Source organism: Pseudopipra pipra, chromosome 1 (assembly GCF_036250125.1).
Source record: "Pseudopipra pipra isolate bDixPip1 chromosome 1, bDixPip1.hap1, whole genome shotgun sequence".
NCBI lineage: Eukaryota > Metazoa > Chordata > Aves > Passeriformes > Pipridae > Pseudopipra > Pseudopipra pipra.
The window spans coordinates 48,654,759-48,943,116 of NC_087549.1; the positions used below are offsets into that span (position 1 = coordinate 48,654,759).

The following is a 288,358-nucleotide window of genomic DNA, read 5'->3' on the forward strand; positions in this document are numbered from 1 at the left end:
GAGATGAAAGGTGAGGAGTAGAAGAGACCTACTAATTTGTATTCAATTATATATCTCATAGCTCGCTCTGTTCCTTCAGTAAGGCCCAGAACCTGGTTATCTGTGGAACTAGGTGAGGAGCACAGCCTTCATAAACACCTCTTCTGATAAAATCAAGGGTTGATTCAGGATTTAGGTGGGATGAGTGACACTGTGTAAGGTCTGTTGTCCTTATGGAGAATCCAGGGCAAGTGGGTTTATTTCTTAGGCACTTGGTTAAGTACCATAAATTAGATGAGATGGATCTAAATCTAAATACCTATCCTGTGAATCTAATGAAGCTAATGAATCTAAATACTTTTCCTGTGCTCTATTCCTAAATGGCAAGTGGAGCAGACCACTGGCAGGATGACTTTCATTCATTGTACACACCCACCCTTCAGCAGGCTGTAGCCTAGGAGTAATGGCTAAATTTACTTGCTCAAGATAATCTCACATCTGTTGCTTTTCCAAATGACTTCTTGCTTGAGATGCTTCATACAAAACTGAAGAAAAATCTATCAACTTGCTCACTTTTTCTGGGGCTTGGTCATGGTCTTGAGACAGAGAATCATGAAAACTGATTTCAAACTGGATGTATCAAGAGCTATATCTAGCACTACAGTACCTGGAATGTCACTGTGATTTCTCTCCTTGGTTAGTTGGTTCCTTAGACTCTCACAAGCCTGGATTCTTTGCATATTCACAAACATATTATTCACAGTTACAGTTTCCTCACAACGTGTGGTATTGACTTCTTATTTTTCTTCATAATGAGACTTAAATTCTCCAATGATTCTAATAGTTTGGCATAGTTACTGACCACTGGATTTTTAATTGTTTAGGAATTTCACAATCGTATAATTAAAATGAGAGTGTTTGTATGGCTCAGAGCTTCTTATGCTCTGAGCCACTGAGCTATGGTTTTGGATTTTAAGCCAGTTGTTGAAGCTTGTGCTCAGGGCTGTGACAGCAATAGATTCGTAAAAGCAATTCAGGAATAAGATTTCACTATGTCATTGTTAATACAGTCTGCTAGCATTCATCTGAAGCAAGTGGGTAGCCCTAAAGAAAAATTCCTAGACAAATTCCTGTGCTATGCTGGACCTTGGATCTGGGCAAACAGCTGAAGGAGAGCATTACCTACCACATGAAATAGTTCCCCTGACTCCTGGGGAAAGAAGTTAGAAGGTGGGTGTGATATGACACACTGGAAGTAGTTTCACTTTCTTTATTTTCCCTTCACTCTAACTGCCAGTTTAAACTACCTGGTGGCACATTTTCTCCTTGTTTTCAAGTTGGTTTGCTCTCCTTCAGAGCAAGTAGGAGGAAAAAAAGGAACATTAAATGTAGAAATATATGCAAAGAGTTACGTGAAAGTCAAGAGTTAACTAAAACTCAGTCCACCAAACAAAAGTGAAAGACATATTTCCTCCTAATTTTTTTTTAAAGAAGGATTAATAATTTGAGATGCTCCTGTACTTCACAGCAGCAGGGATGCTCAGATAGCAGTGTGGTTTCTAACCTGATGATAAAATAACCAAATGGCAAAATATAAAACCTGACTACAGCTTTCTATCAACCGCATTGTTTCTTGTTATATATAACTCACCTACTTTTATTTCACATATAAATTACTTCTTTGGATTACCCAGGGGAATAGTAATAATTTACTAAAGCATTCACCTGAAGGTTCTTAAGATTATTAAGCTATCTATTAGACTTGAGAGAGACTAAATATAGCCAGAGGGGGCCTTTAAAATCCAGGGCTGGAAGAATAATTTCTGTTTCAGCAGCAGCCAGCAGGGCCACCTTCTTGATGAAGCTCTGGATCTAAAAATGTTTTAAAACCTCTGTCCACATGAGAAAACCTCTCATTCACATGAGAAAAGTGTAAATCAGAGAAAGAGCTGTTGCAAGAAAGGCCATCTGAAGAAGAACAAGCAGTACACACAAGTCTTACCCCAGCTTTTTGGGCAGGGAGCATTTGGCACAGGGGACCTCAAGAGGTGCTAGTGAAGAGATCGTCCTTCCTGGAGTAGCGGTGATGCTGTTTGTTTGCAGCTGGTCAGCATTGCCATATCTCACTGCTCCTGTGGCCCTGCTGTCACAGGTAAAGGCTGGCAGATCTGGACTTAATTCTACAGTATATATGACAATAATGGAAGTTCATGGTTTTCTCTGCAAATAACATCTTTGCTGCTTTTACAAAAGGAGGGGTAGGGTCAATCTCAAAGAGTCCTCTTAAATTCTGCCCCCTAACTTCTGTCTACCCACTCAGTATAGGCTCTTCATTTATTGCCTTCTTTAAGGAGAAATAGTATTTGATTTGGTCAGCTGCTGGCTCTTTGGTAAATGAGGCACAGGGTAGTTTGACTTAGTTAATCACAAATATCTTGTGAATTAGTGGATTTTTTCTGAGTGTTTATATTTCTAGTCCATCTTCCAGCCAACTTTCTTAAAATATTTTGCAGGTGTTTCTGCAGGAATACTCACAAAACCTTTCTTTGTTGAAAAAATTCATCAGCATCTGTAGTGAATAGTGAGAAAAGTTGGGCTAAAGAATCATTTAAGACATTGATCAATAGGACCAGTGATCTGTTTAAAGCCAAGAACAAATTTAAGTGATTTACTACATTGGCCTGTTAGATCTTTGCCAAATGTCATCCGGAAAATTGATGGTAGTACCCATATCTCCTTGAGCTCTGCCGGGCTCAGACTTTAATTATTATAGCAAGCTACTGTTTAATTTAGTAAAAAAAGGAAAAAAATCTGATAAGCTTAGAAGAAAAATGAACTGGTTTTCTGACAGACTGCTACACATGGAAATCTTGTGTGGCAACGGTGGGGCTCAGTCTGGTTGACTACTCTGGAGAAAGGACCCTGTACACTGAGCATGTTTGCAGAGAATCTGTGAAGCAGAGGGATAGACTTCTTCTGGGTGAATCTTCTGGTGTCAGGCTATAGAGTTTTTAAAACAGGAGACAAATTTCACTTTATTTTCAGAAAGGTGAAAAGCATTGGGATATCTCTAACTTCTGTTGCCTAAACCACAATGGCATCAGTAATTCCCTATTAGGCAAGGTACAGTGTATTTTGAAACTCACAAACGCGGTATGAGCACTACTAGAAAAACGGCTTCTCCATTAAATTCAAGAGCTGAAGTGTTGCGCTCATCGCAACACTCTAAAATTTTTTCTTGCCTCTCTGGTTGGCATGTAAATGACATAATTTGCTGTGATGCATTAATTGCAGGATTAGAAGACAACTTGAAAATCCTTTAGCTGATGCTTCAGTTAATATATTTTTCGAGCGCGCACACTTCATGCTCTAGAATTTAATCTGTTTATGCCATTATACTAATTACTATATGAACCAAACTAAATCAGGCCCAGGTTGTCTGTGGTACTGAGTGGCATTAGTGGTGTGTTTGCTGAGCACTCTCTGATGTCACCTAATGATGCCACAGGTGTAGCTGAGGTGTTCACACAAGGGAGTCATATTTAACACAGCCTGAGACCATACCCTTGGCAGGGAGAGAAGATGGCCCTGAGCATTAAGCACCTATGAGTAAGTGCCTGAATAAATCCCTTCCTCTGGGGTTTGTTTTCTCAAGCAGTGTTCTCTTTTGAACAGAAGCAGTGGATCTGATTCTGCTCTCCCACAGGCATTAGACTTTGTGACCTCTCAGACATATCACCTCGTGAAGGAGAAGCACGTGGTGTAATGTTCTTTAGGGCCTGACAGCCCTGATCATGCTAACAATAAATAACAGCAAATACTGTATTTTCCTCAAGTTCTACTTGTCATGTATTTTAGCTAATAATCAAAGAATTAGCCTGTTCTAAATTGTTTTGGGCTTCCCTCCCCTCCCCCACACCAGAACTACAGATCCTTCACCTGATTTCTTCACCTTCCTTTTAATATGTTTGAAAATTAGGGCTGAGCCTTGCAAGCCACTGCCTGTGCATTGGAAAACAACTGACCCAGTGTTCTCTGGGGTCTCTGGGCATGGAAACATCTCTGGCTGCAGTGTCAGGGGTGGAAGGGGAGCTCCCCCTGAACAGCTGTGGTGCAAGAGCCATATACTTCTCAAACGGTGGATAAACTGTCAAAACAAGGCTTGCCTGGGCTCTAGGAAGCTTGTTCTTGGCTCTTCATGTGGAAGGACTGTCATTCCTGATCCCTTACCCATGGTGTGAGGAGCCCAGAGCATGGCCAAAGCACTGAGAGTGTCAGCTGCAGATGGATTTGCACAGTCTGCTGCATAGTGTACACTCATTTTCACTCTCTCTCTGTGATTGGAAAGAGAGCAGTGTTCCTGGCTTTTTTTCCTGGTTTCAAAGCCATATATTTGTACAGGGCTTTTACCCTGGCTGATGTGATTACAAAGGAAATAGTGCAGTAGTCCCTCAAATCGAGGGAAAAGAGCAAATCAAAACACGCATCAGTCTTCTTAGCCAGAGTCCCAACTGCCATAGAGTTGGGAAAAATGCCATGCACATGATTTTGCTGCATGTTAAAATGAAGGGAAGGGAAATGAAAAAAGTGTATCACCATGTCCTTTAAAAATTTGTACCTACAGAGTTGAAGCAACCACAAGTGATGCTGTGCAGATGGTTTTTCTGCTGCCAGGGAGAAGTGCAGTGGGGCCAGAGTCTTTTAATCTGTCATGTATATAACTGAAGATTTACAGTTGGAATCAGACTTGAAAATAGCTTTTCAATTGCAGAGTCTGGCCCATCATAGTGGCTTTCATTCAAAGCTTTGTCTGGGTAGAACAACAGCTGTTCTGCCTGTGGTTTTTCTTGTTTTATTTTATTTTTAGAATTTTCTCATATGTAAAATGCCACAAGATGGACACAGACGAGAGACCTCGTGGTGATATCTGAAATAAATAAAGTGCTCTCTTTCTCCACAGAAGGAGAGAGTTGATTTAGCTAGCGAAGAGCCCCGACCTCGACTTTTGACCACCTTCCCACTCCTAACATGGCTAATCTGGATAAAATGGGACGCTGAGATTCAGTCTGCCTTTGAAATCAGTTTTTTCCTTGAAATCACCAGCTGGTGACTGTTGAGAGTCCTGAAGTTTTGCACCTAAAGTTAAAAATTGGGGAAAGCCAGTGGCTGGTCATTTAAAAATGCCACTTTTTAGACAAATTCAATGGCATTTGAAATTGCAGTGTCTCTGGTGTTCAAATTCAACAATTGTCTGTTTTCTAAAAGTAAAGTATCTCCTTTTTATATCACTGATCCCTCTTTTGCAGCATCTGTACATTTCTGCAGCTGTTTGTTTACTAAAGATGCATGTTTGACATTTCATAAAGTGCACCTGTTCAAATGTAGATACCAACGGGAGTTTAGTATGGAAACGGGAGTTGCAAGTCCAAATACTGCTGTGGACGTATTTCCCACTGCAGACAGTGTTTTGTTGCTTGGAGACATACTGTATGTTCTTGTTTTTAATCTTTCTTCCAAAGTTGAGCTCTGTACATCTAATACAGATGGAAAACTAGAAAATATTCAGTGTTTGAAAACTTGCGTAGGAGGAAAAGGACATGGAGGAAAAACCAACCAACCACCAAAACAAAAGCCCCAACCCAGCTCCCAGAAGGCCTGGAGCCACAAGGAATTTTTGTTTGTGCTGGGAAAGTATTACATGACTTCAGGCACCAACCGAATTACATGATTCTCTTGCAAGGCAAGGATGTGTCCTTTTCAGAACTGAGAATGGGAATTACGAGAACCAGGACAGTACCCTGTTATATTGTTTCTGAGAAGAGAGGTCCTCTGTGGTTGATCTTACTAGAAACCACAATGAGAACATCAGGGTTCATTTTCCTTCTCAATCATTCTCTGTATTTTTCTCTTCTACTTACTAGCTCTTCCTTTCTCTTTATCTCCGTTCCCCTTCTGTCCTCAAATCTTCTTTCTTTACCTTTTTTCCCTCTTATCTCCCACAGCTTCCCTGAAATACAGCAGGCATGCAGAGTTGTCTCTGACCAAAGCTGGAGCAGTGACAAAGCTGTATCTGTAGTTAAGTTTGTTCCACAAGCAGATAGCGCTATGCTCTCTTGTTCAAATGTCAGTTTGTGCTGTTCTCACAGGCATTAATCCAGGAACACTGTTTGCCTGCTACAGTGGGATACTGCAATGCCAAGGGATGGTTTATCTGATTTCTACTTCCAGGCTTTTATTTTGACATTAAAAAAAAGTGGACAAAAATACATTGTTGTCATTCAGAAAAAGAATTCATCATCTGTTTTATATGAGTGAGGGTAATAGAGCTGGAATTAAAGAAATGTCATCTTTGCAATATGCCCAGACTTCTGAATGAGAGGGATTCCCAAATAAAATTCTTCCAAAGTCACATTTCGGACTTGCAGCTTCCATCAGCGGGACCTCTGACAGGGCTGGTAGGAGCATGACTGTGAATGCAGGGAGTTTGGAAGCAATCCTCAGAGCCTGAATCACACTGATGCCTGAGCTGTGGATTTGTGCCTTGGCAGGACAGATAGAAAAAATAGAAGTCATAAGCTAATCTCTGAATTGGAGATTTTAAGCTCTAACCTGAATTTAGATTCTGCTCTGGTGTAAACCCAGAATAAGTGTGCTTAAGCTCAGACCTACAGACTAATTTTTCAAATGCCTTATAAAATGTGGCAGTGCCTTATAAAACGCCAAGCACTTGTAACCTACTCTAATTCAGCAGGAAACCATCCTCTACACCCATTTTTTTGCACTCTGTCCTCTAGAAACACTAAGAGGAAAAGAGTATGGAAACTTCCACTGTTCAACAAGATGCCCAGAGTGTCCTCAGATAATCCCTTGTGAAGCTCGATGGTGGAATGAGAACCAGGCTCTGTCATCAGGGCTCCCTGGCTGGTCAGAGGGATGTGCTTGTTCCCAACCATCCCTTACCGTACCTCAAGATGAATGGCTCCACACTGACCACTACAAATACTTGACAGTCCCAACAGAGATGGTATTTAAGCTAAACTATGGCACTGGAACCATAACAAATGTGTCTAAACCATAACAAATGTGTCTAAAATAATTGTATTCACACTGGTTATTAGAAGAAGACTCCTAATAAAGTTTTTGAAGAGCAGACAAAATGACTAAAGGGGCAAAGCAACCCCAAATTATTTTTAAAGTATAACTTGGTATGCTTCTTGGAAGATTTCTTGAAGTTGGGCTGCAGAGGAGTCAATGGTCTCAGCAGTCCTTTAACCTTCCTTCTTCTGATCAAGGGGTCTCTTGGTAATTTAATGTCATATGTTAACTCTTACTCACACTGGACAGAGCTCTCTACTGCGCTGATGTTGCTCTGCTGTGATCACACTGAACTCTGCTCTCAAAAACAGCAGCAGAAATGGCCAACTTCCATATGCATGGTGATGTGGGAAAGATATGGTTCTATTTAATTTAGTATTGAAAAGTCCATTCCCCTCACTGACATGTATGAAAAATAATTTGCTCTGTGATAATGTTGTTTTCATTGGAAAAAGTCACCTCTAAAAATCATCTTCCCCATATACGAAAACAAAATCCCTAAAACTGAGACATTACAATGAATCATATTCTTGAAAATCTCCTTTTTCCTCCAGTCTTAAAATGGGGTTGGCAATACTTACATGCCTCTGGGAAGCTCTCTGGATAAGAAAATCCTCACAGTATGAAAGATCTTCTCTAAAAAGAGCATTATTTGCCTAGTAATTTGCTTTTATTGTTCTGGTCTAAAAAAAAAACAACCCTCCACACAAAATTTAGAGTGTTACACTGAGTTTATTTTGAAAAAGAAATCAAAGAATGTTTTTTTCATCTCTGAGCCAGATGGACAGAAAAAAACAAACGTATTCCACCCTATGAAAGAAAACACATGAGAACTTTCAAAAAAATTTTTAGCCAAGTTTTTTTTTTTCCTTTCCACTGAACAGCATGGAAAAAATGAGAAGGAGATGGTGAATGAACAAACAGGCTCTGGTTTCAGAAAGGCGTGGTTTCTGGGGAACAAGGGTTTTGTACATAATGCATTGTGCTTTCCCATCTATAGATACCCAAACTACCTTTGAGTGAGTGTGGGTAAGCACTGGGAACCTCCTCTTCCTGCTCCTGCCCAAGCCTTGGATGTCCCAGTGGAGGGGAGTGCCAGGCATGGGCAGCTGTCCCACTGCCAGCCTCTCACCTGTGTGATCCCTGATACCTGCACGTGGCAGCACAGAGCTTGCTCCAGGGGTAGCTGGGTGCCCATGGAGGAGCAAACATCTCCAGGGGGCACAGAGACATCTGCAGAAGGGGGAGGGGGAAAACAAAGCAAGTCTGGAGGCTGAGGCTGGAGACATTTTGTTCCCTTTGGATGCTGCAGCTGTGTGAGCTGCTGTGCTTTTAATCAAGGAAGCTTCACTGGGCAAAAGTGGTTTTATTTTCTCACACCTGAGTTGACTCAGCCACCTTTCCCCTATTCCCTGCAGAGCAGTTTCCTCTGCCTGCCAGTGGCTGCCCTCCAACCAGCTCCTTGTCTTGCCAGTGATTGGACACCACTTCTGTCACTTGCTAAGAACAGAGGAGCTACTTGCCAGGAACAGAAAATTAAAGGAGGAGGCCAGCCAATTGAGTGAGAGAGGAATAGCAAGATCAGAGTAGCCATTATAAACAGCCAATTTAATTTTGTTACCATAATGGCTAATGTAGGGACTGATCCCGCTCTACTCAGGATATCCTTCACCTGGATATCCTGAGTAGAGCATTTCAGACCCATCTGAAATGCTTTGTCTGTGAGAACAGTAAACAGCAAAGGGAATTCTTGCTTCTTCAGCCCTTCTTAAAGGTCTTTTTTCAGCTCTTACATTTGAAGCTATGTTCCCAGCACTGAGGTGCTGCAAGAAAAAGGCACAAAAAATGCAATTAAGGGATAAGATAGCCACAGTCATGTTTAGAACTAGGATGGTGTAAGTGAGAAGGAAGGCTTTAATGGAAATAATTTTCATCAGATTTTTAATACCTATGACTGCATCTGGCTCCACATCTCTCTTGGTTACGCATGCATGCACAGAGTAAACAACATTCACTTCCATGTCTCCACTTAGTCATTCCTTTATTGGAACATTTGCAGGTATTATTTATAGACATCAAAGAGAATGAGAGTTTGAAATTTATAAGCTCTAATCAGCTGAAGGTGTTTCCAAATAAATTAATGAAACGAGTCAGAAATCACATTAAGAAATTCAGCACTGAATGTATATCACAATGACTTTGCACCCTCTCTGTCTTTTCCTCCGTTTCTTCCCAAAGTCTCAGTGCTTGCCAGGGTATATGAACTTGCATTTAGTTTGATGTAAAACAAGAAAAAGGATGATGGGAATGTGTGCTCAGTACAAGTTACAGTGTTTGTGCATAAGAAGGCCAAAACTTGAGCTGGGACAGAATAATTTCCTGTCACTTAAAACTTTCCAAACAAGCTGTGTTATCACTCAAACCATACAGAAAACAGATTTAATGGGGATGTTTTCCCACTAAAGAGTGGCCACTCTGACTTTCATGACAATTTTTTGGCCCATTCTGGTGTCCCGCTCACATCCCTGCCAATCTGTCCATTCTGTGACAGGTTCCTGAGCTGTCTTAACACTCCCTTGGCCTTCTCAGTGATTTCAATCTTTGTTGCCACTTAACACCTCTGTTTCCCTCCTGCAGGAATACTAGGTCAAAAGTATGGTCTGTCTCAGTCCACCTGGTTGCTCAGGACACTTTTTAAGGATGACTGGACATGCTAGGCATGCAACTGCAGCACCCCTCTCCAGCCAGTTTGCTGCACAGCTGCAGCATTTCATTCAAACGTGTGAACAGAAGGTGTAAGTCCAGTCACATTTCATTTCTCGATGTCCTTAGCATGTCACTCCTCTGACTGGAAGACATTAGATGGCTCTTGGATCATCTGATCTTGATATGTACCATCACTGCTATTGCTGAAGGAAGAGAAGGATGAAATCGGGGCAAGGAAGCAGTACAGCTTGGGCTTAAACAGGGTTTCTCATTGGCTTCTTTTGGTGAGAGAAGTTTATGATATCAGTAAAAAGCAGGAAGAATGTCATTTAATGTGGCAGATGCTCCAAAGGGGGTTATTTCACCTAAATAAGCCAACATTCAAAACAAAGGTAGCAGCGCTTCTATTTCAGTGTGGCTCTGCAAGGCTCCACTCACCAGGGTTTGTAAGGCTCTCCGGGCATGCAAAATAATAGTTTTTTAACTCATTATCCAAAATTAGCAGTTTAACATTATCTCCATAGACATTGTGTAACTATATATGTAAACAGTACAGAATGCATCTACATGCGACTCCCAGGTACAGCATGACAAGAGTGTATGGTAGAATCAAGTTGTATTCAAAACCTGATGAAAAAGCCAAAAGAAAAGCCTCAGGAAATCCAGACTGTCTGAAGAAAAGCCCTACCTCCAAGATGGCATGGTTTCTGCAGCTGAAATGCACAGACCTCTCGCTTTTAATTAAGCATCTGCAATTTTCGTGTTGTTCCTGTCTCATATCTAATTTGTACCCACAGGACAGCTTCCCAAATCTAATATTTTGTGTATTTTTAAAGAAAATCATAATTCAAATTTAAAATACTGGAGAGAGTGTGAGACGTAGGGAAGCAGCAGTCTTTAATTGGTTGGGTTTAGGAGCAATATTTGAAAATCTGAAGTACAAAATCTTGTCTGTTTCCAACAGAGCTGGAGTATTTCAACAAATATATCTGCATTCAGCCAAGGTAAACGGCAGGTCAGGAGGCAACGGAAAAACATTTCTCCTTCCCAAGAAGCCGAAACAACTTCCTTCATCATATAGCATGTGGACATGCAAAGAGTATAAAAACTGGGAACAAATACAAGAGTTTCTGCTAATGAATTTAACTGCTAATTTTTTAAATTCGTGATAAACAATGCTGCTGCCTAGACGACAGCACATGGGACTGTGGAGGAAACTGGCTGCGTAATGATATCATCTCCTTCTGTTTTGCAGCATATTTTATTTTCTACTTTGTTTGGGAGAGAAGTACTGGTCCAAGAAAACAGAGAGATTGGTTTACAAAGCACTGAGGAGAAGTGCAAGTTGAGTATGGCATGTCCTTCTTACCAGATCTTGAAATCTGTCTTAAAAACAAACATATTTCAATGTGTGCAGCTTCTTTGTTTCTCTTTCCATAAAGTCTCTCAGCTGGGCTTGACTTGCAGTATGTGTAGCACCTACTGGGGCAGAATTCCTTACAAGAAGGGAGAAGGAATGAAAACATTTCAATATCATTCTCAAAAGCTGGTGATTTACTTCTGTGGCATTTTCTCATGAGTGGAAGGAATGTAGGATGGCAGGATGGCAGGAAAGCAGGCAGGCTGGATAGAAGGGAGGTAGACAAGCAGGAAGGCAGGCAGGCAGGCAGAAAAGGCAGCAAGGTAGGAAGGCAGGCAGGCAGGCAGGCAGGAAGGAAGGAAGAAAGGAAGGAAGGAAGGAAAAGCTTTTATTAACATGGTCAGTGGAACACTGGCTGTGATCAGAGCTATTGAGTATCTAGTCCTTAGTCAACCTAATTGTTACACACGCAGACTAGATTGCATAGAGTAAGGAAAACACTACCTAAAATCCGCTTTAAAAGTTATTTAACCAGAACAAATCATCTGGGAAAGTACAAATATTTCTAAATGGAAAAATATTTCTCTACTGCTGAGCTAGGCCTGACAGTAAACCCTAATGAATTATTAGTACCTTTATTGTTTTCTTTGGCCCCTGTGCACTATATTTGTAAAAAAAAGTCAGTAAAAAAGAGAACAATTGTAAAAAGCAAATATTTTGTACAAAAATACAAAGTTTTAAAAGCTCTTAAAAGTATATTCCATATTATTGATAAGAGTTGGACTATATATATATATTTATATAAAATCTATATATTCGTGTATCTGTATAATTTTCCTACATTTGGGATTTTAGCAAATGAAACAACTGTTTACACAGTTGCTTTATATGTTTTTCTATATGAGTGACCAGCAGTCTTACTCAGATTGATGGAATGTCTTTTCTCAGAAGACACAAGTTGCTTATGTACGTGGTTACTAGTTGGGAAGAAAACCTATAACAGAATTAGTCCAACGGTATTTCTTGATGCTGTGGGTTGAAAGGCCTCGAATAATTGCAGGATGCTGGAGAAGAGTTGCTATTAAATTCCTTTATGCTTTTAAATCAGTTTTCAGTGCTTGCTTTTTTCTTTTTTTTAATATTTAATTTTGGAAGTCGATGCTGCTCTCTCCCAGGATTTTCTTCTTTACATAGATTTTCATAATATGTAGGTATCTGTAAAGTCACAGCCTATTACACACCAAATATTTGCCCTAGAGTATGAGAGAAAAAAGAAAAACAAAGAGAAAAAAAATCTTGTAAAAAACCTGTGAAGATTAACCAAATTTGCAAAAAGAAAACTTACAGAGATCAAGGTATATAAAAAATTTAAGAAGATTCATATTCAGATCCTGTATGTCCTGGAGGATAAATATTTGTAAACCATGAAGTTTTCTTAAAATAACAAATGTATGTAGGAAAACTAGAGCAAATTCCATTATTACTTACACATGGTCCTTCATTCTGGGCATCCAAACAGAATTATACACACACAAAGCTTGTTCAGCACTTTGTTTTGTTTTGGTTTAAGGGGCATTTCTATGGATGGGATGTAATTTTGGCTCTAGCTGACATTTATGTCTGCCTTCTCTGAAATTCAGCCGACAAGTTTCCAACTGGAGCAGCCAGGCACCCCTGGCAAAGCAATGTTTAAACAGGTTGTATGGAGGAGATAATGTTTCAGGCAGAGCCCCACCATGAACACAAACACTACCTAATTCTGTCATGATGTGGCTGAGCTCTAAGCAGCCATGTGAACCACCTGTCCCCTGCTCTTGCAGAAATGACTGTATCAACAAAAAGAGATACCCTGTGGCAATGACCTGGGCTACTGCTCGGCCACACTGGCAGTTTATGAGTCCTTCACTCCAGCTGCAAGAGATGAATTGCTTATGGTCTGTGGACCCAGCTTATCAGTCCTATGGGACATCTTCGGGTAGTGACGGGAATTGTAAGACCTCCTCAGCAGTCACCAAGTGCCTCCTGTTGCACAAACTCTCAAAACGAAGCCTTTCTGGTGTTTGAAGGCTGGTGCCTGAGTCATCCCAAGTTCAGCTTGTCCTGTTGCATGGCCATTGAGCCTATAAAAACATCTTCCAGTGTGACTAGGGTCTTGAGCACGTGCCAAATCATGTCTGAAATTCTAGGCATGTTTAAAGTCTACAGGAGATGGTCAAGATGCAGAGTATGCCATGGCTATGGCCAGCTTCGAGACTGCTCTTTCCAAGTGCAATAAATCCAGTACCTACGACACTCAGAGTATTAGAAAAGCGCATGTTGGGCTGGATCAGAGTAGAAGTGCTGCACATGTGATTCTCCCTCTTCCTCAACAAGGTACTGCCATTGCATTTAGCCTGGGTCTTCTCACCTCTAGCTGTGGGACAGTTACTATGGGCATGGTGAAATAATCAAACCAAGTGCCTTGCTTACCTTTGTCCATGTCTTTTTCACAAATGAAATTGTTAACATCTTCACAGTAGAAGTCATTCCAGAGCCCAGCATAGATCAACCCGGCACAATCTTCCCCTGGCCCATGCCCATGACTCCAGTTATCAGGCTGCCCAGTTTTCCAGTTTCTTTCAACGAAAAAGCAAGAGATATGATTGCACAACACAGCACACATGGCAGTTTTTCACCACAAGAAATTAACGAAAACATCATGAGATCTGTTCTGAACGGGAAATACACACTGAAACAAACAATACATGACTCTTGCTGAAAATGGAAAACAGATGTATTACAGACGAGGGAATCTATTCAGCCTTGGGCTGCCAAAACTCAGAGACCTAAATTTAGACTGATGAATTTTATTTTAGTTCCTGAATGTACATGCACACATAGTGGGAGTGCTCCATGCTCCATGTGCATTGCTCCAAGCCTGCAAAACCTGCAAACTGCATTCCTGTTGGCAGCTGGGACTGAGAAGAGCCCACAAGTTCCCAGGTACTGCCAAGATGGCAACACCCTGCCCTTGCTCACTGCAAAGACGCTCAGCTCTCTGACTGAACCAGCGCATCTTGGAAGGAACAGCAAAGATGTACGTGTTTGAGGGACACATGCTTAGATGGGAAGGGAATTTTTTTGACTTATAAGGAATGTACAGAGTATATATACACACATCCTTTTGAGATTATTAACTTTGGTGGTGAAACTGAACGCAGCATTTGTAAAAAATCTTGCAGCAAGTGTTTCCTCATCCTGTTTTTGTTTAATGAATGAGAAACACTTCCAACCTCAGGACTTAAAAGCTCCATTTTCCTGAAGAAACAGGTTGTTGAAGGGAGCTTGTGGTTGCTGGCTGACACAGTCCATGCTCAGCTAAAAAACATGCCTGCCTGACACAGAGTGTCCAACCAGGCACCTGGGAGGACACACAGCTTTCCAGAAGTAATGAAATACTCTGAAAATCAGTAACCAACAGCTCTGAGGTTACACCAGAGCACCTAAAACCATGGTGTAGTGGAAACATTTTAAAAGCAGTGCCTGAAGTGGGAATCAGTCACAGTGCTGCCATAAAGAGAAAGAAAGATGAAAATGGGGAGGGAGAAAAAAGGAAAATATTACGGCTCATTTGAAATGCATCTGAATTTTTCCGTGTTTTTTCATGTAAATGAACACCAATGAGATCACAGCTAATCATTTTGTAACATCTGACTGACTGTAGTCTGTTTTTCTGAAGCACAGCACGCTCGGCTCTATAAACTCTTTAGCCTACTTCTCAGTATTAAAAATTTGGGTGGTTGCAATCTGTTCCATTTAGGACAAATTAGGTGTAGCTGTAGGATTCCTGGAGAGCTGCCAATTCATTTCTCAGCTGGCCAAAGCATAGACATCCTTATTTCATGCATTTTCCTTATATTTAATGCTTTCCACTTGGATTTGGGCTTTATCTAAGGACTGGTCATTTTTTATCAGAATGAATACTCTATTTATAGCCAGTTGTAATGCAAATAAGGAAAATTCAAACCAAAACAGTTAAACTGTCTGTGCTTTCCATCTCAACTTCGTAATAAAAGTCAGGAGCAAACATTTTGGCAAGAAACACTGCACTGTTTAGTTATGTGATTCTTTCATTCAACATCCAGTTTTCTTTCTGGCAAGGAAAGAAAGCCTTGTGCAAGGAGAAGGGAGAGAGAAAAAAAACGTTCAACAGCACCCTCAGTAAAAAATTACATCATTGGCATCTACAGCCATCTGGATCCATTGGACAATTTCTAGATGCTGCTTTTAGAAGTGTTAGCAAGAGTGGTAGCAGTATTTTATTTACGTACGTGTAAACTGGTAAGGATCCATCCAGCCATCTCCATTCATTTTCCTTCTCTGAATCCGTTAGTCCAATCCAGAAGCTGCCTTTCCCAAAAATCTGCCTTTTTATCCATTGCTGTGAAAGAAAGATTTTAGTTCATAACAAGAACAACTGTCTTTGGAGCCAATAAGCTACACTGGTTTCATGAATGTCTTGTTATCAGAATAGGAAGGGCCAGAGAAATTTTTTTAAACTGAAGATATGTGTCAGAAGTTGGCCTTGTGACCCCTTGCCCAAAGTAGAATCCATTGCTGTGTTTGCATATGAGATAGAGAGAGCTAAGCATGAAAATTAGGTTGACATAAAGTCACATCTAACATCTTATAGATACAAATTGAAAAAAAAAAACCCACAAAGAGTAAGCAGTTGCACCTTGACATCCCCACTGCTGTGCTGAATAGTATTAAAAGTAAAGTTAGATTTATAGTCAGATTAAAAATATTCTTGGGTCACAGTAGTCTTAAGCTGCATGTATTAAATCAGACTGATGCAAAAAATGCATTTTTGATAATATGCAAGGCACAATGGATTTCATCTTTAAGGGTTCAAAACTTCTACAATTCTCAGCAACCTTTCTGACTGCTCTGTGCCCACCACATTCAGGGTCAGCACCAGCTCTGTTCACACTGCCATTCTGCAGAAGGAGAAGCTGCTGATCAAGAAGAGGGTGGACAAAATGCTAATGAGTCAATCACTGTGTCTACTTCACTATATGAATTCATGATGCTCTCAGCTTCACACTTACCTTGTGGTTTCCACATGTTAAACAACTTCAAACTCTCTCCTTGAAAAACAGAAAGAGAAGGTACTTACCTGCTCCTCTTTGTTGTTGATGATAACCAAGCGTGATGCTTTCTCTTCACAGAATAACTTTGCCTCTTCAAAAATTTCTCTTTCAATTGAAAAGTAGTAGCACTTTTCTGTATAGTTTTTCCAATGAGGAGAACAACCTGTGATGTGAATTTTTTTGTGTTAAGCCTGTCATTGGTAAGTAAATGGGCCAATAATAGGGCCAATAATAAGTGGAGGAACACATACTCATCTACAGAATGCTGCTTCCTTAAGTACTTAAGGAAGTACTTAAAGTTTGGGAATTTACTTAATAGGATCCTCATTGGGTAAAATCAAGTCTAAACTGTGTGGCCAAGGGAATTATTTATTACTCACAATACTGCCACCTTTTCTTTAGCCATAAACTTTAACTTATATCAGTTTCAGGTCATCAGAAAGAAGACCAACACATATGGCTTCACTTAACAGGATTCTTTGTGCCTAGAGGAGCTGTGGATGCCCCATCCCTGGAAATGCTGAAGGCCAGGCTGAATGGGGCTTTGAGCAACCTGGTCTAGTGGAAGGTGTCCCTGTACATGGCAAGGGGGTTGGAACTAGATAGTCTTTCAGGTTCCTTCCAACTCAAGCCATTCTGTGATTCTTACGAGGATTCTCTGGAATCCCAGAGACTTAGTCTAAGGCAGGTAAAGTTATTTGAAGCAGTAGCTAAGTGGTGAGCACTGTCTGCTACATGTACCTGTATGTCAGCGGAAGGTGGATGCAGTGTGTTGATATCTTACCATTAGCCTCGGGCACTGACGTGGGTTCACTCTGTAGTGCCATTGGCATCCCTGGACCTGGTGGCCCTGGTGGGCCAGGTGGCCCCTTTGGACCAGGCAGCCCAGGGACTCCAGGTAGTCCAGGTAGTCCTCGAGGTCCTGGTACCCCTGGTTCTCCCACAGTTCCTTGCAGGCCTTGAAATCCTGGTGGGCCTTGAGGCCCAGGTGGACCGTCCTTGCCTTGTGGACCTGGTGGCCCTGGGTCTCCACTTGGTCCAGGCAGACCAGTCTTGCCAGGAGAACCTCTCTGACCTTTGGAGCCAGGCGATCCTCTTGAACCTTTCCCTCCTTTTTCTCCTGGTGGCCCAGCTGGCCCAGGTGGGCCCTTCTCACCTGCAGGTCCTGGTGGTCCAGGCTCTCCTTTCTCTCCTTTTTGTCCTTTTAGGCCAGCGGGGCCAAGAGGACCTGGAGGGCCTCTGTCACCTTTAGGTCCCCTGGGACCAGGAGGACCTGAAACAATGTAAACATGCAAAGTAGGGATATGCATAGAAAACAAAACAAAAAGCCCACGTGGGGTCCTTGTTTAGTACATGTCAGACCAGCAACACTGGATATTTAACAATGCAGAAACCAGGCTAAGAGTTGCTTCCACCAGTGCTTATAACAGTACATCTGCTTCCCAGTTTCTCTATTGTTGCTCTTTCATCAGCCTTCACAAAATACGGGATACTGTGCCCCAGGTGACCAGCCAAGGTGTCACTCCCTGCAAGACACACTCTGTACTATTGATGCACACGGTCCTGTGTGTTGATGGTCCTGTTTCCTCACTCTGCCACCCTCTCTTTTCCTTCTAGTCTCACCTCTCTGCTCTTAGACCTCAGAACTTTTTCTCCTGACCCTGTCTGCTGCTCTGTCAATAATGGAATGTCAAAAAGATGGCTAGTGAGCAATAGGCCAACTGTGGGAAAGACCAGAAGCTGCTAACTGTCCAGCTATAACAGGACAGGGAACAATAACCCCCAACAGAAAATGGCAATACTGTGACAGCAATAAACAACAAAACAATTTTTGATTCTGATCACAGCTGAGTAAATCCCTTGTCAATGCCTTCCCACCCCCCCCCACCCATCTACATAATTTAAACTCCTCCAGAGATAAATTCCCAAACTGGAATCATTTAGTCTTGGTTGAAATGAGAACGGTTAGGGTTACTGACATGTAATCTTGGCTGTAATTCAGCCTTAGCTTATTTGGAGCACTGGATTTATATTTGTGATTAGAGTTTTAGGCCTGACTGGTTCACATCAGGTTGGAAATATGAGCGTTCTTTTCATTTGGGATAATACTTGGCTGGGAGAAACCTCCTAAACCTGATGCCATTTATTTCTGGAGAAAATAAAATATCCCAAGATTAAAACCTAAATAAAGTAGGATGTTTTCTGGCAGACTAACAACTGGCTTAAAGTGAAATAGTAACTTGTTTTTCAGCAAGGGTGGACCTTTCTGGGAATAGTCCAACACATATTTTTTAGCCATTTCCTTCTTAGCAGGGATTGGTTTCTTGAGGTTCCACACCTTTACTCGCTTATTTTAGAAACTAAATCAAAAGCAGATCCAGTCAGTTAGTCAGACAGAATAAAATTTTGCTAAGTCAGAACTTTCTTTCATAACATCTCCATTTTAGCTATGTAAAGAAGGCATAGAAAAATTAGTAAGGAAAATTCAAGCTACATGTACATTTCCAAAGTTTTGGATTAGATAATGGAAAACCCCAGGACTCTGTATCAGCATGCAAACTTCCACAGAACTAAAGAAGTAATGCAAGTCAGCATAGACATCATTTGGGAAGCTGCATACCTTGTAGGATAGTGAAGTTCTTGATGAGCTGGCCATGTTTGGAATCCACCAGCTTCATTTCTTCCATGATTACTGACAAATTGGCAACTTCAACATCTAACCTTGACCTCATCAAATCCTGTTGCACCTTGAGAGATGCAGAGTCTATACGAATATTGGCTAATGTGCTGTTCATAAAAATCAGCTCATCTGAGTGTTTACTTAAGGTGTCTGTACAAGTTGTCCTGACCTCATTGAGATTGCTGGTCAGAGTCCGTAGATGATGAGCAGTGTAGCTGATGTTGCTAATGATATTGACTATATCAGTTTCAAAGACTTGGAACCTTTCTTCTAGATGGCTGAATTTGGCAGCAGTTCTGTTTTCATATCCTTTATGCTGTTCCTGGAGATCCTTTAGATTTTGTTCGTTGGCTTGGGCAATTGTGGTGATGTTCTCTATTTGCCCACTGAAGGAGCTGAGCTGATTGTTCATGTCTTCAAGGGTATCATTGTTAGCTTTTGCCAATGCTGAATTGTTGGCGGCCAAAGTCTGTAAATTTTGTACTTTCTCCTTAAGCCAGTCAGTGTCCTTCCGGGCTTGAAGGACAACCTGCTGCAGATTTTGAAAGTCATTCTTGATTTTTAGAATAGCCAAGCTTGTATCTTCCATTGACTTCTGCAGGACACTGATAAGATTTCTTTGCTGTATTTGAGTCAGGTTTAAGTTGTTCAGGTTCATGATGACCACATTATGAGAATGCACTTGGTTTTGCAGGTTTGTTTGGATATTACTTGTGTCTTGTTGAAGATTGTTGATATAGCCAGTATATGACTGAAGAGTCTTATTAACACTGATGATCATGAAAGAGTTACTGTCTAAGGCACTTTTCATTTGGCTCTGTCTATCATCTAATGCATTTCCAGACTCTTGGAGCTTCTCCAGTGTATCTTTGTTTCTGGTAGTTTTTTCTGCAATGTCATGAAGCTGCTGACGAAGAGCCAGAATGTCAGATCTGAAGCTGGACAGTTCAGTGTTAGTATTCAAGGCTTTTTGTCCAGCTTGGTCATCTGTTGTACAGGAAAAAAATTTGAAAGTCTTTAGGATAAGTTTTTTTTTAAATACAGTATAAAACAGCACAGTGTATTTTAAGTACAGTCAGATTGACAAACTGCTCAGTAGAACTTCTATCTTTTCCAGCAAAGAGAAACCACTAAACAAAATTCTGCCACTAGACAGAGAAAAAAAGCAAAGAGGAATCATGTCTTGCTGAGGACCACCAAACAGTGATTCTGTATTCATGTATGGGAAAACTATTGTTAGCAACTGATGAGTATATGGACTCAAATAATGCTGTATTCTGTCTGAAAACTGAACGGTAAACAGAATTCAAAACATTAAACGGGTATCAGTAAGTGTATGTTTTGAAGTTACAACTGGATTTTGCTGAAAGCTCGGGAGTTTATTTTTGCTGTTCATGTTTTCTTCCTCTTGGAGGGTGGAAAATCTTCACTGTGATTTAGTACATATAGTTCCATTTTTTTAAATTCTTGGGTTTAGTTTTAAAAAAGGTCTATTACTTATTTTAAAACAATCTGGTTTAGAGACAAAAGCTTTGCCAGCAGGCTACTATGGATATGTCAGCATGCGATGTATTTCTGGTTTTCTCTCTAATACATTACTATTGCTTTTAATGACATTTATTTTGCCATTATTGTTTCCTCATGGTCTGAGTTTGATGTTTGAGAAACATCTCTGCTCTTGCTTACACTGCCCTTCAGAATATTTCTGGAAGCCTGTCTGAGTATGATAAAGCCCTGTCTGAGTATGATAAAACCCTGTGATAAATCTGCACAGCCTTTCAGCCAGGACATAGAAAACAAGGAAATAAGCAGTCAACACTTGGTTTCAGGGAATATTCCCTTTCTTGACCTGAATCACTTCACTATCCTACTCACAGTCCATATATTTTTGTCCTCATCTAAGTGTAGCTATATTTATGAATTATGCAGTATGGAGTCCATCATTTCAGATGACTCCAAGAGAGAGCAGTATGGTTTTCATAAAGTACAGTGAATACAGCTGTGTATGGAGCTTTTGTCTGATGTGTTTGAATGAGTTGTGATGGCAAACATCAAATGGTGGCTTGTGAGACCTCAGCCTGAAGTGTTTATGGAGTCTTTAGTGGATGGACATCTTCCTGAGCACAGTTCCTCTCTCTTCTGCTTATCTCACTCCAGGATCTTCTCAGCTCTTGCCTCTATGTTTATCTCTTGGCTATAGCTCAAATTATATTGTGTTCCTCACACAGCTCTTGACAACTGCCATCCTGAAGCTAATCTCTGAAGGCCTGTCTTCCATTCACCACACACTGTTATACTTCTGGCCCTACAGCAGTACTCTTACCTTTATGTTCCCTACAAAAGTTGCTACAGAACTCTCCTAACTTCCTCCATGGCAAGTCCACTTAAATGGGAAATGATGGTCCTGAGCATCTCACTGGCCATCCACCCAGCAGCGTGTAAAAATGTGGCACGAATGAATCAAAGGTGCTCCAAGCTGTGCAAATTTAATCAGTGTAATATAATAACACAAATATAACCCAAAAGGTTGCACGTGCATTCAGTTGTAACATTTACTTCTGTATAAGTGTGAGTAAAAGAACATATCACCCCATGTCTTTGAAGTAAATGCAGTGTGTAAATACTTTAGAAGCCAGCTCTTTTTTGAAGGGAAAAAGTTGTAAAAAATTATAATCAAGCTGCAAGCAAGCAATTTTTCATAGAAATGCACATCTCAATATATGGTTTATGAAGCTAAACAAAATTTATTTCAAGAAGCACATGCATGTATGTGTATATTTATATCTATGTAATAATTTATATAATAAAATATGTCTGTGTATAGGAAGAAAGGTAAGAATGTACACTTAGAGAGTAGAATCTTTATCCATGATTTTGTTTTACATCTTCCTGCAAATTGAGAACTTTGATAGTGATTGGAAGATCTGAACTCTTAACAACCTTGTGCCCTGTATTCCCTGAGATGATCAAGAAAGATTTTATGGAAGTAATCAACTTGCCTCAGACATAAGAATTTTGAACAGCTGATTATTTGTACACCTCTTAAAATGGCCTTTAGTTTTGAATCTTAGTTGCTAAAACAGCATCAAGATGACTGGGTGACAGATTTGCACTTCATGTAGAATCTCTTGTTCTGTGAAACAGCTTCCGCTGTGTTTTACATACCTCAGAGAAGATTCTCTCCTAAGCACAACTTTTAGGTGTCTGTTTAAGTATAAATGCTTCCAAAGTGATTTCAGTGGGAACTGTAAATTTTGAAGTATGCTTAAAATGCTATCCTAAGCAGACCTGATCTGAACTATTTTTAAGTGCTTTCACAAGTACTTGAGAAATTGGAATAGAAGTGCTGTATCTTGTCACAGGCAGAGATTTTTCAGACAAATTTCCTGCCACTATCTGCCAGGAGAACACCCCAGAGTCATAATACAAAGGAGCTTTGCTTGTATGTAGATTACCTAATTTCTTCAGATCACTCTCCACCTCTGTGAGCTTTTCTGTATATCTTCTGTGGGATGTTTCCAGGCCACCTGTCACATTGTCCATTTTTTCTACAACTAGGAGAAAGAGAACAGTATGTTATGGAAAGAAGAGAAATGAAATAGTAGAAAAAGTCTAGTAAACAATAAAGCAAACAAAAAACTCCACCACTGCCAAAAAAACCCAAACAAACAACAAAACACCAAAAAAAGAAAACACCTTAGAATTTCCTTGCTTGCCATTACACTTTGCTGTTGCTCTGTGAAATTCGGAAGGATGAGCTCCTTTTGCTGGTGAGACCCAGAATTCTTCCAGCTTTTCAGTCTGCCAATAGTCTCTAAACATTTTTTTTGCCCATGAGCAATCTCTCTCCTGAATGAGGAAATCCTTCTTTGTGGGTTTTCCTCACAAATGAAGTCCTTTTCTTTTAACAATATTTCCATGCTTCAAGCACAGTGCTGTGTGGCAAAGGCAGACTGATTGCTAAAGGCTCAGATGTGTGAAAGACCTCCTTTTATTTTGCTATGAACCATTTATCCTTAAAAATAACCTTTTTTTTTTCTTGTGCTTTTTAATCACTAGAAGTTGCCATCTGGATAGCAAAGTTAGGACTAAAATAGCAGTTTTGGGGACTTTAAACATCTCGATAATGGTACAGATCACTTAAAATGATCTCGAAACCATTCTGCCTCATTAAGATTGAAAGAATGGTCATTCAGCAAGTGCAGATTTATGGCTGATGTGCTCTTTATTTTGTAATGTCCGAGTAATTTTCTTGTCACTGAGACATTCGATTATTTGATGGAATTGATATGGGCATGGAAAAAGCAGAACAACAAATAAAGAGCCTGGGGTGGCTTCCAGTGGCAAAAATGTGAAATCCTTGCAAGGTTAGAGGTAGCCTACAGTGTTCACACCAAACCTTGTCTAATAGCCTTTTGCATTCAAGCCACAACCAGAGGCAGAATTTGCTCCTCATCATGAGATTATTTAGCCCTTTTGCTACATTGGGAGCAGAATCGGTTTGATACAACCTGGGAGAGGCCACATCAGTTATTGTGCCAGCTCCCTGTTTCAAACAGAATAAATAAGGTGTTTTCCATGTCTTTAGGTTCTGTAAACCTGTATGGGGTAGCAGGTACCACTAACTCTTAATGTCTGTGAGATGATTTGCAGCTAGGAAATAGTCTCATAGAAGCTACTGCTATGTAAAGATTTGGGTTTTTACTAGGAGTGAAATTTAAGGATCTTTTGCTGCTCATGAGCAACCACATGAATTCCAGACCTTTTCAGTGTAGTCCACCAAGTTCTCCTTCTTTATTGACTTTTGCCTTTGTTTTTCTGATTCTGGATACCACAATTACACAGCAGGCTTTTACTGCTTCCCCAAAACCAACAGGAGAAAAACTAGACCAAGACTATCTCTGATGCAACAGCACTGAGGTGAATGGAGTTACAACAGAGAAAAAGTCTCAGGGTTTTCAGAGAGACCAGATACCCTTTAGTGAATTACCTCTCTGCTTCTTTTTAGACTGCTAACAAGCCAGTAAAACAGAGACTGTACCGTGTGTGCAAAGTCAGTCAGTGTGGCTTTCTGTATTTGAGATGTTGACAGATGGCTTGCTAAACACCAGATCCAGGCTACAATAATGGCTTTGCTTTTTCAGAGGGACAGTTGCTCAATACCTTCTGCTTTAGAAAGCATTATGGCACCAATTTTTCACTGTTTTTTCTGCCCATTAAAGTTGTCAAAATGCTGTATGCCATTTTCTTTAAATGAATCCAGAGTTGATTCTCTCTTTGTCCTGCCCAGCTGTTTCCATGCTGGAGCCCAGATCAGCAAAGGTCTTTTGGTTACTTCTGACACTCCAGTGATGCATGTGTACACCTATGCATTGCATGCAGTGAGCATGAGGACACACCTGGCTTTTCCTTTTGGCTCTAGGCAGCTCCTTGTTCAGTCTGTCATGTTTTGCTTTGTTTACAGATAGTCACCGTGAAGGATATGGCTCACTCTGGGTACTTAGAAGGGACCTCATGAAATCATCTGGACTTAAAAAGCAGGCCTAATTCAAGTGTTTCTGTTGAACCTGTGCCTTGACTAGCAATGTCACATCACCTATGGATCTTGTTAATTCAGGTTTAGTGTAATATTCTACTGTTTTCTCCAGTTATGCAACACACTTGGAGTTGGCAAGTGAATATATATTCTCAGTAACTAAAGGAAAATGTAGTTTCTTCCTTTTTCTGTTCAAATTATTGCCAATTTGTACTTCAGATCTGAAGTTTGTAAAACTAAGATTTTATACTGTCCTATAACAAGTATGTCTTTATGGTTGAATGAAATCTGTCACTGGAAACTTGGGTTAAGACATTACCCTGAAGAGTACAAAGCAAATGAAAATAGTAGAAATCCTATCAATAATTAGTTGTGTGGCAGTTAGATGAGACTGAAGAGAATGAAATATGCAATGGAAGTATTTTCATTGCCCAAAGGAAAAAAAATATGAAAACCCACACTAAATGAAGCAGCTCAAGCTATGAACAGTCTTTGTGGGGAACACCCCAAAAATTTGATGAAGACAGGGCTTTAATCAGAAGTCTTACTGGTATTATTGATTGGCCATGATATGTGGGGAAGGCCATGCCTGGACTGTGTATCTGAAAGATCATTAATGAGCACTGTTAAAAGGTCTTTCAGTCCCCAGCAGATTCTCTTCTACAGAAAGTAGTAGCTTTTAATTCTAACGTGTAAGTGAATGCCAGACAGCAGTGATAGGGAAGGCAGACCCAACTTAGCTGGAAGATGCTCATTTAGAGGGGCTGGAAAGAGAAGGCTGCTTTTAAATACCCAAGGTATTGATTTTTGTCTATTTGACACTAAACTGGCAATGACTTACCCAGATTAACTGATGTGAAGTGCAGAATTAGCTATATTAGGCAAACCATTTCCCTTATTTTAAATCTGTTTTCCCTCAGAGGGCAATCCAGAGCCAAATTCAAACCACCCAGCTCCAGCAGCAGAAACAGAAGAGGTCTCTGGAAATGTGAACTGCAGGGTTAGGTCAAGGACAAGGCTAGACAAACCAACGCATGTATTTGCTTTAAGCAGGGGTGGGATCTTACCCTACATGTTAAATAAAACTTGATCCTCTGTCCAAAGTCATTCCCTGAGCAAGTTGTAGCTTACTTACTTTCTTGCTATTGCCCTGCAAGTAGAAAGGATGAACTCTAAGGAGAATGAGTAGAAAGCCAGAGCCAATGTTGGTTTTGTTGCTGTTCATGTCAAAAGAGGACATAGGCACTGATGTCCTATTATTGGAAATGTCTTTCTTTCCCTGGTAGTAGCTCCCATGACCATCACTGAATGGAGCCTTCAACTGTAGGTGAGCATCTGGAGTGAAAGTCAACCTCTTGGGAGTGCCCCAGGCTTGAACAAGCACTTCCCATCTTCTCCAGAAAAAGGCAAAATAGGCAGACCGACTACCTCTGACATCCCTTACAAAGGCCACTCCGGTGCTCCCAATGTCTGCTGCTCTCAAAAATGCAAAGTTATCTATGCCTTAAACTTGCTTTTGGTTAGCTTCACTCTAATTCTCAGCTGGCAAGATCTAGCTGCATTGTTCATCTCACTTTCTGACAAGGTCACAGTGGGAAATGTGGTGAACATCCTCTAAAGGAAACCAAATTTTCAAGTAGTTGCTGACCAGAACAGTGAGGACTATCTGCATCAAGCCCACTATAACAAAACATGCCATTTCACCAGGATATGTTGGCCTTACAAAATGGCAGGCAAACTGTGTCTAGGTGACAGATAAGAAAACTAGATGAAAGTCATGATGGGCATTAGTCAAGAAACTTAAAAAGCAAGGACTGACTACAGAATGAGAACAACCAGAAATTCAAGCTGAAAGCATACTAGCTTCCCTCACTGGAGCAAGTCAAAGGAATATTATTCACCTTCAATAGGCTAATCTGACACTGGCTAGTGCCAGAAAAATTATAACTTCATATTTTGCATTTAATTTAAGATAGTATGTGTAAAAAAAGCACAGACTGCTTTATTAGTGTTTTAAACAATAATTTAATATGTCTTCTCAAAGCAAAAGAATAGTAAACCCAGCTTGTTATTCCTTCACGACCTTGATGTTTAATTCATGTTTTGGTTTCAGGTTTCTCCAACATACCATGTAATTTTTACCACCAATTTGGACGTTTGTTCTGTGTTGACTTTGCCTCCCATTGAGTTACTTTTTTGCCTGCCATATTTAATCCACTGATTAGTAGTTTTAAATCACAAAGGATACCTAAATACAATGTAGGAAATGAAAGTTTTAAAAGTAGTTTTGGGCTTTATAAACATAAGTGTGGGAGGCAAATTTAATGGAAACTTAGCTAAGAGACTGAAAGAATCCCTGATGCCAGCAGAATTCCTTCTTTCAGTGTAATATTACAATAAAAAAAGACAAGCCAAATTCTGATACAGAGAGGAGAGTTCAAGAGCTCTACAAAATTTTATTTTGAGTTTTGTTCTTCCTTTAAGGCCTAATTTCTTCTCAACAATCAATTGAGAAGAAATATTGCAGTAATCCATTTGAATATGGAGTGTCAGCTGGGGTTTCATCTAACTTATGTTTTCTCTGCAAATTAGCACGTAGGCACCATGAAGACAAAGCTCTTAAATTACACATACAAGGGCAAAATGAATGCTTGACATGTTACCATTTGTTGCTTTGTGTTACAGAAGGGATATCTTGGATGAAACAGTACTTCTCTTTCTCTGCATCTTTCCCTTGGCATTCAAACAGAGTAGTCACCAAGCTGGTAAGCAGTGGAGCAGTGGCCACCAAGATGTCTTAAGGTCTGTGAGCAAGATATGCACTACCCACCTTCCTATATTTTTTTCCACATTTTTTGGGGGGAGAGGAAATTCATTTGTCCTTGCTCTGGACAGCTGTGACTTGGTACGGCTGTGACAGAAAGACTCATCCCTGGTGGGCACTGATGACTGCTCAGTCAAAGAAGAAGGTTTAGAAATGAGTGTAGCAAAGAAGGGGCCTCAAGAAGAGAGCAAAGCCTGGGGAAAAGATAGTGCTATAGGCTCCAATGGAGAAAGAATCTTGAAAACTGGATTGAAATGAGGAAGAGAAACTTTTGTACAGTTTCCTTATTGCTGTTGCTTCCTACATACACACAAACGTGTCAAAGCAAGATATCGAGGAATGGTCCCTTCAACTTGATATGCTGTTTCTGCTGAGTAATGTCTGAGTTTTCTGGTAAGCCTCAGAACTGACAGCCTTATATAAAACTCTCGAGTGAAATTCTGCTAAATTCCAGTTGCTTAGTGGCTGGGTTACAGTCCAGAAGGATCCCATCCACATGTGCTGTAAGCAGATCTCTGCAGATTTATATCTGCAAAAGGCCTTCCCTAACCCATAGGACCAAATTATCTTTAGGGATCAAGAGCAAGTTTTTGAATCCCGGAAAGTATTTTTCTCCCAAAATCTGACTTCCAGAGACCAGTTACACATACTTCAGGAGAGTGTCTAATCAACTATAGATGTACTGCATTTTTTTACCTTTGATGTTAATTTGCCATATTCTGTCTGTTTTATCATGAAACCTACATCTCTCTATCTGTCCTTCACATTCTCTCTTCTCCCTGGATAAATCTTCCATCTAAACCAAATAGTTTTAATTTTCTTTCCACTCAAAACTGTACCAAATCCTCTTAAATAATTATTTATCCCTTTCTATTTCTACGATTTGCTTTTCTTTCCCTGGCAAAGGACCAGAGGTGATGTCAGCTCTGCCATGAGCGCAGTTGTTGGCGGCACAGGACGCACTGCATGCTAATCACATGAATATTTACCCAGCTCCTTGGAGGGGTTTTGAAGCTACTCTCAGGGCCATACTTAGTTAGTTTAAAGCCAGTTTAGTTTTCTCTGCAACATGCTGTGATGTTCTAATACTCACAATTATGTTGTTCACTTTCTTTTTCTTACCAGAAACTCACACGTTATTTATTTAACTTATTATAGCCGTGATTGCCCAACAAGCAGATATTTACACCAAAACATTCCTAAGAATACCCAAGTGGCAACAGTTAACGAGTGATGAGGATGTATGGGAATTTGAAGCCATGTTTTCCAATGTGCTTAGCCAATGACTTGCACAAATGAAATTTTCTCCATTACTGGTTGCCCAACTACCAGAAACTTTGAAATTACTGTTAAAAGCATCTAAATGTTTTTGTTCATCACCATTATTGTAGGTAAGTCAATACATTGGCACCTCCTGAGACAATTTTTCTTCTTCCAGATATTTTAAAATAATATTGATACTACACTGTGCTGCTGGCTATTCACATTATCCTGAAGATATTCACATCAAGAAGGACATTTATTCTAGAAAGGTGTGATATATGTAAAACAACTCAGTGAAATCAAAGTATGTCACGTTACACAGATTCGAGTCTTCCAGTCAGTACTCCTTTGTGGTGGAGAGATGGTCATTTTGTTCTAACCTTTCTTTCAAATGTCTAATCTAGTTTCAAAACTTCATAATTGTTTGAAAGTGAAAATCTAAGGTTGCAGTTTGTTGTTATGTGTGTATCATTGCCCAAGTACTGATATTTAAGTTGAAATGTGTTAAATTGCCTGGCTAGTTCATATGACATTGTTCTTGGATGCTTGTCTGAAAGTGAAATGTAAGGCTTAATGCATACATACCTTTGTATCCCAGAATGGCTACTGTGATTGTTAACAGGGCACATAAAATGTATAATAAGATGATGGAAAACTTTAGTGCCCAGTTATTTTTACACTTGGTACATTGACTCCCCTCTTGAATACCTGCAAAAGAAAATTTAAAACAATTTAAAACAATGGCAGAGAACATGTTGCTGGTTTTATCTCCCCATATGTTTTCTTTTGTTTCCTAAAGAATAAATTATTTATGTAAGCAGATGATATATGGGTGCCTTTTTGCCTATGCTGCCTGGATGGCCTTCACAGTGGTTAAATCACCAGTTCAGTGAAATAGTGATGTTTACTAAACATCTTTAATATGGGGAAGAGATGTAGGTTCTTCTTCACTGAAAAACCATTGACTTTCCTGAGAGACAGGGTTATCTTCTGTGCTAACAAGATTATGGTGAACTTTGGAAGTCAGATGTTGATTAGCATTTCCTCTGTCAGGGATCACACTGCAGTAGCTCTTTCTTAGCATTCAGTCTCCCTAAAGGGGCAATAGGAGACAGTAAATGCTCTGGTAGGAGGAAAACATAGAAATAAAATAGAATTCTGAAAACCTGGGTAGGAGTACTGGTACATCCACAGAAAAAATGCTGGTGAATTTCCCCTTGTAGATAAGCTTAAGAAAAAGAGCCTCAAGTTGATGAAAGAAAACAGGCCTTTACTGTTTTATATTTGAGCTATTTTGAAGAATAGCTTGATATCTTTGAGTCTATTAGGGAAGCAATTTTCCTCTTTTGTCCATGTGCTCCTCAGGAACAGCTTGAGAGCATTGGAACCATCAAATATTAATCAGAAACACAAATGTGTAAAAACCTGAAAACTGGAGCACTGTGCTGGAACAAATGGGTGGGATTTATCCCTCTTTCCAAGGTGCATTAAGCAGGCCAAGACTAATGTAACTTTCTGTGTCTGTCAGAAAATGCATTTCTTTGACGTTTCACTCTATTTGTGTACTATTAAGGGAGTCCCACAGGAAAGCTTTAAGCTCTAACAAATTCTATGTACTAGATTATTTAACTAATCAAAACTTGCTCTGTAGCTTTTTATGAGTAACTTATATTTCCCTTGAGGACTAACCCACAGATGATTTTACTTTTTGAAACCCATGACCTTCTGCAGAGTGGTTTTTTATTTTTCATTTTTTAAGAGAAAAGCACGGGCCACTTCCCCTGGGTTCACAGAAAATGGGTGACCAATATACCAAATTAAGTCAACTATATTTCTCTCTCTCAAAAAAAAAGCATTTTCCAGTGACTTCTCTAAGCCCAAGGTACTTGAAGGAGGAGGGATTACTATATTGTAGCAACTCAGGAAGAGGATTTATACAAAGTTTATTTGACAAGGCATTTTCCTCTATACTCCCTGCACATATATGAGCTGTGGCTAAGGCAGAAATGTATCTCTCATAGGTCAGTCCACTTTTCCTAATTACATTATCGTATGTTTTTTACTAAACTTTTCAGCTGTGACATCATATTCTGTTGCCAGGTGACGAAAGCAATGTCATAGATTTGGGTTCTTTGGGGTTTAGGCATAAGATCAATTGGGAACATCTGGTTCTTTTTCAGGAACAAGAATGTTAGGGGAAAATGAGACAAAGACTTGTAAGCATAAACCCAAGAACAGAAACTCCAGAGCGGAAAGGCTTCTCTCCTGCCGGTGAGGTGAGAAGGGTGGGAGCTGGCACAGAGACAGGCAGTTGTATAGCCCATTTATTGGTGACTTGGATTTGGGAGGCTGGTAATTCCTGCATCACAAAAGAAAAGGTGAAGGGTCCATAATTCAGTAGCCAAGTCTTATGGATCCTGATGCGCGGGCTGGCTTTCTTTGTTTGGCTGGCAGTCTCACAAAGTTTGCTACTGAGGAAGATCTAATTGCTGAAAAAGCCAGAAAGTGCAGTTTTCTAAAGGTCTGCAATAGGTATTCAGAGACTGAAATTATTTCACAGTGGGAACTTGCGGTGTTTGGAGCACCATTTTGCTGCTCTTAGCTGGTACTAATGGGACTCATTGAACCCCTGTGCACTTCCTTCTCTGAAGGGTTTAAAATTCAGATTACCCTTTGGTAAATCTTTGAAAATCCCACACTTCAAAAACCACAAGAAGCTTGGGGCAAAAATCACATCACATTCATCTTCTAAATACACAGATAACAAAAAGCTTGATCCTCCTTATTTTACTGTAATTGAAGCAGACCTAGATCCTTATCGGGGAAGACTGATAGACTGCAGAGGTACAAAACACAGAGAAAGGCAGAAATAAAAACAAAGCCTTTGACAGCAATTGCACATAGAAAAGTTTCACTTGATAACTGTCTCACATTAAGATTACTCATTTTATGACATGACCTGCTTTCTGTCACCATACTCTGGCTTCCTGGGTAGGGTAATGAGCTGAAACTTCACTGATGTCACTGGATATATTGCAGTTCACATCAAGCATCATGTACATTCCAGTGCTTCATAAGGATCTAGTTTCACTTGTCTCAGCCTTCTCTATCCCTAGTTCAATAAAACAGCACTTTGGCTTTTCGGAACTTTTACTTTCAGCGTATTTCAAACTGACATCAGAACAGCACCCCAACAAAAGCCAGACCTTTCCATCCTTTAACAGTCCAGCACTGTTGGTATCAATAACAAACCCAGTATACTAAAGTGATCATACGGGTTAGAGTGATTCCATTAACTGAGCTGAGCTGGAACTGTGTATAGCATTGCTTGCTGGGACATAGTGCCTGTCAGCCTAAGAGTGCATCTGACTGCCATTGAACCCCCACTACCCTCATCTAGCATGCCCCGGGTCTAGGGCTGGAGTGAAAAACCAGGGAGCTCTAACAATCCCCTTTGTTTTCCTTTACCTAGAGACTGACACAGTAAAGTCTTTCAGAGGTATTAAATTTGTTCTTTATTGCAAATACGTATTCTTAACTCTGGTGCTAGTAACAGCTGATGTTCTAGTTTACTAAACATACAAAAATTACTATAAAAATACCAAAGATAGTGGTACCTTGAAGAAAAGATTTGGAAGGCTCATTATGATGTCTTTCTGTGCAGTTAAATAATTCAGGCTATAAGCAAAGACAAAAGCCTCTCTGTGTAGGTATGAATTACACTATAATCAGGGCTCCACAACCTCCCCAGCACAGCGCCTGACTTCAACTTGCCCTGTTGCCCTTCCCCACTACCTAAGGATCGTGCTCTAATAAGGTTTTCTGATATAGAAGATGCGTTTAGTTCATGCTGTGGAAACACATTTTAATTGAAAGGTTGCTCTGAAAAGCTCTGATAGCCAAAACATTAAGCAACAACAAATGGGAGACAATTAAAAATGCTTACTATGATTACACAAAACCCAGCATGTTGGCACAAAATCTTGCAGTTTTACCACAAAAGCTGAAAATCAAGGCTTGAAGGAGCCCATGCTTGGGCTTTAATTTGACAAAACTTCCCCAGTTTTATCCACTCAACTGCTTGCTGCCATGGCTTAACAAAATGCAGTGTTCTTCCAGGAGATGTATCACATCTCATCTAGAAAGCTGTAGAGTAAATGGACAGGGAAAGACCCTACATATCCCATTGACAGAAGATATGTAAAACCTGCAAAAGGGTGTTCTTGGCTGGTCAGCTCTTCTCTGTTTGGTAGTGATGCTCCTAGTGCAGCACACTCCTCTCTGTGTCCTGTACGCATGCTTTCAAAGGTTGGTCTGCTCCCAGACATTTGTCATTGACTTCCAAACCCAGGGAGCCAGGGTCACTTCTGCATAACATGCATTTCTCATTGCCAATTTCACCAACGTTTAATAAATATCAGATGCGACACAATGTGCCTCATTTGACTGGACACATGCTTTTTTCCATTCTTTTCCCCAACTTATTTTAATAAGAGCTCTGGTTTTTTTGCCTCACTGTTGGGAAGACATCTGGCCAAACAGACAGCAACCTAGTACAAAGAGATCCTGCTGGCTCACATGCTTTGGGGACCCCCTTCTCTGCAAACCAAGATGGTCACAAAAAAATATGCAAGTGAGACATCCCCCTGTTACCAGGCTTTGTAGTATTTGTTTTTATAGCATTGCATTCCAGGGACTGAAGACTTTGTTCTCACACAGGGGGTATACATCTGCAGATTCCTTTTGGGCTTCAAGAAGAGGTTTTGATGAAGGAGGAGCTGGGCTTTTTGGTTTTTGTTTGTTTGTTTGTGGTTTTTTGTTGTTGTTGTTGTTACATGGTTTTTAATGGGAGACTAAATATCTTTGCTCTTTGACCACCTTACAAAATGCCTGACTCCTCAACTATGTTATGCTTTGAACACTGGAATATGACATACAGACACACTTTTTTTCCTGAATAATTCTCTTAGGAGTATTTGCCTCTGTGTTCTTTTCTTGGCTCTTGCTGCAGGATCATAGGTGGCCTCATAATATTTCTGCTAGCAAATCAGTTTTGACATAGATGCAAGGTTCCCTTCATAACCCTGACAAAAAATGTACTGATAAGATGAAGAAATGTAGTGCAGGAAACAAAAATACATTAGTTCAGAGGGGTTTTCCCTGCGGTGATTCACTGAAAAGAGATAACATCCCTTGAATTTCAGAAGGAAGACTGCAAGCCTAGTTGGCAGCCTTCAAATGATAAATTTCTTAAAGCTAAGGTTTTCAAAGCTGATGAGAGGTAGATCTAATACCTATATTTAAAGAGACGTTAGCAAACTAGGATAATAAAAAGTGTTTTTATAAATACATTAATAGCAAAAGGAGGAACAAGGAAAACCTTCATTCTTTATTGGATGTGGGGGGAATATAGTCACCAAAGATGAGGAAAAGGCCGAGATACTCAACATCTTCTTTGCCTCAGTTTTCAACAGTAAGACAGGTTATCTTCAGGACAACTGGCCTCCTGAGCTGGTAGACAGGGATGGGGAGCTCACCCTGTAATCCAGGAGGAAGCAGTTAGTGACCTCCTGACCCACTTAGATGCTCACAAGTCTATAGGACCAGATGGGATCCATCTAAGGGAATGAGGGAGCCGGAAGAAGAGCTTTCCAAGCTGCTCTCCATCATTTATAATCAGTCTTGGCTCACTGGGGAGGTCCCAGATGACTGGAAGTTGGCCAGTGTGATGCCCATCCATAAGAAGGGCCGTGAGGAGGATCTGAGGAACTACAGGCCTGTCAGCCTGACCTTGGTGCCCAGCAAGGTTATGGAGCAGATCATCCTGATTGTGTTCACATGGCACATGCAGGACGGACAGGGGATCAGACACAGCAAACACAGGTTTAGGAGAGACAGGTCCTGCCTGACCAACCTGATCTCCTTTTATGACCAGGTGACCCACCTAGTGGATGAGGGGAAGACTGTGGGTGTTTTCTACCTGGACTTCAGCAAAGCCTTTGACACCATCTCCCATAGCATACTCCTGGAAAAGCTGGCAGCCCACAGCTTGGACAGGGGCACTCTGTGCTGGGTTAAGAACTGGCTGGAGGGCCAGGCCCAGAGAGTGGTGGGGAACGGTGCTGCATCCAGCTGGTGGCCGGTCACTAGTGGTGTTCCCCAGGGATCAGTGTTGGGCCCAGTCCTGTTTAATATCTTTATTGATGATCTGGATGAGGAGATTGAGTGTCCCATTAGCAAATTTACAGATGACACCAAGATTGGGGGGAGCTGTCAATCAGCTGGAAGGCAGGAGGGCTCTGCAGAGGGACCTGGACAGGCTGGAGAGTTGGGCTGAATCCAATGGCATGGGGTTCAGCAAGACCAAGTGCTGGGTCCTGCACTTTGACCACAACAACCCTATGGAGCACAGGCTGGGGACAGAGTGGCTGGAGAGAGACCAGGGAGAAAGGGACCTGAGTGTTCTGAACATGAGCCAGCAGTGTGCCCAGGTGGCCAAGAAGACCAGTGGCATCCTGACCTGTATCAGGAACAGTGTGGCCAACAGGACCAGGGAAGTGATTCTTCCCCTGTACTTGGCTCTGGTGAGGCTGCACCTCGAGTACTATGTCCAGTTCTGGGCCCCTCAGGTTAGGAATATTTTTGAGGTGCTAGAATGTGTCCAGAGAAGGGTAATGAGGCTGGTGAAGGGTCTGGAGCACAAGTCCTATGAGGAGAGGCTGAGGGAGCTGGGGTTGTTTAGCCTGGAGAGGAGGAGACTCAGCAGAGACCTGATAACTCTCTACAAAGTGGTGTTAGGGCATAGGTTGGACTCAATGATCTCAGAGGAATTTTCCAACCCTGTTGATTCTGTGATAATTCTGTGATAACTACATGCATCTATTTCCAACTGTCCTGCCATGGGAAAGTGTCTTTAAGTTCCTTTCCAACCCAAACCATTCTATGATTCAACATATAAGTAGAAGTTAAATACTGAGAGGTACTTAATCATGCAGAGTTACAACAATGACAAAATCTCAGCAGATTATATTAGCACACTCAAATTAAAAGCAGATGCAACTTTGACAACAATAAACCTTGTATACTTTTGAGATTGCTGGATTCAGACAGCCACAAATTTCGAAGTGAGATTTTTATCTTCTCTTCTGTGTGGTGTTACAGGTTATTAACCTACCCTTCATGAAAACAACCCCTGTGATCCTCCACGAATAGTTTTGTTCAGTCAGCAAAACTGATTATTCGATGGCTCCATATGACTAACAACATACTTCAGAAAGCAATCATTCTTTATAATGTTTACTATAAGCAAAAATTGAGAGTGGTCCTTGCCTTTTTTAATTCTTATTTTGAGATTAAACTCCTTTCTTCAGTTTAGAGTCTATTCTTACACTGTTAAAACTATACCTTGAGCTAAGTGTAAATAGATCCCCTACATTTTTCCTAGCTAATGTGTAAAGGTCCATGCCTATCCCCAAGTTATTGGATGAACTTTATATGATACTCCAGCCATGGGAAGCATGGCATGTACTGGGGCTTCTCTGAGCAGCTGCCTCTCTAGGTGCTGCATGGTGCCCAGTCCCTCTCTGGCTTTGTGACCTAAATGGTGCTGGACAGCCCCTCTTGAGCGTAAGTGCAAAAAAAGAGCTAACATCATGGTTATTCCACGACCAGTCTGCAGGGGAGTGCAGAGCCCTTAGGTTGTGGTTATGAAGTGCCTGGTTTGGGAAAGCCTTCATCCAAACTGAGCCATTGCTCACGTTACATCACCCTCATGTGTGCATGTCCATCCCCTGGGCTTTGTGCAGAAGAGCTCTTGACTGAGCAAACCAAGGCTCTTCATTGTACATGACAAAACAGGGGTGATACTACCAAATTCTGTCTGCTGCCCTTCTTCTTCATTCCTTGTTTAGTCTCTTGCCATGATTTCCTTTCAATTTGGCCATAGGAGGAATGTGAGTGTCAGCCTTCCTTCCATTCCACAGTCTTGGCAAGCCCTGTCTCTGCAATGGCAACGGTCCTGCTCACCCAAGTAGTGCAGTGCTGGCTTGTGGGCAGGTGGATTGCAACAACCTTCTTAACTGTCAGATTTTTACAATGCCATTGGAAAAAATATTTAGCACAAGCATGCTGTCATTTGTTCTGGAATTTGCTAGTTTTGCTTCTGGTTTTGTAATCAAATAGGCATAAATGCAAACTATTCTTGTTTTGAAAAGGTTTCTGGTTATTTATTAGGAAGTAATAAAAGCAGCTAAGCTTGAAATCTAAGCAGTGGGTATGTACTCAACTAACTTGTGCCAGTTTTCCTATGCCAGGTGGAAAATCATGAATCATGAAGCATGGCAGCAAGACAGAGGCTGAAACAGCCACTCTATATTTCAAGTAAACACTGCAAGACACAGAGCTTCTTTCTTCATAAATTAATAAATAACTGGACCAAACCCAAACCACTCCATCTTCACAGGTTTCTACAGTGTTCTGCATAATCTGATTGCCCTGCTGTATAGCTGGTGGCTCATACAATTAACCTCTAGAGAGGAGAAAACACACCTCAAAAGCCCAATCTGAGAATTTATGCCTCACAATGCTGTGCAACCCCTGCTGTGGCCAGTGGTGGCAGTTCCTGTGCTTTTATCCTGAATTTCACACTGTGGGATTTCTTATTCACCCTGGTACCCCTTTCTTTTCAAGTGCAAGGTTAGGGACAATCCCAGGTATCAATACAGGCTAGGGCATGAACAGATCAAGAGCAGCCCTGCTGACAAGGACTTGGGGATGCTGGTGGATAAGAGGCTGGCCATGAACCAGAAATGTGCACTTGGAGCCCAGAAGGCCAACTGTATCCTCGGAAGCGTCAGAGGAAGTGTGGCCCGCATGTCGAGGGAGGTGATTCTGCCCCTCTCCTCTGCTCTCATGAGACCCCACATGCTTACAGTTCTGCAGCCCTTAGCACAGGAAGGACATGGACTTGTTGGAGCAGGTCCAGAGGAGGCCACAGAGATGATCAGAGGACTGGACCACCTCTCCTGTGTGGACAGGCTGAGAGAGTTGGGGCTGTTCAGCCTGGAGAAGAAAAGGCTCCAGGGAGACCTTACTGTGGTATTTCAGTACTTAAAGGGGCCTTTTAAGAAAGACAGTGACAAACTTTTTAGCAGGGCCTGTTGTGATAGGACAAGGGGTAATGGTTTTAAGCTAAAATTAGGTAGATTTGGATTAGATATAAAGAAGAAGGTTTTTTACCATGAAGGTGGTGAAACACTGTAACTGGCTTGTCTAGACACGCGGTAGGTGTCCCATCCCTGGAAAAATTCAACGGCAGGCTGTACAGGGTTCTAAGTACCTTGATTTAGATGAAGATGTTCCCGCTTATTGCAAGGGGGTTGGACTAGATTACTAACTTTAAAGGTCCCTTAGAACCCAAACTGTTCTATGATTCTATGATCCTATGATCCTTGCAGGTATGTAATTACATGAGACTTTCAGATTGCATTTTAGGAGAACAACATATTCCTGTTAAAAAATTAAAAGTGCGGGAGGAGTTGTTCCTTAAAGCTTAAGACAATAGAAGAATTCACCATTTACAGGACTTTTCATAATCCTGCCTCTACACAGCAACTCTCAACACTGAGGGGGCAATGCTGGGCTGGGCCTGGCAGGGTTCACCGTGTCCCTCATCCCCTGAAGCTGAAGTGGGACACTTTGTCCCAAGAGCCCAGGGTATGTCAGTAAACATGAGAGATTTTCTTCTCAGGGACACCCTGGAAAAACTCAGCCCTTGATGATCTGCATGTTGCATCCCAAAGCTCTGAATGCAGGGGAAGTCAGGCAAATTCTGCTCCACCAGACTGAGTGTGTTGGAGGCAGCGGCCACTTCCCATAAATTCAAATCCCACATTTGACATAATAAAGAGACTCAGAGGGCCAACACTATTATCTCTGGAAAGCTTTCAGCCTAAGAAATACTTTATTCTATGTAATGTACACAAACCCTTTCATTAAAGGAGGGGAGAACCCTCATTTTCAGCCTGACCATCATCTCTCACTTATTTATATAACCCAGCCAGCATTTTCTCTTTGGCTTTGTTCTTCTTTGCAGCAGACCAGAGATTCACAATGAATTGTCAGAAATCCTAATTACACACTTCAGCAACCATCACCATTTAATTATATAGTATTACCAAACAATGTCCTACTGTGATTAAACACTAAATATTTTAATTGAAAGGATACAAAAAGCTCAACCACAACACAGGCTAAGCAAAGACTGCTGAGAATCTGAACTGTATGCTAGGCAAATATTATGAACAGAAGTGAAGGACCAGTGTGGTAAATTTTATGAAAAATCATGGATTTGCAACAGCTAAAGGTCCAGCCATAGCAATGTGGTAAGAATATCACACCATCAAAGGGTCCAGCATCCCATAGGCTATTAGATTTAAAGACAAACTCAAAACAGAACAAAATTCAGGAAGTGCTGGTGCTTTTAAATAAGTCTGAAACAAGAGAGATATGTTTGTCCTCAGTTACTGAAAATCAAACGAGGGACCACTCAGAACATGTCTCTGGTACTAAACCCAAAAATCTAATTAGGCTGTTCAGAAGATGAGGGAAAAACTAAAACACTTAAAAGAAGACAGAAATTATTTATGAATTAAAGACCTGTTCAATGACAGGCAAGACAGTGATGATACATCACAGCAAAGAGCCTCTCTCAAACTCTATAGAGAAGAATTTAGACTGACTAGCAAGAAATACAGCCAGATCTATAGGGAGATCAAAGCCAGATCTTTGGTTTGTGAAACAGCTTCCTAAGACAATTGGAAGATATTCCATTCAATCAATTAAATAAAACCAGAGGTAACAAAGCCTTAGCAAAGACACAGAGGGGATCTGCCCTTCAGAGTTGTGCCAGATGGCAAAGTAATGCCATTTCTGTCTAAGTCCAGGCCTAAACATGCTTCCTAATGAAACATAGCTTCTAACTAAGATGGCGTAATTTGATAGCTAATGTATATGATTTTTAATCTTAATTCAAACTACATTCGACTGAAAGGAGGAAAAAAAGGAAAAAAATACACTAAAAGTGTGTTATTTTCCCTAACATTCTCTAATTTTGTAACAGAGTATTTAGGTGTTAGTGAACCTAGTAATGGTGTTAACTGGTAGGCAGAAAAAACAGTAATTCCATGTGTTGTGGCTTTTGAGATGCATTTCTTTAAGAGGACAACATGATGTTGTCCAGGGCTGTGAGTGTGGTAGGTGCCGATACCCACGGCAGTGACACCTGTACTGCAGGGCAACTCACTGAGGACATGATGAAGTCATTCAGAGAACAGGTGGAAAAACCATTCTCTTCACAGAAAGCTTTCACCTACTGTTTTACTAACTCCTGCAACTTCAAACATTAAGGGCAATGCTAAAAATATTGGATCACTGTTTTAAAGAAAATCTCACACTTGTCACATGAACACTCCAGCCACGCACAATGAGGCAACATTTCTGTATTCACCAACGTTGCCACAAATGCTATTCCATTTATCTACAGAAATTAACTTTTTTAATGTGCCTTCACAAGTTAAATGGAAATATTTGGCAGCCATCTGTTCCACCTAAGTTTCTGTGCACACATGCAACCCCTGACAGGGTTGAGGCAGGTTATTCGTTCAAGAGTATTATAAAATCCCATGTGTCACAGCAAAGTGTGCTTTTAAACTATTGTAACTCATATGAATCTAAACCAATTTTCGCTCAGTAGTCAGAAGAACACTGCATGCCCTTCTCATCAGGTTTTTTTCTCTCATCTACCACCTAGTGAAGCAGAACACAATAAAGTTTCAGCTACATTTTATGGCATAAAAGCTGTATTTATCTTTTTCTGTTAGGGAAAAATACAGACATACTTTTGATGAGGCTTTCAGCAGGAAAAAAATAATTGCCTGGTGACTATGAACAAGTATGCCCAACTTCATGTGGAAAAGCAAACCTGCATATGTATCTGTATCTACAGCTTTTGTTACATGCTCCAGCTGGAATGCTGCAATGAAATGCTGGCACATTAACAGGATTGAAAAAAGTTAATAAATATTTGATGCCTTAAATTAATATATAGACCTTTATACACCACACCCTTTGCTGGATTTAGTGGTAAGGCTTCTGTTGCCTTCATTAAGAACCATTCTAATATAAAAATTACCTCTTCTCCAACTGAAAAGTCTTTTTCAGAGGACATTACTTGGACATTACTTGGAATTCAGAAGACTAGTGTGCAGATAAAAGAGGAAGTGAAAGTGCTTCTGTTCATGCTGGGTACTTAGCAGTTACATAGACCCCTTATTTGGAAAGTGACCCCAAAAATTAAAAGGGCCAGAAGTGAGAATGCAGTAGGACCTCAAAAAGAAAGTGAGTGCAGAAAACACAATAGGTATAAAGAAGCCTGCTCTACTCTTTTAATTATGGCTGTGAATGCAAATTGCCATTTCTGCTTAGCCTTTTCCACACAATATCAAGACCGCCTAGGTGAGATACAACATCGAACCAAGAAGAAAGAATCCCCACAGGCACTGCATTGAACGCAGCTCACAGTCACAAATCCACTGGCTGTAAATTCATTCCTAATCTCCTGGGGCTACATGTTCAACTAGAGGAGAGAAACTATGCCTAGGTATAAACACTGCTCCTCTGGAAGTATGCTCCCTTACTCCCCTCAGCTGAATTGAGACTTGGCATTAAATCACCTCCAAAGGAGAGAGGCTGGCAGGGCTAGGATTTATTTTTCACCTCACTGACCTTCTGAAACCTTTCTAAAGGTAGGGCTTTTTCCACAGAAATATTGCAGGCTTCATGGCAGAGACAATAAATCCTGTTTGTATCCTCCAACCTAACCAACCTCCCCCAACCCACCTTAGTCTCTGCCTAATTTTCCCGAATCATATCTTTTCAAAGAGGAAGTTTTCCCCTGTGAAGCTGGAGGAAGGACTGGGACCCAATGCAGCTCTCATCTCTGTTTCCTCATTCTATTCTCCCCTTTTACCACTCTCCTGTCTCCTTGTGTCCTGTCCTTGTCTCCTCTGACTCCTGAGCTTTCCCTAACCCTGGCTTATACACACCTCACTAGCACCCAATTGCCTGGATAAAAAGCAGACTTAGAATGAATTCCTCCGGCAACTAGAACATTTTTTCAAACACTTGTGCCAATGTGTAATGACTGTGCAATGCAAGGAGCAAACAGCCCTGATAAATGGATTTTTTCCACCTAATACCATCACAATGTCTGTGATTTTTCCATGCTTAATATTCGCCCTTATCTAGTGAGGAAATTTTTATTCCATAAATTGCTACAAGAAGTTTCCTGTACAGATGTAGGAGTTTGAATGGAATTCATGTTTTTTCCATCCTAATAAAGCAATAAGCAAAATTGCACTGTCTTGACGAACACTGAAAAGTGCTGAATTAAATCTGCTTGCTACAAGTGAGGAAAAGCCATGCAGAAGGAAATCCAAAGCACTGCAGTCGCAAAGATAAGCAGTTAGCCAGAAGTACAACAAACATACTACCTGACTACATGGCACCTATCCCACTGCCTTCCTAATGTCAATGCAATCACAGTGTTAAGTGGGTGAAAACTCTAATGCAATCGTGAAAATACAAAAGTTGACAAATCCATTAGAAGCAACAACCTACTAAATCTGTAAGGTGTCTTTTTTTCTATAATAGACTAGCCTTGAACAAAGCATGAAACATTTGCTAGAGTTACAACAACAGCAACAAAAACAATACCACCCGCAATAATAATTCCTGAAACACATAATCTTTGTTATAATCGTTTTCTTGATAGCTTATGAAACCATGGAAAACCACACATTTGCAAAATCTGTTTTAATGGAGCCAGGGAGTTTTAGGGTCTCCGCCTCCAGAGAAGCACAAAGGGAAGGCAGTTGCCATGAGGCCAGGGTGTCCTGTAATTCCACATCTTCAGATAGAGGATCCAGAATCACAGAATCATTTTGGTTAGAAAAGACATCCAAGATCATTGAGTTCAACCTGTAACCCATCTCCACCATGTCAACTAGACCACATCACCATGTGCCACATCCAGTTGTTTCTTGAAGACCTCCAGAGATGGTGACTCCACCACTTCCCTGGACAGTTCATTCCAATGCTTGACAACCCTTTCTGTGAAGAAATCTTCCTTATGTCCAAACTGAATCTCCCCTGGCACAGCTTGAGGCTATGTCCTCTTGTCCTGTCACTAGTTGTGTGGGAGAAGAGACTGACCCCCACCTGGCTCCAACCTCCTTTCCGGTTGTCATAGAGAGTGATAACAGCACTCCTGAGCCTCCTCTTCTCCAGGCTAAACACCCCCAACTCCCTCAGTCGCTCCTCATATGACTTAGAAGTCTTTTCAGTCTGACTTAAAGTCAAGACCTAAGTATGACTTACAAGTTTCAAGTCTGGTAAGACTCAAGTTTTACCAGGCATTTCAGGCTTATTGCTACAAGCTTTTTCAGAGTATTGAGGTTGACAGTGAAAAGCTTACATTGAACAAAATACTTTTCTTACCTAGAAGACTAAATAAAAAACATAGAACTTTTCACTATAACATATATGTGCTTTAATGGAGTGAAAATCCCAGGCCATTTTAATTAAGAGGCACAAAACACAATATAAATCTATAGTTACAAGTGGGAATTTGTAAATTTTAACTTAGATAAGAAGTTGTAAGAGAGACCTTGTTAGTTTTGTTTCCTCGTCGAAATGTAAATATATTACTAAAAGTTCTTGAGAAAGGTACAATCCTATGTAAAAAAAAACCCACCCAAAACAAACAAACCCCCCCCCAAAAAAACAAAACCCCAAACCCAAATATTAGCTTGTGTTTCAGTGAAAGCAATTTCAAGGTAACTGAAAATCTGGAGGGCAGTCATGCAGGGAAGAGGGAAGAAGGATGTTTGAGTGAACTCAAACAATCAAGATGTGTAAATTTACTTTGAAAAATTATTCTGCCTGAAGTTAATGCCAAAGACTTTTGGACTGCAAACCTAAATATCTGCCTTAGAACTTTTTTACTGGTTTCCAATGTTCTTCTACAGTTGCAGCTTCATCATGCCTTCAAATTTTTGAAGAATGTTGAAGTCCTCAAATAATGGCTGTAATAATCAATTTTCCTGTTTTGGTATGCTATACCACTGAAAATACAAGGAAAATGGTCTCCTTCTGTGCTTTCTGTACAAAGCGGCAAGCTAATGCAATTGACCACATTTGTGTCAAATCAGAATTTGCTTTTATGTTCTTATTTTTTGCCAAATACCAAGATTTATTGGTCTTTGAAGCAAAAAAAAAAAAAAAAAAGACTGAAACAAATCTGGGGTCAATATTTAACTTCAGGGTCAATATATCTTGCCTTTTCACTCTCAAAGAAGTCAGTATCTGCTGTTATTTATGCCATACTCTGCAGCTGCTCTTTTGAACTCTAACAGAGAAATACATCACACCCTTGACCCACAGCCTTTCAACCTAAGCGTGGAGACACTGTAATTTATTTGCTCAATGCAAGTGTCAAATGTTTTTAGCACTAAACTGCCCTAAACACTCTTGTTCCTTATCACAATTTCAGTTACACAAGTGCAACCTCTCTGGCTTCCACAGACTTACATGCAATTTATATCAGTGAAGGAGTATCACTCAGCCAAGGACCTGGAAAATGTTTTTTATTCCATGTCAAGTTGAAAGCATAAAACAGAAGAGCAGGTGAAGCAGCCAAACTGGCAGCTGGGTGGGAACTTTGTACTAAAAAAATTAACACATAGCACCATAACCTATTTAAGGAAAATCCAATAAAATACAAAATAACTCTTCTTTGTGTCTTCAGAATCCACAGACACTCAGTTCCTGTACTGCTCTTAAGGTTTATAACTAATAGGCTGAAAAATAATTTTCACATATTAAGAGTAAAAATATTCTCTAAAAATGTCTGTTTCTCAGCAGTTTTATTTGACTTAGAACATTTATTTCTTGGCTAGTTCCTTGTATGCTAAGTTTCAGTTCAGTGTGAATTTTTTCCATGGCTGAACTATATACTCATGAAAAGCAGAGCTGGAAATGTTGAAATCCACAAACTATATCTAAAGGCACACATCACAGACAGGATCACCAAAAGCAGGTTTTTCAGTGTGAGCAGAACCTTCTTTTTTAATTAAAGATGTACTTTGCTTATTAAGCATGCTTCATAGTTCCTCATACTCTGACTGAATCTTACTCCAACTTCCACAAGGAAGAAATGTTTGAAAACATAAGCTGTAGCCTTTTCATGTAAGAGACTAACAGTTTCCACTACTTTCCATGTTCTTCTTGTTCTGCACTTCTTTCCTGTCCAGAAAAAAAGATGGGGTTCTGTTGGCTCATTTGAACAATGCATTACTCTATTTAAATAGCTTAAGCAAGACTTTAATGCCGCAAAAACAAAGAGTTTAAAAAATATTTTTAATGTAAATTAATGGATTCAGCTCCCTCATATCCTATATAAATACTATTTTTTTACTGGTGAGATCAATGTCTGTAAATTTTTGGATGAACTGTGTTGTGCAGTTGTGCACATGACTCTAGAATAGATTAAACTGCTTGATAAATGTCCTGGTAGTTCCCGTGCCAAAAGATGAGAGAGGATATGCACAGAAAAAAGTGTTAAAGTCCTGTAAAAATTGTAAGGGTTGTATAATATGTTATGCAGGTTCTTCTCTCTTCCACTCCTTGTTTTGCTGAGAGGTTTGTTAAAGAAATTTAAATGCACTTACAGAAATTTTCTCCAAGTGTTCTGCCAAGGTGCATGAGCAAACTCAGGTCAAAATTTTGCTGTACATGGACAGAAGCCAGGGGACAGACGAGCAGTTAATTTTTAATCATTATTTCATTAGTCACTAAAATGCTTAGCTGCTCCATAATCTTTTGGATTGTCTGAAAATGGCATACAGCTTTGTGGGAAATCCTTCTTCAGCCTCTCCCAGCCACGGACAAAAACCTTATAGGTTTTTCAGAGGAACACTTAACGCATAACTAAGCATAATGATGAGTACAGGGCAGCCATTCAAGCAAGCTGAATCATGGGATAAACTGGGACCACATACAGGAAAGCGAACGTCAGGGTATCTAAGAGTTTATGGAAACAAAATCATAAACCTGGTTTGCTGTGCTTGGAGAGCAGTGGCTCCAAAATGGTTAACAGGGGTGAGTGACAAGAAGGTTACCAAAGCATTTCCACCATGATGTTAGGGACAAATGGGCAGAGCCAGCTTCCTGGCTTGCTGCAGTGAGCTGGCAGTTGGATGGGACTCAGGCATCCCAGCACTGACGAATACTCAGCTCAACACACGGACCACAAAAGCCCAACCCATTGCTGCAGCTTCCAGCCTTCTCATGCTGGAGACAGGACTTGGAGGCTGGACAACCCTGGACAAGCTCAACAGTTCAGGGCCAGGGCAGTCATTCAAAGACCAAGAGAAAAGGTGTCCTGGGGCTGGTGACCAAGGGCAGCTCCTGATGGGGTCAGGAGGCTTGAGGACCACTGGCTCCAAGGTAGAACATACAGTAGGAGCTGCTATTGAGCTAACAATCCTCATGTCTGTAGTGGGGAGGCTGCAAGTCCTACCAGGTGTTTCCACCACTATGAATCTTACCAGGGGTCTGGGGTTTACAGTGAGAGGCTTAAATTGAACTAAATGCTTTTTATACTTAGAAGAAAGCAGTAAAAAACAAACAACCCCCCCCAGAAGACTTGGCTGTAGATCTAAGTGCTTTAATGGAGCACTGGCACTTAAGGACACTTTTAAGAAGAGGAAGAAGGAGTAACATACACCTCTGGCTACAAGTTGGAGGTAGCGACTCTTCTTGGAAAGAAAAGCAAAAACTGAAGCAGTGGGAGTGATTACAACTGGAGCAAATTACCATCGCAGGGGATTCCCTGTACTTTAATGTCTTCAGATCAAGCCCAACTCCTCATTTTAAAAATACACTTTAGCCAAAAACAAAGTCATTGGACTTCGTACAAAAATAAATAGATAGAAATGCACAGCCTATCACACACAAGAGGTCAGAGTAGTTAAGTGCTTTGGCTCTAATTCCTACAAATGGAAATTCATGTGTCTCTGCTCTGGTCTGTTGCACAGAAAGTATATATTTCTAGGGGAAATTAATGGTGATGACAAGATGCCTCACTGCCCCGAGGGGGATGTGTCTTTTGGATCCAGCTGAGCTCAGAACTAAAACAGGGAGCGAGCAGATAACCCTCCCAGATGTTTTATGGCACTGGATGGAGACAGTGGATGATAAGGGTTAGTGTATGCTGGAACATGAGAGGGATTTTTTCTTATAAAGCAAGTAATAAGTCTGTCGAAGAAACAAAATAGAGTGAATCAAAAGAAATAAAAGCTGGAGGCTAATTAAAAGCCTATTTCTATTAATACAAGAGGAGGAACTGCTCAGGGATAGTCCATTATGTTGAATCATGGCCCTATAACACCGCCAGAAAATGCTAAGAGCTTTAGTGAGTTATCTTTGATCCAGTTTGTTAAACACAACTGCTGAGAAATTGCATTGCTGCTTTTCCCAAGAGTGGGCACAGGTATCCACTTGGGGAGGCAACAACCAAGGCAAGTATATGCCTCTTACGTAGGGGTGAAAGGACACATTTCTCATCTTCACCCTTCTTTTTTCTTTTTTTTTCCCCTTTTTTTTCTTGAAAGCTGGTTCTTCCAGTCTGCAAAGCTGTCAGCCAGTTTCTAGAGGGAAGCTCTTTTTGCCAAACTGCAACTTTTTCCTTGAAAATTATACAGAGCATATAGAAAAGTATGAGGGAAGAACAATGTTTCAGTCCATTAACACAGATTAGGAAGAGATAATTATACTAAAACATGCTACCATATAAGTCAATGAAAATTTGCTGATAATGCTAGTGACTACTAAAAAGACACAGTATGGAAAGTAAGGATTATAGGACCAGGATGTGAAACTGGAGCATTCTCTAGAAACTGAAAAAGGTTAACTTTGACAGGCTTATAGAAGCTATTTACTGAAGTACTACTTAAGATGGAACTCACGACATTCAGAGAAAACTTCTGAGATCCAATCAGTCCCCGCAGTCCCTATCCTGAACATGGTTTCTGTTGTATTTGCAACCCTTACTTATAGCAATAAATTAAATGCTCCATTTCAGGACAATTTGGTCACAAACAAAACAGGATAATGAATGATATAATAAATAAAATACTTGAAGACTGCTAGAAGTACTGGCCAACTGTGTATGAAAGCTTAAACATTAAAACTCTTTTCTTGCAAACTTTACTTTATCCACATCTGCTGTGAAGGTTCCTGGAACTTGCAAGAGAACAGAGACAGAAACAGGTTTTTTTGTCAGTTTTCATGACATAACAAGTAATCAACACATCAGCCTTTTATGGCCAAGAAACCTGCCTCCCTGTGAGCTGTAACTTGAATAATTCACCGTGTTAGTCACAGCTGGGGGTGGCTTGTGCTCTGCTTCCAGCCACAACTGCCGCACTAGGGGAAGCAGTAAGGGTGCTTTGGGAATCTGCAGCATGGCAGTGACTCTGTCATCAAAGGGGGACAGTCATTGCAGAGAATATGTGGCCACCTTCACTTCAGGGCAACGCTCAAGGAATGTTCACATTTATGCTGAGTTTTTCTGCAGCCTGTAGCTCTGTTACTGTTTCAGCACCTTTTTCATCCAGTTGGCAGGAAACTGTGGAATACTGAGCACCCAGACATACTATAGAATCCAGTCTGACACCTATTAACAGGTAAAATGCCACGGTAATGCTGAGGGTTCTTCTTAAATGAACAGTGGTGCATTTCAACAAGGATGCTTAATGTGTTTCAAAAAGAAAGACTGAGGGCCTGTGTCTTCTTAATTCATCTGAACAGTATCTGGCAATCTTACAAAGTGAAAAAAAAGCATTGCCTTGAATTTTCATTACAGCTCAGTGTTTGGATTCAGTGCCAGTTCCCATTGGCTCACTCCGTCTTCAAGATAAGTCGCGGATTAATCTGCTTTACTTTCTTACAGCAATGAGGCCAAGTTACCCTTGCACTTGCTCCAGTGGAGCCTCACATAGTTAATGTCATCAAGCAGATAAACCTCAGACCAAAATTTGTTGTGCTGATTGCTGCCCGTTCCCTGCTTTTCAGCTCTTTTTCAAAAGAAACAGGACAGCCCATCCTTCAGCCACATGTGAAAACCACCAAAGACAGTTCTAAAGTTTATATTTTTACTTTGCTTAATCAAAACTCTTTGGTGAAGATACATTTATTTAAACAGTTTGAATTTTTTTAGCAGCTATTACAGACTGAAACTCAGCTCTAAAAGATTATTACCATGAATTAAGATAATTTTCTGTGGTGGAAATTCAGCTCATAAATCAAGTCTGGTATTCCAATGGCAGTGCAGATGTGCCAGCTCACTTGCAGCTGTAGGCACTCAGAAATCAGCAGAATTTGTCCCTAAATCTGCAATTGTTTGATGACAAAATTAATGTATTATGACTTTCAGATTACTGAAAGATGTTTTCTCATACAGCGCTTCAGGATACCTCATACAAAACACCACTGCTGGTAAAAATGAGGAGAAAGTGGAAATTGAAGGGTTTTTGTAGTTCTGCCCTCAGTTTTTCAAATATATATTCCTCCTGCTAGTCAGCAGGACAAGCATTTCTTCAGGATTTGCACACCATTCAGCTTTATGTCAAATATGAAAAAGAGTTGCTTTTGCCCCACAGGAATGTAAAGCACTTCCAGGTTCAGGGGAGTTACTAAATAAACAGCCTACATTTCAAAATTACCTGGGAACTCCTGTTGAAATTGGGACCATTCATCAAAGAAACAGTTTAACATTAAAAACATGAGTAGGAGGTTAACTGAAGTTGCCAGTGGTTCAGCTTTTTTGAAATTTGGTCTATTATTACTATATAGCCAAGGTCCCTGTTTTGAAGACTCTGGACTAATCCCACTTTCTTATTTTTGTCAGTCAAAAAGTGGCTAGAGTTCTTGATTTTGGCTGAGCAGACAGAGTGAAATCAAAAGCTCTAGAAAAAGAAACCTACATGTTTGGGACAAATATTGAATTCATGAGGAAAAAAAAATCTATGATTCAGTGACCACAGAAAACAGAATTTTTTTTCCCTAGAATTATGACATTTTTTTCCAACAGAAAAAATTCTTTATTCACAATAATTTTGCCTCAAATTTAGATTTTTAGCATAACCAAATTTTCAGCCCTAAAATACACCGCATTGACCAGTTCTACAGTATTCGGTTACACTTCCTGGTGAAATTTTGACCACATTTTTTCTATTTACAGTTTTGTCCTTCACATACAGACTGGCAGTCATACTGTCCACCTTAAGTACCACAGAAACAAAATCTGACTCCCAGCAGATAGTCGTTTGAAACATATAGTCTCTCTACCGAGATACACTGAGCAAAGCCCTAATTGGATGTTTTCCATGGAATTTGTTGCCTTCCTGAGACTTTTTCTTCTGAATTCTCAATTCTTACATCAATGCAAATCCAAGATAAGTTCAGTGTAGTAACTCTAGATCTAAATTGGTACAAGTGAAAACAGAACAGCACTAGAATATAAAAATATAATTAAAGTTTTACTTGTTGAAATAGACTGTAGAAGCCATGTCCAAAAGCTCTGTTTTTTTTGTTTTAATATATTTTGTGGGATATTCAAAAGTACTTCAAAAGAGAGGCCAGCAATTCAGAACAAGAACAGTGTGAAAAATCAACTTTTATCTTCCCAGGACCAAATCTTTCTGTAGTCCTTCCTGGTTCCCTGTCAAGGCAGTGCTTCCAGGAACACCCTCAGAGACTCTAAAAACATGTAAAGCCTGGGCTACAGGGAATAAAAGAAATTGTGTTTTTTGCAAGATAGCCATGCACAATTGTAACATCTCCTGTACCTACAATTCCTCCTTTATGAAAGTGGTACCTGAGAAAAGTCTAAAGGTTCACTTAACAGTTTTAGCAAGTGATCTGCATTCAGAACACCTCATAATTAGCAGTACATCATTTACCAAAGTGAGGTTGAAGAATAATGTGATCCCAGCTCACATGCCTCCATCCTGACCTAGCTTCCCTGCTACTACTGTCCCAGGCCTCTCTTCTAATTTAGCTAGTCAGTTCAGTAGATACAGAGACATAGGAAACAGGCTGGGATAAATTGGCCCTCTGAAATCAGACTTTGAATTTTAGCCAGATGAGGTAAAAACGTGACTCGTGTTGTGCAATAACTCACCATTCAGTTATCTTCAGTCTTCTCCACATGCCCCTATCTTCCCCCTCACAGACACCCTGAGATCTTTGCAGGCCCCTGACACTTTACCTGCTCTGCCTATCACACAGCTAAGTTTCCCTCTATGAACACAGCCATATATTACACGTAGTTTCTGTTGGTATCCCACCTGCCTGTGCAGGATGTTTCTCACCTGCTCAGCAATTCCAGCTCTCCCTGTGATAGCCTTGTGCAATGTGAGATTAAAGCTGCCAGAAAGCCTTCTTATAGGTGCTCACAACAAAGAGTTAATTTCCCATGTTGTTTCAAATGGGTGCATATCAACAGTTCATTCCTTGCTGGTTTATAAACACATCTCAGATTTGTAACTCAGGATGAAGCTGTCATTAAGTCGTACAGGTTCTTTCTTCAAAAGTTTCTACAGTAAGCTTTCTCCACACTTTCTGCTGAAATTTTGGACCCTAGGTTGGCCACCTCTAGACTCAATTATTAAAATCTCCTTGCCACTGGATTCCTTACATTTCTTTCTAACCTCCTCCAGAAGAGTTCCAAGGCAGCTGCTACCTCCCTTCCCCCCATCTGACTCCATCATATTTCCTGCATCCCTCTGCTATCTCCTGCTTCCATATTTCCACAACACAAACATCGGTCTGTCAGTTGTTCCAGAGGTCCTTAGGAGCCATTCCCCCACTCCTAATGTATCTCCTCTCATACCCTGTCTTTCCCCTCCCTCCTCTCACTTGTAAAACTTCTGAGGCACAAGGGAATCTCTCCATCTCTCACGAGCCAAGCACCTGGTCCTTTTCCACAGAGCTCCAGATCTGCTCCATCACATTTCCATCCCTCCTAAGCCCCTGAAGAAGTTCCTGGTGCCCTCAAGATTCAGTGGCTGCATTGCACATGAGTCTGCCACCTGGTTGCCTTCTGGGTTTGCTCATTTCATGTACATACCTGTCCTTAACCTGGAAGCAATTTTGATAGGGAATGTACTGAATTCATTACAGATTAAATAGTGCAACCTAAAGTGTATTATAAATGACTTGGTGAGTATAGTATTATAGGTACTCCCCCTGGAGTCTGGCAGTGAGGGCTTTCAAAACACTATAAAGCAGAGTTTGTGAAAAAAACCCACCCCTCTAACATCCCACTCTCTCAGTCCCCGAAAAAGCAGGACACACAGCAATCCACTCATTTTCATGGCAATAGCACTTCAACAAAGGCTCAGAGGAATATCTGCCTTCCCCATGTAACATCATGTCATGTAAGGAGGCAGTGACAGAAACAGATGTTGACTGTCTATCAAAAGACAGTTACGACCACGCTGATAAACTTGTTATCTGAAGGCTGCAGTTGTCAAGAGGGCTTTTGTACAGACCTCAAGCCCACCTACCTGGCTGTTGAAAGAGGACACATCAAAGAGATGCTGAGACAGAAACAGACTGACACAAACCCCATATTCAGCACCACATCCTTGCAAATGGCAATATAATCTCCAACATGACGTGTGAGGATATGGCGAGAATGTCTGTACAGCATAAAATATCTGGCAACTGCGGTGGGTGCTTAGCAGGGATCACCACAGCAGAGGACACAAACTTTGGAAAATACAGAGAAGTCAGATTTACAAAGCATCTTGGTTGTGAGGCAATTGGCTTTGCTCATCCAATACTGTCTTCTTTTAAAATATTGCCAACTAAATGCAAAAAACAAGAGCACAGTCACGTAGGAGGGATAAGTGCCTGTGTTTCAGCAAGTGGTGAAGGCAGCGTGGGTAACCACCAGAGCCTGACAGTAGGAAACCCTGTAACTGAGGAGAGAGTAAATGCAATGTCTAGGTCTGTAAGCGAAATTAGAGATGTGGTGTAACTGTGTCTGGTGATAATACTGGAGTAGTTCATGTTGTTTCTGCATCTACTCACTGAAAAACTGAAATTCAGTAATGGATTGGACAGTACAGATGAAAGGATGATGAAAATCTCCCCTAAAATGAGCAGCCGAAGAACTTAATTTTACTGAGTTTATAAAAAATGAGGCTAAGATGATTTATTCATGTTTTGTTCATAAATGAAACCCTTTCTGACAATACATGCCTTTCTAGAAAACAAAGTCATGATAAGAGCCAACGTAGTGGACAGTGAAGTTTAACATGTTCCCAGTAGACACAAGCTGATGATTTTTATCAGAGATGATGATTAACAATGGGAAATCGTGGAAAAGACATTTAATAGATTTTCTGTTGCATAAAGTTTCAAAATTAAGAAATTAAGAAATGCTGTTTTTTAATAAGATATGCATTAGCTACAGAAAAAAACAAATTATGGGCATCATTAAGCAATTCTACTGTCTTGTATTATGTAAAAAGTCAGGTTTCATGATCACAATGGTCCCCTCTAGTTGTAAAGTTATGAGCCTATGCATTTGTAAAGCATTCTACGCTCTTGAAAACCATTACATGCATCAAACTATAGGACTATAAAAATGAGTTTTGATGGTGAGGCTGAAGAGGTATCTCACAACAGCTAGTAACCAGCTGCTGTGCTTAGAGAAACAGATTCAGCTGCAAAGAGCGAACATATAGATGACCCATGGATGACTTTCTGAGGGCATAGAGGTTGCCTGAGCCATGCTGGGATATTCTTTGGGTAGAAGATCAGAAAGGAAAATAATAATAACATATCATACTTGTTCCCTTAATGTATTTGAAGAGATGTTTATTTGAGTTCAGTTTTCCTGTGGCACCAGAAGTCACCCCAGCTACCTCTCTCTTGCTTCTAAGTACCTGTGCTTCAGTCAAGACTCATGTTTGCAAAGCTAGGTGGGTCAGGCTGGTCACATTCAGACTGACTGGGCATGTAGGACTTGAGTGTTACCAGGTTCCACTGTGCCTGAAGACCTGTCTCCTTCCACCTTCAAATGAGGAGTGAGCTCCCACTCAGGCAGTGTGCATCACTAGGGTGCTGGAGTGGGGTTCAGCCTTCAACTAGGGAGCCAACATCATAGCAGAGGCCAGGAGGCATTGCTCAGGAGGAATCAGTGCATTTCTGTTGGGAAATCTGGGACAAAGCAGAAACTGGAGAGGCACCAGACACATAAGGCAGCTGATGAGCCACTGTATAGTTTGGTGATTTCTTTTCATTTCTCTCCCTCTCTGGCCCCCCCAAGGAAGGGGGGGGGGGAAACTTTTCCTCTTCCTTTGCTGTTTTAGAAAAAAAAGGGGTTTTTAAAGTACTGTGAGGCAACGGGATGAGCTATTTAAAAATGAATTCCTAAACAACATACAGAAAAACTGCTTTTTAAAAACTCCATTCTCATTGTAATTAAGAAAAAAATACTGACATGGTCTTTGGCTTTTTAAATAATGCCAAAATATGCAGTTTCTTTATTTTATTCCACTGGTGCAGTATTAGCAAAGCTCCAAAGCTCCCTGAGAAAGAAGGGATGACCTGACTTGGTAGACCAGCAGATTTCCTTTGATACCTCGCAAACGCATCATCCTACAGGACCACTCATGTATCACCCCTGAAAGTGTGAAACATGGTGCTGTGAACCCCAGGTAAACACCACTGATTCTCTCTCTGGAATCCTAGCAGCACAGCATTACTGCACCTATACTGCTGAGCAGCACTGCTGCACCAGTATGGGCACATCAGCTAAGCATCTTTGTTTGGTGTCCTTCTGCCTGGTATGATGCAACACATCCTTCAACACTTAGTGACCATTTAAATAACTAGAAAAAGAAAGGACTTATGCGTAGTCAAGTTTTGAGAAAGCTTTTGGAAAGACACTGGCATAATGTAAAATGGATTTTTAAATTGTACAACATTCCTAATCCTACAAAGTAATGTTTCACTTTTGTCTTCAGGTCAAACTCACAGAAAGCTTTGTCTATGGTTATCTCACTAGCCCTGACAATAACTGGTTTAAAACAGCATTACCTTCATCAGATACAATTGACTTTCTCCCCTGAAAAAAAAAAACCAAAACTTTAATGATCTTCAAATATCAGGCTTTCTGAGAGGACCATAAGCCAAAATCTACTTGACTTTCCCCCTCACTCTCTCTGTCTTGAGAAGCAAACTTCACATCTGCTTGTTATCAGTAGTTATCTCACAGCATGCCTCTGAATCATTTAGAAAACTCAAAGCACATGTTTATCCCTGCTGAGGAACCAGTCATTATGATGCTATTTACAGGCCCTTGGTGACCTAGGCTCACTACATGGTGTAGAAAACTGCCAAAGATTTTGTCTCAGGGGTTCTCACTGCTGCTAGACTTAATTACTTACCATCAGCTTTTCAGCCAGAAGGCTGCACTCCCTCCTTTCATGCTGCATTGAGGCATGCCTGTGTGAGGACATGTGGGAAAGCTAAGATAAATCAATTAGACATATGAAGCATGTTGCATGTGACTTAGAGCATGTTAAGTCCTCATGTGGTTACTCTTATTCAGGAGAATAAAAAGGCTTTCACTTTCCTGCATAGACAACTTCAAAGCTGTACCATTTTACAATTGTAGTGCGTAGTTAAAATCAATGAGGGGCTAGGAAGGGATGCCAAATGTCTTGGGCAAATGCATTCATATCTAAAAATGAAAACACTGACCTCTTAGTAATATGGAATATGTCCTTCTGAGACCAAATTTGCTTCTCACAAAACACTGTGCACACAAACCCCTTCAGATCCTTTCTGCTTAGATGGCCAGGCAAACCTTACATTGCTCTCAGTACAAGGATAAATAAGTACATCATTACAAAATGCTCAAAATAAGCCTACTTTTTTTGTGGGACACTAAGTTTCAGCACAGTTCTGTTCTTCCACTGATTGTAGAGAGTCAGCAGTTTCGCTCAGTATTTTTGACATTTAGGAAGACCATTTAAAGGACTGATCTTACAGCCTATATCCAGCTTGCAAATGCTCCTTACCTTATCCCAGAGAAAATTCACTGCATCAAATCCAGCCCTTTGACATTCTGGAGCAAAAGGCTAAGAATATTGGTTTCTCCTTGCACAAAGAGCAGAAATCTCTTAATACAATTCTTCTTAACCCTCTTGAAAGTCTGTGCAGCCTCATATACAATTTTTTTATGATTTTGAATCAAAACAGAGCTCTATGCTTTTTGCTTTCCATTGAATAATTTCAGCAATGATCCATATCTTTTTTTTTTTTTTACCTAAAAGTGTTTCAACAAGTTAAAAAAGTTCTTTTTAAAGTCTCAGCAAGACTTCAAGAAATAGCAAGAATCCCAAGACTGCCTCCTCATTGCATTTTGCTAAAGAATATTTTGAAAAGGTAACAGCATCAGACAGGGATGTTGCAGCTTTTGCTGCTTTAAAAGAATGTCTCTGTAAGGGGACATACAGAGAGGTGACCTACAATGCCAGACTCCAAGTCTTGCAGTACACACATGTGAAAACTCGTCTGAAGCTACTTGCTGTAGCGTATCTGCGTGATGTGCCAATTAAAGACAGAGCCATTTACTATAAACTCTATACAGAAGTTATATGTCTGTCATCTTTTTAATTAAACTAAAAACCCAAAAATAATAAAAATCCCCCAAACCAAAATAATTCAGCAGACCCAGAACAGCTGAATGTCACCAGGATTTCCATCTCTGCATGTGGAGAAGTGCCTGTAGCTGACAACTTCAACCATTCTGCATGCTGCCTTGTTTCACGCTGTGGGAGGGATGTTTATATATCCACTCACATGCATTATGGTCTTTAATTACACAATACACAGAACTTGGAAAATTTAAAGAGAAAGCACTTGGCTACAGCTAGGTCAAAACCAAAGCTACATCTAACTTACCTAAGCCTCACTTCTCATGTTCCTGTTACCAAATTAGAGTAAAATTTGACTACAGTTAACATTTCTAGCTTTATCTTGAGAAAACCAGGGAAACTTGGGGTTGGATTGAAAAAAATAAATGTTTCAACTACAGTGCAATATGACACTGGAATAAAAAGTCCAGAGGCAGTAAGTATATACAAAGTATCTGTTCTGTCATGTAAATAGATATTAAAAGTGTAGTTAACATTCCGCAGTGGTTTGACAGAATAGACTTTGAAGAAATCAAATTAGAAATGAAAAATGCGTATGCCAGTTATTTTGCACATCCTAGTGCCACTGCTCCGGATTAGTAAGTGCTAGGTTGCTTCGCTACTAAGAGGTGAAATGTGTATTTCATTTAAGCAGCACAGTACAGTTTTCTCTATTTCTCCAGTTTCTGGCTCATACAGGGACTTGGACTGGACAGACTCTTTTTGCTGAAGCTCACCTTGACCTGGGATTAAACTCCAGAGATGTACATCACTGACACACAGGAGGGAAAGACAGTGATGCACTGGAAAGGGTTGTTTCTGCTGTTGTTGAAGACTGTCATTCTCTTCTCATGCAAGGAGCTCACGATTTTGAGGTACACTACCCTTCTGGGCAATTTGCTTCACTGAAGGCTTTACAACCTTTTCTTCAGGCCCAGGTCCTGGCATAGTTGACCAAAGCTTTCTATTTCCATTTAATTTTTCTTCACAATGTAATTACTGCAATGCACTCAGGCTTGGAGCTACCCTTGAAGATCAGTCAGAGGCAACAGCTGCCACACACTGTGGCTTCCCACTTGCTAGGAATTGCTCACCACAGGCGACATGTCACAACAACTCTTTCAACACACTGCACAGATTTGCATTTCTCATGTTCAAAGTTGCATTCATCTAGATTAGCTGAGACGTGGGGAAGCTGGCATCACTGTGCTGGCTTGCTGAGGCTGGAAAACCGAGGGCTTGATTCACACAAAGCTTAGGCAGCATCTCACTTTTGGGTACAGCGTATTTCCCAGCCTTTTAGAGGCTCACTGCTTCTGTCCTGTCCTTTGCTGTTTCTTTAATTTCAGGATCATCCTGGTGTCACCTTCTGCACAGACCTCACTTGTGTCCCTCTCTGTGCTGCACTTTCCTTGCTGCTGTGCCTTGTTCGACTGAGCAGGGGCTGGCAATCTGTAACTCAGGCTGTGTGCACGTTGCTCACCTTGGGAAATCAGGATATAATTCTGAGAAGGCACCCGGCTGAACAGGGTTGCAGGTATTAAGTTACCACCTCAAAAGGTGGGATGTGGTTATTTGCGAGGTATCAGTGCTGCAACCAGAGAGTCAAAGCTGAGTCACAGCTTCTCAGGGCTGTACTCTAACCTCTAGTTCACCTAACTGCAACTCCTAACAGTAAACACCATAATGGAAAGCCTGGCATAACAACACAGGGATAGGGTCATTCAGACTACAAACCAACCTCTTTTGCATAAGAATGCAACCATAATTGTTTGAATTTAGCTACGCCTTGTTTTGATCTGGACACAGCCTGTTTATACTGCCTAATTGTAGTCATTCCTGTGGCTTTGTTTGTTTGTTTACAACAGTACTCCGAAGTTTGGGAAAATGTTGCAAAAGTTTCAAATAGCAAAAATGGCAGTCATTCTTTATCCTAATGTTTATAGTTTATAGGAAGGCTTCAACATGCATTACAATATTGCAAAACCCCAGAACGTCTTTGCATAGTTTGTCAGTATAAATCTGGGGACAATTTATGCAGTGCTGAGAAACAGTTATTTCTGGTACAGCTGTAAGGTTTTGCAGTATCAGGCACACAAGATAAATCACCTATTCAAAGATGATGGAAACACTACCAAGAGATTGAAACAAGTTCACAACTGATTAATATCTACCATTGTGAAAAACCTGTGTAAACAGTACTGAGATCAAGAAAAAGAAAAGGAGGTGGCACCATCCTCCTGTTATGTCCCCCCGCAGTATTTGCATCAACAAAGAATTTACAGCAACATTACTTATCACTTTTTTTCCCAAACATAGATGGGTTTTCTGAAGATGTCCTGCGCTGATTTTGTATGCTATACATCCCATGTTATAATATATATATTCCAAAAGTGTCCCTTTTCCCAGGACTTGTCAGACTTACTGATACATCAAACCAAAGAATCTGAACCTTCTCATAGTCTGGCTGGAGCTAAAACCATTCACATGAGGAAGCGAAGGTCTGGCATCTTATTTAGCAGGAATCAATGAGACAATTTAGAAATGGGGAGTTTGAGGAGCCCTATGACAGTTAGAAGCTGCAGTCCAGTAGAATTTAAAGAGGGTATTTTGCTTCTACATTCATTAGATACATATACTTGAAAATTTTCCTTGCCTTCCAATGCAGGGCCCCAAAACCTACAATTCTGGTACCATGAGACTGCAACAGTTCTTGAAGCGGGACATCTTTCTTTTAGCAGCAGTTAAGTGCTCTGACATCCAAAAACACAGAAGCTTTCTAAATAAGCTCCTTGTGGACTCTTCAGGTGAAATGCTCTCCATACCCTTTGCTTCTCCTCCAGCCTACACCTTAATTCTAGATTTACGCAGTGCAGTAAAACTTTTTGCTGTGACATTGATGACATTAACTTACTGTGCACAGTGTATTTTCTATAAGGCATGAATATTTAACTCAAGATCTGTTCTCTGTTGCCTGAACCTGAAATTTTAGCTCAGAATTGCCTAGGATTTGGCCTTGCCACCTTTTGCCCTTTATTTTGTGGAAGCGCAGTGTGTTGAGATTTGCAACCATGTGTTCCCCTCAGTATGGAGGATTACACTGGCTTGTGGTGAAATATCCATCTTACACTTTCTTTCCTCTGTTCACATCTGGAGTGAGGCATGATGTCATGAGTATGGTATGTCATCTGCCTCATCTCCCCTGGTAAAAACGAGAAAATTTGCTTGATGTTCAGCATTCATTCAAGAGTCCGAATACAACATGAAGCTGCTTGGAGTGGCTTACCTGCTCTGGCCTGTCTGATCTATCTGTGCCATCACACAGCTCTCTAGGAGGATTTAACAGCCATCGCCTTGCTCACAAAAAAAAAAAAAAAAACTCATTCACAAATTCTTATTCCTCTCTGCCCTTCCCCTAGCCTCGAATCCCATTTCTGTGCCTTTAAAGGTGAATTATTTTTTTGTTTCCTTTTCATTCCAGCAGATAGATGGCCCCTTTTCTGTTTCAATGGGATCTGGGCCTTCCTGCCGCAGCTGCTCCCTCCTGGCCAGCGGCCGACTCCCTCATCCAAGCTCACCCTTAATGTAGTTTATTTTTGTGTCTTACTTGTTTCATTCTTTGCCTTTTCTTCAGGCTGGACCTCTCTTAATCAGTCTCAGTCTTAGCCCTTTTCCCTTTCAATTCAGCCTTTTCTGCTCTGCTGGCTTTCGGGTAAAGGAAACAAGGCTTCCTTAGAATGATTTGCTTAGTCTCTTTTTTCCCAATTTCCTTACCCTTCTCTTCCTCTGCCAGGGAGGTCAGGCAAGCTCTGACCTTGAGTAACTGTGCAAACTGGAACATTTGTGGTTGCAACAGAAACAATTCTTTAATTAATTAAATGATCCAGAAGTTGCAGAAGGAAGCCAGCAGGGCTCTCCTGCCTGCTGGGACCTGCTGGACGACCTCTTACAGTGCCCTCCAGGCTGAAGCTCACTCTCAGGGAATGAAGTCAGGACTCAGACACCATCCCTCCTTGTCAGTCAGCAGTTATACAAGTCAAACATCTTTATTAATGTATATTTATTTTTACCTTTTAAAAAAATTAAATTACCCTTTAAAACTCAAGTTGTGTTGTTGTGAACCCTTACTTTGTTTCATGTGGCTTTTGTTGATATGACCGAAGAGTCACAAAGTTGATGAACTTGAACCATCTGAAGAATTCTGTAAAAAATTATTATATGAAATCTTAATTGGAAAGAAGTAGTGCCTATGTTTGCTTCTATGGATGGCAGTAGGGCACATACCATTGAGTCCTATGGAAATAGCTCTACAGTCTCCAACTGAAATGTTTTAAAACTGTATTGGCCTGAATGGAGTCTGAAAATTCATCCTACGTGTAAGAGAGAGAAATTCTCTTTAGGAGACTTCTCCATCTGCTTAACATATGTTCATAGAGATCAAGCCACGCTTTCCAGGAGTGCTGGGGCCACTGAACCAAGTAAATGATGTAGGGAAAATACAGGACAATATCAAAACACCATTTGCTTCCATGGTGGAGGGCTATCTCACCAGCTCTCAAGCATTTAAGTCAACTGTTTCAGCAATGTCAGCTGACATAAAATTTAGGGCTGACCATTTTGATATAAAAACATAGTGACTGGAAATCATGAATAATCCATGGAGAAATCCTTGTTCTTAACTCATAATCACATTTCTTTAGAGCCTCCAGTTTGCCATGTGGTGTTCAGTAGTCTCCTTTTATGAGTAGCTAAACTTCATCATGCCATCTGCAGAAGAAAATAACTGCATTTAACAGAAGCCTTTCTTTATTTAGAGCTGCAGAGGGAACTAATTAAAGGTAACCGAAACCACAGCTGCTAAAATAATTATATGGCATCTAAACTATTTTGGAAAGCTCTCATTGTTTCTCAGTGTGACATATGCAGGCTAAGACTGGAAACCTACCATCACCTTAAACAACATATTTGTGGTAAATGATGTACCTAGAACTCCACAGGATACTACTTAACATAGGTATGTGTAACGCTCATGCATGTTTTATGTGTATGTACACACAAACATACACACACATTGTAAAAATGGACCTTTTTTAGTACTCTTACTAGCTCCATATAGTCTTCAAGACTTAGGAGAGTGAAAGATGTACTAGTATTATAAAACTGTAATAAAGAGATGCCCACAATATTTTGCAAAGCAAAGCATTTTATAATCACACGTGGAACTGATTGTTTGGAATTAAATACACTAAACATTACTCAACCAGTCTTCGGTGAAAAAAATTTTCTTTCAATCATTATCATGTAAGAAAAAGACTTGCACTATACATATACATATACATATACATATACATATACATATACATATACATATACATATACATATACATATACATATACATATACATATACATATACATATACATATACATATACATATACATATACATATACATATACATATACATATACATATACATATACATATACATATACATATACATATACATATACATATACATACAAAGAATGGCAGGCCTGAAGCTTGGAAAAAGAGTTTCAGATGAGGTTTGAATTATTCCAAGTTCAGGGCTCAGTGGGGAGCTCAGATTTTACATTTGCACCGGGATACAGCTGTCAAAAAGAGGTAAAATCAACTGACAAAAAGCACCAACAAACTATTCTGATTGTCTCATTTGGATCTTATTTAAAAGAAGTTCTTTAAAATGAAGAAAAGGAAGTACGTTCATTTGAACTTCCTTCTGCTTTAATTGTTTCTCTCTAAATGATGTTCTTCATCATGGCATTTCAGTCTCTTTTAAAACTGATTAATACAATCAGGGCTGCAAAAGGTGGGGATTATCAAAGACTGATCCAAAGCTGGACCTGGCCTTAATTTTATAAGCACATTTTTCTTACATCCTATCCAGTGTTTATCATACTAAATGTTTTGGGGCAACACTGTATCTCCCAAAAAACCATGACAAAGTTGTGTGGGAACAGGGAGCACTCCCCTGAAGGTGCACACATTTCCTAGCCTTCCCAGGCCCAGCACCTTGGGTCTTTCCAGAGCAATATCCCCATACCCATCTCCATTTGTTGACTTTCACTTCAGTCTCGAGGAAAGAAAACTGTGTTGTTCTATCCAACGATTATCACAAAGTTTATCAACAGTAAGCCCAGTTTTTCTGATAGTGCTGCTCTTCTAACTGACAGCACAGCCAACATGCAATATCTAAATAGCATTCAGCATCACATAAACAAAGTAGTCTGTATTAAAAAACCCAACCCAAAGCAATGAGATCCTTGGTAACATCTTAGTACGAATATTACTTGGAAATAAGAATGAATACCAGATAATAAATAGTTTCCATACCTGGACATGAAGAAAAGGAGATGAGGCCACCTCCTTTGGCAGGGCAAAAAGTCACATTTACCACCTTAAACAATATTTGGTAAGCAAAAATCTATTACTAAGAGATCAAAGTACAAATCTCCAACTCAGATATTGCTTTTGTCATCATATGTGGATGTGAAAGATGGAAATCTATCAAAAACATAGGCAGAGTGTGAATGCTTTCATAAATAAATGCTTTGAAAAAATAGTCGACTCTTAATGGATTTCAGGGATAACGTATAACAAGATATACCAGAGCATCCAACAACTGGTTATGTCTAAACTTAACCAGAAAAACACTCTAATGAACAATGACAGAAAAATGGTGAGGAAATACATAAAGAATGAAGCTGATTTTTTTGCTGTAACAGGTGTTGAATAGGGCAGTGGGTAAACCCTTAGAAGGCTTGATCGAAGGAATTCCCTCCTTCAAGCCTGCTGAAAGAAGGGGATTGTACCTAAGAACATGCTCAGCATGAAAGCAGGAGTTCCAGTTACTCAGAGACTGCAGTGAATCTTAAGTGCCCTAAAAAATCCTATGTGGCTTAAGGAAGGATTCAGACTCAGGTTTGACAATTTTCACAAAGTCATTTGCCTCAATTTTTTTCATAAGAAGTTAAATTTAAATTTTTCCCATTGCTCTCTTGTACCTCTTGACACAGCCAAGGAAAAACAGCTCAGGAGCAAGGATGTTGGCCTGGAATGGACAATGTCCCTTCATTGGCTTTTACTGGGGCACAGAGCAAGTCCTGCAGGCCCAGGGTATTAAAGGCACTATATCATCTGAAGATGGAGATGAAAACCTCCTGCGACTTTAAAAAGTGCCTTAGCAACTAAATTCTGTTGAAAAAAAAAGGATTAAAGGACAAACAAAGACATCACCCTGTGACATTGAAAGCAAGCATGACTTAAAAATGCAATATTTCTTCAGGATCCTCTAGTCAAATAGTCTGTCACAGCAAAATATATTCTGTACATTTTCTATTTTTTTCCCAAAGTTCTTTCTCATTGCTACTCTAATGGACCCTGTGTGAAAGCAGAAAGCCCACAGACCTAAAAGAGGTATATGGAAGCTATAGATGGAGTGCATGAGGCTGGTCTCAATTACAGCCGAGCTGGAAGGAGTACAAATGAAAACCAGACTGACAGTCTGGCTATTTTATGTCTCAATGAGACCTGAAAATGTAGATAGTTTCACAAATATCACATATGAAGTCTGATCAATAAAAGGCTCAGAGACTGAATGGTCTCAACTTGTAGTCATCTTCATTTTGACCTGATTGAAAACATCCTTCCCTGTCTTTCATGGTATGTTGGTCACATCAACGGAAGGATATTGAGTTCACCCTGTTGGTGCCCCTTCACATCAAATGTGTTAAGAATGACCCTGACATGCCAGAAGTGTTGACTGACAGTCTCTTTCACTCAGATGCTGGAGAGGTTATGCAAATTACAGTGTTTATGAGCTGAGCCATGTTTGGCAGAAACCACCCCTTCATTTTGCTGGCTCATGAGCCCACCCAGAGTAGCTGGAAACAGACAGTGTTCCTTTCTTATGGAATGAGAAAATGCTGCACTGAATTGAGAAACTAAGATTGATTTGGACTTCTGTGCCAAGATATTTATGCTTCAATTGCCTTTTTAAAGGAACAGCAGATAGTAGTTTCCATTTTCCTTGAAGCCATTTTCAAACAGGAGAAGGGATCTGGAGAATGAGTTACAGCCTGTGCCAGCAGAGAAGATTAAGGTTGTCAAGATACTGTGATAAAAATTATGGTACTTTCACAGTAGGATTTGAGATTGGAAGTATTAAAAGAAGGCTCTTATAGAGAAACTTGGAGGCTATCCTCATTTTCCCTGCTGTACATTGTTCATAGCTGCCCCCCTTCATAGTACAATAATGATTAGAATATAGAAGCTGTTGGTTTTAGTTTGGAAATCGGCTCTAAGTCAAGCAAAGAGCAACAAATTACCAAGATGCAGTTGAATATATTCTCCCAATTCCTAAATGTGGAGAAAAATTTCTAATAGAGTGACAGCGCCCAAATGAATGCATGCCACTTCTGCAGAGGTAAGGATTAGCACTGCTCAGAAAATGTCTGGCAAAGGACACACATTTGTTGTACAAAATCAAAACATATCATTCAGCTCTGCACTGTCTCCATCTCATCTCACCTCACCTCACCTCACCTCACCTCACCTCATCTATCTTTCCTTGTATTTCAGCTACAGCCATACCAATGCCGATCCATGTAAAATCTCACTTCAAGGGATAGAGTGATAGCTAATGCTGACTACACTACACTTTCACTACAAACCTGTGGAAATGTCTGGCCATTCTCCATGCTTCATTAGCCATGCCCACAGGGAAGGATCAATCTCTCCATCAGTCTCAGTGCAGCATGCTATGAAGAGCAATGTTCTTATTCTTATGCTCAAAGTTCTGACCCAAGAGCTCCCATGTATCTGCCAACAAGTTAAAGACTAAAACACATAACCACAAAGAGGAGTTTAGAGGAAGAGAAACCACAGTTAAGTTATTCAAGGCTGCATCTTTAGGGCAAAGAAAAATGGGCATGAATAAGGCAAGTTGAACTTGCCCCCATATGGGCGTTCAGTGGGTTGTTGTAGGCTCTACATAAAGTGTGTTGGAGGGTGTTGGTCAGCATCTAGCTGACTTCACAAACTAAGGCACTGATGAAACAGACTCTGGCCTCAACCAAACTAAAACCCTTTGAATTACTGTAGGCAAGGGTAATGCTTCAAAACTTTGATCCACATGAAAAAAAAACACATTTGAAGTCCTTAGAAAACCATCTACAAACAAAAGGTCATTCTCGTGTTCAGTATCAAACTGTGAAGTTGGGACCCTGCATGTGTGGGTAAATTATTAAAACAAACAAAAGAACTGAACAATTCAATTATGAAGTCAGTCAAATAGCTGGTTGGATGTTCAGAGAGAAATATTTGTGAATAAAGAGTAAAAATATCGCCAATATTTCTGAGTAAAGAATGTCTAATGACTAACTTGACTTGTAAGTTATTCAATTAAAAAAGTGACTTGGATAAGCCTGGAAGTCAAATGAAGTAAAAGACACATGCAAAAGTTTGGCATTTAAACAGATTCATAAATGAAAGACACGTGGCCTTAGATGAACAACAAACTCCCTTAAAGTGCTGATTTTCTAAAGAGAAAATAGCTTCAAATATTTCAGATGTTTTCAGGACAGGGTGCCATGGTTTTACTTTTTGCAAAGTAAAAGAAAAGAAAGACATTGTCTAGAAACGCAGCATTGTGCAGAAAAAGCAGATTTAAGAGTGGAAATTCCTCTTGCTACTGAAACTATTAGTATCTTGCTCACTAAGGAGAATACAGGCTCAAAAAGCTTGATCTCCCTGCAATGCAAAAAGTGTAAAACAGCTGGGAGGGTGTGCCAGGCTTATTTGCCCTGACCCATCTCCCCTGGGTTCCCACACCCTAAACCCTCACCCATGGGACAGAAGCACCAAGTCCTGGGAGCCCTGGGATGCCCATCATGGCATTACCTCACAACCACCCTATACTGATGACTTACATGACAGCTGCTCCCAGAACCTGATCCATAGTTGTGGACTTGCTGGAGGGCACAGAGTCAGTACATACACTCCCTGCATGTCTTCTGTGCCTCACAGGCCCAAGAAAGGAGCACCTTACTCACCCAGATGAGCAGTAGGGCTAGACAGGGGCTCTTGAAAACTTGATCCTTTCCAGCTAAAATAAGAAAGCTAATAAAGACAGCAACGGAGACTTTAATATACAATAATAATTAAAACATATTCAAATGGTGGCAAATGAAAAGGGATGTTGAAGGTTAGAGATGACATATAATTTTAAGGCAGTAGCTGAGCTTCCCCTTCTTACAAAAACAAGAGAGACACTATGAGGGATGTCAATTGCACTTGGCTCCTATCCTAAAATAATTCCACATTATAAATATTTGACGCAGCACTTAAGACTATTGCCTCCACAGGATTTAATGCAGTATAATGTAATACATCTGTTTGCTACCCACATGTAGAATGAATGGCAAAGATAGGAACAAAAAATGCAAAAACATACTGTATACGAGTAATTCTGTGTTGATCATTCTGGTTTTGTTAACTATTGAACTAAGATGATGGAAAATGTTTCATAATACCTGAACAGCATGATCTTGTTCATTGCTTTTTTTATCTATGAGACTACACCAACCCTGTTCCTACTTTAGCTTTCTGTACTCCTGAAAAGTACCATGAGAAGTCGTGACTTGCATGGACACTATGTCTAATGTGAAAAGTTGGAGTACCTGTATGAAGACAGGTACAGCCAAGTAAGTTAGGGAAATATGCCTGCTTTTTATGTCTTCAATTCAAGTACTAAAAATCTATCATCACCAGCTTACACTACCTGAAAAACTGTATATTGAAGATACGTGTGTTAACCAAGTTAATAAACCTTTCTGTCACCCACATTGCAACGAAGTGACACTTTTTTGCTCTGCTTTGAAGAGTGGAGGGTTGCCATACTTTGATAATTATCTCTTCTGTGAATTCCTCTGCTCAGCATCCTTTCTGCTTATAGGGAAACCTTTCTGAAGGGTATCTTTCTTAGGAGAAACTTACACTGTATCCTTCCTTAATTATAAGTGCTGTAGTCAAAGAAAAATGTGAAAGCAATGAGTCATATTAACAAGTAAATAAACTAATTTGCAGACAACACATAGGGATTGACACACACTTCCATCACTGCAGGTCTGTCAGTCCCCTGGTAACAAATTCCAGCTTTTTTGTTCTCCCGATAGCAGCTTAGATTGGCATTGGAGTGACTGCACGCTGGTACAGGTTGCCCAAAGAGGATGTGGAGTCTCCCTCACTGGAGATATTCATGAACCTTCTGGATGCAATCCTGTGCCATGTGCTCTAAGATGACCCTGCATAAGCAGGGAGGTTGGACCAGATGACTCTACAACTACCTGAAAGGAGGTTGTAGCCAGGTGGGCATTGGTCTCTTCTTCTGGGCAAACAGCGGTAGGACAAGAGGGCATGGTCTTGAGCTGTGCCAGGGGAGGTTTACTTGGATATTAAGAAGAAATTTTTTACAGAGAGAGTAATCAGACATTGGAATGGGCTGCCCAGGGAGGTGGTTGATTCACCGTTCCTGGAGGTTTTTAAGATGAGACTGGATGTGGCACTTAGTGCCATGGTCTAGTAACCACCGCAGTGTTGGATCAAGGGTTGGACCTGATGATCTCGGAGGTCTTTTCCAACCCGTTTGATTGTATGATTCTATGATTCTATGACCCACCATGGTCCCTTCCAAATGACCCACCCTGTGATTCTGTGAAAAGAAAGCTATACTGAAAAGGTAATTACAGCACAAACTTCTGGTTTCCTCATGGTTCCATAATGAAAGTGCCAATCTCTGCTGTTCCCAAGCTTGACAGTTCAAAAAAAAAAAAGAAATAAATTCTTACTGTAGGACACAGTATAAAATCTTTCCAGGCCTATAAGATGGAGTCTCTCTTTGTTCATGTTTTACTTTCATCAAAGCATCGTCATGTGGTGGTAGACCCAATCACAATTTTCAAAGCTGCAAACCTGCTTAGATGTCCTTTGTTCCTTTGAAAAAGTCAATGTTGAGCTCCAGAGAGAAAACACACAGTCTCGGCACTGCTCTACGTGCCTGTGCTCCAGTGCTACCTTCCTGGGGCAGCCAGAAAGCAGGAAGTGGCCAGGAGACATGGTTCAGCCAAGAGCTACAGCTGTGTGAGGCTCCCAGGTCCCACCAACACTGACTGATCCCCTTCTGAGGGTTCTGAGAGTTCATAATGGATTCACTTTGGTAAGCTCAGTATCTCTGTGACCATCTTTTCCTATGTCTGAACCACAACATTTTGTTTTCTCTGAAAGCTGCTGATGAAGCAAACACTAGTTTTTTTGGAAAATTGCTTTGGCATTTGTCAGAATATCAAAATGAGTAAATAATTTAGCAGAGGAAAACAGATTTAGGCACAGTTTGACATCTCGACTCTTTTACTGTATAACTTTTCATAACTGTGCCTCATCTGGAAAAAGTCACAAATTTGCTGTTTGTGGGAAACTAGATAATTAGACACTGTAAATGACAACTTACAAACTATAGCTAAAAGCTAACCAGACTGGTAAACAGGAAGCGCAAGACTGATTTTTGCTTCTTTACACAGAGTTTCACACAGATGAAATAAATGCTTAATTCAGCCCTTCTCTAGCAGCAGTTCACAAAGCAGGGGTGGTTTTTGAAACCACACAGCTTGCTCCTAGAGCCATATTAAATTGTAACATTTCTCAGTTCTGTTTGCCTGCACTAGTTGTCCCCCCACAAACTTAGTATTTACTGGTTCATTCATCCACAGCTTGGAGATCCACGAGTTTCAGTCAGGTCAACCTAATGACCAGAAATGTAGCCAGTTTCTCATAAACAATTTTCCACTCTAAAGCACAAGAGCCTGACTAGGCAGCCCCTTAAGCCAACAGCACTCCTATGAGAGCCAAGAAGTCAAGGTAACAGCATCTTGAATAAAGTATTAATCTTTTTTTACACTGGGCAATGTTTACATTTTCCTTAGCAAATAACCCATCCATATGTACTTGGTTACGGAAGAATTTCTGATGTCAAACATCATGGTCAGAGGTTGCTAGAAGCACATATGTGTATAGCTGTTAGTCATCACGTCCTCCTACCTTTGTAGAGGACATAGTTAAGAGCATATAATTCGCCTCTTTTGCTTGCATTATGGATGGACCTGGCTGAGAGCAGCAGGAATGAACTCAAAACTTGGGTCATGACTGTGGATGATTACAAGAAGGATCTCAGCTAGCATATTTGATCTCCTGAGCTTGGAGGACAATTAGAGCAAAACCGAACAGTTTAAGTTTTTCTTTAATTAGTCTCCAGTCTGCAGTGTATGGAGGTTCAGAGTTAAAATAAATTCTTACATAACTCACGATCCTCTTTTCTTTTTTCATCAATATTACTATTTCCATTGAAAAATATTTAGGTTTTAGAAAGGAGAGAAATGTGATAGTCATTTATTGCCCCCACACTGCTAAGAAATTCCATGCTTTTATGTGCAGGAAGCATTGTGTTGATGTTGGCTTCCCCATGAGTTAAAAATCTTGTTTAAATGTTGCAGAATCTAAATGCTCTTTGAGGTTTTTCTGTGTTGTTTTATGGAAAGGCTTCTGCCTGATTATTTACAGATGCTGTCTCTGAGAAAGCCAAAAATAGTTCTTTACTAATTCAAAATTTAAACTAGCATTTTTATTATTTCATTGTGTAACCAAGAAACTCTGTTTTGGCATCCCTAGTTCAAAGAGGAAAATGAGCCCTTCAGCTCTCTGTTGGCATCACAAGCAGTGAAATTCCCGTTCAGCTAACAGCAGTGCCAAGCCTTGGCAGACCACAGGGTCCTCTCCAGCAGAAATGCAGCCCCCAAAGCATCTTGCAGCACAGACTCCCTAGGTTACACGATCATGAAGGGTTCACATTGTTTCAAAAGTTACTTCTCCCACAGTAGCACAGAACATTTAAAGCAATTTTAGCAATTACAACAGCCCTTCAAGCCACGCTTCTTTTCTATGGCCACCTTGGCTGAGCATCAGTAAGGGATTTTTTTCAGTAGTTCACTAAGTGTTAAGATGTATCTTGAGCTCGACAAGGAAGAAATGTTGCTCAGCCAGCTCAGCAAATCAGCATTTCATCAAATGAAACACTCCTCCAAAGTTTCTCTTCACTTCTGCAAGGTTAAGGAGAGTCGCGAACACTGAAGAACAAGGGGAGTACCCTGGTTCAAAGAGAAGTCAGAGCTTGGATCTCATCTTTGATCAACAGCGGAAGAGTTGCACTTTCCTTGCTGCCTCAAGCTATGGCTTTTCTATGCTAGAACATGCCTGGCTGAGGTGTGGTTTCACTGATCTGGAGACCATGTGCTAGACTGTATCCTACAGATATGGCAGCCCCAGCGATCCCAGAAAGGGACTGGTGATCAGCATAAACTAGCAATATAAGAGGTGGATTACCAGAAGTTATTTCTGCCTCATCAATAGCTGTGCTAAGTGTACGGTTCAGAACAGCCTTCCTGACCCAGCTGAACTCATCAGCCTCTCCAAATCCCTGCATCATGAGATGGTTAGGAGGGAGAGTGATGTTTCAAAAACTCAGCATTGCAGTAAACAAGAAGATATATTACTGTTTTCACTATGTAATGTTCTGCATAAAGGATTGTTGATAAAACATTTGCAAAGGTAATTTTCTGCCTCTCAGCAGGTACTAATACCATCTGAAAGCTGCTCCTAACCCAGTTTGCACAACACTTGCCTACTACAATACGGCTTTGAAAAAAACCCCAGGAGCTGTATGTGAACCACCAGTTGTCTAAACCCACAGTTAAAGTAACACACAGATACAGGATAAAGTCTGTGGGCCTACATGGTAGACCTAATTGTCTTTACTAATAGACTGGCCTACAGTTTAGATGATATCTTTCAAACACAGGGCTTGTGAGGTTTCTGTTTGCTTCTTGTAGTCTAACTTCTTATCTGAAAATAGCATTATAGATTTTCTGAAAACAACAGCAAACCCCTCTTAGGTGATTTCTTCACATACTTCTTTAGTTGGTACAGCATGTGTAGTTAATTGTTCTGCAGATTCATTAAAACAAACAAACAAACACCAGCAACGGAAAACTGAGTTATGCTTACTTCCTCCAGATGAAAATTCCCTTCACCTCAGAGAGACAGAGCTACCAGAGATGACTGGAGAAGTTGATACCTCGACAAATAAATCAGGTTCTTATTTGCACACAAGAAAATATTATCACTTACTTTGAATGGCAGAAACCTCTTGAGCGTTTTAAGCATTAGCATTTTAAGGTGTTAACTTTTTATAAACTATAGATTTCTCCCAGATATTAAACCACTTAAGGACCAAGATCACAAAGTCTAATTTGATCTTAAATTGAGTTCTCATCTTTCTTTCCTGAAACACAGTGGAGCTTGGATTCCTACTGGTTCTGGCTGGATGCCACTCATCTCTAGCACTGATACAACTGGCATCAGCTGAGACGTGCAGCTGAACTTATGGATTAAATACAACATGGTGAAGAGGGAAGAATTCCAGAGAGGCTGTTAAATACTTAATTGAAATACATCGTTTTGCATGATAAAATTAGTAAAACCAAGTAACTCTGCTCCAGTGCCTAGAACCTTTTGGGGAGTTTTACTAAGGATCATGCACTGGAACGACCTGTATGATATCTTTAGGTCTGTAAAGATTCTTAGGCACAGCACCAGCTGGCCACATCTCTTATCTCATATCTCTTGTAGTACATTTTGAAAGACAATTTGCACTGCTATGCTACTTTTTATCCAAGAATTTTACATGGTTTAGTAATGTCTACAAATTTATCTAACAGTGCCATTCCCTACCATTGCTGCAATTTAAAAATTTCCCACAGTAACACTAAACTTTTAGTGTTACTAAACTTTACTTCCAAAATTTCTGGCACTTATCTCTTGGGCTATAAATCACTTGTTCAATGTGTTTTGTGTTTTACTTCCATGCTGCTGTCATGGATCTGAGATATATTTGGATAAAATTACCTAGGTGCCATCCACCAGCCTTGCTTTGTCTCCAGCTCCCTCGCTTTCTCCTGAGGTCTGTGGTCTGCTGTTCTCAGAGGCAAAGAACCACACAATCTGTAAAGTGTATTTTCTCCTCCTTACCTTTTCAGATGGAGATTACATGAATTTCCCAACACAGACATTCCCACTACAGCTAAAAGACCATCAGGATATCCTGACTTTCCTCCTACCCTGTATCAGAGCACAAATTAATTATTAATTGCTCTACAGGTTCCTCAGAAACATTGATCTGCCATGACTGCAAGCAAATTTCTTGCCTTGGTTTAAGTCTCATCTCCTGTATCAAAAGGATGATGACACACATTTCCCATGTTGAAAAGGTTGATGAGGACTGTGAGATGACCAGTAAATTCCCATTGTTAAGGAAAAGATTATCATAAAAACTCTTCATCTCTCCTCACCTTGTTGATGAATATGCAGCTTATCAATGACATGACGCACAAGAAATAACATAATTGTGCTGAAGACAGTGTGATTTACTTCTCTTTTTCAGATACAAAAGAGGAGTGGCTAGCAAAATTTTTCTTTGGCCTCAGATGTCTTTATTAAGTCAAACAGATGTACAAGATGTAACTGAGCATCTACCTCTGTAAGTTTATGTGGAGAGAATAGCACTTTCTGAAATATGGTTGGGTAAAGAAAATCCCTTAATCAGTTTTGAAATCCGGTTCTGAAAGAAAAATTGTAAGATAATGGCCTCTGATGAAATAATAATAACAAAAATAATAATAATCAGGATATTTCCCTAATTCTACTAGCATTATTTTCATCATCATTGCATTCAGTACTTGTGCCTCTTGGCCTTAATTCCTACAATGTTTCACTTGTTGGAACACATGAGGTATAAACTAAACTCCACAGCTATTTCTTGCTTATTGTGCTGGTTTTGGATGGGGTAGAGTTAATTTTCTTCATAGTAGCTGGTATGGAATTATCATTTGGATTTGTGCTGAAAACAGTGTTGATAACGCAGGAATGTTTTCATTATTGCTGAGCAGGGCTTACACAGGGTCGAGGCCTTTTCTGCTCCTTATACCACCCCGTCAGTGAGCAGGTTTGGGATTCACAAGGAGTTGAGAGGGAACACAGCCAGGACAACTGACCCCAACTGACCACAGGGGTATTCCATACCATACGGCACTGTGCTCAGCATGCAGAGCTGAGGGAAGATAGGGGCATTTAGAGTGATGGTGTTTGTCTTTCCTAGTCACTGTTACACGTGATGGAGCCTGGCTTTCCTGGAGATGGCTGAACACCTGCCTGGCCATGGGAAGTGGTGAATGAATTCCTTGTTTTGCTTTGCTTGTGTATGGCTTTTGGTTTCCCTGTTAAACTGTCTTTATCTCAACCCCACGAGTTTTCTCACATTTACTCTTCTGATCTCTTCCTGATCCTGCTGGTTGGGGAGTGAGTGAGCGGCTGTGTGGGGCTTAGCTGCCAGCTGGGGTTAAACCACGCCACCTATTAAAAAATCAGGAAGCTCCTTTTAACAAGCATATCAACAAGAAAAGGTTGCACAATTGACTGAAAACTGTATCCTTTTCATCATTTTTATGGTGGAATAAAACTGCTACAGCTGGCTCAGAGTATTGCACTGATATCAAGAACATTAGGTGCCAAACCAAGTGCTTAACTTCAGAGGGATTTTCTCTCCTTACCTTTCAACATACACATTTATAAATCTCCAAGTACTAAGAGGAAATTTGTCCAAAATTAAGTATTTGAGTATAGTTACACTGTCAAGACTCACACCTAGTCAGAGCCTAAAAGTGATCCCTTATTAGAGCACCTCCATGGACTAAATTTATTAGCAATCAGAGCCTGAGTGCAAATCACACACTGGATATAAGTCAGTCAGAAAATGGCCTCAGTGCTTGGTAGGGCTGAGGATTTCCCAGTCTGCACTGAACTTTACTGCAGAAACTGAGCAGCACCACCCTGGATGCTGATGGTACTAATTACCATGTGTTTGTGCATCCCTGCATTGAGCCACAGTTACACAAGCAGACTTGCGAGCGCAGAACTAGCCACCTGCACAATGAGCAGTCCCTCTTGGGGTCTGCTGATAATGGTCTGGCTGGCTCCTATTGTGTTTTTCAGAGAGGGTCAGAGGATTCCCCAGGACTTCACATCCATTCCTGTGATAAAGCAGAGGCACCAGCCTGAAATATTTTCTTTCTTCTCTTATTTTGGGCTTTTGCTCTCTATTGACTACAAAAATCTCCTGTTCTTCTGTGCCAGGCCAGGTTTTACTTGTCATTAGTCAACTCCTGTGTAATCTCAGTGTTTCTCTCTCATACCTGGAGAGAACGTTAAGCCAAAATTAATGACACATGGCTAACATGCATCATGGCTAATATGTCAACAGGACTGTATCTCCCAAAGCAGCAGTCTCTGCTGAGTATCAGTCCTTGTCTTCGTGACTCTGCCATACTCCTCCATGTATCTTACTGATTCAGACTACGTGTAACATCTTTTGTTATTTAACACTAATAGGATTCAGTTGAATAATGCATAATTACATCCAGGTCTCCTTCAATGGATTGCTGTTTCCCTGTCAATGATCTAGTAAGTACAGAGACATATCATAAAATGGAGAACAAGTAATGCACATGGAGGTGATTATTATACTGTGGTGCTCATTGTAACAGCTGGAAGAGATCACTGGATTACTGAAGCTACATGGACTTTGGGATAGCCCCTGCAAAACATTTCCAAGAATCCATAGTTTCTTTTAGTGTCCAGACTAACATATCTTTCCAGGCTGCTTTATCCTTCTTCCAAATGACTGTTTCCTTTACCACATTTCCTGCATCTTGAGGAAGGTTATTTAATCTCATAATGGATTTACCCTTGTGAAAACAGGGGAAGCCTGGAAGAAGTCTGCAGCTCACAGTCATTCTTAAGTAATAGTTCATGGTGGATCTAGGACACAAAATTCTCTCTCATCAAGTCCTTCTTATTTCGGTTAGCCACAATAAAAACCATCAATAGGTGTAAGAAGCATGACCCTGGACAAGTTAGATTGGTGAGATGGATCAAGCGAAAATTGTCCAATTTGACAGGGTTGCCGTCAAATGTGGGGGCAGCCCCAGCAGCTGCTAAACACAGGCATGGGAGGTGGTCACTCTGCTATCCACCCTGTCAGCATGTTGTCCTGAGCTGAAGACGGTGGACCATAGTCATGATGCCTGGGGTGTACACTGTCTAAGTCTCTGAAGCGCTATGACCATGCCAAAAATGCTCAGAATAGAAAAGGAAATGGTGCATGCCAACCCATCTGAACCCACAGGGAGTCAACAAAGGTTTCATTTACACAGAATTGGCCCACGGGCTACATAACTTGGTATTACTCCTCTGCACACACAGCCAAGGACAGCTTCACTTAATTTGTGCTCAGCAGTGAGCACACCCTAAACCAACTCTACAAACCTTCCTCACAATTCAATCCCTGATTCCTCTGGTGATTCCCTAGCTCCTCTAAGTCATCCAAAAGCTTTTCGAGAGGAACACAACAGGTCAGTCAGACTCCTTCCAAACTTCACCAGAAAAAGCAAAATACTCATCCTTTTCACATTTTACCTGTTTTGGGAGCTAGGGTGCACAACACCTCAGCCAGAACGCTGCAGCTCAGTGACAATTTGCAGCCAATTCCTGGACCATTCTGTAATGTGCCACAGGAGCCCTCAGTGCTGAGCTTCCCCTGAGGGGCCGAAGCTCTCACAGCAGCCTCTCTGAGAAAGTGAAAGCCATCAGCATCGACTTCAAACACCCATCAGGATGGGCTGCAAGTCTCAAAAACCTGTTGAATAACAGTATAAGAAATTATGCATCATAGAGAAGCATGATCTGTCCAGTGTGCTTTATTACACCTGTCTACATCACATTCAACCTAATTCAGAAAAAAAACCCCAACAAAAAAACTAGGCAGAGCTGATGGACTCAGCTGCCTGAATAATGCAAAGGAAGACTTTTATCAGGTTCAGCGGGCACTTTGCCTGTCTCCGCAGTGGCAGGACAAAAATCTAATTGATTTTCATGGATTTCTGTCAGGAAGAACTCACTTGCTGCTCTCTTCACTCATAACAAACTCCAGTTTGCTTCTATCTGCTGAAAACAGTCTAATTACATGAGCCTTGGTTCTTTGATGTGAATATACTACAGTAATAAAAAGTGGCCCGTTCCACCATTTCAGATGACAAACGGAATAAGTTAAATATCAGAAAACACAGTAACTTCATGGTTGTTTTTCATCAGAGTAAAAATGTGTTTTCAGCAGGTTCCATCTTTCCTGCCTTTAGAGTGTTTCAGGAAAAAACAGTATCCCTCTGTTCTGGACAGGTCACGATCCTGATTTGTCACAGCTGTGAGCACTGGTTCCACCCCTGGAATTTGTACAATCTGAACTGGTTTGTTTATATTTGCTTATAAGGAGCTGAGTTAACTCTCACAAATGCTGATGTGGAAGAACAGTGATACCACAGAAGCCTCAAATTTGCCTAACTCCTGCCAGGGACATGTTGAATTAGCTGTAATACCTTCCATGATGCTGCTGCAAGGAGTCTGTCAACAAGTCCTTTTCCAGCATAGAACACTATGGCCAAATACAGCCCTGATCTGTGTGGGACATTGAGCAGTTTTATAGCCACAAGCACATCACTCCATGCTAAAACTCTGCTGAACTGAGCAGAAGAAATGGGAATGCTACATCCCTCACCATTCTCCATCCCTGTGCCCTATTCTGCAAGTTTTTGAGAGGTTTTTATTCTCCAAGGCATAATTTGTATGCATCTATGAACCATACATATTCTCTTGGTGATTTTTTTTGACTGTGCTCATTAAACTCACTTTGTATTCTGATACTCAAAGCAGAAAAAAAAAGTAACTGGAAATCTCTTAGGAAAATGTCCCTGTGTTGGTTCCAGATTATGAAGTTTAAATGAGATGAAGATGATCAACACATAAAGACCCTCTTGGCCTGTACCAAAAGGTATAGAGGTGTTAGATGAAACAACTCAAGTAACAAAAGCATTTATGAATTTGCTTGGAGAATACTTCAACCTCATGTTTATTAGCTGTTTACAAACAGGGCTAGAAGCCCTTGGCTCTCTACAGTAATTTTTGTGGAAAGCAATATAGATGAAAATATGTTTTTATGTGACAGCTAACAGATGAACTAATTTAATTAGTGCTCGTAAAGACTTGAGGACCTTGTCATCCAGTGGGGAGGCTCTCCTGGAATCATGGATGCTCCTAAAATGCTACTACTGTCTATTATTTTTACTTCTGGATCTCAGGCCTAGAAGCCAACAAAACAGACATGCTAATTGCTGCTGTCACATCCTTCCCTTGCCTTGGAGGTTATTACCCATTCTTTTCTTACCTCACCTGTTGAGACCGCAAGCTCTTTGGTACTTGCATGGTTCATAGCATGAATTTTTGGTTGATGAATTTCAGATGCTACTGAAATAAGCACCATGAGTAATAGCAAGAGCCCATCATTTAGACACTGGAAAAGGAACAGTTGTTACTGCAAGCATGAAGCATTTCAGTCACTTCTCAGATTTTCTGCAGATATGAAATATACAGTTTCTATAAATGGAGGGGCAGTCTGCAATACATTTTTGAGCAGGGTGCTGATGATGAAACCACAGTGAAGAATGTGACACTTTATTTTTTTTTAATTAAACCCAATGGAAATTTTTACTAGAATATTGTGTCTATGGAATAAGGCAGTTCCATTTGAAAGATTTAGTATTTACAAACACTTCCAGATTTTTCTTTAAGGAAAGCTAAAAGAAGCTGTGGATAATGTTTAGATTCTAGACAAATTGTAATGAACAAGCATCAAAACATTCTGTAAAACTGAAAAATTGCATTATTCAATTGAAACGTGTTTATTTTGAGGTAACAAAAAGGAAACACTGGACAGTATTTCTAAATAAAGCACTGTGATACCCCATGCATCTCTGGCTAGGGAGCCCAGACTCCTGGTGAAAACTGAGACATAATCTGTTTTTCCCATGAAACAAAGAAACAAAATTTAAAATCACACCAGAATAAAGTGGAATAGCTCAGTCATTCAGGAATTCTGAAACTGCGCTTCAACGGAAGACCTCAAAATAAAGCTGTCGAGGCTTTTCCAAGATGATCCTTTCTACAACTTCCCCTTATTCATAGAGGAAGTGAGGGGCAAACTACATGGTACCTTTATTCAGAGCAACAAAACAAAAAGTTGAAATGCCAGCATTTTCTCTGGGACAAAAGAGTCAAAAGTTTTTTACAAGCTCTAATATTAGAGCAATACATCAGCATTGCATTAATTCAGAACAGAGGTATTTCCATATAAAACCAAACTTATATACTTGGAGTTTAAGACCAAATTCAGCCCTCTGCAATGCAGTCATATTTGCAGTATGTAATCCCACATGTGAGATTTAAATGAGAGTAGTATTTGATGCTTAGAAACTTCCATATCACAAATAGATGGGCCATGAATCATGGTGAAAATAGACTGAAAAAATACCTTTTCTATCCAGTCTTTCATGAAATTCCTGAATTCACCGGTAAAAGTGACTACCAACCAGTCAGACTCACCTCCATGCCTAGTAAGATCATTGGACAGATCATCATGGAACAAGTCATCTTGGAAGTTATGTTGAAACGTATGGAAGACAGGGAGGTGATTAGAGACAGCCAGTATGTCTTCACTAAGGGCAAATCATACCTCAGTAATCCAGTGGCCTTCCTATAATGGAGTGACTGCACTGGTGGGCAAGAAAAGAGCTACTGATATCATCTACTTGGACTTCTGTAAGATCTTTGATACAGTCCCCCACAACATTCTTGCCACTAAATTGGAGAGATACGTGTTTCATGGAATGACTGTTAGATGAATAAAGAATTGGCTGGATGGCCATGTTCAAAGAGTTACAATCAATGGCTCATTGTTCAAGTGGAAACCATAAATGATGGTGTCCCTGAAGGGTCCCTATTGGGACCAATACTATTTAAAATCTTCATCAATGACACAGTGGGATTAAGTGCACCCTTGGCCAGTTTGCAGATGACACCAAGTTGAGTGGTGCAATTGATTCACTCGAGGGAAGGGATGCCATCCAGAGTGACCATCCAAGGCCTAAAGAGTCAACCCATGTGAACGCCATGAAGTTCAGCAAGGCTAAGTGCAAGGTCCTGTGTGTAGGCCTGGGAAATTCCCAGTATCAGTACAGTCTAGGGGATGAATGGATTTGAGAGCAGCTCTGCAGAGAAGGATTTGGGGATACTGGTGCATGAAAAACTGGACATGAGTCAGCATGAACATCCTGGGCTGTGTCAAAGAAGTGTGACCAACAGGTGGAGGGGGGTTCAATTCTCCCATCTACTTGGCTCTTGTGAAACTCTAGCTGGAATACTGCATCCAATTCTGTATGTCCATCCAGTGTCCAGCATAGAAAAGACATGGATTTGTTGGAGCAGGTCCAGAGGAGGGCCACAAAAATGGTCAGAGGGATGGAGCAGCTCTCCTGTGAAGACAGGCTGAGAAAGATGGAGTTGTTCAGCCTGGAGAGGAGAAGACTCCAGGGACACCTTATAACATCCTTTTAGTACTTAAAGGGGGTTTATAAGAAGGATGGAGGGAGACTTTTTAGCAAGGCCTATAGAGACAGGAAAAAGGGAAACAGTTTTAAATTGAAAGAGGGTAGATTTAAATTGGACAAAAGGAAGAAATTTTTCATGATGAGGGTGGGCACAGGTTGCTCAAAGAATTTGTGCATTTCTCATTATTAGAAGTGTTCTAAGTCAGGTTGGATGGGACTTTGAGCAACCTGATCTAGTGAAAGATGTGCCCATGGCATGGGGGTTGAACCAGATGATCTTTAATGTCCCTTCCAACACACACCATTCTTTGATTCGGTGTTTCTATAATTCTAGATATCCAAAAATTTACCCAAGCACTGAGAGAGTGAGGATCCAGTGGGGTTTTCATTACTTGGATATTCTGTGCCATCATGGCTACAGATTTAGCTTTTGTGTGCAAACTTGCTTTAAACCATCAATTACTGTCCAGTTAAAGTTTTCCTTGTGTATTTGGCAGGTCATTCAAGAAGAATCTCTGATGTTCCCAGTTTTACAGAGAGCCACAAGACTGCTTTAATGGGGCTTTGGAAAAACAAGATCAGAGCATGTCATGAGTATGTACACAAAGATGAGGGTTACTGCACAGGTAGCAGGAATAATGCCTATCAACATTTGCGTGAGGCAGGTGGCATGTAAGAAGGAAGAACATGACAGTTTATTATTTCAATGTGAAAACTGCATTTTGAGAGAAGTTTTTTCAAAGTAGTAGCTAATTAGAGATGAAGACCTCTGATTCTCTTTGCTTTCTCTGGAACACGTCGTAAGTATGTGTGTTTTGTTTACAGATAGACTGAGAGTATATGGATCCATCAGCAGCCTGGTGGGTATCTGATGAAGACATCAGGCTTTATTTGTGAAGCCCTAATGTCAAGAAAGTGAAAAATGCAAATTTCCTATGAGAAACTGTGGTAAACTAAAAGAATTTATCAGCAGCTGTCTCTTGAAAGTTTATGCATTTATTAGTACAATTTCCCCATTTGTTACAGTACTCTCTACCACAGTTCACTGACCCCAAGTTATGCTCAAATGGCTTGATTGTAAAAAACGTGTGCTGTTTAAGAGAAGAAATTGTTAGAGGATTCACCATTTTAGTTGCACGTTATGAATAGAGCCTATTGAGGACGCAAGTTTGTAGGTATGCAGGAATATGGAGGTATTCCCACAGGTATGGTGTGGCAAGGGATCCACAGACCAGTGGGCATGAGGGACTCTGCTATGTAGGCAGCGGGATGAGCAGTTGACATGGAACCTTCTTTGCCCCCTCTCACCAACCATTTGTAATTCTTGCTCTGGAGTCCTGAATTTAGGCCAAAACGAATTGGGAGAAAAAAAATAATCCACATTTTGGGACAGGGGGATAAGGGCGAAAAATTTCTCTAAACATTTTTTATTTTCATTGGCAGGCACTGGACACTGCTCACAGGTTTGGTATGTCAGCCGTGGTCCCAGCAGAGACCGCCCGGCACACAGGCTGCAGGTGAAGCAGCTGTTTCAGCCAGGGCTGTCACCATCACAAACATGTTTCCCCTTTGCAATCTATTTGGTACTTATTTGTCTTCATCACGCTAAACACAGGCAATATTATAAAACAAACAAACTAATAAAATCATATTATTACTATATTTTCCAAAACTAGTGATTTACTGTGACTAAAGGCCTGTAACAAGGATCCCATTTGGCCAGTCCTGTCTTTGTAGTTTCTTTAGTTGCAGTACCAGTAGAGGAAAGTACATCACACTTCCTGTTATCTTGACTTCTTACATAATAGAGGAAAACAAGCTCAGGCTCAAAACAACCCAAGAACCCCATACCAAGACAAAAAAAAATACAGAAAAATTAACATTCCACGTTTCAAGAATGTAAACAAAAATGTCATCACACAGACATGCAGAAAACTGGTGTTACTCAAACCAAGCGCTGCCAATTCTCCATCTAATGAGTTGTTGAATCCTGAGACAATCAGAAACTGCTCATGAGAGCTTAGTGAACAACAGCATTTGTTTTTCCTTCTGATTTCTCCTTATTAAAAGCTACAGGGAAATCACTGAGCTAGAAAGACTACCTCAATTACTCTTAATTGCTGTCCATTCCAATTAGCTCAGGCCAAGGTGATCCTGCAACAAGCAGCACAGGGTACAAAGCACGTGTTCTGTCTCTTCATGGTGCACAGAGGCTGGTGATACTCATGTCCCATTTCATGTCAAAAGCAGGTCTTGGCCTTCCTGTTTTGCTAAGCTATCCTTTTTTTTTTCTATGTATTTTGGACAGCACTCCAAGTAATCTTACAAATGAAACCCCATCTCACAGACTACTCTTGTGGAGCAGGAGGGGTGCTACTGCTTGGATGGGAAGGTGAACACAATTGCAGAAGTTCATCTACAGAGCAGGGACATGTGCATGGCCGAGCAGGCCAGTTACATGAAAGCACCAAGAAACACTTTTCTAAAATTAAGATGAGGACACAGGACTGCCTCAAGGGAGTTGAGTGAATATTGAAGCCTTTTTGAGCAAAACAGACGAAGTAAGATAAGCCTGGTCCTTGCTATTTCTCCTTTGGCATATATCTGCAAGACAGTTGGGGCATAACAACAAAAAACTAACAGGGTTCCTTGACACATAAACGTAGTTGGAAAACAGAGCTGCAATGTGGTAAACTCTGAGCTATCAGACAGGTTTCTTATAAGGTTTTTCCCAATAAAAGATAAGAAAATACCAGAAACTTACAGACTGGCTAATACATATGATCAAATATATAGGAGATGAATATTGTTTCAGAACACAAAATATCATAAAATCAAGTTTAACTATTAACCTTCTTGTCACCCAGTCATCTAGGACCACATTCAACATCTCTGTTATTCATTAAAAATGAATAGTACAGCAATGAGAATGTTAGAATGTCCATTGCAAATCATCTTGTAGTAAATACCAACTTACTAGTTACATAAAGGGAAACAGACTCACTTAATACTACTGATCAGTGAGAAGATCCAGTACAGAACAAAGCATTATTTATTTCTATAAATTCCATATCCATCTGATGCAAAACTACATGACAGGTTTAACTTTACTACTCCAAAACTTTAAAACATTCACAGTGAAATGCAGTAGTTCTTCGATGCTATCCAGGTTTTAACGAACTCTTGCTTATGCATTTATATCATGTAGAGGGTAGGTTTAGCTTAGATATTAGGAAGAAATTCTTTACTGTGAGGGTGGTAAGACACTGGAAGAAGCTGCCCAGAGAAGTTGTGGATGCCTTATCTCTGGAAATGTTCAAGGCCAGGTTGAACGGAGATTTGAGCAACCCGGTCTAGTGGAACGTGTCCCTGCCCATGGTAGAGGGGTTGGAACTAGATGACCTTTAATGTCCCTTCCAACCCATTCCAACCCAAAACCATTCTATGACTCTATGTTCTTGAATTAGGAGGTGGTGAGAGAGAACCCTGTGTTACTTACTAGACACAATATCATAATAATGTAAATTATCTTCATTTTTACAATATATAGAACTGAGTACAAGGGTGCAAATTTAAAATGCCCAGGTACACAAAGTTATTTAGGTTCTTTAAACATAGTTCTATGCCTTAGTTTCTGCAGAAGGCACCCCAAGCTCCTCTGACAGGTGTTAATGGACTGAATATCACATGCAACTGCAGAGGAAACTAGTTCTGCTCATTGAGATCCTGGCTCCAATACACTAAATACAATGAAAATAAATGATGGATCTTACTGTGATTTAAAGCAATGTACTTACTTACGCTTTTCAGCTGACTGCAAAGGAATTGTTTAACTCCCTGCCTTCCAACAGTGGGATGACACAAACCTACCCAAATCATTTTACACTTCAACACTGTCAGAGACAATGCTGTTTTAATCAGCAGAGCTGTACCTATTGCAACAGAATTGTCTGTGACCTGAGAATGTAACTCATGATAGTCAGAAAATTCTACACATTTCTAAAAATATTTAAAATTATTATGAGAAAATTATGTTACAGATAGATTCCATGAATTTCAAAAAGAGCCTGAAGCAAGAAATCCCAGGAAAAAAACCCACAGCTTTTCACCTACTGTACTACAGCTGAAATGCAAGATCAGAATTTTAAGGCCTGCGAAATCAGCATGGATAATCCCAAACCCTCATAACAAACCATAACCTGAAGAGAACGATGGTCTGCTGGTCTGCTGTGGGTATCTCATCTGCACCAGGCAGAGCTGCAGATAAACTGAAGATCGTCCTCCTCCTAACTCTGTCTTTCATCCAAGATTTCCCCATGCCACTGTTCAAATACTTCAAATAAGCCACTTTGACTTAAATGTCCAATTTACTGGAAATCTGCTGGCAACATCTTATGAGTTGGCTGAAAAACAAACAATGTAATCTGCAAATCCACAGTTTTCAATGGGGATATTTGAGGACTGCTTTTTCTCTCTTTTAGTAGTGGTCAGTGGCAGTGAAATGCTTTAAAAAATACACAGCCTGTGCTAGAGAAAGATCAAAAGCGGATCAGATGTCAGCACCAGCTCACGTCAGTCTCACAAGAAAGAGGAAAAAACGAAGTGAGAAGATGAGTTTTTCTTGCCACTCATCACCCTGTGCCCCTCACCCCCATGCAAGGGCACCAGGGTAAAGCACAGCATCTCTGCCAGGGAACCTGGACCCACAAAGCAAGTGAGATCGTGCTGTCCACCTCTGCCCCAAAAGAACTCATCAGCATTTATTCTGGCAGCATCAGGCTTTCCTCCCAGTGCTTCTCCTCACTGGGCTGCCACTGCTGGGGAAGGGAAAGAAGTGTGGGCACTGGTTTAATTTGACTATTGAACAGCAATAGGGTTCAGGGTGAGGTCAGCCCTGCTCACAGACAGGCAGCTGATGTACACGTAGGGCCTGGCTGTCTCCAAGAGCAGGAAGTGAAACACCGTGGATCTGTGCCAAGTGCCAGCAGTGGCCAGTCATGGCATGGCTCTCCCTCCCTGCTCTCGCTAAACTATGTCCCATTTTTATTTGTTTGCATTTGCAAGGCTGCACAGACTGTGCTCTGCTAAAAATGTGTGAAAGTGCGCAGATAATGCTCTTTTTTCTTTAAGAACATGAAGCCTCTTAAAAGTTTTTAGAGGTCAATACGAAAAAGAGTCCCCACCCAAGAGTCTTAAAAGCCATATTCATTTTCTATGGGATTTTCCTAAAGGGCCACATTGGGACCCATATAAAAAGCAATTAGTTGAGTTTATAGCCCAGTATATCCCTTCTAGACAAGCACACAACTGCAGCTGACTGGTGAGCACCCCCTTCACCACCCATCCATCTCCTCTCTGTTGTGTTCTGTTCTCCCATGCCCGTGGGTGAAGGCAGTGAGCACCCATCGATTTCAAGGGCAGGATTAACCTGCAAATCAGTAAACCCTGTGCTGGGATTTTGGAGTCTCGCTGTGCTGATGTGACGCAAGCAGCTGCGGTCTGTGCCCTGCTGACTCAGCCAGCCAGGCTTGCTCAGGCTGGTTGGTGGGCGAGATTGGGTTACATGGCAGAAATCATAACAAAGGCAGGAAACAGATCAGCAATCCCTGGGTTTAACACCCTCTCTGGGGACCCTGCTGGTTTTCAGACTGTGGATGGTTTTAACTCTGTCCTGAAACGTGTCTGCGTGGCATGCTCTGCTCTGGTGAAGTCAAGCCTGGTACATAAAATAAAAGCAATTCAAGGCAGCGCAGGAATGGCCCCAGCAGTCACCGGTTGGAGAGGTCCCAAGGGTTTTACACTGCTTTTTATGAATGAGCACTGAAATATGAACTCTGCTGGGCATCATCCAAATCAGAGTAACCAGAGTATCACGATGGATTCCCTTGGATGAGTTTTAGGATGACCCCCTCCCTGTTGTTCCCTGCCAGCTCTGCGTGGTTTTGCCTCCCTGCAGCTGCAGAGCATCTCCATCACCTTGCAGTCTGGCTCTCTGGTTTTTGCTCTCAGCACTGCACTTCCAGCACAGGACAGGAGGACAACCCCGGCTAATCTCATGCAGCTTTATTTACTCCAGTGCCAAAAAAACAGTTGTGCTCTCAACTGCTTAGTTTTGGTGGCTGAGTTGATGCAATGTGTCCATCAGCGAGTGGATGTCTTTCATAAAATCGGTCAACTCTGCAGGACTGTATTTCATTTAAAATAGCTTGAAGGAAGTTATATGAACACATCCCTGATTCCCTCAAGTACTGTTTTTCACTTTGTGCAGGATGCTTTAGGAACAAGTCCTTCCTGTGATGTGAAGTGTTGCTCAGCGTGGGGAAGAAGGGGAGCAAGCTATCTGATCTCCAAACTGTTGGTGTTCGAGGAAAAAGAGGACATTTTTCATGAGATCATGATGAGGACAGCACTACCCTTGGTCCCTGCTGGGAACTCTGATGTTGTAGAAATAGCGGTCTCAAAAGGTGAAACATGGTCACTTAGAGGCTACAAATCCTTTTCATATATAAATCTGATAGCAAAAGGAGAGACAAGTGTCTGCCAAAAAATCCTTGCTAGGAATTTGCCTGAGTGAAGGCTGCAGCATTAGAGTGGTACCATGGCTTCCTTCCAGCAGGACTGTCCAAGGGGCACATCTGCTAAGGGGGTGATTGTCCTGTAACACATCACCCTGCAAAGCTCCTGTAACTGTTGGAATAAGGAAGAGTTTCTTAATTTTGTTTTCACTGTATTAAAAGCATATGAAAACTACCAAAAAAAAAAAAAAAAAAGACATAGGAGCATTATAAAAACCCAAACAAACCTCAAACACACCCACCCTGGAAATGTCTCCCATTCACAGCTTCACTGAGTATTCTCTTTTAACTCACCACAAGTCTTCCCAGAAGAACAACTGAAAAGACATTAGACATTATTTATTTTTCTTTTTACAATATTGTTTTTAAAACCTCCCAGAAGGGAGAAAAATAAAATAAATTATTATACTGCCACATCAGCACAATCACCAAGCTCAAAATGCAGAAGACTACAGTGATCTAAGTACTCCTTTGACGCAAGATGCTTTTTAATTTCACAGTCAGCTCTTCTGCTTCCTTTTACGAAGACACTTCCACTTAGTGTCTTCTAAGTCACCTTAAACACCAACTGGACACATACATATTCTTGGCAGCTCTTTTGGTTATTTTGCGTGCTTGTTTTGGTAATCTGTTTTCATGCATGGGAAAGTTCATTCTCTATAGTAAATGAAAGGCTTTCATAAGAGGTCTTCTTTCCACTGGAGACACGACTAGAGGCCAATTGCTATTCAAACCAAGTGTAATAAAAAGGGCTTGTTGTGGAGAACACAGCTCTATTTCTTTTTATTAAAGCCCAGAACTACTCACAGTAACCTCTTGCAAGACAACTGAGAATAAAACCAGCTCCACCATGCTGTATTCCGCAAAGCAGCTTGCCAAGAATACAAGTTTCTCAGGAGTCAGGATGCAGGGCTGCAGCAGAGGAGCAGATGTGGCTATTGCTGCAAAGGTGGGCCCTAGCCAGCACCCTCCCATCCTGCAGGTCAGCACACACGGCGGTAACACACTGAAAGAGGTTAAAACTCATGTTGTTTCTTCATCTGTTCCTGGCCCAGAGTCAAGGTTTCCCGAAGCAAGAGGTGAGCTGTGAAGTTTACAGGGTTTATTGGGTGCCAATCGCCCTCTGACAACGGCAGACATTTCCTGCAGCTACCAAATTTCCCTCCTGCATCCTCTCGGTGGGCTCAGTACTGAGACTAAGGCTGAGATGAGCTTTTTACCTTCTGCTGGACTACTCCAGATGTAACCCATATGGGCAGAGGGAATAACGGACGGACTTCCAGCTAAGCATAAAAAGGACAGCAGCCACCACTGTTTGCTCCTGCTACCTCTTAAAAAGCAAAAGCAGATCATGGGTTTCCTTATGGCACCAGAAAGCAGCATCTCCACAAAGCATGTTATTTTCTGCACCTTGATGAACTTGAACTGTGAACGCCACACAAAGCACAGAGATCTTCCACAGATGTGGCTTCATGCACTGCTTTGAACCCTGCAGAAAGAATGGGTCTGATCAGAGACCAGCAGAGATGGAGCAAAGAAGGGTTGAATTATAGGTCTCTGAAAAATGTTCTTTACTTTGCTTCTGTTTGATGAACCAAGGGACAGCGAAGATGTCTACTCTTCTTCCTCCTGCAGTATTTCAGCTGATTCAGACCCACACAGATTCCAAACTCATTACTTTGAGCCCCCAAAATTTTCTCCTAGCTTTAGCTAACCTTGACTAACTATTTAAAGAGGCATCAGTATTAGAGTTGTCAATATTATGGAAAGATTTTTCAGCTCCTCTGCAGTGAGCAGAAGAACATGATGTTTGTTTGTCTCCCCTTAAAACCAAGCTACGCTGCTGTTTTCTGTAAGGCACTTTAAGAAATTTTGTATAATACTGAAATATGCATACAGTCATTTTTATAAATTTGCGAAAGAAGTTAATAATGTAATATCATTAATAATGTAATATCATTAATCAGGACCCCTGGTGGTCTAGTGGTTAGGATGCGGCGCTCTCACCGCCGCGGCCCGGGTTCGATTCCCAGTCAGGGAACCCTCCGGGCAGATGGAGCTCGTCAGCCCTGTAAGGCCATCCATCTAAGAGAAGGTCACTCTAAACAAATCTACGTCCTGAGGACCTCACTGCCACCGTCCGAGCTCACTTGGCCCCGGCAGATGAACCTCAGGATTAAAGGGTGGGCTCAGTTCAGCGCACACTGTGTCTCACCTAAAAAAATCCACTGCGCAGGCTCGAAGGGTAATGACCTTTCCCAAATCTTCGTTCGCAAAGACTGGCCATGAATGAATGAATGAATGAATGAATGAATGAATGAATGAATGAATGATTAATCAAGAAGAAATCTGTTTTCTTAAGAAGACAAGTAAGTTATTCTGTTTGAGGTAGCAAGAAGACTTGTGAGTGGGGCCTTGGAATATGGTAAGCACAAGAACCACCTCTCAGATTTTTTGCATTCCAGACCTAGGAAACAATATGCCTAGGAACATGTTTGAAGCACACATTTCCAGATGGAATCTACATGCAATTTAGTCTTACAGGTCTGTTTTTTGTACATTTGAAGTTGTGCTGTTAGGTAGCCCAACACACTGATCCAAATCCAGTTTGGTTGTATTCACACGAAACAAAGCACAAAAAGTTTCAATATAAACATCTGTGCATGCAAGCAGTGACATGTAGCAACTTCTGGGGACAAGTGAATTTAGCTGTGCACAGATGCTATGCTGAAATCTTCACAGTGTTTGTTTGGATGAAACTGGCTTCAGACTGTGCAAAGTGTTAATTAAGGACAAGAGCTCTCACACTCCAAACTTGAGACTTACAGGTCAGATTTAAAATGAAATCATCAGTTATGTGGGGCATTATATGCTGTATTACTATCTGAAGCAATTAACTTCTAGAGAGACAGGAAGAAGGAAGAAAAATATCTTTTGGCCCTATGTATTATTATTTATTGTAACCAGGATGTCCTCCATCATATGATAAAGCAGAAATATATGTAAGGAATCTTTCAGTTAACAGTTGTCACTACCTACACAGATGCTCTGAAATCAAACCTCAACCCATTAACAAAATATAAAAGGCACGTATGTTTTCTGCCATTGAGCACTTCCAAATGTAGTGTACAGTGGCTGTAACAAGCCTGGCAAGTAAAAGCTTTTATGCCTGTTCCTGTGCTAATTCAAAATATAAACTTCAGTAGAATTTTCCATGTTTCCTGGCCAAGATCTTGGCAACAAACACACAGATACATGTTATGCAAAGCAAATCAATAGGTGTTTTCCAAACGTTTAAAACTTCAGATTTTGAAAAATATTCAGCAAAGCCCTGTTAAGCAGACCCTAGCACCCACATATCCATAAAAGAAAGCAATTCTGCCCTGCATCTTTATGCATTATGAAATAGCTATCAGAAAAGATGCAAAGTCCTCCTATACTAGGCCTGAATGTCTGCACAAGACTTTAAACACAAAATCTCCTTACAAGCCTCAGTTGGACTGAAGAGAAGTGGATCCCTGTGTCTCGCACTCCACCTACTACAAAAACTTCCATTAAGAGTCACAAGCTGAATCACGAAAACACATTCATGTTTTATTTATTTAAGGCATCAATCTCTCTCTCTGGATGAGTGGGTGGATTTTTCCAGATGCATTCCTGACCAAGCTGAAGAGTATCTGAAGGACACGAACCTCTCCATACACACATTGCACAATGCTTGTCCATGCTGACTCCAGGCACCGAGCAAGACTCTTTCCCGCCCACAACGATCTCCCAACTTCTCTCTGTTTTCCAGAATCTCAGCCCACTCTAACCCAAGCTGAAATAGGACAAATAGAAATTTCTTGGCTCTTGGCTGCTTCAGTTAAGGTTTACCCATATAAAGAAGGCTACTTGAGACTGGATAAGATTTTAATCCAAGCTTTCCTTTGGTTAATCTTTTGTACTGCAGCACAGCAGAGTTTGAATTGGTTTTGACTTAGCAAAGCAACATACTGTTCCTCATTAGTGTCTGCAACAGGCCAAATCAGCCTAAAGTACTTACCCATTGTTCATTTGTGCTACTCCTTTTACTGTTCTCTCTCACAGGCTTTTTTAGGCTTTCATATTCTTTCCCCAGCACTTTTATAGAACATAATACAGACAGTTGACGATTTGTATGTAGTAACTCAACATGGTCAGGATGGAGATGCTATTGGTCGGTGTGGAAGTCCCTTCATGCAGCATTAGCTTCTTTTTGCTATCGCCATTTTAAGGACAGGTGTTTTTAAAGAGAGAGATGCCTAGGCTCCCTAAAGTAGGTGAAATGACTCCTACCCTAGCCTTATATTCAGATTTCATATGGAAGTCAATCTTCAGAGAGAAAATTTTCTCCCTGAAAAAATCAAGAAATTGGCCAAAGTACAGCAACACGATATACCGCATTCACAGTGTCATTTTCCTGGGACACTGGCTGGGCTCAGGGCTGCTGACTGAGATGGTGGAGGACAGCAGAGACGGTTAAGTCTGGGTCTAAGTCCTGGTTCCCAGGTTCAGGTCTGGGTGAAGCTGGTTAAGTTTCACACTTTCCTTGCAGCAGCTCCCACAGGAGCCTGGGAAACCAGGCACCAACCATGTACAGGCAGGGAACCTAATGCAATATTAAATGACACCTCATGTCAGAACATCATGGCACTTTTGCTCTAATGCTTCTGATAGTTCAGCAGACAAAATGCTGTACTACCAATTTAATCTGATCTTTCCCCTTCCCTGGATGCTGCTGAAGTGGACAGCAAGAGATCCAAATGCTTCCTTAACTGCAGGAAGCAGGAGCGACTACAGGAGCTTTTAAGCAAGATAGCCAAAGGCAGAGAGGCTTCCTAACCTGACAGCTGGGGGCTTATCGTACAAGGCAGTGTGTGTGTCTGTCATGCTAACTTGTCTGTCTGTCTGTAGTCTGTCACGCTAACTTGTACCAACTATTTGCCTTGGTAGCTGCTAACTAAAGGACTGAGCTCTTCCCTGTTAGTATGCTTGTTGTTCATAAACTGCTGACAAAGTAATGGCAGCAGCACCACTTTGTGCAGCCTGCATGCTCAGGGGTCTCACTCAATGGGATGCTAAGCAGCATTTGCAAAGGCCTCAGTGCCCTGCAAAATCAACGTTACCTCTGCCATGTCACTTAATGTGGGCTTTAGAGCTCCAGAACATTTTGAGGAAATTCCTCAGAAATGAAAGGAACCTAGGATACCAATGTAAGCAGCACCGGACAGGTATGTGTTTTATTTGCGTGTGTTGTTGGGTTCATCTAACAATATATCCTTGAGAGAATATAGCACCCCCTTTCTCACAAAACACCAGTGTCCCTGTGTTGCTGGCAGTCAGCACAGCACAGCAGCTTTCTGACAGGGAATCATTATGAAGAGGGTACAGAAAAGCCAAAGATCCATTAGACACATCTGAGCATTTGCAACCACAGAGTTAGCAGCACGCAGTAAAGAGCAGAGTGTAGTAGCAGCTGGCTACAAATGCAGACTTGTATTTGGAATAAAGCTTCAGAGGAGCTCAGGAATAATACTGGTGTGTGCTACAATCCCATGCCAGTGCTACGGAGAGTTCACTAAGGGGTATTTCCAACTATTTTTTTCTTCCTTCTCATGATGGCTTCGTATCTGAAGTTTTCATTTATCCCAGAGTTTTCCTATGTTAGTCCTTTGCATGAAAACATAATGGTATCAAGTGCTGAAAATGCAATGCTTAGTTTCCTTCCAAGGCATTAATTTCACAGGTAATTTTGTTATGAAGTTGAACAGCCCAGAATGCAGCCTAGGTGTTCTGGCAGCAAGCTGATGTTACCAAACATCATTATTTGTCTGGCTAGTTTACAAGGAAATAAATACAAAATCCCCAGGTGTTGCTTACAGTTTAGCCAATTTTTTCATTCCATTCGTAAATACAACGTGCTGTTCAGCCCACACACCTATTTTATAGCTCTAATGAAAACTAGAGAGCAAAATTCACACATAATGGTGACCATACTGCCTTTCAATTCGCCCCTGTAAAAGACAGAGATTGATCAAACAGGTATTCCTGCAAGCATGCTAATGCAATATATGAAGAAGCATGTCAAGAATTTTAATTGTACTAAATAGGAAAAACCCGTAACTAAGAGAAAATAGATTGCCTACGTAACAACACACAGCTGGAATGACTTTAGTCCCCAAGGCGCTGCTAAGAGGCCTCTTTATGGGTTTGGATTAGAAGGAGAAGTGCCTTTAGCCAGGCACAGCAGGACAGGTTAGAGAGGGGCAGCCTCAAACCCACAGACCTGAACGGCTCTTCTGGCTCCTGAGCAAGTTAGCACAGTACACATAGACCTGATAACTTCTTGGATCTTGCTATTACTGCCTGGCAGTGATGGATTCCTCAGGGTGCACCAGCTATTTCCCATCTTTACAAAGACTGGTGGTTTCAAATTTGTGGTTTGGATATCCCATTTATCACACATGCCCACTGCATCGCAAGAGACAGAAGCTACTGATGGGAGGGACAAACTGGCAGCATGTGGGCGCCTTGACAGCTCCTGGGCACAATCCTCTGCAATGGCAATACTGCACACATCAGCATTTGTTTATTTATTTATTGAGACTTCAGTTCCCTGCCAACTGCTCCAGTACTGGAAGTACATACTGGAAAAGAGAAGAAAGACAAAGAAACCTTACACAGGTGGTTCCTCTGCATGCAGCCCCTGATGCTGGGACTAAAACCCCAGCAGAAACCTTGAACCCTTGAAGGTGCTGGATTCTCTCAGCTGCTCAGGACTCACCCCAGGAGAAGGTAGGTTCGACCCCCTTCTACCTTACTGGCCATGGTAATTAAAAGGGTCACTCCAAATGAAATTTCTTAGGCTAAAATGAACAGCCACACGGGCACTGCCATTCAGTGAGGACTTCATTATCCCAGGACACATGCAGGCAAAATCCTCATCTGATGAATATGTCCAGATTAGTGAACTGGAAGCACCGTGCCTAACTGTCTTCTGACTTTGTGAGTATGAGTGACCCTGTGACTTTTTATTAAACCACATGATTACATGCTGCAGGCACACAACTGCAAGAATGCTGGGGAAGGATAAGGCTTGTGGCACCTGAAATCCCTCACTGGTCATTTACAAACCATAAAGAAAAGTTGACAAATTCCTAAAGCTTAGGATTTTTTTTCTTTGTTTTGTTAGGGGCTTAAGGTTTGTGTGGGTATAGCACACCACCAAGCTGATGCCAGACATTTTTTTGGTGCATGTTATTAGAGATGTGAACAATGGCCTGGACTTATCCAGAGATAAGGACAAGAATTATTCTCTCTGTTCAGTGTTAATGAATAAATGCTTTTCCCGAACTATCACAAAATTCTGAGCCATGAATTTTGCTTACTGTGGTCATGTTTGAACATTTATAGGCACAAAACCCCCACTATTTTTTAAAAGTTTTCATTTGTGCTGTAAACCATTCACAAGGCTTTTATTAATTGTACACTCCTAAAACCTCCTAGCTGTATTCTATCAAAGGTGAAGAAATAATATACAGCTTCTTCCTGTGTAGAATACTATAAACAATGTATAGTGAGAAAACAGTTATTGAATGGATCTAGTTCAGCTGCTCCCATGCCACTCATCAGGAGATTTTTAATAGCAGGTTTCATCACTATGTGGCAGGATGATTTATCCACTCCCGGTCCAGAAACTCCTAGATTTGATTCTTACACTTGGAATGATGCTCAGGAGCTAGACTGTCAAAACTGCACAGAAGAGCCATCCTGACCCAGTCATCTCTCATATACCCTACTAAAGATAACTAAAGAAGTACCTACCTTCCTTGAGGGGGCCCCCCAGTAATTTTTATCCCTCCTTCCCTGTCAGCTGTTGACCTAAAGGGTGTGGGGAAGACTGGAGGACCAGTGCCTTGGTGCACACTGGACCTGCCTGGGGACATGAGAGACCGTCCCCTATCGACAGCTCAGCAGGGAAGAGGAAAGGTGAAGCTGAGGAGGATTCTGACTCATGATCTAGAGCATGGAGATGACCAAGATGGGTGCCTCTGTGAAGGACAGGCTTATAGCCTTCAATTCTGGCTGTGTTTGCCAAGGGCAAAGGGTAATTATCTTACTCAAGCTGTGTAGTCTTCTACTTATCTATAGTGTATTGATCCTATCTTCTGATTCCTTGGGAGGTTCAAGGACCACCCCCCTTGCTTTCAGCTATTCCATATTGTAGTGTCGCTTCAAATTATGCAATTAATAATTTCACTGTGAAAATTCTACATTAAAGACTCTATTCAGTAAAGTGCAGATTTTAAGTTCTAAAAGAAAATGCACAATGATCTCTATTCCTTCGAAATGCCACGAGCTAGGAAGATTGGATCTTCTGCCTTGGAGTCCATCAAATCCCTTCAATTCCCATGCCTGTGGTGATGACCAGAGCCCAAATTTCAGAGGGAAGAGTCAAACCCTCCCATAAAGAGATCTCATCCTTCTACCACCAATTTAGAAACTAGTCTGAGCTGTCATGCCTGAGATTTAGCATCCCCAAAGCATGTCATATTGAAAGGGAAGTTTTGCCCTTTTATTCATTCTTTCCCAAAGTGGGGTGTATGTGGGGTGGTGTAAACCAGTGAGACTGATTGATGAAAGAGTTAGCATTGGTGGCAATCTGGTAGAGGAAAATCAGTGGAGAGGTTTAGCTTGCTATCTGGAGCAGATAACTTCAAAGCAGCCTGAGTAGTAACTGATGATAAAGTAGCAGGGATAAGAAACACACTGCCTCACTTTTTCAATGCAGCAATCTGGAGGCATTGCAGCTGAGCATCACACTTTTGGCAGTGTCCCTGCACATCTGCACAAGCATCCATTGGAAAGAAGTAAACAGCATCAGTCAGCTGGAAAGACTGCTTTCCTCATCCTCCCTGACCCCCTGCAGCAATCTGTCCCAGGCTCAAAAAAGAAAAAATGCTGGTATGTATTTTCCTAGGATCTTTGTCTGCATCTGTAGTCATTTTTCTTTAATATGCTAGTGTGTTATGCTTAGTATGTTTGGCTTACTATGACCAGTTAATGTTCTACTGACTAAAAAATAAATTAGCATGATAAATTCTCGGAAATTAACTCATCTGAGAAGGAAGGACAGAATGATTCAGAAAAAGGCAAAGTGGTGCAAGACAGTATGTATTCAGTCTTCTTTGCAAAAGCTTCTTCCCCAAAACGAGAATTTTTGGAGAATGCCTCTCTCCTTCCCTCCTTCTGCTGATCTCTTCCTTCCTTGAACCAAACTACAGGCTCCAGCAACAAGGCAGCTAATAATAAACTTTTCAGCTGAACTCTAGGAAAGCAGTTTGGTCAAGGCTTTGCCTGCCAAATGCTGACCAACACATGTTCCCAGCTGCCAGTAGTGACTCACTGCTAGCCATGTTTTTCACAAAACAGTTGTGCTTCAGCCTTCTCCCCTTCAGAGCACGTTTTGCTCCAAACATGGGCTCCCACTTCCAAACAATGGAATCAAAGGTACTGGAGTCATGGTCCTCCTACCATGTCTCATGTCAATGGCATGTTCAAGGACTGCTCCAATCACAATACATTAACACAACTGCTCTTACACTGTGGCTCCTGAAACAAAAACCCCACTGCTGTTCTCATCACTGCCCATACCAGCAGGCTGTACAGGAACAGCACTGAAATTTCTACAATGCCAGCAACCAGATAGAACAGGACTCCTTTAAAAATGACCTTTTATCAACGTTTGTATAATAAAACTTGGTCCTTGCCTTGGGATTCCTCCATATTGCTGCCTTTTATCAGTGAGGACACAGGGCCAAGAGGGAACAGAACACAACTGTGACAGGAGGCATAACATTTTCAAACTACTCCGCTGTATTCTGGCCCCAAGAACAAACTCTGGTACTTCACTGGAAATGCTGACTCAGCTGCCCACTGAATTTAGAGTCTTTAAAAGATGTGCAGGTCACCTTCCTGCATGGAGGACCCCGGTGCCAGGTGGAGCATCCAGCACTGTTGAAGGCACGTGAGTCCCATTCACTTCAGAGGTTGCTCAGAGACTGCCTGGAAATGCATCAGGGATGTTAGAAATGGGAACACACTGAGTCAGGTTTTCAGAAGAAGGGGAAATAACCCCTTTAGGGGACAAAAAAACATGAACACCAGGATGCTGGTGCAGGTACGTATGGAAACCAGGTCAGCCTAGCTTCTCCCTCTGCTGCCCCATGATGCTGGGAAGGATAAGGAAGGGGGTATTGGAAGAAGTTCAGGCTCCAAAATAGTATGGACAGAAGACTTCTTGAATCGGAACACTATTGAATTACACAGCTCTCACCAGTGCCAATCTTATGGCTTCATGATCCCATTCTCCCTTTGGTCGAGGCCTTCTTCTGTACTGCAGACATTTGGGACACCTCCCTGACAACAGCGATGTCGTTTTCATGAAGAATATGGTAGCTAAGGGTGGAACTATCCTGACTGCTCCTCTTGTGGTGAAATCTCCTCCCACTGCTGCCAGGCTGCTGGCTCTCTGCGCCCTCCACACTGCTCCACCAAGTGTAAGAGCACACGCATTTCTGGAAATGCTCTTGCATTTCTAAGGGGAGAAATAACTCACTTCGGTAGCATCACAATATCCGTGAGGAAGAAAGAAATGAAAGCCAGCTAATATGCAAAAATCCCATCATGCCACAACAGTGCACTTGTTATTGGGATAGTAAGGATAATGGAGTACCTGCTCCTTGCTAAATCCTTTCACTGTTCACTGCAAGAGCATGCTCACCAGGGATAGCTAGGTAGAGGACAACACAGAGGGAAACTATTTCTATAGTTGTTAATGATCTTAATTTTTTTTTACTCATCTGGAGGTGACAGAAATAAACAGTTAACATCTCTTCCTATTTCTCAAGGTTTTTTTCTTTTTTGCTATTCCAGGGCTTAATCCAGAACAACAACAACAACAAAAAAGTAGGAAAAAACCCTGTGCGCAGCCTTATGGCAGGACTTTCCAAGCCACAGATGCTGGCTCTGTGGTTGGCTGATCTATCCAAAATAAAGCTCAACAGCAGGGTGCAGTGGAGTAGTTCAGGGGGTAGAAAAGGTCATGCGAATGTGATTCCCACCTCCCAAATGCCACATCTCCTCATGCTGCCTCCCCCTGCTCCTTTTGGGATGTAAGGAATTGTTGACTTATTTTTCATTTTTTATTTTCAGCCTGCCTTTCCTATCTGCTTGCCAAGTGGGGTCATTGAAAGTGACTCTTGCTGCAGCCACTTTCCCAGGAGATAAAAAATAAGGTGAACTATTATCCTGATAGCTTACAGTTGAAAAGGCAGCTAGCAGCTTGGATGATGAGCCTCTCTGGCTGCTCCAAGATAGAGTTGGCATTGTGGGAGCTCAGAGGCCACCATGTCACCTTCCCCTTGTCACAGGGACAGGCATCAGCCTGCCCTGGGTGAAGCTGTTGACTGCAGAGACTGAAACGTTTTCCTGAGAGAGAGAGAGATCACAAGAGCCTTGAAAAGAGGGGCCTTGAAAGCTGCTGACCTGCTGCGCACAGATGCGTGGCTCTGCCTTCCTCACATGAGAAAGCCATTTGGGGTAAACAAACGTCAAAAAAAAAGGAAAGGAGAAAAAGGAAATAAGTAACAAAGCTCATTCTAATAATTTTTGACATCAGAATGCATCCATACCATATACTTTTCTTTTGAGAGGAGTCCACAGCGTATGTCCTGGCCCAGCTGGCGGTACAACTTCTGCAAGTCAACAGAAGGTTCCATGCAACCACTCTTGGGAACACCTATAAACCCTGCTGCACATCCATGTGTGGGGTGAAGCAGTGCCCAGCTGGGCAGAGGACATGTAAGAGGCATTGACCCACTTTTACAGCATGCACATTCATTTTTGATCAGGTGTGGGCTTCAGTTTCATTGTGCTAATGATCAAATAATGAAACAAACCACGCTTGCTTCTGATCACCGTTATTTCTGAAGCCTTATGTTTGCCAAGAAAATAAATCAAGTCTAAAAATCACACTTTCCTTTGGGAAAATATTGGATTAAAGTAGATGATGGGACTGTACCTGTATGTTTTGATGCTGCCAGGAAGGAAGATTTTCATAGCAGGTGTTTGATTTACCCTAAGCACTACGCGATAGCAAGATGAAAGACCTGCTGCCACTTACCAAACCTCTTGTAGCCGAAGGACTGCACCTCCTCCTCCTCTGCAAAATCGTCTGGAGAAAGAAAGACACAGCAGCAGATTATTACTACTACCACTGGAAAAAGATGGGAAGAAGTTTTTACACTTAAATGTTCATGAATTAATGTAACTTTAATTGATTTGTTAGGCATGTTACTGATCTTCCTCTCTGTTGCTCATATTCCCACCTCTGTCTTCAAGTAGAGAAGGCAGTTCAGAGCCTTTCCCCCAACCAGAATCCCCAGCAGAACTCCAGATTACAAATTGTGCAGATTTATCACCAGGCAGCTACCGTGAGGCCTGCTTGGCCAATTAAGTACAGAGCAGAGTAGAAATGTCCCTCATCACAATGACAGCCACAGTTGTCACCAGCATGCTGTTTGGGCAGGCTCACCCAGACCACAGCACTCACTCCAGCCAGCTGCCCGTGCTCTGCAGGCATTGGGCTCAGGCTACACATGCACCAGTTTGGCCTTTTACACAAAGTGCCACATATAGCCATGCCAAGTAATGAGAGAGGAGTCAGAGGGGATGGTTGTCCATCCATCCACCACTTCCTATGGGCACTAGCTTGACTTGAAGATGCAAGATCCAATAAAATATAGGAAACAGAACTGATAAACTCAAACAGATGAGAAAAATAAAAACCAAGATGGTGATGATTTTGAAGGGTCTAGAGGGGAAGCCATATGAGGAGTGGCTCAGGTCACTTGGTCTGTTCAGCCTGGAGAAAGGGAGAAGGGGTGGAGACCTCATGGCAGCCCACAGCTTCCCCATGAGGGGAAGAGGAGGGGCAGGCACTGATCTCTTCTCTGTGGTGACCAGTGACAGGACGCAAGGCGACGACATGAAGCTGTGTCACAGCAGGCTGGATATTAGGAAAATATCAGGCTCCCCAGGGAAGTGGTCACAGCACCAAGCCCACCTGAATTCAAGAAGCATTTGGACAATGCTCTCAGGCACATGACGTGATTCTGGGGGCTGCCCTGTGCAGGGCAAGGAGTTGCACTTGATGATCCTTGTGGGTCCCTTCCAACTCACGATATTCTATGATTGACTTCATTAAGCCTTTTGATCTCATCTTTATGTTAGCAAGCAGTAATATGCTAATAATCATGATTTTATTTTGTCAGAAGCTTCATTTCTCTCCTCTTCCTTCTATCCTCTCCATTCCAGCAGCAAAGGAAAAGGCTGGCATCAGCAAAAGAAATACACCCTCGACTTCTTTAACAAAAAAAAAAGGATATGTTTGTGTTCGTGTGTCCAGCTTCCTTCTACCAACAGGAAAGGCAAAAGCTCTGTATTATCATCAGCACAGCCTCTGCACAAAGCAAACAACTGCCAGGGAGGGCAGCACAACCCAGGCTGCTCTTCTCCCATTTCCCTGTTGCCCAGAGGGAGCAGAGTAGATCCATTCCCTCTCCGACACACACCATTTTTACATTGGGAGAAGCCTCCATGTGACTCTCTTTAAACAGGACCTAGGACATGGCTTCCCAAGTGGCAGCCGGTGGTTCTTAGCCCACTGCCACGCTGAAGAAACACTTGTCTCTGCTGTGATTCCCAGCAGAAACATGCAGGCAAGCCTTGCCTCCATGCTGTGAAAAATGCTGCTGGCATCTCATGGCAATCCCTGTTGTCCAAAACCCAACTTCTTCTGGGCTTTTGTTTGCATTGCACTGGCAGGGAGGTTGATTCAGCACCCCCAGGTGCTTCAGCAGCTGCTGGTCACCTTGTGCCACCATTCCAGCACAGGATGCTGAGGAAGCTTGCAACCTTTCCATCCAGGTCTTTCCCTGACTTGAGGGGAGCAAGGGAAACAGAAGCTCAAGGGCCAGTCAAGGGGTTCACCAGAAGGGAACACTTAATGACTGGCGGTGGAAAAGCAAGCTAAATGCAGACAAACAGATGTGATGGAGTGAGAAGTCTGTGCTCAGTTAGACCTTTTTTGTCCACAGACTTAGTGTACATGATCAGACTCCTCTGCATCATGAAACTGTGCTAACTGCTGCCGCAGCTTACTTGGGCCACCGCAGAGCCCTGGGGGTATGAATTCAAAGGTAAAGATTCACTCTGCATTCAGGCTCAACAAAGCCTAAATGATTTGAGTGCATGTCCAGCAGGAAAACTGACTTGCTCCTCCTTCTGACCTGCAAGGTGCCACACATAGAGGTCTGAGAGAGACTTTGCCTGAAGCAGTAGAGGAGTCCATGAAATACATCATTTTGCAGAACATCATCCTTTACTCAGACGACACTATTGACAGAACAGCTAAAAAAATATTCTTCACCAGGTAACACATTTTGCTTACTGCCAGCGGTGCTCCTGTCCACATCTTAAGCTACACCTCCAATTCAGATGAACATTTAAGAAGTGGAAGAGCCAGTGGATGCTTCTCAGGCAAAACAAACACATGCTGGTTTTGAAGGCAGAAAGAAACCTTTGAAAAAACCAAACCAAACAAACTCTCACAATTGTACTGAATGTTATCTGAAGACAAGGTCACCCAACAAAACACGACAAATACTAATAAACCATCAACAACCAAATTCCTCATCCTAGCAGTGAGCTACTCAGGAAAAATCTTCCCCTCTTGTACAAAAGATAAAATGCTGCACAAAATATCTGCCCCAGAGCCCTTAGCTTCCTGCCCTCTCCTGCTATCAGGCTGTAACACAATTGCCTCCTTTGTTTCTCAGGAGCGTAACCTGGCTTATCTAATTTGTATCTGATGTATACAGTCAGGCCATCTTTAAATCCTGTGGCTTCATCCCACTCCACATCTCCAAGACCTTCCTCCCAGGCTGCCGACCTCTTCCCTAGTTGTCCTGTTTTTCATGCTTTGCCCAATTGCATTGGCCTCTGGTCACGCTTTTATAATCACATTGTTGTTTCTTTGGCCTTTTCAATATTTGCAACATATATATTTTTATATACATATATTTTAGATATTTCTATATGCAGTTTTAAAATAAAAACATATGCTTTTCAGTATTTGCAGCACTGCATGTTGTTCTTGCTAGGGATGGAGTTTTTTCTTAAGCTTTGGATACTTTATTTATTAATCTCCTAATTTTGAAGGGCACTTGTGGTGTTTGAAACAAAGAAGTGGAGATGGGCAAGGACAGTTTTGTCAATTAGTGACCCAGCTCCCTGCTCACTAAAATCTCGAATATCACATAAGACATTTTTCAGTCCCTGTGAGTTGGTCTTGCAAGGGGCAGCAATGTATTTTAGGGCAAGTCTATGAAAATTATTTAATAGACAAAGCTCAGTGGTCTTTCAGTCACAACTGCCACTAGGCACTTTGCTCAAATCATGTGCAAATACATTTCACAATATTAACTGTAATGTAACAAATTTAAGAAAAATAAAAAAGGAAGAAATTAATAAAGCAAGCTTAGATTAAACATTCAGAAATGATCAGCATTTTGGAAAAAGACACTAAGATGGGTTGAAAGTCCTACTACAGAAGAAATCTGTGTTTGAAATATTAAAAATGAAGTTGACAAACAAGTCTATAAATTTAAGTCTCGAGGCAAAGCCCTGTACCCAGCCTCCTCCTCTCATGCCTTTTGGGCACTATAGTTCTCACTAGAGGCAGCAGAAATTTGGCCCTCTGTTCCTCTGCTGGAAATATTACAGTTTTGTCACAAGTTCTACAAAAATCTCAAAGCTTCCTGATATCTTTGCATTGGGAAAATACAAAAGAACCTAAGTTTTCATTGAAAAGGCAACAGCTTTTCTAGAGAAAACTGAAAACACGATCTGTTATGAATTACAGAGGTTAAGAAAATACACACCAAGTAGGAAAGCAAATAGTGAGAAAACCTCCAGCGTGTTTTAATAACTTACACTTTTAAAGGCAGTATCAGAAATCGATGTGGCAGAAATTCATGAGTTTTGAGCACCAGTGGCTGATCTTAGAAAAGGAAATTTTGTTTTCACATCAGTGGTGCCCATACTTGATTGAGTTTGAAACTGGTGCAGGAGGAGTTTGTTCAACATTGTGAAAACTTTAAGTTAGAAGTATTTTTCTTTAGTTTAAATCCAGCCCTTCTCAGTTACAAAGAGAATGATTGGAATGAATGCAAGTATTTCTGTTACATACATATACATTAATACACAAGCAAGGCTTATTTTCATGGGTGAAAAATATAAAGGCCAGACTCCTCCTTGAAGCAGACAATAAAACAGAATCTCTTGTTATGTCCCAGACAGAAGAATTAACTCTCTAGTGCTGGGAAGACAAGCCATAATTTAGTTATAAGATGCTCTATCAAGGTCTCAGCTGTGACTCAAAAAAAAAGGGAATCCAGAATAAGAAAGACAAAGAAACATGAAAAGCTGGTTTATTATTCCATCGACTTCTACAGAACTCTGGCAGAAGGAAGGTCCATAAAAAAGGTGAACTTTGGGCAGAACAGAAACACATGTGAGCAACCGATTGTATTTAACTGTGTAGGGGAAGGACCACCAGAGATCTCCTGTTTCATCAGATTTACAAGAGTCTCCTTGGATGCTACAACAGACTGTCATGGGGAGATTACAGCAGAATGCTACAAATGAGTGTCTCATTGTAGCTGAGCAGCAATACATCAAATATCTTGGGAGTCAGTGCACAGCAAGAGTTCTGGTCAAAAAAAAAAAGCTTTGAGGTATTTTGGCAACATCTATGCCCCACCGAGTACCAACACCAAATTCCACTTGCCCTGCAGTCAGAAGTTATTACTACAACACCTCTAATAAATACAGTTGTAGAGTTAAATAAGATACAGTACAATGCTTCAAGGGAGTGGGAATTACAAAAAGGCAGTTCAGCTGGGGATTAACACAGCAAACAGAGGGAATTCATTTAATCTAAAACAAATTAGACCCTCATTTGATTAATTTGCTAGAGGCAAAGCAAAAATCTGTGGAGTAGAACTGTTTAATTTCTCATTCTTGTTCTTAAATCTTAAATAAATTAATCATGGACCACTTATGAGTCACGCTGAGGTCAAGTAAGAAAGAGTTGGCCTGGAGCCAAGAAGGATGCTAAATCTGCCCCTGAGACTATATAGGGTCTATAACCATAGCACCACTTGATCCTGTTGCTGGAACAGCACCAGATCTGAGGAGCCTCTGGTGCAAGGTGATTTTAGGGAAGTTGTTTTCATTTTATCCCCTTCCTTTTGTGGGTGTCGTTGGCATAAGGAAGGTTTTAGAGAAAGCTGCTAATGTACATGTCCAGCTGTCACCTTTTAACAGTACACCCTGCTCAGCCATTTAAACCCAACTAACTAACGAAGCAAACAAGACCTCAGAACCATTAGAGGTGCTGGGTTGTATGGTGGCTGCTGACACATGGTATCCAATAATTTCTAGAACAACTGTGTGCCGTAAACATAAATACAAAGTCCTTGTTTAAAGACTGTTTGAAGTCTTAAATAAAGAAAAGATGCCAACATTCTACATTGCATGTAAAAATCTGGGGAAATCTATTCCAGGAGAGAATGAGGCATCTGGGCTGAAAATTGTCATGCCTAAGTTTCAGCTCAGGTTTTAGAAGTTCCTTTATAACCCTCTGAAAACTTGAACTACAATATATTAGAACCTACCCCTAAGTACCAGGCTGGGAACTCAGAATTACAAGATTAATTTGTAGTAAAAATGACATCCAGTTGTAAGAGTTTCCTTTAAAATAAATCTCCCTCTCAAAGGGTTTTAATGGTTAGGGCCCTGCCTTTCCTACTGATTTAAGGGGAACTATAGAGTTATATTCCAGATATAACTCTTTTTTTTTGCAGCTCCGTAAAAATCATTGTATTATTAGCAAGAACAGATTTTTACTTGTACCATTTGGAAAGAAGCTGTACCCATTAGTTGAAAATCATGATGTTTCTCTCTTTGACCCATAAATCAGCATGGATGAAGAACTCTGCTCAGAACTGTGTAACAAGTGCATCTCCTTCATGAGGAGTCAGTGTCAAAAAGCTACTCCTGCCCACTCTCTCCATCTCAGCACTCTTTTGGTGAAAAGGAGAAACTCATCCACTTGTGAGGTTTCTATAATGTTAACAACTGTTCAGACAGATGAGAACACCAAACACCAATATCGTTCTCATATCACATTTCAAAAGCTTTTTGAGCAGCCACCAGATTTATATGCATTTCTGGTCACTATTAACTGGGTCTACATTCAAAGTGCTGACCTAGAGGTGAAACAGAGCCAGCAGAAGCACAGCAAACAGCTGTGGCCTTCAGATGTTGATGACTTCATCAGTCTAATTGGTTTCCATTGATTTTCTTAGCTTTTATTCTGGACAGTCCCCTGCTTGTGCTAATGGGCTGGTCATTTCCCTCTCTTCACAGATGCTCCATTTCACTAGTCCTCTTCTGCCTTTCTCCACTACTTTTTCCTTATAGGCTTTTCTCTCTCTGCCTCTGTTTTGATAAGCTCTCCCTCATAAAATCCCACCCCACACTTCAAACACTTCCCTATTGACAAGGTCTCCAGCTGACATGTCCCACTCACAATGTCACAGTTGTTGCCGTATGTGTTGTGTCCATATTATCCATCCCTTCCTTTGTCCGACTTGTCACGCAGTAAGCTCTTTGGACAGGGATTACATGGATTCTACATTTGCCGAGTATGTGGTCTTTAGGGCAGCCATGGTAGAGGTTCAGCTGAGGCAGTCCTGGAAGAGATCTCATCTCCCTGCACCCCAAAGCATCCTTTGGGATGCTGTTTGAGCTTGGATTCTGACAACAAGACTGAGGCTTTTTCCCAGCTTTGTCCTTCAGACTGCTGATCTGAGAATTTATCTGATTTCAGTATACAGACTGAAAAAGGCAAGGTCCTAGAGCAGATATCCTCTCTTGGTACATATCCTAAGACTCAGATTGTGTCTCTCATCACCTAACACATGCATAAAGCAAAACTTGGATTGTGTCTCTCATCACCTAACACATGCATAAAACAAACAAAACAAAGAATCATGACAAATGGATGCATTTTAGTACCCTGGTCTCAATCTTCTCCTCTACTGCTATGCCCAAAAAATGCAAGTGCTCACTTTAAGAATACACAAAACCCACAGATTATGAAATTCAGAGGTGTAACAACAATGGCTCTGGTTTTGCTTTTAAGGCACAAAATGAAGCCAGTAAATAAGGGTGTTTCTTGAATGAAATTTGTTAGCCTGTATGTGCCACACAGCTTCATTACAGTACTGGGGTCAGAAGCAGCTGCATGGTGTGGAGGGTCAACCTTAGAAGTTAAAAGTTTAAATCATATCATATTTCAGCATAATGATTTAAGAGCAAACAGATCTGTTCTCATTAGTGCACTGAAAAATCATGCCTCCCTGTCTGTATGTCAGAGGAGGCAATTAACAGCAGCATTAAAATGGCATACACATTCCTAACAACACGTCTCTATTACCTCCCATAACTCATTCACTTTGTTCCCCAGCAACGTCCCAGTCTTCACCTCAAATTTATGCACCAAAAGGGATTGCAGTTTTAGGTGGAAGCAGTCAAACTCCAAAGACAATTCATCTTAGGTTGCTCCCTCACTCATACAGACCACACTCACATTATGAGGAGGATCGGGTTCACTTTCAGTGCCTTGTAAAAAGTGTCTTTATTTTGCTTTCCAAGGGGGAGGGCTAGAAGGAGAGATTCTCTGTTCTGGCACGCAGAACCTCAGGATAAGGAACGTTTTGTGAAGCTGAAGATAACTGGACATGCATCCTTTGCAGTACTGAACTGCTTTCATCCTTGACATTTCTTCCAGCTCTCTTTATTTTATTCTCTTATCTCTGCAAAGCCTGATCAGCTCTCTCTCTGAAAGATTACCTTTCCCTCCTTATCCTAGCAGGCAAAAGTGTCAAGCTCTGGGCACAATGGTCTTTGCGAATCTAAGCAAACTTTTTAGTGGTTGTGACAAAAAAGGGGCTCTGTTCAGCCCTCAACTGTTGTGAAATCAGTCTAAAATAAATTTATGTTATCCAAAGTAGGAGAAGAAAGAGCCACAGGAGATTTTAGACAACTCCCTTCTTCACAGGGATAGGTTTGCCCATGCTATTCTTCGTCCTGTATGGCTGGGAAAAGTAGATTGAAAGCAAAGATGAACAATTACAACTTCTTACTGAAAATACTCCTGTCATAAATAGCTTATATGTTAATTCTGCTCAATATCCTTTGCAGATGTACAGTAATATTTCTATCTGTGCAATAACAGATTTCTCTCGTAATTTCATAGCTTCTAACACTCTGTTTTCCTCTATATCACTATCAAGAATATCCTTCGATGCATGTTTGCATCTTTCTCATCCATATGTTAAAAATCCTTTGTGCTACCAACCAGTTCAGCACACACACTGACTGTATAGTAGCATTGCTCAGGATTTGTTCTGTGTTGTATCACACATTTATTATAATTGCTCATGCCTTTGAACTTCTGTGTTAGGGTCCTGTGACATGTCCAACACACACCACTCAGACCTCCTGCATATGTTTCATGTTTATGTCACTATATTCATATAAGCTCTGTTATAACTGGACTAAGTAAAGGTTACTGGATCACTCCACTTCTAATCCTTGGTTTTCAGATGCTTTCTGGATGTTGTAAAATGCTCTGGACTGGATTTTTTTTAAATTAATATTTGAAGTTTCTACCCAGGAAAGACCTATTTGCAGATTATTGTTTGTTTGATTTGGTGCACACAAAGATGAGAGAGAGAAAGAAAGAGAAAATGTAGGCTTTACCTGCAGATTACATCCAGGCTCCAAGATAAGACACAGAAGGGACAATTTTAGCAATACAGGCTGATATCTCATTAATTGTCTGATAAAGCGTTCACTGTATAAGGCCAACTTGGGGTAAACGGAACTGGCACACACTGTGAAAGGTCAATGTGCTGTATCTACTGAAAACTGTGCAGTAAGCACATTAAGCTGCCCTTAAAGTAAACTGGTTGAGGCTAAGAAAGCTGGGCTTTCAGGCTAGGCCATTCCTGAGGCAGTACAGGCTCCACTGATTTCAGTGGAACACTACCAAGGACAAACCTGTTTCTCCCTGTGCATCTTTCTTATCAAATGAGAGAACTGTACAGGACAGGGTATTCAGTCACATTCCAGTTCTCAAGCACAGGATCCCAAATAATTTGTCCTCCAGTACCATCATTATACAAGGAGTACTTAGCAAGGTGCTTATGATGGCAGAGGAAGAGAAGAAGGAGGAGGAGAAAAAGCAGGAGATGGAGGAGGAGGTAGAGGAAGCAGCAGAGGTGGAGGAGTAGTGGAAAGAAGCAGTTAAGCTACTTTGGGTATCAATATTAAGAGCTTCTCTGTCATCCTGGAGCAACAGTCCCAAAATGACCACCTTGACTTTGTCATTGCTCAATTTTGGGCATTAGTATTAAGTCATTAAGCAAACAGTATCCACATTTCAGTTGAAAATACTTATTACCAGCACTGCCGTGACAGCAGTGATTACAGAGAGAGTCTAAAGTAGTAATTACAAAATACATCACAGATATATGGGAAGAAGTTCTCAGTTTTAACAATGCTTGTCCCTGTCTTAAATTAGGGCCAATGTTTTCAAACATATGATGGTGTTTGACTATGAGGAAGCTGCTTTCATTTGTTTCCCAGGCAACAAATACTCCTTCATACCCCAATAAATAACTACAACTTAGAAGTATCATTTGATAAAGATAAATCTGACCCTAAAGCAGTCAAGTCCCTATATAAACCACATGAATTATTAGTAAAAAAATATCACAAAGTTTGTGAGCTCAGTGTTGCTTGCTGGAAATGAAACTGCCAGTATATTATACGTAATTTGTTTTACTGATTTAAAACATAACACATTACGAATACCAGCAATGGGAAATATAATTTATTCCTTACAGATATTTAGTGATGTAATTATTTAGATATTCCTCCATTCTCCAGAGAGGGTAGATACAGAGACAGCTGCAATCAACAGATCATTTTGTTGTTACTGAGAAAAACGTGTAACTACACCAAGTTCTACAGTTGTACAATTATCGCCACCATCAAGTGTAAAGAGAAAATATGAAAAGCCAAATCTGTACCCTGAAAAGGAAATCACCAAGTCAAGATTTGGTTTGGCTCTCTGACTTCCATAACGGTGGCAATGGCACTTGATGTGATGATATGTTTGAAGCTTCTCTTTTCTCTTGTTATTAGCACAGTCATTTAAGTATTCTTCTTTGCATGTTTTATTACTGATTTCTGTAACTCTGTGGGGGAAAGAAATAAGATAGCTGTGATCACTCTTAGGAAAACCAAATGGTAAGGACTAGCACTCCCTCTCGATAGAGTGTGGGGCACCAGCAAGTGTTCCCAGCAGGAAAAAGATCTTCCCTGCAAATGCCATTTCTCCGCTTTGCAAAAAGCAATGGAGGCAGAACAGAAGGAGACGCAAGTTGCATTATATGTTATTGCCACCCTTGGTCCTTTGCATCCTGCCTCTCCCCAGAACCCCAAAGAATGGAGCGTAAGGGTTTCAGTGATAACAGTCACTGGTTTGTATCACTGGATCCTCATTGTTTTGGTTTGTTCCTGCCATTACACTTACGCTGATAATGGCAAGCTCATGACAAAATTTTTGGCACAAGCACCCTATAAATAAAGAACATTGTAAATACATTATTTTTAATATGTTGCATGGCCCTGGAGACACACCATGCCACAGTGTCAGAAGTAACTTAATAGTGTGTGTGGGCTTGCAAAATAAATGCTCCCAAAAAGTTTTTCCTCCCTTCAGGCAGCTACTCTGGCAAGTGAATAAATAATCACATCATTTGGTGTCCCAAAGTCTGGAAATTCAGTGTAACTATCATGATGTTTACTGGCCTCCTGGCATCTGGAATAAAACTCTGCAATCCAAGAACAGGCACACTGGTGCCCAAAAATAATTTTCTTATATGTATGGTTTCTTTCCTTCCATCCTTCAAGTTTATTTTTGCATCTGAAGAAAAACTAGATTCGAGTCTGACAAACTCCTAAACTTTCCATAATTTCCTTTGATGTTTTCATTGTAAGTACTCCCCAGTGTGTAAACTCTACGCCTTTTGCTAAGGCTATCAATTTTCATAAACAGAAAGCTTTCTTGCAACCCCCCCAATACATTTTTACTAGGTAACAGTGTAGCAATTTGGCAATCTGCTTCTTTATTTCATTTTAAAGTAGCTAATACTTCTGTCACAACTTTGTAGGATGTAGTCAACTACTAGAACTGGCATGTTTCCCCCATTTAAAACAAAAGGAGAGGGAAGGGAGGAAAAGAGAGGAAAAAGAAAAGAAACAAAGTTTCAGTTTGAACAGATGCAAAGTAAAGATCAAAAATTTTCCAGTCAGTGGATGTTGAGGAGAAATATGCCAAATACATTTCACAAGCCAGTTAAACCTCTACTGGCACCTAATCACTGCCAGATGTTTAGAAGGTACACCAAGAACATCGCGAAACGCTGGCAAAAAATAAACAAATAAGCCAGGGAGAAACCCAAGTCTTCTTCTCGGGACGCCGGCGAGGGGGAAGATAAAAGTTGGGTGCCGAGATAAAACGTGCTGGGGAGAGCACTCATGACGGGACACACGCACACGCACACGGACACCCTCTCCCGGACCGGCACCGACCGACACAAACCGAGCCGCGGCGGCAGCGCAGCCCCCGGTGCGCGGTGCCTGGGCTCGCCCGCTGCCGGGCCGGCCCCACGCATGACCCGGGGTCGCGGTGAGACCCGCGCTCTGCCCCTCCCGGCACCGGCTGCCTGTGCTCTGCCGGCGCTCTGCCCACAGCCGGCATGCCCTGCCCGCCACCTGCCTGCACGGTGTCTTGCCAGCACCCTTCCTACGGGCGGCTTACGCCGCTGGCAACCCTCCCCGCTGACCGCCCTGCCTGCACCCTGCCCGAAATCCCCCCTTGCTGCCTTGCTGCAGACTGTCCGCGTGCTGCCCTGTCCGCACGCTGCCACACGCTGTCCTGCCCGCACCCCACTGATCCTGCCCGCACCCCACTGATCCTGCCCGCACTCCACTGATCCTGCCCGCACCCCACTGATCCTGCCTGCACCCCACTGATCCTGCCCGCACCCCACTGATCCTGCCCGCACCCCACTGATCCTGCCCGCACTCCACTGATCCTGCCCGCACCCCACTGATCCTGCCCGCACCCTACAGGTCCTGCCCGCCGCCTGTTCCCCGCCCGCACACTATTCGGACGCTGCCGATCCCCTCCCGGCCGGTGCCCGGTGCGCGGTGCCCGCGGCGCACGTGTGCGGGCGGCGGAGCGGGCGCCCGGCTCCCGTCCCTACCTTTCATCTTGGCGCCGGGGCGGGTCTCATAGGACGGACGGGGCGCGGCGGGGGCTGCCGCCGGGAGCGGCGGGCGGCGGAGCGCTCCCTGCTACTGCCGGGCCATGCCGGGTGCCGGGCGCGGCCCCGCTGCGCAGCCCCGGCCGCTGCCGCTCCGCTCGCCGTCGCTGCTCGGCCGCCGGCGGCACCGCGCTCTCGCCGCCAGCCCCGCGGAGCCCGGCTCGGCCCCGCCTCCCTCCCTCCGCCCCGGGGAAGGGGCCGCGGCCGGGGCGGCGAGGGCGGGCTCGGGGTCCCGCCGGTGGATGGGGCTGGGGGGGGTTCGGACCCCGTCCCGCCGCGTCCCGCGGGACCGCGGGGTTCCCGGGTTGCGGGGCCGTGGGCAGCAGGGGCTGCCCGTGGGGAGCAGCTCGGGACGGGACTCACAGGGCACCCGCCAGTGACTGGGGAGCTTGGGAGGGAGAATGGTGCTCTCCCTCCCCACACTCGTGGCAGGCACCCGGGGGTTTCCTCGTGGGTGTGGCCCCTCCAGGCTCGCCACGCTCACACCGCGACACGCCGACCGTGGATTCCTGAAGCGGTGGGTGCGTATCTGTCGGCTGGGAAGAGGAAGGCAGGATGTGCAAAGTTCACCCTGGTGCTGAATGAAGGGCCAGGAGTAGTTCTGTTGGATTCAATGGTACTGCATGCAGTACACACACTGGAGAATGTGTGTGTATATATTTGTGGGATTAGGGATATACAGGCCAGTCATCTTTTATTTTTCTAGTTCTGGTTGTTGCCAGAAATAAGTGATCATTTCCAGACTTCTGTTTTCACGAAAGGTGCATTTTGATTTTCTGCAAAGCTACCCGTTTTTAGGCTATTGAAGACAGTGATAGGTGTTTATGATCCAGTTTGGAGTATTAACATCAGTGTTGATGAAGCAGGGCTAGTGCAATGCGCACTGGTTTGTTCTGGGGATGAACAAAGTAGTGGAGACACCAGAGGGTCTTTTTTAATGCAAACAGGAGATGCACACAATTTTGCCTTTGCAATTAGAGATATTGCAGTCTGTTGGATGTAGGGATGCCCAAAGAAATTATTATACTACATGGTGTTTTCAGAGGGGCTATGGCTTCAAAAAGGACCATAGTGTACCGACTTAGAAAGCGTTGGAAACCTGTCGGGTACAATCTTGCCTCAGCAAGGAATGGAGGATTAAAGCCACAAAAATTAGTCATTCTAGAACAAAAATTATGGAACAGATTTAGAAATCTGAATTACTTTGGTTGGTCTGATGACTTGAGTTGACATCTACTTGATGTGTGTGTTTCGCTGATGTGGAGGCAGTATCTTTATTTAGGGATTAACAAAAATGCTGGAATACCGGCTGCAGTAGCCATTTGTTGCTTTAAAAAAGGGCTCAGATATCAAAGAGACTCAACTCAGCTTTTAGTTTATGCTCTAGTAGTTGACTGGAATATCGTGAGTAAAAGTTAAATCTGAATACAGTCATCAAGTAATTACAGACACCCTGTACTGTTGTGTTGGATTAGGACCACAGCTCTTGCAGTGTTGATAAGGCAGACTTGTGCTTGCTCACTGGGGTGATTTATTTTGGACCCCAAGCTAATTTACAATTTTTATTTTGAAGAATCAATATAATTCAGGTTTTGAAACTAAAAGCTATCTACACTCTGATCTAAAGCCCATGAGTATGTTTGCAAGAAGAAATCTTTCCATCACTTCTCATGAAACTGGTTGAAACCAATAACAAAGCTCCATTTCTCCTTAGGAAAAGCACTTCCGTTTGAAAACACAGTGCAGAAGAAATGCTTAAAAAAAAGAAGAAAGAAGAATACTACTTTAAGCCTGTGTCATCAGGGGATGTGCAAGGAGCAGGACTGTGCAGGAATTTAGAAAATTCCTCAAAAGTAGTAACTTATAACATTTTTCTAATTTTTCATACAGTAACGTTAGTGAACTGAAGGACAGCAACCAAAATTGCAGAGACTGATGAGTGAATTGCTTCATCTGTGGAAAATATGTTCCTTACTAATTGAGAGAAAAATAATTAGTATTTTGAATTCATATAGAGTTTATGATTGATTCATTAGGCCTGGGATCTGCCTCCAGTCTTGTGACTTGAAAATATTTATTAATTTGTGGACAGAGTGGGACACTTCATATTTCTAAAGCTTCTATATTGGCTTTTAATCTTATAAATTGTATTCCACATTGAACTTCTTATACATACGTTAGGAATGTATAAGAATATCTATGTAAAAATGCATATATTTAAATTGCTGATGATCTTCTGCTAATACAAATACAGATTTCATCCCTAGCTACTATGCAGATACCCCAGCATACTTGATTTCAGGTAACAAGTGCCTGAAACCCCTCCTCTGCCTGAGTTTCAGACAGATGTTGACCCTGAACAACCAAATCAGGTGCTACTTTCAGACTCCTCCTCTTATTTCTGCTTAGGTGTCAGCTACCCATGAAGTTGGACCTCTCAGACCTTAAACTTTACCTCCATTTCTTATTACACAGGGATCAAAAGATCCTCCTGCTAGCTAGGTAAACTGCTGAATAGGCACATAATTAGAATCATAGAATCATAGAATCAACAGGGTTGGAAAAGACCTCCAAGGTCATCAAGTCCAATCCTTGATCCAACACCACTGTGGTTACTAGACCATGGCACTAAGTGCCACATCCAGTTTCATCTTAAAAACCTCCATTAATAGTGAATCCACCACCTCCCTGGGCAGCCCATTCCAATGCCTGATTACTCTCTCTGTAAAAAAAATTTCTTCCTTCTTAGGGTTCAATACAGTATAAAATACAGGTTTGTGTTATGTTGGATGACATAACACTGTGTTGCCCAGTCCTGGGCCTTCACAAGCTTTCACTTTTTATATTCTGTTTTGTATTTTTCAAGTTTCATTTAAAGCTGTGGTGAAATTTGTCGAAGACAATTACACTGCCTTTCTGGTGAAAACCACTTATCTTCTCCGGAAAAGTTTCAAGCATATTTTCGTATTCTTTCATTTTTAGGAAACTTTATACAGCATTCTAGGGAAATTATCTTCACATAAATGCTTCATTTTAGGGGCTCTTTTGTTACTCTAGTTCAGGACATAAATTATGAGGCCTATTTTTTCATCCAACAATAATAATATAACAACAGCTTACTACCACAACAGGCTGACTATCACAAAATGATCGCATGTTGCAGCCAGATTCAGACTCGGAGAAGGTCTAGAGGATCTAAACAAATCATCCTTCTTTAGAAATGTTTACATATTGCCTTAATATGGCTTGTTTATATGGAACTATTACAATTTATTCATCAAATGCTGACATAAGTTACCCAAATGAGTGCTTTGTTGTTGCTGTGGCGTAGTGTGACTTTAAGCACTTACCAACTATGTGTGAGTTGCTTATTTTTTTCCTTGCTACAGTCTTCTCTTGAATATCAAGGAAGTTCATTTATAATGGTTCACATTCACTTTTACTCTGCAAAATGTGTTCAAATTCAGCAGTAGTCCAAAAGAGAAAGAGGCAAATTTAATCCTCCTGTAAATAATAAAGAATAAATAGTGCAGGCTGTGCTGAAGTGATTTAAACCCAGAGGTAATGTGCTCAGTTCCTGTTTCCTTTGATTCTACTTCACAACGGACCATTGCCCTTGCCTGGCTCCTTCCCAGAGGTTAGCCTACAAAATTTGAGCTCTTTGGCTCTTTGGCAAGCCTTGGAGATGCTGGAAGCCTTGGTCCATGGACATGGAGGTATGTGTGGCATTCTCTTTTGATCGATAGCCTTCTCATAGCCTGAGCCCACGTGCCATACAAAGGGCAAGAATTAAATTTAAAAAAAATCTGAGAAAGAATTGCATACATCATTGAGGAGAACTGCATGTGACACAGGAACCATATGTGAAAGATCATTTGTCTGAAGTAAGTGCCATTTGGGTTCAATACAAAATGTGCATTTGAAAAGTAAGAGTTGAGTATTATAACATATTTTAAGGATAAATCTTTTTCTGTGCAACAATTTCATATTGTTGTTAATGACCATTTTGGACCTGTGCCCAGAGTGAAGATATTTTCCTTGTATCTGGCTAATGAGTTTGTAAATGATCCTGAACAAATGGTGAAGTTATTTACTAATAATTTTGTTAAATCTGCAGATGAGTCTTTTCTTAATCTGGGTAATTAGCATCATAATTTGAAAGTATTTAGGTATCTTGACTTGTCTCTGGCAAGTGAGGTTGGTTTTTTTTTTTTTTCCTTTCCTATTTTTTGATTAACTGTGAGACTGAGGGAGATTCTGTAAGCAGCAAAACACCTGGCTATCTTTTCAGTATGCCAGAATTACTCAGAGATACAGACTTGTTCCTAGCTATGGTTTGGATGTTGATCATGGAAAGGCTAATGTGCAAGTTCTCTTGTCTTTCAATTGCTTTGACCTTTTTCTTTTAGAAACTGGATTTCTTGGAAGGAAACACAAGACAGGTCTAGAATAGACTGGACCGTCACATTGCTTTAAATTTAAAGAAAAACGAAATGCTGGAATGCAACTAGAAGTACAGCTATTACAATTACCTGCAGATGATATTTAGGGACTGCTCTTTCATATTTTTGATATTTTATAAAACACATCATTGTGGGGCTTATTAATACTTTGAAAGAAGAATGATTATTTGCGCTTCAGAAAGTTTGGGAAATTTTATTCTGGCAATTTACAGACCAATTTCTTTGCACAGTATTTCGTCAAAATTGCCTAAAACAATTGTAGCTGTTGTGTCTGCTGAATATCCAAACTGATGTAATATTTGACATTTGTGCTCCAAAATTTCCATAGTGAAAAGTAATTCCACTACTGCTAGAGCGCTTAAATGTTGAAGACAGAAGGACCAAGACCAAATAATTAGTGCCAATTTTATTAGGATCTTTGCAGAAGCAGAGTTTTATACATAAGAAATAACATTTGTTTGTTCATAGTGTGTGTTTCTTTCAACACACACAGAAAAATAGTTCTGATTTCCTCAGGAATAGATAATTGCCTCAGTTCTAACCAGGTCAGCTCTTCAGCTGGAGTATATCAAATACTGACCAGAGTTTGATTCATGTTGATAGAAGGCAACAAAGTTCTCTCCATGTTTTGAGACTGTCCAAATGCCAGTGATGTTCAGCTTCTGGTTATCTTCAGTAAGAGCCAGCAAGCAGGAACCTAGAATTGGCCTGTGTTAGCCCAGAGGAACATTATTCTGCTGTTGTTACATGCCACACATCTGGCGTTCAGGGACAGCTGGGTGTGTTCTTCATGCTCCCCGAGGTAAGGTGGTGCACAGAAGTGTCTCCATAAGGCCATCTGGCACTAGAGGGAGTGGAAGCTGGTCTAATCTACTTATAGACATCAACATAGCTTGGTTCAGCTGTGTCCACTCCCCACATTTGCTGGTTATGTCAATACAGACCCACACAGGAAGTCCAAATGCATCATACAATCATAGAATCATGGAATGGCCTGGGATGGAAGGGACTTAAAAGATCATCTAGTTCAAACCCCCTTACCATGGATAGGGACACCTTCCACCAGGTGAGGCTGCTCAGAGCTCCATCCAACCTGGCCTTAAACACTTCCAGGGCTGAGGCATCCACAGTTTCTCTGGGAAACTTGTTCCACTGCCCCACCACTCTCACAGTAAAGAATTTTTTCTTACTATCTAATCTAAACCTATTGTCTTTCAGTTTGAACCCATTCTCCCTTGTCCTGTTAGTACATGCTCCCGTAAAAAGTCCCTCTCCATCTTTCTTGTAGGCTCCCTTCAGGTACTGGAATATCATATATGGGCTTCTTGACCTCTTGCCTGGCAGTGCAGGTTTCAGAGTGAAGCAGAGACTAAGTAAATATGGCTTGTATATTGCTTGGTCACAGGAGAGGAGCACAGCAAGAAAAGCAAATAAAAATACAGTGAATCCTCCCTGCAGTAAGTTAACATTATTGCAATATATTTTGGCTCCTCAGCCTGTGAGTTCCACCCATCAGAACTCCCTGACGCTTCAACAAGTGGGTGTAAGTAGGTCCAGGGGAATCTTAAATTACAACTCTTCAGCTCTGAATTTGTACTCAAAAAGCGAGAAAAAAACCCTTTGAAAATCAGGGAACATCATGACTGCAATTGTAAAGTATTTTGCTCACTATGTAGAACACATCTATAGATTATGTAAATTAATGTTTATGGAGAATGTTGAACCTTTGAAGTTTTGCTTGTTAGGCCATAGTGACGATAAAAGATATCCACTCTAATAAGTATTTTTAGTAATATTTACTGGGATTACATTGGTCTTGCTTTTTACAGGAAGTGGACTTCAAGAGGAGCAAATGAACCAAAAGATAGGTAGTGATAAATAGTTCCTCGTATATTGCTTCTGAGACTATATATAGTTGCTTCTGATGCAGTGTTTCTGTCTTCTTTCAGGTAGATTATGGGGCATTAGATATTCACTGAAAATATAAATGAAGGCTTTGGAGAGATCCCATATCTTTTTCATTTTGTCAGACATGCACAAATAGTTGTGGTCAAAGAACTGAGATGGTGAAACTGAGCACTCAAGCTAGGAAATGCCAGGAGAAATATTTCCCATGGGACCTCAACTTACCTGCATATGTTTGGACACATGTATTCCTACTGATAGGATGTCAGTTTACAATAGTGCATTAATTTTTTCCCCAGTAACTCCATTTTTTTGGTACAGAGACTGAACTAATTTAGTGAGTACCCATTTAATATTTTATCTTTTGTTAATTGTTCCTCTAAGTCCCATTCAGTGCAACATTCGTGCTCTTCTCTGAAGATTTTCTTTATGCCTGTCATCAGGTTAACATTTATATGTTTCACAAATGTTAATTAAACTTTGGAAGCAATAAGAGGTATTATTACCTCCATTTTATAGGACTGAGCCACAATAAGATTAAAGTTATCCTCTCCTCATAAGTGAAACACTTACAGTGCTGTGATTTCTCTGAGTACCCAGTGTTACAGTCGATGTTTATGCTATACACTCAAGGGCATCTTCCACTTTCCACTTTGTAAGCCTCACTAAAAGTCCTAGTGACGGACCCACGAGGCTCAGCTACACATGATGCTGCCTTTGACCTTTCTCTCCCTGCTTTCCATGTGTACGACCCTGCAAAGAGCAGCCCTGGCATACTCTGAGTGAAATCTCAGTGTGGATGACTGGGAGATGCGGACAAGAGATGTGCTGCTGATAGCAGAAACCCTGCAATCCAGCTACAGTCATGCAGTATGTTTTACATGCTTGAAGGCTAGATCTCACTGACTTCCATGGCAGGGGACAGTGCTCAGCCCTTTTGCAAATGATGCCATAGGTTTCCTATCAGGATTGTTTAGAAAAACATGGGTAGCAATAAACTAGGATGAGCTGGATGTTGATGAGTTGCTGGGATGGGTTGAGGCCAGCTGGTGGCAGCTCAGCCCCCACCCAGTTACTTGCTCACTTTCCCTGAGAGAGATGGGAGAGAGAACTGGAAGGGCAAAAGTGAGAAACACTTGTGGGTCAAGATAAAGGCAGTTTAATAAGTGAATGGGAAAAAAAAAATCCCAACTGATGCAAAGGCAATCACTCATCACCTCCCACCAGCAGAGCAATGCCCAGCCCATCTTCAAGCAGCAGCTATGACAAAAAACTCCCTGCTTTATTGATGAGCATGATGTACATGGTGTGGAATGTCTCTGAGCAGTTTGGGTCAGCTGTCCCCTCCCAATGTCTTGCCTAATCCCAGCCTACTCACTGGGGCAGCAGAGCTAGAAACAGAGAAGGCCTTGATGCTGTGCAAGCACTGCTCAGGAACTGTAATAACGCTGGTGTGTTATTAGCACTGTTTTGGTCACAAATATTAAAGCACAGCATCATGCAGGCTACTGTGAAGAAAATGACTTCCATCCCAACCAGACCCAGCTCCCATCACACAGGCACTGCCTGCCAGAGTCAGTCTTGTTCTCTAGCACTGAAGCCACCAGCTTTGAAAATAAGAATTCGTTTTCCTTCTGCCTCTTCTCTGACCTTTAGGACAAGTGAGGCAGAACTCTTAAAAGACTTAGTTTTCTTCACTATACAAATCTGTGGTTGCCATCTTGCTTCTATGCTGTGCAGACTTTCACTGGGAAAGAGAAAAGGCTATTCCAGGCACAAAGATCATTTACCCACCAGATTTCAGGACTGTGCTGCAAAGCGTGGGAAATGAGACTTTTTAAAGGAAAATATCTACAAGCTATTGAGATAGACAACAATATATACATTTCCCCCTAGGTTCTTTCTTGGAAATGACTGAAAATTTTCTAAAAAAATTATCAAAAGTAGTCCAAATAAAATCAGCCAGAGGCATTCAGCCAGCAGGAGAAATTAGAGCTAGAATAACTGAACTTTGGCAAAGCTATAAGGTCCTTATAATGGAAAGTATTGGGTAACTTTAACGAAAGGCCAAAACCAGTGGAAGAATGAAGAAAGAATGATCGTGGTGGCCAGTGATTTTAGTCTTACATCTGTCATGCAACCTTGTGAAGGGAAGATATAACCCAAAACGTGTTTGGAGATACCTGTGGAGAGGACACAAAGGAACAAGATAACTTTAATCTTTTTTCTGATACTCCATGCTGTCAGGTCTTCTAAAAGCCCTACAAAGCTTATTCCCACAACAGAAAAGTCAGTTTTCTCTACTTGAGGTACTTATGAGAAATCACATATATGCATCCATACCTTTCCAAGATCCACATAAAATTACCTGCAAGCCCAGCTGAGCAAGGAGTTACAGTCCTCAGCTGGTGCTTTCTGGCTCAGCATTAGCCACACAGACCTCCCCAAGCAGAATATAGACCATCCTTTTCTCGCTTGAAAGATGACTGCTCAGCACACAGCTGTTTTGCAGAGTCTTGCATAAAGGATATTCCAAGCATTTCAGTTTAAAGTTCAGCAAAGGCTGTTACTAGCCCATTTCAATGCAGGTGCTTCAACAGAGTGTTGGGATTGGAAAAAACCTCCCTCGTGCTCTAGCAACAACACATCTGCTGCAGCTGACAGAGCGCAGCAAGGTCACCGGCTCTGCCTTATTTACCAGGTCTGTTGTTACTGCAGGGGCAGTTGGAACAGGGAGGAAAGGACTCCATCACACATTTATAAAATAACGCTTTGAAGTGCAGAACTTTCATGGTGTCGTTTGCAATGCTGTTTTCTTCATGCAAAGAGACCAGGTATGCTTGTCAACAGAGCAATTTTTGGTCAAAGTCTGTCAAAATCAACATGAACTACAGAACAAGTATATACATACGCATGTTTATTAAAACTTTTCCTTATGATCTGGAGATCTCCAGGGATCTCTGGGCAATGGAGAACTGCAAGAGCAGGGAGAACTGTGAAGCACAGAGCAGCAGTAGACACCATGTTCAGTCTGTGTGGCATAGGCAAGACAAGCCGAAAATATTTTCCAGGCGAAGAAAAACAAAACAAGGCTCCAGAGGCACCACCTGACCATTGTTCCTGGAGGATGTTTATAGTTTTAAGTATGGAAGAGCTTGGTTCTTCTGTTACCATCTACTTTTTTTTGAGTTTAGGAGTGTCACTGGTTTTGCATTGTATTCGACTTCAGAAAGTATACTTTAAAATAAGTAACAGGCAGCTGATCTGCTCATAATGTTCTTTTTTTCCCCTCGAGATACTTGCCTGTGTAATGAAGTTCTATTTTTTATTTATTAAATATGTGTTGTCAAGGTACTTGCACAGAAAGAAATATCCAAATATATGCAGAAGTATCAGAGAACAAAACCCACTTGGATAGCAAAATTATAACACAGAGTCATTTATGTTGGAGGAAGCCTCAGGAGGTCTCTGGTCCAGCCTGCTGTTCCAAGTAGGGTAAGCTGTGAGACCAGACCAGGTTGCTCAGTGTTTTTCCCATTTGCTCTTGAAAACCTCCAAGGATGGAGACTGCACAGCTTCCCTCAGCAATGTGTGCCCCTTCCTGGATGTACTCAGGCTGAAAAAATTTCTTCTTATATCTTTTCTGAACCTCCGTTATTTCAACTCATGCTTGTTGACTTTCATCCTCACAATTTGGACTACTGTGAAGAGCCCAGCTCCATCTTCTCCCTCACCTCCCTGTAGGAATCTGCTATTACCTGACTACCTGCTGGTGTGCACTGCTGGGTCATGCTCATCTCACTGTCCTCCTCAGCCACATGGCCCTCCTATGGAGATGCTCCCTCTACTCCCAGTCACCAGCCTGTCCCATTGCAGTAGATTGGTCCATTCTAGGAGAAGAAAACTGTACTTGGTCTTCAATTTCAAAACATTTCTGTTGGCCCAGTCCTCCATCCTGTGTAGATCCCAGGACTGCTTCCAAGCACAGTGAATACACTCCCCAGTTTGGTTTCATCTGCAAACTTAATGAAAGTGCACCCCATCTCATCTACTTCAGGTCAGTAATAAAGATACAAGATAAGATAGATCTCGCTTGTAACTCGTCTCCAGACAAGGTGGCGGGAATCATTAACCACTGTCCTTTGAACCTGGTGATGCCCTTCATCCATCTAATAGTCCACTCCTCTTGACCAAAACAACCCATGTTGAATACAGATATATTGTGGGAAACTGCATCAAAATTATTCCTAAAATTCAGGTAAGTGGCATCCACTGCACCCTCATCCTCATGTCCAGTCATTTCATCACAAGGCATTGAGGCTGGTTAGACGTGATTTACCCTTTGTTTCCAGTTGCCACCTTCTGCTTCGTCTGCCCAAAAGCCAACAAGACTTGCTCAAGGATTTTCTCAGAGACCAAAATCGGACTTACTGGCCTGCAGTTCCCCAGACTGTCCTCCCCCTTTTTGTAGATGGGTGCAACAGTTGTCTTTCTTCAGTCATTGGCAACCTCTCCCAACCTTCATGACTTTTATGACCATAGATGATAAAGATGACTTGCAATGATGTATTACAATGACATAAACCTTTAGGACCCTTGGACAAACCCTATCTTAGTTCCATGGACTTGTATACATCAAGGTTTCCCAAGGAACCATTGACTCAATTCCTTGTCTCTTATTTTGGTTTCCCTCTCCCTGACCATTGCTGCTAGGCATAAAGGTCTGAGAGACCTTGTCGGTGAAGACCAAGGCAAAGAAGTCATTGCTCAGCCTTGCATCTGCTGACACTGCTACATTCAGCAATGAGTCCAGCTTGGAGAGTATGAAGTTCTCCTGACAGCAGTCTTTCCCTTGACCTTTCTAGACAAGTCCTAAAAGGAATCTGCTGGTGATATGCCTAGGTTAGCGTACCTCAGGTGTGGGGTGTTTGTGGCAATACAATATGTATGTTGTACTAAAGGCAGGACATCGGCCGTGGAGCTGTACAGTTTCTGTTCACCCCTGCAAGCCTCTATCAACCCAGCCAAAGAGCTTAACTTTATATTATTGTCTGTTATTTTACATATTGATGATGTTTGTGTTTGCAATTAAAGAAAGCTGGAACTTGTAAGCCATTTTCATGCCCTGTTGGCCCAGATGCTATTGCTTTCACAAAACTAAAACACAGAATGCAAAATTTTGCTGGTGGTTGATGTGGCCCCTTGGTCTCACAGGAAAAGGGAGGGAAAAGTTTTGAGTCATTCGGCAATAACCACAGGGAAATATAGTCCCATCCACACTCATTTCCAGAGAGGAATTTGAGGTTTGGATGATACAGAAGAGGAATTACTGTGGGGAAAGGACTTCCCAGGCTCTGCTGGTAGAAGGACCTTCCAAAGTGCAGATGATTTTTATAGTCTCTGTAATTCTTCTAACTCTGTGTTTCTCATTTTATGAGTGTGAGCTGTCTCCATTTCCCTGCCCTTTCCCGTTGGGCCCATTTGTCTTTGTGTAACCCCGATTCAGCAGCAGCTCAATGCCTCACGGGATGAGTGTGAGAACTGGCTGCATTTGCTGGCTACAGGAGCAAACATTACCTTGCCTGAGAGGGACTGAGCTGCTGCCAGCAAATAGAATCAGCTAGCAGAGCGTTGTCCACAACTCTAGCCACCTCTCATTTCCCTCTCCTGCAGGGAATGAGCTCCCTGTGATTAAGAGTGTTTTCTGGTAACTCTTTGTGATGCCTCGGGCCTTTTTGCAGCCTTGGGGTAAAGAAAAGGGACAGAGAAGTGCAGCCTTCAATTTCGGCAAAAGTGTTACACATAGAATCATAAAATCATAGAGTGGTTTGGGTGGAAAGGACAAGACCTTAAAGATCATCTTGTTCAAACCCCCCTGACATGGGCAGGGACACCTTTAAATAGACCAGGTTGCTCAACTTGGCCTTGAATATTTCCAGGGATGGGACATCCACAGCTTCTTTGGGCAACCTCTTCCAGTGCCTCACCACCCTCATAGTAAAGAATTTTTTCTTATTATCTAACCTAAACCCGCCCTCTGTCAGTTTAAAGCCATTCCCTTTGTCCTATTATTACATGCCCATGTAAGAAGTCTCTCTCCAGTTCTCCTGTAGCCCCCCTTTAGGCACAGGAAGGCTACTATAAGGCCTTCCTGGAGCCTTCTCTTCTCCAGGATGAACAACCCCAACTCTCTCAGCCCCTGTCCTCACAGGAGTGGTGCTTCAGCCCTCTGATCATCTTTATCACCCACCGCTAGTGCCTGTGATGAATTACTGGAGCTAAGATAAATCACTACCATGAGTTTTACAGAAGTTATTTGGGAGAATACGTACTCTAAACCCCCCATTATGTCTTCTCAGAATGTATTCCAGTCACAATTCAACTTTAAATCCATGAAATACGAAAATCCTCTGCACTGATAGCAGGTACAATACACGGTCCTGTGTTACTTGTCATGGCCATGATCCAACTTCTTTCATCTAGTTAGAAACAGACTACTCCAGTGAGCCCTTCGTTTTCTGAACTTTGGATCTTTTGTGCTGATTTTGGTAGTTGCCCTAGGAAAACAATTGCTTGAGGAGGTGATAATGCAGGAGATTAATTCATCCACTAACATAGCTATGTGGGCGTCAGATCACCAGACAAGAAATCTTGAAATGGCTTTCTTATATGATGGGGTCAAAATGTGAAGAATGCAGCATTGGGATATGATCTGCTCATCTAACCAAATAGGCTGAGGCATTTTATACCACTGGAAGCCTTTTTCAGGGTGGTGGCAGTTCTCCTAATGGGTTGCTCTTACCAAAAGGTGACTTTGAATCTGAAGAGTCTTGTGAAAACGAGACTGCTACTAATAACTGCAAAGAATGAATGGGAAACCTCAAGGTTCATAACCTGTATGTATCCAGATGGACCCTGTACAGTGAATTGTTTTGTGACGTTTTAGAATGAGGGAATTGGTGGAGTCACCATCTCTGGTGGTATTTATAAGGTATGTAGATGTGGCACTTGGGGACATGGTTTAATGGAGGACTTGGCAGTGCTGGATTAATGGTTGGACTCGATGATCCTTTTTCTAACTTTTCTAACCTGAATTATTCTAAAGAAAATAATTCTAAATTATAGATTAAAGTCCCTGTTGCTGTTTCTATGGCAACTTCATGCTGGTCATGCAAAACACTGTTACAAATGATATATTCAGGTGTATTCACTTAGTTGTAGACCCTGGTGTTACCAAATCTGCTGAATTACTTCAGAGCTGCTCTCTCCTCTTGTTGTTGCTGACGGTCTGTATTTGTGGGTTTTCTGGTAACTGAGCATCTTTAGCTGTCCTATAAACTGTCAGCAACCAATGTCTGATCTCATTGCACGCAAGCCTGGACACATGTGCAGACATCATGGGGTTGGGGAGCTTGAGGATCTCAGGTGAAGAGCCTTGTTCGTGGCCCGATGCACTAAGCCTTCTGTAGGAATTAATTGGTCGTGCAGACAATACTTTTGCTAATGTTTTACTTGGCAGGAGTGAACTGAAATGGTTTGTATATAATTACACAGCTTTATTTTGACTTGTGCTTCCTGATTATGCTGATGGGCAGCATTTTTGGCTATTAAGAAATCTGTATATAATCTTGCACCGTACATGGTGATGATACACGAATTGATATTGGAACAATGGCTGAATTCTTTCATGGTTTATTAATACCACTCTGAATTTAAACAGTTTTGATTAAATGTTCACTAGGGCTCATGCTGTTTTATAACATGTGGTGCTTTTTGAAAAGAGGAATTTTCTTCTAACTTGTTTGTGTAAATATCAGTCCTGATCAAAACAGGGAATTTATGTGTCCAGGAAATTTTGCTGTTGAAAATTTGGTTTTATTCTGAATTAAAAGATAAATGACATTTGAATCAATTTTTCCTACACTCCATGGTGCAGAATTTTTTTTAAAAATATGATCTATTTAGAAAATTGTAAGTTTTGGATTGGAGTTTGAAATTTTCAAGATTTTTAAGTGTTTGCTGTATTTAATATTTTATGCTTTTACATGTTTATATTGATATTTCTTTATGCCATTTTTAGTGCTTTGAAATCAGTTTATTACTTCAGTGAACCTACATTTTATGATATTGTTTTAAATAATCATTAAGTTTGGCTTCTGTTTATTACACATTAAAGTGTTTTATCTTCTCTATGTAGCTGTCCCCGGTTTCTGTTGTGTTGAAACAATTTATCAGACTGCTCAGTTCCAATACAAACAGGAAATACTTGGATGGGAGTGACATACCAGATCTTTGCAAAAAACAGGAGACACTGGGATCAAGGAAAGAGGTTTCATTCAGTGATAGAAAGCAGTGCACAGTAATGATTTTAAAAGACAGTAACACCCAGTAAGGGAATAAAATATTTCAGCTATGATATTAGTTTGTATTACGTTGTGCTATCTGCTAACTGCAGTAGCGTATAACATGACATAAGTTATACAAATTATTTTAAAATTAATACAAGACAAATAGGAACATAATTTCAGAATGTCAAAATGAAGTTTCATAGTGTATGCTCAATTTTATTTTCCTGAAACAGTCAACATTTGTGCTGAAAGCCTTTGGGGCTGGAGTTGATTTGTATCAACATACTTTAAAATGTTTAAATTTTGGTGGAAAGGGCACTATTGCACTGGAAAATACTTTGATGAAAAAGTCAGCCAGTATTTCAGGTGCTGTTCTAAGACAGCAGTTTATTAAAACCTGTGTATGGAGGACACATGCAGAGATGGATGTAGATATTGCTGCTTGTTTCCTGAGAAGTGGACTGAGCTGCCATTAAAATCAATGGGAAAGATGCCATTTACTTTTCATCTCTTATAGGAGAAGGTATTGTTTTGTTTTTTAAAAGCTATTAAATGTCTGCTTGAACTTCAACTGCTCTTTGACTATCCTCTTTTTAGAGCAGTTTTACTGCTTTTGCTCTTTCTGATGGTGCTAGCTCCAAAGAGCCTGGTAAGGTCGCATCTTTACAGAGATCCTTTACTTTAAGCTTTCACATTCAACAGCTTGGAAGACCAGAAGCTGTCACTGAAATCTTGGCCTTTCTGAAGTCAATGGGATGTCTGCCACTGGTTTCGGCAGAGTCAGGATTTCACTGAAGTTGAGAGGATTATCTTTTTTTTTGTGTGTGTTTTTCATTGGCAGAAAGGAAAGCCATACAAATCCAATACAGTTAAACAAACTTATGATGGGTTTGGATGCCTCTTTGTATGCTATTAGAGGCAAATTGTGCTGGAACCTGCTGCGTTCGTTGCAAAGAGGTGGCAGAGTGATCACTGATTCGTAACAACACGGTAAGTTTTTTGAAAGCCACTATTTCCCGTGCATCTGTAAGAAATAATGTTATAAGACTACAAGTGATCTAGCAAAAACCAAGGAAAAGCTTTATAGAGGGGAAGGTGACTTTATCTGTAAAATGGAGTAAATTTCACCTATACTTTTGAGCCCGTATGCTGATGCTGATGAGCAGTAGCAGGGGTATGTACCTGCATTCAGGCATCCAGATATGAGTACCCAGGTAATCTGATTGGGACTCCTTGGCAGACAGGACAAGGAATGCCACCTGTAAAGTCCTTCACCCATGTCTTGGTTCCTTCTTAGATTGATGACAATGACCTGGGTTTGTATGTCCCTCTTTCATACCATCTGGAAATTGAGAGTCGTTAGTTACTCAGCCTGGCCCATCCCTGTGCCTCCCAGTCTGGGTGCCCTGGGAAGCCACACACAGACCAGCTGGGTTCTTCAAGACCTGCCAATCCAGGTTCTGTCAGCAGATGTGGTGCTTATATACCTTCTGGTGCTTATATACCTTCCTCTGCTGCTTCTGTGGTTGGTTGTCCACCCTGATCTTTCCACTCCTATTCCATTTATATCTGTCCTAATGTTTCTACTGCAGTTCTCTCTCTACATGTTGATGCAAAATTCAACAGACTTTCTTCATTTGCAACTTTTTGCAAGGTCTATACAAATTTGAACTACTTGTGAATAAATACAGACCCCCTTTCACTTATTTTACTTTGAAAGTGGCTCTGTTCTGATGCTAAGAATAACTTTCACTCTCAGGAAGAAGATCCATCTTAAAATGGGTAGTTTGTCAAGACTGCAAAACTGCACTGAATAATTCCTATGTTTATATATATTTTTTGTATTACATCATATTGTGAGGCCTCAGCTAGACATATTTTTATGAGTTTATGCTAAAAAGAGTAATCTCCTTCAGCTTAACTTCTTGGCTGTGCGATTAAGAGATACCCATTTGATGAGGCCTCTGGTGCTAAGCCCTCTAAGATGAGTAAAAGGCATTACTTTCTGTCAAACTACAAAGATTGCACACTTTAAAAAACCATAAAGTAAAGAAGTATCTTAAATCTGTTTTCTAATGGTTAGTGCAGCTTTTGCCTTTTATAGACTGTTGCATGTGAAGAACTGTGTGAAGCTGACCAAATTAAAACCAAAGCAGATAGCATTCTATTGCACGAATTATGGCTTAAAAGTGAAATAAAAGAACAACCTTCCACCCACAAAAACTAGTCCAAAAGTAAGATTTTGATTTATTTGGTTCTACACATATTTTTGTCATTAAGCTTTGTGGTGTACTCTAAACTTTTGCTGCACTGTTATGCATGTTAAGCCACTGATTCCCACATGGTGAGCTAATGGCAAAGAAAACACTTGTGTCACCACAGTCAAGGAAAAGATCTCTGTCTTCAGCAGAGACACAGAAGATTTCAATGCTCTCTCAGGCACATTTGCCTACATGAAGATGACACCACACAGTGTCATTTCTGGACTCTTCTGTTCTGACTTAGGACACCTACATGAGCTCCTTTCAGTCACAGTGGCAGAAAGGAATACAGAATGTAATGAAACCACATTTAAGAAAAAAAAAACGGGGCAAGCCAGCTAAGATCTTTAATTTTAGATAGCTGGGCAGAGTTATCTGGGCAGATTTGGAATAAATGAGTCAAAACCACAGATGGTCATGAAAAAGAAGAAGAAAAGTTGTTGATAGTATCAGCAGAGTTGCATTAGCTGAGCACGTGTGTGTGTGCATGCAAATATCAGCATCCCCAGTACAAGAGCCTTTACCCTGGTACAGAGTCCATTCACATATGCTGGAGCTCCACTGGTACTGATGCCTGCCCCTGGCTCCACTCTCTGAAGGCAAGAGGCTCCTTGGACTTCTTTTTTTTTATAAACAGCAACAACAAATTGCGACTGCTAATGTATATACCAAAATGTTCTTTTTGAGTGCTGTATATCAATTAGGAGTTTGCTATATTAATTAATTAACTTATTTATTTTACTTTAAGCTTGACTATCCTATAGATTTGCTTACTCAGCTGTGTACATCCTGGGCCTGAAGAGGTGCAGAGATCTGCCCTGTAGAAGCTCTTTTATATTTTCTTCTGCCTGGCTCCTGCAGTTTCTTTCAGAAGTGGGAAAGAAGGGATGAAGGGAGCTGCAGCAGCACAAGTCCTTGGCCGTTGCCTCTCTCTTCTGTGCTCACATGAGGGGCAGTTCACTGTATAACATATCAGACAGGTACCAACTCCTGGAGGAGAATCCAAGTGGGATGCGATTCCCTCCTAACCATAATATATTTGCAGCTATGGAGATGCTCATCTTCACTTCCAAGAAGAGCTATTTCATCAAAGCTCTCCTGCCTCCTCATAGTGGAAGGGCCAGAGTCATTCTGTTGGCCTATGTCTTTACAGAAAAGAGCATTAAAATAAGTGTTAGTCTGCACAAACTCTGTGTCTATTTTGATATTCTGTGAAGTTCTTTTACCATGTGAGCACGAAGCTCCAATTGTTGGTGAAAGTTGTGTCTTCACTAAAAGTGTTGGTTGGTGTTATCAGTCCTCCTTACTGAAGTACCATCTAATGAGATGGGGGAGAAAAAAAGAGGTCCAAGGATCACGTTGCCAAGACAGTTTTCACTACAGTCAAAAACTAAGGCTAGGCTCCAAAACCAGATTGATTAGTTTTATTTTCTCCCATTTTGCCTGCTTGCTTGTTTGCATCTGTGGGAATATGTGTGCATGCCTGTATTTTTATTTTTTTTTTCCATAATTGTTTCACAGTCTCCCTTCTGATGTCTTGGAGACCACACACTAAGGAACACTGGGTGTAGACTAATTGTAAGACTTTCCTAGTAGCATGAATTTAAAACTGAAATCCTTTCTGCTCTTTTCTTCCCACAGACGATATCAAAATGCCAACAGGCAGAGATATGTTTTTCATATGGGAGGATATTCATCTTGCATCATCCAGAGCAGTCACATGCTGGAAGAGTGTAAACCTGTTAGAGTATGGGACAAGCCGACGAGTTACTTTGAAGTAAATTAAGGGCTGCAACCTGGTGATAACTGCAGTTCCCTTCCATTTTTGCTCCATGTGGACTAGTGTATCTGCAGTCATAACTGGGTAACCTGCCTTCTGCTGGCTGCAAGGTAGGAGCTCACACCAAGGTACTGCGCAGTAAGGTCACGGCTTTGAGAATTCTTTTCTGATTTTTAAGGCTCACCACAGTGGAGGCAAGACAGCTGAAACACAAGCAAATAAGTAATGAAATGCCATGGGAAAAAAAAAAAAAATTAAGAAATACGCACTTCATTTTAAATATGTATATCTATGCTATGCTCCTTCGAAGAAAAGTAAATGAACACACCACAGAAGTAATGCTTCATATTTCTTTTAGTTCTGGGACATTTCTTAACATTGTTAGATGGACACAAAGCCAGATGGCTTCATTTTGAATTGTTATATGGTGTTCTTTTTCCACTGTGCCTAACAAAAAATGTCTTAGGAAGCAAAAGCAAAAAAAAAACTTCCTTATATTACGTAACTGTTAATTCAGCCTCAAAAAAAGAAAAGAAAAAAAAGAAGCCATTTGGGATCCCATAGAAATATTATTGGATTATTGCTGAACATTTATTGTTTAAGACAAACATTGGATTAAATGACAGCTATTATAATGGCACCTTTGTGGCCAGTACACGCATTCATGGGAAAGTGGTTAATATTCCCTGCAAAGCAGCTGAGCTTTTCAGAAAGGCAAAAAATTGTACAGTTTTTTTCAGAGGCAGTTCATGTTTTCAGAAAATTCACACTGCTGGATGTGCCCAGGAATTCTGTGTGACTGTGAACATCTCCTGCTACCAGTGCTTTCCCAGTGGTCGTCAGTGCCCGGAGCACAGCCCAGACAGGGTCCGTCAGGAACAGCTCTGTAGGGTGGGAGATGATGAAAATGAAGCGGAGAGGAGCTGTGCATCATGTAGTGTGATGGTGACAGGGCCAGGAATAAACCTAGACCTCCTGACTCCCTATCTTGTGATCTCCCCACTGGACGTCTTCCTGTTTTCCTTTGAAAATGTTGACAGCTTACTGGAGAGGAAAATCTACAAACATTACACATTCCACTGTCAAAAAAGGGGCTTTGTTATTTGATATAGGAACTCTTTTAATTATTGAGGTAACTTCACAGCATGAGGTCACAAAGGGCAAATTTGTTAGCAGCATTTATGAGTGATCTCTCCATGGGCAGCACACAAGTCCAGAAGAACTGGCTTGACATGATGGAGTTTTTTATGCGCTTCCATTCAAGAATATTTTAATAACAAGCATCATAGCTTCTTTGACGGGAAATAGTGAAATTGGTACTGATCCAGTGAGACAACTGACCTGATTTTTCATGCACCACTTGAATCAACACCAAAAACTGTTCCAGCTCCAGTTTCTTTGGATTTTAGTTTCAGATAAAAGCAGATGTACACAAATCCAAAGAGACAGTTTTTCCCTGTAGGAGCGAGGAATTTAAACAAAACTTCATACACGTCCACCACAGTGACTGTACTTCAATAGTTTGAGTTTTCAGAAAAATACAAACTGGTTATTAGCAGGACCTCTTAGACATTTTGGATGTTTAAATACTTTCATTAGTCACAGGACATTTTTGTTGTTTCTTATGAATATTTCTATTAAAATTGTTCGCAATAAGCCAGCTTTGTCTCTTCTTTATAATGGGAATATTAAAGGAGTTTGAACTAAAATATATCACAGGCTAAAGCTCTCCCCTCCGTGTACAGTAAACACACGGTAAAAAGAAAAAAGTACACCACCTTGTAAAAATAAACCACGAAAACTTAATTGTTCTTGGTGTGAAGTCAGAGGTGAAGTTCTGTCACCTTTTTACCTTCTTATGCTTAATGGTACAAGGCATGTTGGATTCAGCACTGGGACTAAGATGGAGAGAACCTGGAAAGCATTCTTCTTAAAAAGCCTTAAGCATCAGCCTACATCTAACAAGCCAAAGCACACATCTTTGGGAATTTTTCGTCATGCTCAGAATTTGGTCTGTGCCTGACTGAGGCGCACTGGTTTAGTGGAGCATCGTGCTGGGGTAACTCTGGAGTCACTGGAACTTGTATGATCTCTGCACCTCCTTTTGAGCAGGTCATACAGTGACTGTGATATAACAGTGGCTGTGTTAGAAAAGGATGTATTCTTTTCATCGCTATGTTAACCAGCAGCTATGGTAAGCAGTGCCAAGGCAGATGAAAACAACAACTACAATGATGACATCATAGATGTCAGCTCTTTAAGAATTTCACAAAGGGAGGTATGGATCTGTATCTTCATGCTGGTGATGGAACAAAACCCAACACACAAAGTAGCTTGTTATGTTGATTCCAGAAGTGAGAGATGGACATTTGGACCAACACCCTTCACCTTATTGGCCACAATATTCAATATATGCATGTGGATATATAATCCCTGGAGCTGACCCTGCACTTCAGATACCCCACATCATCTGCCTTGTCCCAATTATTCATAGCTTCTCTGCAAGGTTCAGAGGTTTGAAGGCTTGGCCTCCCAGACACCACGGGCCATGCAAACTGCTGTGCCTATGTTGCTACTGTGGTGTCCTCATCCAAAATCTTGATGAGCTCTTCAGAGTTTGCTAGTGTGACAGGTTGCTAGGTCCTGGCTTGTATTGCCAGAGAAAACCCTTCTCTACAGGCACTTATCTTAGGTGTCACCACTACTCTGGCATTATATTCAAGATCAGTGGGATGATTAGAGCTTGAGTCCCTGTATTATCCCAGAGTCTCAGAAGAGCAGTGGTGAGCCACACTCAGGCTGTCCACTCCAGGCTTTTAGACTAGGTTTCATGACTTCTTGTTTCCTTAAATATTGAGGATACTAGGATTTGGCAGCCTCAAGTTGTAGGTGGTCCAAAGGACTCATGAAGCTCTTGAACTTTGACATCACAGTGGCACTGGTGTCCTTCTTAAGCACTATAATAGCAGCTCTGAATGTGGCCCATATGTCCTTTCCTAGCAATATGATCTGCAAGGATAGACTTTTATAATCAACCTTATACATTCCCAAAGAAGCTATCGGGGCTGCACGTGAGCTGAAGAGTGTCAGCTTTAAAGAGCTAACCCTTGTAAACCTTCATAGTCCTTGAGGATGTTTGTATGAACATAATACTGCACCTTCAGAAGGAGGGATTTTTTCTGCCTTTACTGATCTGAACATGCGAAATACTTTGGATCTTCTATATCATATAGCAGGGTCAAGCATTTTAATTTATAGAGGGTCACAGTTGCTACTCCCCTTAAACACCAATGGAATTTTTCAATATCCTTGAAGTAAATCCCTTTTGCAAAACAGTAAATGCTAGTATGACAGTATGTCAAACATAGATTTGTTCCGAGATTATTTACTTACAATTAGACAACTGTGCTGGCTCTCAGAGAGACTAGTCAGCAAAATCAACATTATTTGAAAGAGCAGCGGGATGGTCAGTGTTTTAGAATCCAAGGAATGTGGTTTTCATAAATTCCACAGCCTGGTGAGATGCCACAGAACTAGCTAATTTGTTCTTTAAAGTTTTTGTGGGAGCCTATTTTACACATATTTACATTTTAAAGGGTTTCCATTTTGTGAGGAAAAGCTTTCCATTTTAAAGCTAGTGAGATGGACATTTTCCCATTAAGAACAAAGCATTTTCCATCCTTTCTTTTTATCCTTTGACATATATGTTTGTATACACACATACAGCTCTTGGGCAGGGCAGGACAGGGAATCAGCTACTAGCAGCTGCTAAGAGTGGAATTACTGAACAAGAAAGTACAGTCTGTTTGCAGCTCCAGCCTGCTTCATAACACCATTAGTATTTTTGCATGTTGCAGTTCAGATTCTTCTTTGAAACTGCTGTTTCTTAATAAGCATTCCCTATAAATCTTTGCTGTGTCATTTTCTCATTCCTGAGCTGAAAACAAAAGGTAGAGCCTATACTTACATGCAGTGAGGCAGTTGTTAAGCAGACATTCTTCATGGTGTATGTTTTCAATAAAATCTTAATTATCTTCTTCACTAAACTGGCATGTTTCTCTTTGTGTACACAGTGTAGTTCACCACATACTTTTAAAGCAAGGCAGGGACAGCAGAGAAGCTGCAAAGCCCACTTGGGAGTTCAAAAATGGGTGTTTGGACATCTTTTACGCACACACTGAGGGGCTGGTTTTTGGTTTAGCGCAAACCAGCAGAACGAGTGCAAAGCAGACGTGGAGAGCTCTTTTCCAGTGCCAGAGAAAGAGGCAGGCAGCAAAGTGGAGAGCTACTGGGGCAGAGAATCTGCATGGAAAAATGACTTGACCCAGGCAATGGTGCCTCCCTTGCCTGGGTCACAGCTCAGGATACACAGGCTCACTCCTGCTTCTGCCACAGCCTCCACGCTGGCAGTTTTGGCAGGGGAAACCCTCCCTGAGATACCCAGCGAGACCCCTGTCCCTGCCCACCTTTGGCTGCACAGGGGCATGCACTCTGCTATCCCCTTGCTCCCCACAGCAGCTCTGCTCCTCCTGCCTCCTCTTTGAGACCATTCCTGGCCTCTCTTTTTTGTGGCCACCTTGCAAAGCCCTCAGAACCTCTGCTCATCTAACCATACCACCATTCTTTAATTTTCTCTACAGAAGAAGGAACCTGAGAGGCTCCAAATATCAGTAATATTCTAGGCATTGCCACTATTTTTCAGCTTAATTAAGAATAGTCCTTGAAATTCCTGAAGTCTGTTCACAATATTGCAGTGAGGTTATCTGGTCTCTTCAAAATTTGCCTGACACTTAAAATCTGCCTTCAAGATCTCTTCAGTATTTCTGGTTTTCTGCACCCACCACAATCAGTGAGGACTCAGCTCCAAATGGAGGAGAGCAAATAAATGGAGTATCAGGCAGCAATGCTTCACATCAGGTGTGTCAGGTAAGGAAGCACAAAAGGGAGGAAATCAGAATTTTTTCATACATGTTACAAGGTGCTTTTCAAGCTAATTCTAAAAGGAAAAAGTGTCAGTAAAAAAGACAGCAGATTTTCCTACAGATTTACACATTTGTATTTACTTGATAAGCTAGGTAGGGTCTTTCTAAAACATTAAAGACATTTTTTGCACTCAGTGTTCGCATAATGATGTAGAAACATATGCCAGGAATAGTCTCAAGGGAGGAAAAAGAAACAGTGAACTAGGAAACCAGGCTCCTCTTAGAGCAGATAATTAGAATATCTGAAGAGTGACAAAATTCCAGCACCAAAACAGCTTCAGTTCACATCATGAAGGAGGTTCCAGGGAGATGGACTATAACAAAGACCTAATAAAATTTCTGCTAATTTCTGTTAAAATTTTTGCTAAGAGCCATGCACTATGAACTTTGCTTCACAACCACAATCCCTACCTTTCCAGTCTTCCCCACTTATTTAGTTTGTGCCTCCACTACTTCATTATCTTTGCTTCAGAATTTACAAGTAGCCATTGTCTGCCACCAGGAACACATGAAGTTTTAGGTGCAGCAGAACTAAACCACACGAAAGAAGCAGATCCAGATCAGCATCAGAGCTGGCTCTAGATGGGGGGAGGGGGGGGTGTCAGCACTGCAGCCTGAGACCACTCATTCAAGTCGCCTATATTTTGCACGTGAAGATCTCTGGGTACAATAACCATCAGGACTTATTCTCCCTTCAGGACAGGAGAAGCCTGCTAATGCAGATCTCTTTTTTTACACTTGGTTGTGTAAGGGAAGGGGGAGGAGGAGGAGGCATCTGGCAGCAAGGAGCAGAAAAGCAGGAAAGAACAGGGTATGTGTTTTGCTCTGCTCCATCAAGTAGCCCTGCCCTGGTCCATTTATTGTGCAATTTAAAATTGCCTGTCAGCAACATTATTTATGGCATAGGCTGAGTCTCAGAATCAGGAAGCCAAATTCAGCTTCCCTGATGTCATTCTCCACCCAGGCTACTAGATTTTTAGCCTTATTTCTTAAGAAACTTATTTCTACTTGACTTTTGCAGCCTGTCTGTACAGGATTCTGTGTCTCTTCTCAAGAACTTTGCAATGCAATTCACCCATTTCAATCAGATTTAGTGGAAAGGCACGGGGCTCAAAATTGTTCAGTTCCCAAACATTTGATTGAACCATTTGTCCACACAGAAAACCAAGAGCCAGAGTAGCATCTGTTTCTCAAGGGAATGCAGACAGACCTCAGCCTTTGGTCAGTCTGGAAGTGGCCATCTGACCCATCCCCACGTGCACATTAGCTGGCTGGCTGGCATGCAGCACATGCCAGCCAGACACAGCTTGTGCTGCCCAGAACAGTGGAGAGGGGTGTTCATATTGTAGTGGTGGGAAGCATGGGGGATGTGAGAGGAACTGAAGGTATGGGGCAGAAGGCATGTTCATGAAGACACAAAGAAGAATTGGGATGATTCACCAAGAGGCATAGAGCCTAGGGGGAGCAAATCTGTGGTGAGACACCTCCATCCCTTAGAGAGCACACTAGCCATTGCAGGTCTCCTGGGCTCAGCATGACCTTGCTCACATCTGGCTGAAGTATGAGACAAGTGGCAGTGCCTCGAGGGCAGAACTGAGCAGGCTTCATGACATTTTTTGTGTTTAAAGCACCGGGGATAAACCGATGATGCATGAATTTAGAGATCATAGTTTAAGAAGATTTAGGAAACGGAACTTTTGACTTCATAAAAAAAAGACACAGAATAGAAAGGCTCCAGGGATATGTTAATAGCAGTGATGATTGCATTCTTAATAATAAAGCAAGGGGCTCTGATTTAATCTATGGAATGACCAGACACAGAAGGAATTCAAGTGGAATTTTCTGCTTGCAGAGCAGTGGAGAGAGCATGCAGGAAAAACAGTGAAGGAAGAAAAAAGTGTGGTATGCAAGCATGGGCTAAATGGTACTGTAGAATTTACCTAGAGACTCAGAGAGGGGCACACTTAATTAGAAAGGACTCCTAGCTTACTTCTGTCCCAAAATGTCTCTCATTTGCTATTAGCAGCTCAGCAGGCTTGGTATGATACAATTACTCATTAGGTAAAGGAATTTCAAACCTTTCCCCTAAGAGAAAGCTAAGTTCGTCACTCAAACTCAATCCTGCGACTTTTGATGAGCCTGAGTAATAATTAAACAAGGATCACAGAGCTGGGCTTTATTTTTGTTTTGTTGTGAGTGCTTAGGGTTTGAAATGGAGAGTTTGCTGCTGGTCATATGTGCTGTATTACACTGCAGCTATCCTGCACACACCATCCTCTTGCCTGCTCCATTGGGCTGAGACAGGCTAGTCTTATCTGCCTAAACTTATTTCCCTCATGAAATGCATCAAGTACAGCCTCTCCTTTTCTAACAAAATCATTAGCTGAGAGTGAAATAACCATATTTTATAATTCTGGACAGAGGGGAAGATGAGGACAATGAGTTTACATAGGTTTGTGGTCATGTCTGCACGAAAGATTAATCTTTTTTATCATCATATTGGTGTTGCTGTAGCTTTTGTGGTTTAAGAGTACTATTTTTTTATTAAACTGAAGGACTTAATTAGAAAAATGGGCAAAGTTTTAGATTTGTGTCTTTTTTTTTCAACTATGGCAGCTAGGCTAATAAAAGATATTTCCTCCCTCTACAAACCTTACCTTTCGATTAAATCTCTACAAAATAAATACCGCACTGATTTACGGCACATTCAACGTTATCCCTGCATGCCACTCTTTTCAATAACTAATGAATAAAAATATCAAGTTTATGTACATCAAAGGCATTTAGAATAAAATCTTCAAATTAAACAGGAACATATGTAGCTCACATATCTTTATTTGAATAAAGTATATGGAAAAACTAACAAAGCTTACTGTTTCAGCTGATCTGTTTTCCTCAGAAAACTTTGCTGAGTAAGACACTGAAATATTAAACTTTGTTTCTCTTTCCATTTCTGTTGCTTAAGGAATTTTCTACAATACTGTGGAGTGTGTGTGTTGGGAAAATAACACCACTTTAACATTTTTTTGTAAGTCATTTTGATTCTCTTTTGTTATGCCAGAGATTTACTGTTTCTTTTGACATCATAGCAGCTGGTTTTGCAAGGACTGCTTGGGACTGCAGCAAAGGAATCTTGCTTACTTCCATCTGCCTGTACAGAATAAAAAGCTGACAGATACCAAGTATTTTGATGATTGTTTGGTGGATAACAAGGAACTAGCAAAATCTTACAAAATTCTCGTGAAGAGACTGAAAAAATAAAAAAGAAGTAGAAAAGTTATCCAGAAAAAACACCACTTAGTTTGTGACCAAACCAAAGAGCAGCATCTCAGGTTTTGTTGGGAGGCCACTGTCTGGGATCAGGTGCTCCTATGGGATATACTCTGCATGCCAAGTTTTCCCCCCAAGACTTGTCTGTGGGACTGTCTTCGCTTTCCTCACTGGAAATACCACTCAACCCATCCAAGGACTGAACTTACCAGAGCTGCTTTTTTCAAGGATCCTTTAGAGTGCAGGAGGAGTATTTCCCCTAAGAAAGCAGGTTATTTGTCAGCAGGCAAGCCACTCCTCTGCAAACACCTGCCCTTTTACAGCAGGGCTACTTTTGTGCAACTCTGTGGTTTCAGATGATTTCCACAGAAATTTCCATCAAGAGATTCCCCAGACACTGGACTAATAACGTTCTTTGCTCAGTATAATGAAATCCAAGTCTGAGCCAGGAGAACAGGTACTTTCAATCTCTAAATGCTCCTTTTTGTACAACTACTTACAGAGGCATTGGATTAAAGTCCCTTGGACTTCCCTGCAAGGTTGCTCTAGCTAAAGAGACACACTGAAAAAAAATGAAAAAGCAGATCCTAGTTTTTAGAAAACCAGCTCAAAAACTTTCATAAAAAATGTATTACCTCCATGATCTAAACAGACAGAAAGCAAGCACATTCAGAAAATATGATGAGGAAAGCACTGAAGCAGGTGGTCTTAAACTTGGAGATACAGAAAATATGACAATGAGCAGAAATACCTTTATTTCTGGCACATTAGGCAATGTGAATTTTCCTGTCTTGGCTAACCAGAAAGGAGCTAAAATTAAGTACGAGCTGGGTTTACTAAGCAGTTATTGCTGTATTACAGCCAATAATCCAGGGAAAGTAGAGCAGGCCACGTCTCTGCAAATACTCTTGGTTACTTGAAGAAGAAACTAGACAGTGAATGTCTCTGTTCTTCTCCAATTTAGATTTGAATCACAGAATCAACTAGATTGGAAAAGACCTCTGAGATCACCGAGTCCAACCTATGACCTAACACTACCTTGTCAACTAGACCATAGCACTAAGTACTTATTACATTATCAGACAGGAGGAGGCGTTTACTTTGAATAGGCACTTGGCGAGGGGGGTAAATTCCTCTAGTCCTTCCTCAGATTTGTTGTGCTTGGTGTTTTGCCTGTGTAGGATTAAATAAAATTTAAAAAAAGCAACATAATGCACCATATACCAAGTGCTTTCAAGGAATAAAAAAGCATCTACCTTATTGTGATCATATTGGCCATATGCAGGTACTGCAGTGTGTTATCACCAACAGGAAAGCATTTAGAAGCAGGATGGTGAACAAAACACATTGTTTTATGAAAGAAACCAGAAGGCCTAGATGAGGCTGAGAGGAGCTGGCTTGTATAATGGCATTGGGTCAGAACTCCTCAATCCTTGTCAAGACAGACTGCTCCTTCACAGGTGGGAGCATAGCACCCTCTCTCACCAGTGGGTAATATCATTATTGCAGCCCAATACTATTCTGTTCCATGCTGCCACCTTGACTCAAAGCATTTTATAAGGGCTAGAAAAGGTAGGGGATCTCATGAACACTTCTCCCAGTCCCAGGATTTTCCAGAGTAGTCTCTCTCCATAGGCAGTCCCATCTTTGCCATACCGACATGACCAGCACAGCTTGCTTTGGCTTGTACAGGTTAGCTGCAGCTCTTGATATGAACAATCCTGCCAGTGAAACTACAAGATGATTTATAAAGAACATTCGAGAGAAACTCTTGGTTTTGTGGGGACATCTTGCAAAATCTGCAGTGACAAACAGAGTCACATAACTAGTTTCCTAATAGAATTGCCTCTGGTTTTATATGCAAATAGGGTTTTCATATAAGTACAAAATGGGAGCTGTCTGGCAACAAATTTCTTTCATTTTACCATCAGTTTCTTGGCTACTTGGAACACAATAAATAAGAAATGTAAGAGCAAGACCTTAGAAAAAAAGTTGAAATGTAAGAAATAGAAAAATTATGTGCTAAGGATATAGACTTGGTATTTCTGGCAAATGTCCACATTTAAGTGGGCTTTTCACATGATATGGATAAATGTTGTGATTGTTGACAAAATTCAATTTTTCTGTTTTGTCCACAACATGAAAAATGCCTTTTCTATTTCTGCAGTAAGTCCAAACACCAAGGCTTGCAAATGCTATTTAACTGCAATCAAACATAAGTTGAGTAAAGTTTACTGGTTTGTTTTTCTTTTTTGTGCAAAGAGCAACTGCTTTAAGGGTGCATAACACAGTGAATACAACTTCTTGGCTGCTTCCATGTGTAAGACTCTTGCTATACATTTCTCTTTAATATTGACCAGTGTTGAAACAAGTAGATTATAAACCTTTATTCTCTCAACTGCTTCCTGCTCTTACAACAGGTATATGTCAAGATGCATAAGGGATAAGAGAGCACTTTATATGACTATTTCAGTCTTAGATAATGTTTGCTGGATTGCCAGAAGAGGATCTTTCTGATGAGGTTACACATGTGAAGAATTTTCTGCTACAGAAAATCAACCCGTACTGGTTGCTCACAGCTTTTGGGCAGAAGTAAAAGCATTTTGTTGAAGAAGTTTCTGTCAAAATGTCTCTATACTTATTTCTCTAAACAAAAAAAGGAAATTTCATCTATTAACTCTGAAGCTAAAACAGGAAGGAAGCTCTTCCTTCAGCTGAAAGGAAGGGAGAGAGAACTTCCCTATATAAAATTAAAAGCAGGAGTGAATAAAGACAGTAGCTATCAGCAAAATTCGGCACGTATCTTTCATGTCTAAAACCACTTCCGTTCTTCAAGAAAACTGGAAGTGGATTTTGGACACAATCTGACAATTAAAGCAACTATTTTCTAATGCTTCTATGTCACAGGGCAGGAGTTTTTATTATAATTTCTTTGGCAGTTGTTCCATTCTCAATTACATGGGAGTGCGTACACTTCTTCAGTGACAAAAGACCCTGTATCTGTTTGCATATGTGAGAACTGAAGCCTGACTTAGACACCACAATACTTATAATGTGTAGCAAGAACAGAGATTAGCTGTGATTTCTATAGAGTAAATCTGTTGTTAACACAATGACCTGTAAGAAAAGTAGGGAGACTCTGCAACTTACTTATGTGATAGCATCTCTCTTATTAATCCACTGTGCCCTTTCATATGCAGCTCTTTTAACATAAACATTTCAGGTAGATGGGGAATTGTGGTCTATTTTTTTTGTCATTAATGTTACCATAAATTATGGGATAGATTTGATCTTATCAAGGTCTCAAGTCATGGAAATTTACACCTGCAAGAAACCATTGCAATAAATGATTAAACTACTAATAGGAAAGCATAGATGCCATGAGATGGCAACAAAGGACTGTGGCAAAGTTTATTAAATGATTTTATTGAAACAGTGAGATCTGAGTGCCCTATAGTTCCACAGTACTATGACAGCTATAGGGATCACTTGTCCATTTGAAGCTTCCACATTTCTAACATGCAAAAACATTTCAGTGATATTGTTAATATTTTGGAGATATGCAGGCTAAAATAAAGGGTTTTCTCTTACACTCTTGTACTCTGGGTGACTTATGCAGCTCTTACCTAAACCCCAGATACGTGGTACCTTGGGGATGCTTGTCCTAGTTGCTTATCTGTATGGTTCCAGCAGGATATAGATAACAGCTTTCAGTTGCAGTGTGTTGCCTCTGCTGGTGGCTAGAAGCAATGCCTAAACATTAGTCTCAGGCCTTTTTCCTTAAGTAAGGGTTTTGTTTCATTTTTGTTTGATGTGCTAAAGATTCTTAGATGGAAATATCTTCCTAGGAGATCTCAGAGCGACAAATTTCTGCTGGGAAAGATTTTTCATTAATAAGTGCCTGGGTTTTTCAGTACTACCAATGATCACTTAGAGAAATTATGCATAGAAATATCTAAACTTTTACTCCCTCTTGGAGCCACTGACACTTAGCACAGTTAGAGCTGGAGAGGAATCTATCACAAAAAAATTTATATGCAAACGCTGTCAATGGCTGCCTTAAGTGTACTTAGCTTCTTAGCAGTGTTGGGTTAGGTGACTCGTGTTATGACTGAAAGAAATGGTGGATAATGGCACAATGTGAGCTCCCATCAATCATAGTTTGGATGAGGCTGAAAAATTTGCATTTGCTTAATCTGAAAATACAAAATGTTTTTACCTCTCTTTCAGTTTTATATCCTTCTACCATAGGACTGACAAAAATCAGAAGCACATCTTTGTTTCCCAGTTATCTTAATTGCATCAGATTGCATTTAATGTCCCAATTAATGTCACGAGACACAATTTGTCTGAGAAATACTTTATATAGGATGAACAAGGCACATAGTCTGATTACAGTTATGACTATATTCCATGAGAATGACAACATCACTTCAGACTCTTCACTCACACTTCAGACCTAATCAAACCATAACAAAGCAACTGTCCTCTTGCAGAACACAAAACAACAAAGTTTTTGGAAAAAGTCTCAATTTCATGTGTCCTTATTTGTTCAGCCAGGCACAATACTCCTTCCCAGACTGAAGAAATAGATAGTAAATGGCAATTGTTGTATTTTCATTTTGGAAAGGTTAATCTGGTTTAATCTCTTATGTATGGATATATGTACCTGCCCCCAATATTCCAGATGAAGCTTAATGGAATAATGATGCCACCTTAGCTATTAATAGAATGACTTCAGCTGATTAGTCAAGCTTAACCTACTTTTTTCTGACAAGGTCTTCAAGTTTACTTCTGTTTAAACAAGAACAGAAAGCTTCTCACTGATGTTTATTAAGTATAAACCCTTATTTTTCTGTAATGGCAATGAAAAGAAATAAATAGTTCAGAGGTGACAAATGAACATTTTAAAGTGTCCTTTGCAGAATAAGTGACCCCTGTCTGGTTTGTTTCCTCAGATGTAGTGAAAATATCCAATGCACTTAATAACAGGAAGCAATCCAGCATCAAATTTCTTGGTTGCGAGTGAGCAAGAAATATTATTTTATGCATTTATAGGTAAAAGATTGGGTATTATTCAGTCTTAAAGATGTAATAATGGAAGGATCTGTATTACTATCAGGAAGCTATGAGTTGCAATTCTATATAGTAAACTTAATTAAATTGATCCTGAAGAAACCTAAACTCTAAATGTTAGTCCAGGTCAGATGCACACAAGGCTTGTAAGAAAGTAACCCTCTTTTACTTACTAAATTAAATGTACTGGCCAGACACTTTGTTTTCTACCAGCTTTCCTAAGACTTTTTCTCAACTATATCCTTCTCCCTCAGACAGTGACAGCTAAGGAGACAATTAAGCCCTTAATGGAGGAATGTCACTGAAGCACGAGAGGACAGGAGCCCTTTCATTTGGTAATGCATAACAGTGGCTGGCAGAACACAGTTCCCCTGGAGCTATGGCTCTTAAAAAACTGCAGATGAGTTCCTGTGCAGCTCCTACAGCTGTTCTTCATCTCTCTTGGTCTCATCACCCAATTAGTGAGAGATTTTGTGGTGAGTATCATGATGTGCTACATCACTCCATTCTTCACCATATGTGTTTTAGCTTGCACCCATGCACATATCCTCAGTGCCGGTCCCCTGGTTGTGTGGGCTGTGTAGGTTGTGCAGGCATGTCAGGGTTGGGTGGATAGGGCAGATAGCTGGCTGATGCACATCAGTGCCTAACATTAGTGTGGAAACAGCACATCCTGGACCCACAGACTGGAAAGGAAAATATCTCTGATAACTTACATATTGCCCGAGCATCCTTGACTGCAATGAAAACATTACTTATCAATCTGAAAAGACTCCATAATGACCCAGTTCTCTTTCAGCCACAGCTCTGAACTGTCAGACTGATGCTTATCTGTCCTGACTTGTAATAACAACCAGCCTGGTGGGGTGGCATTGAGGAGCAGGGGGGACCAGCTTTCAGGTCTAGTGGTATGGGGAGGAGGACAGAGGAGGAGATGTCTGTGCAATCAACCACAGGCGACTCAGCTCCTGGGAGAAGCTTGCTGGAGGCAGTTTCTAACATCTGGTTTGAGAAACAGCTGTGATTTGCTGATCTACATAATTGAGATGCTTCCCTGGAATTAACTGTCTCCAGAGGAAACTCAGCATCTGAGCAAATAAGATAAGCAGGAAGGATGTGGTATTGAGATACATGGAAGTCGGGTCTCCCATTTCTTTGTCTGTGTGCTAAACATCTTTCTTGGGTACCTTGCTTCTTCACAGGGGATTTATAACAGGCAATGTCAGTGTTGCAGCCTCCTGGGATCACCGTGTGGAAGTCAGTAGCTCCTGACTAATCCTGTGTCTCTGGTTATGGTATTCGAGCTGACAGACATGCATCCCTCTCTCTGTCAGTGCAGAGTTCTTGCCCAGGAAGCATTTGAAATCCTGTCCTGCTTCTGTCTTCGAAACCCAAGATCTCCCTTTGGACTCTATTCCAGTCCAACAGTGCCAGGATATTATATTTAGGCTAATTTTTTGTTACTTTGACCTCTTTGCACTACGTCTCACTATTCTGTTCTCTCCTCAGTTGCCAGCCCCTGTGGTGACAGTCCAGCATTTCTCTCCACACTTCTGTATCAAATGCTCAATTTCCCTTGGTAAGCCTGTTCTTGAAAAAGCCTCTTTGTCCTGTCCTCTAATCAATATCTATTTTCTATGAAACTCCACGAGAAAGATTTTTATATGTATTCCTAATAAATGGCTCTCCCATCCCAAATGTTGCTTTGACTAGAGAGGTGGAAAGGAGAGACAAAGGAGGCAGGAATCAGGAGAAAAGCAAGAAATTATAATGGAAATATTTTACATTCCACCAACTGCATGAAACTGTGCCTATCATTTCACAATTAAAATTGGGATTCAGCTGCTTTTCCCCAGAGTGTCGTGAAATGACAGGCATAGTTTTTGCAGTTTAGAGAAAGCTAAGACATTTCTAAAATATATCATATAGCAAAAGCAGCTAAACTTTTTGCCAAGATAATTTCCTGTGGCAGTTAATTTCTTATTAAAAAGCAAACACATCCCTTCTAATTGTCTTGAGTCCATGCCTCTCACATAGATGAAAACCGGTTTTTAACTGTATGTGCCAAAGTTATAACTTTTCAGAAAAATGCAACCATTAAAAATAATATAATTGAAAACAAATGCAAACAAAGCACAACTCACAAACAAGCAGAGGAGAAAAGTGCCTGTTTTATGAAAACAGGTTATTATCTCAGCCAGAAGTAAATTTTCCAGGTTAATCATCTCTCTCAAACACACCCAGTTCTGCTATCCGACCAGCTACCACATTTTACGCTCACATGGAGACACTTAGTGCTTCATGTTTTCTACTGCTTGCTCCCTCAGTCACACACGATGTTTATGAATGTGGTCTCCTCTTCTTGCCAGTGCACAAGGCTGAGCCAGACCTTGGGCTCTCATAGAATCATAGAATAGATTGGGTTGGAAAAGACCTCCAAGATCATCAAGTCCAACCCTTGATCCAACTCCAATTACTATATCATGGCACTAAGGGCCACGTCCAATCTCTTTTTAAAAACCTCCAGGGATGGTGAATCCATCACCTCTCTGGGTAGGCCGTTCCAATGCCTGATAACCCTCTCTGTAAAGAATTTCTTCCAAACATCTAACCTAAACCTCCCCTGGCAGAGCTTGAGCCCATGTCCCTTGTCCTATTGTTGGTTGCCTGGGAGAAGAGACCAACCCCCACCTGGCTGTAACCTCCCTTCAGGTAGTTGAAGAGAGTGATGAGGTCGCCTCTAAGCCTCTCGCTTGTGCTCTACATGGGATCCCAACCCTTCAAGAGATTTGAGGTGATGCACCTTCAACTTCTGCTAGGGCCGGGCAGGCAGCTGCAGGAGACAATCCTGAGAACCCGTTAACTCTGGGGTCAGACTTGTGCTTGAGTATGAATTGGATTGTTCACACTGCCTTCAAGAATCTTCAAGCTCTGGCTGATGTCTAAAGCGAGGTAGCAGGCTGGGAACCAGAAAAGCCTAGGAACAAGGGAGGAACTGGCCTTTTCCTTCAGCCAATGTAGAAGCCAGGGTTTTGAGGCACAATTAACAAATTAAAGTCCTAATTTTGGTGTGCCAGAATAAATGTAGCCAAAGACAATCTGTTTCCAGATTCACAAATTTGGGTGGTTAGCAAATATGAAAATGAGAGTCTTTGTTATCATGCCTGGCTAACCATCTACCTCCCTAATTTAATATACCCACTTTGAGAAAACAGAACCTAATCCTCATACACTTCAAAAATTCTAGTCTCGTGCGGGAATTTTTAATTGCCAGGTAGAAAAAAGTTATATGTCAAATTATACCTCATAAAGTCATGAGTTTTTATATTCCACAAATGGAAGGTGCAGAAGACAAATCTAACCACAAAGACACAAAACTATGATATGCAAATATTCCTTATTGTGACTATGCATAAAGACAATAATAATGCCAAGCTGTTGAAGTGTGTTATTGCAGCTCGTACAAAGGGAAATATTCCTTATTTCTCAACTAGCATTCCTAAATACCTTATTATTTAAATGGGGTTCTTTTAGTGGCAGACACATAACTTCTTTATAAACACCTCTCAAGACAATGCTGACTTACATTTATATACAAAGATGAATCTATTTCTCACTAATTCTGTATTGCTACATAAAGAAGAACAGGAAAATCACAGCTTAGTATTTAACAAAAAGCCTAACATTTAAACTGGGATAACCTCTCTGCTGTGAGGGACATAGGCTTTTTAGACTGTAGCATTTAGGGGGAAAGTGCACAGCTAATTGCTACCAGCACTCTGACATGTCTTAGGTCTAAAGCTAAGAGCTTTCATAGTGAAACTTGCAGGAGATCTGGCTTAAAACTGCAGAAAAATATTACTGCTATAAACTAGATCCTTAGGGTTATACCAGCTGTGCTTTTGGCCCGAGCATGAGTCTTTTTTTAATTTAAAACCCAGCCAATACTTATGGGAATTATGTGGACTGATCTCAGTTTTGTTTTGGGAAATGGACAAACTGTGGTGAAGCAGCTTTTCTTCAGTGGCTGAAGCCTGCAGGGCCCTATAGCCTGTCCTAAGTTTTTCCCCTACAAGTAATGCTTTTAAACACTTTTAACTTTAGCAGATCTTCCATAGAGAAAGCTGAGAAGAATATCTCCTACTGATATCTATAGCTAATTGAGCATTCACTCATTTAATTTCTGTGAGGATGCTATTACTAGCCCTTTCTGAATAGCTCTGCTGGTGGTCATCTAGGTATACGTGTTTGTTGCAAGCTGAGCTGCATTCTTTTTGGACTCCTGTTGACTCAGCAAAGTCTGTACATTTAGTTGAAGCTTTTTTCATGCAGAGTGAAGTCAATACGAATATTTTCAGGGGCTCAGATGGGCTTTAATGGGCCCTAGCCCAGGACAAGAGTTTACAGTGTTGGGAGCCAGAAAAAACTAAATGAGATCATCTGGTCCAATCTCTAGTCAGTCACAGGATATGCAAGTTTTATCCAGATATGCCAATATTGAAACAACTTTTTTCTTTTTTGCCTTAGGAATTAGAAAGCGTGTCCCATGGAAAGGGGAAAGGGAGGTCCCTTCCTCACGGTGTGGTGCCCTGGCCGCTGGGACCTGCTTAGGAGAGATGTTCCCAGATGATTCTAGCTCCATTGCCAGGCATTGAGTCACAGCTGACTGTGCAGCATAGCACCTACTTCCTTCCCAAATCCTGAAGGAGGCTCAGAATTGTCAAACTGTGACATGAAATTTAATCGATGTTGTTTCCCATCAAACTCATGAACAAAGGTGGTAAGCAGAAGTCAGGCTGACAGAAAAGCCAGAAAAGACTGCAAATACCAGACAGCCTAATCCTCTCATGATGTGTGTGCATGTATAGTACAATATAAAAAAGAAATATAGTTGTATTAGGTTAAATCAAAAATAGATCCAGACCAGTAGTACTTCTAAAAGGAGCAGGTGCCTACAAGAAATACAAAAAGCAGGGCAATATAAAATCATCTGTCTCATAATCAGTGGTTTAGGATTTTTTTGAACTGGAGGTTGGACCTGGACAAGTATACTGAAATAAACTGGTGGAACTGCGTAATCACTGGATCAATCCTCCTTTCTCTTTCAATGTATTTAATGTTGTTATAAGAACTGTGTGAGGGTAAATCCACTTCCTTCTCATAAGCTGTCTCAATATTTTCCTCACAGCTATGAGGAAATGTCTCATTCAAGGCTGGATTTTTCCAACTCTAACTTCCTGGTGCTAGATCTTATCATGCCTTTGTCAGTACGCTTGAAACTGAGGATGGAAAACAGATTTTTCCCCTTCCCCTCCTCTGTTGTACTGTATCCATTTTTAAGTAACAGCCATGCAGATTTTTAAAATCCTGATCCACAGGACCATTTGATCACATGATTTACTTAAGTACATAAGTAATCCCATTGACTTCCATGGGACTACTCTCAGGTTAAAAGTTAAATGCATGGTTAAGTGCTTTGCTTGAATAGTATTTAAGTTCTTTTTAATTTCTCATTTACTTTCATTCATTGCTCATGATACTTGATCTGTACGATGTGTTGGAAGCATAGCATTTCAAGTAAATTGTTCAGCATGGGATCACATAGGTTACAACATAGCAAGTTCCATTGCAGCTTTTGTCTGGCACAGAAGAAATTCTGACTGATGGATACCAAGGGCTTTTTTGATGTCATTTTCTCTGAGGAACTAATGCTCTTCATTCCTGCTAATTCCCTCTGCTGCCTAGTTTATTTGTTCAGCAGTGCCCTAAACAAGAAAGGTTTCCTTCAAACAATAGGCTGCTTTGCACTCTGTGTGTGTGTGGTTTACTGAATCCAGACCTAGGGAAAATGTACTGGTCTTCAGCTGGTATGAATCAGAGCTGTCTGCAGAGACAAGGGAGCTTTGCTTATTTACATCAGCTAATGATCTGACCTGTTGTCTACTTTGTTAATATATAAATGCACGTATGTGTGCAGTTAAACACGTAAGACCTGGGCAGAGGAACAGGCTTTCCACCATCTGCTCTTGGGATATGAGATATAATATTAGAGGCACAAGGGCAAAAGGCTGAAATGAAAGCTCATTTCTTCCTGAGGTCAGGTATGGAAATACATAATGTGGCATCGTCTCTCAGTATCAATAGCAAATTACTTTTGAACAATGTTTGCAATTTAATTACATCTGTACCACTGACCTTTGAAAGCTCTCTAGCACTTACGGTGTTTCAAATGAACTTGCATTATTTATGAATTTTTAGTATTAGTCACTGGGCCATCCCTGTGTCCTACATATACGTGACCAGGGATTCTGGCTACTTTTGCAAATGACGCAAAGAGTTTCAGATCAGCCAAGCTAGGAAGTGAAGTACTGCCCAGCTCATGGTTCCAATTATTTTCTGAAGGCTTCTATATCTGGTCTGTTCACCAGATGCAGAGCCAAACCCCTTCTGTAAGGTGCTCAGAATATACAGTGAGACTACTGCTTAACATACAGTACTACCCCAATACTCCAGAGTTTTGTAAATGTTCCAGAATAAAACCTTTTTTCATTAAATTTTCTATTACTAATTTGCATATACAGACTATATTGTACACAACAGAGATCCAATTCTTAAAGAGACTAAACAAAATTCAACTTGAATGAACAAATCATTATGTTTTTCTGCCTAATTTCCAATTGGAGATGAGGTAAATATTTTTACATCTTCAAATTTTATAAAAATTGTAGAAGTAAAAAAATAGCCTTGATTTGCATAGGAGGCAACTTAGTTTTCCACAGCTCAGGAAAGGCAGGGCTTCACTGCCTTAAGAGCAAAGAGGTCATTGTTCCAACAATTTCTGGAATAATATTTTGATGCAATTGCTGAGTCAGACAAGCAAAGCCATAAAACCCTCCTATTAATGAAAGACAGTGAAGCATCTCACTTTAGCATTTTTATGAGAAAAAAATTACCTCCCAGCTAAATGCATAAATAAGAGCCTACCCCAAATATCCTTCCAGCAGGTGAATTTTCATGGACTTCTTGGTCTGGAGACAGCCTTCTGTCCATTGTGCTAAATATCCACAATGAGTCTATCTTCTAGCATTTTTTTTTTTACATAATTTGTCTGCAGGAACAGAACAAAAAACATCAGCATAAGGAATCACTACAAACCACTGTCCAGAAAGTAGGATGTGTGATACTGTGCTGGACACTAATTACCATGTAGCTGACCCATAGCCTAAGTGAAAAACTAGCATGACATTGAAGTGTTAAGAGTCTAATCCTAAGTAAATTATTGTGCTCCCTAGGGGTTTGCCGTCATCTTTTACGAGTTTAACATTTTAAATCAAGTTTTCAAAAAGATGATGATTGAGATGTGGTAGCTGCCATCTCAGCTGACTGCAGATTGGGCTAGAAAATGGTAGGCAGGATTTTTTTACAGCTTGAAATAATTTCTATATCGGTTGTGCTTTAAGTACAAATGATCAGACCCTGCCAACTTCCATGCATGATAGATGTTGCACAAATCCATATTTAGCAGGCTATCCAAGTATCCCATTTTGGTCTGTATCATACACATTACAGAATCACAGAATCACAGAATGGTTGGGGTTGGAAGGGGTCTTCAAAGATCATCTAGTCGAACCTCTCTGCCACAATAAGGTGTCCCTAGAGCCACAATAAGATGTCCCTAGAGCCTTCTCCAGGCTGAACAACCCAACTCTCTCAGCCTGTCCTCATAAGAGAGGTGTTCCACTCCTCTAATAATTTTTGCGGTCCTCCTCTAGATCTGCTCTAACAGGTCCATGACTTTTTTTTGTACTTTTTCTACTGGAGTGCCCAAATCTGAATAAACATGAAAATCACAGAACTGTTGTGGACGGCAGGGACCTCTTCATATCATCTAGTCAAACCCCCCTGCTCAAAGAGTGTCAGCTAGACCAGGTTTCTCAGGACCATGTCCAGTCAGGTTTTGCATAGTTCCACATATGTAGACTCCACAACCTCTCTGGGCAACCAATATGTGATCCAACTCACAGTAACAAAGCATTTTCCTGTGTTCAGATGGAATCTCATGTATTTTGTGCCCACTGCCTCTTGTCACTGGGAACAACTAAAAAGAGCCTTCTACCCTCATGTTCATTCCCTCCCATCATACATACATACACATTGATAAGATTTTACTGAGCCTTCTCTTCTCCAGGCTCATGAGTCCCATCTCTTTTGACCTCTCCTCATATAAAAGCTGTTCCAGCCCCTTAGGTATCTTTAGAGCCCTGTGCTAGACTTACTGCATCATGTCCATGTCTCTTTTACTGGGGAGCCCAAAACTGGACCCAGAACTTTAGGTGTGGCTTCACCAGTGCTGAATCGCAAGGAATGATCACTTCCCTTGACCCAATGGCTATCTTCTTAATGCAGCTCAGGATGCCAGTGGCAAACACAAACAAACCAAGTGCTGCTGAAAACTGCATATCACATCTATGAGGTTCATTCAGCTTTAGAGAAGTACACTTAGGTTAGTCTGCTGTGTTCACTTTCTTGTCAGGGGAGAAAAACAGGGTTTTCCAAAGTGCCACTCATCCAACCCTGGGGTCAAGGTTTACAGTAGGACAGTTAAATTTCAGCTTAGCCTGCAGCTCTTCTTTGGCTGCAAAGAAAGCCTAGATCACCTGCTAGCTGAGGTACACATATTCACTGTGCACATTCAAATCTGGACTGATGAATTCCACAATTCTTTTCTTAGTGCTTAGTATTTCACAGTACCTGCAAATGTATTAAGCAACTTGTAGTGTGGCAAATCCCCTAGTCTTTCCCAGAATGGCTTCATACCAGGGCAGAAGGAAATGAGAGAAAGAAGAAAGGATTTCAAGGGTTGTATAGTTGTCTGGTTCCACCACGTGTGCATCTTCGTGGGCTTCCTACATTATTGTTGTTTGCAATAATTAATTAGCTGTTGGTAGAGGATATGGATATGAATTCAGATTAAAATATTTCCAATTGTAAACACTGTTCTTGTAAGAGCCTTATCTGACATTTTGTACTTTATGGTCTTTCCCATCTCACCTTCATTTTCCTTTCTGCCTTTTTTGTCTCATTTGCTCTGAACTCAATTTTTCTTTTTTTTATTCTCCTCCCAGGTTTCAGATCTCTGTAACTAATGTTGTTTTTTCACAGTGCTTTAAAAGCTTGGAGTATGAGGCAGATGCATGGGACAGGGTACCAGTTATATAAAAGGACAGCTGTAAAAACATGTGCAATGGCAATTAAGCAAGAACCCTTAAGAAGCATGAAGTCATTAATTCTAATTGCAACATGGGTCTTCTTAGAAATTGTCCTTAATATTTGGAATGGAGAAAAAGTCAGCTTCAGGCAGCATTTCAGCTTTACTTTCTCCACTTCTGTGTTACTACAAGCAAGGGGACAACGTGTGTCTGATTATCAGCTACATTGAGGAAGCTTTATGTTCAAACCTACTTCTTTGGGCTTGCTGTCCCATAGGCACTGGAGCAGGTTCCACTTTAAACACAGCAGAAACAAGAGGTCAAGTTACCAAGGAGAGGATTATTCCCCAACAAAGCAATTTCCAGTTTCTTCATCGAATATTATAAAGGCTCTATCCTGAATGCCATCAATTCCTTTTCATGAAAGCAGCAGATTAGGGCAGTTAGCAGCATCTTCAAGAGTGGTTCAGAACCTCACAAACTAATAATTCAGACATCTCAATTTCATTAAACTCCAGAGTTGTTTCCAGTAATCAGCCACTCTTTTAACTAGGTGATACAGAGCTGAATGATGAAGATATGCTTAAGAAAACCAGATGAACACACACAAGAAACCCTGTTCCTTTCAGTTGCAGGCTGAAAGCTGATATATTACATGTCTGCATGCAATAAAAATTTTTTGTTTTAATGTTCCTAGGGAAGCTTGAAACTAAATCCTTCTAAAACATCTGGTTCCAAACTTCAGCATTTTAATATTAAATGCTTCCTGAAATATGTTTGTGTAACTGTACCATGCAGGTTTGCTTCATAGCTTTATAATAAATTGTTTCTAACTCATTTTGTTATCCTTGCATTGACTTTGATATCTCCTGCTGATAACATAACACAACATCAGTAATAGTGCTACTCCAAGTTCAATAGTTAGCTGATATCCTAAGCACGAATTCTGAAGACAACTGTGTAATTTTAGGTTTCAGCTTTGTATTGTCTTTAATTCAACTCTAAGGTTTTAATTCTCTGTTCCTTAAAACCAATTAAATTTCTTTATGTTATAATTTTGTTTCCCCACATAAGAGTGTTCAGAGTCACAATAGGTCCCTTCTGCTTTGCCTCTGGATAAGGTACAAAAAAAATTTGCATAGCCCTGTGAATAACAGTTGTCACATTACTGCTGGGACCAGTATTTAGAACTTCATATCAAAGCCCTGGAAGGCTTGGGAAAAAAAAATTTCAGCAGTGAAGTGAAAGATTATTTCCCACACCCAATATTTATGCTTAGTGTCCATGGATAGACAAGCAAAAAGAAATCAGAAAAGGCTCATACATTTTAAAGCCTGCTAAGCCTTGTGAAGATGGTCTCACTGACTCCAAAAGCTGTAGCTTAATAGTTCCAACTAAAGCCACATTAAATCTTAGTGTGATGCTCTAAAGTTAAAAGGGCTGATTTCTGCCTTCTGCTGGCTTCATGTCTGTGCTAAGCACAGTGCAGAGTCCTGACCTGGCATTGTCTGACCCTCCTCCAGACAGAGTAATTGTGTCAGCCTGACTCTGAGCTTCAGGGCTCATGAACTTTGGGATCCCGTCATGCTAACGCAGCTGTGCTACTCTGGGGGTCTGAGCTGGTATTTTTGCAAGATGTGTAACTTAGACCAACTGTAGCTATTCAACTTAATGTAGCCTCAGCTCCTTCATCTGAGGCCACAACTGAGAGCATCTCTCCCTCCAGGCTAAGGAGGGAGCCTTGGTTCCTAACTTCATCTAGTCAGGTAGAGCTCAAAGGCAGACCGTTTGAAATACAGGAGAAAGTAGAAACCACTCAGGGCCTCCTGAACTACTGCAAAGGATTAAAACCGAACTCAACCAAAACAAAAAACCTTTACAAACAAAAGTTCAATTCTATAGCCTTAAACCCCATACTAAGTGCTAGCAAAGCTTTGTGCATGCTTTAGATTAGCCATGTAATTACACCATAAACCCCCACTAGGATTTAATTTCAATTGAAAGCAGTGGAACTAATAGTGCACTTCCAAATAAAGCTAATTATGATTTTGTAGAACTGGGGACTATTTAATACAACTATCAAGAGATTTAATGTCAATATGTAGTACTTTACATGACTCATAGAGTCCATAAATATGTACAGGTATTTTCAGCCTGATCACCACATGACTCGCCTAGCTCAGAAAGAAATGTGTAGGAAATGTGTAGCATAGTAGGAAACAACTCTTCTAAACAGCAAATAATTGTGTAAATATATAACTGGAACAAAATCCTACAGCCAATGTATAACACAGGAAATTCCATTTCAGCATATTTCTTGATGCTTAATCCTGCCAGGTGGAATGGATCAACAAAGAGGGAGAAGTCACAGTACATGGTGAAAAAATGTTACACATTCGTGGAGGTCATCCAACAGGACCTAAGGAAAATCCACAAAGCAGCAACAACTCTCATTGCTCAAGTTCAGCTAGGTTCAAGCTCAACGTCTATATATCTTGTTACAGTTATTTACTTTTCAATTTATCAGTATCTTGCAAAAAGCTTTTTTTAACTGAAATGCTTTTCCAAGCTATTTCCCCATTTTTTTTCAATATATACATATTAATTTCAATTAAAATACAGTAGTAGTGAAATAACAGTTGGGGTGGGACATAAGACACTTTCTATGATTTGCTCAGAACACCTTCTTCAGACTGTCTCCAGCACGATTCAATATTAGAGGAGTGCCTTATTAATTTCAACAGCATCAGTGGGCACGGAATCATCTGCTTGTATTACAGTGTGAAAAATTGAACGTCAGCACAATGTCATGACATGACATACTATAGCTCATTGAAGCACTCAAATTCAGAGGAAAATAAAATATTAGGAGGAAACTGTTGAACATGGAAGCTGAGATGTAAAATGGAGATCTCCACAATAGGTCACTGCAAATCAGATTTGAAATGTTAAAAGAAAAGAGAGTGGATATTTGATATGAAACCTGAAGATATTATTCATGAGATTTTTGTTTAATCCAATTCAAAATGGAAATGAAAGAGGAAAAGATTTTCAGAGTAAGCATAACTAACAACTGCCTTTCAGGAACAGAGTGTTTGGTTCTTAAGTGCACTTCAAAGATTAAGTTAAGCTCAAGATTAACTCTAACAGACATATTGGCTCAATCAGTTTTGTCCTCAGGTTCCTTTGACCTCCTCTTTCAGTCATTAGACATTTATGAAACAAACGTGAGAGCAAAGAACTAGGATTTTATGGTTTTGGAAAAAGAAATAGATACACACAGTAATGCCTATTTTCATGTGGTTACATAATGGTTATAGTAAGTGTGAGGAGTAACAACCACGACGATGCAAGACACTTTGCAATGTTCAAAATCAAGTGAATTGAGAAAAGGAGCCCAACACACACCAGGACTCCATGTCTCAGCATTAGCTTAAGGACTCGCTTTGCAAGGTGCAAGCATGTGCTTGAACAGAGACCCCCCCAGAGACCTTGAGAAGGTGGACAACTCTGAAAATAAGCAGTGGGATCTGTGTCAGAGGCATCCTCCAGCCTCTCCCCGCTGGGACAGGAGTGCTGCTCTCTCAGCCTGCAGGGCTGAAGCCGCCTGCTTTCTCACAGATTCCTGTGAACTATGAGTGATGTGTTGAAACTGCCCTTTTTGCTCTGGATTGAGTAAAGCTTTCTCTATATAAGGTCAGGTTGGGAAAGTCCAGCAGTAACTTTTGCTAGTAAATGACTAAAATGATAATAATGAATAAATGAATAAAAAGATAAATGTCAAAAATGAGTGGACAAACCCTTGCAGTGAAAGATTAAAATCTTTGTTAGGATTCATTAAACGTGTAGGCTAATAACACACATTTCACAAATGTTTGTAATAGATGGTCTTCCTTTGTGCAAACGTGTTTTCTGTTTTCACTGTCTCCTGAGCCAAGCATGAGGCTCAGAGAGAGAGAGAAACTGCCCCTTCCACTTCAGCCCAAGACCCAGCAATGCTTAACAGTCTGGCCAGGAGATTGTAAAGTCTGCAAGGGTGTCTGCATGGTATTTCCATAAAACAGAACTTGAAAGGTTTTGGGTAGTGATGAGTCTTGGTCAAGGAGTTAGCAGCATTTCAATGAGACAGCAATTCATATAGATTACAACAAAACACATATTCCCTTCCATTCATCATTTTCAGAAAATAAGAATGGAGCTATCTTAATTTTTAATGCAAATTGGGAACTTGCAGTTCCCCTTAGAGCTAACAGGTTCCTCACTCTTCCTGATAGCATGTTTAAAAATAAACTCCTCAACTCTCCTGTCTAAGCAACATTAATCATGCTTGATCTTAACCACCAATCATCAATTGCCTTTCATGAATTATGAGGTAAACAAAAAAGAATGTGATGCTTTCAAACTGCTGTTACATACATCCACTTTCCCCATCTCCTCTTTGACTACAAGGGAGTAATATTGATGAATATCACAATGTGAGATATGACTTGCTAACAATATTTGCCCATATTTTATATCAAGAATCTACTAGTATTTAAATATCTCATTTCAAAGTATACAAAACTTTGTACAGGTCAGATGTATTCTGTACAGATCTCAGACATATTTCGCAGACATGGAATAGCTGAAGAAAATAACATTAACAGGCCAAACCCCCAAAACTTTGGCAAGTATAATGATGTACAAAATGCCAAAAATTTCTTATCTCATTTCAGAATCTACTCATATGCCAGACTGCATCTGGATTCTTGATTTTTTTTTTCAACTCCTGTACCTTCAGAAGATATACAAAGAAGGCTCTTACATAATTCAGTGGTTTTTATAGCAAACTAAAACTATGCGGAAGAGATTAAACGTTGGAAGCTATTTTTAACCAAACTAATGGTATCAATTTCACTAATATCATAAGCTGCAGGTGTCTCCTAAGGTAAAATGTAAGACGATGGCAGAGCTAGTAAGACAAAAGGCCACTGACTACAGAAAAATAGCGGTTCCAAATTACATTAAATTAGGCAATTCTGCCCAACACTCCCCCTGGTGGTTTTGCCCACGGAGATGAGCATGAAGTCCCACACACGCAAAATCCTCCAGCCTAACGACAAAACGTCCCGTTAATAGGATTAAGTACCTCTCATCAGATAAGTAGAACATGGCAAAATCCCTGACACTCCCAGAAATTAGATCAGAGCACAGCCCAGCCCCTTCCTGACGCAGGGAGCAATTTTGCAGAAGAGGTGTTTCAGTATTAATGGTAAATATACTGGGTTTTTTACTTTTCTTTGGTAAAGGGTTTTTGTATTTCTTTGCAAAGTTACTTGGTCTTTTGCTATAAATGTAAAGGTACAATATTCAAGTAACTATAGAAGTAAATCCAGGCTATAAACAAATCCAGGCTTTTAATTTACATATGCACTTGTGGCTGATAATTGCAACTCCAGTAAGGCTATATTGGCTAACAAGAAGGCACTTAAATACTGTGTTCATTTAATCAAATGAGAACTATGAAGTGCAGTTGCATGATTTCTAAAAAATAAACCTTTCTCCTCTGCTTTTAGGAGGGAAATAAAGCAAATGACATTTCTTTCCCTTATTTTGTTAGAATTTCTTTCAGCTGCTGATCTGTTTGTTTACAAAACTGATCTAATTGCCAATTTCTTGGTACACCTATTATTACATCTCAAATAATAAGTCTTGTTTTGAAGGACAATGAAAGGAATCGCATGTTTGGACACAAGGAAGGAAATAACATTCCAGAAATTTCCGTTTTTAAAATTGACAATACTGTTTAGCATGGACGTATTTATGCTATAAACTAAGGACACAGTGTGAAATAAGTAACTAGTGTTTTTTACAAGTTAGAAAAGGGACAGACTGAGCTGCATAAGCTTTTGGGTTTATATATGTATGTCCTGATTCTGTTAACCACTGTGCAAACCCAGTGGAATTCATCTAATTAATCTAAATAGATAATTACAAATGAGGTCAAGCTTCTTACTCATGTGTTTTCACTAAGAGTAGCATTTAGATGCATGCTATAAATTTTAGAAACCATAGTTAAAGACAAAATAAATGGAAACTTGTATAACACTTAGCAAACATTGCACGTAGGCATTTGAACATCATAACGATGTTTACATTTAACTGCACTGACCTGCTTTTTTAATAGAAAGAACATGAAGTCCTCTTGGATATTTATAATATATATGCTATGGCTGAATGGTCATCAGTGTGCACCAACAAAGCAGGAGGAAATGAATCTCCGGGAAAACCTGAAGCGTACGTATGCTTTTCTTTCTGGGGTGTGCTGGAGGGCCCTGGGCCCCAGTTGGCTAGTGCATTTTGACTTCCACACTCACTGGCACCAAGACGTTCCACTTTCATGCATGGAGCTTAGAAACCATAATAAGGCTGACTGTGTGCACCCCCCACACGCACAATGGGGACATAAGAACAAGCAGGATGAGAAAGTAAAGGGTTTAACAGATAAGCAGCCCCTTGCAAAAAAAAAAAAAAAGTATTTACAGGACATTTATAGGTTATTTGGTCCCTCATAGATCATTATAATACAAACTGAACTCAAAATTCAACAGATTTTGAACTATTTTGTTTGTTTAAATAATCCTTGAAAATGTTCACAATTATACACTTTGCTGAAAGGTGGCTTTTACAAATAATTTAAATAAAACTACTTAATTTAGAAAATAGCAGTTATTCTGCATATACACATCTCTAAGCATGGCTTTATTTTGTTGATAGAAACTCCAAGAGGATCAGCCACTAAATATTTTTTTGTTTCAGTCTATATTATTTATATTTCTGTAACAAACAAACAAAAAAAGTTAGGTGTGAGGAAGAAAGATATAAAGGAAGAAATTACTGACGTGCTTTTGGCATTCTCAGGGTGATGGGATTTTTACTTGTTTTATATAGCTCCAGTGATATTCAGGGTATTTCCACAAAGGGAACAAATACAGATAAAGGATAGGCAATCATGCATAGCTTCAAGGTGCAACATGTGGGCCAGCTCAAGCTTTCACCAAAAATGATCATTACTTCACCAGAAGTCTAGAAAACACGTTGAAGGCACCTGTAACCTACATTTTCAAGATGTAAAGGGAAGCTATCACAGGCTGCTATCAGATCAAAGATAAATATATAGATTATGTCATTAGAAAACTGGTGGGTAATCCTTGGAGATATCCAAAATCCAGGATGAGGTTTTGGAGCAACTAGAGCAACATGCTCTAGTTGATGCTGCTTTAAGCAGGGGGGCTGGACTCAATGACCTCCAAAGCTGCCTCCCAGCCTCAACTGTTCTGGGATTCAGTAATCAGCAGTGGCACAGTCAAATATACAGCTTGAGTTACATGCAGCTGATCCTTGCGAAGGCTCTGGGCCACATTCTTATCTGATGGAAAATGTCTTGGCTCGGTGTTATTCAGCATTCACTATCTCAAGATTTGGCTCTGCCACTGTAGGGAAACATAGAGCTGTTTCATTCTCCTTCGTCAGCAGTGCATGACAATTTGCAATAGTGTTAAAATCTGATTAAGTCAGTGTATAATTTGGCTTTTTTTAGAATTATCTGAAGTTGGAGAGAAGTATGTAGATGAAGAGGTAAAGAAAGCTTTGATTGGTATTAAGCAGATGAAAATTATGATGGAAAGAAATGAAGATAAGCACATAGATCTGATGAAAACCTTGAAGAAGAGCAGTGAAGAAAAACAGGTAATATAGGTGCATCTGGGGCTTTTTTTGTTTGTGTTTTTGTTAGCTTGCAGCTATTGTTAATCAAAGGTGAGGCAGATTGTACAAAGATTTAGCCTCACTCCTGGAAGTAGTACAGCATGCCATTGTGCTCAGGCCAATAAGCAACACAGATGAGATCCCTTTTTCTCTCCCCTTTTCTGGAGAGAATGTAAATCACATTGTATGTACACTTTAAGCAGCATGCGTCTCTTATGTGATCATAGGGTTGATAGAAAATCTGCTTCTGCCCCTTAGTCTTACTATCAGAAGAAAATAGCACTCACTGCTCGTTTCTAAAAATGCACCACTTCACTGAACTCACCCCAAGGCAACTGCAGGCAACTGTGTGAGAGTGTTTTGTGTGGAAGGTCCAGCAGCTCTGCCTATCATGTCTCTGAATACCTGAGGTCACAAGATGTTTCCCAGCTTGCTTGGCAAACTTCAGACCTCGAGGAAAAAATCAAAGCCACAAATGATAAAATGTTCTGGAAAAAGTACAGTGAATCAGGGAAATTTCCAATGTTGTAGTGCAATGCCTAGGCTCAGAGCCGTGTGCTCAGATGATCTGAATAAACAGAGATTACTGCATAGTAAAAAAAATACAAAGATCCTAGCTTTTGGTTTCAATGAAGTTGAAGGAAAATTCCCTCTTGGCCTGACACCTGATAGTTTAAACTATTTGTATTAGCAAGCCAAAAAGTACCTGACAGCTTTCTAGCATCTTTAGGAACACCACTGCACTCTCACAATCAACACTCTTGTTAGCTCTTACTTGATGACTTCATTTATACAGAGCTTACATTGACAGTGAGAGTTCATAAAACACTGAATAAATGCATTAGAAAGATCAGAAAATAACTAAACATAGATTACGAAGATCGCAGTTGCTGTCTCCATCAAGCACGTTCTGATAGAAGTTTTCTTTTCTGTGAGCCTCTTCCCTACTGAAATGCTGCCAAAATGAATAAGCCCAACCAATTAAAGGTTTCTTTCATACTTAGGAACAACTTGGAACACTGTTTGGAAACCTAAACTATTAAAATATGTTGCAATTGCAGACAGAAATTAATGATGTGCAATCTACTTCAATAGGAAGAAATTTTCTGTCTTTCCATTGCCAAGTCTATTCCAAAAATGCTGTTTCTGATCTGCTCAGCTTTGTTCTCCACCTGATGAAGAAGGATCCAATAAATAGAAGCAGCATTGTAAAATGCATCTTGTTTCCCTTCATTATGGAAGGAGTGCCTCACACAAGAGCAGGAAGAAAATCCCTCGTTACAGTCTTTTGATTAGTATACTCCCAAACAGCAGAAATGCTATACTTTCATATATTTCTGCATTAGAGAAAGACTTTATGTATGGCAAAGACCCAGCCTCATGGAATATTAATCCCTTAAAGAATAGAGAAAGGCACTGTTAGTGGAACAGATGAATACTGTTCAGATGACATGAAAAAAATTATACAAGTTGAGCACACGACCACGTGGGAGGTTGAATTCTTCTTGCACAGAAAGATGTGTGGCTTTTTTCATTACATTAAAGCTCCTGGTAGACTGTAGAGATCCATTTGTTTCTGTAGGCTGTGCCTCCTGAGAGAATAACATTGGAAAAATCCTATAAGAAAAAGGTTTTCAATTTTCAATTCCCTCCATATGTGACTGCAGCTGAGAAGACAACTTACCCTAATGGTTAGGCATTAGCAAAAAAAAGGACGCCAAAATAGTCAAAATGAGTGATCAACACTGGGATAAGTACTTGTAACACTAATTTGAAAATTACCCTCAATTGAATCTTTCTCTTACTTAGCAAGCCTTGCGACTTATGGATGAAGTAAAGGCAAGATTGGAAGAAGAAGAAAGACAATGTCAAGTAGCCTTGAAAAACTTATGGGATGAATGTGAATCTTGTTTAGAAAGTACCTGCATGAGATATTACACAACTTGCAAGCGTGGTGTGTCAACCTTTAAAAGAAAGGTAGGAAGAAACTTTGTATCCAGAGAATACTTTTGAATTCACCTAAGAGTTTTAGATACAGCACATTTTATTTTCTCAATACCTTAATCTGTAGTTGTATCAGGTTACTAATATTAATTTGATCAGGTTACTAATATTAATTTGATTTGGAGGGTATCGAAATGCGAAGTTATATGACAGGGATTATATGTGATTATATTCATTGGACGTTGAGCCAGAATTAGTTCAGTTGCACCCCGGCGAGATTCCATGGACACTGGTTATTCCCCTGACTCCAACCGACTCATTACAGATATGCAATGTTTCCTCTCACAGTAGGACTTGCATTAGGATAGTCAATAACTATTTGTAAAAACCACCACATAGATTCTTTATGGTCCATCTGAAAATCGACCAAGATAAAAGTGTAGATATAGTTAGCAAAATTCCATTGGGAAAAAAAAATCTCCTACTTATACAACATCATTCTTTCCTATACTTATTTTAAATCAACTCTTGAAGTAACAAAAAAGCTTTAAAATGCTTAACTATTTTTTTTAATAAAGGAACCTGTCATTAAAGGAGATTCCCCTACTTCTACCAGAAATAAAATATGCTTTCCTGGCTGGTAAATTATTATTACTACAAGACTTAATAAAATTGTAATCACTTTTTTTCTTTTTGTTTGGGCACATGCTTTAAGTGTAGCTTAACAAACAATACTGCAATTACTGCTACTGAAATGTTAGCCAGATTACCTAGCTTTCACACCCCGTGTGTTGAAAAATATAATAACTTAAACATTAAACATACTGTGTTTCAGACAAGCTTTGGAGCAGAAGTGTATAACATTTGTGTATATTCTTAAAATAATTCAGGTTAAAATGTGGGAGATATTAAATTTAAGACTATTGGTGATACTTTTAGCCTTTTAGATACCTCTCACAGATACCTCAAATGTATCTCTTGGACTTTCAAGAGGTCGTGGATGCTGAAATATTGCAGTAAAAGTTATATACCACTTTGTCACTGTCTTTGACCCTCTTGGTAACTTCCTCAGTGAGCTATATGCCTTATTTGAAGCATTCAAAGTAAGAAAAATGTGATATGACCTAAATAATTAAAACAAAAAAAGGACAAAGAGGATAGCTGTGGGTGAGGACACACAGGCAGAGGGGGCAACACTGGCTTAGGCTGGTCCTGCAGTGCCGTTTCACAGCTCACCTTCCCTCTGAGCTGCACTAGCGGTCAGATCGAGATGATGATGTGATTTATTTTTTTTAAAATGTATGTGTATATCTGACTATATCTATCTATAAGAATATTTGTCTATATCTATGTGTATGCGTTTAGCAGGGTGCTCCTTGATGCTTACCTGTTTCCTAATGCCGTGGAATGTGGCTCCAAAAAACACTCCATTGGCTCAGGGAAAATACTGCCTTAAAGCAGAGCGGGGAACCAGTGGCTGAGACCAGTGACTGAGGAACTGGGAACCCTGTATAGCAGAGTTGACACTCGGACTCTTCCATCATCAAACCATGGACTGAGAGTCACTGCTCTCTTGATTTTGCTGGGTTTCAGTTTGCAGAAGGACGTAAGGACTTGCCCATTGGCGAGAGTGGGCAGGCTTTTTACAAATCATGGCAAGAACAATTACCTTCTGTTCCCTACACTGCACATAAGTACACAGAAATGCATCTCGCATCTTTCCAAGATAAAGTCCAAATTGTTTGTTGGAAGAAATCCGAATGCCGATACTTTGAGCCTCCACAGATTAAAGGGCAACTGGTAACCTTTTTACTCCAGATCTGATTTGGAGTAAAATTAATGCTAATGATTTAGATTGAATATACTTCCCCTCTTTAGGGTCTAGTGTCTTAAATTACTTCAGAGAATATGCTGTGTTTGCAGTTATTAAGAGGTAATTGTTTCTACAAGTGTTTGAAAAAGAAAAATTAGAGCCTGAGAGATGACAAACTGGTAACTTGTCAGGCAGCTCACCTGTCTCCTTCTCATACACAGGTTGAAGATTTTTTGAGGAAAATACCTCCCCTCATTTTCACTTTTCATGAGGATCAAGGAAAAGACATCCAGTTTAATGAAAAGTCTGAGAAAGAAGATACCCAGCTAGTAAAAATGGAAGATTTATTTAGCCAACTATTATCAGATGTGGGCTCAATATTTGACAGAAGTTTCATTTTTTTCAAGCACATGCAAAAAGAATTTGACCAGTCTTTTCAGACGTATTTCATGTCTGATCTGGACTTGAATGAGTCCCCCAGCATGGCAGCTTTACCTGAGGACACCACCAGAAATGACAGCTCACAAAAAGGCTGGGCTATGCCTGGCTTTTTACAGATAGTTTTTGATTTCAGTAGGACCGTGTTTGAAGGTGTCAGTGAGGTGATTACCGATGTATTTGATGAATACAGAGACTATAGAAGAGATTTGCCAGAACAAACCAAAGGCAAGTGTTAGAAAATGAAAACCAACTGCACTGTCAATGACATCAAACATTTTGGGATTGCTAAACTATGGTTAATGATTCAGCTTCCATTATTTTAGTGTGAGATACTGTAAGAAAGCTCTGGAGGTTTTCTTGGTTAAAGAGACATGGGGTAAAGATAACTTTTATCAGTTAAATGAACAAGTCACCTAGAAATCTCAGAGAAATATTGCAGGGAGACTTGTGGATCCTACACAGCCTGATTTTCATGGCACTTCTCAAACTATTTGCAGGAGTTCCTCAGGAGCCCCTGCATTCAGGACAGATGCAGGTTTTCATAAGGCTGACTGACACATTTAATCTCAGCATTTGTCAGGATATGATTTGTATCATCTCTTACTGACAGGTCACCAATTCTAAAAAAATAGAGTAATACCATGAGATGTCAAGACATATCCCTGCCCTTGCCAAATGATGTTAAGTTCAGCTTGACAGCTGCAAGTTCCAGTCTACTGCAGCAATGTAATGTGCCAATCAAATACCAGTCAAATAAAGACCTGCCATCAGGTTTTTCAGTGACCAGAAAATTCTGGGCATACCACTGGTGATAACTCTCAGTGAAGGGAAAGAAACATGGCCAAGTTTTAGAGTACAAATAAGCTTTATATTTTACTTGTGAAAAAGTAGAGCAAGCATCATTTAAATACGTGCTGGTGCCTGTCTAGAAGGAGATCGCAGTGAGCACATGCCATAACCCTGAGTGGCAGGTGACATAACCGTTATATGATCATCAGGAAACATAAAGTTAAGTGATTCTTCAACAAAGTTTCAAAATTTTTTTTCTGTATCAGGAGCCATGTCACCTCAGAAATAAGTTTTGGTACTGTGCTCTCATCTAGCTGTATGTGATTATGAAACATCTTGACTTCTAAGGGTCAAAAAGATCTTACCAGAACGCAGATGTTGTAGAAACAAATAATGTGTAATAATATTAGTAATTTTTGGTTATTAGTTGGGAATACACTACAATGTCTTTGTCAAGGAATATACTACAGTGGCATGAATTCTTTGAAAGAACTCAGACTAGGTAATGAATGTGTATTTATCAAAACTCTAAGTTTAATGGCAGTCTAAAAATACTACGACTTCATTGCAGATCCTGACAGAAGTGGCATGTTCTCAAAAATTGTGCCAGGGCACCAGAGACCTCAGTGCAGGGAGCTTCGGGAGAACTCCTCTGGATGCCCACAGTTTCATGAGAGATGTCAGAAATGTCAAGACAATCTTTTGCATGGTAAAGAGCTATTTTTCTTGTTTTCCTTCTGTAATGCATTGATTCCTGGTTTGTAGATTTTGAGGCTGTCACTTTCTACTGTACTGTCTTCATATTTTTGGAATTAATATTCAATCACTGAGTTTTTACTGTAACTACAGGTACAATCACCATTCCTCAGTCCAGATGATTTCTATTAGCTTTCCCCACTGTCTCCACAGAGTGTCACTATAACTCAGTTGTTAACATACCGCTGGTGGTCCAAAGAGAAGTTCCACAGTCTATAACAAAACACCGATATATTTTGCTAGAGCTGACCATCCTGCAAAGACACAAGATGTCAGTCAGCAATCGATCCTGCCTGGGTGCAGCAGCGCTGAGCAGAAAGTGAGGAGAAGCTCAAATTCCTGACTCTTGCTTCTCCTGCTGACAACCAGGTGTAACATCAGATAACACTCAGCTCCTCACAAGGAAAGCAAGAGCTTGTAATTATTCTTTGTTGAACGATGTTAGCAAACAGGGCTGACAAAAAGGGGATTTCATGTCAGTATGTAAGGAGATGGCAGAGCCCTGGTATGTGCCCTTCATGGGCACCTGAAAAAAATTCAGACTGCATCATCTAGAACTCCCACTGCAGCATAACACATCTGCATTTCTATAATTATTTAGGTCTAAAAAGCCAGAAAACGTGCTTAATCTCAAATGTCTTCAGAATATCTCCAGTGTGGCAAATATTAATGATACACTGACACATTTTGAAAAGAATATGAGAACACTAAAAATATTTTTTTATCTACACCCGTGTATTACAGATACCAGTTTGTATCTGTAATTACTTTATTATCAGCCTGAAGGTGTCCCTTGACAATATTATTGCACAGAAAACAAATTGAATTTTTCTAGAGTAATTTTTGTATAGGTTTAATAAAATGTTCTTGTTTAATATCCATATTCGAGTAAAAAAAACCCACAGGAATCTTCAGTTCTAAATTCATTGAAGATGATGTCTAGTTATCATTAGATAAATATTAGGTCTTAACATTCAACAGGAATACTAACATACATTACAGGCTTTCTTGTAATAACCTGTGACATAAAATCATAGAATAGTTTGGTTGGGTAGGGACCTTTACAGGTCATCTAGTCTGAGCCCCCTGCAATAAGCAGGAACATACTTATCTAGATCAGGTTGCTCAGAGCCCCATCCAATCTGACCTTGAATGTTTCCAGGGATGGGACATCTATCACCTCTCTAGGCAATTTGTTTCCATGTTTTACCACCCTCATTGTAGAAAACACCTTCTTTATATCTAGTCTAAATACACCCTCTTTCAGTTTAAAGTCATTACCCCTTGTCCTCAGGCCCTGATAAGAAGTTTGTCCTTATTCAGGTACTGAAGGCCACAAATTTTCTTCAAAGGCCACAGTAAGTCTCCCTGGAATCTTCTCTTCTCTAAGCTGAATAACCCCAAGTCTCTCAGTCTCTCCTCTTAAGAGAGGTGCTCTAGCCCTCTGATCATCTTTGTTTACCTCCTCTGGACTCGCTCCAACAGTTCTATATCTTTCTGTGCTGAGGACTCCAAACCCACATGCAGTACTCCAGGGGTCTCATGAGAGTGATCTGCTGACCATGATTCTTTTGATGTAGCCCAGGATACAGTTGGGTTTCTGGGAAGAAGCGTGCATTGCTGGCTCATGTCTAGCCTCTCATCCACCAGCACCTCCAAGTCCTTCTTGGCAGGGCTGCTCTCAATCCCCTCATTCCCCACTCTGCGTTGATACTGGGGCTTGCATCAACCCAGTTGCGGCACCTTGCACTTGGTCGTGTTGAACCTCATGAGGCTCCCATGGGCCCACTACTCCAGCTCCTCCAGGTCCCTCGGGATGGCTTCCGTCCTTCAGGCATGTCAACAGCACCATTCAGCTTGGTGTCATCCGTAAACTTGCTGAGGGTGCACTTGATCCCACTGTCGATGTCATTTATGAAGACACTAAACAGTACTGGTCCCAACACGGGCCCCCAAGGGACATCACTAGTCACTGATCTCTATCTGGACATTGTGCTGTTGACCATTCCCCTCTGGATCTGACCAACCAGACAATTCTTCATCCACCAAACAGTCCACCCATCAAATACATCTTTCTCCAATTTAGGGAGAAGAATATTGTGGGGGACCACGTAAAAGGCTTTACAGAAGTCCAGATAAATGACATCTCTAACCCTTTCCTTGTCCACTGATGTAGTCATTCCATCATAGGAGGCCACCAGGTTGGTCATGCAGGACTTGCACTTAGTGAAGTTGTGCTGGCTGTCCCAAATCACTTCCCTGTTCTCCATGTGCCTTAGCAATGCTTCTAGGAGAATCTCTCCTATGATCTTCCCAGGCACAGAGGTGAGGCTGACAGGGTGGCAGTCCCCAGGGTACTCCTTACTACCCTTTTTTAAAATAGTGCAATATTTCCCTTTCGCAAGCCACTAGAGACTTCACCTGTCTGCCATGACTTCTCAAATATCATGGAGAGTGGTTTGGCTATTACATCACTCAATTCCCTTAGGACTCATCAAGTCCAACAGACCTACATACATATATTCAGGTTCCTCATGTGGTCTCAAAACCAATCTTCTCTTCCAGAGGGAGGAACTTTGCTCCCCCAATCCCTGCCTTGCAGTTTATATACCTGGGATAGATTGACAATGGAATACGAGCAATTAAAAAAAACCATAATGTGTAAGGAGACTATGATGTTGCTGTATGCAAAATCTACCAAATCTATTTAGCATAAGAGAAAATCTATAGCCATTAAATACAATATAAACCTTAAATTACTTGGTAAGTCGTTGTAATATAACAAATGGGATAATAAATCCTTTTAGTCATTGTGAGCCTAAACTAAATCTACCAAAAGAGGTAAGCAAGAATTATTCTTTTTTTCAGCATTATTTAAAGACCAACTCACACCATGCCCCTTTGCTAGACTTTTTTACAGGTTTCATTACTTCAGATAGAAGAGACAAAGTACAAAACATAATACTGTATTTTCTAACAGATTGCCCAAACGTTCCTGAGCTGCACATAAAATTTGATGAAGCCTTTAAGCTGGTTAACCTCTCAGGGGAGCAGTATGAGCAGATTCTCCAGGTGGTTCGGCATCACACAGAAGACACTTCCTACTTGTTGACCAAAATGAAAGAAAGATTTGGGTGGGTGTCTGAGTTATCCAATATGACCATCGGACCAGAAAGCATTTTCAATATAGTTAAGGTAAGGGTTGTCTTCTGAAGGGAGTTATTGCTGCCTTTGACCTGCACTTTGCTCATATTTACATTCTTGGGGGTTTGGGATGTTTGTACATGTGTGATGTCTGGTTGTACAACACAACATTCCTATTCATCTTGAATTTGTGTATGCTCGATAATCCTTTGATGAGCTGAAACTCCTGAGGTTAGAAACTATTTTCTTCTAAATCCTTTCAGCCTGATGCATGGCTGACAGGCTAACCTGAATCACTGTCTGATAAGAGTAAATTGACACTAGTAGCTTTGACTGGCCTCAGATTACCTTCACACATAAATTGCACTGCACCAGTCAGTAACACATCTTTATTGGATCAATGAATATCTAGCTGTCTATGTTTGTACCTATATATTCCAAAGTTCAAAGAAGGCAAATGTTAGACAGATTCTTGCAGTGGAAGCTGCATATGTTTGACAGCATCTGTCAATATTCCAACAAGTACATCATGATTAATTGTATCTCACACACCAGAATACATCCAAGGTAAATTCAATCAATTTTCCTGGGCAAGGGACGAATTCTCCTTTCCTACTCAGAAATACAATGTACTACTATTACAACAAAAACTATACAAAATGATGGTGCAAACCACAAAAAAAAAAAAGCACAAAATAGGTACAAGGGGACAGGCACACTTTCCCAACTCAGTCTGAGCTATCTGTTTGGGGAAAATAAAGCTACAGAACTAAGTCTGGTTTAGAAAAACACAAAGGAACACATAACTTCAACCACACAAAAATTGTACTGAAATTAGTGGGACAATTTACAAGTTTTCATTAGGAGAAGTTCTTTATAGATGGAGTTCATGGTATAAATACTAACACACAGTGCTTTAATATGGTCTTGCATTGCCATGTCAGCTCTTTCTGCCACCTACAATAAGCTTTGGCATTAATTCAGACACCCACTGTCTTTTCAGAAGAAAGCAATTTAAAGAAAGTAGAGAGGTCTAAATTATTTCTCTATTTAATTTTCCCTTATTAAAGACAGTGGGCACAGTAGGTATAAACAAAACTGAAAGTACTCAGTAGTTTGTAGTGTCTAAAGTACTGATTTCTTCTAGGTGGTACCTGGGGATCCCTCCAGTAAAAATGAAACTGTGGTAGATGTGAATATTCTGACTTCTCCTACTTTCACCATTAAAGTTCCTCCCAATTTAGACCCAGAGAGTGCTGAATTCATTGAATATGTAGCTGGGAAAGCACTGCAACTGTATAAGCAGAATTTCTAAGTGGTAAGTTCATTCTTTGTCCTTTCATGGAAAACAAAATTCTTCCTAACAGGTGTTTACATTGCAATAAACTTTACTTGGAACAGAATTCAGTCATGGTATATACAAGACTGCCTCCTCAGAAACAACATATTGATTAAGACAAACAGAAGCGTTATGGAAAACAGAAACAAACACTCAATGTTCTAGCCTGCAAATACAGATACAATGATATGAAATGATTTGACTTATTTAACTGTGAAACCCTCGATCTTTAAGTAACATCTGGGATGAGGTAACGTGATGATAAACATTTCTTTAGAAAAGAATTGCCTCACAACCACAGCCCACTGTCTTGGCATCAAAAACCATGTCTTTGTGTTTATTCATCATGAACTAACTGGAATTGCCACTCTTCATTATGTTTTTTATTTTCAGTGGTGTTTAAGAGCATGCTTGTATTATTTTTCATGATAAAGGACTGCAAAGTGAGAACCACCACCAGGACTTGAAAGATCTGTCTTATCATAACGTTTCTCCATTAGCAGCACTCTGCTCAGTGTAAACAGTGTAAACAGAATCTGCAGTTCAACTTGCAGGAACATGCACAGAAAGATCCTTCTCAGGGGCTTCTAACCATTTTTGTAGAAGTCTCCCTCCATGTTTAAGGGATTTCCAGATGAGGAAGGAAGAACCAGTCAGGCAGGCAGGCAGGGATTAAAAAATGCTACATATTCTCTAACCCAACAGGGAATCTCCAGGAAAGATGGGGTGGGTTTAGGTGGTAGGCATCATGCTGCTGTGCAGCTTGTAAGGCACCCTTCCCTAGGTTTCCCTTCCCAGGGGACCCTGGGATGCACAGGTTTAGTGACATCTTACAAGTGGTTTTACCAGGGGACAGAGCTGCAAGATGCATGAGACCTTTAGGCAAATCACTACGTTGTCCCCCCAGTCCTCTGAATAGGACTAGATTTGGACACAGCTCCTTTTTAGGTCATTGGCTGTCTGATATCCTCAACTCAGCAATTGAAGCATGACCTGAACACACAGAGAAGTCCGAGGAGGCATGTAAAAAGCATTCAACGTTAACAAAGTAGATAAGAAAATTTCAGTATTTTGTATTAACTCTGGTTATTCTTTTGAGGTTAGATGTACAATTTTTAAGCAGATGAAAGAAATCATTTCCACCAGAGAGGCTGAGGTGGGCTACAGAATTTGGGCATAATATAATAAGCCTCACTACGAACTTTGTTTAGGTAAATATTGGTGAAATGAGGAGTATATTATATTTAAAATACAAACATTTCTAATATTTACAAACATATCAAATAAAATGTTGAAACAGTTTCTGTACAAACTTTCTTCAAAATTCCCTGTAATTGATATGCACTTATTGAAAATATACACTCTTTCAGATCATAGAATACTAATCTTTAAGGCCTAATAATGAGAATAATTATTTCCTTAGTCTGATTATGATTTTTAGGCTGAATTTCAGTCTGATTTTTCTGTGCAACATATCTTGTGTAGCTATTTCATACCTGAGAAAAATAAGTGGCATTGATTTCCAAATCACATTACCATTTTACATTCAGTTTGCAAAAGATTACACATTCACATGAAAATGTGATGATAAAAAAAAGAATTAAAAGTCTACAAGAAAGCGGAAAGATCTATAAGAATGAAAAAAGAGGGAAAAAAACCCATTTCTCTTTGGTTTTTATGTCATTAATGTTTCTATAGTAGGACACTGATACATTCCACATATACTAATTTTTCTAACATATTTTTCTCAATCCAAAACCAAAATGTATAATTTCTTTTTTTTTTTTCCTCCTAGGAAAGAAGATATGTGAAATCTTTCTTCCTTGACCACTATGGTTGAAATACCCCTATGCTCAACATACAGCTAACTGTTAAATTACTATGGCTAAAATAGTTGCATATAAATAAAATTTTGCTTAGTAAATACTGTGACATATAAGCTATCAACCAAAGACTGTAGAAATCTTTTAAATCAAAACCAAAACAAATCCATTTTAATATTCATTTATTTAAATAAAATGTTATTTATGTTGTAAATTAGGTAATCTTTGATAACAAGCTATGGCTCTGGTTATCCAAATATTTAAGAAAATAATCAGCTGTAAGCATACAAGTAATTTCTATCTGCATGCTTGAATTCAAGCACATTCTTAATCATTTTCAAGATTGGTCCCTACAGATGTTGCACATTCAGCTAAGTTTGAATCAACCAGATTTCCATATGAATGTAGCATATTATTTTGTGATGAAAATGTTCTATTTCTTCTTTCAGTTGCTTTTGATGTTTATTGTGTACATTAAATGATTTTTCTGAATATGCAGTACTAAGTTTTCTGCCTTTGGCATTTCTTACTTGTAGTTTGCCTCCGGAGTTTATTTTTTAATTAACTAACAGCCTTTATCAGTAAAGAAGTTAATTTTTTCCAAAATTATACACATTAGCTTTCAATGGTATTTGTAAATTATAATAAAGGTTAAGAACTGATATATCACTCAGCTAGAAGCAGAGCTCTAGGTGATTTAGTTTCATTTGCTGTGCTCAGTATTTCTAAGCATTGTTTGCACACAGATATATGCACCATTTTCAACTGTATCCCTGCTAAATAAATCGTATTAATTTCAAAGTGTACAAAACCATCTATATTAGATATGAATTTAGAAAAATATCCACACCCTAGTTATACTTTATGTTTTCCTTTACTTCTATACATACAAGTAAGTATACAAATTTATACAAGAAAAAGGCCATTTAATTGTTTTAAATTGTGGGAAAGATGATTTGCTGCCTGCTGCAAGGAAAAATAGCATTTTCTAATCCACAGTCCTCTGTTCTCCCTAACTTCCATCTTCTATACCTGTATTACAGGCTCCTAATCGTGAGAGATTAGCAGTCATAACTCCTGTAATCACACTAGTGGTCAGAAAGCCAGGCTTTATCTGAGAGATAAGTGACTTTTACAAAATGCTTGACTTCTAAGAGATACTAAAAAAGAAATATTCAGAGAAGAGTCAGTTTGTTCTGACTAGCAGAGATTATACCTAGAAAATTTTCAGAGGACACCACATTGGGAACAGTTGCAATCAAACACAAGTCAGGAGGCAAAATGACACTGAGACACAGGAGAAGCTGAGATCAACAAGATGAGACTCAATAAAAGTGAGTGCTGAGTACTATCCTCAGTGAGAAAGCAAATGTGTCAGTACAATACGCAGCAGAAAGCTGATGACAAGGTATGGCATGAAAGGATCTTGGTTTCAAAGAATCACAGAATCAATAAGGTGGGAAAAGACCTCTGAGATCATCGAGTCCAACCCATGACCAAACACCACCATGCCGACTAGACCATGGTCATGTACAGTCTTTCCTTAAATACCATCTCTCTGGGAAGTCCTTTCCAAAGTTTAATCAGCCTTTCTGTGAAGAAATTCTTCCTGATATCCAACCTAACCTCCCAAGGCACAACTTAAAACTATGCCCTCTTGCCCTAGTTGCCTGAGAGAAGAGGCTGACCCCCACCTTGATACAACCTCTTTTCAGGTACCTGTAGAATGATAAGGTCACTCCTGAGCCTCCTCCAGGCTAAATAACACCAGCTCTCTCAGCTGCTCCTTGTAGGACTTGTGCTTGAGACCCTTCACCAGCTTCATTACCCTTATCTGCACTCACTCCAGCACCTCAATGTCCTTCAGAAGCTCAAGTCAATACTGCTGCAATGTGGAAGACAAGCTGTGCCTGGGGCATGGCACTGCAGGGGCACCATACCAAAGACACAGGAGGCTGGCACCAGGTTGCACCCAAGGCTTTGGTGGTTTGGATATCCCTCCAGCTGGGGGGAATCCAATGCCAAATGTGTGTGGCCTGCCAGGCTCAGCTGAAGGCTTTGGTCTTGTTTAGCTCTGAAACGGAATGCCTGAGGCTGCAGAGAGAGGAAGGCAGATGAAAAATGCCAACAGCACTTTCCAGCACACAATGAGCCCAGAGAGCAGATACTTTGCCACCGGGGCAGCTCTAAGTAAAGTCACAGAATCACAGAATCAATTAGGTTGGAAAAGACCTCTGAGATCATCGAGTGCAACCCATGACCAAACACCACCGTGTCAACTAGACCATGGCACTAAGTGCCGCGTCCAGTCTTCCCTTGCTGCACCACCTCCCCGGGCAGCCCATTCTGATATCTCCTCACCCGTTCTGGGAAGAAATTCTACCTCATGTCCAATCTAAACAAGTTGGTACAGTTTGGAGCGCTGACCCGGGCCAGATGCTCGGGACAGCCCCTCCCTCAGGGGGAACGGGGCCGCGTCCATGGGGGCTGCGGCGCTGAGGAACCGCGGGCGCGCGGAGGGAAGGAGAAAGGGAAGACAAGAAGCAGGATGCAGCGGGGCCGCTCCGCCCCTCGGCGCCGCTAGGCGGGAAAGCCGGGCTTTGGCGGGCTCGGAGGAGCAGCGGCGGGCGGGAGCAGGACCGCCGTGCAGCCGGAGCCCAGCGCGTCCCGCAGGGAGCCTCTCGCCCGACATGCCCGCCGAGGGGGAGCCGCTGAGCGCCCCCGCCGCCGGCCCGGGGCTCGGCGAGTCGCAGTACCTGCAGCAGGTACGGCACATCCTACAGCACGGCCACCGGAGGGAGGATCGCACCGGCACTGGCACCCTCTCCGTGTTCGGCATGCAGGCGCGGTACAGCCTGAGAGGTGGGCACCGCCGGCACCCGCAGCCTCTGTCCCGGCTCCCTGCCCCTGCTCCCTCTCCCTGCCCTTTGCTCCCCGTCTCCGGCCTCCTGCCCCTGTCCCCCGCTCCCTGTCCCCCGCTCCCTGTCCCCCCCCTCCCTGTCCACCGCTCCCTGTCCCCTGCTCCCTGTCCCCTGCTCCCCGTCCCCTGCCCCTGTCCCCTGCTTCCTGGACCCCTACCCCCCTGCCCCTGCTCCCTGTCCTCGGCCCCCTGCCCCTGCTCCCTGTCCTCGGCCCCCTGCCCCTGCTCCCTGTTCCCGGCCCCCTGCCCCTGCTCCCTGGCCCCTGCTCCCTGGCCCCTGCTCCCTGGCCCCGGCCCGCCGGGGTGGGTGTTGGGAGGTGTCACACGCCATCTTGTACCCCGGGACTGACCCGCTCCCGCCCGCCGAGAGATCTGAGTACGAGAATTACACATCCTCCCCCAACTCCTTGCTGCATATCCAAACCTCTGAATATCAAATGGTGGCGTTGAGCAAAGCCTAAGTCTGTTCACCTTTCGCGAATGGCTGTCTCCTCTGACACTCTAAAACTCTCTTCCAGATCAGTTTCCACTGCTAACAACGAAGAGGGTGTTCTGGAAGGGAGTGCTGGAAGAGCTGCTGTGGTTCATCAAGGTTCGGTGTTTGGATGTCTCTGTGCGTGCTGTGCCTGAGAGTGGGATAAATGGAATGAACTAGTGTGGATTAAGGGATTTGGGGTAACTACAGGTGCTTCTCTTCCTATCAGAGAAGTGCAACCACCTAATATTTTGACCACACATGGAAGGCTATTATCTTCAAGACATTCAGCCTTTTAGTGCAGACTGTTGCTAACAGTGCACTTGGAAGAGTTTTTCTTCTATTTCTTTTTAAGGGATATAGTCTGAAATAGTGAGGGCTTTTGCTGATTTGACTATACTCCGGAGTTATAAAGCCTAATACAGTGTCTTTTCTTAGTGTTTGAATAAGAAATAATAATATGAAATAGATAGTAGGCAATTTAGTGATCTGCTTTTTAATATTGAAATAGCTTTTATTGATTTGAACAGAAACAAGCAGTGCAGAACCTCAGGTCAAGTGAGATCGATGTAAACACTAGGCTTTTTAGTAGCAAAAAAATGAGATCTAATAGAGCTGATAGCTGTAGGTAGAATAATAAAATTCAACTATAGATAATACATTACAATGGAAGTGTTCCTTTATATGTTGTGATATTGTGCAGGTATGGGAAAGTCTATCTAACCATTTGCTACATGGCAGGACTCAAATGCACATTCATTTTTTAAAAGCTTTGGGTGGTTTTTTTTCAAATGTAAAAGACTAGACACTCCCCAAACCAGCATAACTTCTGTGTTGAATTTTTGAATGTGCCGATTTGGACATGTTGCAGGATTCAGCAACATTTCTCTGGGTCATTTTCACATTTTTGTCATTTAAACAAAAGGATTTTTAATACCTTAAGCTCATTATAGGTGGCTTGGCAAAGACAGTGCCTTTGTTAGTCTGTTTTCATCCATCTGTAAAGTAACATCTTGTTCTCTGCAAATGTGCTTATGAAATGACATACCACAGTTGACCTTGAGGCCGTGTTGTTTGTGCATTCACAAAGTTAGGAGAATCCTGTGTTAAACAACAGTAGCATGGCTGTTCCTCAAACTTCATCCCAGTATGTTGCTCTCAAGCTGTATTCTGTCCATGTGCAAGAACCTCATCCAGTACATTAATTAGACTGTTCATCCTTTGTAAGTGGAGAAATACTGTAGACTAGAAAAGCTTAATTGCAGCTGTTTCAGTTAATGTCTTCAGTGTTGAAATTAGGAGGCAGAATTCTTACTGTCTGTGTTTTGTAGGGTTCTACAAATGCCAAAGAGCTCTCTGCAAAAGGTGTGAAGATTTGGGATGCTAATGGGTCACGTGAGTTCCTGGATAAGCAGGGTTTCAGCACTAGAGAGGAGGGGGATTTGGGACCAGTGTATGGTTTCCAGTGGAGGCACTTTGGAGCAGAATACAAAGATATGCACACAGGTAATCACGTACAAATACAGTCTTGTTCGCTTAGTGAGACAACTGTGATACATCACTTCCAAAACTCTGAGTTTTGTTAAGGGACTAAGTGTGAACTGATAGCCAGAAAAAATAGTGTTTGAGTTAATTTAGCTTTTTTTTTTTTCTTACTTAATCTAATTATCCTGAAAGATGTAGCTTTGTGTATTGTAGTTTGACATTTGTAGAACTGATGGATCATAAGGAATACACTGTTATTCTTTTATCAGTGACCAGATATGGTCACTGATAGCTGGAAGGATGTGTGCCTGTTGCAGTCCAGAAGCCCAGGCTAGTTCCATTTGATAGCAGTGGAACACAGGCTGCCATCTCCGTGTATCAATGTGGGGTCCCAATTTCTGTGATACTGTTGTTCTGGAAAGAACTGGCAGTACACTACATTCATTGGAGACAGGGGAAGAGAAAGATTTTTCTATTCTGCATCTGGAACAAAGTAGGATGTATCCATAGCTGATGATGCTGTGGACAGAACAGCCGTAACAGGTTATGATGTGATGCAGTATCTGTTGGTATTATTTTCTGTGGAACGGGTTCATTAGACTTACTCTGAAGTGTGTTGCTGGCTCTTTTCTAAGTCACTGAAGGAGAAGATGTAGAAAACATTTTGAGGATTGCCCCTATCTAGTGTGATTTTAAACTTGGATTAATAACATGAGTTAGTTATCTTGGTGGGGTTTTTTGTCAATACAGCCTCAAAATTAGTTACAGATATTAAACTTGGTATTGGCATGTTGATCACTAGTTTTATGCTAACACAAACAGTGCAAATTGTGAACTGACACATCTGAAAACTTAGTGAAAAATTTCAGTGTTCCTGAACTTAGTAGGTCTGAGTCAAAACATAGGGTGGAAAAAATGAACAAGATAAATTCCCATGGGTTTCATTACTAATAGATTTCCTTAAGTTGCATTACTAATGGATAGGTAATTAGCTTCAGGAACTAACATAACCATTTGACAAGGCTTCTGGCACGGTATTGCTGGCAGAAGAATTCCCTGAGCTACTAATTGTGTCACGGAAGGATCACAGAATATTCTGAGTTGGAAGGGACCCACAAGGATCATCGAGTCCAACTCTTAAGTGAATGGCCCATATGGGGATCGTGTATTACTACCTTGCTTGCCAGCTTGGGTCTGCCTGTAGCCTAATTTGATGTTGCTGCAATAAGTTATTAGAAAAAAGTAGTTACTGGTCATGCTGATTGACTGGAATGAGTCAGAACAATGATTAACAACTAATGACTCTTTTACTCTGAAATCCATTCTGATGGTCAGTTAATATCAGTACATTTCTTATATAACTGGAATTGAGCCTAAAATTCAGCCTGAGAATTGGATGAAATTGGGTGAAATGTATTATCCTGTGCTATACATGATTAAAGTTCCCTTCTGGCTTTAAATGCTGTGGAAATTTAGTTTTCATACATGACCTTATGAGTGCTAGATGGTTGTGTTTATTCATGTGTCAAAAACTTTGTACTTTTGAGTATGTAAAGAGTGCTGGTATCCCTCAGTACTGGTCTGGGCATAATTTTATTTTTTTTTAATAAGAAGGAGCACTGTAACATGCAAGTTTAACATCTAGAAAGGTATTTTAATCCAGAAGTGCAATAAATGATTTAGTTTAAATACTGTGAATGACAAGGTGGTAATATGTTGTCCATTCCAGTACAGCTCTTTTCCTATTTAGGTAACAAGTCATCATGAAAGATAAAATACCATTCTTTGTTCAAGTATTTTTTTGTATTGCAAGTTTTGTTTCTTGGGATTTAGCGATTATGCAGACTTCTTAGTTGGTCTTTAAAAATGTGAAGTTATTAAGAATGGAATAAAGTGTTCTAAATAAGAATGGTCCTATTTCAGTGGGTGCTAAAGGTAGTCAAAGCACACAAAAGAGATGGGGGGACATGTCAAAATACCATAATGAAAATTTCACAAGCTTTAGAGCACCCTAAGAAACACCAAGAATAGCCTATATTTAGAGTGTGCCAACTAATTAATATCACTTTCAAAGTTGCAATAAAGTTTTCAGAGGTTGTAATTTCAATGTTACTTTTCAGTGGGATGCGGGCTGGGTGTTAAAAAAATATCATGACTCGAATCTGTCTGGTTTAGATCTTATTTCGTATCTTTCTCCAGATTACTCCAACCAAGGAATTGATCAGTTGCAAAAAGTGATTGAAACGATCAAAACCAATCCAGATGACAGAAGAATCATTATGTGTGCTTGGAATCCAAAAGGTATTGAATAGCAGAGTTTAAATGAATGCAGTTGCACATTACCTTGCTTTATGCTAAATTATGTTCTGTTCCTGTGTCCACAGTCAGTACTATTTGGTGTCCTTATTTACTTTTTATAAAAACTATCAGGAATACAATAAAAATGACCAGGGGTTATAAGTTTGATTCTCTTTCTACCTAAGTCTTATGCTCAGACCTCAAAAATATTGAACCACTTCTTCAGAGTGTTTCTTTCCGTGTTAAACTTAACAAAACCCTTAAAACTAGAGAACAAAAGTATTATTTGTGTTGTAATCATCTCTTTGAACATAGGTTGTCTAGATATCCATTCACTCTGTATGGCTACTTCTAAACAAGAGCCTAGTGCAAGAGAATGTTTAACTTCACCAGTGGTGATCTGTGCTCCAAAAAATCCACTGGTGTATGAAAGGGCTGCAACATGCTGTTACTGTTATTTTTATAAGGTTAAGCATTCTCAGATATCAGAAGATACCTGGTTAAAGTTTTTCCTGCCAAGCTGCAATTATGCTATCTGCACTTTTTAAGTGTGGATAAACACTCAAAAGATCTTTTGTTTTCTGATGTTTTTTAATTGATCATTGTTTTTATATCTGAAGAAGCAGCAAAGGCAGGCACATTGCAATGAGAAGGGGAGTAAGATGAAGCAGTTGGAAGTCGCTTTAGGGTACATGCTTAATTTTACTCTTAATGTCTTCCTTTGGGGAAATCAACTGTCTCACCAAGGTGAGTAGCAGTAAACTGCTGTGCAGCATTATGGCATAAATCTGTTATGTGGAATATCTGTTTATGACTTTCTGGTCATGCAGCCCAGGAGACAGCTTGTCATGACCCAGACTTAATTGCTTGGGCAGCAGGTGCTTATAAACAAGAGAAACCAGCAACAGAATGACAATGCTGTTGGCTCTCTACTGTATCCCATTACATGCTTATTTAGGTTTTGCATCTTTTACATTCATAACACACTAATGCAGCTACTGTTCTTTTCTGTACTGCAATTCCTAGATATTTCTCTGATGGCTTTGCCTCCATGCCATGCTCTTTGCCAATTCTATGTTCTAAATGGTGAATTGTCTTGCCAACTCTATCAGAGGTCTGGAGATATGGGACTAGGAGTGCCTTTCAATATTGCCAGCTACTCACTGCTCACATACATGATTGCCCATGTCACAGGGCTAAAGGTAGGTTATTTTATCATTTTACTTAATCTTGTCTGAGAAATGAAGGACTGAAAGACGGGACTCTTCATGTCATGAAAATGTCCAAGAAAAAATGGAATGAACATACTGTTAGAAATATGTGTGAACACTTGCTGAAATATGTGTAAAAAAGGGCCCTGCGAATTTGATGTGAATTGCCTCTGGTTTATGTGGGCAGTTAGGATCAGAAACGTAAGAATTCTTAAATTAAGGTTAAACAGACAGAAGATCCTCCAGGTCATGACTATGTCAAAACTGGCCTGTTCACTAGTCTGCTTCTTAGAAATCTGAACAGAGCACTTGTCTTTATGGGATAGTAACATACAAGTGGTTAAATTTTGTAGGATGTGTTTATTGGAAGCGAACAGTAGCTCAGAAGTTGCTGTCAAGGTTTTAATTTGGATATTCCGCCCACCTAATCTCCAGCTGTAATTTCAGCTAGGTATTTCTGTGATTTCCTACTGTAGATGATTATGTAGAGTGGTAGTATGTGCTCAAATAGCTCCTGCCCTGACTTCAGAGATATATTTTTTAATTTGACAGAAAAATTAAAAATGCTCAGCAATCTTGTACATGTGAAAACCCCTTTTCTTTAGGGCACGTAAAAGTTATACTAGTAAGGCCATTTGTGCTTGATCCTCCTGCTACCAGCAACATGAAGGAGAACTTAAAATAAGGAAATAGGGAAGAAGAATCAGACTTTACAGCAATTGCAAACAAAGAAATTAGTCCAAGGTACTAGTCCATATTAGTCCAAGGTACTAATCCATATTAGTCCAAGGTAAAGTCCATAAGGCAGCTGTTGTCTCTCAGCCATTTTGTCTCATGGCTTTGGTGGTTTTCAGTGTAATATATCCAGGGGCTTATCTACATTGGTCAGAGGCCAGTAAAATAGCTGATAAAACTTACCTGAGTTAAATTAGATTGCTCAGGGGCTGCAAAATCACAGAACTTTTTCAATCTTGCAAACATATCTGGATTCTTGATAAGTGCTTTGGGGTTTAGACTGTGACTGACACCTCCACTGCTGCAAAGTACAATGTTTAGATGAGGCTAAGGCAGCTGCTCTGAAATGAGCTTTGGCAAGTCATACTTATTAGAAGTAAAGGGTAAAAGCTGGATGTCACTGCCACGTCCGTTTTTATCTTGGTGAGCAGATCAGTAGTGCTCCATTCAATACCAAAGCTATTATCCTAGCAGGATTTCAAAGATAAATTTTTTTGTAAGCTAGTGGAAATTTCAATATGTTTTTCATTAATTATGCAGTAGTCAGGGAAGCTAGTGTCCTTCAAAGTTTTCAAAGGTTGTCTTGGCAATACAATCCAGTACAAAAGCTGCAGTTCCACACTAGATGTAAGGTGCTAGGAATCAATACTGTAAGCATTGTAATGTTTTGCTTTCTTGAAACCTGACTGAAAACCACATGTATTCTTCATTCTTTTCAGCCTGGAGAGTTCATACACACTTTAGGAGATGCTCACATATATCTGAATCATGTGGAACCTCTTAAAGTTCAAGTAAGTACTTACTCTGTATTCTTGTATTGTTTTATCTTCCACAATACTTGTTCGATGCAGAATTATCTTGGTATTATAAATATCCTTTTGCAAATATTAACTTCTGTGGCTTTTCTTCTCATTTCTACCCTAATAATATACTAATAAATGTAGTATTCAAGTCAGGTTGCAAACAGAAATACAATACAAACGTGATTGAAATGCACAATAGTGTACTACTTTGGAACCAAGTTGGAGATCCAGAATCGGTACTCCTACTTTTGGCTAAATCATACCCAAACCTTAGAAAATCATTCTGCCTAATCCAGATAAACAAAAAATAGAATGTCTTTGTAGTATAGCAGAAAATGATAACTTACCAGTTCACAGAGTTAATCAGTATTACTATTTGGCTATGTTTTCTTCAGTAAGTAATTTGTTGCAGTAGGAGAAAATCAGAATTCTGTTTGATTTGACTTAGCTTGGGTTGACTGTCCTCACCATTCATATGGTTCAAAACCATTCAGAGAACTAGTTAATGGTTTGGACCCAAATGGTCCGGTGAGAAACTGCAGCACATTTGATGCATATCTGGGTCAGAGTTTCTAATATAGTTTCCTCTGGAAGGAGTATGATCTGTAACCACCAGAATTGCTTCACCCACTGGAAGTGCTTGCAGTGCATTTGGATGATCAAGGAATTCACTTGAAAATTATACTACTGTCCGTATGAAAATACTAAAGTAGATTCCACCTAACAATATTAAAAGAAGTCTACATAGTATAATCTGAATTGACATTGAGAACACAAAATCTCTCAAGTATTAAGCTTTATACAGTAAGCTTGCTTTTATTTCAGCTTCAGAGGGAGCCAAGACCTTTCCCCAAACTCAGAATTCTTCGTAAGGTTGAAGACATCAGTGACTTTAAGGCAGAAGACTTTCAGATTGAAGATTATAATCCTCATCCACCTATTAAAATGGAAATGGCTGTTTAATGCTGTAAACCAGCATTAAATATTTATGTGGAAATGTACCTAAGCTACTTAGTTTCTCTAAAATGATGGGGTTTTTATATACTTCAAAAGATACCTGCTTTATTATTAAAAAGAAATAGATACGAGCAGACCAGAACTGCTTTCAGTACTAACCTGTAGTTGTACAGAACAGATGATTATGCCTGATGTACTGTGCAGACATTAACTCATCTCTAAGTTGATAGTGAGCTAGTTTTCTGCATGTTTCAGTGGCCACTTAAATTACCATTCAGTTACTGTGAGCACTTGCTTATGTGCTTGATATAAAGAGGATTCCTTCAGGGTTGGAGAATTTGTTAAATATATTCTAAAAAGTATATGTCTAATAAAGCTTTTTTAAAAAAAATTCTGGAACATATGATGCATATTTAATTTTGCTGTGTTTGTTTATGTTTAGTAGTAAAAAAGAGCTGAAAAGCAAAGGATCTTGGAGGGTGAGATCTAGCAAGGAAAAACACTTGAACTTCCCATGGTCTTTATAGATGAACCATCAGGAAGACAAAAGATCTTAACGGAACCTTGCCTGAAATGCAGTGTCTGCGTAACATCTCTGTAGCAGCAATTTATTTTATTCCTCAACCCTACATGAATGATTATTTTGATATAAATCAAACAGAGCTGTAGTTAAACAGAAGTAACCACATAGCATTAGTAATCAGCTGTCTGTCATCACTTAAAACCAGATCCCACAAAAATGTGGACTAATTTTGCAGCCTGAAGCATTAAGAGTTAGAGATCGTAGTATTTGTAGGAATGGAGTTTATTAATTTAATCTTAGAGGAATTCAGCTTTTATCTCTCCTTATCCTTGCAACTTTTGCATTAACTTCAGTTCTTACAAAATTCCTCATCAGGAATTTAATTGTGAATAGATCTATGATTATAATTCAGACATAGCATATTCAATACATATTTGAACACATGGAGAAATGCATAGTAATTTTTTGATTAAATTTTAAAGTCAGCAAACTTGTTAATATTGGAAAAGTGTATGATTTCAGATAATTCTAAGAATTTAATAATCAGTGTGCTTTAATTACATTCATTCAGTTATGTCACATGCTCCTCCTAATAAATTCCATCTCAGCTCTACTAGTCTTATATTTTAAAGTCACCCAGTTCAGATAGTCCAGGTGTCTTCTACATTAATGATACATCCCAGCTGTAGGTTGTCAGCCACTTCTTACCATGTGCATACTTTTGTAAGTTAAAGGTTCTTGAGTGGTTTTACAGTCCTCTAAAGTACAAAAAATCAGTTTAAGTTGCAAATTCACTTAACAGTTCTGCCTACACTTAGCAAGTTAAGTTTCTTTTGCTGGAAACCACTTTATGTAACACTGCAGATAAGGTGGAATCTGCAGGACATTTTAGCAAGTGAGGATGTGAAATAAAATGTTGGCCTCAGGGCTTGACTAGTGGGAATTAGCAGTCTCAGGGAAGTTATCCAGGATAGGAATACCTAGCCAAGAGAAGAATTCAGAATGGGAATAATTTATTTCCTTTCATAAATTACAGAGGAGTTAGGTGTATGGACATACATAGCATGCCCTGACAGACCAATATATATCGCTCTGGAAGAGCTACTACTTTTTAGTGTAAGAATTAACTACAAATTCATTGTTTTCCTGTGTCAGCACAATTTACTGCCAATAGCAGTTATTGAAGTGAAGCTTGTACCTTGAAGACCAAGAAGGTTTACAGTGCTCAAAAGATGAGAAAGATGTAAAAAGCAGCCTTCACACAGCACACTTTAATGTGAATAAAAGTGATAATACATTTTAAAATTCATAGGTATGAGACTTCTATGAGATTTCATGCAAAAAAATGAATATTCAAAGAATTTGAATATATAGGCTTAAACAGGAGGTACTCGAGGAATTTTGATTTGCAGAATGTGAACACTCTTCACTGCTGCAAAGATGACTAGTATGACTGCAGGCCATATTCAGAGCAGTATTTTAGACAAAACATGGGACATTGCTAGATCATTTTGGGAAGCTGTGAAAGGGACCCGTAGGCCTACTGAGAGAAGGGGTTGTTCTTGGACTTATTTCCTGACGAATAAGCTGCCCCAGAAGCTTCCAGTTCCTCACTCTCCCCTGCTGATGACTTAGAGCTCTACAGGTGGAATTAGAAGTCAGTTCCTTACCAGCTCTGCATATCCGTAGTATTTCTGAGTCTTTGCCATTTGCCCTGTTGACTGCTACATTCATTCTGCCTCACCATTTGGACTTGAAGAGTTTCCCCTCTTCTGTAATTTTTCCTCCAGATGCATCTTTGTATCATTTCTCTGCTTTCCAAGGGCAATTCAATAACTTGGAGGTAGCAATGAAATTTCTTACCACTTTGGTCAAATACCAACTTCTACTTTCGACTGCCTTAGACAAGCTTTCTTTACCCATATTATTTCTTACATGTTTTGATACGTTGCAAAATTGGCTTACTGTGATACCACAAAGAATATTAGTTTTCTGATTATGACAGATGAAAGGTCAGAAAAGAAAGAACAGCTTCTGAATTTTGAGACAAACATCTGTCTGATCAACCATCAAAATCAACAGTCTAATAATGAGCCTGGCTTGGTGAGTTTGCCACCATAGTGACTGGTGTCTGAATATGGAATGCAGCCCAAGTTTCAAGTGCCTTTATCAAAACCGCAAATGGTTCACTTTCACCTGCTTGAAGTCTAACCTGCGCCTCTGCCTTCCCTTTGTAGACCACAGGAAGGTGGGCTTGTGGAGTAGCAACACAAATTTATGCTGTGACCATCACGTAGCAACATATTTTTTCAGAAAACAAAGAACAGTCACTGTAACCAGTTGCTACTGCATTTTTTTTATAACTAACCTGTTTTCAAGCCTTTTAGATACTTAGGTATGTCCATACTAGAGATGACAGTGCCACACCAAGGCATCCAAAGCCTTTTGGTCAGCCCCACAGCATGACATGAAACAAAGAATTTTACAGCAGTGCATGCAAGCTTATGCTCAGAAATCACAGGCATGATAGCTGAAGAAACTAATCAGAGTGGCTTGAAGGGTGGGGAGAGGAAAATTTTCTCATTGCTGCTGCATTTTGAAGAGCCTTACTCTGGAACTGTTTGGCCATCAGCAGCGCAGACAAGTTTTCATTCACTCTTCCCAGACTGCAGCTGTCAGTTTGGAGATAACTCAAGGCCTTGGCTTGTAGAAGCTGTTTAAATATCACTCTGTTGTGGCAGTGTAAGGGAAAAAATGAAAAGTTAAGACCTGAAGTCTCCCAAATTAACATATTCCAAGAGCTGCTGGCAACTCATACAAAAACATTTGTACAGTGTCCCTCCTGTGTGTGTCTCTGTAAATCCAAATTATTTTAATTACTCCATTTAAATGACAGATCACATAAGGATTTGGTTGAAGTGAACTTCAGGGATGTTGCCAGTATTAAAAATCAGTTTATACTTGTAATGTTAGGAGCACTACACCTGACACAATGAAGTGAGGTACAGTGAAAAAAAAATCAATGTGTGCCAAAGGGCATAGTCGTCCTGGAATGAGTTTGGAAATTACTGCCCCTTAACTGGATGTTGAATCGCGTAAGTGAAAGCGAAGTGAAAGCGCCGAGTCAAAATGGCTGTTCCATTCTAGGCCAGGGACACGGGTTTAACGTCCACAAAGGCACGCTGAGTTTGTAGTGAAACGATTATGTAATGCTCACATAAAGTGATCTGGCAGCTCTGCCAGATAATTGCCTCACAGATTGCCTCAAAATCTTTTTAATGTTTGGGCTCCTTTAGGAGCCAACACACCCCCCTTTGGTCACCTAACTGTGTCCACAGACAGGAACTTGGGGTACTCTGGGGATAGGATTCAGCATGCTCAGGACTGCACAGCTTTGGGATGTTCTTGCCTTGGTGAATGAGCAGCTATTCCCATTTTGAGACAGCTAAAGTGAATATAGCAGTGATTCTGCTGTAGGAAATCATTCCTCCTGGAGACTACTCCAGCCAGATGAGAGATCGACTTGTAGAGGAGATACACTTGGATGAGAGTCAGGATTCAATTTCTAGCTGTGCTAGAGATTTCCTGTCTGGAACTTGGCTAAGCTGTTCAGTCAGTTAAGGCCTCATATTAATTTCCCATGTTTCTAGTACACATAAGTGTATTCCATTTATTCAATGGAGAGTTCTGTATATAAATACATTAAATGCTTATGTGGTCCTTGGATGTTAAGGTGAAAAGAAGAGAAAGGTTATACAAACCATCAAGTAAAGCGAGTATTCAGAACCAACCTTTAATTTGTAAAGCAAGGCTATACTAATGGGTAATTCAAACCCATCCTAATAGACATTCATTATAAAACACCCCCCTCTGCAAATTAGGTGTCCTATCTACTGATAGACAACAGCTGAGAGCAAGAAGTACAATTAAATATGTTGATAGCAGGACTTGGCATGAGAAACCGGCAGAGAAATTATGCTAATGCCATCACTGTTGTTTCCAATTGCTGCAGAGAACCAAGAATTTGTTAATTTACATTGTTTGGCTTTGTAGATTTGGTGTCATTACTCAGAAAAAGGATGGATACAAATAAAAAACAATTTACTTTAGGCTGGAGACTGGTATTCTAAAAGGTACCAAGCTGTCTACTGATACCTTGCTATTTATGATATATCCAAGGGTTGATTCTGGTCTTTGGACTCATTAAAAATATTTCATGCAAAATGTATTTAATTATAGCTGATGGCAGTGACTTAGGTACTAATACCAGCAATGAGTTTCCTTGGGGCAAAGAACAGGTTTCAACCTTTTAAAATAGCTGCGTATGTACCAGACAAATTCCTCCTTAGGACAGGCAGGGCACTGAGTGCACTGACAGACCTCGCCATGACCAGTCTCACCTGGGGCTCACTCCCTCTGTCCACGGGCCTTAGTTTCTGCCAGGGTTGAATAGCAGGTTGTATTGGGTCTGGCTGAGCTGGAGTTCATTTCCCCATAGTGGCCCTCACAGTGCTGTGCTTTGCATTGGTAGCTAGAAGGGAGTTGATAACACAGCGGTGTTTTGGATACTGCTGTGCAGGACAGGCACAGCATCAGCACTGTAACATTCCTTCCTCAATCGAGGGCAAGATCCTGGGAGGGGACACAAGTAGGCCAGCTGACCCAAACTGACCAAAGGGATATTCCATACTATATGACATCAGCTCAGATACAAAAGCTGAGGCAAGGAGCAGGAAGGTGGGCATTCATTGTCTCCAATGGCTGCCTGCTGAGGAACTGTCACGCGTGCTGAAGCCCTGCTTCTCGGGAGCGGCCGACCATCACTGCTCATGGGAAGTAGAGAATAAACTGTGTTATCTTTCTCTTTGCTTTTGCATGCAAGCTTTTGCCTGGCTTCTGCTTCAATAAACTGCCTTATCCGTACCCACGAGTTTTTTTCCATCTTACTCTCTCACCTGTCCGGCTGGGAAGGGGAGTGATAGAGTGGCTGGGTGGGTACCTGGCGTCCAGCCAAGGTCAACCCACCACATGGGTGTACCTGATTCCAGCTCTGCTACAGCTGTGGATGTGTCTGGCCATGGACCAACACCCCAGCCTGGCTGGACACACACTGGGCCACGTCTGACCATAGTTCCCCTCACTGCCTGGCCTCTACCCATACCCATCCTTATCCCCAGGGAGATGCCCAGTGCTTGGGGCTGGGGCTACCCCACTGTCCCCTGTCACCCCTGCTCCCGAATGGAGGGATGAGCCTGGCTGGGAGGCCTCTGCCCTGCTGTCCCCATGGGGATCCCTGGCAGTTCCTGGAAGCAGCTGGCCTCTGTGGCATCCTGCCTGCCAGGCTGCCTCAAGCCCTAAGCCAGCACTGCAGAGCTAGGCCCATGGCTGCACAAGACCTTGCTCCACAAACCTGGCCTGGCTCTGGGCTCTAACCCTCCACTGTAATTTAATCCTGGCCGGGCAGGAAGCACCACCACACACAATCGCTCACTCCCCCGCCAGCAGGACTGGGGAGAGAACTGGAAGAGTAAAAGCCAAAAGACTCATGGTTTGAGGTAAAGACAGTTTAATAGGGAACGCAAAAGCCACATACTCAAGGAAAACGAAACAGAGAATTAATTCACTGCTTCCCATGGGCAAGCAGGTGTTCAGCCATCTCCAGGAGAGCAGGGCCCCACCACACTTAACAGTTACTTGAGAAGACAAACACCATCACTCCAAATGTCCCCCTCTTCCTCCTTCTTCTGCCCACTTTATATACTGAGCAGTATGTCATATGGTGTGGAATATCCCTTTGGTCAGTTTGGATCACCTGTCCTGGCTATGTCTCCTCTCAACCTCCCATGCAACCCTACCTTCTCACCACAGTGGCAGTACAAGAAGTAGAAAAGGCCTTGGCTCTGTGTAAGCCCTGCTCAGCAATAACAAAAACATCTCTATATTATCGACACTGTGTTCAGCACAAATCCAAAACACAGCTCCATACTAGCCACTGGGAAGAAACTTAACTCTACCTTAGCCAAAACCAGCACACCCTCCTACAGCACTGGCCGCTGCCTAAACCCCTCACGGGGGGGACTTTGGGACTCTTCAGAGGCCATCTGAGAACCCCCCCTTTGACCCCCACCCACAAGCTTGTCAGGCCTCTGGGGCTACTCAGGGTCTGCCTGAGCTCCCCACCTGGCTCTAACAATCCCTGCCATGCCCCTTTCCCATTTCTGTCTCCCTTCCCTGGCTCTGTGTCCCCTGAAATGCCCCCTACATCCCACAGCAATTAAATCACTCTTCAGCAAGTCTCATCAGAGCCCAGTTGTCTGTTGGGTGGGAGGACACATCCCTCTGGGGAGTAGCTCCTGCCAGGGCACTGAGGGTGGGATTGGCCCTGCTGGCCCTGTCCAGCCTCACTGGCAGCCTTCCCCCATCACACCTCCCCTCAGACCCATCTCAGCTCAGGACATGGCCCCCAGTCCCTGCCTGAGCTACCCCCAGGTGCGTGCATCTTCTATCATATCGTACCTGCGCCAAGCCATGGACTTCACTATCTGGACCTCAAAGCACAGACTGACTGTCCAGCTTGCCCTGGGTCTGACTTCATCCCCATGGACAGGCTGGCAGTCACTGGGCTGTGTATGGCCCTGGTCCCTTTCCTCAGAGTGGTCTTCTCACGATGGCCTCTTCTGGTAACCTTTGCAGTTGACTGTGGCTGTCGCTCTCAGACCTGCCCTGCCAGCTGTGCTGTGGGCTCGTGGCTCCCCAGCCCTCCCTGCACCCCTGACAGTGCCCCTGGTGCCATTGAGAGGTGGGTGACTTGCAGTTTGCTAATAGCATTGTTCTCTGGGATTTTGATATTTACAGTTGAGTTGGGACAGCACAAATAGAGCTAATACAGGAAGAGGAGCCTGAAACCTCTCCACTCTAAAACATAGTCCTTCACATAGCCACTGCAAGGTCATGTCTAAATATGCACTACTGTGCTAAGCAAAACTCTCGCTGGAGCACCAAACCCACAGAGCAAAATGAAAATGGGAGCTGGATAATTATCCTTGGGCTACAGGGCATATCAGCTTCAGCAAACCTGCAGTTCTCCACAGACCACACTGTTCAGCCTACACCAGCCTGCACAGATGTTATCTAAGCTATCTCATGGAGCTTCAGTGTTCTTCACTGAGCAAGAAGCATGGACTTAGTCTTTGTACCTTGCTTTTCTGCTTTTCATATGGGCAATCACAATCACAGATGCATTGTTTTGAATTTCTCACTGACGTAAGAATATGAAATTTCAGCAATTACTTTCATAATAATAATTTAAAAGATCAGATATTTCCAGGTTGTTCACAGAAACTGCGTGTGAGAAGAATGAACCAGGTAGATAAGGTGGAGTGAGGCAACCTTGGTAGGGAATAACTGAAGTAGAGATCAAATGATTTTCAGCTTATTTGAGGAATGTAAAGGAGTTCTGGCACCTGCTCCAAAGGTCATGTGGTAGATGCATTAAACAAATAGTAATTAGGAAAAAGCCCAAAGCACTTATACATACACTTACATCTTTTGTCATTGCTGCACCAGTTCCTAGAAGTGCTAAGGCCTGCGAGGAAATAAACATTCAAGACTTGCTTCTGTTTTTTTTTTTTTTTTTTTTTAATTCCCAGTGGAGCTACTCGGTAGCACAAAAGATGGAATAACAGTTGATGCAGCATACTGTTTTCTACTTATGTTATAGCAAATGTAACATATGTGATAAAACTTTTTATTGATTTTTTTTCTGCTTTCTCTGCTCTAAAAGCAATGTAAAGAATTGTATAACAGGGTGTTCAGAGCAATAAAGAAATTCACATACTGTACATCTGGGGTTATAACAGTGTTGCTATGTATAGTGTGTTTCGAGCACAAATTCTGAACCAAATTTCCAATTTCACCAGAAACCACACATTTAAAAAAGTCCATTTCCACTTGATACTAAATGTCAGCTGCCTTCCTCATGTAGGCATCACAATACTTTTAAGTATTGTTTTAAGAAAGAAATTAATTTTTTTAAACTTAAGGGAATACAGGTGGAGAATGTGTATCAAGATCATGTAGCAAATACATTTAATGCTATTCTGAATCACTAGTTCAATCTGAACTCTGAATATGTATCAACATTATCTGAACAGTATCAACATTACACTACAGTACTGACTGGAGTCACTGCAGTATTATTGAAATAAAATATTAAATTTCCAAGTTTTGAAATGGTTGCATATCCCATCTGGAAACGCATATCCTCATCTGGAAAAGTTGGCTTCTTAGTCCATGAGGGTTTACACTCAGCTGGTTTAGTGACCCACTCTATTGCTTCCTTTACTTTCCATTTTTGCTTTGCATTCAACATCTGGGGATAAGGAAAATAAGAATCAAATAGAGTGAAGGATTCTACTGACTTTTTTTCTGCAAAATTTATATGAAGTGGTAGAAACTCAGGAAATAGAAAGCAAGTGAAAAGTTGGAATTGCCATTCTGTCTGCACTGTGCTTTTGGCCACACTTGTGCAGAGTTGCAATGACTATATCAATATCCAGACTCAGTTTGAACCAAGCAGATCAGGACCTGTAGGAAGTACAGTATAACGGTCTAATAAAGCTATCATGATCCAAGATATGGGGGTAAAAACTGGAGTGATGTATTGAACACGCGAGTGCTATTTAAGGGTCTTGGGGGCTTACATGCTAATGAGGAGGCAGGGTTATTCGAAACAGGGGTTTCCACAATCTATTAGCATTTCCAGTAACAGGGGTGACATGAGGGGAAAAATGATTTTATATTTCTTGGATACAGTATTTACATTTTGGGGGAAAAGGGTTGATATTTCCAGTAAGCAGGATTACATTGGGGAAGGGTGATCAGCTTTACCAGAAAGAAGGATTTACACAGGGAGGGAGAAAACAATGGGATATCTGATAGCATCATGCAAAGTCTCTCTACGACCTGCTGGGGTTGATCAGGACAGTGGATCTTTTCTGGTCTTTTAGATGGTGGGTTTTTTCCCCAGCCTCTGTGGCCCAAGGTTTCCTGTTTAATCCTAGCAGTTCCTTTTCTGTAGGTATCCAAATTTTGGACTGCAACAGTACAGCAGAGTATTCTGTGGGAATGAGTGTATCTTGACAGCATATACTTGAGTAAAGCACCCTAAAACATGGTCATGGCTGCCTGAAATTTTCAGCAGAAAAGCTCCTTGACAAAAAAAATGAAGTACTTTAAATAAGATGAGTTTATTAAGCAGCGTTTCTCTCCCACACAAGGGAGAAGTTTTCTTCCTATAAAAAGATAAAACATATGAAAATTACACGATAGTTCCTCTGCAGGCTCTTATAGTCCTTGCCATTCTGTATTCACAGAGTTCTTGGTTCTGCATTCCATGGCATTTCACAGTGCAGCAGCTGTGGCAGGTCAGTGAACACATGGGGCAAAGAATCTGGCCATAGTAGTCAACAAAGTAATAGTTCCAAATAAAAACATGTGACTTCCATCTAATTATTCCTTTTCATCCAAATATTTTAGTTTGAATAACATATTTTCCAACTTACTTTTGACCAAATATTGGTGAAAAATACTAATAGGCTCTGGAAGCCTCCTTGGATATAAAAGACAATTAAAATCTTCTACCAGACAATCGTGGTAGTGGGGTTCCCCTGCACACTCAAATTTTTGGCAGAGAAACACATGATATAATTCTTACTAATACATCTACTTTGGTGATATCCAATACTGCTTTTTGTTGAATTGTATCAACATTTGTTGCCATCATTATTCAGGATTTGAAGAAGGAAGAAAAAATATTTGCCAATAAAAGCTTATAATGAGAGATATTTCGTCTAATGGTTTTAAATAGAAAATAACATAGTATAGTAGCAAAAAGTGATATCCACAGATATTTCATTTGGGTCAGTCATTTCTCATATAAATCTGCATCTGTAAATATCATCCTGTAGATATGCACCCACCTTTACTTTGAACCCATATGCATACTTGGAACAAGATGTGGATCACTTCTGAATGATTAATGCGGCAGTAAACTGGAATACATAAACTAGAATTTACAATTTTAACATCACTGCCTTACAGAAAGATCTTTCTTATTACTTATCCTCTCTTGTGAGTAAGCTTCATCCTACTCTGAAAATAAAACAGCAGTGGTTTTTCATAAATCAATGGAAGCATGTTTATCCTCATTTGTGATCAGCCCTCAGCTTTGCCACACTATTACTGTTTTCCTGCAATGCAGCATTATGCAGTATGAGAAAGGAGGAGTGTCTGGGAGAGATACAGAAGCAAAGTCATCAGTGCCCGTATCATAGACCTGAAAGAGTTAGACTAGGCCTAGTTCAACTGTTCAAAGCACAAAACACAGAAGAATAACAACACTAAATATATTGTGCAGCCTCAAGGCCTATGTGTGTAACTGCAAGCAAAGTTACATCAATTAATTATATACCTCTAAATAACTCTACCACACTGCATCTCAGATAATATTAATTTACAAATAAATAGAATAAGTTTTTTATTTCTTCCTCAGAAGTAGCTAGGAAAAGAAAAATCAGAAAATGAGATCAGATGTATCCATAACATCCAGCTGAACCAAACCCCTCAACCCAGCCAACTACAACATATGACAAATCTTTCTTATCTAGGTATGAACATCCCCTGAACTGGCAACACTATTTGTAGGTAAACCAAGGTGTATATTTTCCAAAAGAAACATCCCAGCTATATTAACTTAATCTGACACCAATAAGCTGTCACAGAAAGTCAAGCAAAAACACTCTCTGGAAATAAGGATGCTGTTTACAAGGGAAGCCGAGGGTCCTCTACAGCTGACAGTTTCAGAGTATCCCTCAAAGTGTAGGCAACCAGAAGTTCTAGAATAAACCAGCATTTCTTAAATTTTGAGGTTCATGTTGCCTCTGAAGGAGATATCCTCATTTCTCATCCATGAAGTTACTGCAGGTTAAGGCACTGTGTTTCTCAACATAGCTATCTCTCATTGGCCTTTTCAGCCATCAGCGTGCTTGTAGCAAGCGTGGATAGAATCCTTCTCAAACATTCGTTTGTGAAGCCTAGCCATGATATCCAAGCACAAATTTTATGTGTTTCTTTAACTCTCTTAATGATCAGACTTCTGGTTAATTCATATCACTCTCCTGAGAATCCCTATGTGGATAAGCTCCTTGCTTAAGCCAACACAGCTGCACCCATGCAAACTCACTGTTACACACAGTATACCAATAAAGAGACTTCCTTTTCACCTTACTTCCTTGGGTATATCCTCAATCATAAACCAGACTGTAACATGCTGCCTTACTGGGAAAACTACTGGAATGGTATTGAGCCCACTTTTTTACTTCCCCAAAAGGATCTGCTATGTTACATTTTCAGTCAGCCCAGCTAAACTTCTAAGTGTTTAGGACAAGCAGTGAGAATTCATCATCATCTGTTAGCATTCCCCACTCCACATACCATTTAAAATCTTACCATTACAGGATTGAACATTCAAACCTGTTTTAACTGCTGGTCTGAATAGCCCAGCCAGGAACAGGACCTTGTGTAAGACACATATACATACCTCACTATTTGCTGTTCTGAAGCAGATGAGTATGGTTATAAGTCAGGCTGTCTTTTAGTCAACAGCGTATTATTTTGTTAAATAGAGCACCAAATAATGTTCTTTGGGAAAACTGAAGGATTGGAAGTGTTTTGACTTCTTTTTTTTTTCCCCTCGAAAGCTATCAATTTAGTCAAATAGATCAACTTTGCCAAGTAAGCCCTTCCCTCTTCTCGCTAGCTATTTCATTGCAAGAAAACTGCAAACCAGATAAATCCTTGGAAGAAGCAGAGAACAGCACGAACTCCTTACTAACCCAATGTTAAGAGTTACATGGCAAAAAATCACCAATATAGCAAAACTGAATGTTTGACGTTGCACTCCTGGGACACACGAGAAGATGCTAGCAAACAGGCTTCATCTCACATCTCCCTTCCCTGGGAGATGCAAAGTAATGGTTTTCATCAGGTACAGATGTATTTAAGCTCACACATTTCTTTTTTCCCATGCAGGCCATTTTGAACTCTTTCTGTAAAGGAACAAGAATAAATATCAAATCATACTGAACTGTATCAAATTACTTCTCCCTACATTCCAGATTTCATCTCTACAGTTGTCCCTCCAGCCTGTCTTAGTCTAAAAGGCTGGTGATATATTCCTTAGTGAGTTACTCCCATCAAAACTGATGAGACAGCTCCAGGATTAGGAAAATGGAGGGTACCAAATTCCAGCTTTAAAGGAAAGATGACTTATCATAAGCTTCCTCTTCTGTTAGCAAAACAGTAATATATCTGAAATCCATGAAGAATTGCAATTGCTTGGCATCCTGCTTCAAGGATGACATACAAAATAAAAAAACCCATAGCATAATAAAAGAGCACGATGAAAAAAAAGTTAAGTTATGCTAGTCAGTTGAGGAATGGCTGTCAATCTTTTCTCTGTTTCTCTGAAGCAAACAGAGAGTTGAGACAGCAGATATTCTAAATCTTCACAGCCTCCTCCCTTATGAGCTTGTGTTGCACTGCCAAACGTGTGTTTGCCTAATTTCACGGCTGTGAGTAGTTGATAATAAACACTTTTCAGGTTTCTTTTAAACTCTATCCAAGCAGGACTAAAAGATTAAACAGGAAAGCCAAGTCACACTTTTCAGCTGTCAAGTTAGAACAGAGAAGCACCCGTTCTCATGCTTCCTGCTCTCAGGAAAGGAAAAGCTAAGTTATTTTAGAACAGGCTCTTTTAGATCTTAATACTGAACAGAATTCCCCCCAAATGACTGATCACTTCAGCAAACAGATCAACACAAGAAGCCCAAGCATTTGCTAGCAGCCAATAGTAACACAGACAATTCAATTATTGAGTTTTCAGTAAGGCATTATTTTTGTAAAAAAAAAACCCAAACAATTAAAAAAACTAAAACAAATTTCCAGTTATCCAGACTTAAGGAAAAGCAGCTTCTTGGCCAAATCATAAACAAAGACCTACGGATTAAAGCACAGTCTTTAAGTATACAGCTTCCTATAGCTGTATACATCAGTTCCCACTGCCAGCTATGGTGCTAGAGACAGACAAGACAAGCTGTACAGTTTTGCCAGAAGAGGGACTAGTTTGCATCTCTGCATGAGGGCAGACACATGAAAAGGGTGTGTTGGGAGGGAAGGACATCTCTGACCAGAAAGCCACACTCACCACCAGGGAAACAGCTTCTGTCTAAAATGCCTGGACTTGGACTCTACCATACCAAGAGTTTTAAATCACAGAGCAAAAGGCCAGTTTCTGCCTGTCACCACTTAAAAGGTTAGCTGGCTTCAGGTGTGGAGAGATAATAATTGTGGGTTTGTAGGATTCTGTAATACACAAGGACATAAAAGCTTTGTCCTCTAAATTTCTCTACTTTATTACAGATTACCACAAATACCACAGAAATTGCCATTAGGAAATATGCCTATGATTAATAAAATGAATATGAATGAATATATATCAAGCTATTACAAATTACTATCAGCAATCAATGGTATCAAGCAATAGTATGGTATCAATCATAATAGCATCAGTCAGTACTATAGTACAATCAGTGACAGCAGCAGCCAAGTATCTACATACTATTTCAGATTGCTACAGCTTGTCATGAATGAAGCAAACTTACCAATGATATAACAGCAGATATGAGTACTTATATGAATATTAATGCTATTGATATTGAAGTGAATTAGGCAGATGTCAGAAGGAGCCAAAGGATCCCAAAAGGGGGGAACAACTTGATGCCAGAGCAGAGTGAACCCCCCCCAAAAGAGGTGAGGATGGGCCAAGCCTATAAGACAGCTGACAGAGTCCCATTTCCAAAATGATCCACATCACAGAATCCTTTTATAGCCAGGTGTCCCTGGGGAGAGTTCAAGAGCTTATAGAAAGTTTGCGTGGCATTCAACTGAGAAGTTCTCAGACAGCGGTTAATTTTTGGATAAACATTAGGTCCTTTTCATATCACAGACTCATAAGAGGGAGTAGGACATGGAGCAGCCAATAGATCCTATTTACATTTAATTACATTTAATTAAACATTAATCTACATTTAATAAATTTACGTTTTTCACCTGTACCAGCCAACTGGGGCTGGTGTTTTCTGTTCCTTCAGAGCAAGTTTATTTTTTCAGACTGTTTTCCACCTTCAGATGACAAACTGACATTACAGTCTCCTTGTTTGGTGTTTATCGGTGGTATCTGTGGATGTTTCTGGTTTCTAGATACCTCGGCTGCACTTCAAAGAGACCAGCTGCACTTCTCAAGGATGTTTTTCAACAGTTCACAGGGCTAGTCCCCAGGCTCACATTTCCAGGCTGGCAGCCCTTTCTCTGTCAGTTTTTTTTGAGTAGACAATATCTTTTGTTCAGTAATTTTCTTTCCTAGCCAGGCTGTCTTTATGGCTCCTCACATCACTGCCTAAATAGGCTATTTTTAATGAACAGTAACATGCTAAGTATACAAGGTTTGGCTCCCAGATCAACAGCATATTCAGTAGGGAAGTGGCTAAAAGGCTAAAATCTGAGATTAAAATATCCACGTAAGAAAGATGAGATCAAGAAGATGATGTGGAGAAACATCTGATAAGCAGGACTAGGAAAAAATATTTTCTTTCAGAAATGCCAGAGTTCCACAAAATTACTCTGAAATGTTCTGACCAATTCCACCACTAAGCACTGTGCAGTGGCTACAGTTTTCCATCCTGCAGTAATTAAGCATGTGCAGAGTCTCCAAGAACTTGGCGATGCCTGTACTTTATTTGATATTTTAAAGCTAAACATATGTATTAATTACTGCAAAATCAAGACCACATGTGCAAATGAAGGTAATCAGGAGCAGGGAATCTGAGTTAATGAACATTCTTACGTTGAGATCCCACTTAATCCACAGAGCCTTCAGGACAGCAGCTACAGTCAAGTGCACAGTGCTGTTTCATGACCCAGTCTGTTGAGCAAAAAAATGTAGATTCCCCCAGTGTCATCCTCAGTGTTTGATACTCAGCGATGTCTCAGTTTCTGTTAAATGTTATTTTGTTTGCCACAGTTTAAAAAACAGCACTGTTGATAACACAGCAAGGGGAAAAGTCACTGATACTGGAAAAAAAAGGAGCAATTCATATTGGTTAAAAATTACAAAAGAAGAAGATGTTGAAATGTATGACTTGCATCAAATACCCACCCAGAGCTCTCAGAAAATGAACAACTTACATTTGTTACTATCCTTTTCACAACAGTGCCCCCAGTGTGTCTTACCCAGCAGAGTAGCCTGGCGCAGGTAAGCTCTCTGTAGAAGCTTACAAAGTTGTTGACAATTTCTCCTGTGTCTCTATCGACCACATGAATAAAAAGCCTTGACAGCACATACGACTGCCATATCTCCAAATTTATTGCCTCATTACATGTAAATGCCTATAACAGGACTGCAGGCCCTTTCCTCAGCTGCTACTTCAAGAAGTAACCATTTCCAACAGCCCGTGAATTTGAATTTACATGGAACCATTCACTTTGCACCCAGATCTGGGTTTCCACTGTCTGTTTCATCTTATACTTGCCTGTTTCCAGATGCTGATTCCTTCCTCAAAAAACTTAATAATCGCAAAGGGCTTTCAAGATGAAAATTGCTTTGTATCACCTCCCACTCCACAAAGGAAGAAAACAGCCACCCTAGTCTAAAATGCTGCTAAAGAAACAGAGGCCATCAAATCCCACTGTCCTCTGAGGAAAACAGCATTTCTCTAAATAAGAGAGCCTTCATATACCATCCCCTTCAAGCAACTGCTGCATCTCCCCGAGTTGTTTTGGTACTTGCAGTCACGTTCAACTTCTCATTTCCTCATAAGGTATTCTGTTTCTGGCAGTGAGATAAAGGCAGTTGTGCTGCAGCTGTTTCAAGTCCCCAAGACCCAGGGCTGAAGGTGAATTCTGTTTTTTTTCCACTTCCACTCAATGTCAATATATATTCCCAGCAAAGGTTTTTGTTAGGATAAACCATATGCAAATCCTGTTTAGCAAATTCAAGAGCATCAGAAAAAGGACAGACACAGCATAAGACTTGTGTTAACCATCATTTTCTTCAGCAGCGTGGAATAAAGAAAGTCTTGACAGTGATGAGATGGTGATTCCAATTCTATGAGATCGTCCATGCTCAGGGTATTTGCTTGAAATACGAGAAACCAGTGTCTGAAACTCAGTTTTGTAAGAACTCTTTTGCATGATTCTAGCTAAGACTCTTCACTTGCCTGTGTCTCAGTTCCTCTACTGTTCCCACCTGCACTGTAGGAGGAACATCCCATCTCACTTTCCTTAGGTGTGATGAATCATGTACTACAGCAGCTGAGGTCATTTATGTATCTAGGCAGGTTGTACTAAGCATATTTCACTCATGATGACAGAAACGGTGTTCAGCATCTTGTAACTAATAACCAGGTGATGCACAGGCTCCAATCTTAGGCTGACTAAAGATAATGGTTTATTCTTAAAGAAGCTTAAAATAACTGAGTATGTGCTTGCTAGATTGCTAAGTGATTAAAAAAAAAAGTAGATGTTTCTGTGAGAAACAATTGTGAAGGTAGATTGAAGGAGGAAAAGGCATGATATCATTAAGTCACAGGTTTTGTGGGTGTTCTAAGCTGAGTGCTTAGAGGGTTTTGACATGTTCACAGTGTCAGTGAAACACTAGCTTGAATAGCGAAGAAGGAATTGCTCATTTTATGGTCTAGGGCACTGACTGTCTGAAACAGCACCAGCAGCCCTTCTAAAGCACTGCTGCAAAACAATGGTGTATGGAAGTTACATCTGGTACAAGAAGGGAGCAACAAGAACAGAGGGTGACCCCTTGCATGTGCTTACTTGGCAGTACTTGTAGAACAGCATCCCAGGACACAGCGCTTACCTTGGCGGGTCTGCGGCAGTGTAATGTAGCAGGCTTTACCCATAGAGGCTTTACCCTCTTAGCCTGCTTGATTGCAGTGCATGTCTCACAATTGTGGATAACCTGGGAGATAACGTCCATGGTTATATCCATCCCTCCCTCATCTGCAGGTGGCATCTCTGCTCTGATGACCTGAGGCATTGAGGTAGGAACAACTCTCCCTCGTGCTGCCAGTCTAGATCTACCTGTGACAGCTTGACTTGGGCAGCTCGGTCTCCCTGTTCGTTGTTACGATGTCCCTTGTTAGCTCAACTCTTAGGCATGTGTGCGTCTACACGGGGGACTCTCACGATCAGCTTCTTTACCCGGGTGGCGATGTCTTGCCACATTTTGGAAGCCCAGACGGGTTTTCTTTGTGTCGCCACTTTGCCTTCTTCCACCTGTCTAGCCATCCCCACAGAGCATTGGCTACCATCCACGAGTCAGTGTAGAGGTAGAACCTTGGCCTCCTGCCCCCCCATGGTGTCTGAGACAGGGCAGCCCAGTGACCTGGGAAGGCAGATCCTGCTGACAGTCACTGCCATCCTCAGAGGCCAAGATCAAGCACTTACTCACATGTGGGCTATCTGAAAGGTGGCTACCTGCATCCCAGGGACACGTGGGCAAGCCTCAGGCTAGAGCTCTATTCTCCATGCTGTCTGCACATAATGACTGGTACCCAGGCTTTGTAGGTACCAAATTGCACAGCCAAATTGCTGTGCAGGGCCCACAGGTTTTACCCAAGTTTTTATCTTTTTTTTTTTTTTTTTTTTTTTGTAGTAGCTCAGATGTCCATTGTGGGGAATAATGGGAAATTACTGCAGCTTTTCTTAGGAAAACAATTCTCCAGGCTCAAGACCAGGAGTTGAGGTTGGTAGGTGATGCTAAAAGCTGTCCATCTGAAAGGAAATGTTCAGTAGACCAAATGCTAGATTCTGTCTGCTGCTTGCTCACAGTCTTCAACTTGACCCTGGATTAGTCAAGACACCTCTTCTCTCCTTGCCTTAATTTGCCATCCAGAGATAATGAAACTGATCTCATTTGTGAAGTGTTTGAGAGTATGTGAGATATGCTATATATTAGGCAATAAGGATTTTTGGGTAAGATGGCAAATGCTTTGGAAGCCCCCAGGAGAAACGTCTCCTATCCTCCGTAGATTTCGGCCTATTGCCTGATGTAACATGTTTCGGAACAAACAACAATTGAAGGCCATGCTATTTGTCAATAGATCAAGAGCATTTCCACAAGGTAGGCTGGCCTGTCATAGTGGATGTGTATCCCATTATCTTCCTGAATGCCCTTTGTTATCCCCAAGTTGCAGAGAGGGTCATTCCTTCTTACCTTAATGATCAGCTGAATTCAGGGGGTATATCTACTGCTAAGTATATGCACACTTGTTCTTCAAAACACTTACCAGCAGTCTGAAAAGGCTGGGGCCATTCTAATGACAGTGGCACCATTAGATTATATTTAGCCTACTAGTAATCTGTTATTGTAACCTTAAAGTCATTGAAGCAAGTGACTGAACATCAGTTTCGTACCAAAAAAAAAAATCTCCCCTTGCAAATGGCAGTTCTTTGATAAAGATGTCAAGAAAATGAAAGGGACGGATTTTGATGTGGCTACTTTAACAAGTAACACTAAACTATAATGTAAATAAGGAAATTATTTCTCTTGTACTTCCAGTCTTTTAGCACAAAGGAATTAATATACATTTACAGCAGCCATAAGCAACTTTGAAAGACAGCCCTTCCAGAAGTGAAGAGGGTAATGTGGAAACAAATCAAAACTCCAGTGAAAGTCATACAGATTTGACCTTGCTCTAATAAAGCTGCTTAATTTACCAGGTACTGTCCATTAAAAAAACCAACAAACCTAAAAATGGTACATAGGGCTGCTAAATGCTTCTAATCTTGAATTCTGTGAATTCTCATATATGTTCATGCTGTTACTGCACAGCCACATGATGGAGAAATAAAAGCTGATCAGTTGTGGTGAAGAGCGAGTACCTAGGCTAGAACTGAGAGGAGATGAAGGTGGGTAGCAGGATGTAAGGAACATAAGTCATCTAGTCACCAACTTCCACTCCTAGAAATGTGAGCCAACACTCTTGCCTTTTCTTGAGAACTTTCCAGAAGGACAGAATCACTGACTTGGCCTCCTTAGCAGAACTGAGCAGGGGCTGCAATCTAGCATGGTCATTCCCTGTTCCACAGCACACCTTGAGCATCTCCCTGAGTGGCACATACTACACTTGCTGGAGAAGCAGGGAGCCATCCTAACTGTTTTCATGATGAAGCAGTCAAATGATTAGGTGTTCTCTTTGTGTGTGACACTTTTATCATAGGAGTCATGCTGAAATGAGATTTATCATATTTTGTTTTTGAAAGAGCAGAAGTGCTTTCTTACCCTTTGTTACTGTAGCAAATACAACCCTGGTGCTTCCAAACACTGAAGCTGAGAGAAGGATCAACAGCCATTTAGCCCCTGGAAGGCTGCCCCAAATGTGCATAAGTGTGTGTGGGGGTATTGAATGAATGGTGAATACAGCAGCTGGCACCCGTGGAGATCCAGGAAAAAAAGTGAATTGTTTTAACACGATGGATTTTCAGGGCCAAAGGTAAGATGCATAGATCTATCCATTTCCCAGTACGTACTTATCAGTAGCCTCAGCTAGAGACTCAATAACCTAGCAGCAGGGCAAAGGAGAGGGTGAAGTGCTCCTGCTGGGAGTAGCTTTTTGATTAAAGAAAGGAATGCTTTCACAGCAGTCAGCTTTCCAGTTGGTACATCACTAATTCATCAAGACTGCTTGTATTCAGGTTTCTCTTTTAAATTTCCAGTCTGTTTCTCAGATCCTGCTGAGTTTAACTAGGTATCTGTCCTCTCTTCTTTAAGACCAAAACAAAAACTACAGGATGGCCAACACCTGCTTCTACTCACCTACAGTAAATTAAATGCTACAAGAAGATGGACCATGTTCTGCAAAAGTACACAGTGCTATAAACACTTTCATCTCCCAATAACAGTGGTTATTACAATTTGACAAAAACTATGCCTTTAAAGAGAATGTTAAAAAATTTAATCAATGTGCTACCTACAGAAAGCACGTTTGCATGCAGAACCAAGGAAAATAAGCTGAAAGAATAGGGCCAGTAAAGAACATGGGGCCCATGGGTAATGTCTGAACTTGTTAAGTTCCTAGGCACATCATACCCACATGGAGAGGAGGGAAGCCTAACACAAAATCCTACATTCACACACATTTACTAGGAAAGGAATGCTAAGCTACTTCCCAGTGTCTGAAATGCTGTCAATTTGGGATCCAGCAACCAGCATTTCTTGGGTCAGGCTCTCAGTACCCTTTTTTTTTTTAATTATTATTATTTCCTAAAAGCTGATCAAGATTCACTCTTCGAAATGAGAGCAAAACAATGCTTGGGACTCCTCAGCTAACATGAAGGGGCTCTGTTAGAAACCAGTCAGGGTGAGCTGCCCAGAACCACCAAAGAGTAGAAGCAGCACTTGGCATTAGCCTTGTTCCATTTCCACTGTGCACAAGGGAACAGATGCTCCTCAGTTCCGCTGCATTTCTACCTTCTTTTCAAAATATGACAGAGAGGAGAACATACGATATTGCTATGCCACACCCCTCAGCCTGCTTCCCTCTGCTCAGTGATGAAGAGCAGCGCCTCAGCTGCTTGCCTCCATCCTTCTGTCTCACTCTCCCTCTTTTTCTCCCCTATGCTAAGGGAAAGGCAGGGAAGCTGTTGATGTTTCTCCAGCTAACACGTTCTCTTTGTCAGTAGGAAAAACTGCAGAGAGAAAATAATCTGGTCCTTGAGCAAGTGCTAAAGCCTACAGCTGTGGGTGAAGTTCTGCAGCAGGTTCTGCTCCCAACTCTCAACAATCTCCTAACAGTCTCTCACAGCTGACAACTAGTTAGCCAGGATTCTTGATCAGAACCCAGGTTTTACACTCAAGGCTGTTATATCAAAAATAGATACAACAATCCTATTCCCATATACAGACTCTTCCCACCCTGTCTTGGAAGGGAGTCTGCCAGATATGTGCATTGGGGTGGGGTGGGCTCCGAGCCCCACAATGACTGCCAGCCTCCTGCAGTGCCTGGAAGGTCAATGGCTGGTTTGTTTCTGCACTGTGATCAGACTGAAGTAGGAGCAAGACGTGGGGCTATGAAGGCACCTGCACTTCTTGGCATTTGAACACAGTCCACATATCTACTGCTCAAGACAACAGCTATTGGATGTATCACAATTTGGACTTCAGCAGTTATCCACCCAGACCTGCTTATGGTGCCCAAATCCGTTATTCAAATCTAGCCCTAAATTCCTTAGCCAGGTGTGAGAATTTGAATCTCCTATTTGCAATGTACTGCCTAGTTTATGTGAGTGCTGATGTGGTTTCAACTGAATGTGACTGTGTAGCTCTAAGCGAAGTCTTGCATGTTAGGGGTAAGCTGGCACAAATACAAACATCCACAGCATCTTCAGGGAAAACTTAAAAACTGAGAAGTTCATTGGATTGAATAGATGAAAATAAATAACCAAAGTGGGGGCTCCTTAAGTTCAGTTGTTTATATTCATTTATACTCATTCCAGCTGTGGATAAAGTGTTTTAGAATAAACAGTATTGTAGATGGCTACGTGGGTAAGATAGCATTCTGCCTTGTGTCTGCCCATCAGCAAACTCTAAGAGACTTTCTTTAAGCAAAAAAACCCAACCAACCAAAAAACCCAAAACAAACACCAGCCAAAAAAACCCCAAACAACAAAGTCCCCACACCAACAAAAAACCCTCCAAACATTTCCAAGGCTACTTTACCTTCCATAAGGTTCTTTTCATAATGCTTTATGCTCCAGTAGGAATGTACTTTATCTAAACAGTAGGATCGTACACGTGTTTATGTTTGGCAGCTTACTCAAAAATAGTATGAAAATATTCTTAAAATACTACAGCTCGAAACAATGCATGATAGAAACAGTCTGCGAGTCTAGCATGCAGAACGGGAATCACAAGGTTCTGATGGACAACAGGGAAGACTACAGATTACCAGATACTACATGATTGTTCTCATTAAAAATAGTAAAACACTAATTACATTACAGGAAATACTAAAAATACAGTAAACTTTGCAGTTTGTAGGTTCTGTAAGAAGAATGATTTTAGTGCTGCGTTAGTTATTATTGAAACTCACACAGTACCAGCTCCTTAAACTACAGCAGCACTGTATGTACACGCCAGGATCTGCAGTTTGAATAGCACTGGTCATTGAGACAGGTAACATTCAATGAGGTTGAGATAAAGCTTGAGCTATCGCAAGAATAAATGTTTAACATTCCCTGAAAAACTGCACAGAAGTGAACAGCGGCTGCTAATACCAGATAAAGCAAGAGAGAGGATATGTGCTCGCCTTACAGCATGGCAGTGACCACCAGCTGAGAGTCTACGTTGAACTTGCTCTCACAAGAATCCCAAGTCTGTCTGTCTGTCCATCACAGGGGTTAGTTTTAAGCCCAGACAGAATTGTTCGACCCAATTCCTGCCAAGGACCTCTGAAACAGGCTAGAAAATGTCTCTGTTTTAACATCAAAAATGCACTATGAACTCAGAATCTTGTATGAAAGTACATTAAAACAATTTACAGAGGATAAAAAAGACCTCATGAAGGTTTTACTCCCCTCCTTTTCCCCTCAACATGAAGGCTACTCTGCTTTTGTCCCCCTCCCACCTTCTCCCCTCCCCACCTTAAATAAGCAGATGCAATCAAGGAGAAGTTTATTTTGAACCAATTCTGCAAAACAGTTCAACAATGCCATACTTTATAAAAATACTTAGTTACATAATTAAACTTATTACTATTTATATAAAAAGTGTGAATGTGAATTTTAAACTCTGTTAGGGTAAGAACCACATCAAGGTCTTCAGGTGAAACAAATAAATTTTCATAAACATACAAACTCTTTTGGAGAAGTTTTATAATACACAACCATTTACAATGAACACGTTCATTAAGTTAGTGTTTTATTCCTTTACTATACAAGTGTTATTACAATGAACTGTTCCATTCAGTAATCAAAAATCCATACAATGCCAGTGTCATTTTTGGCATTTCTTGTTATGACTGTAGTAATACATAAACTCATATGATTGTGTTATTAATTTTAAAATATTTAGAAAAATTAAAATTCCATCATATTTTTGGGGTTTTCTGATTTTTTTTGTGTGTGTGTGTGTTTTTTTTTATTTTTGTTTTTCTTACATAAAGCCCTTTTAAAATTTGATAACCACAGATGTACAGTTGATGAGCGATGATGAGGGAAAATGAAAAATGATGGCACTGTTCTTACACAGATCTGTTTGGTAGTTGGATTCAATGTAGTGTAAACCCATGAAGAATGCTTAGTACCAGAACTGTATCACCAGCTTTTCTGAAATTCATTTGTTGGATAGCTTTACAATGATAATATGAATTCCAACCTGGTAGCTAAGTAAGAGTTTAGCGTTTCAAAATTAAGCATGATCAGAAATTCAAGAACCTCATGCAACTTGCTGAGTAAAAGACATGACGTTATTGCTTGATATGTCAGTAGCCAAGGAAAGTAAATCTAGATGTAGTGTCAGCTGGGCTGAATGCCAGCAAATTTCATCATTTGGACAGTATTAAATATATTTTATACCTTTAGTTTTTAAACTTTCACATTTTCTTTTGCTTATTTTTAGTTAAATAATTCTGTAGGAAGGGCAGAAGTAGGAAGAGCAACTATGTGTGTGTCTTAATAGTCAAGAAAAGCAAAAGTGCAATCAAATCCCTGAACTAGTGACAGATAACATTTGTGGCACCCACCCTTGTTAACACAAAAAAGCCACATACAACAGTACCAAACCTGTCTCTCAAAAAGGACTAAAGAGTGGTCATTTACCAGCTTCAGTCTTGCTTTCCTGGTGAGCTTTGTTCAGGTAGTCTTCCCATACAAAAGCTTGCTGTTGGATTGGAGCTCAGAAGATTAAAGGCTTTCCCCCCCTGATTGTATTACATAGCTTCAAGTTCAAATAACATCATACTTTATCAACATAATTTTATAAAATATTACCTCATTTTCTAGTTACCTTCAATTATTCTTAATTAGTTATGCAGAAAGAAAAAAGAAAAACCTCTCATGCTACTTTCCAGTTATATTAATACAGGTATTAACACAGTGCATTATGCTCTCTAATTTCACTATTGAGGCCTACCATTTAGATCACGTTTCTCATTCACTGTTCCAATTTCTCTTTTAACCTGACTACCCTAATTAAGTCCATGCAAGAGGAAGCTTAAATATCAAGACTATATATCAAATAGAGTTGTACCATCTCTTTTTTGAGGTGGGGGTGGGGGGCACACACATGTATTTTTAAACACAGGGAGTCTTACAGAACTGGAATAGAATTGCTTGGTCCCACAAAGTTCTTCTGCTTTAAAAATGCCTTACCCCAAGGTCACTAATTCCAGACAATTCCCTCTTTAGTAGAATGATTAGCAAATGTTGGGAAAATAAAGGATTTGAAACATTGGTTTTTCTGCTATTGTTCACACCAACACTCATTTTTCTGCCCCTTATTTTCATTAAGCTTCCTTTGGACCCTGAAAATAAGTTGGGAAAGAGGAAAAAATAAAAACATGTCATTGGTAAATTAGAGTATAACACTTCAAAAGTGGTTTTGTGCAACTGCATTATGAAATTCCAGTTTGCCATTAAGAGCATGCAAAGTAGCGAAGATTTTCTTTCCTGTGATTCCTTAGAGACTTCAGGAATCCTTTGCAAGTCTTTTACATTTGGCAGATTTGTGCATGTTATATAGACTGTTGGCTTATAAATTGTCTCCAGGCTGGTACTGTGGTTCTGTAGCAGTAAAATAGTCCTCCAAGAAAGACTGTATATATTCAAATGTTGGTCTCTCATCAGGGTCTTTCTTCCAACACAGTTTCATTAACTCATGGAGAGACTCTGGGCAGCCTTGTGGACAAGGCATCCTATATCCACGTTCCACTTGTTCCAGAACTTCTCGATTCACCATCCCTAAAAGGAAAGCATTTTAACTCTGAATGACACTGTGCAAAGAACAGTTTCCCAAAGTTTTAAAAGTGTCTCTCCAGCTGCCATACATGTGGATCTACCAGAACAGAACTTTTAATGAACACACTTTATAATGAGTGAATTTTTTACATTGTGCATTAAATACATTTTCTGAAAATTATTTCAGTACACTGTTAATTCCTCAACACCTGGTCCTTCTTCCATATGTATGCTTTCTCACTTTCCTACTGCCTTGAACCTGTCCTTTCAAAAAGGAGACTCAAGCACAAATACCTTCTGTCTGTCTTAGGTTCCATTCAAAGACCACTTAATTTGAAATCAGGCCATATACCTAACAGAACTGCCTTACAAATTGCAGTCACAGCAAAATATCTACTGAAATATGTTTAGTTTCAAAAACTGGTTTAGTGGGTTCAGTCTACTGATGCTCACTGCAGCCTGGGAAAATGTCAAAAGTAGAAATATCATGAACACACAGATAGGAAAGCATAAGGATATACCCACTAATTTGAAACAAACTATCAGTCACATATACAAATGCTATTATCTTAAAGCACTTTAAAAGATATGTGATAGTTAATCTGCATATAAAACAAAGTAGCTTTGTGAACAAAGGAACCAGTGAGGTGTGACTAAGTTTTTATGTCTGCTTCTGAACTGTGGACTCTGAATGAAGGCAAAAAGTACAAAAGGTAACTTCAGAAGCATACAATACAACAAAGGAAAGAAAAATCTATTAAACTTTTCCTTTTACCTGGATATGGCACTCTCCCCTTTGTTACCAGCTCTGTCAGTAAAATTCCAAATGACCACACATCCGACTTGATTGTAAACCGACCATACAATGCTGCTTCTGGAGCAGTCCATTTAATTGGAAATTTAGCTCCTACAAACATTGGAAAGACAGATACTCAATTTTTCTCTTGCTAATGGGTAACTTGCTTACACTGCAAAATATTTAAAAAAGAACACTGAACTCAAAACATTTTTACATTTGCTTTGTTGAGAAAATCTGAGGTGGTTTAGTATTTTAGTATTTCTCAAACTAGGGCAGCAACTACTGGCTACAATTTCTGGAAACACTGAAGACATCTGAGATTCTTAATTAAATAGGTTTCAAAAAGTGAACCTGATGAGCAATCTCTCTGGAATCTCATCTCTCTTCTGTAGCATGTTTTATCCCCCAAAAATAATTAAAAACACTTTTTGAGAACATAAACAAATTGCCAAATAATTTTGAAAAATGAAAAGTTTACTAGAATTGTACTTAGGTGAGGGGGTCACCTAAACATAGCTGTGAAAATCCACTTAAATGCAGAATCTTTATTCATGAAGACAGAATATACAGACGTGTTCTGCTAAATGTAATATGCCATTTGAAGGTAACAGGTCTTATTTATTCAGTAAATAAATCGGCCTTACCTTGTCTTGCAGTGTACTCATTGTCCTCTATTAACCTTGCTAAACCAAAGTCTGCTATTTTACACACAAGATTGTCTCCTACAAGAATGTTAGCTGCCCGGAGATCCCTGTGGATGTAGTTCATCCTTTCAATGTAAGCCATGCCATCAGCAATCTTAAAAGGAAAGTGTTATTAAAGGTTATTTTTCATGACGTTATGCATTTCTCCCAAGCATTAAGCTGTACCCCCTTATTTAGCTTTATTATCACTGTATAAGCATAGGAAATATAGCTTAGCAAGAGCTTGTGCCAGCACTGATTAGAGTGTGTCCAGCTATACAGTATCTGCTAATTGTGAACTAGACTGTTTCTTTTTTGACACATTACAAACCTACAACAGAAGGTGTAAGACAGAGCAGCATAAAATAGCCAGAGCATTCAATATTTATGTTTAGTTGATATCTCTTCTCTAAGCACAACATAGAGTTTTCTTAGTACCTGAGCAGCCATGTCGACCAGCTGTGGGAGTTTTAAGTATTTCCCTTCCCCTTCTTTAAGGAAGTCTAGCAAGCTGCCTGTAACAGAGGACACATGGGGGGAGGGGGGGAGGAAAAAACAAAAAAATTAACTTGACCTGAAAACACGAATGAGATTTATTTCCTAGACATTATGATTGAGACATTTCATTCATCTCATGAAATCTGTATTTGAAAATCCATCATTTACCAGAATACATAACTCAATGACCATGCCTGAAGTTACCTCTGTGCTGATAACTAGTTAGAGCAGTTTTATCCAAGTATTTTGGAATCCACTTCAATAATTCAGCTAACTAATAAAACAGGCTGCTGCTTGATGATTATAGAGAAATACATTAGAATTTTTCCAGTGTTGCTGGTATCAACGCTCTTCCTAGCTGGACTGCCTTCCACAGTGAGATTTATAATTACAGAACAAAAAACCTCTATCCCTTAAATTTTTCTGCCAGTCCCAATTATACACTAGAGAAATTATCCTGAAATTGTTGCTTTTATTCTGTTGCTTTTTCTTCCTTACAGAGGAAAACAAAACTATCTTTAATTCTTTACAGTGTATTATTTTCTCCCATTTATATAATGCAATTGTACCCAAAATATTACAACATAAGCAGTATCTGAAATCAGTTCCAAGGAGCTGTGCTTCTTTGTAGACAGCAATCTTTACATATGCAGTATAGCTCTGTCTTTGGCACAACAGCTTTCTCTACAGGTGGTATTGTGCCATAAGAAATAGGAACATGACCTTTTTCTAAGAAACTGGTGAAGACTGATAACCAATCAGTCTTGTCACAGTCAAAATTACAACAACAAAATTACAAGTGTGGTGATGGTGGGGAAAGAAACCACTCAATTGTGTATCCTGCAGTGGATTCATAGCAGTAACCATGAATTAGATTCCTCCAACATGACTTTAGTGATTTGCTGTATTTTTGTATTGAAAGCAAAAATGTGGCAGGCCAGACCCACACTGCTGCTGCTGTTTGCTGTGTGTGTTTTTACACACTTCTTTCGATCTTGGTTAATGAGCTCAAAGGACCAAAGAGGGGCAAAGATTTCACACTGATCTCTAGTAACCTGTCCACACTGAAAAAAAAAATAGGGTACTATGCAGTTCTTATCCACCCCTTTTCCTTGTAAAAGGATAAATATAAATATAAAAAAATTGTTCTACTAGCTTTTAAGTATGAACCACCAAAGAAGCTTTATGGGTTTTTTGTAAAATGTGAGAAGTTTGTCAAATGAAAACAGTGAACAGAAACTTCCAATGGCATTTTGAATCCATAATTTAGACAAATGTACAACTATTTTTCCAATTCATTAATACTGCTTTTGCAAGGTAACCAGTTCTAGTATTAAACCTTGCTTTTCCTTAGACAGACAATTATAAATATTTGTTTTCCTGATTGCCTTTTTAAAACCTGATTTTTGAACAATGAAAGCAGATTTTGCATGGCAGTTTTAGATCTGAAAGAGATACTGTCTAGTGTTATTTGGAAATAACAACAACACAGAAGGAACTTTTTAGATTTTCTATTCCCATCTACCTTTTCAAACGTACAGCCCTTTAAAAACCCCATCAAAACAGGAAAAAACCAAAACCACATATGTATGGCACAGTACTGAACACAACTAGCCACTCTCTTGGACTTAAACATTGCTTCTGTATCTTACGAGGATAGCAAAATTTCTCTGTGAGTTGAACAGAAGTCTGTATTTTATAAAAAATGGAAAAATTGACTTGAAAATCTGCTGCTTCTTAACACTAATATCCTTATGATGTTTATTTCTACATTCAGCCTAAATCTCTAAATCTGTGTTTCAGCTGGAGGGGGAGGGGGAAATGATATAAACCAAGGGAAGAAGGATGAAAGACTGAACACAAGGAGATAAAGGAGGGAGTCTGGAAAAAAATCCCTCAACCTTTTTAAAATTTACTATTACACTGCTGGAAAAGAAACACTAAAAAAACCCGAAAGCCCAGTGTACTCTGTTGTGAGCGTAACTTGTCTACAGGCATAATGATACGATGATATAATGACATTCCCAGCTATACCATCCAATTTAAATGTGACAGGCAGTACACACTAAAAATGAGGAGAAAAAACCCCCCAGTCTTGTGCTTGGAAGATTACCAAGGGTGACACAGATGTGCAGAAAAAATCATGCATCCACCCACGATCTAAATCAGAACTGCTTCAAGTAGGTCAAGCGTTACTCATTTTAATTTAATCAAAATTAACACTTATACTCCAGTCAGCTTAAACCTAACATTAATTAAACATTTAATTTACTGCTGAGGTCTTAAATAATCTTTTAAACATGGTACCTCTAACTATTCTGTCACACACCTTTTGTCATGAATTCAGTGACGATGTAGATTGGTTCCTCAGAAACAACTGCATACAGTGGAACAAGTTTGTCGTGTCGTAATTTCTTCATGATCTGAGCCTCCTGCAGGAAAGCTTCTGGCATCATTGTACCAGGTTTTAGTGTCTTGATTGCTACTTTTGTGGTTCCATTCCATGTTCCTAAAGCAACAAATCAGGTTTTATTCTCCACTATAATACTGAACAGACTTTCTGCTTCTGTTTTCTTAGCTAACAGAATAATTATAAACGAAACTATACTGAATATTAATTTTAGTGTTACATGCCTGATCATAACTGGTACTTCTTCCCTTCATTTCATTATGATATTACCTTTTCAGATCCCGATACTGATTTACCTAAAATACTATTAAAACATTCACAGGAAAAACTGAAAGGTGTCACATTAAGCTCTTACCCATCCATACTTCACCAAAACATCCTTGGCCCAACTTAACTTCCAGCCTCAAGGATTCTCTAGGAATCTCCCAGGCATCTTTTGCTAGTCCCTGTGTTTGTGGTTTCACAGTGGGACACACAGTCGTTAGCTTATGACACAGCCCATCGGCATGTTCTGGAAAACAGAAAAAGTAAGCTTCATAGTTAAGCAGGGGTAAGACTGTAACGGAAGAAACATCTTAATGCTGATAAAAAGAACTAGTCCATTTACTGTTTGTTGAAATCAAAAATAAAATGTTATAGTTTTGGTTTTAAATATAAGCTACATACGCAGTCCTTCTTCCTCACAACAGGCACAAGGCAGCATTGGAACACTGTAACTTGGGCTTACCTCTGTAGTGTTTCACCAACTTCTGTAGAGATTCAAATTGTGCTCTGGTTGTGATATAGTATCCACCATTGTCAAGTTTTCTGATTTTGTAGTGTTTCACATTATCACCTCTGACCTCATCCCAGTCACGTATGGAAAGGGAATAAGCACCTAGGAAACAAGTTACACCTGGTTCTTCACTAAAATTTAAAAACATATTTAACTTATCCACACAACTGTCATTATACACACACATGTCCACATACATACATGACATGTGATAGACATAAAAAAGGTCATTATGCCCACCTTGGTGGGGGGGGAGGAGGGAATGGGAGAGAGAAATGATACACAGACATATACATACCTTTAGTGGTTTCACTCTCTCTTACTAAGAAAATACCACGCTGGTTCCCAGGATTTAAAAGTAGCCTTTCTGCATCCTTCCTGCCCATCTTACCAAAATACCACCTAGAAAATTTTAAAGGAAACTTGTAAGTAAAAGCTTCCTATTCTTTAGTACTCATATAACAAAAGGTTTGGAAATCTCAAGCATTGACTGGACCACTAATACCCCAAAGCAGATACAGATCAACAGAAGTAATGACATCCATATAATCACAAGATTAAGATGACCTATTTCTATATGACTCTCATTTCTGTTGTTTGCAAAAGACATGTAAAGAGGACTATATCTGCAAATATTATGGTTTTCTGGTGGTTTGACAATGGATATCAACTGTACTTAACATTGAAAGTAACACCCTCTTCTGGCTAAGTTTATAGGTCAGGCTGAATCAGACGACCCTCTTTGGTAGAACTCTCAAAACACTGCAACAGCTGAAACCACCTTCTCTAAGAACATAAAGCCTCTTCTCTCTAAGAGGCTTAATGTTAGAAAACAGTATTTAAAGCAAAGTGGGTGTGCATAAATATCACTGGATCACAGGTTCATTCTGGTTGAAAGGGGCTCTTGGGAGGTCTCCGGTCCAGCCTCCTGCTGCAAGCAGGGTCAGCAGTGAAATCAGACCTGGTTGCTCAGGATGTTGTCCACTTCAGGCTTGAAAACCTCGAAGGATGAACTGCCAACCTGGGCAACCTGTACCCCCTTCCTGGCTGTTCTCAGGTTTAAAAGGTTTCCTATATCCAATTGGAAACCCTTCTGTTTCAATTTCTGTTGCCTCCTGTCCTTCATTACCTCAGTATATGATTCTACTGATCATTTAGAAACACACCTATTATAGGTATCATTTACTTCTCTATGAGTAACACTCCATTTTGCTGAATCATCCTGATACCAAAAAGTATGCCGATATCTTAAAAAGACCTGCATTTTTTCTTGCCTTAAGTTCTTTCACAAAAGGAATTTCTTACATGCTCCCACAGTGTGCTCATCATGATGAATACATCGTGAGGCACTGTCCTCAGCCAGTGATAATTTTAAGGTCCATCTTCAAATGAACACTAGACTTCGAAAAAACATTTATTTCTAACTACATTTTATTTTGATTATGTGCCTCAGAAATCACAAAGTGATGCAAAGTGTAAATTTCAAACATTTCTATTTGTCACCATCTTAGCATCAAGCAAATCTGGCTTCATGAGTGATGGGAAATAGTATTGCAGACTGCTGAAAAACAATGGCTTTGTGGGTGAAATATCATTTTGCTGGCCTGTGAACAGAATGGCCTGTGCAATCTCTGGGGAATTTGAAACTTATTCTTACATTTTGTTGTATTTGCAGTTTGACTGTTTAAGCAGATGTGCAAAGCTAGAAATGGACATGAGGGTGTGCATGCTTGAGACAATTTGGATGTAACCTATAATCTTACTGAGCCCTAGTTAATGACTTCACATGAAAATATCTCTTCCCCAGGCTACTACAACAATTTATAAACTATATTGTAAAGTGCTTTTTATTTTTAATTACCTATGAAATAATGGCAGGGTTTAATTGTTGTTTTTATTGCCATTAAGCATTTCTATTACGGTGTAATTCAAAAGACACATGAATAAGATGGATCCTGTCACAAGCAGTTTCTGATATAAATGGAACATATATCCTTTGGGCTTAGAAAAGGCTGCTTAAAGAAAATCCTAGCATCTTGGGGCTCTATATTACTTTTGCACTTGAAACTCCAATTGCAGTCACAACATAAAACCTGTAAACACGATCAAAGCACAGGGCTAACCAACTCTAAAGCAAATGAACAGTATTCCAAATGCTGTGGTGATCTTTATTAAAATTAGCACTGGTTCTTTAAAACAGTCAGTTTTAAAAAGCTTCCTTCCTTATTAATCACCCTTCACTCTCACCTCTAGTCATCACAAACCTATGACAAATCTCACCACTCTGTTCTGCCAATCTTTAGGAGCCACGGTTTCTTTGCAAAAGGCTATAATTTCCATTTTACCACCACCACAGTTGTGATGACAGTATGCTTTTATTGCATAATTAAAAAAAAAAAAAACCCTCAACGTCTAAAAAAAAAAATTAAGAAAAAGATAGTAATTTTAAAACCAGATGAAACTCAAGGGTGTAGAATAACACCGCAGCTTTGATGCAATCACTTTTTAATAGCAAAGAGCCAAGTGACAGCAGCAGCAACATGCTAAAATCTCAGCTTGAGATTCAGGAAACATCTTGAAAATCAGGCACTTTTCCCAGAAGTGCAGTAGCAAGCAGAGAAGTGCACAGATCATGTATCAGGGAACTGCTTATTGGCAGTACCATGCCTGTATATTGAAGCAAGAGCTGCGGAACTTTATATTTCTAGTACAACAAATACAATCCCTTGGAACAAGCATAACCTGAAACGGTACTCCAACTCACAGTTCCCACAGTCACTTTATGTGATTCTGTAAGCTCTCTGGGATCTTTGTTTGCAAATAAATTTAGAAAGTACTGGCACACAAAGCAATATAATCTTCCACATTCATCTTAGGGTACCAAACAATTTTGTCACCAAAAAGTTATTATAGATTAATAGATTAGCAATAACTGTGAAACAAATGTTATTTTAGAATGCAAGATTAGGTGATACCAAGGATATAGGTGATGTTGAATCAGGGTTTGGCAAGCAAAAATAAGGATAAAAACGTAGAGTTGACGGTGTGTGAACTGTTCAACTAAATCCCATTCATTTTTGCTTTATGTGGTATGCAATGCATGTACTCCAATTCTTACCTCTGCTGCATTCTCCTATCATTTTTCCTTTAGCCCCAAGTATAGCAAACAGGCATAAAACATCTGCATGAGTGTCCACCTCACACTTACTAATAATTATACCTTTGACACAATCCAAGTAGCATTGCTATTCTTTAATTAGTAGTATTCTCCTACTTTATCCTAAAATGTTACATATACTGAATTAAAGGATTCACATCCCTGTACCCTGTATCACAGGGTACAAAGTGCAGAATGAATAATAAGAACGGATTGACAGGATAGAAGTCTTACTCTTCTGCTTGAATGGAGTCTGCAGGAGCTACATAATTGCTTGGGATGTAGCCTGTTTTTCCTGTAGCAATGGATCTTGCTTCCCACCAGTCTCCTTCCCTGCAATAAAACATCAGTTACCTCTTCCACATATAAACAATGCATAATTCCCTGGCACCTGTAGACACATACGAAAGGCAGGCAAATTTAGGTAACATGTTATTTTAATTATGAAGGCATCTAAACCATTTTGTACTGCACTTACGTGCATCTTCTTATGTTCTAAGCAACATTAGTGCCTCTTAGCAGAATTTCTTATTTTCAAGATTTGGGGTTTTTTTTTGGTTAGGTTGTTTTTTTAAATGTAAAACCAAAATGTTTTATGGCAGAGACGTGTAAATGAACTTCCCAGTTCTCTAGTCTTCATCTGCCTCTTCAGCTCATTCTGCCTGTATGCTGACAGCAGTAAAGGACAGGAAGCCAGCTAATAAAACTAAGAGAACTGAAGAAATGAAAACTGCTACATGTATGAATTAGAATTATTACCGCACCAAAAAGTTGTGTGTAAGGAAACCTCCAAAGCAAACAAATTACTTTCTTTTCACTAGACTTCTACAAATCAGACTGTAATGCAGTAATCCTGTTGCAACTGAACATCAAACTACCCATAAACTATCTGCACATGAGTTTACTGTGGAGGCCAGCTAGATGCAATTCCATGTTGAGATGTCCCTGGTACAGGACACTCGTCTCCGGAATTTGCAGTGCGGTGGTGCCAACTGTGCCCACCTCCCATGAAATCTGGAATCCTGTCAGAGGGTATCTGCACAGTGCAGAGTCTGGGATGGAACAGTGCACATCTCCACCTTTTCTGCCCTGAAGGGGGTGGCTGTGCCTTCCTGGGGCAGGGAGTGGGAGGGAGTCACCCAATCACCCAAGGACAGGCTTGGGGCTGTGCCAGTCGCTACAGTTCTACATCTGCACCCAAATCTTGATCTCAGTGCAATTATTGTCTTAGCTGTATAAATATTTTAACCCCATACATGTTGAATATTGCATGCATTCACCAAAAGAAGAACAAAATCAATCTACTCTTCACTGAAATAGGATACATAGATTTCAAGAAGAGTTGAGGATCTAATTATTCCCAACAACCATGTGAAGTCTGTGAATGAGAACACTTACGTGTTATTTATTATTTGGAACCGTTCACCTTTCTTAAATGAAAGGTCATCTGTAGTTCTAGCTTCATAATCATATAAGGCCACAAATACAGTAACACCACCTTAGGAAAAATAAAAAAAATAACATATGATATAGCAGTAATGTTGCAACACTTGATTTAAGGACTTAAGAAACAACTCATCAATTTAGATTTGAAAGCAACTAAACACTCTGGGTTGTATCTCATTTTGGAAGATGGATTAATAATCTGCTAATTTTTTAAAATGGAGCAATGCCTATAAACAGACATCCTAAAAATATGCTTCCACACCAAAAAAGGCCACTAGATACATCGCTGGAACTACGCTAATAATTACAGCACTTATATACAGAAACCTGCATGACATATCAGCAGTAAAAAAATCCCCTAGTTTCTTTATTAGGCTTGTTTCTTGTTAAGAAATGCAATTTCCACAACACCACAACGGTGAACCATCAGCCAATAATTTTTACAGAAGTAGTTTCCTGATGAACTTAGCTATAAATAACTGATGTGTTCCCAACTTTCTGAGGTTACACATTAAAATCTACTCAAGGAACTGAACCAGAAAAAAAATTATTCTTGTAGGGTACAAAGACATTTCTCTGCTTTAGGACTAACGATTTTTTTAATTCCCCAGCCGTGAAACAGACTCTTGCTGAGGATGATACATCAGTCCATTACTCTGGAGAACAAGGACCAAGACAGGTCACAGGAGGAACAGCTGCACTCTACCAACCCTATGGGATTTGCTTCCCCATCCCACTTCTGCTATAGGGCACGTTGTTGAACGTGTCCCACAAACCAGACAGATGTGAGAGAGATGGATAGTAGGAAGAATCCTACATTTACTGGTAGGAAACTTTTTTCTACACTTCAAAGAACTAATCTACAAAACTGGGCTAAAGGAAGAAGAGGGAAAGGAGAACAGGCTGTTTGAGATGTACAAGCTACTGTAACTAGGAGAAAGTTAAAATAGAAAACTGCAAATGGATAATTCAAAAAGACTTTTTAAGCTCCTGAAATGCTATTTAACAGTATAATGGACATTTAAGAAGCCTGATGATAGTCCAAGCAATAACTTATTTTTAAATGTATAATACTATATCTCTGATACGCACCAGGACATATACGGAAGTCCACCAACAGAAACATGTTGCACCTAATTTTAGATCTTACAATTAACATGATCTGAAAGGAAGAATACGTAATGCAACAGGGATAGTCTATATCAAATATTCTTTTGCAATGTAGACTTTCTGACGCAAGAGCTCCTAATCACTTAAATATTTTCATTTGATTTGGAGTCTTCCTGTGATTACAGTCTCTCAGCAGGCCTCAGCTGGAAATGAATTTACAGTTCCTCTAGGAGAAACAGAACAAAATCCCCACAGGAGGTTAGAGTAATTGAGGGGGTTTTTTTAAAAAGTGATTTATGAACTGAGAATGAATGAAAATACTCCCTAGAAGTTAACAGCTCCTAACTTAGGTTAAAAATCAACACAGCTCTACCAATTGTTGCCTGTATTACTACATTATTACATTATTTTGATGACACAAACTTCTACCTGGAGCAAGAAAATTGTGGGGACACATACCACATTCAAACAAACAGAAAGCAAACATTATGGAAATAAACCATCCCAGGGACATCTTCGGCAGATGAAAAAAAATCAATACCCTCAAGCCACAATATCACAAAAGTTTTTAACTGCATATAAAGAAATTGGGAGACTCCATGAACCTCAAAACACTTCAGCTACCTTAAAACCTCTTTTTGTTCTTACTCGCAAGTGTTATTTATTTCATAACAAAGAATAATAAAATACTTAAGGAGAGCAGCATCAGCACAGAATGTTTTAAACAAAGATACTGTCAAATGATTTTAAGTCTCTTGCAGTTGTTTTCTTTGTGAATCACTGCGAGGTGATCTAGTTTAGCTGTTTAAGTTATCTGTGACTACAAGACTTCCCTTAAAGGTTTTCCTTTCTTTAGGTCAGTATTCCCATCCTCTAATCTATGACTGGTTTTGGAGAGAAGACTTTACCTTCTTGTTTAGCATGAGGATTACAGAGCACTAGTACTCACATAGCTTCATGGAAGGCAAGAACAGCAGTCCATTTTTCTGTTTTGATTTTCAGTAATATTGTATAAATTCAAAGTATCTGATGACTGAGAATGTGTAATACAGAAGCAGTGTGACTAACTCAGATTTCTTCTCCTTTTCTGCTCTAGAGGAATAAAAGATGGCTCAACTCTTTTCAGCCTCACTACAGTCCACGATGACAACCATATCATCCTATTGTCACACATCACTGATCAACTGGATAAGTACTACTGACACTTACATCCTGTTTGACAAGCCCATCTATTCTCCTCTCTTGCGAAGCGAAGGGCAACAGAATGTTGCCAGTGTTTTATTCGCCGCAAATACAAAAAGCTTACAGCCAGATGAAGGTTGTCATCTCATTCAACTCACAAAAACACCCAATTTTGGTGTTTGGTACATTCAGTATTGAAAATCAGTACTGAATGTACCAAATAATTGTTACTACAATATTATTTATTTAAAAAGTGTGTTTGTTTGTGGATAGGCTGGTTTTACAGAACAAGGAGGAATAATTTCATATGCAGTATCATTTTACCTAATTGAAAAACAATGGGAGTGTTCACACAAATCAGCCTGCCTGCTGATAATCAATTTCACACCGATGAGATGTTAGACTCTCTTTTCATGAGAAATTTCTTTTGTTGAGTCTGCTTAAAGATATAACATGCTTAACTACCAGCAGGAACAGGAACAGGCAAGGGAACACCCCTTCTGGTCTGTGCAGCAAAGGTTTTGTGGTACCTGGGGGGGGCTTATATACCTGATGACTGGTAAAGCCCAAAAGTGCCTACACACACTGCTGGAGATTCCCACATGAACTAAGAACCAGATCTAGTAAAAAAGAATACACTTAGGTTCTTGGAGGAGATGAGTACAATAAACTTCCCTCAGTAGAGCTAATAAATATAAAGAAATGCTGCCCTTATTTAATTTCTTTATATGTTCATCCATGAGCTGACTCATAAATTTTGAGACAGGCTAGATGCTCATTTTAATTATTTGGTTTTTAATGAATTCTGAAGAAAAGGAATATGAGGTCAGACCTGACAATTCATATTTGGTTTCTGAATTGCTTAATGTCAAGGTCAGAGTGGGTTTTCATGGATCTCAAATTTCTTGTGTTTAAAAGACTTTAAATGCCACTATAACAAAGGAAACATTTAAGCACTGTAATTGTGCCAACATTATAGGTTTGTGGGAAAACTAGAAATAGCCTAATAACAAATTATTTACTCTGTTTTGTGAAGTCTGTTCAAAACTTCTAGAATAAATTAGTGTTTCTTTCTTTCTTGTCTCTCTCTCAAAAAAAGAATAAATTACAGCTTCTCAAAAATATCCATCAAAACTATGAAATTAGCCATGTGCACAAAATCAATATTTTTTGGAATAAAGTTTTAAGATTTTGATGTAAAGGTGGGTTTATAACATCAAGATGTGCATGCTGCTTTAAAATGCTGTATCTTCTGTAGCTCAGTCAAGAAGGTCTCTGTGCCTTGCAAATTCTATTTTTACGTTTTCAATTTTGGTTTTCATATGACCACCAACAATGAGATTTCTGCTCTTTTGTTTCACACATGTTGTTTATATAGAATATACTGCATATCCTGCTTAGCTTTATAAATAAACATATTCAATGTTGTATTAATATAACTCACAGCTAATCAAGCCTGAAACCCAGTTTAAAATATCAATTTCCTGAATCTGAAGTGTTTTTCATTTTGTACCTCTCTCCAAGTTTAAAGCCATTATCCCATATGTATCCCTTCAACAGCTTAGAACTTCTAACACAATTTCATCAATTCTCATTATTGTCTTTAATAAGTCTCAAATTTCTCTGTGCTGCCATCCTAATTACCCCCACAAAAAATAAAAAGCCTAAATACCAAACCCTCAAGCCCCAGGCACCCAGACTGAATTATTATCTAGCAGTAAAGATATTGAAAATCAGAAATCTGTAAAAGGCAATTTATTGCAATTTATCTCCATGTGCCATAGTATTTTTTGACTATGACTGTCAAGCTGCTATAATAACAAATAATAATGATAGCATTATTTTATGTAACACTCACCTGTTAAAGTACTAGGATATGGACTTGGCACAGCTGAAAATGAAGATGATGCTCCTCCAAAGGGTGTCATTCCTGAAGGCCCTCCAAAAGGAGTCATGGAATGACTATTAAAATTAACTGCTGATCCCTTTATTGACGGTGACTGTGTTGCTTGGCTGGAGTCTGATCCATAATGACTGACATGGGAAATGACAGGTTCTGGAGCATTTTCAGTTCTGTATTTCATGGCTGGACCTTTACCTTCTTTGCTTTTAATGCACCCCATGGTTGCTTCTGTGAGAAGAAGATGAAAAAAAAAAAAAGTTCATCTTCATGTTGTGTCTTTTGACAGCTAACACAGGAGATTCCCAAAAAGTTACACTGAATGCTAATTTATTCCTGTTAAACTACATGCAGAGTGTAAACTCTGATGAAAAGTGTTCTGGAATAAAATCTAAGCCATTACCAGACTAGAGAAGTCCTAATTATTTTCCCTTACAACATCACATATTAACAGCACATTTGAATCGTTCTTCATTCCAGTTTCTTGGTGGACTGTAAATGGTAACAAATTAAAAAAAGGGGGAGTGAATCAAGCAACAGATGAGGAAAAGACACTGAAGGCTTCTCTAGCACAGTGGAGGGTGAAACAGATACAGCAAATCCAGTGTCAGTTATACAAAGCAAATCCAAAGCAATTATACAAAGAAAACAAGTGAGGCATTCCTGCTTTCTTTTTTAAGTACCTGTGCAGTGAAGTCCTGACTGACTGGTGGCATTACAAATAACATCTTTAAAGATAGAGAGAACCTTTCATCCATTGCCAGCCCCCCAAATACAGCTCGCAAACAAATCTGGAATATCCACTGCCAAAGGACAGGGTTAAGCTTTAGAGTGTAACTAGAAGTATAAAACAAATTAGAAGATTAATTACAACATCCACAAGGGTTTAGAAATAGAACTGTGCCCAGACAGGTGACAATTTATCACCCCGTTTGCCCAGGATTGCCACCAGCTCCCACTACAGGCAGACTGTGCCAGAGCTGTTTACTGTGGGGACACCTATAACCTGCTGATGGAGAGAATCAGAGAGGAGACCTGTCGCCAGCAATTAACATGACTCAGTCTTAAGAAGTCACCACCTGCCATTTATCAGGTGGTGAAAACTGGTAGCAGGCATTTTCTGGCTTACCCCAGCTGGGAAACAAATCAGCAAGAAAACAGGAGTGTCTATTAGATGCAGCACTAGTGTGCCATTAAAATTCTTGTATTGTTCACGGGGGGGGGGGGGGGGGGAGTTAAAAATCTCCTTTAACTTCAAAAGTAGAAACCTCCACAAAGAAGAAATCAACTGCTCCATATTCTCTAATGAATCAATTAAAAAAATTAAACAGTAGGAGTTCAAAAACATGAAAACCACATCTTTTGATAACTACAATAACAATTTCATGGACTCTAACTAACAATTAAGGAAACACAATGTTTCTCGTTGTGTGTCTAATTATTTCTTTCCTTTTCAATTTCTCTTACTTTGTTAACTATTAGACACAGAAATACGGAACAAAGTAAATCTTACTTAAACAAATACTGCCTTAATATAGTCACACTGAGAGAAACCAATACCCTCCGTATAACTAACCGTTACAATATTAAAGATACTGTAATTTCTGCAAGAACCATGAATCAGAGTTCCTGGAAAGAACAAGGTCCATAGCCAGTGAAACACCGTATGGAATTTACTGCTCAAAAAGATTAAGTATATTCACCCTGTCATTTCAGCCCCTAATACTGCAACATAACTGATGCAGAAACAAGCAGCAATTTTACAAATCGTATTTGAGAGTTTTCCACAGAATACTGAATCATCACAAAAGCACACCTTTTCAATTTTTTCTTACTTATACTATTATTGCCAACTTATTAACTGTGAACAAACATCAACAGAGTACAGCTCAAATACATGTATAAGAAATGTAATGTGTCTAAATACCCTACAAAAAATGCCTTACCATCTGCAGTAGAAAAGCCAGTTATTAATTCACAATAGAAGTCAAACACCCAGAATCATATCCGTTTAACATCCCTACCACTGCAAAAAGACATTGTAATCCAAACCACTTTCTTTTGGCCATGTGGCTGCCTATTGTGAATTTTTGCCTTCCTCTGAGGCCTATTTCTTTGATTCTTTTTAAAAAACTGCAGTCGATGTTTTCTGCTAGCATTGAATAAAAACTCACTCACCTTTGCAAAAATGTCTTTGCTAATAGCACTGATTCCTTGCTTTTGGGTGGAAGTTAAGCACACAATTTAAAAGTGCAGCACACTACTTACGTTAATCAAGTAGATTAAAAGGGAAATATACACACATTTGTACGACAAACTGTCCACCACAAATATTCCTCCTCCCTTAATTCTGGCATTTGGTTAACTTGCAACAGGCCGATAAGACCTCAAGATTAAAAAAAAAAAAAAGAAAGAAAAAAAGATAGTAATTTACCAAGTCCGGTAAAATTGCTGGATGTTGCCCAAGGAATTGCTGATTTGAGCAAATGGCTGGTGACAAGACTAGGCTGTACTGCAGTTATAACTACTATCACCCACATGTGCTCACCCACTTAAGCCGTGGTTAGCAGCAAGAAGTTACTATTGGAATACTTGAGTGTCACAGAGAAAAGCCATTAAGTTGAAGACCTGAATTCATTCTAGAAAAACAGCCTCTCCTTTGCCTCTCCCCTCCCCAGCCACTTCACTGTTAAGGTAATCTTCTTTAAGGGGTTAAAGAGATTAACAACAGAGATTCACAACAGAGATTCAATCAGCACTTCAAAGAGAAAGACTTTCAGAAATAAGCAGACAAAAATGTAAATGTTCTACTTTTATAACTGCATACCTACAAAACAAAATTAAGCAAGCAAACTCCTCAGCTTCTGAAAGTGATAAACATAGACATGAACTGCTGTAAAATACTGTGCATGCATTTGTGAGGAGGAATTAGAGGCAGGAGGGGAGGGAAGAAGACATAAATCAAGAGCGAGTAGTAAAGAAAAAATGATTGCCCACCCTATGGGGGGGAAAACCCAATGACTTAGTACTGTTTAGTCTTGTAATAAATTACTGGATAAAGAACAAAAAATCCCTAAGCAGCTGGTGTGCAACGTTGGATTTGATTATTCTGGTACTTCATTTGTTATCAACAATGTATACAACTGAAATAACTTCACTACTATATTTATCACTCTTTGCCTGACCAGTAACAAAATATTAAGGAATACAATTCTACGATAAAATTCATGGCTCTCTTTCTGAAGCATTGAACTCTGTTTAGAAATAGATTCAAATGAGAATGTTTGCTCTGTAGAGGTACATCTATTCAAAGAAACGCTGGCCCAAGGTATGTTATTCACAAGCCACCAATTTCCCGTTAGTTTAATCATTATTTTAGAGGAGACTGGTGTCTGAAGCAATCTACTTGAGTAACTTCAGTAGCTTGTTTTTTCTTTGGAAAAAATATTCACCTATTGGCCTGATCACTGTACCCACACGTTTTGGGCGAGGGAAGGGTGGAGGTCTATCAGGAAACTATGTTCAAAAAGGCATGAACTACAAGCCCAGCTGTCTTGATCTGCTCTCTAGATGAAAACAAACCTATGCTAGAATGTTTTCAAGAAATAACAGAAGCTAAAATGATTATTGTAGGGACAGTGAAGGTTAGCGGGAAGCCCACAAAAATCAACAGAAGAATAAGAGTACTCCAGGAAGCAATCATCAAATGAGATTTTACTAACATTTTCAGACTTGCACTTTTTGGAGAAGTCATATAAAAGGCATAAGTTCATTGTTGTTCAGTACTCTACAAACACTTCAGACAATGACACAGGACCCTTATAAACCCCCTGCCAAACAAGAAAGCTGCAAAAAAAGTCAATGCTGCCCTCTTATCTTCCCAACTCCTTTTTATAGCAGTGTGCCAGATCATGAAGAAAGCTGTGTTCAACAACTGAAAGTGTGGCCAGTAAAGTCTTGGTGTTGTTGGGGTTTTTTTCTGCTTTCATTTAAGGATGAGCTACCAGCCTAAAAAAAACAAGTTTTTTTTCAAGAGCCATCATATTCTAGGATACTGACAAATTCCCAGAGGGTGTCTGCAGCCTTGTCCATCCAGCCCGGAGAGATGAGTGTCACAAGGAGACCACTTGTTCATCCAATGTGTCTCAGCTCTTTCCAGTTGGTACTTACAGAAGTTACTCCTTGGTTCCTTGGGACACAAGATTGTCAGGAGTGCTTCAAGAAAGGTCTTCTACTGTGGTGAAGGAAGATGATAGACTTTTCTTTGAAAGAGGTGCCTTTAACTCGGGTGGATAAACTGAGTCTGTTACAGCCAGGTACCTCAGAGCAATGCAGTCTGCAAATGCCTCTAAACACCATATTCACTTTCCCCCCCATACTCCACCCATCAGCATGAAGATTTTGAGGGCTAGGTGTTAGCCTCTGAAACCCTAAAGACCAAGGGCTGGGAGAGCCTCAGGTTTGCTTCACTTGCTGTAGTGGATTTGAGAACAAAACCCATTCACTAGAAAAAAACCCCAAGAAAAATGGGGAGTTTCTTCTTGGGGCCAAGTGGAAGTACTCTTCTTGCACTTCTGTTACAATGCAGTATGTCCCCAGACGCCTTCTGGAGACTTCATCACAAGTTGAGGCCAGCAAAGTCAGTCACATGTAGCTGTTTCAACGTGCCACAACGGGAAAGATGCTCTAGGGAGTTGCTCCCTCTTCAACCTCTGGTGTAAACTGGGTACTAAAACTGTACAGGAACTAAATGAAAGAGGTAGGGCAAAGAAAAATCACTAAGGGAAGGGCAGGTTAGGTTGCAATGTATTGTTTTCATTCCTTTTGATTACTAAAATTGGTCATACAGCTAAAAAAGAGCACTTGAGTAATTTTTCACTATGAAGAAAAAGTCAGAAGAACAAGCAAGTCAAATCTCCCTCCAGAAGGATAAAGCAAGACTGCAAATATAGTCCCACTGAAAAACCACTAAAAAAATTCTCCAACTAAAAAATAACTACTCATGCTATATAACATGGAAAAATAATTTCATTTGAGGTTCACAAATTGCTAATAGAAAGATGAAAAAAAATTGAAGATTTCTACTGCTACATTATCTTCACTTCTCAGTGTTAGCATAAAAAAATAAATTGTTTCTGTCAAGAAAAGATGTGCTCTCACTTCTGTGAAACAAATGTCTTACAAAAAAGTCTTCTTAACTTTCAACTAAAATAATGATTTAAAGTTATTAAAATTTCATGCAGTGATAAAGACAGGATATTCTGTGGGAAGTTTGCTAATGGATCCATTAGCTGGCAGCTGTCTATTTGCTTAAACAAGTGTAGAGCTTATTCCATATGTCACCAGAGACAGAACCTACACTGGCTTTTTGTACACTGGGCAAACAATGTAGAGCATCTGCCAAACAGCTGGTTTCAGCTGGTGGTATCGAAAAATCATTTATTTGATGTGGCATAGACTGAAAAAAATGGAGACCGCCAAAAAGAACCTAAAAACCTCTTTGGCTAGTAACATCCAGCTAATTCAGTCCATCTTTAACAGATCACTGCTTTGGTATGAAAACAGGAGTGGACTTTCTTGTCTACCAACCAACCTGCTATGTTTGTAAAGGAAAGTAAACTAAAGAGAATTGCTCTGTGTTCTTCAAACAATATAGACAATTTTTTTTAAATTATGCAGTTTTTATCGTGAGATATAATTTATATTTTATGAGCTGTCATAAATTGCAAGGTTTGCTTATTTTACCATGAACAATCCATGGCATTTCAAAGAATGATATTCTACTGGATTCAGTTTTATAATTAGCAGTAACATTAGTGTAATGAGACCTTAGAGTCTGTATCATTATGCATTTAAAGTGTAACTGACACGACCTTGTAATTAATGATCTAATAAGGAGCACAAAGGAAGATAAAGAAAGAAACATTAAAAACCCCCAATGAAGCAAGGATTTAGGTTACTTGAATTTCAAAGTTTACCACACAACTTTGTGCAATTTTACCCCCAAAAATAACTATAAACCACCACTATTAGCCCTCAGCTTGCCCAAACACTAAAATGCATATTTAAAACCATCCTCTTTATCACTGACTAATGCAAGCTGAACTTTTGAATGCTAATGGTTCTACAGACCAAGTCCTCTTCAATCATGACTATACAAATATATAAAGGAAAAATTCTGGGGCTGCTGTGGTCACTCTCTTGATTTCACAGCAGCAGAATAAACTCCAAATTGTGTGCTAATAAAGCTGCAGCTAGCAAACTCAGCATAGCAAATGGAGGATTCTGTACAAAGAGAGAAAAAACAATGAGTATAAAAATAGTTTTTTAGGTGGACATTTTGTATTTCAGAGTTAAAAGCTGTTGAAAATATATAATATTTCTGTTCTAGTTCATGCTTTTTACAGGACTTAGAATATTAAATTTGCTTTAAATTAATGATTAAGACTGATCCTTCTACTAGAGGAGCTAGTTACTTAGCTTACAAGATCACAACTCTGCTCTGAAGGAATACCAGATCTCAAAACACTACCTGAAAAATTAGGATTAGCAAGAATTCCATAAAAAAGAATAAGGTCCTTCAATCCTTCATGTCTTTCCATTTCTTGACTTTTTTTGGAATTGAAGACAAGAAGTTTGACAGAAGTATACCTCCTCTGAGCTTTGAATGGCTTAGTCATGGGTCATTTTCTCAGATGTATCAGAGTTTAAACATCGTATCTATGAAGGAGTCTGAGGACTTCAGTCCTCCAGTTTGCATCATCCCAGACAAAGGCTTCTCTTCTGAAGAAACACCTACTGTCCTTGTTGGAACTAATAGGTAGGCAGTGTAACTGACCCAGCAGGCAGTACAAGCCTTGTACCAATGCACAGCAAGCCCTACTATCCAACTGCAAGGTCCCACTGGATGTCAGCTTACAGAGTTGGAGGAAAAATTAACCATGACAACAAAAAGTTCTAACAACAAAAGCGGAATTAAGGAGGTAAAGTAAGGAGAGATGTGAACACACTCTTAGTTTTCCCTCTCAGTTACATTCTTTCTTTTATCTGGGCCAAACAGGTAGCATTTCCTCCCACTCACTCTGTACTTGGAGAGGTGAATCTGTAGAGGTGGTCTTTCATTTTTAAGATAGGTAAAGGCTGCAGGAGCATACTGGAGACAATGATCATGTAATGGATGATATGTGGCTGCACACTCAGAAATTTGTGTTTATTTATAATCAGAGTTTCACCCACACTATTCGAGATTGTGTAGGTGTCCTTTGACCAGATGTTGCATGCAAGCATAGCAAGAAAAGGTGTCTTTTACAAACAAACTAGTAAATGGCCAGACTAGAGGTAGAAGCAAGCAAGCCTACTGTAATTTTAAAGGCTTTTCTAATCAAAGACCACTTAGTTCAGTATCCTGTCTTCAACAGCAGCCTTTGCCTCTAACCAGGAGTTCTACCTTCACCATGGGCCTGGACTCTGAAAATGAATAAGGCTGTCTCTTTGTATGAGGCAGGAGATGCCTCGGAAGATGAGAAAAGCAGGATGAGTGCAGACTGCTCCAACCTCCACCAATCTGCAGCTCAGAAAGTCCATAGATGAAGGTTAAGGACTCAGCTATATGAAAAAAAGTCCAACAATATGACCTGGCTTATGAATTTAAACTAATGTACTTATGTTGATGCAACATCTGCACAGGATTTGCCCCCTCATATGTCTTTACTGGAATTGTTTTATGCTTACTCGTTCAAGTCAGAATAATCTTATCCAAGAAAATAAAAGTAGTTATTACTATAATGATACAGATTTAAACATCACAAACATTCTGTTCTAGACAAGGCTTAGGAAAACCCACAGGGGGTGAATGTCACAGCCGAGACCTGGACTAAGATCTTGCAAGTGCAACTGTAGCAGCCTGACACACCTAAGCAAGGCTTCCTCATCCAAACTGTTCAAGCATCTGGAAAAGTACACTCCCATTATCAACCTCATCTTCCATTTGCTCACATAAGCAATTTTCACTTCAGCTGGAAGCTGCCTACCTTGTGTGCAAGACAATGGAAAGCACAAAAGAAAGATGTTTGGTGGGAAAAAAAACAACGAAATGTAAAAATAGCTAACACCCCAAACCCAGCTGCTGTAGGCACAGAGCCTAGCTCGGGGTACCTGACTGAGAGCCTGAGGGAGCTGCTTCTAACTTACAAAGCAGAGCAGAGAAAATATGTCAAATTAAAATAATTAAACTTAATTTTTAAAACCTCTACCAATTGCTAAATAGAGCTTCTATATTAAGAAAGTTTGTTTTCAGGATGTATTCTGAATTTTGAGTGAAGTCAACATATTGTTCACATCCAGAAAGAGTGAAAAATAATTTGTACTTCTGTACAAACAACAGAAAATCTGCTGACAAACCTAAGTGTTGTGCAAAATACACAACACCGATGGATATAGAACAGTGATGGATTTTCTTTTCCAGCAGTCAAGATCACAAGGGAGAAACTAAAATATCAGAATTGCAAAAGCAATTTTATGTGATGAGATATATAATACATATACATGAGACCATTTTTAAAATTTAAAGTTACAATGTCTAGCCATAAAATTTCAAGCCCTTACCACACAAAACCATTTTGTCTGACAACAAATGACACACAGACAAAACAACCAACATATTGTCTAGACAGTATTACTGCTGCTCCATTGTCTTGAACATTTAAGTACACAATCAATACATAAATACAGAGAAGGACGATTCTGCTTGTTTTTTTTTTTCAGTGTAACAGCTACTTTTATTAATTTGTAAATAATTACAATTATCCTAAAAACTTAAAGTCTGATACATTTAAGAAGTCTGGCCAAAAGATTGTTTCAGATTCGAAGGCATCTCATATACCTTGTCAAAGCTATCTAGTATATTTCAGATTTAGGAACCAATTTATAAATAGAAATATTTTGTTTTCATTGAATCCTATTTGAAAAAAACACCAAAAAGTATGCCTGCTATCATAGACCATTTTCACCCATTCAGTTTTTTCAACCATTCTATTCAAGTATATTATTTTAAAAAAAGTATCTAAAAGTTATTTAAAAAGTGACTTAAATTCCCTTTACTACAATAAACCCCAATAAAACAGAATAACATTCTGTTTTCCTGGTCTCACAGCAGGAAGCATGCAAAACACCTTCCCAAGGGACATCTGCCTTGCAGAAAAAACAAAGTAAAACTTCCATGGTAGAAGAACAAATTGCAGCATTTTTGTTCTGAAAAAAATAATTTAAGAAGCAATTTCTTTCAATGCTCAACTATGAACTACATATGAAAAATGGACTACAACATTTGCAAGCTCTCAGAAACTCAGTGATACTGAAATTCATATGAATAATTTTCATTTTCTCAGCTGGAGTGGCAATTATATTTTAAGGTAACAGAGGAATTCACTATCAGCAAGAATCCACCTGCAACTTCATTAGTCGACTTAGAAATATAAAGGAAAGAAACAGTTGCAGGAACTTAAAGAGATGAATCAACAAAAGATCCTATAATAAATGACTGTTATACTCTCCCAAATTATAGCACAGGACCACTGCTAGGGAATCTTATGGAATTTAAGATGTTATTTATTTGGTGTGTTTGATACACTATTACTTGACATTTGAACATTCCTGCTTTGCAGACAAGAATTTTGCCAAATGTCACCCTAAGTTGAAAGTAAATTCTCTTTTAATCTCAATGCTATTTTATTCTAATATAATTGACATGATTACCATGTTAAGAAAAATCAGTAATTAAAATAAATAAATCCAATTACTGACAAAACATTGCAGCTAATTTATTCACAGGCCATATACCCAGACCTCCTCAACAATTAGCTCTTTGCTGAACAACAGGAATTTCAAGAAGCCAGCTTGAAAATACCAACCTTTTGACTAAAACAAAAAGTGAAAGTATGTATAAACAATTACAAACACACATGTACATTCTTCTTCATGAATCAACAGCTTGTGTTTTTCCTTTGCACATAAAAAAAAGTGAAAAGTACAATTAAATTGTAAATAAATTCAAAATTAAACAAAAGAAAGATGACACCTGCTAAATAACACCTTTACTAAAAGGGAAGAGCTGGATGATGGTTTAACTAAACAAGAATTATTATCCTAATAGCTATCATTACTGCTGTTCTACTGTTTGTACACTGACAGATATAATAGTGTTCATAGGCAAGAAGACCAGGAGAAATTATCTTAATTAGCTTGTCAGGCATCTTGCACAATAGAGGCCATAGGGCTGCCCTGAATTAATTTTTCCTTTTACAGTCTTGAATGTACACACACACACACTCAAATTCATTCAAAGTAACTGTTATGGAAAGCTCACATACACTCTGGACAAGTCCTAAATTTTGAATACAGTAACTGCTAACAGTACATGCCTCATATCCCATCTGAATTTAATGCCAACATCCAGAAAACACCTTTGACTTGAAGACCTACCACTATCTTGTTTCTGTTTCCTGTGTAAGTAAAAAGATCATGCCTCTCTTAAACCTTCCCCTTGACAAGAATGATGCAGTCCCACTAGACTCCAGTCTACCAAGTGTCTTTCCAGTCACTCAACCATCTCATTTTCTCCAAGATCCCTCAGTTTTTTCAGCGCCTCCCACTAACAGTGATCACTAGGAACATGGGATTCAAGGTAAGAGATATTCCTTAATCCTTCTTTCATATAATCACTGAATGTTTTGGATTGGAAAGGATCTTTAAAGATCATCTAGAGTTCCAGCCCCCATAACCATAAGCAGGGACATCTTTCACTGATCAAGTTGGTCAGGGCCTCATGCAATCGGGCCTTGAACACTTTCAGGGATGGGGCATCCACAATATCTCTGGGCAACCTCTTCAAGGGTCTCATTACTCTCACTGTAAAATATTTCTTACTTATACCTAGTGTAAAGCTACAATCTTTCAGCTTAAAACTGCTACCCCTTGACCTGTCACTACAGGCCCTGGTAAAATGTCCCTTTCCATGTTTCTTATAAGCTCCATTTATATATTGAAAGGCCACACTAACTCTTCCTGGAGCCATTTCTTCTCCAGGCTAAACAACCCCAATTCTCTCAGCCTGCCCTCACAGGAGAAGTATCCCAGCCCACTGATCATCTTTGTGGCCTCCTCTGGACCCATTCCAACAGTTCCACATCGTTCTTACGTTTGGGGCATCAGAGCTGGATGCAGAACTCGAGGTGGGGTCTCACCGGAGTGGAACAGAGGGGCAGAATCACCCCCCTCGGCCTCCTGGTCACACTTCTTCTGATGCTCCCCAGGATATGATTTCTGGGCTGCAAGCAGACATGGTCGGTTTATGTTCAATTTTTCATCCACCAATATCTTTATGTTCTTCCTTGAAGGGTTGCTCTCAATTCATTCCTCCTGGGGATTTTCCTCACCCAGGTGCCAGACCTCGCACTTGACCTTTTGAAATTCATCATGTTCTCTGGGCCCATCTGGGATCTCTAGTATTTATTTTGACAGCAGCCACTGTCCCTTATGATTCTCACACCTTTTTCAGTACTGCTCTGGAACAGAAATTTCCACATCCTGAAAGCATGGCCCATATCCTTCTTGCTAAAAGTATAATAATAATTTTTCTGTATTAAACAGGCATGACTCTCAGTTAATCCAGCCTAACTGTGGAGCTGTGAGACAAATTTGGGAAAAATTAAAGTCTATCACTCATCTGAAAATGGAAACAACAGGACATAAGTCTCACCATTATCCTACCCAGGGTTTCTTATGATTATCTCCAATATTTCATCGCCCTGTTCATCATTCTGTGATCTGCCCTGAAAGCACTCAGCACTATGTTTTGCAATGTGCGTGGATCTCAGCCATGCAGTAGCTCTACCTTCCAAGTTCATCTACTTTTGCAGGACAAAGACATTTCTGCTGCCCCTCAGCAAGTACACTGCAGAAGGAAAGCACTCACATCCTTGTCTTGGGAAGCAGAACTACCTTATTTGTAGGTTATAGCCACTTGTTCTAGACCAGGGTTGGCTCTTGCAAAGTAGGTATATCCTCTGTCTTCAACTGAAAAGTTTTGTTTCAAATGTGGGCATTTCAGCAGCAATTTCATGAACTTGCTGCTGAAAAATCTTAATTCTTTGCTTTCAAAAACAAAGATACAACTTTACCTCACATACATGTTGTTTCATTTGCTTAAGGAATCAAAACACTCAATCTTTTCCAGCTCCACACCAGCAATTAGAGTGACTTGTACCGGGTGTACCAAGCCTGCAATGATGGCATGTAACATAAAACCACAAAGCGTTTGCTTCCCATTCCTTGTTCGCTTTCGTTTAGACTCATCTGCTGATTTTTTTCTACTACTTAAAATCATTGAAAGGGCTTTAAACACAATTCATAAAAGCATTTGTAAAAACGATGTCAAAGACAAATTTTTCCTGAGGGTGTTCTTATTTGATGGAGTGAAACAAAGGAAAACCATCTTAGTATTTCATGTGATGGGGAGCTTTATCAAAATACAGCTCAAAAAAATTGTTGAAGTCTTCAGACATCTTCTAAGGACATGTCAAAGATGACATCAGTTTTCTGTTTCTCTTTTTAAAAGGCTTTCCAGAGTAGTCAATAGGCCTTCCCTCTAATTCAGCATTTTCCAAACATGAACTAGCCAGCAACGTGTAAAACACATCATTGGTCACTACCCCCTGAAGATGTGCAAAGTGAACACAACTGATAACTTCCATAAGTTTTAGTCATGGTACAGAATACCAAATAAAACAGAAATAGATGAGAGGAGGGTGTGAAAAGGTACTTTGTTTACAAGAGTACTCGGTGTATGTTTAAAGATTCTCTTCAGGCTAAATAACTACTGTTTAGTAACAAATTTGCTGGTTCCTAACTAGTAAGCAGAGCTTTCAGCGATATTCTTCTGACTCCAAAAGTATTGCCAGAAGGAAGGACATTTCCATTTCAATTAAATGTTAAATTGAAGGGTGGAGGGAAAGTATTAGGGATCCAGCAGAAGCATGCACATCAAACAACTTACTCCTCAGAAACCTCCACAAGTTACTTAAACTTTGGTCATAGGTCAGAAGGACTTCAGTCATGAGTAATAATGAAGGAAACAGCAAACTAACAATATTCAAAAAGAACTAATGTTGCATAATAGAAATCTTTCAATAACAGAATTGCTCATCTTAAAAAATAAGCAGCATGGTTAAAAGAGCTTAAATATATACACTTTGCTGCAGATTTGACAAACTGACTGAAACTTTCAAAAACAAATTAAAAAAGACAAACATTTAAAATAATTCTATTTTATCATGTCTCCATAAAACAACAGAAAGGAAAGAGAGTCTCATTCCTTAACTCCTCTGGAAGGTGGGGAAGAGGTATTTTAAGTCCTTTTATGTGGTTTTCTTACTCATTTCAGTGTTCTGGTTCTTCTTAACTGACAGTTTACAGATATGTAAGAACTTGCATTTCTCACTTGTCATAGGTTCAAATAGGAAGCTGTATCTGAGAGAAAGTTACATTTCATCCCTCACCAGCAGAAATGGGATTTTTTTGCTAAGCTCAAATCTTCTAAACTACCAAAATTCCTTAAGTCTCATCAGTTTTATAAACGTAATACTTCTAAATGTCATCTTTCAAGCAGAAAGCAATGCAATACTATCATCCCACAGGTTAGCCTAAAGAATCAATTTTGCATATTTTTTAACAGTCTTCCAGACTAAACACAAAATGAATCTGTTGAAAAACAGGTTCTGCTGTTCGGAGCTATTTGTGAACTGCTTGCTGCTAGAATCCACTGCTATTCACAAAGAGTAATACTAGGAGTGATAATTTTGAGACTGAGCAAAATTAGATGTAAATACCTGTACCTGCAGCCACCAGAAGAGTGGCATAGTTCACTGGTGACTGGTCGAAAGACAAGTAAGATCTGCACAATACAGCACTAAACTCTAAATACACAGTAAAAAGAAAGGAGAAATATACAGAAGGGAGTGTAACAACTTTGGAACAGTCTACAGGGAAGCAGTAGGTGGCACTTTGTATTTCTACTAAATGGTTGTAACTCAACACAAAGAAGGGATATTGTCCCCAAGCAAAGTCCTACTCGATATCAAGTGGAGAGTTCAGCAATTGCTCCTTATCACACAAGCTGAAAGGTTTGCATTTTATGCTCCTACAACACCCAGAATTAAACTGCCAGACTAGGAATGGGGAAAATTATCCAGCCACTCCCAACTGATAGAGACTAATGGGGTTTTTTACGTCCCCTCTCACAGGGAAGGTGTTTTTTTCTAAGAGAGCCTAGCAATTTCTATTTGACAAATTTTCTGCTAGTGCTAAGGGGCTGGCGACGTGTTTTATCGGTCCTCACATCTTTCCTCGGCATGTCATAGCTATTACTTCTAACTTCTGCTATTTTTGTTAGAGAGCTGAGAACTGCTTTACATCCTTGTCGGTACGAGTAAGGAGCCCACACAATATCTGTACAACATCCAGTTCTCCCAGTTAGGAACCCCAATAATCCTTTGGTTCCAAGTTTCCAACCAGTGATTTACACTAAGCTCCTAGTGAGGAACTCCTCTTCCCACCATGCTTGTATCTGGTGAAGTAAAATGTTAAAAGGATACAGTTTTCTATAATATACATAACCTGAAATGTTGTGAGTTATTTTGTAATCCAAAACTACTTTTCTAGCATGTTCAGGCTGATGTAGGAACTAAAAAAACCACTCATCTCAATGTAAAAAACCCCCAACAAACTTGACAGAACTTCACCAGCCTTGATATATAACTGAATATAAGTATAATAAATAGTGTAGAAAAATAGAACTGGTACAACAGCAATAGGATTGTAATAGTTTCTTACTTCTGACTGAGGTATAAGGATAGAGTCTGATGGCAGGACTTGATCAGTGTGATTGAGAGGAAAAGTTTTCCACAAGTCGTGACATAAAAAAGCAGAGTTTCAAGAAGGAAAGACAGAAAAAAAGAAGATTTCCACTGACAAGAATCAAGATCTATAAACAGGAAAAAAGAAGGGGCGAGGGCTTGTATGTGTGAGCATGGTATAGCATAAAAAATATTTTAAAAGGATACCAGCCATTCCAAGTGCCTGCTCCAGACAAACAGAAACAAAAGTTAACAGAACATATCTGCACTGCCTACCTTTTGGACCTCAAAATTTGAAGGCTGGATCACCTCAAACAGACTTGCTGCAAAACCAGTGGAGAGACACAGGCTCCAGTAGAGAAGCAATGATTTTAAGGACACCTAATTTTATTTTTTTTTTAAATTCCTAAAATTTAACAGATAGTTTAGAGCAGAAAGACAATTGTGTTATATGCCCTGCTCTTCTCATTATGCTAGTCCCTGTTGTCATCCCCTTACCCCAAAAATCAAACCAGTTGGCAAGACGACTAGTCAGATAGCCTTGCAGAGCTAAGTACTTAGAAATTAGGCAATGTGAATATCTCCTACTTGTTAAGTTTCAAACCTTCTGTAAAAGCAGAGCAGTTTCAAACAACACAAAATATGAAACAGGTTACATACTGCTGATTTTAAACCTCTGAAACCCAATTCATGGAAAAAAACAAAAGACTTCCACTCAATTGGTGTACTAGTCAAGCTAGTGTCCTTTTAAAATAATTCCCTAGTTTAAACTAATGACAGTTATATTCGGTAATGGACTTCAGGTGGAATTCATCTTCCAAATTTAGACATCCATCTGGGGGTGAGATGAATCATGCAGTGAAAGTGCTTATTTCTCTCCACTGACTATAAAGGGAGCCTACAGAACTAGCTCACTACAGAACTAGTTGCCTCACGTATAGGCAACCAAAACTGGCATTCGCCAATCTATCTCCTGACAGCTAATGCACAGGTTTAAGTGGGTAGCATGTCTAATGGTCATCTTTGACCACCAAATCAAAAAATCAGGCTAGAAAAGCTGTCTTTCAACAGGGTGAGAAGCAGCACTGACTCAAATTAGCAACTGGAATTAGCTTAAGAGGTATGTAAACATTAGCACTCACTATTTTCCCGTTGCACAACAGATAGAGGTCTGTTTACAGAAAAATAAGCACACCTTTCAAATAAAACCTCACATGCTTCTGATATCTTTGTACAAATCTTAGCACCTACTGAATATCAAAGAACTATTTTAAAATAATGCAACCACATAAAGAAAGCTATTGAGAAGCCCATATCTTCTCAAAATGATGTGTAATGTGATGAAAATACATTACAAAGCCTACTAATTCTTAAACTCCGCCTAAACTTAAAGAATGTTTCTACAGAAAGCAGCGACTAAGGATTCAAGAATCAGTGGCACAATAAAGTATACTACTAAATCAAAATAATCTATTAAGATTGAACCAAAGAGTTAAACCCTGTCATTTGCAAAGCTGCCACCTTCACAAAAGGATCAGGGCAGCTATATTAAATAGCAGCCTCTTGCTTCAAATAATGTAAATCTTCTGAAATGGAATATTTCTGTCCAGCACAATATTACTTCTTGATTTACAAGTAGAGAGGTCCCTTGATTATTCCAATAGTAATTAGAGACACAAAGTAGTATATTTTTATCAGTAAGCATGTCTGGGGGAGGGAAGTGCAACACAAAATCACTGCAAAGGAGTCTGAAGGGAGAGCAGAAATAATCTGCCTACAGTCAGCCCAGGCTGTGCATTTGTTCGACCTATACAAACTCAAAACCACCTCTTCCTTAGAAAAGCCAATACATGACCAAAATGTACTATGCATCCATAAGAGGATAAAGTCTTATGAAATTAAGCCATTGACTGACACGTACTTGCAGTCCTATCCCTGCTCTGAACACAATCAGATTTTATATTTTGAAGATTTTATATTTTGGTGGCACGCACAAGGTCTCACAAAAAAAAGAATACATAACCAGTGGCCCTAAAACACCCCTTAAATATCTTAGGACCCCAGTGTGGGCCAAAGTTTTAGTGCTACAACTAGAAAGGAGTCTGGAAAATGAGTAACAGAGATAAAAATTATAAAGGGGCAGGCTTTACAACAAAGTAATGGCTGTAATAAGCAAGATCCACAAGTCCATATCCATTCAAATATCCTCTCACTAACAGCAGCCAATAATAGATACTGAGTGAAGCATGTAAGAATACAATAAGTACATAGCAATGCTTCCCCATAAAGTTCCCTGATCCCCCAACAGTTTGCAGAAGCAGGATTTCCTGAACAAGAATAGGTAGGTATTTGATGATTCTTCCACGGCAGTTTCCCTCTACACTGATGTAATGTTTAGACTCCTTAAATTCCTGAGGCAAGAAATTCTATAGCTTAATTACACGTTCTGTGGAGAACCACCTCCTTTTGTCTGTTTTCAATTCATCAGCTGCTATTTTCATTAGATACCTCTTAGTGTGTGCGCGCTAAAAAAAGACAGTGAATAAACACTCCCTATTTTGGTCCTGTTGGGTGCTGAACACTTTACAGGATTCTGTCACACCACTTTTTGGTCACCTTCTCTACTGTAACAAATTTGTGCTGTTCCTCTTACAGATATTGTTCCATGTTTCCGATTTTGTCTTCCTTAAAACTTCAACTACATTCTTTTTGAGGTGATGACAGGGATAGGGGTAAGCAGGGCAGAACTGTGTAAGATGATGAAGTTTTTTCAAATTCCTTTTTTAAAACGGTATAATCATTATTTTCCCTTTTTTCCCTAACCATTTCTAGAGGCAATAGTCAGCTTTGAGCTCATCTTTTTAGATGAGAAGACAAGCTTGTTCCTCTCCACCTCCAAACACAACACATGAAGCAATTTATGGGAAATTTCATCTGCCATTTTAACGTCTGGTTGCTGAGCAATGTCAAGTCTTTGTGCAATTCTAGGGTCTGCCCTTGTATCTAAAATCCAGCAGTACAGTCTGTGAGCTCACTCTTCTTCTATATACTTTATGAACTTGAACATACTCTGTTAACATAACTCTGCAGAATTGTTACATGGGACCCCGCTCTATTTACTCCAACTCTTCCTTTTTTATTTTTTAGTCATTAATGTAACCACATCAAGTCCTTTTTCCCTACCCTATGGCTGCTGTTTCTTCAAAATTCTTAGGTGGGGGCCCTTGTCAAATGCTTTTGGACATCCAAGTAAGCCACTTCTGTCAAATCTTACTTATTCACGTGCTTGCCTTTAAAAAAAGTCAAGTGAGTTTGCGAAACATGACATCCCTTCACAGCAGACTCTTAACTCTTCTTCAATACGTCATGTTTATCTATGCTATTTTTGTTATTATCATTATTTCAACTGATTTACTTGGAAGAGATGTCAGGCTTAGTGATCTGTAGTTCCCCAGATCTCTCCTGAAGCTTTTTCTTTTAAATAAAATAAAATCAGTGTAACAGATTAAGACATCAGAGATCACACATAAATGAATTTATATCTTAGCCAGATGTTGTATTTGCTGCTTACTGTCCATGGTACAATGATCTTTGCTTGCTTGTTGTTTGGAAAGCTGTACTTCTAAGTGCAAAAGCAAGTCTCTCTAAAGAGATGAAAGTAATTTTCACTTTTTACTTATAAGGTTTAAGCACTATCTTTGGGAAGGTCAGTACATGCTAAAGATTTACTGTAACAGTAACACTACAAACATTTAATTGTATGAAAAGAACTCTCTTATCTTTCCAGTCTGTAAATAATAGTCCCATAAATATATGCTCCTGTGCAGCAGTAGCCATTCAACTATGTAATAGCTGTCCTAATTACCACGAAACACAAATGAGCTTGTGAAGACACAGTTATTCATTTGCAAATGAGACAGCATTCAAAGAGAAGTAAAACTTATAACATCTTTCTGGAATAGACAATCTCTGTGGAAATTACAACCAACAAGCAGGCAACTTGAGACATGAACTAAACCAATATACACAAGTATTTTTAGCCTCATCAATAGTGTAAAGTTGCAGTTTTACATCCCAAGGTTTCTAAGTGCCATCTAAATTTCGGGTCTAAGTTTACCCAATTTTCTGTCAGCATGGCGTCAACTTTTTTTTTTTTTTTTTAACTCACAAATCCAAAGATACAGAGTTGAAAATGAGTCAAATCTTACAAACTTACCAAATGCCTTTCTGTGGCACAAGCTCAAATGCTAGATTTCATTGTGACCATGTTTTTACTGACAGGATGTTAAGGTTAGACATAACAGTGTGTTTAAATCCATATGCAACTGTTTCAGCTCCTTTTTCACCTCTACATGTAGTTCTAGTATGTTTAAGTCAAATGTATGGAGAAAAACAAAACAAAAACATTATCAAGACTAGTAAGAAGTCGTTGGAGCAAGTATAGTGTTCACATTCTAAGTTTTTAACAGCATTAAGGATAAAAAAATTCCCCTATTACAGATGTTGAAAAAAACACCTTTCCAAATATGAGATGAAAACACTTCCTTGACTTTAAAGCCTCTTGTGCTGTTCAGTCTTCCGGGCAGCAGAGAAGTTAACTGTATCCTCACTGCTGCTGCTGCAGGAGTAGGGAGGGGACACAGCAGACAACAAAGTCATACACAGTCTTGATATTAATAGCAGAAAGCTAAGAAACCCAAGAGAACAATGAAGTTGCAAAGAGTTCTTTCCGCTCTTCCCAAGCTGTCATAAGAAAGCTGGTAGAAACAAACAAACAAACAAATTGGCTGCCAAAACAAAAAAAAACCAAAAAATATTCTGCCTTTCAACACCTGTATTTTGTTTCATTTCAACTACCACACTTAATGTTTGGGGCCTCTTAAATCCTTTAATGAAAATCACAGAACAGCTGAGACTGGAAGGGACATCTGGAGGATGCCTGCTCCAACCCCCCTGCTCAAAGCATGTCAATGACAGTAAGTTGCTCAGGGCTGTGTACAGCTGGGTTTTGAGTTATTGCCAAGGATGGAGACTCCACAATATTTTTGGACCACCTGTTCCAGTGATCCATCACCCTTACCATAAAAAAGTCCCCATTTTTTTCTGATGTTTAAATGGAACTTCCTGTATTACAATTTGTGCCCAATTGCCTTGTCCTGTCAGTGGATATTACCAAGTGGAGCCTGGCTCTGTCCTCTTTATTCCACCCCATCAGATTACTTACACACATAAAGTGCCTCTGAGCATTCTCTTCTCCAAGCTGAGTAATCCCAGCTCTGTCAGCTTGCCCTCACAGGAGAAATTCTCCAGACCCTCAGTCATCTCAGTGGCCCTTTACTGGACTCTCTCCAGTATGTCCACGTCTCTCCTGTACTGGGGAGCCCAGAAGCAGATACAGCAATCCAGGTCTGGCCTTACCAGTGCTGGGAAAGGATCCTTTCCTTGATTTGCTGGGAACTCTTTTCCTAATGCATCCAGAACACTTCTGGCCTTCTTCGTTGAAAGTGCACATTGATGGCTCACGTACATCTTTCCCACCAGGACCCCCAGCTCTCTTTCTGCACAGCTGCTTTTCAGTTGGTTAGACCCTACCATGTACCAGAGCCTGGGGTTGTTCCTCCACAGGAGCTTGATTTGGCATTTCCCTTTACTCAACTTCATGACATTCCCATCAGACAAGTCCTCCAGTCTGTCAAGGTCCCTCTGGATGTCAGCACAACCCTCTTTGGTCTATCAAGCATTCCTCCTGCAGACTTGCTTAGGGTGCACCTCTGTATGACCACCTAGGTCAGTAACAAAGGTGTTATAAACGGGACTGACACTAGTACTGAGCCCTGGGGTACACTGCTAATGACTGCCCACCAGCTTTTGGGCCACTTCTGACTTTGTGCCACTGATGACAACACTTTGAGCCTGTCAGGTCAGACAGTTTCCGGTTGCTTTCGCTGTTCACTCACCTGGTGTGTACTTCATCAGTTTGTTTAGGAGACAAGCTGAAAGCCTCACTGAAGTCAAGATAAACAACGTTTCCTGCTCTGCTCTCATCTACCCAGCCAGTCATCTCACCACAAGGTGGTTAAGCATGAGTTCCTCTCCCTGCTATGCTGACAGCTCCAAATCAATTTCTTGTCTTTCATATTTGTAAGTTATTCTAGCTCCTTTTCTTCATCTTCTCCAATCTAAGCTTTTGGTTTGTGTTTTTTTCTTTTGATGTCTACAGTACACTTATTAATAGTTGCACATCTACTAATTGAAATGTCCCTAAAACAACTAACAATCTCACAGCACTGCTTAACAAACTACTTATTCCAGCCAGGCACTGAAATAACAATGCTTCTTTTCTCTCCACAAATGTATGTAAGCTAGTAGAAACGTTGTTGCAGCTGTAATGGCCTAATGATCTCAGAGAAGCAAGGAAAACACCCTACTCCCTGCCCCCAAATATACTCACTACTTACCACTATGCCTCTCTTTCCTTTAAACTGAGTATTTTGTTAATAGCATCCTTTCTACATATCTAGGTTACTACCCATATTTTGTCAGGCTCTTGACAGAAATATCTCCTTTTCTCAGATTTCCTGGCTTCCCTGAAACAGAAACATCGGGAATTTCAGGGAGCATTTTCTCCACGTTTTTTCCTTAAAGTCTTTCACCTTCTCTCTTCCCTTCAGAAGTGCACTGAAGAAACATCAGACTCTAAGCTATGCTGAGAAAAGACACATGCTTACACTATCAGGGATGAAAGAAAGGACAGCACTAAACCCTCTGCACTCAAGCAATGGTGTGCCTAGAAGGTAAGCATCCTTTCGACCTCCACTAGAACTAAAAATGCATAAAAAAAAATTAGCTAGCAAAGAAGGGATGCAATTTTCATAAATTCTGTCCATTTTCAAACATTTCCAGGTAGTGGATAATCCTGTAGCTGGTTTGGCTAAACAGTAGCTCAGCTCTGTAAGTCTTACGGTAATGGCAGGCTACAGTTGTGGTTTTACACTGTATTATACATCTGACCAAGTGTTTCATACACGCGCTGTGGCATTAAATGGAACTGGAAGAGCAGATTACAACATGAATCCTGTATTCTTTCACCAATTTAATGATGTACTGCCAAAAAGGAGTCCATTTTAAAAGCCATGTTGTACACTTGGCCAGGACACGTCTGCTATAGTTCCGACACACCATGGACAATTGTCTAACAACCATTTCTGGGGTACTAATGCTCTCTGCAGCCCAGTGATTGACTAAAATATTTTAAACAAATTCCGACATACTACCAATCAGATTATAACAATTTTCAAGCAGCTGATGCCCTGGGTCAATGCTAGTTGACAGCAGCCATTTAAGAACTCTTTCACACGCGTGCAAAGTTAAATCAACTTGGCACTCTCTCTGGTAGGCAATTGTCTCCTTAAAGTATGAGCACTATTCATCCAAGTGAATTGCTGCATTAAGGGGACAGTTGGCTGGCATGGGGAGGACCGGACTGATTGACAATGCGCCTTAGTCACAAAGAAGTTGCAGCAAGAGTTTCTAAAAACCAAAAAGCAGTTAAGACTGTGAATAGATGAAGCTGGATGAAGAAACAAAAGTACAGGATGTTTCCAGGAAGATGTCTGTGGTTCAATAAGCTTCCTAACTATGACTAATCTTAAAACAGTTCTTGTGTCTTGTTTTGTAAATTTAGCACCTCAGGTATTTCAGAGAATTTCAGTTTGCTACTTAACCCCTTAACACCAGCTAAATATTGCAGCAACAGTTACTTGTGGAGGTTTTTTTTGCAGAGCTATGTATGCTAAACAGCTAAGAGCTCTGTGCAGCTTCCCAGGGAGGGAATTTTATTTCACATGTGAAATGTTAATAAAGAAATGCAAGCAGCATTTAAGGACTCATTCTCAAATTATTCTAAGGAGATTACAATGTTCCCATCCCCCCTCCCTTTGTGAAACTTCAAAGACAAAGTACAAGAAAGCTTTACAGTGCTTAGGTCAAAATAACCACACAGACAGTCAAAAAATGAGAAAAATTCAATATGCAGGAGTGCAAATGATACATTTTACAGGAAGTGTAGCAGAGTATTACACTAATAATCACCATATTTGAGTTAATTTTTCAAGCATTGTTTCTTCATCATTTGTGTACACAATACAGATACCATTGTGTAAAGCATTAATAAAAGATGCCAAAGGCTCTGCTGTGGAAGTCAATGGGATTACTCCAGATACCACCAGCAAACACATGGAATAACATGCAGTCAAACTTTTGGTGTAAAAGCAAGACTACAGGGAGCCACTCAGGATGTCAGCCTGAGGCTGAAAATACAAATAAGGGTCCCCAAGCCCCACACAATCTGTCATATAAAGCCTATTAGATTTAAACAACAATTTAAAGAGAGTCCTTTCAGCTACTTAAGGATAAATTGCTCAGAAGTTTGCTAACAGTTTACAAAGTGTTTGAGTTTTCTCATGATAATTCTTATACCACATATATACCTCATAAACAGATTCTAGCTTCTGTAAAACATCTGTAGTCAGGCATAAGCGACATCTCATTCACTGCTCAATGTAGTGAACTAATATAACCATACTATCTAACAGAAAGAAGGTAAAATCTTTGATTCAACTACTAAGTTAACCTAGCTGTTTGAGCTAACAGATCCAATTTCATCGCCTGTAAAGGCAGGCAACACTTTGTCTTAATTTCATACTCTAATGAAGTCTACTTCAATAGAGCCACCTCCACTTATCCCAGCAGATAATTCAGTCCTTTTGTGTAAAGCTAATCCAGCTCTCCCTAAGTCAAGGGGAATTTTGCACTTGACTTCAGAGTGAAAAAGGATCATGTCCTAGAATAGGAATGCTAAAATATCTGTGAGTAAAAATAGGTTCAGATTTTCCAGTTCTGAATTAGCCAACCCCCCCCAAACCAATGAACAACCAAATCTCCCCTCCAAAAAACCCTTTAAAAATGGAAAAAAGGCTAATTTCCATTTAGGTTTAAAGCACATGAAAAGTTATTTTACATGGCAATGTTTTTAAAGAGAATAATCCCATTCAGATATTCTGACTGTAAAACTCCACTATCTGCATCTGCTTTGGCTTTTCAGTTTCAGAGGAACTCAGGGGAAAAGTAACAATCCCTCGAATCTAGGAAATACTCTGAGATGCAACAGTTTAATGGCATGGTTTCCAAGCTGTAGAAATCCTGCAGCAGTAACACTTACTTTTCAGTTCTCCATCAGAGCTGTTAGGGTTTAACGAAGAACATCTAAGACTGTGATCAGTCCACTGGCTTGGAAGTTTTTGCATGTTACTCTGTTGGCCTAAATGTGATTTGATTTAATCACGTAAATTACCCAGTTACCTGGCTACACTGTAGCACATGTAATGCAATAAACAATGTTTACTTCTAACTATTTGTATAACAATGAAAATAAAATACAACAGACCTAGGCAGCCAAATTAAGTCATATGCTGACTGACCCAGTGGTAAATTACCCTTCTGATGGCATTTTTTTAATATTTAAAGTGAGAAAGAAAATTTTTTTTAGCTGCAATTTATATTAAGACATGGATTTTCTGCTAGGATAACCTATTTTGAATTTAAGAAATATTCAAACTACGTAGTTAGTCACCAAAATTTTAAACAAATTCAAATCACCAAACTGCCAGAGCTCATTCGTAACCACCTGAAATCGGAATCTGAACACCTAAATATCTGAAGTAACATAAGCTGTTACAAGTGTAAAGGATATTCTCCACTTAATGCTATTTAGATACTGGTTCACTAGAATCTCAGAAACACTTAGGGAAGATAAGGGACAGAGAGGAGATTTGTTTGTATTTTCAAAAAACCCACCAACTTGCAAGTATGAGATCTATTCATTCTAATGCCTTAGAGGTTTTGGTGACCAAAAATTATTCGCAAACTAAAGCTAACGTTCCCTTTTGTAAATAAATCTATGAGATTTAAAACAAAATGTGGTTTGCATTTAGAATTATTGCCTTCTATATTCTTATCTAAAAAGCAGTATATTATTAATTTGCACTAAAAATGTAACTGGTTATTTATATGAATTCAATCAGAATTTCCATTCAAATGCCACTGAACACAAATCAGGAAGAGAAAAAAATGTCTTGCATAGAAATTGCACTTTCATTGCTTAAATAATTATATATAGCTTAAGAGAATTATTAAGACACTTTATTATTACATTAAATACACATGCAGAAAATCCATGCCCTTGGGAAAAAGCTAACAAGATTAATGCAAACCTAATATATATAGTTAGAGTCAATATATTTTACTGACTAATAAGACAACATCTTTCTTTGGGAACAGAACGAAGAAGCACAAGTGTAAATCTAAGTTAAGATAATAATTTCAAATAACCATATAAAATCAAGGTGTCATGCTTGTTAATGTTAAGTCACATTGTATTAACTTGGCTATGATTTCACCATGTATGCACCAAATTTAAATAGTATTCTGAAGGTATGTCAGACCTAAACTAAAGGGAAGGGGAGGTAATCAAAGAGCCCTAGATGTAATAATCAATGCAAATTAATTCCAGAATATTTAAATACATCTACTATGCATGAACAAGTTAAATGGTTTCCAGGGAAATAATTTTTCATCTATAAACCAACACTTGTCTCACTTTACATACATCATGATAGCCTGAATCAATCAGTTCTACAGGTTTCTACAGCATACAAGCTAAGAAATATTTCCCAAAATGAAAAACAAGATTGATATCTTTAGCAAATTATATTTTGCTAAAGATTTTGCATATTTGTTTTGCTAAAACAAATATGCAATTATTCAGCAAGATATTTTGAAAGCTTATAGCTTTAAATAGCCTCAATCACTATGATTTATGAATTGTGGTTTTATAATTTAAAATACAGTACAGAACTATACTTGAAAGTAAAAAAAAGGTACCCATATTACTATTGCATCTTAGCCTTTAAAGCCATATGCAGCCAGCACTTAATTTTTCTGTCTTCTGAAGCTGAGACTTCTGTATTTGCATTTTGCTCACTCATTTAAAACCACAGAACAACAAAAACAAAACTCTAAAAAAACACCAAACAAAAACATATAACCCTTTCTTCCACCAACTACAGAATGTTACTACAATACTTCCTTTTCAGGTTTGAGTAAACAAATGTTACTCAGGAAAATTTCCCCAAGTGACTGGTAGTAACAGCTCAGGAATTATCCTTGTTTTCCCTTCTCTTTCCTTCATGGATAATTGTTTTCAAAAGGAATAGTATTTTGCTTTATGCTGGAAGTGTTCTTCAGTAGAATATTTAACTTCACTATGAAAACAGAATTAAACATGGTTGTCCACAGTGAAACTAGTATACTCTTCTCTCCAGTGCATGTTTTTCAGTTACCTACAGATGAGCTGATCTGGCCAATACTATTACAACCTTTAATAATCCTTTAAACAAATATTTAACATTGGTATCAGTTAAACAAACCTATCCCTCTCTCCGCTTTCAGGACTTTGTCATTCTATTCATGCATCTTCTATCCTAGAATATATGGGAGGGGGAATCCCAAAAAAACAAAACCAAAGAACATACTTTGGCAAAAATCCCATATATCACAAGTCTCAGAAAACTAAGAGGACACTATATTTTAAGATATTACTGCTGGAAGAAAACCTGAATACTTTTTATTTAGAAAAGGCAGAATCAGAAGTGCCATCTGTTGCTCAAAGCACTCCATTCTGAAAATTTCCCTTCAACTAAACTTCCAAAAACTTTTACTTGAGACATTAAGACTACCTCCTGAATGGAGTGGATTAAAAAAAAAAAAGAGAAACCCAAACTAACCAAACAAAAAAACCCTCATAAGAATGATACACAACACCTGGGCTAGTCATCACACAAACTTAGAGAATTGTCTTTGCCCTATAGAACTTATTTAAGCACTGCATGAATTTGCATTAGTAAAATGGAAAAAAAACACCATATTTTCAGGTTCACTTGTCACTGAAGTATTGCAAGATTTTCTATCAAGAGAAATTACCTATAAGTTCATAAGATGCATTATTACATATGCTTGCAGTTTCATCAGAGCATCACTATAAGTTCACAGCTCTAAGGGAATGTGTAGTATTTCAACTGAACTACTGCAATCAGAGCTAGTCACAAATATTAAATACTATGGATCAACAAAACACCATAAAATGTCATAAAATGTTCTGCTGGCACGTTCTGTTTTCAGTTTAAGAAGTTATGGGAAAAGGGACACAAAACACTTGTTTTTATCACCATAAGCTTTCCTCTCATTTAATCTCATCTTTGCTTAGTCCTCACATGAATATCAATGCCACATCTTTACAGATCGTTAAAATGTGAATTTTGCAGCTAGGTTTGGTGCAGATTTTTAATTTTTAAGATGTTCAGAGACCACTGTTTTATACAAACTTCAGACCTAAATGTCACACTTAATTCTCTGTTTCTCACGGACTAACCTCGTTAAACTTCTAACCAAAACACTAAATATTTTTTCAGTTAATATGCCTCTTAAGACCTTGGTTTGGAAATCCGTACGGTAAGGTTTTAATTTCCAATTGTAAACCTCCAGAAAAACAGAGTCAAAATCAAGGCAAAGAAAGGAGATACAAGAGAAATAACAAGATGTCCGACTAAACTTATTGATTTGTTCTAAACACTTTACAATGAAATACAGAACTTTTGTATTTATTTTCAAATTTCCTTCCTCAATCTCAGCTTTGCTAATGTTTTCTTTCCTACAGTTTGGCAAATGAATGTTAGTTTCAGATAAATGTGTACTTTGAAAATGAGTATTTTCTAGATGTTAATTCTATATTCATTTTTCAGTGGAGCATACTTTAAACAAAACCTTAAAAGTGTTGTTCATCTTTGAGGCCCCTGTTAAGTCTATGGAAAGACCAGCTGTTATGAACCAGACCAGAAGTCCACAAAGCCCAAACATGTCTGAGTTAGACCAGAGGTTCACCAATGGTTCCCATCATCTGAGATGCTGGGCAATACTGGATGCTCAGGAAGGGAGCCAAAGAATCAAGAAAGCCTGTGGCTGTGCTATCCTTGGGTCAGTCTTTTAGCTTCTGGACTCTGGGGTATACTATTACTGAGAAAATAGTATTTCTGTTGAACACACTAAGCTGGTAAAGATCAAACTGAAACAGATAGATTATGTAAAGGAAGAGAAGGACTTTGGATAGTTTTTCTTTTATTCTTCTGTGATTACAAGTGCCAGTCATGATTTGAGTTTCCAGTAAAATGTTCTTGAAAAGCAAGAAGATACACTTAACAACTGAGGCCTGTTTTTCCTTTGTCACATTTTAAGCATAAATATTAATTTTGTTATCTAACCATACTTAAAATAACTTATTAAAACTGGATTGTTCACTATTAATTTGCTTCAAGTCTTCTTTTCCTGGCTGACTGCCAAAACAGTTATAATGCTATACAACTGCAATACACAAGAGACCCATAGCACCCTCTAATTACTCTTTAAATACCTCACACAAGCACTGCCTTTCCTTAAAAGTGTGAGGGCACTAAGCAGGTCCAAAAATTCCAAAACCTTTAGTCCAGATACTGTATTTTATTTCTGAAGCTGAAGTTCACATGCACCATGAAAACGCTTGCCTGAACTATGGGCAAACATTTGGAACACAAACAGAGTCCTCCAGTCCGACCTTTCTTTTGCTACAGGGCTGTCAGTCCTGGTAAGCATAAATGAGACCTGACTGCATTTATTCCATTATGACTCCATCATTCACATTAGGAATAAAATACTATTACTGTCTCTGTTTTGCAAGATCACAAAATGCTTTGGGCATGTGGAAACAAAGGAAATTTACCCATATGAAGACTGACTTTAAATGTCTGATTAATGCAACAAAATTCTCCTGAAAGTTTGTCCAAAACGAAGTTAAAGGCCCTGATCTACCAAGATTTACTTACATGGGTGTGTTTACTCAACTTCACTGTCAGTGGAAGTAAATAAAGTTATTCAGATCCTGTTATTAGGATCAGTTTAGCTGATCCGAAAACCTGAACTGAGAAGGTGGTTCAACAGTTCCAAAGAATCATTTTCCCAGACTTCTCTAGACCTCTGCTGTGAAGAAAGCCACAGAAACATTAACAGAAACATCTTAAGACATAGAAGTTTTTCATACCCCTGAAGCAACAACTTGAAAGACAAATTATTTGATGTTCAGTAGCACCATTAGAATTCAAAATTTATGTAAGCATTTAAGATATAGGTGCAGTCAATACTGATATTTGTCTCATATAAGACTATTATAAAAGCACTTGCCTTCCAAAAATACAAAGATAAAATACAGTCAGGTTAGCAAAAAAAGTTATCTATTTTCCTATGCAACAACTAAGAGTACTCAAGAAGCTGATACAGAAATGATTCCAGTCTGAGGTTTTACTTCCTTGGCACTCTCCAACCATACCCTGTAACATTACCTAACACTACAGTCAAGAAAAATCGGAGCAAAACCCCAGTCTTGGCCACAACAGTCAACACAGCCTTAGATGCACTTAGTGATGATCCCTACAGCAGTATCCCACTGGGCTGTGGGGCTCAGATACAAGCCAGGGCTAGCAGTCCTTGCAGGAGATCCTCTGCTTGAGGGTTTCATTTCAGCTGAGCATGACTTTGATCCACTGACTTACAGGACGCGTCATGAAACCTTGGTGCTGTATATGGTGCCCATCCGAAGTGGCAACAGAGTATTTCCCACACTATTTCCAGTTATCCTTTGCCTTTTCAAATTTTAAAAAAATATGTGTCTAAATCTAAAGGGAACAAAACTCATGAATAAGTAATATTGAGTTTCATATTGAGTTTACTTACTCAATTTTTAGCATTAACATTACTATCATCTTTGATCCTGCAATCAGTTGGGCATGTTAACTTTACCTAAGGGTGCAGTCTCACCCATTTCAGTGACTTACTTTGGTGCCAGTTTCTGTTTTGATGCACTGGCACCATCAAGGATAAATCCTCATAAATGCAAAAGGCAGTAAGAACGACCTCTTAAAACCTAAAATTAGTTGACAGTATCTTTTCAATATGACTTTTTCCCTACTAAATTCAGCCTACACTCAGAAAGTTTTCCAGGTTTGCCTTCACAACCTGGCAATTGATAATACAATCTGGAACCCTACAGCTCTAAGTCATTGGTGTAAATGCAGCCAGGGACTGTAGTGATTACAAGAAGTTCCCATATGGCAACCGTAAGGCAGTTTGTATTAAAAAAAAAAATAAAAAATTAGTGGTTGCCACATCATAAAATTCATCACTATAAAACAGCCTCCTACTGGCACTCTCAAGGAGAACAAAAATGAAGCATATCCTGAGACTTAAATTTTATCTACTTGTATACGGAGTGGTTCCTCCAGGATAAAAACTAACCCATTCTGTTACAGTAGTTAGAGAAAGCTACAGTTCTCCCTCACTGATCAATGTGTTCCATCAGCAAGCATGGGACTTCCAGTAATAGAAGTCTGAAACCTTTCACAAGGACTTCACAGAAACCACAGGCTGTGTATGTACACATGGAAGGTGTCCTATCTGAAAAAGGCTGCTTGATGTGACACAGCAGAATAAGGACACGTTCCTAAAGTAGTCTTTGTGTTCGTACTGACACCAATTTTTACATTAACATCAAGGCATCTTACTCAAATTGTGATCAAAGTATGCAGCAAAAGAGTTGGATGCAAGGAGGGAATATGGATGAAAGAACATTGTTTCTTTTAACTAACCTTTTGAACACAAAGAATTACCTATTGAAAACACACAGCTTTTGTCCAAAGGCAGCACATATAAGAAAAGTAAAAACATGCAGTTAGTTTCTTCATAAAGTAAACTTTGACCACATAAACTGACATGTGCCACACTGAAGACTTTTGCATCATGGTCACATGACAGCCAAACAGAGCAACGATTTAATTCTTCAGAAGCTGCAGAAGTATAAAAAGCTCAAAATAAAGAACATTCCCTTAGTGCAGAAGCGTAGTTCTCTGATATGATGCATGAATATTGATAAAAAAACCTAAATGGTGAAGTTTTTCAATAATTGTTACACAGTGTGCACCACACCAAAGATTTATTATTTTTCTAGCTATTTCAAATAATCAGCAATTTAAATATATTTTCAATTTTGTTCATTTATTTTGTAGCCAAAGAACTGTTGTTGGGTAACAAATATTTCCCTGAAAATCTACCTTTATAATACGAAATACAGATTAAAGCTACCTTTGGCTCACTACTGTCATTCCAAAGTTATGGTACTGGGGTCCAGATATTAAATTATTACTGAAAACTGTGCCAGTAGCTCTGCAATCAGCAAAACCAGGGAGGCCCCATTTCCTGCATCAGTGTCCAGCCTCAGGTAAGTATTGACATGAACTCTCCGGTGTGCAGGTTAAGAGCATTCTTCTACTTGGCTTCCCTACTTTCACAAATTCTGTAGAAATTGCTCACCTGGGAGACCTCTGCTGTCAAATTTGTTTGAAATCAGGTAAAGGCCAGAAAAGTTATTAGAGGGACTGAAGGCACACAGATCTTGCAGTTACATTTGAGCTGCACCTGCTAAGAAAATAAAGCTAACGACGCATGTGGAATAATTAATTACTGGCAATTGCTGCTACCAACTGTCACCCTTTCACATGCCTGGTATCACTGGATCTTTTTCTTTGAAATTTAGCACAGTGTCAGTGCTGCTGTCCTTCTGTTTCCATCACAAATGCTACCTTGTCCCAAAATTACCCGCAACACCCTAGCTGTGCAAAACACACACAGTCTCCACCCTATGCCTATGCTCAATAGGAACCTCCTATAACTAAACTTACAGATATGCATCAGAAACACGAGTAGGAAGAGTAAGGTTTTGTTGTTTGGAAAGGAACAGTTCTTACATCTGTGAAGCAGAAACATAGTTATGGCAAAACTGTACTACCTACCAACAGAGATACCGCAAGTGTAGCTGACGAAGCTATTTTATTAGATATCCCTCTTCAAGGTCTTACTTTCCAAAGAGGAAAGCAAAAGACTCTGAAGTAAACTTTTGTATCTTGCTTCCCTGACTAAAGGTCAATTTTGCTTGTAAAATTTGCCTGGAATTTCATTCACCTGCCTATGAATTATTAAAATAATACATCTTCCTTGTCAACAGTCCCAATTTTTAAACTGGTTTTGGAACATTCTGCCAGTTTAAGTAAACCCACACACCTAATTTTTAATTAATGACCAGTCTCTGCTTAGAGGTAAATCCAGCAGGTACACCTAAATACACCTTCTCAAAAACATGAGGTTTGGAAATACTTCTGTCCTAGTTTTCCCAGTTCACAGTGGACCATACCCACATGCACACCAGACACCTGGAACAATAAACCCCATAATACTTGTAATATAGTATAATGGAGAAGAAGACGTGCTAGCCCTGGGCCTGAGCGTTGAGCATACAACTTTACGCACGTCAAGCCTGCGGGTCCACACAGTGCAGAAAGTTACACGCAGCCTCCGCAGGAACCGGGGCCTGTGTGTGTCCAACACGTTTTTTTTATAAACTGTAAGGAAGACGAGGAGGCTTGATGAAATGTGATGATTGAACACTTAAATTAATGACTCAGAAATGTAAAGCAGTCGTGTCCCAGGCTCGATGCAGGGAGAGGGAACAGTGAGGGATGAGGGGAGAAATTAATAGAAAAGACATCCACGCAGGCCAAGCTGTAGGCGACTCGCAAACCAGTTTCCTGAATTTCGCCCTTTTACATCCTCCGGCCGAGAGCCGGGAGCTGAGCCGGGACCGGCTCACGCCGAGCACCAGCCCGGGCAGTGAACGGCGCCGCCGCCGGGGGACGAGCGGCCGCCCTGCAGCGCCCGCGACCGCGGCAGCCCCGCGGGAAGGGCCGCAGGGGAACCGGGCGGAGGAGGGGGACTCGGGGGCCTCCCCCCACAAACTTACCGCCCGCAGCCCGCCTCCCGCAGCCCGCCCAGCCCAGCTCGGCGCCCGCCCGCCCGACCCCTCGGCCCCGCGGGCGGGGGCTCGGGCCCGGGAGAAAGTTGCCGAGAAAGTTTCTGCGGAGGAGAAGGGTCCAAGGGTGCCGGACGCCCCCCGCCCCCGGGGCGCGGCGGCGGGGCGAGGCCGGGGGCGGGCGGCCGGGGCCTAGTGCCTCCATCGCCGCCGCCGCCATCGCGGCCGCCGCTCCCGCGGGGCGGCGGAGCGGGGACGCGGCCGGGGCCTCACCTGCCTCTCCTCGGCGTGGCGGGTGGGAGAAGGAGGGGGGGAGGGAGGGAAGGAAGCGGGGCCCCCCCCGCTCCTCCCGGAGCCGCGGCGACCCGGGGAGGGAAGCGGGGAGGAGGGGAAGGGAGGAGGGACGAGGAGCGGGAGGAGGGAGCGGAGCGCTCCGGTGCGTGCGGGGAGCCGGAGCCTTGCTGCGGGAGGAGGAGGAGGCGGTGGTGGAGGAGGAGGAGACTCCCCGCCCCTACGGCTGTGCTCTCCGGCGGGCAGCGCGGCCCCTCCTCCGTGCCGAGCTTCCCCCCATGCGGCCCGGGCCGGGCTCGCCGCGCCTCCCGGCCGGGGCAGCGGCTCCACGCCCGAGCCGGAGGCCGCGGGGAGGAGCCGGGCGGCCCCCATGGAGCCGGGCTGGCGGCAGCGGCGGTGCCTCCTCCGCGCCGCTGCGCACCGAGACAACATGGTGGAGGCGTGCGAGGGCGTGCGAGGCCGTGCGGGCGGGGAGCCGGGGCTCGCCCTGCTCCGCCGCTCGGCCGAGGGCGGCCGCCCGCTCCCAGCCTTTTCTACCCGGGCTGGAGCCGGGGCTGGGTCGCGGGGACCCTCGTCGGGGTAGATCCGGGGGGAGTTGCTCCTCCCGCCGTGCCAGGCGGGTCAGCTCGAGGAGCCTCTCGGCAGAGAAGCTGAACCTGAGAGATTTCGGCAGCGGACCCTTTCGGCGCGGTGCGTGAAAGCTGAACAAAAATAACTTTTAAAACTCCTCTCCCAGACGTCTCCGGGTGGGACGTGCCTTAGGCTCGGTACATTTAATTTCTTTCGGGTCAAACAGATGCAAAACGTCCCTTCGGCAGTGCGGGTGCTGCAGGGGGAGCGAGGCGCTGCAGCGGCCGGCGGGGAGCGGTGCCCGGGGCTCGAGAGTGCCCGAGGCTGCACCGCAGAACAGACCCGTCGCCCTAATACCGAGCAAGCAGGGAACGAGCCCGTAAATTACGCGGCTATAACTCCGGGGTGTTTTATGTTACGGATCTCCCACTCACCGCAGTTCCAGAAGTCAGCGCTTCACATTTAAAGAAGTAAAAAAATGGGATTTGTGTGAAGTTGGGCTTCTTTGATGGTTCATGTGCATCCACCCTTAGAACTGCAGACTCCAGGAAGAAGCGACAGAAAATAAATTAAAAAACAACCTAAAGAACCAAAGTTATCGAAGTTTGTATGGGCATATCGGCAATTCTCATTCAACATTATCGTTTATTGTTTTCAGCTCTCAGTCAAATTTACATTTACATCTCTTGCCACTGTTTGCTTTAAAGGCTGATTGTAAAACAGTAATTGTATTGATCACTAATGATAACCTAATATAATTTAGTTTAAAGAAAAAAAGGGAGACAGGATGTCCAATTTATTTTGCAGGCAATGCTGCAGAGTAAAGCCATTTGTATTTTTAAATTTCAGATAAAGCAAATACAATACATGTATTTACTTTTAGAGGGCCATAAATGCACTAAGCAGTTAACAAAAAGGCAAAACTGTTCTAGATTTGGAGACTCAGTACCATAAATTGTTGACCTGTAATCCTGTTAGAGTGGTGGAGTTTATAATTTCCTGTTCAGTCAGGAGTCTAATGTTACATGAATTGATTTTTAATTTAGAAAGCAATAGTGAGTTTTAGAAATTGACCTGGGCAATGAATTACTTAACTGAGCAGGAATGTTTACAGACTGGTTGGAGCTGTGGGTCTGCCACAGCTTCTTCACTTGTCCAACTGGGCTTATGGGAGTCTTGAGTGAGAGCAAGGTTTGACTTCCAGTATCATATGTGGGGTTTTGTATGCACAGGCAAGCATTGCTGCGTGGTTAATTTTACAGCACAATGGTAAAACTTGCGTATATGAAAAACACAATGAGCCCTTATTGTGTCTTCATGTTCATTATGTTTCAGAATTACTCATTTAAGAATTTTTTTCAGCACTGGGCTAAAGCTTTGTAGTTAGAGACATACTGGCCCTTGCCAGCTGTCACTGTAATTTGACTTCTGGGTTTCAGGTTTGGGGTTGGTGGATGGGATTACATAGCAGTCCTTTCTCATAGCACCTGGCTATGCCTGTGTGGCACCGAGAGGTTTGTTGTGATTCTCAGTCTATCACCCCTCTCTGTTGCTTTCTCTCCTTAAGACCAATAAAAGTAACGATTGGATGGGTTTCTGAAAGGCTGAGCTGTTAACTGTGCCTTCCACTTATTGGCTTATGTGTATGTGTGCTATCAGCTGCCACAGATAGTACTGGGGTTGCACCAAAGACTGACTTTGGTTGGTAGTGGAGAGACCATCACGCTTAGTTTCAAACACAGTGTGATTAAAATAGCAGAGCAGCTGGGGAGAAGATGAGCTGACCAGTCCCATAATTGACAGCAAGCTCAGACTCACACCATATGGGTGTGAAAGAATAGATGAGGGTTTGAGTCGGGAGTCTTGCAGGCTAGACATTCTTTCATTGCAGTGGAAAAATTGGCTGCTTCTTAAATTGTCATGCACTTGTCCCTGATAGTCTGAGTGTTCCTCATTTTCATAAGGAAATGTTGAACAGGTGACTTAAACACATCAAACTGCTGGTGGTTCAGTCCGTTTAATCCTGCACAGGACAGGACTCAGGGTGACTTGCTACCTTTTGCCTGCCAGCCTGCAACCTATCTGCCACATGTTACGTGGGTAAAGCTCCCTTACTGCTGCTGCACTGCTTTTCCTGAGTGGGCTCTCAAGCCTGTTGCAGTGCTGTGGGTGCTATGAGCCGTGCAGGTGGACTGACACCACTTGGTATTCACTCAGGAGACATCAGCTGAAACTGGCACCAGTCTCAGCTGCAAGTCAGCCAAGGCCAGTGCCTGCTTTTAGGAATTTCCCCTCCCATTTATTTCTTTTGGCTTAAATTAGTATTTTTGATCTTGCCCAGGAAGGAGGGAGGAGCTACTCTTGCATGCTTTAGCATAGCTGGAATATGGTGTGAGAAGCTACCAGGGCAGGGGTTCATTGCTGCCATTTGCTGGATGTAGTTTCCCAAATATCCCTTCAGACAGGCTCAGCATTCACTAACTCCTCGTCTGTGTTGCATTGTTAGTTGGCATTAACTTAATGTTGAAGATTTGTTCAAATAGTACATGAAGAATGCCTTCCTAAATATAGGCTATCTTTGAAATTTATCATATATTTGAGTTACTTTCTAAAGAAAGTGATCATTTATATTTGTACAATTCTTAGTGTGTTTGTGGAATTTGAACAAAACCAAAAAAGTATGGTAGGATCAAGTATATATTAAGCCAAATAAAGTATTTTTAGGGTTATATGGGAGAATACAGGTGTAAGAGCGTAAAGAAAGAAGGAGGAACAGAGGAATAAAGATGGAGGAAGGAAGACCAAGATATTTCAAGCATTGATGTGGGTTCAGTGATTTGTAATTGGGGAATATAGGACTTGTATCCTGAGATTTTGAAGGAGATGGGCAGATTGATTTTCTGAAGATCTTTAACAGTACATGCCAAAGGTTAATCTATGGCACATGTGATAGTAACCAGGAAACACTGAAACATTCTTGAAAACACCTGATCAGATTGTTTTCCAACAATTAGATTAAAAAGAAAAATACTGTAGGGGTTCAGCGTCTCCTGCAAAGAATTTTTTCTTTTAAAAGAAATAAAAAGTTTTGATAGACCTAAATTAATTCCTTCATTTTGAGAAATAAGTCTGGTAGTCAAGGCCTCACCCTAACTATCACTCTTTAAGACCATGGAAAAAAATGGTATTTTATAGTAGCACCTCCTAAAATTCATGGGCCAAGTTCCCATTGCTTATTGTACTGCATGATCATATTACGAAAAGCAGTTTGTCTTGGAATTAGAATTAGTTGCTTGCTTACTTTTGAGCATTGGCATCAATATTTTGAGGTTGGAGAGTTTAGCAAAACATAAGTGTTTCTCTTTAATGTGAAATATATTTCTTTTGAATCTGAATATTCTAAGTGTTAGTCGAATAAGTGGGTAGCTTTTGTCATGTTAATTTCTATTTAATATTCTTAAAGCTATTAATAAAATCATTGATGTTTAAAAGTGAAACATCTTCCTTGGATATAGTGTAAATTACATATGAGTATAGTAGTGCAGTAAGGAAATGGAGTGCTGTGTCACCGCATGATGGATCTGTTATTGTTTCCTATTCTGAAGCAAGTATTCTATTTAAGCTTTGTGTTAAACTTCAAATTTTTTTTTTGTTACAGAATACCCATTTTGCCTTCAAATGCATCTGCATCTCCAAATGACCGGCATCTTTGTGTTTGGTACCTGCATCTATTTGCAAGATTAAATATTGTGTTCTTTCCCAAATAGCATTTCTGTTTGATCTTGCATAACATGACTAATTACTTATGCATATTTTACTTTTAGTGAGAATGTGGCAGGTTCTTTTTTAAAAGCATTGTTTCAAAGATTGTTGTTGAACTTACTAAAAGTTATTTTTCAAAGCATGCTAAACTTGGAAAACCCTGTGCTTCCAGACCTGTTGCTATTTACATTTGTGTCACATCCAGTTACATCAGACACGCTGGATTACATTGTATAATGAAAGCCGTATTGCTGTACTCTAATCTTTATCTCTTTATATCCGATCTCCTTTGAATTGCACATGAGTATTGCTTATGGTTACTTAAAATAACTACTGCTTTTGTTTCAAGGGCAGTGCTATGTATGGTGAACACTTAACTTTCAACCCTGCTTTGGCAGCAACTACATATCCTGTATCTTTGGGTTTTGCATGGTTTAATTTGGAAGCTTGCACAGGCACGTTCATTTTTTTATTTTTCATTTAAATTTCATATTTGAAAAATCTGAAACCTGTGAAATCATACACGCTCAGAAAAAAATATATATTTATTTGGGCCACTGTGCTCTGAGAGATTTGGAACGTGTTGCTTTCCTCCTCACAAAGCAGGTCACATACTTAGTCGGAATGGAAAGGGACAAATGGTAGTAGCAAAAGAAGTAGGTGCAGTAAAGCTGATCTGAACTGACGTTGGTTTGGACATCATTGCTTGAGTCATTCGTAGCCTTTAAGAGACTTCTGACCTCATCTGGTAGCCAGTATAAGGGAGCAATTTCTGCTTGCTTTGGGAGGCTTGCACATATATGTACTGGTTATATTTATTTGTGCTGATTACCTAAGATATGACAGTGGGAGTAATGCTTAGTTATGTTACTAGCTGCAGAATCCAAGTTAATATGGCACTTAGGGAGCACTGCTAGGGGATTCTGCATCAAAAATCTCCTCTTTTCCAGTGCATCCTGAATTTTTGCTTTTGAATACACATGCTGTTGCAGTGCTTTTATACATGATTTCATAAAACAAAGCCAAGTGAAACAGAATTAAAAAAAAAAAGAAATTTTATTCTCATCAATAGTTAAGCCTTGTTTGAGACTCTGTATGGTCCTTTCTTCTGAGCTACTACCCTGACTAAAATGAACAAATTCCTCAGGCTTATGTGAGTGCTCTTTTTTATATTTTAATGTTTAACAGTTCTTTTGAATTTTATGTGCCAGGTTATTATTCCTGCCCTAAGAGGGATCCCTGAGGATAATTGTTGGTGACAGCCTTGACGACCAGAAAACTTTCCTTCTTAATTTAGAGATGAATGTGATGATGTTTATTACCTCAGGAATAGTTCCAGGGACAAAATTTTTCCCTCAGTCTGAAATGCCACACAAATCCTTAGAGTGGAGCTTCGATCAGGATGAGGCTATTGGCTCTCTCGGTGTTCACCATTGCAGGTGGACATAAATGTTGTGCACTGTTTAGAGATCTCAGAAAACTGGGCATCTGTCAGATGTGTAGTTTTTTTACTCAGCATCCCCTCTATTTCCATTGTTTTTTTCATGTCTTTAATTTTCTTATCACTATTCCTTCAGATGTAGATTACAGTCCCCTCAGGTCTGCTGGCATAACTACAACTATAGTTTTTCCCCCGTAGTCTTGCAGTTCTGCCAACATGATCTCAGTTTAAGTCTCCTAACAGTTTTCTAAAAACCAAGAATGTGTTGTTGCACTTTTGCTAGGTGGTGGCATATACTCTGTTGTGCTCACTGACATCAGGAAAGAGGTAATAACATAGGGAGACCATCGGCTTCTTATCCTACCTCAGCTACAGCCAGAACAGCCTGAAATTTCTGAAATTTCAGAATTTAGGAAAATCCAATGTAATTGCATTAATAGATGAGGAAAGAGCTAAATGGCTCTGTTTTCCCGAAGTTTAACAGTTACTTGGCTCTGCATTGGTGTTTCTCAGTTCCCACCCACGCCAGATAAATACCCTTTGGTTTCTTTATCACTATCCGCTTTGTTCCTGTAAAGCAGCCTCAGTCTCTCCATTCTTCCCTGAGAATCTGCGTCGGGGTGAATGAGAGTCATGAATGAGGCAGCCGAGGTAACAACTGTTCGAGAGGCAGCACTTATAGAAATAATAGTTCTTAAAATCCGAAAAATACATGAAGATGTGGAAGAAGCCTGGGTTTATTAAAAGCAGAACTGGTAGCCTTTTCCGTGGTTAATGTTTGTTAGTACTGTTTGTAAGAGTTTTCAGTACCTTTAACCACCCAAATTCAGCTTCTGAGGCAAAGATTGTTCTTGGCAATTGCCTGCCTCACTGCTCTGACACTTGCAATGTGAAAATCTGCTGCTTTCTCAAGTTAGAAGGAGGCAACTTTGCCAGCTAAGTTGTAGAGAAACACCTCTACTTCCAGACTGGATGCAGTCGTTTCCAATGTCATAAGTCTCATATATAGATGTCAGGGATACATTTTTTGCAATAGGTGTTAATAATACACCCACATCTGACCTGACAGTAAATAAGCCTCTGCACAGGCTCACTGCATGTGTAGGAGCTTAGTTGATCTAAGGTGAGTTTTCCAGAAACTCTGTATTCTCTCACAAGCCGAGGAGACTGGAGATGCTCCACTCCAAGGCTTCAAAGACTAAGCCAGCATTTCTTTGCAATTAAGTAGGAACGCAGAGCTGGAACAGACCTCCCACCATGCAACAACTATGGGAAATAGTAGTGGCTCTCCCCTCCTTCACCCCTTGCTTAACCACATGGGAATGAATAGAGAAGGAAGACTATTTTTGAGTTGTTCCTGTCTTTGTTCTGCAGACTCCTGATTTGCCCTGATGTTTTGTCACTGTGCTTCTCCAGCATCTGGCTTTCAGGAGAGAAAAGCAGCAGAACAGAACCAAACCTGAGGCCCCTTCACGAGTGATGAAGCAGGTGATGGTACATCATGGCTGATCAGAACCTTTTTGTTCATGTTCTTCGAAAGGAAAAAAATCCACTGCTATAAAGTTTCAGGAGAATTAAGTACATTCCATGAATTCAGAACTGAAAGCTATAAAAAGGACAAATTTATTTATTTATTTATTTATTTGTTTGTTTGTTTATTAAGGACAGTTTTTACCAACATGCATTTATATCAGTTTTGAATTATCCTAAGAAAGGCAGCTGGCAAATAGTCCTTTCTCCACCCCCACCCTCTCCCCTCTCTGAATATGCAAGTAATTGATCCTGCTGTTTCAGGCAACTGTAAAACTTTAGAGGGGATGTAAAAATCTTGGATTCTTTTTTTAAGCAACATCATATTTCAGTATTTTCTTATGTTTCATACATTTCATTAAATAGTTTGTGGAAGCCAGATAACTTTGCATGTCTGGTATTTCATTTCTCATGGAATAAATTGTAAATGATATGATAAAAAGATAGATTTATAATTCTCATAACGGGCAATGCTAGTTAATAATATGCTTTAAGGATTACACTAGTGTGGCTCACATGCTGCTTCCTTCTGCTTATTTTTCCTTTCGCTTTTGGTTAAAGTGGGATTTTCCAAAAAACAAGAATTTCCTTCGAAGTGGAGCCTATTGAAAATTAAGACTATGTACAAAATTGTCCCACATTTTTGCTTTTTTTTTTTCTAATTGGGAAGAAAAGTAAAACATGGAAAGTTCCAAAGTATTTTGGTTTTAAAATGTGGGCTTGGGACATCTTTGATGCATCATCATAACAGCTAGAATGGACACTATTGTTCTTGATGGAAAATGCAATCCATTTAAAAACCCCAGATGATGGGGGAAGATGATGGACCTAAACCGTGACAAACTCATGATGAGTAATAACAAACCATCCTGAAGAAAAACATTTAGATTTGCTTGGACGGTTCAAAACATTTTGGATTCTTTTTTTTTTGTTTTCCCAAAGGGACATTACATTGTTTTGGCACAACCAACTTTTTCCTGTGGAAAAAATATTACAGAAACCACTTTTCTATTAAAAACCATGAACAGAATTCTGGACCAGCAATAGAGGGAAGTAGTCAAGCCAAAACCAAGTCCATTTGAAAATGTCCTCTGAGGAGAACCTTTTGACTGCTCCAATCTAGCAATAAGAATTTTATTGAAGGTAAATGTATTTCATACACACCAAACATAACCTGATGAAATCCATGTAGCATAACTTGGTGTGTTTCAACACATTTGAAATATGATGTTTCACAGATGCACTTGAAAACTCTGTTTAAAAATGTGAAAAAGTTCTGTTGAAAGGCTTGGGCCTTTGAGGTAAAAAATCACATCTGAGATTTCTCAAGTGTTTTGCTAAGACTGGGCATTTTTAGAAAACTGAACACTGCTTTTTTGACAAAAAGTTTCATTCTCCCAAGCAAAAGTTTGTATGTTTAGAAAAATACTTTTGGCTTTAGAAACATATAACAAAATTCATCATTATTTAATATTTAGAGGCATACTGCTAATTTTGATTTTAAAAACCAGACACAAAACTCTTTTTAACAGAGGCATCAAAGTATTTTGGGGAAAGAGATGGGATGCCATACTCTTCCTGGATTTTTAGGATACATTATTTAGGATAACCTGCCAGGGCATTTTACATCCTTGTAAAAGTTGCTGTGAGTCTCTCACTTTCCAGAACTGATGACTGTCTCAATGTGTATATTTTCAAGGCAAATTGTGCTTTAAATGTGACAAATGTTGTGCTGGCTTCTTCTGTATCAGGACAAGCTTCATCATGTCAAGAGTGGGTAGGAGACACAGCCTGTTATTTCCTATTACCCAAGTTAATCACATGCTTTTCTGAGTACAATAAACAGGTGATTCACTAAGTTTAAGAGCAGAAGTGACCAACAGACCAGCCAGCATCAAGCACTCTAAATATCTATCACCACCTCTGAGGTTTCACCCACATTTGAACCCTATCTCTGGTGCCAGGCCGAAGTGTCCCTTATGGATAGAAGGCGCTAAGAGATGGGGATTGCAGATCTTTGCACAGCACAGGCTTATGGGACCAATGAGCAAGGAGAGCAGAGCAACAAACAAAATACAGAGGCTGATGGGTATTTGAAGATGACTGTTGGCATCATGCCTGTTGGCACATGGATCATTGGGTCAGCTAAGTTATATGAACTTTAACCTGGTTCTTGCAGGAATATAAATTTTTTTATGTTCTTTGTGTGTACAGTTTTCACAATGAGATGCTAGACCTTATGACAGGTCTGTTAGGTGCTTCCATAATAAAAGGTACAGTAATATAAACAACCTTTGCTAGTCCAACATGCAGAATGGCCACTAACACTTCTGAACTTCATGACACCCCAGGGAATGTGGGGTGAGCTATTGAAGGGCCCAGGATCATTGCAGATTTAACTGGTTAAAATCAAAAATGCTCTATTTGTTGTGTGATGTTTCTGGGAATGTCTGGGAAGTCAAATTAAAATGTGAGAGTGCATTTCATAGCTGAAGGCTTCCCCTTGGAGCACTTGTGGCTCTTCACTGGCTCAAAGAAACCAAATTACAAATGGATCCTGATGAGGTTTGAAAGGATAGGTTTTTAGTGAACATCACTTGACACTGCTGTTTATTAATACATTCAATGTGTTTCAACATAATTTTCCCATCTTACACCGCTCTTGATGATTTTTTTCTATAATTGTTTTGTTAGTCATTTCTGTAGGCAGTCTGGCAGCTGTCGCTGCAATCCATTTATTAATTGCGGTTGGCTCTGGATTTAACAAAATGCAACTGCACCCTCTTGTGGAAGATGTTATGTAGATTGTTTTGGTTTCCTGGTACCACCTGGTTTATTTTTTTCTGATCAAGTCAAAGGAAAACAAATAGCAGAAGTGTCCTGAGGCCACACAGCAACAAAGCTTCCTGGGGAACTTCAAAAGAATAATCTGCAACTTTGGAATGTCTGAACTCGGCCAACTTTTGAAGAAAAACTTCTGTGGGGAAGACCTTCAAAGGCACCCTAGGAGACCTTCCTGCCCTTGGTTTATGTGGGAATCTCTGTCATAATATATTTTTCAAGAGAAACAGAGTTGGTATGGCTATATACATAGAAACAGTACATTTCTAACTAAGCCTAAGGACAATAATTCATTCTAAGTATCCAGCATGGACCTGAAAAATAGTTTATGCTCATTTTCTATACTTCCAAATCCATGAACACAGATGTCAGTCTCCCTACATGTGCTAATGGAAATAGTGCATGTTCTTGAAGGCAAATGCACTTATGAAGGGAGTAGGTTAGTTTGCACAAAAATGGTTTAACTTTGAACCCTTGTAAATCTCAGCATGTCATCCTGTGGATACTTTTTAAAAGATAAGTACCTTTAAGCTTGTGAATTCATTTATACTCTGGTCTACGAGGAGTGGGGGCAGGGGCAGCATGAACTCCTTCAGCTGCTGAAACAAGTATATTGGCATGTCCTCCTCCCACTCTGCATGATATGGGATTGCAGAGAGAGGCTCATACAATATTTACTTTTGTTTAAAAAAAAAATTGCAGGAAATGAATTTTCCTGGAAAAAAGCCTGAAACTTTTTTTTTTTTTTTTTCACCGTTAGTGTGGACACAAGGACTTTCTGGCTAAAATAAAATGAAGGAAATATGATTTAAAAAAAATTGTCCCTCATGGGCAGAAACCTTCACTGATAAAAGGGTAAAAATGCCCAAAAAGTAACAAGGTATTTGTGAAAATATCACTTTCCATGAGTAAATTTTAAAGAAATAATACTGAAAAATTTTATATAGTTTCTAATACACAAGGTATTCAAATGCATTAAGCTCCTGTGTAAGCAGCAGCTGTCTTTTCGTGGGCCACAGCGCTGCTATTTTTTCTCAAAGCAAAGAATTAAACCAATAACATGCTCTGAGATCAATTAAAAAGCTGGAAGAATTTGTCTTGCTCTCTGCAAATGGTTAGTTAGAAACACAAAAAAGGAAAAAAAGTAACTGTCATACAGCACATAGGTATGTATCCCCTATGTAGAATTTAATGAGGTGAGTTGATTTGCATTTTTATGTCTGAACATGTTCTTGCAATGCCAGCATGTCTCACTGAGCAGTGAAATATCGACACCTCTGGGCGGGGTAACCAAATTCAAGAGGACGGTCTGAAGTTGCGTTTCAGAAGTCATGGTCCAATACTAACATTGTCTTACCTGTGACAGGGCTTCTGCACTTTCTAAAGTTCCACAGTGTTTAAAATTTGTCCTTCTGCTTGCTTCTCTGCTGCACTTTCGCTCTATGCTTTAGAGGACCCTTCACCATCCCCGGATGGTACCCGTTTCTGCTGTTAGTAATATGGTACTTTACCCCAGATTAGGGTAAAGCCTCATTTTACTCTCTCTGTGGGGTACCTGCACTCGTCCTGTATGCTGTATTCAGTGTATTTCTGGCAGAACAGTGGTAAGCCTGGCACCATGCCGGCTGACTCAGGAGGAGCAGCTATGATTGCAGGTCTCCAGGGGGTGTGGCTTACATGGCCTGTCTGACTTTAGGCTCCCTGTGCAATCACAAAGAAACAAGTACTCTCATGACTGTTGACATTATAATTTTGTTACATCTTTCCACAGGGTATGGAAGTACGCATAGCTGGATGAGAAAAAGCGTTACGAGCATACTCATATATAAAAAAGCTGCTTTTTGGACCTCTGTGTGCACACTTTGTGCAGCCAAACGCAGAAGGGATCTTCTTATTATACTTCAACCACAGGAGCTTGCTCCTTCTCTAGAGCAAGTATGGATGTGAAGTTTATGCAGCTGCATCCCCCTTTCAGGTTAATTATATCACTTCGAGCACTTCAGCTGTGATCCCACACTGCAGTGCCTTATGCTTGAACCATCCTGCCTGTTTCTCTGGTTGCCTTCCACAGAGGTTGCCTCCCTGCTGAAATCCTGGCACTTTACCTAGTGCTCTGTAATCCAAGTTTCTTTCAAGCTCACGTACCCAGAATTCACCACTGTAGCCATGTCTCATGTCTCTACATGACTTCAGCTGATTTCCCACTCTCCCTTGGGGAAAGGAGCATGTCCAGTCTCATTTAAAAAGACACCTATTGCTGAAAACCAAGGATCTACAATCTGCAATACAATCTACTACCTAAAACAGTTCCAGCATGGATAATAAATGACAAAAAGTCATTTTCAATTCCTAGTGTTGATCCCCCAATTTATAATACCGAGCATCTCTATAAGATACAACTCCACATCCCTGGCACTGGCCTCTCATCCCATACTTCAAATGTTCTGAAAACAGTGATGATAACACAGAGATGTTTTAGTTACTGCTGAGCAGGGCTTACGCAGAATCAAGACCTTTTCTGCTCCTCACACCAACCTCCCAGCAAGCAGACTGGGGGTGCACAAGAAGTTGAGGGGGGACACAGCTGACCCCAAGTATCCAAAGGAATATTGCATGCCGTATGGCGTCATGCTCAGCATATAGAGTTGGGGGAAGGAGGAGGAAACAGAGGAACGTTCAGAGAGGTGGTGTTTGACTTACCAAATCACCATTAGATGTGATGGAGCTGGGGTTTCCTGAAGATGGCTCAACCCATGAGTTTTCTCACTTTTACTCTTTCAGTTCTCCCTCCCATCCCACTGAGGGGAAGTGAGTGAGCAGCTGTGTGGAACTTAGTTGCAGCTAGGGTTCAACCACCACATCCAGTTAAGATAACTGGCTGCTCCTGGTGTTAGGATTTGCAAATCTCAACAATCAGCAAAATTCCTTCTCAGCTCATTTCCTCTGTAACACTAGCTTGAATATTAACCATCCTCTGCTAGATGCAGCCTACCAAATCTTGCGTGCATCACTCATCCCTCACAGCAGAAGCTCTTACCTAGCACTGTGCACCTTGCAGTCTCTAAGAAAGTATGTTACTCACTGGTCTCAGCATTGCTGCTGAATTTCAGCTCTAATTGTAATCCTGGCTCCGTCATGGGCCCAAAAATCACCAACTCCTTACAGCTGAACACTGTCCTTTCCCAAAGTAATCCCAGCCTTTCTCCACACAGATGCTGCAAGATCTCATTGAATTTCTTCATTTCTTGCAGTCATTTCCCAGAAATGGGACATGGCTGGGGGTGGCAGGGATGGACTGAGAAGGTTCAGTTCTGAGACTAGAGTTAGGATTGGGGTAAAGATTTGTGTTTTGCAAAAGAAAGCATAAAAAAAAAATCTGTGTTTATGTTGTGTTCCTATAAGATCATTAAAACTAGAATGGGGACAATTCAGAGTAACATGACAGGATAGGATGTGTGTCCCTTAGTGAAGGCTGGAGCTGCAGTTAGAGGTTCAGATGGGAAGGGCTGATCCAGAGAGGTAGCAGGGGATGGAGATGCTAGTCACAACTGCAGATTAAACTCTGGGCTCTGATTAAAACTATGGTTAGAGTTTGACCCTAATCCAGGGTTTTGATAAGGGTCAAAATCTAACCTAGTTTACTTTCCTGATGAACCTGGTAAGTGTAGATGGTAAGATGAGAAGTATTAGACCAGTTCAAGATTATTTTGGTGTTTGCTTCTTGCTGTATTGACTCTGACAAGCAAGGCAGGGGCCTCCTAACGAAAGTTCAGCTGTTGTATTTTTGGGGAAGGAGAGAAGAGATTAGGTTGGACAAAGTCAATTTTGATAAGTTTAAAGCTAGAGCTGGTTCTGAGTAAACAGAGTTTGTGACTCCACCAATAAATAACACTTGAGCGTTCAAAGGTTTTGCTCAGGTGTCAGGTATGCTGGCTAAGATCAGCAGGAAAAACAAACACACCTGTATAAAAAGTGTTTGTGCAAATCAAACCTTAACCATTGTTCTCAGGGTTCCATACAAGAAATACATATACATATATTTACATACACACATATGGTTAAATGTAGGGACTCTAAGAAAATTACTGAATTGAGGCATCACTGTGGGAATATTTCAGAAAAACAGAATACTTCAGTTCAAGGCCTACATATCAACTTTACCTGAGACAGTGGCTACCACTCTCATTAATCCCATAGTGTCCATCATAGAACTCAGACAGTAGTAATTACCAATTTATGTATACAATTTCCACAGTTAATTTGAAATTAAACCATTCACTCGTTTTTGTTAATATTCTGAGTTATATCTCCTTTTAACAATCACGGAATATTCTGAGTTGGAAGGGACCCACAAAGATCATTGAGTGCAACGAGTAAATTACCTGTATGGGGATCAAACCTGCATCCCTGTTGTTATTAGCACCATGCTTTAACCAACTGAGCTAATCTCAGATGATTCATGATAGATGAGAAGTCACATACATAAATAATAAATTGCATAATGCACATTGCATAGAGGAATGAAGTAGCCTATGCACTTATGCAACAAATTTTGTGGGTAACTTCATTTTGTATTTATAGAAAATCCTAGTGGCACTTCGAAATTGTTGAATCAATGTTTCAAGAATAGAAATTTACAAAAGTACTCAGAGTGATGCTTTCATAGTAGAATATTTAATAGTACACTTTGAAGGTATATATCCAATTTCACACAAAGACCCCAAATCAGTTTATGTATTATACTTCAGAACAGCCCCTGGTATCATTTAGATGTCTTATAAAACCTTATTCAAAAGCCAATAGGATTTTCCGCTTCTCTTTTTTGGGTTTTATTCACCAACAGGTGAATCCTACAGCCTGTGAAGCGATCTCACTGGCCTCAGTGGAGCTGCTCATGAGAGAAAATGCTGTTGAGAAGAGTATACCATTTAATAAAAAGGAATGTAACTTGGAAAATGCTGAGGTTAAGTTACACCCTTCTTCTTCTCAATGCAACAGGCACTTTTACCTTCAAATATACCATTACATGTATCATGTGTGCTTGTCGTGTAAGCTAAATAGCAGACAAATGCATAAAAGAGAGGATGCCCTTAGCATCTTTAAATGTGGAGTAAGAAGAAGCCAGTGGCTGGGTTAGGTGCTCTAATACTGGGCTACAGAGACTAGAAGGATAGGGAACAAGCTAGCCTCCTGTCTGTAATGGCTCTATTTTTAAGCACAGCCTTTGGGAGTTACACTACAGGACACCGTTCCCAATATCTGCTTACTCCTTAAGGCTCTTACCCTGCAGAGCTTGCTGCCTGAGGAAGTACTGTGATGACCACTCTGACACTGGTTTCAGGTGGGAAGTCTGATTCATAAATCTGTGCAGGTCTGTTGATCTGCTACACCACTGGTAATCCTGAGAGCAGGGTTTCCTCCATCTCTGTGATTTGCTTAAGTCACAAGAGTTCTCCTGTCAGTCCGAACGATGGAATTAATATTACTTAATTTTTTTTGCATGCTTCCGTGCCTTACAAGTTGCAGTTATATATATCAATTGAATGACACACTTAAAAGAGTGTATCATTTAATGTAACAGACACTTTCAATTTTAAGAAGTCATTTCAATATTAGTTTTTTCCAGCAAAAGATAATCTTTGAAGACAAAAATATTTGTGAGGACATCTCTAAAGATTTGTCCAGTTCCTTTTAAAAATCCCCCAAACTTCAAGCTGAAAAAATATCAATAGAGAAAATGTTTGGTGTTTTCTGATTTTTTTAACAATGTGCTGAATTTCTAAATATATAGGAGGTTTTTCTCCCCTTCTTTTTTAGTGGTAAGTTTTAGAAACATATATTCTCAAGCATCCTGACTAGCTCTAACTTCCAAGTGGACAATCCAGTTACATTACAAGTTATGGCCAATTACATTCCTGAAAGTAGAACCTACACTAGAAGCAGAGCAGTCCAAGGCCAGTCTACTCTTCAGTGTGACAGGAGAGTATGGATGAAGAAATGCATTGACTGAAACATTGGTTACATGCTGAGGGCCCCACTGGAAATTCAAGGAAACCATGAATGCAGGCTGCTCACACGGCCGCTCCACTGTGGACTGATACAACAACCAATATTGAAAAAGCTTAAAAATAATTCTGCGGAAAGAAAAGCCCGATACTTGCTATATTTGCCCAAACCAACTCATGCCAGTTCTTGAAGCTTCTGTCCTGGCAATATTGCAGTTGAAGGAAGTTCTTGTTTCTGTGCACATTGTTGTATTTCACAGCCATTTCTCAGTGCCTTGTATCTGTCAGTCTTTTGGTCTCTCCTTGCACGTAGGGTATTTATAAACTGTGAATGCTTACAAGTACACTCAGTTAGTTGGTTGCTCCAAGGTAAAGTTTAAGAAGATTTTTCTTAAAAGCTTTTTTCTCTTTCAAAGCTGATCATCACTCGCTGGGACTGTTCTCTTGGGTGGGAGATGGCACATGCATTGAGAAGTTCCTCTCAGGCGTTTCCTGGAGGCTGCCCTCTCTTTTTTGTGCCTGTGTCCATCTACCCAGTCTATCAGCCTTTTGCTATTTCCACGGATTGCAGGAGACATCTTGTGGTCACAGAGCAAAATCACCGAGCATGCAGAGCAAAGTCTTTCTTCTGCGAGGGCCGAAGAGAGTAGTGAGACTTCTGCTGCCTCGCAAGTGTTTAGTTTTCCTTTCACTGCCAGGGAATAAGAGAAGTAGTAGTTATCCATCTGTCTTAAGGGGCTTTTTGAACTAGAACAGCCTGACTGAGCTGGGACAGAAAGGAACTTTGAGTCTATGGAGGCCACATACAGGACACTGTCAGCCTTCTATGTAAGAAGGACCTACGAAATCTGCTGCAGCTTGCTCAGGCAGATGTTTTTTAGATGAGGTCTTGCTAGCAGTGCGTTTCCTTGCTTGCAGCCACCTCTCTCCAGCATGGAGCACTGATGCAGTATGCCACAGAGTGTGGGAAATAAGGAAAAGCACAACAAATGAGGGTCCACTTGTATTTAACTTCAGCACAGTATTTTTTCTGTGACACTGTGAAGATTAACATCGTTCAGCCGGTCAAGTAAACCTCGCTTATAACTGTCTGTGGAATCAGGGTGCCATCAGTACTTTTATCAGATAAACACAGAGGGAGAGTTCCATTGAAGGAGCCTGTTATTTAAAGCCATCTGTTAAAAAAAAAAAAAAGTGGATTAGAAAGAACATAAAGAAAAGCAAGAAGGAAAATAAGAATGCCACAGGGAAGCAAAGAAGCAGAAAGGCCAGGTTAGATGTTTTTATAATTAGTAGGTAGGTATTTGTCTCTGATGATAATTAGTTATTACACAATTATGTAAAAGCATTTCTCAGCTGGCCTGGACTTTCACTGTGGTAGGTGCCATGCAGATACACATGGAAAATGACAGTATTTGCCTCAAAGAGAGTATCAGCTATGAGATAAAATAGAACAGATGAATGAGAAAAATAAGGAGACTCTGAAAGGGTGATGGAAGACATGATACCTACCAGTAATAAAAGGGTGAGTGCAGTTCTAAACTTACCACCATACCATGCTGTGTTATTAAAAACCTTGTAACAGAGCAGAGAAATAATGAATATCCATGCTAGGTGAGTTGGGGACAATAGCAGCAGCATAAGGTAACTCCTAGAAGATGTATAACAAAAACTGACTACAGAAATCATCCGGTAGAAGTTGTGTCAGTCCAAGCAGTCTGATATTGAGACCATATAGTAATAATTTGTACCCAGGTTGCTATTATTCATGGTGAGGAAATCTGATTCTTACGAGTGTGCAATGAAAAAACCATGATTTTCCAGACCCCATGGAGTCACAGTTTATTAGCAGAGTCTTGCAGAAGATGGAATTCCATTTGGCAAAAGACTGGACAGTCATTCTCATTAGTTATGGCACCAGTAACATCGCAAGTCCTGTGCAGAAGGGCATTTCATTAAGGATGAGTGTCAGGTCAACATTAACATTTCATTTTGTGATGTGGACATTTTGCATTTTATAATAAAATATAAAATTAAATGAACAGTCCTTTTGAGGAAAAAAAATAAAAAGAAAACCGCCTCAGAATGTTTCAACAAATGACAAAATGGCATTTTGCAAAATTTTCACAACTTCTCTCCCTCTTCTTTTGTCTTTGTTCAATGAAATTGCTGAGAAAATTATGCCATTTTGTAAATCTGTCAATGATAATGATATTCCAACGTTGTTTGCTCAACAATCTTAACTAACCAGCTCTCACTTGTCTTTCAGAGCTAAATTTTGTCCCCTTCCTTGAAAACTGAAACAATACTAGGCCCAGCTGCACACACTGCCTCAAAAGAGAGCAGCATTTCTGCAACAAATAGCAAACTACACATGTGTGAGCCAGTGCATCTCTGGCAAGATCTCCTCTTGGAGCAAGACTGGGGAAATGGCACAAACACAGCCTGGTCTTTCTAATCTCCTCGGAGCTTGCTGTGGCCTAATGTGCAGGGTAAACCTGCCCTAATTTAAATCATAGAATCACAGAACCATAGAAAAGCTCAGGTTGGAAGGGACCTCAAAAGTTCATCTGGCCCAAAATTTCATGGGAAAGGAAGCCTTGATGAGATTGTCTAGCACCCTTACCAGTCACAAATTGAAAACCTCCTGTGATGGGAACCACTTTCCTGGGAAGGTAGTTCCATTGAATGATTATTCTCACTGTTAAAAATTCTTTCTTCTATCAGGATGAAATCTCTCCTGGTGAAACTTGTGCCCACTGCCCCTTGTCTTCTTCATGTGGCTCCTTGTGAAGAAAGAGCGTCTGTCCTTGTAGCTGCCCTCTAAGTACTGGAATACTGTGATGAGGTCTCCCTAAGCCTTGTTTTTATGGATAAAAGATCTAACTCCTTCAGTCCTTCCTCATGGGGCAGGTTCTCCAGCCCTTTGATCATCTTTGCAGCCTTCATTTGGACGTCTCCAGTCTGTTTGTGCATTTGTTGAGTTGTAGGAACCAGAACTGGACACAGTACTCCAGATGCAACCTGACCACCACTGAGTGGAATGATCACATCTCCATCTCTGGTAGTAATGTCCCTGTGGATGTAGCCCAGGATCCAGTTTGACTTTGTTGCTGCAGTCGTGCTCTGCTGACTCATGTTCAGCTCATTGTGCACCAGGACCCTCAGGTCCCTCTCAGCAAGGCTGCTCCCCAGCTACACGGATTCTAACCTGTACTGGGCTCTTTAGTTATTTTAAATCTCTGCTGCATTTGGCTCTCTTGGCTGCTGAAATAGCTGGGAATGGCTGACATGAGAGAAAGACTTGTAGAACCCAAAATCTGTCTCCTCTGAACTGTTCCTTTTTCTAGGATCTCCAGGAGAGGACAAGATGTAGCCTGAGGGCTTTTCTTTAGTTTTGTTCCATGTGCCTCTTGGCCACGATCATCTTTCTAGCCAGCACACATGTTGAAATGGATGGTCTAATACATCTAAAAAATGTTATTCAACCCTTGTCCTTACCTGCACACACTGGACAGATCCACATCAACTCTGGGCTTTCCAAGGAGTCTTTATAAACTGCAGGAAGGGAATTCCTGTGTCTCAGAGACATAAAGATCTAAAAACAGCCACCCCTACCCCCTGCCTTCCCCCGCCCCCCCAAAAAAAAGGATGCTTAAAACCTATTTTTCCTTTGCAAAAATTATGTTTAAATAAAAAAAGGCCTTGAATATCAGAAATGTTTACTCTTGACTCCACCAGAAAATGCTGCTTGTAACATAAAGGCAAAATCTAAGCTGGTTTGCAAAGGTGACAGACCTTGTAGTTTGGTCAAAGACCAAAGTGAAGAGAAAAACCCAGTCCTCCATTAAAATGCTATTACAGTTAATGCAATTTAGGTATTCATACTGCAACTGATCACCTCAGTGCAAGCCCAGCTTTGTTGAGAAACCTGCAAGAAAGTAGGTTTGCAGCTATTTTCCTATATTGCTTCAAAATACATAATATAGATGTGTTCCTTGGGTTCAGGATATTTTGCTTCAATTTTCTATACTGTTACAGTCTCTGCTAATCTTCATCAAGTCACTTGATTTCTGTGCTAAACAGTTACATAGATGTAAGATAAACATCAAAGGTGAATATTGTGTAGTACTTAAGTGGAATAACAATAGTCCTTCACAGCAATAATTAATGTGTATATTAATATTTTGTAAATATGTATATGTAAATATATACAATATTGAATTACTTTTGCTTATAAACAAGCATCACTGACACAGTATTAACTGAGAATGCTAAGCCTGATCAAACATTTAGCTTATCTCTTCCTCTTGCCTGATAAAGGGAGTGTAGCCAAGATCAGTGTGGAATGCTTGGACATTACCTGCTCTGTTATTTCACATTTGCCTCAGTAGCAAAACCTTAGTTTGAGTTAAACTTGCTTGGCAATAAATTTTGAGCATGTTCGTCTTCAGGTTCCTGCAGGGAGCTTGACACCAGATTTTGCAGTACCCCATCTCCAAGCTGCACCGTGGACTCTGGTTATATTTGAGGGACAACTCAGTAATGCTAATAATACGTAGATGAAGCATTTAGCTGTCATCCACAGAGAACAATTTTGAAATTTCCTGCATACCAGAATGTCACAGCAAAGGAATAAAATGGGCAGAAGTTCTTGTTTATTAAAAGTGTTGAACTTTGAAATTCCAGTCACATTAAAGATGCCTCTGAAATAAGATTATGGGGGGAGGAAAGAAGGAGGGCAAGAAGGGTTCAGAAATCTTATAGTCCAATTCAGAATAGACACTTGATTAGGCATAACTCCGAATTATGCTGTGATACTCGTTTCACATATCTAATGCAAGTCAAAGGTATAAAACTGTTCAAAATGCAATTAGACACATTCATAGGAAAAGTCAAACAAGGACAGAACATCAGAATGAGGATACACTTAATATCTCAATAATTCCTTAAGCCACAAGCAGTCAGAAGCTGTAAGTGCATGAGGAAAATGTACCAATATAGGCATGCCCTGTTCTTGTGTTCTTTTCTAAGCATCTGCTAGCAGCTGCTGTTGGAGGTAGGCAAGGAGTTTTGATGAACCACTGGTCTGAGACAATACAACAGGTTTTATGCTTTTAACATCTCCAGGGACTTCCATCCAAGTGTCCTGCGTCACAAAAGGACACCTCAAATGTGGGGCTGTATGCTTTATCATACAAGTATTCTAAGCAGCACGGTTTTCATAGAAAAGCCCCACAGAAAGTTATAGCATCTATAAAATCTTGTGCGATTCCTCCAATGACTGTATAAGCAAACGCCAGAGTGCTCCTAAAAACGAGGAGAGGGTATCGCACTTATATATCAGCAAACTGCTATTAGTGTCTGCTATTAGTGTTTCTGCAATAAATTACTCTCACTGAAACTTCGTCTTAGAGTAGAGGAGAGCCTGGATTTTGTGAGCTGGCATTTTCTGTTGATGATTCCTTAAACACTTTAATTACAAGCACATCTGATAGTTTCTTTAAAACACATAGTGAACAGCTATCACATGGGCACAGTGAAATTTATGCACAGCAGTTTTCTTACAAGAAATCATTGCTAATGTAGCAAAAATACTGCTAAAACTGAAGGCCCTGGGCCATGTAGATTTTACTAGTGTTGGTGAAAATTAATTTTATGGGCTTATGTCTAATAATATCAATAAAACGGTGAATATAAAAATAGGATAAATGCTAAATACAAACTCTGCAACACAACAGCAGTATAGTATGTGTTGTGTGTATGGAAAAGAAGCCAGTTGATTACTGGTATTTTGCCTGAAAAAGAGACTATTGAGGGACTAATTTCTGGTAATATTAATCATGGTTTAAGTAGACTTGACCCCCCAGATCAATTGCTGTTTTCAGGAACTGAATGCCACATGACATAAAAGCATTCCCAAAGGAAATCTATTCTTCTCTACCCAAATGTCATTATCTAAAAGTGGATAAAGATTATTTGCATAGAGAATGTGAAGAAGATATTTTTCAGCTATTACAATGCCTCTGGGATTAGCACTTTCAGAAGAGATGATTTCTTCTTGCTTTTATTTTTCCTTTAAATGGAAGAATAAGTCAAATTCTCGCTCTGGATTTTATTTTTGTTTTCCTTTTTCTGCAGATAACTGCTGGCAAAATTTCCTGCTTTCCACAATTTTGTTTTAATGCAAAAGTATCAAAGACAATCTTTCTTTTAGGAGTGGGGGGAGCAAAATATGGGTTTTTGTTTGTTTGTTTGTTTGTGTTTTGTTTGTTTTGTTTTGTTTTAATATTTTTGACTACCGGAGGCTCATGCTGCAGAAGACATGTAGTTAGATGCTGTATTGAAAAAATATCTTGCTCTTACAGAAGTAGAAATAGAAATCATAGAAATCTAATGTGTTAAAGATTTCAATAAATGATCTAAACAAATTCTTTGGTGAAAGGCATGAAGTGTATCTTGGCCACTAGCAAAGATTTTTGTCAAATAATTTGTAAATACCTTGAATGAAGGAGGTCCCTCAGAATTTCTCTATTCCTTGGTCCTGAGACTCATTGTCTTTCCAGTGAGAAAATCCCCCACATATCTAACACAGTTAGTCTTTGCTGATCAGAGCTCGAATCAGTCCATCAGTCCAACAGTTTAATTACCTAGGTAGCCTCATCTCCTTGGATGGTAAGATTGACGGAGAGATAGACAACAGGTTAGCAAAGGCATAGAATGCTTTCGGAAGACTCCATAAAAGAGTCTGGCAAAATAAACACTTGAAGAAAAGTACAAAGATCAGTATTTACAGAGCCATTGTGCTGTCTACTCTTTCATATGGATCCGAATCATGGGTCATCTACCGCCACCACCCTAGAACGCTTCCATCAACGCTGTCTCCATACAATCCTAAACATCCACTGGTCAGATTATGTGGCCAATGCATCTGTTCTAGAACAAGCAGCAGTCACAAGTATTGAGGCCATGTTGCTGAGAACACAGCTGTGTTGGGCAGGACACGTCTCAAGGATGAAGGACCACTGCCTCCCTAAGATCTTGCTTTATGGTGAACTTGCCACCGGCTGCTGCAAGAGAGGAGCCTCAAAGAGAAGGTACAAGGACTCTCTGAAACAACATCTCAACCTTGGCCATATTGATCACCATAACTGGTCTACTCTGGCCTCAAGTCGGGAGGTCTGGAAACACACCATCTAAAACGCTGCTGATGCTTTTGAGAAAGCATGCAGGATCACCCTTGAGGAGAAAAGACAATGCAGAAAGAATCGTGTCTTGCAGAATATATCACCTAAGGAGTCTTTCTGCTGTGCCTTTTGCAATCGGACATGTCTATCTCGTATCGGCCTTTTTAGCCACCAGCGTGCTTGTAACAAACGTGGGTAGAGCCCTTCCCAAATCTTCATTCGCAAAGCCTAGCCATGATGAGTCTTTGCTGAAAACCAAAATTATTTATTGTTGGCCTTCTTCCGACTGGTCAATAGCATTCTCATTTCACTGAACAGCAGTTCACACCTTGCCCCACACTCCTCTTGTGAATCATAGAATGGTTTGCGTTGGAAGGGACCTTAAGGATCATCCAGTTCCTATCCCCTGCCATGGGCAGAGACATCTTCCACTAGACCAGGTTGCTCAAAGCCCCATCCAGTCTGACCTTGAACACTTCCAGGGATGGGGCATCCACAGCTTCTCTGGGCCACTCATTCCAGTGCCTCAGCACCCTCACAGTAAAGAATTTCTTGCTAAAATCTAAACCTAAATCTACCTTCTTTTGGTTTAAAGCCATTCTCCCTTGTTCTATCACTACATGCCCTTGTTAAAAGTCCCTCTCCAGCTCTCTTGTGGCCCCTACTGAAAGACTACAATAAGGTCTCCCCAGAACCTTCTCTTCTCCAGGCTGAACAATTCCAATTCTCTCAGCCTTTCCTCATAGGAGAAGTGCTCCATCCTTCTCAGTAAAGCCAGAAATAGGGCTCTGTGGTCATCTGTAGTGGGCTGACCCTGGCTGGATGCCAGGGACCCACTAAAGCCACTCTCTCCCTCTGCAACTGGATAGAGGAGAGAAAAAAAACAGCTAAGAATTCATGAGTTGAGATAACAGCTGGGAGAGGTCACTTACTGATTACTTTCACAGGCAAACCAGACTCGAAGTGGGGATATTACTTAAATTTATTACTAACAGGATAAGAGCCAAAGAATGAGAAATTTTCATTTCATCATTTCGTGGCTAGGCTTCGTGAACAAAGATTTGGGAGGGGCTCTACCCACATTTGTTGCAAGTGCGTTGGTGGCTAAAAAGGCCAATACGAGATAGACTAACAGGATAAGATCCAAAGAGTGAGAAATAAAACAATCTTAAAAACACCTTCCCCTCACACCTCCTTCCTTCCATGTTCTCTCTCCTCCCCCCCAGCGGTGCAGGGGGACAGGGAATGGGGGTTACGGTCAGTTGTTGTTTCTGCCGCTGCTCAGGGAGGGAGGTCCTTCCCCTGCTCCCGTGAGGTCCCTCCCACAGGAGACAGTCCTTGATGGACCTCTCCGGCGTGAGTCCATCCCTCGGGCAACAGTTCTTCACAAACTGCTGTCCCGTGGGTCACTCCTCCATGGGGTGCAGTCCTTCACAGATGAGCTGTGCTAGCTTGGGTCCCCCACAGGGGCCACAAGTCCTACCCAGGAAAAACCTGCTCTAGTGTGGACTTCCCTCTCCATGGGCTGCAGGTCCCCAGCAGGACCCTGCTCCATCTTGGGCCTCCCACAGGGTCACAGCCTCCTTCATGGATCCACCTGCTCCAGCGTGGGCTCCTCCATGGGCTGCAGGTGGGTCTTTGCACCCTGATGGTCTTCCATGGGGCTGCAGGGGGACAGGGGTCTGCACCACGGGCTGCAGGGGCCTCAGCTCCGGTGCCTGGAGCACCTCCTGTCCCTCCTTCTGCACTGACCTTGGTGTCTACCTTGTTGTTCCCATGTTCTCACTCTGCTCTTCCCTGGCTGGAATTCTTTCTGTGCCACAACCTTCTGTTCTTAAATATGTTATCACAGAGGTGTTACTATTACTCCTGATCGGCTTGGCCTTGGCCAGCAGCAGGAGGTCCATCCTGGAGCCAGCTGGCATTGGCTCCACTGGACAGGGGAAGCTTCTAGCAGCTTCTAACAGAAGCCATCCCTGTAGCACCCGCACCTCCCTCCCCACCCCCTCTCCCACCCCCCCCTTACCAAAACCCAGCCACAGAAACCCACTACATCACCTCACATCAACACACAGACGCTGCCCCAGCACCATGAAGGGCTTGCTGGTCAAGGCACACTTCAGCCTTTATGGAAGCACCTGTGGGAACCAGAGAAGCTCTCTGAACTCCATGGCTGCTTCTCACTCCTGCTGCAGCCTCAAGGTCCCTGTGGATTCATTTTGATCACAAAGATTGAAGATATCAGAAAAAGCTCTAAATGAGCTTGTTCAGGAGGATCTGGAAGAGTGGGAGAAGCAGGACTGGACTTGAAGGGGCTCTAGCTGCAGCAGATGTGCTGCTGCTGCTATGACACTCTCTGTTGAAGCAGCAGCACAGGGACCCCTCAAAAGCGTTCACATGAGTGCAGCTTTCTTCAGGGAAAACTGTTGGAAAATCCAATGAGATCTGTGCGTATTGGAAAACCCAACTCCTCTGACTGGAGCTGTACACTTTATCTCTCTTCCCCTCAGGGTATTTCCAGGGCCAGGGGCTTCCTGGGGACCATGGGATCTCCCTGCAGGGTCTGTCAGGGCAGGGTCTGGCAGCTGGGGTTCATCACACCATGGCAGCCAGGCTCATTGGCATCTCCCTGAGACCAGGCACGAGCCAGGCACAGGCCAGGATATGGGCCTGTGGGTGGAGGCAGGGCAGCTGGAGAGCTGGAAACTGGCCTTGCTGTGGTGTTGCTTTGGGCAGGGGCTGGCGGTCCTCGGAGACTGACATGGGGTTCTGGGCTGTAGGCAGTGTAGGGGGGAGTCTCGGGAGAGTGTGTGGACAGGGACAGGCAGGACTGGTGGTGACTCAGGACTATAATGTTACTTGAATATTCAAGCTTTCCCTCCTCTCCATCCTTCTCAACTAGTCACACTTATGGTCCTAAAATCTGGCAGATATGAGGGGCTGACAATAGCACTTTTGAGATTAACAAGTTTGATAAGATCCTTTGGCACAAGTGCCATGGCTAGTGTACTCTTTTTATCTATGATTTGAGAGGCAGAGATCTTGATTTCCATGGAGAAGAAACACTGTCCCTCTCAGTGCAGAGTTATCAATGAATCAATCCAACTTCTAAAAACACGAGGGACACTCGTTCAAAAGTACTAAGTGTCACAAGATATTTAAAGCTGAAAAAAGTCATGCTGATAAAATATCTTTATAACCATATTTTTTCTGAAATGGATCATATTTCAGTAGCATACAAAATGCCGGAACAGTAGTTGTAAGTGGCTCAGCAGCACAAGTCCTATGCACACCTGAAAGCACGACACTCTCTTTTGTCTTTAAATTGTCTCTGTGCTACTCAGATGTTGTCACCTCACCATGTCTTTGCATGAAAAACTGCTGAAACTAATGTCAAATGAGGAGTTCTTCAGGTAGTAAGGAATGAATCCCATCCTATTTCCCTCTATTGCCTGGATAAGTTTTAGGTTGTATCAGATTTCCTTCAAGGTTTTACTTGGATCTTTAGGACAAGCCATGGCAAGGAGACAAGTTGCATGTTCCTAAATGTCTTCAAACCAAACCTAGAGGCTTATCTGTTTCTTTGGCCAAAATGAGATTTGGTCAACTCATAACTTATTTGGTTCAATATTGGGCTAAATGAGACTCAACAAGTGAAACTAAATAACTGAATTCTCCCCTCTGGTAGGAAACCAAAAATGTTAAAAACATGGATCAGAACTGCCAAGAACAGAGCCACAGTTTTTCCTGCCCACTGCTGTGGGTGTGAATCACAGTCTTTTGTTCCCTTATAAGATGTCAGCTGAAGAAATTCACTCATGACTACAGGGATGTGCAGCCCCGTAGGTGAAAGCAGAGCCTCTCTTAAAACCTGATTCTTGAATTTTAAAAGTCACAAATCAAGGTGAGACATGGTATACTGTCAGCTGACAATGACAATTTTTTGCTCTCATCTCTGGCTTTGTTAGTTGAAATGAACTATGAATTGTTCGAACTCCGAACTTGTTGTTTACTTTACTTTAAAATAAATATCTTACCATTAGAGACTATTATATGTCTACAAAGAAGTCTATTTTTTCCTGATGTCTCAAAAGTAATTTACCAGAATAAGATTTTTTTTTTTTCCCGGAATGGTGGTGCTTAATCATTTTATGCAAATGTGGGAAAGAACTGTCATGTGTCCTTTACTTTGTAAAGAACCATTAAGCTTTGGACCTATTAGCTTGTGTTTGGAGGTTTCATTTGTCGCTCTTTGTAGTTATATAATGAAATATTTATTGAAAAAGAAGAAGTAACTGTTAACTCCCTTCCATCAGTAAACAAGTGTCTCCTTCACCTTGTGAAAATGTAGGATGGACGACTCTTCAATTAAACAACAGTGGATACATGGATTTGCTGAATACATTTTATTTGAAAAGTGTAACATCTGTTCTGCCTCTCAGATTTCCTCAGGGAATTCCTCTTTTAAGCTATCATAGTTTTACATTCTGCCAAGGATTTTATTTATCGCTCTGACATGTTCAAAACTGCTAACTTGAGGTCCATTCGATCTGTTACCAAAGTAACTATGAAGGATTTTATACTTGGTTTTCTATCATAAAGTTCGTAAGCATCTGTTTTCCTGTAAGTATGTGCACAACTTACTTAAATAATTCTCTTGTGCCCTTTTTCATCAGACACATACAGAAGTCATTTGTTAACAGTATCTCATTTCTTTTTAGGCATTTCTCTTTTATGGTTCATTACATCTTTTTTTATATGTGGCTTCCATTTCAATATTAACTGACACTGCTGCGGTGGTTCTTTGTCTTTTACTTATTAATTGAATATAAAATTGAACTAAAAAAAATAAGACAGCTAACTCCTGACATTTCAGATGCTTAAGAGAGTCACAGATGCTTTCAGAGCATGCACATGTCAAATTATTTCTCTAATAATGTGTTATTATTTATCTTTTCTGATATACTGTTTCTTCTGTATGCCATTGAACATATTAGTTTTCAATTACTTACTAAAAGACAGATTACCAAAAGGATTCAGCATCCACCTGCAAAAGGATAATGATTTTCAAGCCCTTTAAAACTCACCTTGGCAGTACTTTAGTCCAGATTTTCAAATAAACCTGGCACTCAATTCCAAGTGTGTAAACATCTGGGTACTTCTCTGGTTGCCCAAGTGGGACATGGGTATTTGTGAGAGTCTATTCATACGCACCTTTTCTTTGACATCAGGCTCCTGAAGTACGATGTATAGTCCTGAACAAAAGTTGATTTACAATGTTACTAAACATAGTCAAAATAAGTCCTGGATTCTGTTAAAAAAATCTGTTGCCATACATGGAAATCACCTGAAGCTCTGACAGTCTAAGCTTGTATGACATCTGACTGATTTCTGATACAGAAGTTAGTAGCACTCACCAGATATGGCAAATGAGTCTATTGTGTAAACTCCAACACAGGAAATACACCTGAGTCTGAACTTTAAAACACTTCCCCTTTCAGTTGTGACTCCTTCTCTCACCAATCCCACTATTTGCCTTTCTAAGTTTCATCACCCATCTTCATTGCAAACGTTTTTGGTGGGGGAGGAATGGGAACTGAAAACTGAGCTGTGGGGGATTGAAGAAGCATCTCAACTAGAGATACTTGTGATCACTTTAGGGAATAAAAATCCACCTTTCTTTGCCTACTTCACTTACTCAACCTGATGTCTAAGGACTTTGCTGTGTTCTTTTTAATTCATAGACTTTGGCTAACATTTCAAGTAATGAAATATGAATATAAAATTCAGCATATTAAATGTTTTTTTTTTTATTATATTAGAATCTCAAAGCAGATTCCAGGTGGTCTAAGTGTGAGAACTGGAAACTCTTAATTTATAAAGCATGTGGAGGAAAGTACTGAATGCTCATTTCTTGTGTCAAATGGAGAATTTTGCAATTCTACATCCTTAGCTGTTTTTTCCTCTTTCAGTATCTTCTGTCAGTAATGAAATCAAGTGCAAACAAAAAGGAAATATCTGATCTTTGAAGTACAGTGTATAGGATATTTTCCTCCTTTTAAATGAGAATGTACTGCACTGTCAATCTTTCCTCCTCTTTGATCATGTTTAAGGACATCTGATTTCAAACTGCCTTAATCTGTAGTCTTTAAACAATCATCTTCGCAGAAGAACAAGGAAATGGTGAGAAGTATAATAATGTTCATTATTTTGGCAATATTGGTTAAGTAGAACTACAGTATGCATTCAGAAATTTGCAAATTGAAAGACTGCACCAGATATTTACAGCTCCATAAAAGTTATTTCATTTCATGATCTTTCTTACTGCTGAGTCTTATGTTTTATTTTGCTTACCATCACTCAGCCATTTGGCTCCCAAACCTAGTTTCATATGTCATTTAAACACAGTATTTGACTTGGCCAAAACACCGTACGCTGCAGATCTGAAATGAACCATGAGGAGCTGAATCAAACCAATCTGAATTAGGATTTCATCTGAATGGAGTTCAATCCATCTGTAGTTACCTAGGCATCTCTAGAATCTCCAAAAAGAAATTATCAATTTGCAAAATAATATCGAGCTTTTATGACAATATAAACAAGAGAACTGAGAAGGAATTGTTGATACTGTCATTAATGCATCTGCAAAGGTGTTTCCTCCCTAATTTTACCCATATGCAGCTGCATGTTCTCCCTAATTAATGAACTGCCTTCAGGTTACTCACCCAGACACATCTAATCTATCTCTGTCCAAAATGACTAAACTGTGTCCTGCATTAAAGATGTAAAAGGCCACAAATTACTTTCTTGATCTTTCCAACTAGAAAATCACTGCTTACTGAATGACATTCTCTCCATGTGGTGTTCAGGGTGATTTCATCACCTCAGGGCTGAAGCTTTCAGTAGAAGTGAAGTAAAACATCTACTTCTAAAAAACTTCTCAATTCAGATTCCTTTCAACAGAAAAAATGTTCACTTCAGGTTTATGCTTAAAATAATTACATGAATCCAATAAAATGTGTAAGTATCTACTTCTTCCACCTTTAAAGCACTTTAGGCGAACTTTCATGAGAACAATTTCCAACTAAAGTTATGTGATTGAGAAGAAGGTTCAACATATTGCTACATAACGATATTTTTTCCAGACCTTATAATAAACAAGTGTGTGCGTTTAGCATATAAATTGAAATATGGATAAGAACATGTAATCTTTAATACCGGCTGACCTCCACTGCAGTTATAAAAATAAGGATGTTTGCTATTTTTATGTGAATTTCACTGTTCTTTTCTTACATGGCTTGATAATGTTTCCTCCTTAAGGCCTCTGAGAGTATTTACAAGCTTGCTGGTAAAAAAAACACTTCATGCTCTTCTATCTCCTATGAAATAAAAAGTCAACAATACTTTATAGGCTGAAGAATTGGAAATTATAGTGCTGAATATGAATTCCCTGCAGGAGTGCAAGCAGCAGGAATACTTGCTTATCAGAGTTGAAGGCAAAAAATGTCCATACAATTTGACCTCTGTTTCGAGTGTGAACACCACAAGAGAAGTAGTTATCAGCACAGTAATATTGAGAGTTACCTGCCAGGCAAAAATTTGGCCAGAGACTCACGTTTAACAGAACATGTTCCCTGTGATCTTTAGCTGGAGTTTGCTGGGGAGATCAACCCTCATGAATCCCCCAAACCATAAAAAAACAGAAGAGAAAAAAACAGTTGTGTACTGCAAAGCAATGTGCTGAAAGAGGCAGGACAGCAGATTTAGAGATGTATAGTTTATCTCACACTTTGAGACAAATTTCCCTGTGTAATCACAGGGAAGTAATCTCTCTTGTGCTTAGAGCTTGTCATTCATTCCTGTCCTCTCTGTTCAGATTGTAAAGCCTTCAAATGAGAACTCTTTCCAACAGGTGCATATAGTGCCTGATATAATACACTGTCTGTTCTAGCCACTACATTGTGATTTGACCATAGGAGGAACAAAAATGTGAGGAGAACATTGAGGAACTCTCTGTCAGTGTAATAAGCTAATATTGAAAGAACATTTTCTGGTCTTTTTTTTTTTTTTTTTTTGTTTAATGTAAGTTAGAAATGTGAATGAAACAAAGCCATCACTTATTTAGAACGCTTAAAGACTTTTGCTAGTTTCAGAAGTTTTCAAGCATCCTTTGATCAAATCATGTGTGCAAGATAATACTAGAACTTTTTCTTAAAAAATATATTAGGAAAGAACGAGTTCTGGAGAACAGTAGCCGAGGCCAATTATATGAGATTCAACAAGGCGAAGTGCTGGGTCCTGCACTTGGGTCACAACAACCCCATGCAGTGCTGGAGACTTGAGGCAGGATGGCTGGAAAGTTACCCTCTGGAAAAGGCCCTGGGTTGCTGGTTGACAGCCAGCTGAACATGAGCCAGCAGTGTGCCCAGGTGGCCAAGGCCAATGGCATCCCGGCCTGTATCAGCAATAGTGTGGCCAGGAGGACTAGGGCATGATTCTCCCGCTGTACTTGGCACCGGTGAGGCCGCATCTCAAATGCTGTGTTAAGTTCTGGGCCCCTCACTACACAAAACACATTGAGGTGCTGGAGAGTGTCCAGAGAAGGGCAACAAAGCTGGTGAAGGTTCTAGAGGGTGAGTGATATGAGGAGTGCCTGCGAGAGCTGGGGTTGTTTAGCCTGGAGAAAAGGAGTCTCGGGGGGACCTTATGACTCTCTACAACTACCTGAAAGGAGGTTGTAGCCAGGTGGGGTTCGGTCACTTCTCCCAAATAACAAGCACCAGGGTGAGAGAAAATGGCCTGAAGTTATGCCAAGGGAGGTTTAGATTGGATATCAGGAAAAAAAATTTCACTGAAAAGGTGATTAGACCTTGGAATAGGTTGCCATGGGAAGTGGACTTAACAGTGCTGGGTTGACAGCTGGACTAGATGATCTTTGTGTTCTTTTCTAACTTTTTACAAGTCTGTGATTCTATGAGGGTTCCC

At 40.3% G+C, this 288,358-nt stretch overlaps 5 protein-coding genes across 5 annotated transcripts; 2 read left to right on the top strand and 3 right to left on the bottom strand.

The window, feature by feature from the left end:
- Positions 1–9,098: 9,098 nt before the first annotated feature.
- Positions 9,099–111,438, bottom strand: COLEC12 (collectin subfamily member 12). Its single transcript, XM_064655683.1, has 10 exons — positions 111,238–111,438; positions 98,889–98,939; positions 29,161–29,283; positions 22,408–22,506; positions 18,893–19,939; positions 17,057–17,545; positions 16,299–16,435; positions 15,451–15,560; positions 13,610–13,755; positions 9,099–12,393 (listed from the first exon to the last, which is right to left on the bottom strand). The coding sequence occupies exons 1-10, from the start codon at positions 111,242–111,244 to the stop codon at positions 12,374–12,376; spliced, it is 2,229 nt and encodes a 742-aa protein (XP_064511753.1). The 5' UTR covers positions 111,245–111,438; the 3' UTR covers positions 9,099–12,373.
- A 46,304-nt stretch (positions 111,439–157,742) lies between these two features.
- On the top strand, positions 157,743–170,539 carry CLUL1 (clusterin like 1). Its single transcript, XM_064655709.1, has 8 exons — positions 157,743–157,842; positions 158,758–158,867; positions 160,171–160,319; positions 162,147–162,314; positions 164,316–164,766; positions 165,896–166,033; positions 169,061–169,275; positions 170,372–170,539. Exons 2-8 carry the CDS (start codon positions 158,765–158,767, stop codon positions 170,537–170,539), a joined length of 1,392 nt encoding a protein of 463 aa, XP_064511779.1. The 5' UTR covers positions 157,743–157,842; positions 158,758–158,764.
- A 4,301-nt stretch (positions 170,540–174,840) lies between these two features.
- TYMS (thymidylate synthetase) lies at positions 174,841–183,663 on the top strand. Its single transcript, XM_064655696.1, has 7 exons — positions 174,841–175,248; positions 175,825–175,898; positions 177,113–177,287; positions 179,466–179,567; positions 180,591–180,766; positions 182,230–182,301; positions 183,139–183,663. The coding sequence occupies exons 1-7, from the start codon at positions 174,867–174,869 to the stop codon at positions 183,274–183,276; spliced, it is 1,119 nt and encodes a 372-aa protein (XP_064511766.1). The 5' UTR covers positions 174,841–174,866; the 3' UTR covers positions 183,277–183,663.
- A 1,391-nt stretch (positions 183,664–185,054) lies between these two features.
- Positions 185,055–200,823, bottom strand: ENOSF1 (enolase superfamily member 1). The gene is made up of 4 exons (XM_064647951.1): positions 200,781–200,823; positions 195,326–195,408; positions 192,098–192,248; positions 185,055–186,604 (listed from the first exon to the last, which is right to left on the bottom strand). Exons 1-4 carry the CDS (start codon positions 200,821–200,823, stop codon positions 186,333–186,335), a joined length of 549 nt encoding a protein of 182 aa, XP_064504021.1. The 3' UTR covers positions 185,055–186,332.
- Positions 200,824–206,580: 5,757 nt separating this feature from the next.
- On the bottom strand, positions 206,581–256,129 carry YES1 (YES proto-oncogene 1, Src family tyrosine kinase). Its single transcript, XM_064655722.1, has 12 exons — positions 256,020–256,129; positions 222,798–223,070; positions 218,600–218,699; positions 217,436–217,534; positions 214,343–214,446; positions 213,997–214,146; positions 213,625–213,780; positions 213,189–213,368; positions 210,800–210,876; positions 210,323–210,476; positions 209,655–209,786; positions 206,581–208,882 (listed from the first exon to the last, which is right to left on the bottom strand). Exons 2-12 carry the CDS (start codon positions 223,060–223,062, stop codon positions 208,674–208,676), a joined length of 1,626 nt encoding a protein of 541 aa, XP_064511792.1. The 5' UTR covers positions 223,063–223,070; positions 256,020–256,129; the 3' UTR covers positions 206,581–208,673.
- Between the last annotated feature and the right edge of the window lie 32,229 nt (positions 256,130–288,358).

What these genes read in the sequence shown, in the direction of transcription:
- CLUL1 (XM_064655709.1), top strand. Translation starts at nt 158,765, where the DNA reads ATGAAGTCCTCTTGGATATTTATAATATATATGCTATGGCTGAATGGT. An exon ending in TCTCCGGGAAAACCTGAAGC is followed by an intron (nt 158,868 to 160,170) that starts GTACGTATGCTT and finishes GGCTTTTTTTAG; the next exon opens with AATTATCTGAAGTTGGAGAG. An exon ending in AGAACAAACCAAAGGCAAGT is followed by an intron (nt 164,767 to 165,895) that starts GTTAGAAAATGA and finishes ACTTCATTGCAG; the next exon opens with ATCCTGACAGAAGTGGCATG.
- COLEC12 (XM_064655683.1), bottom strand. An exon ending in GGATCCTTACCAGTTTACAC is followed by an intron (nt 13,756 to 15,450) that starts GTACGTAAATAA and finishes TTTCGTTGAAAG; the next exon opens with AAACTGGAAAACTGGGCAGC. An exon ending in TGAAAAAGACATGGACAAAG is followed by an intron (nt 12,394 to 13,609) that starts GTAAGCAAGGCA and finishes CTCATACTCTAG; the next exon opens with GGCAAATATTTGGTGTGTAA.
- ENOSF1 (XM_064647951.1), bottom strand. Translation starts at nt 200,823, where the DNA reads ATGGGTAAAGCCTGCTACATTACACTGCCGCAGACCCGCCAAG. An exon ending in ACTGCCGCAGACCCGCCAAG is followed by an intron (nt 195,409 to 200,780) that starts GTAAGCGCTGTG and finishes CATCTGCTTCAG; the next exon opens with AACAGCAAATAGTGAGGTAT. An exon ending in GGTCACTAAACCAGCTGAGT is followed by an intron (nt 186,605 to 192,097) that starts GTAAACCCTCAT and finishes TTTTTGTATGAG; the next exon opens with TTGCCAGCAGCTCTTGGAAT.
- TYMS (XM_064655696.1), top strand. Translation starts at nt 174,867, where the DNA reads ATGGGGGCTGCGGCGCTGAGGAACCGCGGGCGCGCGGAGGGAAGGAGA. An exon ending in GGCGCGGTACAGCCTGAGAG is followed by an intron (nt 175,249 to 175,824) that starts GTGGGCACCGCC and finishes ACTCTCTTCCAG; the next exon opens with ATCAGTTTCCACTGCTAACA. An exon ending in ATACAAAGATATGCACACAG is followed by an intron (nt 177,288 to 179,465) that starts GTAATCACGTAC and finishes ATCTTTCTCCAG; the next exon opens with ATTACTCCAACCAAGGAATT.
- YES1 (XM_064655722.1), bottom strand. Translation starts at nt 223,062, where the DNA reads ATGGGGTGCATTAAAAGCAAAGAAGGTAAAGGTCCAGCCATGAAATAC. An exon ending in TTCCAAATAATAAATAACAC is followed by an intron (nt 217,535 to 218,599) that starts GTAAGTGTTCTC and finishes GTTTTATTGCAG; the next exon opens with GGAAGGAGACTGGTGGGAAG. An exon ending in TTTTGGTGAAGTATGGATGG is followed by an intron (nt 213,369 to 213,624) that starts GTAAGAGCTTAA and finishes TTGTTGCTTTAG; the next exon opens with GAACATGGAATGGAACCACA.